The 280,131-nt window shown below is 61.6% G+C and overlaps 2 protein-coding genes across 2 annotated transcripts; both read right to left on the bottom strand.

Moving 5' to 3' along the window:
• Window positions 1-2,422: 2,422 nt before the first annotated feature.
• Window positions 2,423-16,634, bottom strand: ARHGEF16 (Rho guanine nucleotide exchange factor 16). Its single transcript, XM_069477261.1, has 14 exons — window positions 16,062-16,634; window positions 13,887-13,932; window positions 12,860-13,029; window positions 11,508-11,564; window positions 10,893-11,053; window positions 8,492-8,644; window positions 8,201-8,330; window positions 7,010-7,084; window positions 6,555-6,647; window positions 4,943-5,094; window positions 4,445-4,633; window positions 3,608-3,681; window positions 3,062-3,163; window positions 2,423-2,562 (listed from the first exon to the last, which is right to left on the bottom strand). Exons 1-14 carry the CDS (start codon window positions 16,632-16,634, stop codon window positions 2,423-2,425), a joined length of 2,115 nt encoding a protein of 704 aa, XP_069333362.1.
• A 28,065-nt stretch (window positions 16,635-44,699) lies between these two features.
• Window positions 44,700-257,320, bottom strand: PRDM16 (PR/SET domain 16). The gene is made up of 18 exons (XM_069477528.1): window positions 257,257-257,320; window positions 256,370-256,519; window positions 255,459-255,784; window positions 206,390-206,440; window positions 88,078-88,212; window positions 77,439-77,541; window positions 71,397-71,610; window positions 69,701-69,848; window positions 68,943-69,096; window positions 63,954-65,370; window positions 61,271-61,355; window positions 58,386-58,555; window positions 57,702-57,779; window positions 51,541-51,710; window positions 51,080-51,254; window positions 47,010-47,246; window positions 46,121-46,295; window positions 44,700-44,834 (listed from the first exon to the last, which is right to left on the bottom strand). Exons 1-18 carry the CDS (start codon window positions 257,318-257,320, stop codon window positions 44,700-44,702), a joined length of 3,987 nt encoding a protein of 1,328 aa, XP_069333629.1.
• Window positions 257,321-280,131: the final 22,811 nt, after the last annotated feature.

Here is a 280,131-nt window from a genome sequence, read left to right as displayed (position 1 = left end):
AGTCACAACACGGCATACGCTCTACTCCCACGCGGGGAAGTCGAGTCAGAGGTGCTCAGTGAACACCGGGGGGGCCCTCAGGCACCGCTGGGGTCTGCAGGGCAGCCCCGGAGGGCCCCGCCAGTGCCTCCGCCAGCCACCAGGGGGCAGGTGAGGGGCGCCCACCCTGGACGCAGATGGCGTCCCAGCAAAAGGACACGTCAAAGGACAGTGCCCGCCCTGGAACGTTCCAGGGTGGTTAGAGACACCATGCCAGCTGTGCATAGTGCGGACAGATCCTGGAAGGGTGCTGAGTGAGAGGAGAAGTAAGAATGAGGTCACGTGGGCACGTATGTAAATGACCTGCCCCGTAAGGGGACACTAGTGCACACAGACACCCACGGGCTCGAGGACACACGTCGCGCGCACGGGGAGCAAGGCAGAGGGGTGGGGGAAGGGACGCGCTCCCTGTGGCCTCCAGGCCTGCTGGTGGTGGCCCAGCTCCGTGCCTGCTGCGCCCCGACAAAGGGACCCCGGCCTGCCCAGCTGGTGTGGCCACTTACACCCGCCTCTGTGCCCTGTCGACCCCGTCCTGCTCCTACCTCCAGGGAAGGTGGGGGTGCCCGTCGGGCACAGTGTCCACGCTGTGCTCACACAGGGCCGGGTGCTGGGGTTTGCAGAGAGGAAGGGCCACGGTCCGCAGCCCGGCGGTGCCAAGCCTGCGCTGCCCTGCCCAGGCCTGGGGGAAGGGGCTCAGGTGCAAGGCCCCCGCGCCAGCCCGTGCCCCGCTGCCCGCACACGCACAGCCCCCCCCCCCGGTGCCCATGCCGCGGCTGACAGGGCCCTGCGGGACGGGCCGGGACGCCAGTGCCTTGGGTATCGAGTGCCCCTGGGCCCCACGCTGGGCACAGGCTCCCCGGGTGGGCCGGTGTCTTTGGAAGCCTTGACAGCCCCCTGCAAGCCCACTGACCCACCAGTCGGTAGAGGGTCTTTGGGCCTCAGTTTCCTCATCTGCAACAGGGGGTCTGTGCAGTCGAAGACCTGCCCAGGCTGTGCAGCTAGACAGGAGGGGCTGGGCAGGCCCTGCCCGCTGAGACCCCTCCCCAGTGAGCCGCACGGTGGCAGCCTCCACAGGACCCGTTACCTGGAAGGGGCAGGGAAGTGCCACCTGGGCCCCAACATGGAAAAGATGGTCTGGGGTCCTCGGAAGAGAGACGCAGCAAGAAGCGGGTGGGCCCTGGGTCAGGCAGCCTCCACTGTGGGGGTGGGTGACGGTTCTGGGGTGTCCAGGCTGGCCCAGTCCTGCTGAGGGGGTCCGACACCTGGGCCAGTCAGAGCTGCACCCCAGGCTGAGCAGGGGCCCTCGGAGGGGCTCCGGCTGGCACTGGTGCTGGGGAAGGGGCTGCCCTGGCCCCTGGCCTCCCTCCCGCACTCTCCCACCCCTGCCTGGGCCAACCCCGTGCCCTGCCGCAGCCCAGGCCCTGCGCTTCCTGGCTGTGCCGGGGACGGTTTCCGGCAGGACAGCCACGCCACTGGGGCCCTGGGACTGTCCTCCCTGCTCATGGGGCAGATGCTGCTCCAGCCACTTGCAGATGGAACCGAAGCTTCAGGGTTGAGTCACCTGCCCCAGGTCACACACACAAGGCCCCACTGCGCTCTGTTAACTGAACGTGAACTCAGCAGGGGACCAAGGGTGGGCCCTTGTGTGACCCCTCAGGGGTCAGCAGTGAGAGCAGGCAGGAGAGCTACACGCAGCTGGGTTCACATGAAGATGTTGCCCCCTCCCCGCCCCCAGCCCAGTGCGCACACAAGCATGTGTCTACACACACTCCTCGCCTCAGCCGCCAGCCTGCCCCCACCGCAGCTCACAAGTGGGACAGCTCACTGGGAAACGTGTGGCTGTGGCCTTTGCCCAGGCTCAGAGTCCCAAGGAAATCCAGGTGACAAACACTTTACTGTGTTTGAAAACCTCAAAGTCGAAATTTCCCCGCCAGCACTGCAGGGTCACCGCCCTCTGGCCGTCCCTCCCCTGGAACGTGGGGCACCCCTGGGCACTCGAGGCCCTTCTTGTCTCACACGGGGGTGGGAGGGACAGGAGGGGACCCGTGCTGTCCTTGCTGGTAGCAGTGGCTGTCCTTGTCACCATCATCCTGGGTGCCACTGCCCCACAGGTGTGAGGAGGGGTGTAGGGACCAGAGCTGGGGGAGGGGCTGGGCCCCTCCCAGGGACTTGGCACAGCCCCTCGAGCTTGCCTGGAGGCTGTCCCCACCGAGGACAAGTGATCTTCCCTCTGCCAAGTGTCCGGAACCCAGAGCTGCAGCCACGGGCTTGGGAAGGTGCAGGAGGCATTCAGGGCTCTTGGGACAGGCCCACCACGGTCCCTGGAGCCAGGCACGGCCACTTGCTGGCCACAGGCTGGTGTCTGCAGGCGGCCGGCTGAGCGCTACACGTCCGTCTCCACCCGCAGACGCTCCATCCTGCGCACGTTGCCCTCCACAGCCACGCGGCTGGTGATGCAGCGCGCACAGTCCTCGGGGAACCAGCCCGTCTCTCCGTCCCGAAGCCTCTCGCCGTGGAGCCACCCTGGACCCAGAGGGGCGGGGGCGGGGGAGGTCAAAGAAGGATGCGGGGCCTCCAACCCCCCTCCGAGCTGCTGTCCTGAGGACGCCAGGGCCCCACATCTCTTAGGACTGACCACCGCCTCTCCCGCCCCAGGGAGAAAATAGGCCGAAGAGGCCCCTTGCCCCGGGGTCACACGGGCACCCAGAGGAGCCGGCTGAGCCGCCCCCCCACCCCAGCCTCACGTGCCGAGGAAGCAGCTCCGCCACCCTGCGCAGGCAGAAGCCAGGGCCTCGGGGACCCCAGGAGCACAGAGACACCCCCTCGTCCTTGCCTAGGACACAGAGTGGCCAGGAACCCACTTTCGGTCCTGCGACCTGGGCACGTGAGTGTGTCCTTGAGGTCCCTGAGGGAGGGTGCAGAGGCCGCGAGCTCACGCCGGTCAGCCTGCCTCTCTGCTGCCCCGGTCCTCACCTGGGGCCCCCGCATGCGCCGGCCTGTGCCCAGCCCCGCCCGCGCTCACCGTCCTCCTGCTGCAGGACCAGGACCACGTCCGCCTGCTGCAGCGTGAGCTCGTCCGCCTGCTTCGCCAGGAAGGCCTTGGTGATCTCCACCTGGGGCAGGTCTGCGGGGGGGCAGGGGTGGGCGTCAGCAAGGCTGTTGGGGACGGCTGCGCCGGGTGCCCTCTGCAGCCCGCAGGGCTCCCAGTGTCCCCCAGGGCCGGACAGGTCTAAGTGGGGCCTGGGAGACCCCCAGGTGTCCCAACACAAGGCCAGGTGGCAGCTTCCCTTGGGCTAAAGCAGGGGCTAAAGCAGCTGTGCCTCCTTTTGGGGCCAGTGCCCAGCACTGGCAGAGGGGACAGGGCAGGGCCAGAGCTGGGGATGGTGGACAGCTTCCCCAGCTACTGGGTACAGCAGTGTCCTCTCCCCGCTGCAGGGCAGGCAAGGCCTCCTGAGAAGAGCCAGCCGCCAGGGCAGAGTTGCACAGGGCCACACGCGCAGGGCGGGTCCAGCATGATGGGCTCCCCCACCTGGGCGAGGCGCCCTGCAAGCCCTCACCGGGCACTTACCTCCCTTGTTTGGGGGGTCCTGCCCCTGTCTCTCCCCGTACGTGAGCGCGGTGATCCACCGGGCCCGGTCACTCCTGGGGGCCAGAGGGTGTGAGTGAGGCCCTGCGGCCAACCCTGCCAGCATGGTGGCCCTTCAGACACCACCCCCAGGAGCATGGCGAGAAGGTAGGTGGGTGGCCGGGCAGACTTTGCCCAGGCAGGCTGAGCCCGAGTCACGCCTGCCCTGGGTCACTGACTCAGGGGACAGCCACAGCCCAGACCCCAGATTGCCGGACCCTAGGCCACCCCGTTCCAAGCCCCGGCCAAGCTCCTGCCCCTTAGTCAGCTGTGGCTTCCTCATCTGGAAAGGGTGCCTGGCGCTGGCCACGGTCACAGGAGAGCTTGGAAGGAATGTGGAGACTGACCCAACCCTCCTTCCACCAGAGGCCCCCTCTGTCCCTGCTGTCCACCCACCTTGCCACCCTGTCCTCAGGATTCTCCTGCCTCAGGGCCTTTGCACGGCTCTGGCCCTGCTGGGCATGCCCCACGCCCCGGTCCCACCCGCTCCTCAGCAGCCCCTGGTGGCACCCTCCCCACAGGGCCCCTCCCCAGTCCTCACAGCCTTCATGACACACTGGCGTCCCGTCATTCAGCTGTTGGGGTGTGTCCCCCCACAGCAACGTGAGCTCTGCCAGGACAGGCTGTTTCTGTTTGTCCCTGGCTCTATCCCCGGTCCCTACAGTGCCTGGCCAGAAATAGTCATCGAATAGCGCGTGAGGCTGAGCAGACGGACCTCGTCCTCACGGAGCTCGCATGCACCTGGGCCCCGAGGAGCCGCCCTCCCAGGGAGCCCCTTACGCGGAGTCCGAGGACAGCAGGATCTGCTCCTGGCGGCCCTCGCTGTTGTGCAGCAGGGTCACTTGGAAGGGGTGGGGCACGGAGGAGCTGCGGTTGCCACCCCCGGGCAGGGACAGCTCTGAGGGCTCCATCTTCTTGACCCGGATGTGGTCCATCTGGGTGTAGTCCTGGACCACGTAGCTGTCCTCGCTGTGGGGACACGGGCAGTTGGTGGGACGCTCCCTGCCTTGGCGCCTGCCCGGCTCCCCTGCAGCAGCGGTGGGGGCCGGCCACAGACACACAGCCCGGGAACAGAGGCCACGGCCCTCGGGCCCTCCTTACAGCCTGGGCCGGGGACCCCGGGCAGCAGGGGCAGCCCCAGCAGGCTGAGCGCGAGTCCCTGGCTACCGCCCGGCTCTGGGCGTGGTGCCCAGTGGAGGCCGCGGCCCCCGCTGAGGTTGGAGGGGCTCAAGACCGGCTCCCCCTGCTCCCTACCCCACAGAGCAGGCCCCGTGCTACCTCTTTTTCTTGGTCACAACCAGGACATCGTTGAACAGGAACAGGTAGCACGTTGGCCGGCTGGCGAGTTTTCGAAAAAGTCCCGTTTCTTCCACCAAGAAGAGCTCGCCGCGCTTCAGCAGCCACCGGGAGGCAGAGATCAGCGGCAGGGACTGGCGGGACAGAGCGGGGTGAGCAGGGCCCGGGGGAAGGACGGACAGTGCCATGAGGACGGGTGACCAGCAGGCTGTCCCCGGTCAGGGCTGGACAGAGGAGGGGACGCGATGTGTCCAGCCCTTAAATAAAGGTGCTGTGCCAGGCCCTGGGCCAGACTCCGCCCAGGACAGCCTGGCCGGGACTCCAGCCATGCCCACGGCTGAAGGTTCCGACCACGGCGGGAAGAAAGGCCAGTCCTGGGGAAGCCGCCACGCGCTCGCCCCTACGTGCGGCAGGGGCATGGGAAGGGCCGGCCTGGTCAAGACGGCCACGTTCTGGCATCCGGGGGCCTTTCCCGACCCCAGTTCACAGACACAGCACCCCAGCCCGGCGCCACGCTGCTGGAGCGTGTGGGGGCAGGTCGGGAGGGGGCGGCCTGCTCCTTGGCCGCAGTGGAGGCCACCTCCGCAGATGGGCCACTCTCCCCACCCCTGCCTGTCCACAGCTTCCAGACCATGTGGGAGTAAGACCCACCCCCCCGGAGGGTGAGCTGGGCCTGGGATGGGGTTCTTGCTCTGGCAGGGGGTGTATTGTACCCCAAAGCTGAGAGTGACCTAGATGGGGTGTGGATCAGTGACGGCAGCAGGTGGTTACCACTGTAACACCTCCTCCATGAAGCCCACCCTGACCACCCAAGGAGGCTCCGCCCCTTGCGGGACCTCCTCACCCTTAGCTCTGTTGCTCTACGGCCTTGACCTAGGGTGGCCTGTAACGTGTCACCCAAATCAGGGCACCTTTGAAAGGGCAAAGGGCACTACAGGGACAGGGAACCAGGATAAGAGGCCCAAACATGGCCACCTGTGGGACAGGGTCCGTCTGTGGGATCTTGCAGGGTTCAGTGGGGGCAGAGGTCTGACCCTGCCTGCTTGGGAGGGGGTCTAGGGTGGCCCAGGCCTGGGCTGGAAATATTCTGCCCCTTCCCGAGAACCAGAGCCTCACGGGGACGGCTGAGCCCCGAGCAGCCCTGGAGGTGCCTTCCCGCCGCGGCCTCAGCAAGGCCCCGCCCAGCCCAGACGGCCAGCAAGGAGCCCTGGCCCAGGGCAAGGCCCTCTGCTTGGCCACTGGGGCCTGGGGCCTGGGGCCTGCCCTCTGCCTGGGCAGTTCTGGGGGTGTCATGGAGGCCAGAGAGACCCAGCTAGTGGGGGTGGGGGAAGGGGTGCACAAGGAATACTCCCAGATGGGGAAACTGAGGTCTGGAGAGACGAAAGGCATGTGCTCCAGGTGGCCCAGCCCCCAGGCCTCACCCGGGTGGGCCCCCCAAGGCCTCTGTCCAGCCCCCAGGCTTTAGAGTATGACCCCTGACCTCAGATGCAGGACGACAGAGACAGCTGGGAGGGAAGTGGTTGAGGGACCTGGCCGGCCGCTGGGGGAGTCGCCTGTTACCTGGGGACTGTGTGGCGCCGTCGGGGTCGCCTACCTTGACCTTGCCGAAGTCCAGCTGCGTGTGCAGCGTGTACATCTGCTCCGTGCGCTCCATCTTGTGGGCCCCCTGGTTGCACTGTCTCACCAGCTGCGGCGTGTGGGCACGCGTGTGAGCCCCAGGGCTGCGGGGCCCCTGGCACAGCCCCCCCGACCCCCCTGCCGAGCATGCCGGGTCCTATCTGCCCAGCATGCCGGGTCCTATCTGCCCAGCATGCCGGGTCCTATCTGCCCAGCCAGCCCTGCCCTTGTGGGTGGAGCTGGGTGGGTCCCTGTCCTAGCCATGCCACAGGCTCACTGGCTGTGGGAGCGCGCCACTGGCTCTGGGCCTCAGTTTCCCCATCAGTACCATGAAACGCTTAGGGTGGATAATCCGAGAACCTCCCTGCCCTGGGGTCTATGCTGAGCTCAGCCACCGGGACTGGGCACCCCCCTGCCCTGGGCGCCCCTCACCTTGCTGATGGCCTTTAGTGCGCGGCTGGCAGCCTGGTACCTCTCGGGGTGGCCCTGGGTCTTGAGGCAGAGTGTCTGGAGAGGACGGCAGGCGTGAGGCGCCAGGGCCCCTCCTGCATCCCCGGTGTAGTGGCCTGCACAGGGCAGGGGCTCCCACCAACACCAGGGCCCGGTGCCCCAGCGCTGGCCCCACCAGAGCGCACAGCCCTCGGATGGTCTCTGTGCCACCCTGGCTCTGCCAGGCTGGGCCAGGTTAAACGGGAATGGGAGCCGGCACTGTGACCCCACGCCGTTCCTGCCTCGGCTGTCTCTGTCCAGCTTGGGGGACGGTCAGTGGTGGTCCCTGGCAGCCCCTTTCTGCACATCCCAGGGGCCCCAGGGGGGGGTCCTAAGTTTCCATCTGGCTTGGGCAGCCGACCCACAGAGCACCTGCCACATGTAGCCCCTGGGGTGCTGAGCTCAGTCCTGCCGTGTGTGTGGCTGTGCGTGTACAGGTAGCAGGCACCTGTGTGTGCATGAGTGTGTGTGTGCACAACTGTGTTTATGAATCCGTGTGGGTATGGGCCTGTGTATGTGCATTGTGTGCACCCGTGTGTGTACACTTGTGTGTATGAGTCTGTGTGTGCACGTATGTGTATGTGCACTGTGCACAAGTATGCATGCATGTGCTGGCACGCATGCATGTGTGCATATGCACCGTATGCACATGTGTGTATATGCATGGGCCATGTGTATGCATGCATGTGTGTGCGCCTTTCACCCCCACATGCCCCCGGCCCTGTGGGCTGGCATCTCAGAGACACAGGCCACGCCTAGAGCCCCCCTGAGCCCCTTTCTCCATTCAAGAAACGGGGAGAGTGACAGGTGCCCGGCCCCTCAGGGTCACGTGCTCGGGAGGACTGGCGGGGCGGGTGGTGGTGGGGAGGCTCAGCAGGGGTCTGGGCGACTCTGGTTCCAGCTCATCTATGTGAGCGAAGCTCCTGGCCCAGCAGGTAAGTGAGCAAAGACTCACAAAGGGCTGGAACATCCCCGGCACAGTGCCGTGCAGGTCGTGATTACTAGGCTGTCTTATAGCCGTACCTGCTAAACGGCAAACACAGGCAAAGCGTGCGAGAGGCCTTCACGGGGAGCAGCGCTCCACCCGAAGGCAGGGGCTCCCCGAGGCGGGCCCCCTGTCCGGGCCACACTCACGTCCGTCAGGAGGGGCAGCCGGGTCACCCGCTGCATGGGCAGGATCAGGAAGGAGATCATGGGCAAGCCCCCGCACGCCGGCCGCTTCTCAATCTCCCTCAGGACCTCGCGGAAGGCGGCGTTGCTGCTTCTGCAACAGAGGACAGGGCTGTCCTGCAGGCCCCGCGTGGCCCGGCTGTGCGGAGACCGGGTGGAGCCCACGGAAGCCAGACTGCGCACGAACTGCTTCGGGAGAGCGAGTGCCGGGTCTTCTGGAGTCCAGACGCCCTGGGGCCCCGGGAGGCCACTCACGTCAGCCGCTGCAGCGTGCGCTGCTGGTAGACCTCGTTGGAGCAGTAGGCGACGTAGGGGTGGAAGTGCCGCTCGGCGTGCTCCACCAGGATGTCACTGATGTCGTCCACCAGCACCTGCGCTTTGTGCCGCTGCTCCAGGTCCTCAAAGAACCTGCAGGTGTGCAGGGGTGAGGGCGGGCCTGGGCCTGGTGGTCGGCCCCCATGTGTGCACACATGCACACACACACACACACACACACACACAAGCATGCGCACACACTGTAGGAACCCAGCCGAGCTCCGGGAGGCAGCATGTGGCAGGTACTCGGGGGCCAGTGTCCCCCGTGGTGTGACTGTAGGCCATGGTCCTGCCTAGGACGCCCCAGGACAGACAAGTTCCTCACATCTGAAATGACTGGGCGCTCACCCTGGCCTCGGCAGCACCTGGCCCTGTGCCCGTCCCCAGGGAAAGCTCAGGGACAGATGTCCAGCAGAGGGGAGGAGGCACACGTTTGCAGCCTCCTGGTCACGCAGAGGGGCTACTCTGGGGCTGGGTGACGAGGGTGGACCACCCCTCCAAAGACAGGTCCCAAATCGCAGGCACCTCTGTCGGCCAAGCTCCCTGCCCAGCTTCACGAACTGTCCGCTTTTGTGGAGTCCCACCCGTTCTGGGCGGGCAGTCGAGGCCCGTGTTCGGGAGAGGCCCGGGCTCTCGGCAGACTCCCCGGAGGTGACCGCCAGCCCCCGGCCTTCTCCACAACCCAGGCCTTGGCCCAGGGTGGAGAGGACGGAGTGAGGTGAGGCTCGGTCAGTGCTGGGCCAGGGCTGGCCAAGGTTCTGCCTCTACAGGCAGCCGGAGCCGCGGCAGCTGGGTCGGCTGGGCCACGACGGCTACTGGTGTGCGAGGCGGCGGGTGGAGCCCTGCCCGTTCTGCAGACCTGAGGGTACCCGACCTGCCTTGGCACAGCAGCCGGGAGGTCCTCCTCTCCCAAGAGCTCTGACTGGCTGAGGGGCCCTGGCCTGGCTTGGAGGTGGGGGGGGTCCCTCAGGCCCCTCTGCTCACTGGGCCCCGCCTGGCCCCTCCCCCCATGTAGGGGCTGTGCTTCCTGTAGGGGGACACCCAGAGAGCAGCTTGTCCTTGGGAGCCCTAGCAGATGGGACAGCATGTCAGGAACAGAGGTCTCCATGAGCAAGGACCCGGGGAGCGTGAGAGGAGCCGGCTGCCCAGACACGGCCACCCCACACACGCGCGCACAGGCACCTCAAATGGGTGACTGCGGGTTTCTGAGAGAAACCGGGGACAGCTGGCCACCAGCCTCGACCCAAATGCACCGATTCCCTGGGGAGGTCACTGGGGATGCCAGGACCGGCCAGGGCCAGCTGGAGGAAGAGCCGAGCGTCCCACCCTGGGGACAGCAGTGCTCAGTCTGAAGCCCTGCAGAGGTCAGAACCCACAGCCACTCGATGCAGAGGGGACCGTGCTGGGGGAGGGGCAGATCCCAGACCCCCCCAGCCAGTCACGGAAGCCTCGACAGGAAGCTGCCATCTCCGAGGACAAGACAACCCCCTCCCCCCATGGCCCTGAAACTTCCACGGGGGCCCCCGCAGCCAGCACCGGGCGAGGCGCAGCCATGGCGGGCCTGATGCTGACGTGAACGCGCCACCGCCGTCCCAGGCCAGCCCGCGAGCGGCACCGCAGGACCAGACCCCTCGCCAGCCCCGCCCAGGTCCACCCGGTTAGCAGGGCGGCTGAGGCTCAGCGGGCCGGTGACGCCTGGGGTCCTCCAGGGAACAGGGCCAGCACAGGTCTGAGCCCACACAGACGTGCACATGCACACACATGCCCACATACATGCACATGTGCACAGTCACACACATATACACGCACACAAGTGCATATGAGCACATGTACACACACGTGCACATGCGTACATACAACGTGCACAACCACACACACATGCACACACACACACACACACCCATGCAGGCCTGCAGGTGCACGCCTGTCCCCTCCTCCACCTCCAGGCTCTGCAACCAGAGCCCAGTCCAGCCACCAGACACCTCTGGGTGCAACATGACCTGGGGCTGCCTCCCAGCCCGTGAGCACCCTGTTGGTCACGTGGCCCTCTGTGCCCAGGTGTCCTGGCGGGATTGTGCCCGTCAGCAGGCAGGACCCCTTGTGACTGTCCAGGATGCCCACACCCCGGTGCTCAGGCCATCCCTGGGGCCAGCCCTCAGTGGCCTCAGGGGCCCTCGGCTGTCACCAGGTCTGAACCAGCGGCTACTCCAAACTCTCCCACCCACAGATGCAGACCACGGCCCTCCCAGAGCCCGTCCACACCACCACGGTGCTGAGTGGGACGAGGTGGCCTTCCCAGGTGCAGGGACCCGGGGTGGGAGGGCTGAGGTGCAGGCCTCACCTCTGACTGGCACCCAGGACGTCCCGGATGTTGGAGAAGAGGTGGTGGTGCTCCGTCTGGGTCATCGTGGCCCGCAGCTCTTTGGACTCCAGGAACTCGGCCACCAGGACACTCAGGCTGTGCTGGTAGGAGAACTCGGACGTGAGGATCTCGAAGATGGCCTGCGCAGAGGGGTCCATATGAGCTGTCGCCGTGGAAGAGGCTGGGCACAGCCATGATCTGGGTGGTGGGATGGGCGGGGCCACCAGCCCTGGACAGAAACCCTGGACAGGGCATCAGGACAGCCAGCCTGGGGACGTGAGCCCCATGGCCCTGGGTTTGCGCTTTGGCTCATCACTTATGGGCTTGTGCAACAGGGTGAGGATTCTCGTCCTTGTCTGAGAAGTGGGTAACGGTAGCCCCCCAACCCCGAGGCTGCCCTGAGGATTCACACGGTGACACCAAGCAGCTCAGACAATGCCCGGCACGAAGTAAAGACAGAGTTTCCAGACACCATGATGTATGTGGGCCCAGGCGTGGGCAGTGGGTGGGCAGTGTCACCATGGCTGTGGCCCCTCCCCCAGGCTGTTGTGTGGCCCCGCCGTGGGCGGGACAGCACCTGCCCGGTGCCCTCACCTCCTGCCGCTTGCGCTCCTCAGCGGGCAGCGTGTCCAGCATGCCTGACTCCACCACCTGAGGGGGACACAGGCCAGGCTTGCGGCTGCACGTCCTGGAAGCCTGGGCCAGGTGCCCCTCCGGTCCTCCGCCCTCGGGCCCAGAGCCCACGTGGAGGACAGACGGGCCCAGAGGGGGTGGGCACAGGCAGAGCCACCCCGTCCCAGAACACGTGAGGCTCAGTGAAGTCAGGCCACGGAGCTGGCTCGTCCTGCTGGGAGGCGTCACCTTCATCTTCCTCTCCCTGGAAACCTCCCAGGGGCAGCCCAGGAAGGAGCGTCCAGAGGGAAAGGCCAGAGGGTGGGGAGGGGCTGGAGAGGCACAGAGCCCACCTCCACCTGCCAGGGCTGGAGGGCCAGCGTGGAGGGCGGCCCCTGCCACAGTCCCACCTGGGCCAGGTGAGTCGTGTCCTGCCTGAGAAGGTGCCAGCAACACTGTGCCAGCCTGGTGGCACTGCCCGAGCTCCCCCTTGGGGCCCATGGCCAACAGCTGCTGAGGCTGCAGTTGGGCTCACTGGGCACAGCACAGCCACACCATGTCCCCGTGGAGCAAGCCAGGATGGGCGGGGCTGCCACACTGCCCGGAGCACCCTCTCTGCAGGGCCCAGGGTCCCCTCCTCACTAGGCTGGGAAGAGGCCACAGTGGCACTGGGCCAGGGGGCCGACCCCACTGCCTCCTCCCAGGCATGGGCAGGGGGGTCAGACTGGGGCAGTGGCACCCGGTGCAGTGTCCTGGACTCCACCCCACCTGCCCGGGAGTAAACTTCCAGATCTTTCCAGCTGCAGGGAGGCAGCCCCCCTGCCCTACCCCACGGGGGCCAGCCCTGCTGGACTCTTGTGGCACGTAGCCGCGTGGGCGTGGTGGGCGGTCACAGGGCCACACCCTATTACCCGGGGATGGCAAACAAGGGGCCCCATCGTCCCGCAGATGAAGAAAAGCCAGGCCCCCCCACACCCGCGGCTCACTGGGGTCACGAGTCTGTTCACCCACAGCCAGCTGGGCCCTCCCCCGCGCATGGGCCGCTGCCGGGGCCACACCCTCCACGGATAGCCCTGCAGCCCTGCAGGGCACGACAGACCCGCCTCAAATGTGGGAAGTGAGGGGGTGGCTTGGCCCTGGCCCCTCCCGGCTGCCTCCTCCCTCGGACCCTCCAGCCTTCCAGGGGGCAGGGCCTTGTGCCCACAGCTGCCTGCAGGTCAGTCTGAGCAGAGACGTCCCTCACAGGGTGATGGCTCTGGCCGGGGGAGGAATGACCAGGACTCCTGGGGCCCCACCTGCCGTTCGTGGGCCAACCTCATGCCGCCCGGCCCTACCTCTGGGAGCTGGCTCCAGGTGACCTGGGCGGGCCGGTAGCTCTTGACCACGATGGTGGTGTCCACCTTCCGGGTCGCCTCCGGGCTGGAAGGGTCCTCGAGCACATCGTCATCGGACTCGTGGCTGGTGTTCAGGCCCCGCTCCCGGATCTCCTGGTAGAACCGGGGGTCTGGGGAGAGGACAGTCACCGTCAGACCAGGGTCAAACCAGCCCCCACAGGGGCCAGCTGTGCCCGGCCGGGGGAGGGAGGCTTTGGGCAGGGCCGTGCCCAGGCTGGGCTGGAGGGCACTGGTGCCGGCCACAAGCCCTCCTACGCGGCACGCCCCACCTGGGACGGGCTGGTCCCCAGCTTAGGGCAACCTCACCCTGGACTGCGGCATTGCTGGCCCCTCCCGGGGTGGCTTTTCCCCGAGAGTTTTGCAGAGGAGGCCGGATCCCCACTCCCAGGCCCACGGCCATGTACACTGCTCCCGGGGACTGGCTTCCCCTTCCTGGCTCGGTCCCCCGAGTCTCAGAGCCTCTCAGCAAAGGCCAGGCCGGAGCTGGGCATTCGAGGCCCCGACTCCTTCACACCTGCTGGGCGCCGCAGCCTGGCCAGCAGGCCCCTCAGCTCCCTGTGGGGTGCCCTGTGTCCCCCGTCAGCAGGCCGGATGTGCCACCATTCCCCATCCCCGCCTGACCCCCGTGTGGGTCCCCTCCAACAGCGAGGACTCTGGGGGAGCAGGGGTGTGGGCGCCTGATCTGGCCTTGGTCCCACTGGCACTCGACCGGGTGCTCAGGGTGGGTGTCGGGGCTCTGTCTGTCCCCTGCTTTGGGGTCACACAAAAGGGAGTCCCAGGGAACTTTCTAGGCCTCTCTAGATCTATCAGAGCTGCACAGTCAGACCAGCCGTGGGGAGCTCAGGACCTGTACACAGGTCCTCGGAGCCACCAAACCGAGGCCCACCCACCTGACCCCCAAGGACGCCCGGTGAGCCCAGCTCCGGCCAGCCAGGCCCAGCCCTCGCCCTCTGCTGAAGCCACTCACCGTCCTTGAAGGAGCCCTTCTGTGCGCGTTTCCGCCCCAGCGACTTCTGTGCAAACGAGACAAAACAGCTGTAGTCGGCGGGTGGGGGTGGGGGGCAGGTGTGGGCCTACTGCGTGCAAGTCTGCCGTCTGGGACCCAGCTCCGTGTGCAAAGCCACGCCTGACAGAGGGGTTATGCTGGGCATACAGAAGGTGTTCAATAAACGCCAGCTCCACAAGGGCTGCCAAATGGAGGCCAGCGAGGTGGGGTGGGGGCCCAGAGCAGGCAGGCAGGGCAGGTCCAGGAGGGCTGCCTGGAGGAGGAGGAAGGGTGGAGCTTGTCGTCAGGAGAGTGGGCTGTGGTCCTGGAGGCCTCGGTGGGCCCAAGGGAAGCCCAAGGCTGGGCAGGTGCGGCTGGGTGAGGGTCAAGCAGGGACACGGGACTATACGCAGGCCCCTCGGGGGCCACAACCTGGAGTAGCAGAAGAGCAGGGCCCTGGACCCAGCAGCTGAGGACAACGGCGGAGGCGACCAGCCCCTGACCGCAGGTGCCCGGCTCAACGCACCCCCCCCCCGCCCCTGCCTTGGCCAGGACACACCATGTTCCCCAACCTCACACGTGCCGGGTTCCCGGAAAGCAGGGGTTGGTTTCCCAGAACCGGTTGGGACCTGACAACTCCCCTTGCTGGTCGAGAGTGTGGGGCGCTCCCAGCTGCACCTGGCGGGCGCCCTGACCCCGCACCTCGCCCCGCACCCCACACCCCGCCCCGCTGCCTCCCAGTCTGGCCGCCTCCAGGTCTGGCCGGAGCTTTTGCCTTGGCCCCTCCTAAGTCCCCCGCCCTCCCCCAGCCCCGCCCCTCATGTCTCCGCTCTCACCCCCCTTGCTCCAGGCCCCTCCCAAGCCCCAAGGCCACGGGGAGCCCCCTCCTCTGTGCTCCCACCACCCCTGAGCTGGCCCAGCCCAGCCCTCAGCAGCCCACTGCCCTGGGAGCACCCCGAGGACAGGGACCGAGCCCACTGGGCTCACCCCGGCACCAGGCGCCAGGCGAGCAGCAGAAGTGTCTGCTGGATGCCGGATAAACAGTGAGAGAGGAGGGAGTGAATGAACGAAGGGAGCCCTGCAGGCCTGGCCCTGGGTGGGCGCAGAGTGGTGGGGCCGTTGGCCCAGCCTCTAGGGTGTGGGGACCCGTAGCAGACGTCCCGAGGTGATTCTGGGGTCTGGGCATCTCAGGGGGCCGTGGCAGGGGACAGCTGTGACCAAGGAGACATGGGGCCACCTCAGCCACCACCGGCCTCCAGTGTAAGCTCGTGGTCCCACCCCACAGCATGCGGGGTGGCCATCGTCCTGACGGGCGGTCTCAGCTTCTCCTGAGGCCGGGCTGCAGCTCAGTGTGGGCGGGAGCCCAGGCAGAGGCGGCAGCCGGGAGGGCACCGGGGGAAGAGGCCCCCAGTGACACGCCCTTCCACGGACACTGCCTGGCACTTGGGTAGTGGCGTTCTGTTCCCTCCAGACCACTAGAGGAGGACTGTCACCTCCACTCGCACATGGGAAAGCCCAGGGTCCCAGGGTTCGGGACCTTGCCTGGGGTCACCAGCGGTGAGTGCCCCCAGCCCTTTACCGAGGCAGCGGCGAGCCTGGGCTGCTTCCCAGACGGCTGCACGAGAGATACCCCGGGCCAGAGCTGCTTCTGGTCTGCATTCCTGAGAAGGCCCCACGGGAAGGCCTGGCCAGCTGGCATCCCGAGCCCCGGCCCCTGCCAAGCCCAGGTAGAGACCAAGCAGGGGGCACCCAGGTGCCGGGCGGCTCTCCCTAAACAGGGCCTCCCCGCTGCGGCTGCCAGCAACAGCGGCCTGGCCCCCACCAGGAGGGCACCAGGGGGAAGAGGCCCCCAGTGACACGCCCTTCCGTGGACACTGCCCGGCACTGAGGTAGCCGAGTTGTCCCAGCACTTTGGGAGGCTGAGGCGGGAGGATGGCTTGTGGCCGGGAGTTGGAGGCTGCAGTGAGCTGACGAAGCCACTGCACTCCAGCCTGGGTGAGAGTGAGACCTCATGTCAAAAACAAAACAAACCAAAAACAGCTGCACACAGAAGGTACTAAGTGGCCCCTGCCGGGGTGCAGAAGGTGACAGTGACGGAGATGGTCGTGACACCCTGGCCTACCAGCCCCTCCCCGCCATCCAGACGGTGGCCCCTACCTTATTTTTGGCTGGGCGCCGGGCAGGAGGCTGGCTGGGCTCCTCGGCCAGAGCCTGGAGCTTGGGGCTCAGCGGGGCGGAGTCCCCCTGGCCGCCGGGCCTGCCCAGGCCCCTCATGGCCGCCCGGTAGGATTGGTTCCGCAGGTTCCGCCTCAGCATCCCCCCGGGGCCCGTGTCCACGTCCATGTCGTCCAGGGAGAAGCTGGGGGCCGTGAGGAGCTGGGGGCCCCGCCGGGCGGCCTCCTTGCTGAGCACGGCTGCACCGAAGCTCTGGTGACGGGCTGGGGTGTTCGCCCTGCTGGCCACGGCCAGGCTCCTGGGGATCAGCTGCTGGGTGCCCATCTTGAGGGCCGCGGGGCTCTGGGTGCTCAGGACGATGGCCCGTGGCTCCTCCTCCCCTGGGGCTGCCAGGGCCTCGGGCTGGAAGGCAGCGCGGTCCCTGGCCCGCAGGGAAGCCCGCAGCACGGGGAGCCCGGAGGCCGGGTTCCCGTTGGCGTCGAGCCGGAGCTCCGCGTGGAAGCGGTACTCCAGCAGCTTTTCCTCCAGGGAGCTGTCCGAGTGCCGCTGGGCCATGCTGGGGCCGCAGGGTCCTGGGGGAGGACAGAGCAGGGGTCTCGAGAGGGCCTCTCTCCCCATCCCTCCCGGCTGTCCGCCCCGCCTGCTCCTCAGCACCCGCCGGGCCAGAGCCCCGGTGTGCAGAGGACGGTGACGCAGCCGGGCGCAGAGCGGGTCAGCAGCACAGGCCCGGTCACCAGGAGCCTGCCCAGGGAGGGCGGGGGACGGCCCCCCACCTGCCCCGAGGAAGGGCTCGTCTGAGGCCCGAGGCACCCATCGGGATCGGGCAGGTGCTGGTTCTGGAGCTCTTGGGGACGGGGGGAGCACGCCCCAGAAAGTCCCTGAGCTGGGGCTGAGCGTGGCGGTTCGGGTACGCGGCCCTGGAGCCCCACAGACCTGGGCTGGGGTCCGGGCTCACACCAGGCACTTCCCCGTGGTCAGAGGACAGTAACGCCGCCCGCGGGGGCTTCCCGAGACCGGCGCCAGACAAGCCGGCAGTGACCACAGCCTCCCCTCACTCGGGCCTCCCAGAGCCCTGGGCCGGGCCCCGCTGGGGTCAGGGCGCATCAGCCCACGCGCTCCCTGGAGGCGCAGGCTGTCCAGTCTCGTGTCAGGTGAAGAAGTTGGAGCCTGGGGACCTGTCTGGGGACACCATGGAGGATGAGGCAGGACCAGGACCAGGACCAGAGCCCAGGCCTGTCCGAGTCCCCTCCCAGCCACATCACGCAGTGACACGACCCTGGACGGTTGCTATGAACCCTTTCCTATGTCAGGCAACTCGCGGGCATCCTGCCACATTCGGGCACTGGGAACAGGGCTGACAATCCCAGCCACAGAAACCTCGTCTGAGAGGGGTGGCACTTGTCACTGTGCAGGTGTGATGGCGGCAGAGCACCGACCCCGAACCCATGGCCCCAGGACACACCGCCCAGCGCCAGGCAGTAGCTGCTCCACAGGCATCACCGTGGCCCAGTCTCCGCCCCCACCCCAGGATGCCCTGGCCCATCCCTGCTGGCCGCGCGTGTCCCCCAGGACCCTCTGTACCCCGCTGTCCCCCAGCCCCAGGCCTGACACTGCCGTAAGTGACGGTCCCTCACTTTGCTCCTTCTAGGCAGGAGGCCGGGCTGCCCTTCCTGCACCCTGGGTGCGGCGCGGTCCCGTGACAGCCTTGGGGAGCCGGCTCGAAATTCCCCACTGTGCCTGCCCTGCTGCCACGGCCGAGGGAGTGTGTGTCCAGACGGCGCCCGCGGCCAGGGTCCCCGGGTGACCGAGATACGTGGGGCTGGGATGCAGCAGGAGTCCACTGAAGGTTTGCTCCTGAGCAGCCTGCAGGGCTCCGTGTGGCTTCAGCATCACGCCCTGAGTGACAGCACATTGTGCAGCCGGGGGACAGTCCACGGCCATCCTGCCTGCCCACGGCAGGCGGGGCCTCTCCCGAGCCTCGCTGACCGGCCCATCCCGAGGGGCCGCCCTCCTCTGTGCTCAGGGGCTCCCACAGGTGTCAGGGAGCGAGGGATGCCCCCTCTCTGTGCAGACCCCGGGAGAACAAAGCCCCCCCGAGGGTGCAGGGACGCGGCGTCCGGGAGCCAGACGCACAAAGGTGTGAGGTGGCCCAGCTGGACACGGGGCCCATGTCGGTGCTGCGGTGACCAAGGCCATGTCAAATCGCAGACGACCCGACCTTCCCAACGCTGCGTGACACGCAGGGACGGCGCCGGAGCTCAGGAGAACTTCATCGTAGGAGCAAAATGGAACATGGAGAAAACGCGCTCCTTTAATTCTCGAGAAAACAAGGACAGCCGCATCCAGATGCCTCTGGTTCCCCAAACTCCGCAGGCGTGAGAAGCACGGCTGTCTCCGGAGGGGGAGACTATTTTTCAGGTGGGAAAACTAGGCTCGGGGTCACGTGCCCGAGTTAGTCCCGGCCAGGAGCCTGGTGGGGCCACACAGCTAACCCTCAATCAGCACCCGGAAGCCGGGCTCTCCGTCCCGCTCAGCCCCGACGGCCACCGAGCCCCCCGGGACACGAGTTCTCTTGCAAAAGCCATCCCAGGAAGGCCGGGAGGGGCTGCCCTCGGAGCCTGGGCTGCCCCCACGCCCGCCCGCCGGGAGGGCACATTCCTCAGGACATTCCGAATCGCCAGGCGGTGACAAGGGCGGCCACAGCAGGCCTCCCCCGGGGGCCGGCCGGCCGGCAGGTCCGCACCACCCTGGATCATCCAACCACGGCAGCCTGTCTGCGTCTCAGGCTGGCCGAGAACTCGGTTTACCTTAGACTCGTCTCTGTCCAGCCGAGCGCGACGCCCCCGCGGACAGCCGGAAGTGGACGGCCCGCACCCCGCGCGGTCCCTTCATTCCAGACGCGACTCTGACCACGGACTGGGCCCTTCTTCCCAAACAAGTGCCTTCGGTGACACAGCTCCCCACAGCCTCCTGCCCTGTCCTGTTCCTCCTCCCTACCGGGGACCCAGGCCACCTCTGCCCAGGTCTGACTCCTCCGGCCCCTGCCTCCGAGACAGCCGCTCCAGACCGGGCAGGTGGCACTTCCCGGGCTGGCGCAGCCTCTCCCAGGGGAGGTCAAAGTCTGCTCCAGGCAGAAGGAGCCCAAGTAGGAACCTGTCTGGCGAGCGCTGCCAGCCAGGCGGCCGCACCCACAGGCCTGAGGGAGGTGGGCGCTGGCCGGGGGTGTGGGCAGCAGCTCCGGGCCCCACCGGAGCCAGCTCTTGGAGCTGTGGCCCTGGCAGGCCCCCGGGCCTCCTTTGTGTTCTGGTTTTTAGTTTTATTAAACAACTACCCGGACAAAGTTTCAAAAGACACCCAAGGCGCACCATGAAATCAGGCGGCCCTCCACACTGCCCTGTCCCCCGGGCCATCTCTCTGGGCTCCACAGCTTGTCCTTAGTTTCTAAACAAGGCTCAGTCGCCCTCTGGGGATCTCCTACCTCCAGGCAGTCCCTGCCCTGTCCCTGCCCAGGGAGGATTCAGGCCTGGCAGGGCCACGTCACGCCCTGCGAGCCCTGGGGGACGGGCGCCTCACCTGCCTCCTGTTAACGATTTCTCCTGCTTCCGCCCGCCGGGCTCCCATCAGCTCTCCCACAAGCGCCGGCGTCTGCGCCACGTGCTTCCTGGGAACACGCCCCACACAGTTCCGAGTTCCCCCAGAGACCCTCTGGCCTCCCTCTGGCCTCCCCTGAGGCAGACCCTGGGACCCCCTTCCACTGCTTTCCCAGGCTGGAGGCCCCTCGCCACGCGGAAGCACCCCTGGGACCACAGGGCTTGCCGCGGACGGGCCGGGAAGTGCCTTCCGCTGCCGCTGGCCTGACTGGTAATTAGGACGAGCCGAGAGCTCCCACGGGAGACTGTTCCGTGCCGGAACCGTAAGGCCTTCTTCCCTCGTCGTCAGACTCGCTGGCGAGGCGCCCTGGTGACAGTCCCGTCTCCCCTGCTTGGGTTATGCCCTGCCGCGGGGCTGTGACGTCCAAGGGGCTGTGCTTCCGTAGGGATCCACGTCCCTGCACCAAGCCAGGTCACGGTCCCTTCCCAGCTGGGTACCCCTGTCCTTCAAGACCACAGGCGGGTAGTCTTACTTCTTCATTAGTTTCTTCTACTGTGTTTTTTCTTTTTTGGAATATCCATCAGTGAGTATCGAAACCTCTGAAATTCTCTCCTAATTTCCTAACTTTCCTTTCCTACTTTTTCATCTCTTTGTTCTCCTTTGTGGGACGGTCCCTCTACCTAATCTTCCAGTGCTTCCCTCAGTCTTGTCAATTTCATTATCCTACAAAGAGCTCTGTCTTTGCTCTTTATTCATAGCATCCTGTTCTTGTTTTATGGATGCCACATCTACTAACTCAGAGGATAAGGATTATCCTTTCTTTTGAACAAGTTTCTTCCTTGGCTGGCACCGCAGCCTCAACCTGGCCACACACTCTCTCCTTCTTTGTCTCAGCCCCTGCTGGTCTGTCTCTCGGGCACAGGGCTTTCCTTAAACATTCACTGGTGGCAGCTGGTTGCTGGCTTCCGTTTCTATTCAGGAGAGGCATCATGCTGGTGGGAGGCCCAGGTGCACACGCCGTGGGCACAGGCATCTGTCCTGGAGGGCTCTAGGACTCCATGCTGGCTGGTTTCTGCAGTCGTAGCTTTCAGTGTCGTCACTGGACGCTGGCCTAGCCTGGTGTCCTGGAGCCAGTGAAGGGGGGAGTGGCGAGAGCTCAGACTCCTTCCATTTGCCCTCGAGGCAAATGCAGGCCACTCTGTCCAGGCAACAGCGTCAGAGAGAGGCCAGATGCCCTGCAGTGGCCACAGGCCACAGAGGCGGGTCTGCTCCCCAGCAGAGGCAGCCTCCAGGGAAGCTGCTCCAAAGACACACGGTGGCAAGAGCTGCAGGCTGTCTGTCCGTCCCTGTCTCCCCATGTCTGTGAGCCTTTTGGGGCAGGGACAATGTCCTGTTCACGTCCCCACAAGTAATTGGGCTCAATTCGCGTGCTGCCAAGAGCAAGCCTGACCGCGGACTGCTCTGCCCTGGTCTCCTCCTCCCCGCCCTTCACCTTCCTGAAGAGGCCCTGGCATTTCGTGCCGAGAGTGAACAGAGCTTCCACGCCCCTCTGTGCCACTTTCCGGGTAACTTCCTGCTGCTTCTGCTGGGGGGAGGGGGGGCTGGAAAGGAGCCTCCGCAGTTGAGCCCTTGGAACCCAGAGCACTCGCCATTCTCTTTGCCACTAAAGACCCACCCCTGGTGTGCCGGGGGAGGGGAAGGGGCTCGTGGGACTTGCCAGCAGGAGCCACGGGGCAGGGACGACCAGGAGGGGTCGGGGAGGCTCTGGCCTGTCTCAGGTGCCCACCCAGCCTGTCCAGTGCTGAGCTGCGCTGGCCCGGCCTGGCCGCTGCACTCTGGACCCGCCTGGGCCAGGAGGGCTGCTCTGTGGCCCAGTCCTGCCACCCCTTCCCGACACATTGGCTGCCCGGGACTCTGGCGGCACCAGCCTGTCCCTCCTGCCCCCCAACAGAAGCACGGTCTCCGCTGGGCCTGGGGCTCTGGTCACAGCTGCTCTCGCAGCTAGCAGGACCCAATCGCCCCGAGTTTGGAACTTGCCACCCTTCTGGTTCGGATACAGTGTGGCCTCCAGCTCCACCCCGAGGTGGCTGTGCCCTTGGGCATCTCCGTCCCTCCTCCCCTGGCCTGTAGGTCCCGCTGACCCCACCCTGCCTGGTGGGGCTCAGCCTCTCCAACACCTTCCCCCCAAACTCTGTCCCTGTGCAGACAACTCAACCCACAATGACACCCTTGTACTTGGGTAATTCTGCCCGGCCAAGCTTGGGACTTGGAGTCACATGCAATCCGGGGGCAAGACCTGGCTTTGTAAGTCCCGCAGCACACGGCAACCAGCTCCATCTGCGAGCTGGCCCTCAACCGGGGGCCGTCCGGCTCCCCAGGAGACACTTAGCAAGTCTGGAGACATTGGTGGTGGTCTCTGGAACTAGCATCGCGCGTGTGGGGCCAGAGAGGCATGACAGTGCACAGGACACGCCACACAGTTACCTGGACCAAGGGCCCCCAGGGCCGAGGGGGAAACCCCGGCCGGTGCAGCTAACTGGAGGTTCACCCTCTGCATGGGGTGGGGGGACCCGCCTGGCCTGCCCACCTGGGACACAGCCTGGCTCAGCCGTCAGTATCCCCCGGCCGCTCCCCGGCTCCGGCTCTGAATCCAGACGCCCGAGCCCGGCCCCAGCACCGGCCCCGGCCCGGCGAGGCACTCTCGGGCTCCCAGGAGCACGGGTGGGAAATCAGAGCCGGACTCCGACAGGGCCCGGCCCCCCGCTGGACGACTGGCACGCGGACGGCGCCCTCCAAAGGCCTCCCCATCCATGCCTCCAGGCCCTCCCCAAACTTCTGCGAGGCGGGCGTTTCCCCTCTCTGACGGGTGAGGAAACCAGGTGCGGAGGCAGCGTGACCTGCCCGGTCTGACTGCCGGTCGGCCAGTGCCAGGCCGGCTGTCTCCCAACGGGGGGCCGGGTGAGCGGGGGTCTGCACTCAGCCGCAGTCAGCAGACACAAAGATGCCGCTGCAGACGGACAGTCACGTGCACAGCGAGTGTCCCTGCAACGGGGACACACGGCCACGTGAATCCAGAACCGAAACTGGGACTCTGACACCCAAACTCATGGTGATGCTTGAGCCTCGGGCGAAACATGGCCACAGACTGCCAGTCTCAGTGGCAGCAGAGCGCAGGGCTCCACGCGTGAGCCTGGGGACCCCGACAGGCTGCTCCACGCCACTGCCCTCTGTGCCTGTTTCCTCCTGCGCAGGTGGAGAGCGCTTCCGCGGAGGGTGGTCACATGGGGCAGACACGGCTCCGGCTCGCCAGGGACGCCTCCCAGCAAAGGGCTCCCCCTGCAGGAGTCCAGGCAAGAGGCCCAGGGCGTCCACCTGGCGCATGGCTGCACCTCACGCTCCAGGTGCCTGTTATTTCTTCCAGGAAGCCCCCTCGGCCTCTCGCCTCCACTGCGCCCTCCCACCAGGCCCGGGGCGGGGGCCCGCCCGCCTTGTTCCAACCCTCTGTAGACTGTGAATGTCATTGCAACAAGGACCCTGTTTGTCTGATGCATTTGTCCCCATAACAGGAGCTCAGCAGTGGCTCACTGGGTCAACACCCTGTAACGGGACACTTTTATCACTCCCATTTCACAGGTGAGGACACTGAGACCCAGAAGGCTTAAGTAACTTGCCTTAGTTCACACAGAGCGAGGGTTTGCACCTGGAGCCCACACACCTAAGCACAACGGCATGGACAGCATCTGGGACCCTCTCCCTGGTCCCAGGGTGCCCGGCCCGCAATCCCCGTGTTTGGGGGTACACAGCCTGTGCACCTGGAGGACACAGAGCTGAGGTGGGGACTCAGGTCAGATGCAAAGGCTGCCAAGGACTCCTCCTGCCACTCACTCAGCCCCCACCCACGACAAGCACTGGGCCGAGGTCCACACGCTCAATGAAATCACAAAAGATCCTCACTCCCATTTCACAGATGCAGAAACTGAGGCCAGGCACCTGAGATGGGTGTCCACAGCTCCCACTGGTGAAAGGGACTCACCCTGCACCCCTGCCCACCTCCCTTCGGTCGGTGAGTCAGAGGCAGAGCAGGGCCCTCCCTGCACCTGCCCACCAATTCCCTCTCCCCACTGCGTGCAGGGGGTGGGGGCTGCTGGGAACTCCGGGACCACAGCGGTTGGCGCAGATCCTGCAAGAAGCTCCTGGAAAGGCCGTCCTGTGTCCCTCCTGGCGCCTTTCAAACTGTCGGGGGCCCCAAAGTCCCTCCGCTCCCTCTAAACCCGACTCCAGCTGCGAACTTTCCCTCCAGGGAGAGGAAGCCGGGCAGGGGCAACTCGGCCGGGTCGCGGGCTTGTGTCCCCAGCGCCGGGCCTGGCCCCCGCCCTTCCGCAGCCGGGTGCAGGGAGCCCAGGGTCGCCAAGTTCTCCCGGCCCCGGGACGGGGCTTGCGGGAAAAGCGGAAAAGCGGAGGGGTGGCACTTCCCCCACGCCCAGCTCCCCCTCCCTTGGCTCACCTGCCGCCCCCCTCGCGTCCCGGGCTCACCTGCGCGCGGGACAGAGCAGCAGAGCAGCGCGGGCGGCCAGGCGCGGCGGGTGTCGCCTCAGCGGCCTCTGGCCGGGCCTCGGGTCCCTCCCGGTCCCGCCCCCCCACTTCCTGCGCAGCGGGTGGCGCACGGGTCCCGGGCCGCGGTGGGCGGGGGCGGGGCGTGGCGCACGGGCACCTGGCCGAGCCGGCTGCGTTACACGGCTCACCTGGGCTGGCCCGTACCCACGTGACCGGCCGGACCGGCCCTCGCCTCCCGAGCCCGCAGGAGTCGCTCCGCCCGGTTCCCCCGCCTCCCCGCCCCCGCGCCTGCGGTGGCCCCTGCGGGCGTCGTCTGCCTGGCATGGGGGCCCGAGTTCCTCCCCTGCTTCCAGCCCCGGGTCCACTGCCGCCGCCTCCAGGAAGCCTTCCCGGAAGGAGACCAGCCCTCCCTGACATTCGCTGCCGAAAGGCCCCACCTTCTGGTCTCTTGGAGCCCAGAGGCTACAGGGCAGCCCAGGAGCTCGTGAAGCACCCTGGGCACCTTCCGGGTGCACCGGAGTTACCATGTCCCCTCCTGCAGAGGCAGGCGCGTGCTGGCTCACACAAGCCCGCGCCTGTGTGTGTGTGGGGGCGGGGAATGGGGTGTGGGGGGTAGGGGGTTGCCCCAGGGTAGAGGCTGCAGCCGCGCCGCAGCTGGAGGGTTCAGGACCCGGCTCTCAGGTGCTGTGAGGGACTGGGCGGGGTTTGCTTCTACCCCAAGTTGGGCCAACCTTGGCGTCCTGCCTGCCCTGTGTCACCCACCACCCCCAGTTCCCAGCCCCACAGAGCCCACACCAGCCCAGGTGGCAACAGCAGACGCATCCTCACAGCATGCATGCCCCTGCTCAAGAACTGCCCATAGCTCCCAGTGGCTTCCATCAAGGGGAGCAGCCTCAACTTCTCATGAAGCCCACCCTCCTTGCCCACACCCGGCCTCCGCCTCTCCTAGCATGATCTGGGGGAGTTCTGCATGACTGTTCCGTGCTGTCCCTCCGCTCTTCTCTGCAGGGGAGGACACGAGCCGCCCAGGTGCGTGTACAGCCTCCCTGTGGAGGAGCATCCTCCTGCCCACTGACTCAGTGGTCCTCTTGGCCAGTGGGCCACAGCTGCGTGCGGAACCCTGGGCAAAGCTTTGGGAGCCTTTGCAGGTTCCCGCCAGCTCTCCTGGTCTTTGCTGTGAAGTTACAGCTGGGAGCAGCGCCACAGACAGGGTGCACTGCCACAGACGGGGGTGTAGCCCATAGATAGGGTTGCAATGCCACAGACGGGGCGCAGTGTGACGTGAGGAAGTCAGTGCTGCTGCCCCGAGAAAGGGCCACGAACCTGAGACCTGGAGGGCGAGCAGGAGTTAGCTTTGCAAAAGTGGACGGAAGACGTTCCGGGCACGGTCACAGCACGTGCAAAGGCCCCAGGGTGGGAGGGAACACGGCCAGAACTTGAAAGGGCCAGAGAGAGCCCAGAAGCAGGACCGGGGCAGACTGGGCAGGCCCTTGGGGCCAGGGAAGTGTAGTCTTTATCCTGAGAGCAGCGAGGGGCCACTCAGGGCTCAAACAAAAGTGTGACCGGCTTCGGTGGTCCTGGCAGCTGGGGAGAAAGCAGAGTAGAGGGGGCTGGGACAGCCACCCCGATCCCCAACCCAGCCTGTCATCCTGCCTCTGCTTGGGCACTTGGGGGGCTCACCACCTCCCAAGTAAGACCACGACATTGTCCCCTGTTACCACAATCTTTATCGCTGTCCCTGTGACATTGAATCCAGATTGTTCATCATTCCCGGGATGCTTCAGTCCACCAAAATCTCCCTCATTGTGGTCATCAGGAAGGACTCGGAATCCCCCTAGGACAAGACAAGGGGCACGAACACTCACCTCCTCTATTCTGGGTACTCTGCCTCTGTTAATGCAGCCTCTTCTGCTGTGGCTTCTATGTGTGTCCATCCTGCAGCACAAAGTGGCAGGTGATCTGCAAGTGCCTGGTGACTCCCTGGGGTGACCCGGGGTCCCAGGACTCAGCCCTGGAGGTGCTGCCTGTGCCCACCTGTTCTGACCTGTCTCCATCGTCCCCTTTTTGGGAGAGTCCTGTTGCCAAGGTTTCCATTTGTTGAGCTTCCACCAGAGTCCGCTCACCGACCCAGGCCTCAGTGCAGTGGGCAGGGCACCGGGTGCCAGCCTGTGGGCACCGTCACCACCCGGGCCTGCTGCCCTTCACTGGGCTGGTGGTGCCACAGGCTTTGGGGGCTCAGGTTGGCATTTTTTGGGCATCACGGTTAGAGGGGCAGCCCCACCTGGCGCTGCTGCACCCCACCCCTGCACCAGCTCCCTACTCACTAGTACCCTAACTTCGGCCCTGCAGCCCTGGGGTTGCCTGGGAGTCAGGAAGTGCCCCCTCTGTGTGCAGGTGCCGTCAGTCCCCCTGGAGGGATGGGGGAGGAGCCAAGAGCTGACTCCTGTGGGCTGTGGCCTGGGCTGGGGCCATCTGGGTGGTGGGTCCCATCCAGGCAGCAACTGGGAAAGGTGGGTGGCTGCTGCCCCCATGAGGCCACTGTTGGTACTGCACCCACAAGGCCCAGCCTGCAGGAGGGCCTGGAGCGCTTGACCAATGGGGAAACTGAGGCCTCGCCCCAAGCCTCTCAGCAGGATCCAGATTCCCAACCCTCACCCAGTGCTTTCCTGTAAAACCCTCTTTCAGACTCTGCCTTGGTCTCTGCAGGGTTAACCCCCACCCACCCCTTCTGTCCGGCCCCTGTGCTGGCCCCTCCAGACACCCCAAGCCTGGCTGTGCCTCCAAACTGGGAGGCTTTGGGGTGCCCGTCTCCCCACCTCCCACTGGCTCACCGTGGACCCAGAGGCCACTCAGTGTGTGGCTGGGACACGTCCATTCTCGAGTTATGTGACTGAGCGAGTGGCGGACCTCTCTGTGTCTGCACTCGGCCGCAGGTCGGGGTCTGATGGTGACACAGAAGATAGCCCAGGACAGGGTGCAGCGCAGGCTGGGAGGAACCGGCGGCAAGCTCAGAAGGCACCAGAAAGAGAGAAAGAGCCCGGGAGGCCCTGCCACAGGGGCGTGTCCTGGGGCTCTCTGCACCTGCGTGCTGGGACCAGGAGCCCACAGCCCTTCAGGAAGCGCCTTCCGTGCTGGCTGTGCCCCTGCCTGAGGCTCGGCTCATGGGACTCCACGAGCAACCCCGGCAGGTGCCCAACATCCCTGCTTCATAAATGAGGGCCCGAGGCACGAAGGGTTTGACCCCAGCCTCTGCACTTGCTGTCTCTGTCTGCGACACTCCTCCCCAGAGGTCTGCCTGGATCACTCACCTGGTGCTTCTCACCCTGGCATCCTACGAGAACAGGGAAGTCCTCCTCACCCCACCTAGTATTCGTGGCCCCTGTGGTAGGTGGAATGGTGTCCCCCCAAATATGTCCTAGCCCTCAGCCCCAGTGCCCGGGTCTCTGCAGGTATGAGCAGGCTGGGTTCACGCGGAATTCGGTGGGCCCCAGTCTGGTGACTGGTGTCCTCATAAGGCGAGGGAAGTTTGTGCGCAGAGACAGAGGGACGCGGGGGGAGGACTGCCCTGTGGAAAGAGGCAGAGATTGGAGTGATGCGGCCACAAGCCAAGGAACACCCACAGAGCCCAGAGGAGCAATGTGGCCACCTGGGGTCCTCCCTCTCCCTGCCCCATGAGGCCTTGGAGGTGACACCACTGTCATGTCACGCAGCCCCAAGGCCTCTGGCAGGGTGGGGAGGGCCCTGGGATGCTCACCTGCGGAAGGGGGACATGGCTCGGCGGTGGGTGCCTGCCCTGGGGCTCCCCCTCGGTGGGCCCTCAGCCTCAGCAGCGGCGGCAACTGCCCGTGGAGTGGCCCGTGCAGGATCTGCAGGAGCAGCTCCCTTCCGAGTGGTGTCCTGTGCACCTGTAGATCTCACTGTGAGTCTTCCCAGCTTTTGCTCAACACCTGGGGCCGCAGCACCGAGAGGCGGCACCTGTGGCCAGTGGCTCCTCAGGGGGCCTCTGGCCTGACCCTCCCAGGCTGCAGGGCTGCCCCCTCCCCCTGCTGGGCAGTGGGCAGTGCCCGTCTGCCAGCCCCCACCCCCACCCCCACCCCGGGGTCACAGGAAGGTGCCGGCGGGAGGGGAGGGAACAGCATCCCTCTGTCCTTCTCACGCCCTCGCTCGAGCTGACCTATTACTCACTGCGGGCTGCACGGGTGCCCCCTCAGCCCGCGGGCTGTGGGCAAAGGCTCCCGCTGACGTGGACGATGCCGTGGCTGCGAGTCGGACGCAGGACAGGGACCCCTCTGTGCTGGGTGAGGGGAGGCCCAGGGCCGGGCGGGGCCTGCAGGTGGGCAGGGGAGGGGCCTGCTGCCTCTGGCCACTGGGGGCCTTGCTGAGCAGGGGGTTGGGTTCAGGGAGCAGAGGCCACTCCCCCTTGTGCCCCAGACAGCAAGTGGCCGCCACCTCCTGGCAGCACCTACCGTGTGCCAGGCACAGGCTGCGCTTTGCACCGTCTCACCAAATTCTTACCGAAGCTCCCGCAGGTGTCCTTGTCCCCATTTCACTGAGAGGAGAAACGTTTTCCTGTTGTCACCTGCTTAGTACGTGGCCTAGCCACTTGGATTAGAACCCAGGTTGGTCTGACACCAAAGCCCAGGATCCCCAGTAGTAACCGGGGACTATCTGAGGTGTACAGTGAAGTACACAGAATGAAAAATAAATAAAAAAACAATGTATCTCCCCCCAGTGAAGAATTTAAAACATTATAGGCATTTTGGCCATGATGAAGGGGCTGGTACGCGACTTTTCTTCTCACCATGAACAACTAGAAAACGGAACAAAAATTACAAGAAACAACTGTTTCTAGACGTTGGACAACACGTAGCAGGGACAGAAGCAAATGAGCCTTTTGGCCAAGAGAGCCCGGTGGTCTCAGCTGCGGGGACGGTCTCAGCAGGAGGGCCGAGGTGCTCCAGCGTCCTCATAGGGGCCCACAGGCGTCTTTGGGCAGCGTCTAGGCTGGGCAGAAGCAGAGTGAGATTCCACGAACCAGGGACCAGCCCCCACCAGGGAGCAGGCGCTGTGAGCAGGACAAGTCCCAGAGTTCACTGGGGGACAGAAGAGAGAGACCACCAAGAAGAGAGAGACCTGGCTGACCACCCAGAGCACTCAGCAGAGACCACAGAAGGCCGTGTTCCAGGTGAAGGGCTAAACTAGTCCCAGAGTGATGGTTCCTCTGGACGTGACCTATCGAACGTTCAAAACAAGCCCCCAAAGGACCAGGCCGATCTGCAAGTAAATTACATGCTTGTCAGCACAAAACCCAGTATTTTTGAAAAGAAGGCCAACAGAATCCAGAAACTCACACAATTTGCCATTTACAACCTCCAGCACCCAATACCGACTTACCAGATGTATGAAGAAGCAGGGACGTGTGGCCTGTAACTAGGAGAAAAATCGATCAATAGAAACAACCCAGAAATGACACCGATGAGGGAATTGGCAGGTGAGGCATTGAAAACAATTATTACAAATATGTCCAAGGACTTGAAGGAAACCATGATCATAATCAAAGGACAGGTGGAAAGTACAATAATGAATGAAATGGAAATTCTAAAGATGAAAATATACACTATATGAAACACAAGCTCTACCGAATGGGATTGACAACAGAAGAAAATGTCTGTGAACTTGAGGCTGGGACGGTACAGGTCGTCCAGTGGAAGCACACAGAGACAGAGCCCGGAGGAAGACACCCAAAGCCCTGGTGACCTGTGAGACAGTATTGAGCACTTTAATAATATGTGCAACTGGAGCTCCAGAAAGGGGTGAGGGGAAGAATATATATTTAAAGAGATAATGGCTGGCCGGGCGTGGTGGCTCACACCTGTAATCCTAGCACTCTGGGAGGCCGAGGCGGGAGGATCGCTTGAGCTCAGGAGTTCGAGACCAGCCTGAGCAAGAGTGAGACTCCGTCTCTACTAAAAATAGAAAGAAATTAGCCAAACAACTAAAAATAGAAAAAAAAAATTAGCCGGGCACGGTGGCACATGCCTGTAGTCCCAGCTACTCGGGAGGCTGAGGCAGGAGGATCGCTTGAGCCCAGGAGTTTGAGGTTGCTGTGAGCTAGGCTGACGCCACTGCACTCTAGCCCGGGCAACACAGTGAGACTCTGTCTAAAAAAAAAAAAAAAAAAGAAAGAAAGAAAGAAATAATGGCTGAAAATTTTCCAGATGTGGTAAAAACCCACAGATCCACAGATCCAGGAACTGGAAGCCGCATCCGTGCAAAGCGAACACACCAAGGCAGCTCGTTACCAGACGGCTGCAAACCAGCGCCAGGGAGGGAAAGTCTTCAGGGGACAAAGGCGGGAATAGCTGCCGGCTTGTCGTCGGAGACACGGAGAGCCGGGGGCACTAGAGCAACGTCTTTGAAGTGCTGAAAGAAAACAAAACTGTCAACCTAGATGTCCATTTCTAGTGAAAATATCCTCCAAAAATGAAAGTAAAATAAAGACATTTTAAGACAAAAGCCGAGTGAACTCATCACAGATAGACTACGCTACAGGAAACGTCAAAGGGATTTTTTCAGGTTAAAAGCCCCAGATGTAAACGCAGGTCTGCCCAGGGAGTAGCAGCCCACTGGAAATCGCACATGTGTGGATGAATATGGCAGACTTTTCTTCTGGGCTTTGAAAATTCTTTAAAAGATAATAGATTATTTAAAGCAAAAATAATGACAGTGCATTATGAAATTTATAACATATGTAAAAATAAAAATTACAATAAAAGCACAAAAGACAGGAGGAGAGACTAGAAATGTACTGTTGAAAAGTTTGTATATTTTACCTACAATGGTATAATATCACTTAAAGATAGATAATGAAAAATTAAAGGTAAATACCAAAAATCCTAGAACAGACACTAAAAACAAAGATGAGGAGCTGTAATTAACAAGTCAAGAGAGAAAAGAAAATATAATAAGGGAAAATATTAACCCAAAAGAAGGCAGGAAAAGAGAAGACAAAGAACAGATGCAACAAATAGAAAACAAATAGCACGATGGTAGCCCAGATCCAACAGTATCAATAACTATATTAACTGTTAATGGATTAAACACACCAATTAAAAGCTAGAGATTATCTGACTGGGGAAAAAGCAAGACCCAACTGTATGATGCTTATTAGATATGATGATTTGAATGTAAAACACAGCTAGGGTAAGAGCAAAAGGAAGGTAAGAGGTACTCACGCAAACACCAGTCACAGGAAGCAGGAATGACTATACTGATAACAGGCAAACTGGATTTCAGAGCAAGACTATTGCCATCAGGAAAAGGGACATATCACAGTGATAAAAGATTCAGTTGATCAAGAAGACAACCCTAAGTGCGTATGCACATAACGGAGGTTTGGATATGCACAGGGACAAATGACCACTGGCCAGGCTGAAAGACAAGGGGACAGATCCACAATTACAGTCGGAGGTCTCAGTACTTCTCTGAACGATTGATGGGACAGGAGAGAGAAAGATCAGTAAGGGCGTAAAAGACATGAACAACACTCTTAACCAACTTGCCCTAATTGACATTTAGAGAGCACCACACCCAGTAGTTGCAGAATTCACCTTTTTTTTCAAGTGAACATGAAATATTCACCGAGGTTGGCCCTATGCTGGGCCACAAACCAAGCCTCCACGCATTTCACGTGATTGAAATCACGCAGAGCATGTTTTCTGGCCACAACATAGTTCAATTATAAACCAATAAGAAAAACAGTGGTGATCTAGCACCTCTTGTATTATCCTGGGTAGAGCTGGAGCCCGTTCTACTAAGTGAAGTATCCTAAGAATGGAAAAACAAGCACCACATGTGCTCACCATCAAATTGGCATTAATTGACCAACACTTAAGTGCACGTATAGTAATAACATTCATCTGGTGTCGGGCAGGTGGGAGCAGGGAGAAGGTGATTCACACCTAATGGGTGCGGTGTGCACCGTCTGGGGTATGGACATGCTTGAAGCTCTGATTCGGGTGGCGCAAAGGCAATATACGTAACCTAAACATTTGTACCCCATGGTATGCTGAAATAAAAAAAAATTTAAAAAGTGTTATCTAGAAAATTCCCAAATATTTGAAAATTGAACCATGTACTTTTAAGTAACCTAAAGATCAAAGTAGAAATCTCAGACGTTAGAAAATACTTTGAACTGAATTATTAACATAATGGAAATATAAAATATCAAAATGTGTGAGATGCACCTAAAGCAGTGCCTAGAGGGAAATTTATAGCTTAAATGTTTCTATTAGAAAAGAAGACGTGTTTAAAATCAGTGATCTTAGCTTTTACCTTTAAATGCTAAAAAAATTAGTACAAATTAAAGCTAAAGTAAGTGAAAGAAAGTAATAAACCAGTGGAAATTGGTGCAACAGGAAGTACACAATACAGAAAACTCATAAAACAGAAGGCTGTTGTTAGAAAAGGTCAGTAAAACTGATAACCGTAGATTGCTCAGGAAAGAAAGAGACGACTCAAATTACCAGTGTCAGGAACTAAAAGGGGCAACTTAGAATGGCCAAGTTCCTTGAAAGATACAAAGTATCAGAACTGGCACAAGAATAGAAAAATTTATACAGCATTATACCTATTGAAGAAATAGAATTCTTAATTTAAAAACAAAAACCTTTTCACAAAGAAAACTCTAGGCTCTGACGTTGAATTCAGTCAAATATTCGGTCAAAAGGAAGAAACAGTTTTACCCTTACCCAGATAGGCTCTGTCAGAAACTTGAGAAAGAGGGAACATTTTTCAAACCAGTTTATGAGGCTAGCGTCATTCTAATATTAATACTAAAGATATCACAACAAAATAAAACCACAGACCAATATCCCTCATGGAAACAGGCACAGAAATGTTTTATTACAGAAACTATTAAGAAAGCCAATCCAGCCATACGTGTCATGGATACTGTATCGTGATCAAGTGGGGTTTATTTTAGAAACAGAAAGTTGTTTAGTGTTTGAAAATCAGTCAGCGTAATTCACCGCACTAACAGAATAAAGGAGAAAAATCACATAATCTTCTCAGTAGGTGAAGGAAGAGCATTCGACCCAATCCAACACCTGTTAGAATAAAATCTCAGTGACTCGGAACTGGAAGGGACCTTGTTCGCCCGGACAGAGGGGCTGGCGTCTGCCGCTAACCCGGATCTCGCGGTGTAGACCCGCGGCTTCCTGCTTTTGCTCTGACGCGGGGACGCACACTCACCTTCCACTCCCCGTTGGCGCCACGGGTGCCCGGGCAGGAAGCAGCAGTGAAGTGCAAACAGGTGGGAAGGAACAAGTAAAACGCACTGTCCGTCTCTCCTTTTCTGGGCAGATGAGCCGCATGTGTGTCTGAAGGGTCCTCAAGCCTCTCCGCACAGGGCAGGTAAAATGGAAGCTCCTCCCCCAGCCCCTCCGCCCCTTTCTTCCTGGAGGAGCCCACGGCTCTGAACTTGGCATTCCCATCCACGCCTGTCTTGTTCCTCTGCTGCGTGTTTCGTAGCCATCCCAGGCCACAGTGTTGCTCTGGCGTTTTCAAACTCTGCAGATGGTATCAAGCAGAAAGGCTATGCTCTTGGGCTCGATGCCGGCAGACGGGCTGAAGAGGGCCCCCCGCCGTGGCCTGGGACGAGGCGCAAAGCTGTAGACCCCCTGCTCCCTGTAGCCCACCCTCTCTCCACCCTGTCCCCACCCTCCTCTGTCTCAGGGGCTTCCTGGGCTCGCTGCTGATGCCAGTTTGGACTTTGTGGTGGGGGCAGTGGGGGGGGGAAGGACCCTGGGCAGGCCCCTCCAAGGGCAGGCTGGGTGGCCTGGGGTTGGCAGCGTGCTGGGGAGCGCAGGCCCTGGCCAGCCGGGGCCTTCAGGCATTGCAGCTTTGTGATGGACCTTGCCTTAAAGTGTGGGTGGGTGGGACGCGGTTTTTGAAAAGTCAGGTTAATTTCGGCACAGTTTACACGTAATAAAGTCACCTTAGTCACATGTAATAAAGGCACAGTTAGGTGAGTTTTTAACGACCGTGTAGCTGCACAACCACCGTCATGGTATAGGATGTTTCCGTCTCTCCTGAAAGCCTCCTGGGGCACCTTGCAGTCACTGCCCTGCCCCCTTCCCCACCCCCAGCTTTGGCGACGCAGACCTGCCCTCCCCGCTGCAGGTCTGTCTGTTCGGGAGTGTCCATGGGACGGACCCTCAGTGGGCGGCTCCTGTCACTCAGCAGGACGGTGTGGGGCTGCCGCACGCACAGCCGCTGCTCCGCTACCTCGGGGGCGGGGGTCCTTCCTAGGAGGTGCCGCTGCCTGTTTTCAGACCACGGCCAGGCCACGTGTAAGGCTAGAACTCCCTCAGCAGTACGAGGACGCAACCCGTGGACGGCACCTCGCCAAAGACAGACCCACGGCAGGTAAGCGTGTGCGGAGATGCTGCGCATCGTCCGTCCTCAGGGAAGCACAAGTTAAAGTGACCGTGAGAGTCACTGCACACCTGTTCAAACGGCCAAGCCCGGAACACCGCTGACACCACGTGCATGAGGCTGGGGGCAGCAGGAACTCTCGCCGTGACCTGGCGGGTGCGACCTGTGCAGGCTGTGGCAGAGCTTGGCGGTTCCCTGCAGATCCAAGCACACCCTTGTCGTGCGAGCCGGCATCACAGTCCTTGGTGTTTACCCAAAGGGGTTGAAAACCGATGTTCACACAAACACCCGAGCGTAGGTTTTGTCGCGGCTTCACTCGTAGCTTTGGAACGTTGGGAGCAGCGGAGACGTCCGTCGGTGGGTGAGTGGACGACGCCTGTGGCCCCTCCCCACAGTGGAACGTCCCTCAGTGCTAACAAAGACACGCCGTCAACCCCCGAAAGGCGCGAAGGCCCCTAACCCTGTGTTTCTGAGAGGAGGAAGCCAATCTGAAAAGGCGACACACTGCATGATTCCCACCCTGGCGTTCTGGAAAACCCAAACCACAGGGACAGTGGAAAGACAGGGGTGGCCAGGGGTTGGGGGGAGGGCGGGCGAGCAGGTGGTGCACACGGGACTTTGGGCCAGTGAAACTCCTCTGTGTGACACGTAACGGTGGCTACGTGCCACCCCACACGTGTCCAAATCCACAGTCTGGACACCAAGAGTGAGTCCCAAGGCAGACTCCGGGTGAGGAGGTGTCAGGGCAGGTCGCCGCTGTAACAGATGCTCCCGCTGGTGGGGACACGGATAGTGGGGAGACTGCGTGTGGGGGGCAGGGGGCACCTGGGAGAGCTCTGTACCTTCTGATCAATTTTGTTGTGAACCTAAAACGACTCTGAAAAATAAAGTATACTAAAAGACAAAACGATAAAACTGCAACCCTCCACCTGCAGCAATGAGCCCAACCACAGCCCCATAACGATCGGCCCCAAATGGCCGGGACTCAGTTCAAACCGGCAGCCTCCCTAATTTCCCCACTTCCAGCTCATGCTCCTGCTCCACCTGCGCCCCCACCCAGTCCCACAGGACCTGCTCTGGTCGGCGCCTCCAGCCCCCGCAGGCCGGTGGCCTCATCGGGACACGCCAGAGACTCCCTCTGCCCCCCGGAGCCCCACACCCCCGCCTGCCTGCAGGGTCTCTGCCGAGCACAGGGGCGGTGGCGACTCCCTCGTCACAGCTCGCTCTGAGACGTAGCCTCTGCCCGTGCTCATTTGGGGGGTTGTTTAGCAGTTTACGCAGTGGGTGGACATTGGGGTTCTCTCCAGTTTGGGGCTGTCACCATGAGGCTGCCGTGAACACCGGTGCGCAGACGTTTCTGTGGACGCATGTTCGCAGCTCGCTGTGTTCTCAAGCCAGGCCCTGCTCTGTCCTGCCACTCTGGCTTCCTGGAACCTCCTGGTGGGCTCGGGAGTCCCACGGCCACAAACCCCACCCAGGGTAGAGGAAGCACCAACTCCCTCCCTCTGGGTCTTGGGGGGCTCCTGCCCTGCTGCGGGGCTGCTTGACAGGCTTTGGTTTCCCCTTGTGACCGGGAGATCCTTTCTCACAGCCTGGAGCCGTGTGAGTAAATTCCACCCGCTTTCCCGTGAACTGGGACCGAGGCACGTGGAAGGCTGGTTGGGCCACGGTGAGCGCAGGCCTCCGTTTTCAGTGGGGACTCGGTCAGGCTCGGCTGGCAGCCCCCTATACCCCCGAATCCCCCTCAAGCAGCCTACGCTGCAGGGCGCCTTTCTCCGGGCCCTTCCGTCTGCACCGTAGCCACCCCGATTCTGGCTATTTTACCCCAAATCAGGACACATCTCGATTTTTGGAAAACTTTTGCTGCCATGAGAAATAAGGTTAATGGTTCTCAAAATAGCTCCTCTGCAAATAACTGACAAAGCTCACTTGGCCCAAAATGAGTCTGAGGGGGAATTAAAAAGCATCTCTTTTCCCAGAAAACAGATTCCTCATTGACACATTTTTCCTCCTGTTGATTTTTCCCTGTTTCCAAAATGGAGCCTTTTTCCTCAGTCTTTTATGCGAGCAGGGAGACAAAGTCCACTTGTCAGAAATGTTCTGTCGGTCTCTGTTCTCTTTCCCTCGGGGTCCCCCTGACAATGGGGCCATTATCGGCGCTCTTGTTCCGTGATTTTCCTCCCCGCTCCGGGCTCATGCGGAGCCTTTGCCAGGCCTCGCAGAGAGGGGAGGGCCTTCCCTCTGCCGGAGCCCCGTGCGGCCACCGCCGGGCGCTGTCATCTGATCCCTGAGAGTGACTTTCGGGAGCAGAGCCGTCCATCAGTTTTGCAATTCACATCATTTGTCCTCCGAGAACGGAAACGGCTTTCCGGAGAGAGGCCTTCCAGGCCGGCTCCCGGGCAAACCCCGCGTCCGACCAAAGGGGCTTAAGATCTCACCGACGCTTCGTCAATCACGTCAGGAAGGAAAATAACCTCGAGATGTTGAAACGCTCTCCCCGACCGGTCCCGCGCTGGGGAAACACACTTCACTTGATGGTGTTGAGAAAATAGAAATCGCTCGGCCCCGGGAATCTCGTTCCAAGATCAATCTCCAGGTCTCCCCTTTTGGCAGCTGCCGGGAAGCGGGAACTGCCGTTAGGGGACCCAGAACCCCACCTCCCCCTCCCTTTATCAGAGCAGGTCCTGCCCCCTCCGCAGATGTTGGAGACCCTGGCTTTCTCGGGATCCGCGCGGAGTGACCGCCCCTTCGGTAAACCATTCGTTCATCCCTTCATCCCCACATTCATTCGTGCGACCAACCTCCTACTGGGTGTGCCAACCTGGGCTTTGGGGACCGAGAGATACAGCAAGGCACTCTCTGTCCTCCCAGCCCCCAAATCCAGCGCATGGCATGTGACATTTCTGAACTCAGGGAGCAGAGCCTACGGGGTCCCCTGTGAGTCCTGAAGATGTCTGTCTGTGGGGGAGGCCTCGGACCCCTGAGCAAGTCTACTGCCTCCAGGAGAAGGTGCAAGGTTTCCCTGCGGGTGAGAACACACCAGGAGAAGGTGCAAGGTTTTCCTGCGGGTGAGAACCCACCAGGAGAAGGTGCAAGGTTTCCCTGCGGGTGAGAACCCCCCAGGAGAAAGTGCAAGGTTTCCCTGCGGGTGAGAACCCACCAGGAGAAGGTGCAGTATTTCCCTGCGGGTGAGAACCCACCAGGAGAAGGTGAAAGGTTTCCCTGCGGTGAGAACCCACCAGGAGAAGGTGTAAGGTTTCCCTGCGGGTGAGAACCCACCGGGAGAAGGTGTAAGGTTTCCCTGCGGGTGAGAACCCACCAGGAGAAGGTGAAGGGTTTCCCTGCGGGTGAGAACCCACCAGGAGAAGGTGCAAGGTTTCCCTGCGGGTGAGAACCCCCCGGGAGAAGGTGCAAGGTTTCCCTGCGGGTGAGAACTCCCCGGGAGAAGGTGAAAGGTTTCCCTGCGGGTGAGAACCCCCCGGGAGAAGGTGAAAGGTTTCCCTGCGGGTGAGAACCCCCCAGGAGAAGGTGCAAGGTTTCCCTGCGGGTGAGAACCCCCCGGGAGAAGGTGCAAGGTTTCCCTGCGGGTGAGAACCCCCCGGGAGAAGGTGCAAGGTTTCCCTGCGGGTGAGAACCCCCCGGGAGAAGGTGAAAGGTTTCCCTGCGGGTGAGAACCCCCCGGGAGAAGGTGAAAGGTTTCCCTGCGGGTGAGAACCCCCCGGGAGAAGGTGAAAGGTTTCCCTGCGGGTGAGAACCCCCCGGGAGAAGGTGAAAGGTTTCCCTGCGGGTGAGAACCCCCCGGGAGAAGGTGAAAGGTTTCCCTGCGGGTGAGAACCCCCCAGGAGAAGGTGAAAGGTTTCCCTGCGGGTGAGAACCCACCGGGAGAAGGTGCAGTATTTCCCTGAGGGTGAGAACCCACCAGGAGAAGGTGCAAGGTTTCCCTGCCAGTGAGAACACCACCTGCAGCTGCTCCTCCTGAAACATCTGGGAGGGACGTACACCATCTTGGTGTGGGCCGGGGGTTATTCTGCCTTGCAGACACCTGGTGGGGCGGACACCATCTTGGTGTGGGCCGGGGGTTATTCTGCCTTGCAGACACCTGGTGGGGTCTTTCCGGGTGCGGAATCGGTGCCGCCCACCCCACCTCTGTGGTCTGGTGGAGGAGGGGCCCCCTTGCCGGTGTGAGTCCAGGGAGTTTGGGAGCTGCCTCGGGGCAGCGTGTGGGGTGGAGGGTGGGTGGCTCGTATGCAGGGGTCTGGGGGAGAGCTTCGGGGGGCACCAAGGGCAGATAAGACGCTCCCTGTGGGAGTGGCTGAGTCCGGCAGCGATGGCGAGGGCTGATGGCGAGCCCGTGTCAGATGTCGACTCTGTTATTAGCCTCGGCCACTCAGAAACTGGGGCTCTCTCGGGAAGACGCCACATGGAGAAGCTCCAAGGCTGGCCGAGACGCTGACTCTGCAGCGAAGTCGTTACTGCCGTGTGGTGAGGACCGTCCCCCCCAGAACCCCGGGGGCCTGCATCTGAAGTGGTGGGGGTGGGAGGGAGGAGAAGTGGGGGGCTCCAGGGGCCGGGAGGAGCCCAGGTGCTCCGAGGCCACGAGGCGGGGGAGCTGCCTTGTGAGGTCAGTTGACGTCTGTGTCAGCAGAAGGCAGGGGAGACGTCCCCTGGGCCACTCACAAGGAGGCCTCACAGGGACAGCGGGACATTCCCTCTTGAGGCTTCTGGGTGGGGGCGGGTCACAGTGGAGGTGGAGCCCCAGAGGAGGCAGGTGGGCACAGGACTCTCTGGGTACTCCAGACGGGCGGCACCTGGGGTGAGGCTGGACAGTCCCCGAGGGACCCTGGGTCTGCTCCTGCACCTGGGCCTCTGCTCCCCACTCTGTCCACGTGGACTGCATCTGTCCGGGCAGCTCCAGGCCCCGGCTGGGGGCAACGTGAGGTGGGGGGGCACACGGCCTCCTTGGAAGGCTGGTGAGGGTGGCCCACTCTTAGGAGGGGTGGGTTTAGGACAGGCCACAGGAGATGGGCCCTCTACCACGAGGGGCTGCCACGTGGAGGCAGGCACGCCTGGAGGCCATGCCTGCAGGCTGCCATGCCTGCGGCTGGTCACATCTGGAGGTCACCACTCACTGTGGGGCCGTCCAGGGTAGCTGGTGCCCTCCTGAGCTTGTTCTTTTCTGCAAAATGGGAACATCCAGGGCACCTGCCCCGGCAGTGGGGTACGGAGGGGGCTTCACCTGCACCCGGGACCCCCAAGTCAAGCCCCACTCACTCCTCCCCGCCTCCCCACGATGGAGCCTGCCGAGGCTTAGAAAAACACACAGATTTATTGCATATCAATCTCATGTATAAATGCACCGTGGCGTTGGGCAGAGTACATTTGGTGTACAGTCCTATTCTACAGCGTTAGCCTCAGCGCCAGCTGCTCCTGGGCTCACCTTAGCGAAATGTCTCTACACAAGCACATTTGTCTTTGTCACAAGCATCAGAATGAAATTTGCAAAATTGCTCTTTTAATCATTGCCTACGCTTCCTGTCCTCCAAGTCCATCGTTCTCCCACAGTGACTTCCGTGTGAATCAGGAACTGTGTCCCTGTCGCGCCGGCGGCCGGGACTCCCAGTCTCGAGCGCCGACCCTTGTCACACAGTCAGTAAGGGCATCTACGGAATCGTCCTCTTGATAAAAATTTCACGAACAGACACAATGACCGCTAAACACGCGTCATGCACAGTTTACTTATGAACATAACAGAAGCCATTTACAATCCGGGGGGCGTGGGACAGGCACCAGCCTCCTTCTCAATGGTTTTTTTTTTTAAAACATCATGTGAAAACTGGACATTTACAGTTGATTTCGCTTTCAACACTATACAGTTCTAAAAGAAAAAAACAAAACAACACAAAAACAAAACTGAACCAAATCTGTAATGTAACAACAGCAAAAGATGGCGTGGGATGCACAGTTCGTGACTCTGGCAAGCATTATACATATATATATATACTTTAAGTTACAAAGTGTATATATATACACACACGCACACCCCCACACACTCACACACGCACACACACTTTAAATTACATATTCGCACACCAGGGCTCAACCTCCCTCGTGTCGACGAGAACAGTGACAACGCCGGCTGCAGCTGAAGGAGACCGTTAGAATGACTTTTGTTCACGAGTGAATTGCACGTTTGGAAACTCAAGCTGCCTTTATTTATTTTATTTTTTCCAAAAGTGGTAACGTGAGTCAGTGACAGAAAAGAGTAAAATGAAACCATGGAATGGAAGGAGCAAAGGAACTCTTCGCAGAAGAACGCAAGAACGTCCTTGTCACAGTATCATTCATGCTACAGAGACATAGTTTCATGGCTTTTGACACCCGGCAGACCTCCACGGACCAGGAGCCGCTGTGTCCTGGAGTCCCTGGCCGGGGGGAGCGCCGTCCCCAGCCCCCGTCCCCCCGGGCCACAGTGCAGGGGCAAGCCCTCCCCTCCCCCCCCATAGGACAGCACAGTGAGTACAGCTCAGTAGGTTTCAGTCACTTGGGCAGGGGACAGGGAACCGGGACAGGACACAATCCAGTGCTTCGAGGCTTTGAGTCTAAAACACATGACATGTATCTAGGCAAGTGCTTTGCACACGCTCACTCGGGAAGCAGACAGGGCAGCGGGAGCCAAGGGCCCTCCGACGTCCCAGGGTCGGACTCTGGGGACGCGGAGATGTCGGGCCAGTCAGGGTCTGGACGGACCAGCTGCACTCGTGGCCCCCTCGGGCTGGGCAGCGTCTCCGGCCGTGCCTGAGCTCACCCCCTGACCACTGCTCCACACCTGGGGTCCCAGGCAGGGTGCCGGGACCTGCCCCCCTGGGTTTGAAGCAGGGACATTCTGGGTCCCACTCACAAAGGGTCTGCCCGGCCCACAGGATAGACGGCCCTGTGTGTCCTATCCTATCCAGTCGTCCTGGGAACGAGCGCGGGCACCAGGTGAGGGTCCTCGCTCCCAGGGGCCGGGGGTCTGAGGGGCAGCGGAGGGAGGGCGAGAGGAGCCTCCTTCGGAATTTCCATCTGGGGAATGAGTGGCAGCAGCTGAGGGCCCTGGCCCAGGCCACCTGCCCACAGACAAGGTGACCAGCCAGCCAGCTGCCACCCTGTCCTGTCCACTCAGGGCACATGGCAACATGGCCTCCTGTCCCAGCCTGGTGATCTGGAGGCCGGGACCTCAGGACCCCTGCAGGGGGCCCAGGCTCCCTTGCCCACAGGGCTCTCCCGGCCTGGGAGGGCTGGGCGCGGCTGGCTGGCCCGGGGCAGAGACAGGCCCGGCCACGGGGCCGGCGTGATGCCGGGTGTTTTCAGGGGTACACCAGCACCCGGACTAAGTGCTTTCTTGTCAGGGGCCCAAGGACAGAGTCCCCTGGAAACGCCGGGTGCCGGGGCACGGGGGGCTGAGTGTTGGGGAGCAGCTGGGCTCCCCACCATCATGTTCAGGGGACAAAGATAGGACTTAAAATGTGTGACCGGGATTCTGGGGAAGGCGGAAGAACAGAACAGGAAGAGAACAGAGAATGCGCGTGAAGATCGGCCCAAAGTGAGAGTCTGACCGGCAAATCCGAGGGCCGAGGGGGAGGGGCCCTTCTCTGTCCTGCTGCCAAAGGGACGCACTCAGGTTCCAGCCGGCCACACTCCCCCCTGCAGAGAGAGAGAGTCACATCGCAAAAAAAAGCACACGCCTTACTCTTTCGAAGAAGAAATCATATAATTTGGGTTTACAGAAATGGGGTGTTTATATCTGAGGCTGAATTTTTACAAGAATCCCGTCTAGGTCAAGGGAAGTTGGAAATTCCTACGCGATCCTGGTGGGTCTGACCGAGGGAACGTCACGGATGCTCTTGCGGAGGATCGAGCAGTTGTGTTTGCAGACCCTAAATCCTACCGACGTGGCCACGGCCCTTTCCCAGCACACAGCTCCCCAGGCCGCCCGAGGGGGTCCCTCCAGTCCTCGAGTGGTCTCAGTGCACGCGCAGGCGGTCCCGTCCTTCCGCCCTTTGCAGACGTGGCCAGCATGGGTCCTTCCGCTGGAGCCGGGGGCTTGCAGGACCTGCAGGAACCTCCGTCGGGGGTCTCCGGTGTGAGCTGGGACGCCCCGCACCTACAGAGACGATTGTCTTTGGCCTGGAGCGGCCGGGACGGGCACGGAACCCGCCCGTTTGGACACTTCCGGTGGCCCCAGGGACAGACACTGAGGAGACGTCCACGGCGAGACACAGATCCACACCAACGTGGCTCGCGCCACACCGGTTTGGATTTCTGCTTTTTTTTTTTTTTTTCTTTTCTTAAAGGGCAACTTAGGCAATTTTTTTCTCTTCGTGTTGGGACACTATTATCATCTTTTCTTCCAAACAATAAAAGAAATAAATAGAACACTTGTCTTAAATGCAACTGAAACGCAAATTTAACAAAAACACATGATTGTCTGGAAAATGGCAGCAGAGACGGCAGGATCCCGGGGCGGGCGGGGTATTTGGCACATCAGAAACCGCCCCGCTCCCTGGACAGCGGCCACACGACACACGGCCTTATCACGCGGTTTTGGTCCTTCACTAGATACTTATATTAACATTATTTCTTCACAATAAGAATGTCTAATGCCAAAAATACTGTTAAAGAAGAAATAAAATAAGAAAAGAAACGAATTAGAAAAAATTACAAGTTATATACAGATTAAGGTAAATTCCATCAGGGAAAAAAATTATCATTTGGAATTGGCCCCTATGGGAATAACTTAAAGCCTGTCCGGATGGAGAGGCAGATACGTCCCGGGAAGGAGGTGCCAGTTGCCAGGGCCGCGCTGTCTGTCTCTGCTCTTCCCGGCGGGTTCCCTGGATGCCCGTCTGCGCGTGAGCTCCCGAGAACCTGCGCGGAGGGCGGACGTGGTGACGGCGTCGCGGTCTGGAGTCTCAGGCACAGGGGGAGCTCGGCGGCCTGGAGTGGTGGACCTGGGGAGGGTCCCTGGGGCAGCCAGGGTGGGAGGCTGCAGCCCCAGGACGTGGCCCGGGCCCTGCCTTCAGAGCGGCGGCTGGGCCAGCTTGGGGGTGGCCGAGGCCCCGGTCCAGGACAGTGGGAAGAGGAGGGCCCAGCCACACCCCTGTGTGGAGGGCGGGCACCAGAGCCCCGACTTCCCCATACAAGTGGGGGGTCTCGGGTGGGGGCCTGTGGACTCCTCTGGAGACCACGTGGGGACCCTGGCACGAACGCCACATCACACGACGGCGGGCATGCCTCCAGCCCTGGCCGGGCGAGCGGGCAGCCCAGGGCGCCGGGCCTCCGAATTCCTGGTAGAGTCCGCACACTGCTCACAGCAGCGGCCCCAGGCCCCTTGCTCTGCCTCTGGGATCACCTTGGCTTATACAAACAGGTCAGAGATAGAAAATTTCTCCGTTATCTACAGTATAAAGAACACACCCAAGCACAGTGCTGGCTCCTAGGCAGACTTGGGTTTGCAAATAAGCTGAAATTTCAAAGCAATGCAAAATTACTTTTAAAAAACAATTTGCAAGTCATTTTTTTGATTTTTAAAAAATACTGTCTATTTTTAAAACCACATGCTTAAATAGACTCTGTAGTCAATAAGGTTACCAAAAAGGTTATTCTTGCCATCTTCGTTATAAAAATCACTGGCGAGATCCTTCTCTCTAGAGCACTCCGCATCTATCCGCTCCCTTCCCCTTCCGATTTGGGTTAAGGTCCCGCTCGCCCGCCGGGCAGGTTCTGCGCAGCAGCTCCCGAGGGTGGTCCCGGACGGCGTGAGCTGGACCGACCGAGCAGTGTTCTCAGGACCGTCCCTGGTGACGGTGAAGCTCCACAGCTGCTTCTGGAACTTTCGGGTCTGAGTTTTCGCTGGAAGAGTCAGAACTGAGCTGCGGGGGTGGGGCGTGGAGGCTGAGGAGTGGGCCCGGGCAGGTGCGCGGGGCTCTGGCTGGCCTCGCTGCTGCCGTCCAAGCTGGCGCCCTCGCTCTGGACTCTGACCCCAGGGCCTCCCGGCCGTCAGAGGTGGTTGATGGGGTTAAAGGCTCTGGGCTCCGACGTGGCCCCCGTGATGCTCAGCCAGGCGTCCAGAGAGCCCTGGGCTGGGGTGTGGACAGGAGCGTCCTCAGCAAGAGACAGCATCATTGCGTACGCCTGGGGAAGAGGACACCGGGGACCGTGAGCCTGGGGTACCTCACCCCTCCCCCGCCTCCCGTGTGCCTGGTCCGCCGGGGGAGGGCAAGGGCACGACGGAGGCCGATTCTGCCCCCGCCTGAAGGAGGGAGACGCAAGGGGGTGTAAGAACAAGGAGGGGGGAGGCTGCCTCCCGCCCAGAGTGACGCCAAGACCTGCGGCCCTGCCCACGGGTTCCCTCGGCCCCTTTGGGGTGCACCCCTGCAGCCACCCTCCCTCCCGCCGCTTTCTCTGCCTAGTGACCGGCAAAACCGTGTGCACACGTGTGTGGTCCGGGAGGGCCCTGGGACTGGCAGGCAGTTTCCGCCGAGACCCCCATGCCTGCAAGAGTCGGTCTCTGCCTGGTAGGGCAAGGGACGCCTGTTTTGCCAACTGTGGTGACACCACGGGGTTACTTCCGGGAAAGGGATGTGTGGCCGTTCAGAGCTGATGGGATTACTGGGGAATCCAGGTTGTTTCCTGGCATCAGACAGTCCGTGGGGCACCCTCTGCCCAAGCCGCAGGGCATGAGGTGCTGGGACCCAGGGGCTGCTTGGAGCGTCGTGTGCAGGTTAGCGGGGTGGAGGGGGGCGGGGGGGGGGAAAGCCAGGGCTCACCCCACCTGTGTTAACACTCTGGACAGAATTAGTAAAAGACGCAGACAGACATGCAGACAGCTTTTGCTGAGACCTGGGGGAGCCTGGCCCCTCTGGGGGACAGCAGAGAGCTGGGTGAGACCCCAGCAGGGTCCTGCGGCCACCTATCCTAGGGAGCAGAGACAAGCAGTGCCCGGGGCCAAGCCCCGGGCCCTCGCTGACCTCGGTCACAGCTCCAGCTTGGAAGCAGGGACCACATGACTGGGTAGCTTCCCCTGGGAAAAGCTTGGGCTGTCGGTCACTTGGGCTTGGGTCAGAGAGGGAGGGAGGCTGAGGCAGCTGGGCGGGTTGGGGACCTGCTCGTGGATGCCTCCCCCTGGGGCCCAGGGGAAGGGGACCCACACCTATGTGTGCACCAGCACCTCTGGAGGGAGCTGTGCGTGGGGGTCCCGCCCCCCGCCATCTGCTTCCAGCCCCTCCCTGCTACACGCAGCTTTCGGGAGGGCGTGGTGGCCGGGGCCCCTCTCTGGCCGAGGCGATGGGTGGTGGGTGTGGGGGCAGAGGTCCTAGCTTCCCCCAGGCGCAGGACGGACCCAGCGGGAGGCATGTACTGGGGTGTCCCCCGGCTGCGGAGCCAGGTGGAGGTGGGGCGGGGCTCTGACAGGCACCTACCTGGTTCTTAGCCTGCCTGCACAGTGACTGTTTTAAAGTCTCAGAGTCTAAGGTGGAATTAAGCACATCTTTAACTTCAAATGCTTCCTCAGCTGCTCTGCGGAGGTCCAGCCCCTTCCCAAAGGTCGGCATCGGCTCCAAAGCTAACAGACCGCCTTCTTGCTCCTCAATAAACCTGCACCAATGACCAGGGAGAGGGAGGGGCCCGGTGTCAGCTGGTCTGGCCTCTGGCCACCTCTCCGACGCCGCACGCCCGGCTCCGTGCCTGCATGCTTGCCACGGCGCCTCTACAAGCCACATGCACAAGGAGACAGACACACAGACACACGGACACCTGGACAGGAAGCCACATGGATGCGGGGGGGCGGGTGGACAAGGGCCCCAGAGGTGGTGGGTGCGTGCACACGTGTCCGCAGCAGGCGGTTCTTGGGCCCTGGGTGAGAGGGCGGGGAAGGGGCCTCCTGGCAGCTCTGGGGGGCCACGGCCCCTCCTCCCGGGACACAGCGGTGCAGGAAGCACCATCTCCGAAGGGTCTCCCCCAGGAGGACCTTGGGGGGCATCACTAGGGCCAGCAGTAGGCGGCAGGCAGGCAGGACAGGGTGGGGGAAGGCTCCGGCCAGCACAAGTTCCACGCAGGGTGCTCAGCACCCGGGGCCTCTGCATCCGCTCAGCGGGGAAATGCTCTTCCCTGCACCTGCTTCCAGGCTGCAGGGCTGTGGGGGGCCGAGGGCCCCGACACGCTGCCTGGCTGACCTCGCCCTGCAGAGGCCCCAGGTGCAGACGCCTGCTGGGCGGGAGCCGAGCCCGCTCCAGCTGGGGTGTCTGATGGGGAGGTCGCCCAGGCGGTGCTCAGACCCCCACGCGTCCCCGAGCTCATGGCCGCCCCCACCTCCGGGTGTGGTCGAAGCCCATGGCCAGGGAGGCGGGCGGCTCCTCGTCCTCCTCATCCTCATAGGTGGCCTGGGGCTCGGGCGCGGGGGACACGGTGTCGTCCTGCGACTTCCCGGCCAGGCTGTCCTCGTCATCCTCCTCCAAGTCATCCTCCTCCTCTTCCTCCACGTCCTGGGGCTTCCCACTGGCCAAGCTCGGACATGGGGCATTGCCATCCAGGTCCTGGACGTCCGGCCTAAAATGACACGGGAGGAGGCTGGCGTAGGTGGTCAGGAATGCATGGAGCGCGGGTCCTGGGCCAACTCGTCCCTCCCTGGGCCCAGCCACCGTCCCTGCGGAGTGACAGCAGTGGAGGCTGTGCCAGGAGGGGAAGACCAGCGCTGAGGGTGGCAGACGCAGGGCCACACAGCAGTGGCTCTGTCACGCCAGAGTGGATGCCAGGGCCATCTGCGGCTCATGCAAGTGTGGGTGTCAGGGAAGAAACAGTGGCGGGGCCCTCAGGGAAGGTGGCCCTGCACTGGCGCTGGGGTTGGGCACTGCACGAGGAGTGCCCTCGGGTGCTAGTCAATGCATGCTCCTTGCAGTCAGCCCAGAGGACTCCAGGACACGGGCATTGGCCCGGGAGGCTGGGGGCTCCTGGGTTCTGGAGCGTGAGGCTGGGCTCAAGACTGCCTGTTGTCAACAGTCTGCAGCCGACAGGACGAGTGTACTTCAGAGCCGCGTGGACTCCCCTGTAGCCCAGGTCGGACGGACCCCAGCCCTTCCCCCCAGGTCACTGCAGCCACAGGACTTCCGCTCCGGTTGCTCATTATTGAAGAAAAAAGGAAAAACGCACACCAGTGGGAGTGGGGCTCTCCCTTCTTCCAGAGAGCACCCCTGGAGTTTGGCTCACCCTCACGTCCATGACCACGAGCTGAGCCCGGTGGGAGCCCTGGGCCACTGGGCAGTGTCTGACACTGGCAGATGGGTGAGACCAGGGCGCGTGACGCTTCAGAGTCCCATATTCAGGGCCTGGAGCCCACTCCTCCTCGTCTTTGCTTAGCCCAGGGGACTGTCCACGGCCACCCTGGGAGGCACCACGCTCTCGGGGGGCAGGGGGTCCTGTTCTTGGCGTCAGAGCAGATGGTGACGGCCTCTCTGGGCGATTGGCCACCAGCGTAGCCATGTCTGGACTCCCCCACCTGCACAGGACGGGGCTACGGGGGACCCCGAGCTCCTGGGTCTGCAGATGCATGTCTCCACTTCCTGTCTTTCCAGGTGACAGTATGAGACGCTGACACCTGATCCGCCTTCCGGGACAGGCAGAACCTCAACAGGCTTCGGGCTCAGCCAGTTTCCCCTGTCGCTGATCCCTGCATTGGGACCCGGGGCCTGCCTCTCGCCCGGGCTCTTGGTGGGGTGACCTTGGGCAGGGGCTTGGCCTCTCGGGTGGCATGAGAGTCCCTTGCAGTCCACCCCAAGGATGGGACTGCGTGGGTGGGGGAGCCCTGATGCGGCGGTCAGGTCAGGTCCCCACGTGCCGTGTGTTGCTAAACCACACCTGGTGGCCTGGGCGGGTGTGTCGGTGATGCCGCTATTTGGGAGCAGGGACTGAGGCCCAAGAGACCTTTATCGCTGCTGCCCCTCCCCCACACAGAATATCTGCTCACTGACGGGTGGTGTCTGGGGGGGACAGTGGCCCTGGCTGGGGCTGCACCACAGGCTGGTGGCCTAAAGCAACAGGGGTCCTTCTCTCCCAGCTCCGGAGGCCAGAAGTCAAGGCGCAGGCAGGGCCGGCCCCTCCGAGGCTTCTGGTGCCACGGGCCGTCTCGGCCACCCCGGCTGTGGACACGTCACCCCAGTCTCTGCCTGCGTCTCTGTGGGGTGCTCTCCCGTGCACCTCCATCTCCAGTGTCCCCTTTCACAGGGACCCCGGTCCTCTTGGGCGAGGCCCGCTCTGCTCCAGGACGGCCTCGTTGTAATTTAGCCGCCTCTGTAAAGCCCCATCTCCAAAGCGTCACCTTCCGAGGTTCTGGGGTTAGGACTTCGCTTGTGAAGTTTGAGGGGACGCAGTTCAACACGGGGCTGAGGGGCTGCAGGACCAGGAAGCCTGATGGGCCCCGAATTCCCACCGACGGGCCCCAGGAGGAAGCTGGCCCTGGACGGGGACCAGGTCACAGCAGCATTGGCCCGAGAGGAGCTGTCCGCGTCCACGAGGCCTGGCTGGTTAACGTCCACCTTGCCCGTGGCCTCGCTTTGGATGACAATGAGCCTCCCGCGTCCCCCTGGCTCTCAGGACGAGACTGGCTGGGCCACGGCATGGCCAGCAGCACCCAGGCTGCCTGAGGGCCTGGGCTGGGCCCAGCTCTGCCGCCGGAGTCCCAAGGGACCTGCAGCAGCCTCCCCCTGCCCTGTGGGGACAGCCCTGGCTGAATCGTCCCTCTGCAGAGACGAGGGTGATGATGGTGCCTGTTCTCTCTTTGTCCCACGCGCCGGGAGGCCCGGCTGGCCTCGTCCTTCTGGAAACGGCTTCTCTGCCGGAGGGGCTCGAGGAGCATGGCCCACCTGCCACCCCGGCTCTGGGCGTGGAGGCCTTGCTGTCCCCAGGCGGCTCAGGAGTGTGGTGCCACACTGGTCCTGGGTCCACCCCAGCGAGGACGCCATTGACAATCCTGTGTGTCCTTGTCCGGCTCTTCTCGGGCTCACGGGCACCTCCGTTTAGGGGCTTGATTCCAGGGAGAGGATGCGCCCCGGGCACGGCTGTGGGTCTCAGGGGGGCACGAGCCTGCTCTGCGGGTGGGGGCCACGCTGCTCAGAGCAGGCGGCTGTCACTGGGGCTGCCGCTTCTCAGGTCCCTTCAGGTCACTGTGCCTGGGGCCCAGAGCAGGACGCCAGGGCACTCTGTGGGCTACAGGGCTAGTGGGGTCCCACCCAGGTGGGGGTCAGGTTTGGGGACAGCAGCCCACAGCTAGTAGTGTCTCCCCGTCCCCTCCTCTGAGCCCACCCGGACCCTAATGGATGAAGGTGCCGAGGGCCCTACAGGTGAGGTCACCTTCCCAGGGGCGTGGAATTCGGATGTGGCGCAGCCCCCCCGCCTTACTGCGTGGACAGGTGCCCAGTCCCTCCCCGACGAGAACCGTGACACGGAAGGTGCGGCTCTGCCCTGGAGGTGGGTGGGGAGGGAGCCGGGCCCTGTGGCCGCAGAGCTGCAGCCCACCGAGGCCATCGCGGTAAGGGCCCGGCCATGGGACTGGAACCAGGCACCCGGTCCAGTGGGCCTCAGTTTCCCCTCTACAGAACGAGGGGATTGCATCCTGAGGCCCCTTAGGGTTCGGAGCCTCTCCTGTTCTCTGCCGGGTGGTCCGTATTAGCTTTTCCCACCAACCTCTTCCCGGGGCTTTGAAGTGTTCTTGCAGGGAAAGGGCCCCAGACACACGCTGAGCCCGGGGAGCTGAGGCTGCACAGAGCACCTGCCCACACTCCTCAGTCTGCATTATGCTATTTTCCTGCCGCTCCGTGTATGTGATGTGTATACATGTACATTCACACACGCACATGTATGTGTACATGCGCACACACTTGCACATATATGGCCCCACACATACACATGCACCTGTGTATGGTGCATGTGCACCCGTGTGCAAGTACATGTGTCTATGCACATGTGCATGTGTGTATATGTGTGTACATGTGTGTACGTGCGTGTTTAAAGGTGCAGCATTCTTGGTTGGAAACCATTAGTGCCTCCAATTAAACCAAAATGTCCTTGAGTTTCAGAGGCCCAGCACTGCCTGCGGCGGGGGCACCCGCTTGGCCCGTCGCACACGCGGCTGTTCACAGGGAGGCCGGACGACGGCAGCTGCCACTCGGCCTGGTGCTGGGTGCTGTGCCGCAGCTCGGGACGCTGACTGCTGTCACCCTCTCCCCTCCCCAGCTTCCTAGAGCCCAGGGGGCTCACCCTCTGCCGTTGGTCCCTTGGTCCCCACCCGGGAGCACTGGGGGCTGACGTGGGGTGCAGGTGCACGCGCTCCGAGGGTGGCCCGCGGGATGCTGGGTGCAGACCTTCCCGGGCCGGGACGGTTTTCTTACCGTTTGTCCGTTCGCGATGACACTTGGTTCATCTCACTATTGGCAATAAAGTTCCTGATTTCAGAGAAATAGGAGTCTTCCTTCTCGTCTAAAAGTGCGTGGTTGTCCGACTCGGAGGTGGGGGAGGAGGCGCTGGTGCCCAGGTGGTTGGTGAGGACCCCGGTGTGCTGGCTCACTGCGGATGGGGCAGGGCGTCAGGGTGTACCCCTCAGCGGAACCCCTGCCCCCTCGGGGCCGGCTAGCCCGGCTGTCAGCGCGGACAGCGTGTATTTGGGGCGCTCTCGGTTCTCTTTAACAGTGTGAGGGGTGCCTGTCGGCTTTCCCTAGAGCTGGCCCTGCAGCAGCCCCTTCCCTTCCTCCCCTCCGCACACGTCCACGCCTGCTCTGCAGGGCCTGCCCGTGGGTGCTCTGGGGATCTGGGGACGGGGTCCCGCCGGCCCGCCCCTGCCGTGGGCGCCCACCTGGCACGTTCTCGTGCTCGTGCTTCTTGAGGTGCCTGTCCAGGTTGGTCTGCTGCCCGAAGCACCGGTTGCACAGGTGGCACTTGAAGGGCTTCTCCTTGTTGTGGATGTTCCGGACGTGCCGCTGCAGGTTGGAGGAGATGCTGAAGGAGCGGTCGCAGTACTTGCACCTGGAAGGCACAGCGGGGCCGCAGAGGTGGTGGGAAGGGGCCACGCCGCTGCTCCCACCCACAGCCGAGCCCCCTGCGGTGCCCCTGAGGCCGCCGGCTCACTGGCTTTAGAGCCGGCAGCATCACGGGGCAGGTGTCCCTAGAAACAGCCCGGTTTAAAGCAGCAGGTGCTCGGCCTCCCTGTCGTCCTGTGGGTGGGGATCTGCCTGAATGTGCTCTGTCCGTGCCCCGCGTGTGGTGCCCAGACCCTCCGTCTCTGGCCCTCTGCTGTGGGCATCCCCCAGCCCGAGGCCCTGCGGCCAGCGGGTCTGCCACTGGGGGATGACATGCCCCAGGCAGCCTCAAGAGGGCGTCCTTGCACCACGGAAGGATGCCCGGGCAGGGGCTGGGACGGTGCTCCCCGAATCCTTCCCTCCTGGTCCCCAGGGTGGCTGGGCCCGCGGGCAGGCCTGTCTTACTCGGGACTCAGCTCACCAACCCACTGACTGGGGGGCGGAGGCCGCCCACGGCTCTTAACTGCCGGAAGGTGGGTGGGGGTCCGCAGCCGGGCCACCTGCTCGGATGCCGGGACCACACCGACCCCTCTGGGCACCGCCAGCCCCGTCACTCAGTTGCTCTTTGCCCTGCTCTGCGGGGGTGGCCAGGGCTGCCCGGGACAATCAGAAGGGGGTGCCCCTCCCTCTGGATGCTTCCACAGCCTCCGGTCGAATATTATCAGGACATGCGAGTCTATGAGAGCAAGGCCCTTCACCGCCAAAAACTGTCACAGCAACAACAAGGATGTCTGCCACGTGAGTGGCGCGTGGTGAGTGGCCGCAGGTGTGGGGTCCGTGTGCGGGACGCGACCTTCACAACCGCACACGGTGGCCCCGAAGCAGGGGAAGGGGGGTCCCTGGGGGGCTGAGAGCCGGGACCTGAGCAGCCAGACGGGCGAGACAAAGGCAGAGCTGGGCCGGGGAGGGGGGCTAAGAAGGAGCCTTCCGGGCTCTGCGGAGGCCGCGTGCTGCAGAGGGGGCGGGGTCCCTGCCGTGGGGCCACCCGGAGCCGGGGGGCTCACTGAGGGCCCCTCCCACAGGGCGTGCACCCGGCTGGGTGACGGCACAGGGAACCCTGACACACACGCCTGCAGAGCACGTGTGTGCGACAGTGTGTGTGCTCATGCCTGTGTGAGCACCTGGCCACCAGAACTCCCCTGGGGTGTGCACCTGGGTCTCAGAGGCACACAGCACTTGGAAATTCAGTTCGTGTGATCGTGCATTTTCATATTTTGAAAACAAAACACGCTGTACTGTGCCCACAGCACAATGCACAGCAATCCAGGGCCGCAGAAGCTCGGGGGGCTGAGCCTTTTGGCAGCCGCGGCCCCTGCAGGAGGCTTAGGGGGCACACAGCGGGGGCTCGTTCACCCAGAGGGGGCGTGGCTGTCCTAAACGCGGCGGCCTTGCATTCCTGCAGCAGGGCCAGGACTCCCCAAGCCCCCCGCCCCGAGTTGGTGCTGGTGACCTGCTCCAGGGCAGCTCATGTGGACAGAGACAAGCCTGAGGACACCTGGGGAGCCCTGGCCTCCCAGACCAGGAGGGTGGCCCTGCGTTCACCATCCCAGAAGCAAACTGTCCAGTCATCGCACCCTCAGGGGCCTCCCTGGGCAGGACGCGTTAGCCCCCACGCCCTCGGGGGTGTCACCCTGGCCCAGCCGAGCATTCCCCACATGAAGGGGTGGCAGCTACGTGAAACACTGTCCTTGGAGCTTCAGAGCCTGGGAGTCCCCACACCTGCCTCCAAGCTGCCTGACAAAACCTAGGAAGTTTAATAAGGGGTCCCCTAGAGAGCGGGGTGGGGCAGCCCTGATGGAAGGACCCCCTCTTGCCAAGGGCCTTCTCCCAGGCCGGGCCGTAGCTGCCCCAAATCCCTCACTTCCACCTCCCGAGAACCACCACGGTGCTATTCTGGGGCTTCATTCGTTTGGTTCCCGAACCTCCGCCTGAGGCCAGGCCCACCCGGCCCCTCCACGGTAGCCAGTAAAGAAGAACGTGGTCCCTGGGCTCCTCTGAAATGACCCTCAGCCTCCTGTGAGCCCCGGCCCCAGGGGCCTGGCCTAGGCCTCACCGTGGGGCCCCTCCTTCTCCTGAGCTCAGCTGGGCTGCCCCGGCCACCAGGGAAGCAGCGGGTTCCTTCCACAGCCTGGGACCTGCCACCCGCACAGCTGCACCAGGCGGCCCTAGCTGTCCTGTCTCTCTGGGCCTGTGCGGTGACAGAGGGGTTCAGCCCAGGCTCCAGCCCTCCCAGCTGCTGGGTGGGGGATGCTTTGGGGTCCCCACCCAACGCCCCACGCGATAGTTCAGAGAGGAGGAATTTCACATCCCAAGTGCGTGGTCTCGCCTCCCTCATCCTAACACACCCTTCAACTCACAGCACCCCACGGCGCCAGGACCCCAGGCCGCCCTGCTCGTTAGGGTGGGCTCTCGGGAAGGACAGACGTGACTTTGCAGCTCCAGACCAGAGGCGAGGCCAAGCTGCCGGCCGGGGGTTCAGCCCGTGCCCAACAAGGGGCTCCTGGGGGGTGGAGCGGGTGCCCGCCGGCCGTCTGTCTGTCTGTCTCTGTGCTCACACGCAGGGAGTTCAGTGCCTGGTTTCCCTGGGAATGCGGGGACCCTCCGACAAACTCCACCTAATGGCTCCTGCGTGACCTCGGAGTCGGGGCGTTCGCAGCCAGACAGCGGGTTGTGGGAGAGGCCGGTCCACGCGCAGGAGGGCAGGGCCCTCGCGGGACGCTCTGGGCCCGGCATGGCGGGAGGGCGCTGTGCCTTCGGTTGGGTCGCAGAGTCCCGAGTGCGGCCTCTCCTGTTTCTACTCTAAACAAATGGCCTGGACAGAGAGTCCGTTGGAAACAGGGGAGCAGCGAGCCCTGGGCTTCCGGGAGCAGAGTTCTGCGAGCAGCTGGGACTCGCGTTGTAAATAAGCTGACAAGTGGCCGGTGGAATTTATGGCCGCGCCACATAAAACAACAGGCCACCGAGCTCCAGACGGGACGAGGACACGGAGCAGCCGGCTGTGGAGGCTCTGAGAGGACCGAGCTGGGACCGCGTCACTCTGCTCCCAGGGACGCCCGCCACGGTGCAGACTGCGGGTGGGGCGAGGAGGGTGACGCGGCCGGCCCTGGGCCCCAGAGCCCCGGGCGCCTGAGAACCGGCCCGGGCAGCAGCATCTCCCTGGGATCCAGGGGGGCCACCCCAGCCACGTGGGGGGTAACTGCAAAAGCCAAGGAAGAAAAAGAACATACCTTGAAACCCAGCCCTAAAAGTAAACTGAAAAAGAGGAGGACGTGCCTAGCCCGTGGCCCCCACGGAAACACGACTGACTCCCTTCGCACGGCAGGCAGGACGGGAACCTGGCAGGAATTCGGGGACAGCTGCAGACGGGGGCATGAGGCGTGGGACCACAGGTCCCCCCAGGAGCCCCCAGGCTGGCCCACGAAGGCTCCCCCAGGCGGCATCCCGGAGGATCCCTGGCCGCGCTGCCCGAATCCCACGGAGCCCACACGCTTCCTTTTTTATGAATCAAGAGCGACATTCACGGCACCTCGTCCTCCCAGCCTACTCGAAACCTCCAGGCCAGGAGAGGTCGAGCGCCCACGACCGCTCTCGGGTGGGCCTGGCGGGTGGGAGGTTTGCCTTCCCCCAGGAAACGTCCTTGCCACACTAAAGGGTCTTTCTTCTCCCCACCTCGGGGCTTTGCCACACATTCTGAATGATTTTAGATCATCTGAGGCAAGGACTTGAAAGGAAGAGACCTCCAGTGCTGCATCGTGTGATCAGCGCAGCAACCATGGCGGCCCCCCTTCCTCCCGCTCGCGAGGGCCGCGTAGCCCGGCTTCCCTAGGCGCACACGCCGGAGCAGCGCACGGAGTCGGGTGCTGGCACCAAGGCAGGGCTCACACCCTGCAGGCCCGGAGCCGGGGGTGGCGGCACAGTGGGCTTCTGGGGACAGACGCACGTTTTCCTCTTCCAACTTAAAATCCTTCCGACTATCAAAGCAAGCCCAGAAACCACCAGCGGTATCAAAAGGCCAGCTGCGGGCTCCACACCCCGGCACAGGCCTGCCTCGGGCCAGATAAAGTCAGGATTTGCAACACAAACTTGCAAAGCAATTATTGTTACCAAAGTCGAAACTCACAGATTGGAGAGAGCAAAAGAAATCAATGATAATTAAATTCCTCTATAAACACAGCCCGGCCCTCTGGGGGCTCTTAGCAGGCAACACTGTCCAGAAGTCGGCTCCCGTTACCGACAAAACACACGGCTCGTTTCTGGGAGGGACCAGACCAAATAAATCTCTCTGCCGCTGCCTTTGTTGCGTCCTAAGTTACCACGTTTCGGAGAGTGGACGTGGGCGGCCGTGCACTGGGGAGCGCCGGGGACACTAGCCGACAGCGGGTAGGTGGCAGGAGCTGTCATTCACCTGCAGGACGGCCCCGCCCCGGGTCAGAGACGCTTGCTCTGAGAGTGGGGCTGCGACCCCGACGCATGCAGGTGCCCGTGTGGCCTCTCTGCCCGGGATGGAGACACACACGGGGCCCTAGGGCCTGGATTAGCGTATGGTCACTTCCCATGACCCCAAGCCCTGTGTGGCCAGAGTACAGAAACCTCACGCCCTCCACTTAAAGCCACGCTACACTCTATTCCCAGTGGCTTCCGTGAGCCAGACACACCTGGCGTGTGTTGCTGGAGTCGTCTTGGCACAGAACTAGCATGGCCCTGGCCGGGCGCGGTGGCTCACGCCTGTAATCCTAGCACTCTGGGAGGCCGAGGCGGGTGGATCGCTCAAGGTCAGGAGTTCGAGACCAGCCTGAGCAAGAGCGAGACCCCGTCTCTACTAAAAATAGAAAGACATTATATGGACAACTAAAAATCTATACAGAAAAAATTAGCCAGGCATAGTGGCGCATGCCTGTAGTCCCAGCTACTCGGGAGGCTGAGGCAGTAGGATAGCTTAAGCCCAGGAGTTTGAGGTTGCTGTGAGCTAAGCTGACGCCACGGCACTCACTCTAGCCTGGGCAACAAAGTGAGACTCTGTCTCAACAAAAAAAAAAAAAAAAAAAAAAGAACTAGCATCGCCCCGTGATGCTCACGGTTACTACCGCCTGCGGCTCTTGTTTAAAATGCCAACTCCCAGGCCTCCCCCGGGCAGGGCCTGGGCACTCAGGGCACTGGCTCGGCCCTTCTGCGGCCCAGAGACAAAGAGAACAGGGCTCTCCTGTGGCCACAGGGGTCAGCGGGGTGGCCGTGGCTCAACCCCAGGTGAGTTGCAGGGCATCTCTGAGCCTTGGGGCCCTCGTTGTTGACAGGGGCTGACAAGCCCTGTTGGGAGGCTGTTGGGAGCCCAGGCTCAATGACTCCACACCCCCCGTGCTGTGTGGCTGCTTCTCTGGGGCAGCCCAGGGGGCGGAGGTGGGATCTCGGGAGCAGACGCGTGGCCTCCCTTCCAGGGCTGCCGTGGGGACAGAATCTGGGCACCCAGGCCCCGCGTTTGCCCGGGGTCCCTCCCTGCCCTTGGCCCGCTCCCTGGTCCGCCACCTGCGGGTGGGGCGAGATGCTCGGAGTTGAGCTGGGTGTGGTGAAGCTGAGCTTCCCCCCCACACAGACCACCCGGGGCCCTGGCTTTGGGTCAACCTCTACCTCTGGGCCCTGCCCCCGTGGACAGCCCAGGGCAGGTGAAGAGCTGCTCCCTGGCACCCGCCTTTGTGAGTAGGGCCAGGGCCCTCTGGAAGGTTCCTGGGCACTGGCCGCCTCGTCCTTCCCACACCCCAGGAGGGTGGGTCCAGAGACTGACCAGGCCCAAGGTCTCCACACCGGCACCCTGGCCCCCCCGCTGCCCTTGCCGTGGCCCTCAACTCCACCCGGGCCCCTGGGGAGGCCGTGTCTGCTCCAGGAGTGGAGCCCACAGAGCACCAGGGCAGGTGGCCCTGGCCCCCACCTGCACCGCGGCTCCTACCTGTACGGCTGCTCCCCGGTGTGTGTTCTCAGGTGTCTCGTGAGGTTTGCTGATCTGGGGAAGATCTTCCCACAGTACCTGGAGCAGAGGAAGGGGGAGGCGAGGGGCCGTCAGGGAGATTCGCGCTGCTGTTCCCGGAAAAGCTCTCGATTCAGCGTCTCGCGCCTGGTGCACAGGTGGCCCTGCCCCGCACCCAGGTTCCCAACCTCTTTCTCAGCCCCGGAGCCCAGCCTCAGTTTCCAGAGAAACCGGCATGGGCCAGCCCCGGCCCCCGCAGTAGCTCAGCCCTTGGCCCCACAGTGGACAGAGCCGGCCCAGACGGGCTGGACGGGCCCCCACCAGCTGGGGAGGTGGCCGGAGAGTCTTCCCAACGCTGCAGAAATTGGCAAAAGCTGCCGCGCTGGGTGTCCTGTCCCCTCCTGGGCTGAGTGACACTGCCTAGTACGCCTTGGCCTTGGTCCTTCGGAATACAGACGGGCCTGGCGAGGTGGCACTGCCTTGAGCTCACGTGAGCACAGCTTGGAGGGGCCGGGGAGGACCCCCCCTTATCTGGGGACAGTGGCCTCAAGCAGCTGTGCTTCGCGGTGGCCATGGCCCTGAACTTTCCTGGAAGCGCAAGTTCACGGCCACCACACGTCACCAGAGCCCCAGCCAGGCCGCCCTGCCAGCACCTGGGTGCCGCACCTGCAGGTGTAGCGCTCCTTGCCCTTCCTGAGGATGGGGTCCGAGAGCGTCGGGGGCGGGGACCGGAAGTTGAAGGGGTGGTGGGGGAGGGACTGCAGGGAGCTGCCCGCGTCGGCCTTCATGGCTGTGAAGCTCTCCAGCTTCTCCGTCATGGTTTCGATGGCGGACATCTGCTGGCGCAAGAGGGGGACAGGTTAGGGACCGGCCAAGCTGTCCCGTCTCCCACCCTCACGGGCACCCAGGAGCCTCAGACCGAGCATGGCTTGCACTCGGGTCACTGGAGCCAGGGGTTCCTGGGGTCTTCTTGGCCACAGGGTTGGAGTCTTTCACCTTCTGTGCGCAGCCCTGCTCTTGCATGTCCCTGTGTGCTGTTACCGGCTGGCACCTGGCCCGGGAGCTGGAACTGACCTCGACAGCCAGCCTCTGCCAACTGGCCACCCAACCCTTCTTCTGACTCGGGCCAGCAACGCCCAGCTGGCTCAACCCCTGGCCAGCACTCCTGATTGGCCAGTTTGGGTTAAATTCAGAATCACTTTTCATTTTTTTGTTCTGTTTGTTTTTTAGTCTTGAAAAATAAAGAACAATCTGAATCTCAGCTCAAAACATACAAGGTGGGCTTGCGGCGCCACTGCCACCAGGTGGCACTCGCCACAATTGCAGGCCAAGTGCTAAGGAGGGACTCGGTGGCCTCTGTGTGGCCAGATATGCATGAAACGTCCGAAACAGTAATGCCACGGCCACACGACCCAGCGCAAGGTGGCAGGCGCAGAGGCAGCTGCTTCTCTGCTTCCTGGAGGTGCCAAGGGCTTGCTCGAGGAGAGGGGAGCACAGATCGGGCACTTCCCCCCAGCCGTGGGCCGAGTTCTGATCAGAGTCCCAGACTGCGCCTCCGTCTTGGTGACAGGAGGCGGGAAGGGCTGGCCAGCCGCTCAGGTGTCAGCAGCGCCTCACCCAGCCCCCGCGCCCCTTGAAAAGCGGGGGGGCCACCTTGGGAACTCCTGCTGTGCACAGGGCGCCGTGGGGGGCTGGGCAGGGGGGAAAGGAAGAACTCTTGTTACGCCTAGAGGATAAATGAAAGTGACAAAAACTCTGAGCCTCCGTCACCAAGCCCATCAGTGGTGGACCAGTGTCCCCAGGGCCGGCTTTTTCAAATGCTGCCTACAGGCCACACGCACCATCGGTGGAGACATCTTGCTATGTGGGGAACAACCGACCAGTTACAACAAAGACACCCTGAGAGGAGCTAATGAGTAGGAAACAGCATCAGCCACGGTGGCCGAGGCCTCCGCTGGCCCCTCGCTGGCTCCACCCAGCACTGCTGCAGGCAGGCACCCATCCGTCCCTCATGGAGATGCACGGTGCTCCCAGCCTGTCCCCGCTGATGGACGGATGGAAACTGCCTTGCTCCCTGGGCCACCACCCAGCCCCTCACCGGCCCCTCCACAGCCTGGATGACGGGTCCCCAGGGTGGCGCCGAGGCTCCTGGCACATAGGCTGCTGCCCACCTGCCCACCTGCCCACCTGCCCGTGGGTCCCAGCTGCAGCCACGGATCACTCCCCACCACGCTGAGGCTCCACAGGACCCCAGAGCTGTCGAGGGGCCGCAGCCGGGCAGGACCACCTCGCCCTGCACCAGGGGCTGCACGCCCTCGCGTCGGGCCTCAGAAGCGGAGGGGCCTGGTGGGGGGGCTGCCAGGCACCTGCGTGGTGCGGGCTGACGCGGTGACCTGCCGTGCTGTGCAGACACCGCCAGCTGTTGGGTGGTTTCTCCCGACTTCAGGCCATTTAATTTGGTGACTCACTGGTAGCCTCTCCCCGGCCTCCTCCTGTCTCTGGGCCCGAGGGGCAGGCAGCGGGGCTTGCGCGGGAGGCACAGCGGCAGCTGCCCCCAACGGGCCTCCCTTCCTCGGGCTGGGTGGGCGCCGCCCCCCCCCCCCAGACGTTCCCGCCCGGCTCCCGCACAAACACAAACACAGGATGCGCCTGGTTGGCCTGTGGCTCTTCTCAGCCCGTCCCGAGCAAAATCACGGGAAGTTGTTAGCCCAGCGCCACGGCCCCAGAGTAACAATGGGAGGCTCTAAGTTTAGCTGTGAACTCAGCCTGGGCGCAGGTTTCACAGACCGGAGCGGGTTGTCCCAGGCGGGAAAAGCCAGAGGGAACAATGCCCGTCTGGGTCTGGGGGGGCCGGTCCCATGCGTAGCCCCAACCCTCCAGGTGGGGCAGGGGAGGGCCAGCAGCAGCCTGGGGCTCCTGGGGGGCTGGGCCCCAGCAGTGAGGGCGGGGGGCACGGGGGCTCGGAATGGCCTCAATGCCCACCTCCACGTGGCCCCCCATGACCCTCCCCGAGGAGCCGGCGGGAGCACCCCAGGCTCACAGGGGTCTGCATCCACCCAGACTTTGGGACTCAATGGCACATCTCCTTCCCTGAGCCCCACTCCCCTCCCTGCGGTGGCCTGGCCTCCCTCTGGACCCCTTCCCACCACTGCCTGCGCCCGCCCCGCCCGGGGCCTGCTCCCTGTCCCCGCACCCTCAGGCCCCGCCTCTCTGCTGGTCTTTTCATTTGTTAACGAACACACTCAGGTCTTGTGCCCCCAGAAACGCCAGCCTCCCTGTGGTACCCCCGGGGCTGCTGCCCTCACGCTGGGAATTCCTGAGCTCTCTCCGTCCCAGCTCTGCCCGCCACTCCACTGGACCTCCTCGCCCCCCTGGAGCCACAAGCCACAGGTTGGGGGCCACCACTCTCCAGCACACAGTGGCCCTGGGCCACAGGGAGAGAACCCTCCTCTGCCTTGGCGTGTGGCGTGGCCGGGACGGGAACTGGGGCTGCCCCAGCGCAGGCAGCGTGTGGGGCCCAGGGGTCCCCCGGCGGCTGCTGCGGGATTTACCTGGGGGTGGAACAGCAGTGGGGACGGCCGCAGGTACTTCTGCTTCAGGACGCCCACGGGGTCCGTCACCTTCCGCTTTTCTACCCTGCTGGACAGCAACACAGAGGGTTACGTACCCCGCCAAGCCGCCCACCCGCCTGGGGCCAATCTGTGCCCCGGTTGGTCATGAGGCCACACTGCCAGCTCTCACCCGAGTCCTGTCGGCCTTGGGGACATCAGGGACCTGGCCCACGGACTCCCTTGCACAGACCCCCCCGGCCACCACCTGGCCCTCGACACTCTCACACGCTCCCCACACCTTCAACCCCCGAGGGCCCCAAACCGCCCCAGCTGCTGATGCCTGTGCACGCCACGAGTGCTTGCTGCTGAAGCCTAGAACCTTCTCTGACCACCCCATGCTGTGCACACCAGCCCCTGCCAGCTGGCCGGTCAGCCCGTGCCGGTGGGCTGCCGTGGGGCACCTGGACTCTCCCGCGATAGGGTGCGGCTGGCCCTGGAGGCTCGATATTCACACCTGACCTCCCTGCCCACGGCCCCTGGCATGGGGCTCTGCCCACGCATGCGGGTAACTGAGTGACCAGCAGGCTGTTTTCCTGGGGACGTCGCCAGAGACCCCCACAGCAACCAGGCAGGGCTCCACCTAAAACCCTGATGGCTACTGAACATGATCATTCCAGAATCGTCCAGAAATGCCAGTGACAACTCTGCTGACTTAGTTATGGAACAGATCTCCCGTGGGAAACAGGTTGTGGTGGGGCGTCCACACGTCCCTGCCCTGACCGGAGGACCCCAGGGCTGCCCCGCCCTGGTAGCGGCAGATCTGTGTCTTCTCCGGCGTCGAGGGGGCTTCGGTGCACCTGTCGCCTCCCCAGACACCCCCTCCTGCAACAGCATGTCCCGGACGGCAGCTTTGCCTCGTTCACTCGGGCCTGGGGGGGCTCTGGTCTCGCCCCACTCCTGCCTACAACCCTGTGGTCTCTGCTGCTCCGCCCACAGGGCACCTGGACAGGAACTCGGCAGACGAGGTGACCGCAGGAGGGGACCCGCCACAGGAAGAAAACACAGCCCCTCAAGTGCGCGTGTTGGGGGCCAACCTGGGGCAGGAGCCCCCCTACCAGGGCCCGAGGTTGCAGGTGACCCACAGAGACCCTGACCCTGGTCCAGGACAGGGAAGGCCCCGGAGACAGCAGAAGGCAGAGGGAAGGGGCTGCGTGACCCAGGGGGAAGGTCCCTTCCCCAAGGGTCAAACAACCAACACTGGGCTCTGGGGAGGTGTGTGGGCAGGTCACCGGGAGGGTCTCTCACTCTTCGGGGCTTGACAAAGGCCCCGTTCAAAGCTGGACTGTGGGATCCGACCTTTGCAGGGGACGGTCTAGGGTCCGTGGCACCAGCCAACGGGAGGGGACGTGGCGGGGGCAGAAGGGCTTTGCTCAAGGTGACAAGGGCTCTCCCGTGTGACTCTCTGGCCCAGGGGAGTCGGACTGAGCCACGTGGGTTTGCACCCTCTTCCTGAGCCGTGTGTCCTGGCGTCCCCACCAGCCTGTGGCCTGGGTGGCCAAGCAGCAGATCCCAGCTGACCCACAAGGGACGTGCGTTTTGCCAAGATGCTTTGGTTTTGTCACTGGTGGACGTGGGGGCACCTTGAGTGAAGCCGCACTCGGCACTTTGCTGGTGTCCCTCATTGGGAAACCTCCCCTGAGCCGTCTGTGCGCCAAGGCGGGGCCGGGGCCCGGCAGCCCTGACAGCAGGACGAGAGCTGGGGACACGCCAGCCTCAGTGGGCCCCTCGAGCAGCCAGGGGGCGGGGCCTTCGCAGCCTGAGCGTAGGCTCCTGCTGCTTCCAGGGAAAGGCCCAAGGCCCTGGACCCAGCGTGGGAGGGAGGGGAGGGCGCAGCGGAGGAGAGGCCACGGGGTCCTCTGCAGTGAAGGGGAGGTTCATGCAGACCCTCGTGCATGCCTTCTGGCGTGTTCCAGGGCCTGACAAGAAGGTTCTGTCTGTGGGTCTCCGATCACCCCACTGGACCCGGCCCCCAGGGAGCAGCACTGGCCTCGCTGACACCTCTCATCTTTACCTCCTGAGACCCCGCAGACCAGGTGTGACCGCCTCACCTGCGGGCCTCTATTGGAACTGTGGCCCGTCCCCCTGTCCCCCCACTGTGGCTGGCCCTGAGGGGGAGCAGGCACGCCGGCCTCCAAGGGTGCCGCATGCTCCCTGTGCACGAGTACACGCCTAATCACAAGTGTGCACACGTGCCCTCTCGTGGGCTGACATCAGATGCAACGGCCAAGCCCGCCCACCAACCAGCCCTCTGCTTAGGGCCAGCGGCCCGGTGTCTCCCTTATGCCTGGAGGGGGGGGAGGGGCGACTGGGCTCAGAGAGGCCGAGGCAGGCAGATGGTGTCCACGCAGCTGTCTATGTAAGGGAACCACATGTGTCCAGGAGAACCTGTCCTGGCCCCACAAACATGGCCCCGGCTGGGTGTCCACCACAGGCACAGCCAAGCCAGGCATCCCTCCCAAGGGATGCGGGGGGCCTGAGAGTGGAGGCCCCTCCCCAAGGCCAGCAAAGGTGGAGGGACAGGCCTTGAGGGCTTTCGAGACAGACACCACCATGCCGAGCTCGCCCAGCTCCGAGGTGGCTGCGGCCCCTGGGGACAGCGGTTGAGTGCAGGGCATGTTAATACCTGTAGATGGGGTCCATGAAGAAGGGGGAGGGCTTGGCGTAGTGCAGCGAGGGCTGCTGGGGCACGTGCGCCGGGCACACCTTGGGCAGCCCCTCGCCGGGCCCCAGCTTCCGCTCGCCGTAGACGTGGTTCTTCCGGGGCTCCCGCCCGCCCCCGTTCTGGCTGGCGCGCACCCGGCTGCCGATGCTCAGGTCCAGCGGCTGCTCCTCGCCGGGCGCGGGGGCCGGGGCGCCCTTGGGCGTGGGCAGGACGGGCCTCGCCTCCTTTGGCTTGGTGGTGAGATCGAAGGGGCACTCGGCGCTGGGGCCGCCCACCTTGAGGGCGTCCCGGGGCGACTGTGGCTCAGCCTTGACCAGCAGGTTGTGGGCGAGGGCGCGGTCCGTGAAAGGGTAGAGGGCGTGGGGGAAGTTGGGCAGCAGCTGGAAGGGGAACACGGAGTGGTAGGGCAGCGAGCCCAGCTTCTTCTCCGGCATGCCCATGAAGCCCGGCCCGAAGTACTTCTCCGCGATGGACGCGATGGCCTTGATGGAGTCGCCGGCGGCGCCCGATGAGGTCAGCAGCTGCTCGTCGGGGGGCAGGAAGAATGAGTGCTGGGAGTAGAAGACAGGCACCTCGGCCACGCTGCTCGGGGGGCCCTGGGGTGCCGCGCCGCCCCCAAACTCGGGCCTGCCCTCGGCCGGCTTGCTCTCGCCCTTGGCCTTGTCGGGGTTGCTGTCCACGTCACTGTCCAGGTCCGAGCCTGTCCCCGTGGTCGTGTCCAGGTCGGTCCCCGTCGTGGTGTTGACGTCCTCAAAGTCGCTGCCATCCGACACGTCGCTGCCCCGTGTCTTGAGCTTCGAGACGCACGAGTCCTCCAGGCGGCCCTCGAAGTCCGTCCCCGGCCCTGCGGCGGCCGTGGCACCCTGGCTGCTGCTGCTGACGGCGGAGACCAGGGGCAGGGCGGGGGTGCCCAGGGGGCTGGGGAGCTTGGCGTCCTGGGTGTGGTTCAGGGGGCTCTTGAGCAGCGGCGTGGGAGGTAGCAGAGGTGGCCGGGGGTACAAGGACGGAGGGAAGATGCCCGGGAAGCCGGGCGTGAGTGCAGGGAACGCCGGTGGCGCCGTGGAGAAGGGCAGGCTGCCCGGGTGCGGCCGGGAGGGGAAGTAGTCGCCGAAGCCCAGGCCAGAGTGGTTGAGGCCGGGGGAGGGCTTTGCCTTGTCCAGCACGGGGCCGGGGGTCAAGGGCAGGCCCGGCGCGAAGATGCCGCCCGGCGCGTACTGGCTCTTGCCCTCGCAGAAGCGCCGGTGCTTGTTGAGCGAGGAGGTGGTGCTGAACATCTGCCCGCAGTCCTTGCACTTGATCTGCGTGCGGCAGTCGGCGTGCATCCGCTTGTGCCGGCACAGGTTGGAGAACTGCGTGTAGGACTTGTGGCAGACCTCACCTAAAACGTCAGCAGAAAGCAAAGACAAAGGCGTATGAAATTACAGGGAAGCCCGCGCCGGCCAGAAGCCATCTAGGGGTGTGTGCGTGTCCGTGTGCAGCGTATGCAATTGTGCCGTGCACATGGGTGTATGTGTGTTTGTGCATGAGTGTCCACGTGCATATGCATATGTGTGCATATGTGTATATGTATTCTGTGCATGTGTGAGAGTACACATGTGCACATATGTGCATGCATAAACACGTGTGTCTGTGCATAGCCCCACCCTGGGGGCCTCCAATGACTGGCAGGGACCGGGCCTTTCCCTGGGGTCCCTGGGCTGGCGTGGCCAGTTCCTGCCGTGCCTCAACCTCCCCTGTTGGAAAATGGGGCTGCCACTGCCACCTGCCCCCTCCTTCCCCAGGGCAGTGCTAATTTGGGAGCCAAGATGTTCAGAAGTCACCAGGGAAGGGGTGACAGGGCTGAGCGAGGGCGGAGTGAAGGCTCAGAGCGCCACTGCACGCCGGTGCCAGCCGCGCAGCAGGGCTGAGGGGAGAGATCGGCCACGCGGGAGTTTGAAGTGCTCCCTCCTCCCTCCTCCCCTCTCTGCCCCAGGCCCTGTGCAGCCCAGGAGAGGAGACGGCGGCCGTGGGGTGACAGACAGTTCTGGGGGGTCTCAGGAGGCCAGAGCTGGGGAGTTTGGGCTTTGGGAGCGCAGTTCCTGGCGGTAATTGGCCGCCACCGTCTGGGTGGCTGAAGGTAGGGATGGGAGGTGGCCCAGGCGGGGCCCTGGGGGAAGCCACTGGCTCCGTGATTGAGAAAAGTGAAAATCCTGCTGCCAGGACCTCCTCAGGCTGGGATGGAGGCGGCAGTGCCGACACCAGCATCTCCTCTCGACAGGAGAGGGCGGCGCGGCGGCCATTTTCCCACAGGTCCGTGAACGGTACCCGCGGCCGCCAGCTGGGCTTGCTCCTCCTGTTTTTCTCACAAAAAAAGGGAGGAACACACACACACACACACACACACCCCCTTGTGTGTCCCTCTCTGCGGGACAATCTGCTTCCGAACACGGCCCGGTGGGAACAATGATTTCGGCTGGTTTCTTCCCGCCACACACCCTCGTGCCCGAGCGCGCAGGATTTTAGCCAGGGCTTTCTCCGGCACTGTCGTGCTCTTTAATCACAGTATCTATTTATATTAACCGCTCTGCCTTCCTGCCCGCCCGGCTCGGTGGGGCGTTTCCGAGGCTGAAGGCAGAAGAACTTTGCCTTCTTTAATCAAGTCCACCCGCTTTGGGGGCGCTGAGGGAGGGGCCGCTCCACAGGCGAGGTCTGACACCACTCAGGTCACCCGTCCGGCCCTCAGGGAGGTGCTCAGGCCAAGGGGCCAATGAGTGACACCTGGCCCTGCCCGCGGCCCGTGCCTGCGACAGCGGTCACTGCCACCCTGCCTTGGGGACTGGCCGAGGGGCCTGCCGTCCAAGCAGCTTGGGGAGGGGCCTCGGCCATGCCTGGACTCAGGGACCCTCGGTTTCCACCCATCACTCACGTGACGGAGGGCCCTATGGTGGGTGGAGCTGCAGAGAGGCCTCGGGCAATCAAGGATGCTGGAGGGGCAGGTCCTGGGCCCTGGGGGTGGCCGGCAGCTGGCTCGGAGCCTGCAAGGGGAGGCGGCTCCCATGGGGCGGAAGGAGGCCCGGCGGGGGGTGGCCACGGTGCCTGGTGGAGGGAGCCCCCGGGCCCTGCCAGGATGGAGGGTCCTGGCCCAGGGCTGCTCAGCAGGCTCTTCCTCAAAGCTGTCTGAGTGAATGTACGTGCACTCGCACACTTGCACACCCACAGTGCACCAACCCACGCGCCCACACGCACGTGCCCACACGCACACGCACACGCACACTTATTCCAGGAAGGTCCTCTGTGGACACGAGCTTCCCACCTACATACGCTTTCTCTCTTCCCTCCCTCTCCCCGCTCCCCTGTCTCTTACACGCACACACACACACACACACACACACGCATGTGCACACCCCCCTGCCCAGTGCACACTGAGCTCCTGATGGGAGACACGTCACTGGCAACAACAGGCCCTGGGTCTGTGTTCATCTGCCGTGCGGGGGTGCGTCACCCAGCGGTGGACACACAGTCCCATGTTGGTGCCGGCACCACCGGGCGCTTCCTCCAAGCCCGCGACTGCTCCTCGAAGGGGCCAGGTGGTGTGGACTCCTCTCGCTTGTCTGCGCGGTTCCCTCTCCCGGCCTGAACACAGCCTCGCTCGCGGACCCCAGGGGACCGAGGGATGCTGTCCGAGCGCCAGTGGGTGCACGTGGCTTTTCTCCCGTCTAATCTCTTTCTAACGGAATGAATGTCCATAAACCCAGTCTGGCCACCTTCCGGATTTCCTATTTGCTTTGTCCCCTTAGCCAAAGCCGAGGCACAAAGCGGGGCCTGGAGCACAGACAAGAGGCGCGAGGCCGCGGGGCCTCCCCCCGGGCCGCCCTTCCAGGCGGAGCCCTTGTGGCGCAGCAGGAACGGGGGCTCGGCCTGAGTGCTGCGGTTCCCGGAACCCGTGTCATTAATATGACCCAACAGGACTTTAAACCCTGTTTGCAAGCCCAGAAAGGCAGTGACGTTTAGACCTAGGTTTGATTTTCTTGTTTCCAAGTTTTAAAACTCCGAGCCGTTATTTCGTGCACTGACATGTGCTCTTCCCGCAGTGGGAGGCAGGGGGTGCACGTTCCGCAGAGCTGCCGTACCCCCTGACCCTGCATTGCCCTGCTCCCCTCGAGCCGGCCCCTCCCAGGGGAGTAGACGCTGCCCAGGGGGCTCGAAGCTGGTCACCATCGCCCTGATGCTGTCTCTATGGGGCCTGTGCTGGGGAGTGGTCAACAAATGCAAAAACGAAATTCACGGAGCGGCCAGTCGGCAGCTCTTTCTCCCTCGGGCTCCTCAGCTCTGGCCACCGGTGCACCCGCTAAGGCCGGGATCTGGGTCAGCTCTCGCGGGGTGGGCTGGCAGCGGGAGCCCGGCAGCAGCCTGGCTGGCTGGCCAGAGTCTCCTCTCTGGGCAGGTGGTCAGTGCCGGAGTGGCCCCCACCCTGGGGGACACCTGACCCCAAGTCCCCAAACTCCCAGGATCAGCCCTTCCCATGCTGGGGGAGCCGGAGAGGTCGAGGGCAGGGACGGGCCCCCCCGAGCCAACACCTGGGCTCTGCGATGCAGCCGTGGGCACCTGGTCACTTAACGTCTCTCTGCCTCAGTGTCCTTCTCTGTCAGCTGGGGACAGAGGGCCCACTCACGGGATTTTTGCACAATGCTGTATCCTTCCCGTCACCCATTCCCTCCTCCGGCCAGCGGAAGGAAAAGCCAGGGGAGGGAGCTGCGGAGGGCTGGCGGGAAGGGAGGGCAGAGAGACAGGTCCGGCACTCGGGGTGCCAGGGGGCAGAGGCGGGAGGGTGGCCCTGGGAGAGCTGCCGGGGCCAGGCTGCAGGTGGCAGAGGCGGCAGAACCTGCCACGGTGTTTTCTGGACAAACAGGGCCCCCCGGGTCAGGCCCACACATCGAGGGGCCGGCGGGTGCCGGGCTGGGGGCAACTTACATATGAAGGGCTTGACCGTGCTGTGGATGTGCTTGTGCTGCTTCAGGCCGGAGGACGTGGCGAAGGTCTTCCCGCAGTCCGGGCAGGCGTGGGCCCGCGCGCCCACGTGCTGTGAGCGAATGTGCCGCTGCAGGTTGCTGGGGTCCGTGAACACCTGGGGGGGGCAGGTGCCATTGGCTCGCGCCCTGGCTGGACACCGCCCCTGGCCTGGTTCCGGCCACTGGACTGGAGCCGTGACCGCGGGGCCCTGCCTGTCTCAGCGGCTCTCTGCCCTCTGCACGGGCGGGAGGGGACAGGTGTCTGTCCTGGCAATGACCTGCTGAGGTCTCAGGTGAGCCACCGAGCCTCCCCCTGCCCCAGTCTCCCCCACGGCTCCTCAGAAAACCACCACGAGGCTGTACACAACACGGTGCAGAAAGCGTTTTTAGGCTGAGCGGCTACGACCCACGAGGGCTGGGCGGGGAGGCTCACCCCTGCCGGCCGCCTCCTTCCCCATGGGCAGCGGGACAAGCCCCTGCCCGGGAGACGACCCGGGCTCTGCTCCTGGCCCTGATCCTTCCCAGCTGTGCGACACGACCTTCCCTGAGACTCCCCTCCATTCCCAGTGGAACGGAAGGACCCGCGTGACCTCAGGGGCCTCTAACCCATCCGCGTTCTCACGGCAGGGCTGCCGCAGGACGGGCTCCTGCACCGTCCGCAGCCTCCCGCAGCATCAGGGCAGGGCGCACGGCAGCGGCGGGCGCACATGGGCACGTTACCTTCACACAGTTTTCACACTCGAAGCGCTTGCCGCTGTCGTGGGACATCTGGTGGCGGATGAGGTTGGACTTCCAGTTGAAGGCCTTGGGACACTGGTCACACTTGTACTCGCGCTCCTCTGTGTGGACGACCATGTGCTGCTCCAAGCTGTGCACAGAGGACGGGGTCACTTTCGGCCTTCTGCCCGGGGGACCCAGCCCCACGTGGCTTGTTCTGAGCGGCCCCTCGAAGCCCCCGCCACACCACTGGGGGACGAGGGCGTGTGCTGGCATCTCTCTGGATTGGCCAGGGGGGCAGAGAATCCCCCCGTGTCAGATGAGGAGCCCTTTCCTTCCCCCTCCCACGGTCTGCGTGACCTCAGGGGCACCCCCTGGACAGAGCTAGAGCCCTTAGCCGAGACCACCCCGGGGCTGCAGGCGGCGCCGACCCTGCCCCTGGCCCTGGCTGCCCTCAGGTTGTTCCTGAGCTGGGGACAAGCTTGGGCCTGAGAGATAAGGGGTCCAGAGGTCTCAACACTGTGGCAAGCCCCACGGTGGGGGTGGCCGCAGCCGAGCCAGGCAGGCGCAGGGCCGCGGGGGAGTCACGAGGGTGTCTCCCCGGGACGTGGGACGGTGTGGAGCACAGCTGCTCGGGCCGCTCCACTTGGACGAGCCAGCAGCTCCGACCCCGCCTCTCCGGGGACACCCTGCCTCTCCTCTGTCCCGGGGACGACTGTTAATCTTCATGAGCAAAGCAGTAATATATCACGGCCCGTTAATTACGGGCCCAGCCATCCATTCAGATCAGAAACGCCTGCTCTCGAGCATCGGGAGATTGTATCTTTTTCCCTGTTGTTAATTGTGATTTATGTGTTTATGTAAAGAAAACACGGACCCTCTTGAGCGGTGCTCGCTGTGTAGGCCCCCAGTCGGGATTTGCCCAAACACTTATTTTCTCAGTCATCTGTTCAGGGTGGAGGATTTGCGGTCCCCAGGGGGGCCGTGGAGGGAGGCGGTGCGTCCCCAGCAATCACACAGCCGGTTAGGGGCCTGATGGGGTTCCGCTCTGGCTCTGCCGGCTGTCCTGGAGGGAGTTCGCAGCCTCGGGAGGACGGGCCCATGTGGGAAAGGCTGCCCTGGCTGCGGGGCCCCGGGGCTGCATGTCCTGGCTTCACGCCCACACGGCCGAGGAGCCCAGCTCTCCCGGGAGGGTGCACAGGTGCCCAAGCCCCCCCAGGCCCCAGGTCCACACTCCTGCCTGGCCTTGGGGTGGGGAGGGCCCGGTGGACCGGCTCCCGTCTGTGACGCTTCTGCTCTGACAGGTGGCTGCCACCCTGTGGGGACCAGGGGAGCCCTGGGTGACCCCTTCCCACTCCTGCCCACTATCTGAGAAGGAGCTGCTCTCGTGTCCAGAGAGTGAGGTCCTATCCCGGACCTTATTCCAGAAGTAGCTGGGTGCTTGGCAGCTGCAACTCCCAGGGTCTGGCCTGTGTTTTGCTCTGTTCTAGTTGTTTCCACAAAGCAGCCCTGACTATGCAGGACCACGGGCCAGAGGCATCTTGATCGGGTGACTCAGAGATCTTCCTGGGGGCCAGAGGACACCTGCTGAGTGAGCCGGGCACATTTCTCTGGAGCCCTGCCTGTCAGGGTGGGTGGGGCCGGGGACCCAGGGCCAGCCAGGGAGGGGGGAGGGGCGCGGGCACCCGCAGGGCGGCACCTGTACTTGTTTGGGAACATCCGCTCGCAGTCCTTGCACTCGTGGGACTGGCCGCCGCCGCCCCCGCTGCCCAGGCCCTCGGGCTTGAGCTCCTCCGCCAGGCCCTCGTAGAGTGCGGCCCCCACCGAGCCGCACGCGTACTTCTTGTGGCGCCGCAGGTCCACCTTGGACTGGAAGAGCTCGTCACACTCGTCACAGCGGAACGTGGGCTCCTCTGCAAGGGAGAGGACAAGGTGGTGGGCGTTCCTGCTCTGCCTCCCTCCCGCCCTTGTCCTGACCCCCCAGGGCTGCCCCCGGGCCTGCGGACCACAGGGACGAGCCCTGGGCAGTGCCCAAGGACATGATCAGGGCCTCATGGGGACACTGAGCTACACCCAGGCCCTGCCTTTGTCTCAGGCGGCCATGGCGGGCTGAGGGGGCCCCACACTTGGGAGTGTAGAAGGAAGCCCGGCCAAGTGCTTTGTTTATGAATTAGGAGAAAAAGGACGACTGAGCTCCAATGCATATAATAAATTATTGTCATCAAGGTCAAACAAATTAAAGGGGGGCAGCTATTATTACGTTTATGAGGCAGCATCCTGACCACGGTGCCAAGCCAAACAATCGGCCTGGAGCTGTCATCCTGGGGGGGGGGCCTCTGGGCCCATGCGGCCCCCTGCCTGCGCCACTGAACAGCAGCGTCCCACCCAGAGCGGCCCCCCCACAAGACCCTGTGTCCCACCTGGTCTGGAAAGAGAGCAGCTTTGCCCAGATGAACGGAACATGCATAGTGTGCTTCTGTGCACGTGTGGGCATGTGCACCAGTGTGTAAATGCATGTGTGCATCTATGTACGAGCGTGCAGCTATCTTGCACATGCAAATGTATCTGCATGAGCGTGCATACTGCCGCATATCTGCGTCCATGTTTGTGCATGTGTGTGAATGTGTGTGTCTGCGCACTTACACCTGTATCTGTGTGAGCGCGTGTGTACTCATGTGCATGTATATGACTGTGTGTGCGTGCTTCTGGATGTGCATACATGTATCAATGTTTGTATGCATTGGCATATTTCCACACTTGCACACGTGTGGCTTGTGTGTGCCTGTGTGCAAGTATGCCTGCATGTTTGGGTATAGCACATTTGTGTGTTCACATATGTGCATACTTTGCTCAAGTGAATGCACATGTGTTTCTGTGTACATGTGTGCACTTGTATGTTATATATGCATGTGTACATGCTATGTATTTATGTTTGTGTACATGGGTGGCTGTGTTTTTACATGCACATCTGTGCATGTGAATGTTATGCGTGTGAACATGCACACTGTGTGCACACGTGTTTGTATGTGCCAATGTGTGTGCAGCTGTGCATGCATGAATATGTGCACACGTTTGTGTGTGAACGTGTGTATGTTATGGGAGAATATCTGTACATGTGGTAATGTGCATTTTCTGTGTGAATGTGTTCGTGTGCGTTTGTGTGCACGTGTGAATGTGTGTTTGGGTGTGTGCCTGCCAGGACTGGCCTGGTGCCCAGCATGGAGAAGAGCCTGATTAACTTGGCCTGAACATTGGCAGAAAAGGCCTGAACCGTGGGTATAGAGGCTGGGAGGCAGGGCATGGGGGGCAGACGGAAAAGGGTGTCACCTGCTGTCCCTCTCCCCGTGTCAGAGGGACCATGGCAACCACGGATCATTTCAGAGTCCTAAGCAGAGGGTGGGCCACTTTGCAGCCTGGGCAGCACAGGCGTTACCAGGAAGCGTCACCTCCTTGGTGCCTGAAAGGTTCCTGTGCCCAAGAGCTGTTCTCCATATCTGGCCTGGGTCACACCCAGCACCCCTGACGGTGGGTGCTCAGAGCCCCCCAGCCCCACTCAAAGAGGCCCCAGGTGGAGACTCACACAGGGTCCCGGCTCTGATACGCTGAGGCCAAGCACACAGGATGACGCCACTTGGAAACCCGAACGCTGGCCAGATGTGACTCTCGGTCACGTCTTTGGACAGCGGTAAATATATGGAAGGGCTGCCAGGCGGAGAGGAGCCCTGGACATCTGTGTGTTTGGGGTCGACTGGGCAGGCACCACTGCTGGTCACAATGTACCAAACACCGTGATCTAATTATCAGCCGAGTCCAGGCGCCCTGGCCCTGCTCGCCGACCTGAGCCTCCGGAAAGCTCTCGTATGGGAGAAAACAAGACGCTGAAGGGAGAAAAGCGGCAGGACGCCCAGGACCTGTGGACCCCACACCCCAGCCCTGGCCTCCCGCCCTGGAAGGCCCCATGCAGACGTCTCCAAGGCCGCAGCGGAGCTGCCCAGACACCTGCCCGGCAAACCAAACCCCTCCGGGGCTGGACTCACCCTTGGGTGCCAGGAGGAACCTCCACGTGACACGTGGCACGGGGAGGACACGGGCAATAAACAAACACGCTATGAGTCTATGAAACGCTGCCCTTGAAATGTAACGCAAGCTGCAAACGCTTTTTAGGACGAGCGTCTACCAGGAAAACACGGAGTGGCCACGCTAACTCCCGAGGCTACTGGGAATGCCCGTGTGGCAGGCCCTGTCCTAGGAGCTCAGCAGGATTCACGCACGCAAGCCTTGCACCAGTGCAGGGGCACCCAGGTAGGCACTGCAGTGTTTGTATGCTGCTTCAGAGCAGGTAAACTGAGGCTGGGAGAGACTGATGAATTTGCACGAGGAAGAGGCAGAACAGTCAGTCTTGAGTCCCAACCATTTGGGGCCCCCGAAGCAAGGCGGGCAGGGCCCGATTTCCCACTGGGGGTTGCGAGAAAAGCAAGGTGAGAGAGCCCGCACGCGGGGTGCTCACCCTCAGCCCCTCCACAGCCCTTCCTTGTTTTGAGAAATTTGGATTTTCAGTAGGGAGCGAGTCCCGAGTGCTAAGAACACCATCTCAGGACGGAGCCAACCGCAGGCCCCTTAAAGCCACTCGTGGGCTTATTCCAACTCCCCGGGCTGCAAGGAGGCTGAGATGGGGCCTCCCACCAGCATCGTGGTTAAGTTAGAAATGCCAATTTTTGTTTTACTCTCTCTGGACCCAACGAAGAACAATCATAGAAGTTGGAATTTGGAAACAAAGACAAGAAGAAATGCCAGCCCCACCCACACAACCACTGACTGACCAACTCATTTTCCCAGTTCTCATTTAGAATTTGGACTTAAAATGAAAATTTTTGGATTTCAAACGAGAAGTCAGTCTGATTTTCACTCCGACGGCATGCGAGGGTGCCCTGGAGGTGATGGAACCGACTCTGGTGACGAACGTGGCCCCCTCTCCTCTGCCCCTTCACTGCACGGACTCAAGCGTGCCCCCGGCAAAGGACAGAGCTGAGGACGGAGGACAGGCCAGTGGCGAGCGGTGTGGACGTGTCTCCCCAGTGTCCTCCAGGCAGGTAGGCCGCCCTGAACACAGCCCGGGGCCACGGGAGCGGGCGGGAAGGGCGGGCACAGCCCATGGCATTTGCGTTTTCCCAGCACAGGAAATTTCTGTTGTAAAGAAATACTGACAGAATCTGCTGTGTCGCAACATGGAACTGCGTCCTAGCGCACTGTCCCTGTCCCTCACGCCTGCACAGAGCGCACTCACCGCACCCTCTCCACCTCCCTTGCAGAGAGGAAAAGCAAGTCATTCCGAACCTTTCTAAAAAGCAAAGCACATTTGGATGGAAACGATTTTCTTCGTTTTCTCCCAAGAGCGAGAAGTTCTCTCGCAAGAGAACTCTTCCCCCCTCTCCATTGTAGCGTAAACACAAAATCCGTCGCCAGGAGGGATCTGAACGTGGCTTCCCTCCGGTCCGCATCTCTTGGGCGAGAGTTGGCCTTGCGTTTCTTTGCAGAGCTGCGGCCACATGCTCTGCTCTGCTCTGCCCCGTGGGCTGGCAGCAGGCTCTTGTGTCGTCCGCCATACCTGGGCACAGTCCCCGGCCAAGCACAAAAACCAGTGGCTGGAAACCAACCCTCCACACCGGAGTCTGGCCAGGGGCGCGGGCTGGGGCTCTCGCTCTGCCTCCTGCCTGCAGCCAACTCAAGCCACACGGCGCGGCCAGCCGCGGTTGTCAGACCTGTGCCTCTCCTGTCTGTCTCGAGTTGCATCAGCAACTTTCAGGGCAGAGCAGGAACGTAACAGAAAAATACATCAGTGCCTAATGGCCCGGGAGAGCTGAGGGGTTTGCAATTATGTGGCATCTGCATGCTAATCTCCCAGACTGGAGGCTCAACAGAGCCCAAGAGCCTGCTCCAAATCCCTGCCGTGATAAGGGGCTGGCTCCATTCGGCTGGGGTCTGGATAAAAGATTTTTATGATAATTATCTTAGTGAGGAACATTTTTGCATTTTCTTTCTGTGCGATTCAGAGTTTAACTGGGGGGTGGGGGAGCGGCTGCCGTGGAGGCATGATCTTGACAGAAAAGGGCAGGAAAAGTCAAATGTTTGATGATGGACTATTATGTGTAGAAAGCAATTAGCCCGCAAACGTCTGATAGATTATCAGGAAAATGTAGACTTAGGTTATTTAATATCAAGGGTTGGAGCAGGGTGGCGAGCAGGAATTGAGATTTTATTTAAAAAAAAAAAAAAAAACCTTTTGGAAGAAAGAAATTTCATTACACAAATGAAATTCCATGGTCAAGCACTCTCCGCGAGCCGGGCAGATTTGTCTTTGGCGCTCTCCCGGGTTATCCAAGACGCACGGGTCTTTTCAACAATTATTTTAAGGAAAATGAGACCTCGCCCCCCCCTGCTGCCCAGATCTCGGCAATTTATTTTTCTTTTCTCAACGGCCTAATTAAAACCAAACTTCAGAGGAGAGTACAGATAGGAGCCGGCTCATGAAACTGTCCTTCTGCGGCGATTTCCTGTCGGACGGCTCAGGGACGTGAAGTGCGGTCGCAGGAAGGAAGGACCCTGACTCTGGGCCACACCAGGCAACCAAAAAGGTCAATTAAGGCAGAGTTCCTGCGTCTGGTCTCAGCCTCCCTGCTAATGCCAGGGCCGGCTTCCTGGCCGAGGCAACGCCACTCCTTCCCCGTGAAATGAGACTGGGTCCTCGGGGGAACGTGCAGTGAGTGATCGTGAGTCTTGGCGTGCCGGCAAGACGGCAGGGGCACGAAGGAAAACTCCGCCCTCCCGCCTTCCTCCAGCACGAGCAGGAGTCACCAGCGCGGAAACCGCTGGAAGGGGAGGCCGCTGCTCTGCTCACGCGGGGCGCTCGTCCAAAGAAGAGAAGCTGGACGTGACCCCTGCAGCCACCTGCTCAGCGGGGCTCAGTCCTGCACGGCCCACGGAGCCTTCCGGTCCACAGGGTGGGGGGAGGGAAATAAGTCTTTATCTCAGAGAAGCTGTGAGGCCGCACTGTTCCCCGCACCCTCTCAGTGTGCTTGGTGTAGAGCGACCCACCGGCCACACCCTGCTCAGCAGACACCGCGACAGAAACCAGGAGGAAGGGACATGGCGAAGGCTCCGCGCAGCCCCGTGCGGAAGAACTTGGTGACTGTCCACCACCACGAGACCCGCCCCAGCTCCCACGTTTTCCCTCCTGCCGAGTAAACGTCCAACATTGCTCCTGGACTGCGATCTCCAGATGCACTTCGCTTCAAAAGATATATATGCCATCGCCTTCCTCTTAAATAAAACTGAAACTTCTCACACCACGGAGAGGTCGGGGCGGTCGGAAACGCCTCCAAGCTACAAAACTGATTTCGTGCCTTTCATTTGTTGGTTTAAGTACCGGGAAGAGCAAAGTATGCTGCAGCTGATAACAATATAGCTTTAAAATAATTCACCTCGGATTCTAACACCGCAGAGACGTAATTCAACATGGTATCGCTTCACCTCCTTGCCAGAAACCCTTCTTAAATTCAGGGTAAAACTCCTACGCCCCGAGGAGGGAGAGAGGAGGCCTGTAGGTGGAGGTGCCCAGGGCTGCTTTTCCTGCTGCGAAGCCCCGGCACAGCCACCGGCTACAAACAGGCACGAAGCGGTGGGAGCCCCTGGGTCCCCCCGGGTGGGGCGGGGGCTCCCCGGGCTGCGCGTGGGAGGGGCTTACCGTCCAGACCGGGCGGCACGGCGCCCAGCGGGTAGACGCCGTCCTTCACGTGCACCAGCAGCTCCTCGCCCGGCTCGACGTCCTTAATGACTTTATAGTAAATCTAGAGGGAGAGACCAGAGGGAGAGGTGAGCGCTGCTGTTCGCCGGTGCCCGCGGAGGGTCTCTCTGCGCACACCCAGCCCTGCGCGCCCACCCCCGACCTGTCTTCTGACTGCCGCTAAGAGGGTCCCCTCTGGCACTTCTGCAGAATGTGCTCAAAAGGAACGGAGTCCCTTTTAAATTTATTTTATCCAGTTTTGGAATTTCATAAAGGGGGTGCGACATTAAATAGGTGAGGGTCCCCATCAAAGTTCCCAACCAGGGAGTGTCCCGGGGGACACTCAGCAGGAGCCGCTCTGTCTTCAGCAGTGCAGCCGGGTCGGCGCTCGAGTTTCCTTCCCTAAGGTTTGTGTGAGTGAGACACTCCGCTGCCGGGCTGGGCGGCCGTGGGGGGAGCTTGGCGTGTAGAGTGAATTTGGTTGTTTCTGAAAGTGGCGAGAGCCGGGCCCTGGCGGTGGGTCGGGTCACAGGGCAGGGAAGTGGGGGGCAGGGGTGAGTGCCTGCTGCAGGCTTGCTGCCCGGCAGCCGAACCCCGAGGCCAGGGTCTGAGATGGGGACACCCTGAGAACGGACAGGCTCGGGGTACATTCTTCAGTCTGGAGTGAAACCTGGGGTCGAAGGGCACTGCACTGGGGGTGTCCAGCTCTGAGCAGCACTGCTCTGAGCCATGTCAGCTGTAGCGTGCCAACGTGTCTCCTGAAACAAGAAAGTCACCCTGGGGTTGTTGACGTGGGGTCCAGGGGAAGAAAACGACAGCTCAGGAAGGGGAGGCCGGGCCGTCTGGGGCAGTTCAGGAAGGGGAGCCCTAGGAAGGGTGTCTTGGGTCTGGAGCTGCTGGACGGGGGGGAGCATTTCTCTCAGGGCGATCGCTACCCACCCCGGCACATGAGTGTCTGACTGCATGCTGACGACAGTGGCCACAGAGCTGCCAGGAACGCAAGGGTCTGGCCAGAGGACTGGCTGGGAGGCCACAGGGACCCGGGAGGAGCACACCTGCCCCTGGGAGGCCTGGAGCTCGGGCTCCTGCAAGGAAAAGGGCTGGTCTAGACTCAGAAAGGGGAGGCTCCCAGGGACTGAGGGCAGGTGGCCGTCCTTGCTGTGGGCGACACTCCCGTCCCCACTGGCCAGCCCGTGTCAGGCCAGGCTCCCTCGAGGCCGGCCCTGGCTCTCCAGAGACGAGCTCAGCACGCTGCCTCCCCCTCCCCAACGCTGTGGGCTCCATCATAAACCGCCACTTCCGGCTAACTCCAGGGTGGCACCAACACACTCACAAAAGGACACGCAGAAGCCGTGACATCTGACATCACATAGCAGAAACACACACGCATGCACTATCTTGCTGGTGAGTGAAGTTCCCTCATTCCCTCGGGAATGGGTAGCAGTTATTTTATTTGGCAATTATTCTCAAGCAAGTTGCTAAAATAATGAGGAGGTTTGAAAATGGAGAGTAGCAACTGGACCTTGTTAACGTCCCCAACTAGACCCATCGTGATTAAGGCTCCAGTTTTGTGCCATCATATCTAAAAAGTCACACAGTGGCTCCCACCCTGGCTGGCCCAGCATCCTCTGGACAGGCTGCCTGGTGGCTGGGGGTGGGGGCGGCCACTTCCATGCTCCTGCGAGGGCCACCCCCTCCACTCCAGCTGCAAGGCCACCTGCTCCCTTCCCCCACCCCTTCTGGGGCAGCCGGACCTCCTGGGTTCCCACCGGCTCCTAGGGGCGCCCAGCCTCCCGGGGACCCTCCTCTGAGGACCCCACACGCCCCCAGTTCTGCCCCTAGGCTCGGCTCACCAGGGCCCCCAGGGACCCCCTGACCCCGGGGCTCTGAGGGCGCCCAGCCCCCCTCCCCTTTGAGGGCCTCGGGGAATCCAGAGACCCCTCACCCCATCTCTGCCCCTCTCCTCTCCGAGGGCGGCCCGACCTCCTGCTCCGCCCGCGGGTTCCTCGGCCCCCGGGCCAGGGGAAGGTCCCCCGTGTGCGGAGCGCGTCCCAGGAGGCGGGAGGGTCCCGCGCGCACAGCCGCGAGCACCCACCTCCCCGGCGGGACCCCAGAAGGAGGGCGCCGCCGGGCGCTCCCAGGACACAGGCGGCGGCAGCGCCGTGGCAGTTGGGACTTTGAAACGCAGGCGGAATTAATCGCTGTTAGTGCTGCTCGCGGTCGCGGTCGGGGAGGGGTCGGGGCTCCCCGACCTGCCGCCACCTGAACGGGGACGGACGGAGGGAAACAGGAGTCGCGCAAACGTCCCCAAACCCGGCCGCCCCGCCTGTGCGACGGCGGGAGGCGCACACAAAAGCTGCCGCCTTTACGACCGTCCCAAGTGGCACAAAAGGCCAGATCAGCCAGACGCGGGGCCGCGCTGTTCCCGGTCGGTTCCTGGTCCGCGGGCGGGGGACTTCCCGGGACAAAGGCCGCGGTAGGAACCTGGCGTCTGCGCGCGCTCCGGGCGCCGCAATCGCGCGTTTGCCGCACCGCGCGCCCTTCCGCAGGGCCCGTGCGTGCTGTTGGCGCAGCCCCTTAAAAACTCCCGCAGCCGGTTCCTAATCCCTCGCTGCGCGGGCCAGGTGGCTTCACGGGTAGACTGAGGCCGGCATTTTCACAAGAGGAAAAACGAACCCGGAGTCTGCCACCCTCCAGCCCCCAACAGCTGCCTTAGGGACGGGCACGTGGCCGCAGGGAAGGAGAAAGAACCGTATGTTTAAGTGACAGCATCTAAGTGTGCCTGTTCCTAAACAGTAGCGGGCCCCACTATTTATTTAAGCCCCGCCTGAGTGCTGGAGTCCTGTTGCCCGAGCCAGGCTGGAATTTTCTCCTCCGTTCGGGCGCTGAGGGTGGGGAGCCGGCTCAACAGCAGCTGAGTTTACTAGCCCAATAAACCTGCTCTAAACAGCTTTAAAAAATAATGATGCCAAACAGACTTGGTCTGAAGTTAAGTCCTTGTTTCAACACTCCAGGTTCTCTTTGTGACAACAATGACTTTATTGAACGCGGGTGAACGGCGCCAGAAACAGGTCGTCGGGATCATAGCTGTGTTCAGTGTGACCCTGCCTATTTTCTCCCGGTTTTACCGCTTTCCAGACACAAAGGGGCGGCCGGCGTAGGTAAACCCAGCACTGGAGGAGCAAGTGGCCGCGTTCCCCACAACAGGGGGAGAAATTGCTGGAAAAAGCTGGAGGCAGCTCAGGCCCCGTTCGTTCAGAACAAGCCTCTTACGAAAATGAGCGTCATTTCCCCCGACAATATTCTCTAAGACAAAGAAATGTTTCACATTTACAACGGGCGTCAGCTTTTGCATACTGTCCCCTTACAGTGTCTTAAGCATTTTTTAAAATGTCAAATCAATTCAAAGGACAGATACTACTTTTGAATGTGAAGACTTAAATTCCACAATTTCCAATCCTACTTAATCTTAAAATTTCAAAACTTAAATAGATGAACAACTCCATCCAGATTATACCGGGTAGAAATGAGTAGATCGTGGATAGAACACAAGCTGCAGATGCTGCTTTCTCCTCCCTGGAATAAATAAGTCTTTTTCAATTAAGTGAACTGTAGGCTACTTTCTCTTTTCTTTTCTTTGACGACTGTAAGAAACTTTTAAAGGAACTTTGAATAAAAGAGGTGAAATCTCTTTCAGTGTATTTCTCTTTAGAAAAAAAATTCCATCTCTCACCGTCCTGGGTTTCAGAATTGAGTCGTGCAGTCTCTGGTGCGGCGCGTGAGGCTTTTCTCACAACAGACTTGCAGGCAGCGAGTGGAATTTGAATTCCTTTAAAACTAAAAAGCAAATTCACCTAGTGACCCCGTCTGCCCTTCACCTGTCCTTCTGGGAGAGGACGTTGCACGGAGGGTACCTGGGCGTGTTTTCGTTTGTCTCTCGGGGACCTCCGAAGAAGCAGCTGCTGCCTCAGACATCCCGGACTTTGGTCTCACCGAGTAGCTCAGCTTGTGGCTGCCCCAGACTCTGAGTCATCTCCCTCTAGGAAGGGGCTGTTGACACCCAGGGCCCTGGGCTGAGGGGCTGAGCATTTGGTGTTTAAAAAACAACCGTGGACGTGCCCCGAGGGCCAGCGGGGACAGCGCGGGCAGCACGCGGGACTCTGGCAGAGCTCCCGGTTCTCCTCGCCCTGCGCCTGCCTCGGGCCTGGTTTTGGGTTCTCTTTCTCAGCTCTGAGCAGGAGCGAGGACACAGCGGTGCTGGGCTCAGCACCCTGGGCAGGCTCCGGGGACATGCAGACAGTCCTTCCTCTAGTGGAGGGAGGAAAGGACACGCTGGGGTCCCGGGCTTTGCCACGTTCCTCTCTTCCCACGCGTTGCTGAGGCAGTTTCATTTGTGCCTAAGTCTTTATCATCTTGTTACTAGCTGTGGTCACCTTTCCAGCAGCTCAAACATTAATAAAACAAAACAAAACTCTATATATTTGTCTCTTTCTCATTTGTCCAGTTTGGATCTGGATTATAGAGATATCAATTATTAGTCCGCAGTTACACTATCTTCATCATTGTTAAATAACTTTTCCTAAGAAAGTGTTGCATTGGATTCAGAAGGAAAAGAACGACTGTAGATTCCGACCAACGACTAGCACAGGTATCTGATGGCGCAACTGCGTCTAAGCTTCATTCCTCACCAAGAGGAGGATCATTTGGCTCCAAAGAGGCCCATGGGATGTGACAGTTTTCTGAATCAAAACAAACTGGATACATTTCAGACGTCTTTTTCACACCGGTTAGGAATTGCTAAAAGGGATCCCCTGCCCTCACCCTTCCCATCGTAAGACGGAAAATGGTCTCTCATTGTCGGAGGCTACCGTTTGAACCGACCAAATCACAAATTTATGATTTCTAATTTTAAAACTTGTGGGAGATAAAAGCGAAGGGAATAAGGAAATGTCGGGTGGGGCAGAGCAGGACGACGGATGCTGGGTGCCCTCTGTTCAGAATCCCCTCCCTGGCAGGTCCCACGCCTACGAGGAAACGGGGACTCGGGTCGGGGCCGGGGAAACGAAAGCAGGAGAACGGCCTCACCGCAGGCTGTGCTCTGGCCCGGGCAGCACCAGGTTTTCATCAAGAACAAGTGCTGGCTCTCCTCGCCACGGGGCTGCCTGGCTATCAGTTGGCTAATCTCCTACCAAATGCCTCCGGGGAACTCGCTCCGAGGAGGGGCTCCCCTGCTCCACTTGGCCTGGCATCCTAGCCCCTCTGCTCCGCCCGAGAAATGTGCCGGGTGCTGGGCTTTCCTGACGCCCGGCCAGCAGACAGAGTGGGCTGCTTTTCTCGACTAGAGGCGCTGCCGGTAGTCAAGGGGTCCGAAGCCCCGAGTCGTGCTCCCCAGTATGCCTGTGACCCCAGCCCCACCTCCCAGCAGCCTCAGCCCACTGGCCAGTTGACAGCCCCCCGCCAACATTCTCCAGGCGACGGGAGAAAGAGAAAGGAAGCTGCGAGTGAATCGGCCTCTCCCCGCCTCCTGCTTCCTCCTGTGGGCACTTCACTTCCAAGTTCTTGTTTTGGTTCTTAACATGAAAACAAATTCAGGAACAGACCCTGTCTCTGTCTCCTGAAACATTTCAAACCAACTCATTTGCTCATAATTGCAGGAGAAAGAGCCACCCAGGGGTGACCTGAACGTGTTGCCTTTTCCAAAAAGGGAAAGAGTCGTCACGGGGGGGGGGGGGGTCGGGGAGGGGCCGTGCGCCCGAAGTGCCCGGAGACACCTGTGGGCGCTTCCTCTGCCCTCTGCTCGGTGCTAAGAGGAAGCACCCTGTGGTGAGCTGGACACGCTCGGCTGTCAAATGAGGCTCTAGGGCTGCGATCGGACCACCCCCAACATCCCGGGGGAAAGGTGTTGGTCTTGGTCTCCCCAGCGACTGCTTGGAGGTTTGGTTCCAGTCAGCCTGGCTGCCCCAAAGCCCGGCATGCCCCTGGCTGTGGCCTGTGGCCTCTGTGCACACAGAAAAACCACAAGTCACCTTTCAGGCCACGGGGCCGGGCCCAGGAGGAAACGCAGGGCCCCGTGTGGCCTCCACTGCTGCTGGGCTGCCTGACCCAGAGCCGCAAGGAAGGGGCAGAGGAGTGCTTCCCAGGGCCAAGGGCCAGAGTGACGGGACAGGTCACTTCTCACGAAGTCTCCTGGGGCTGGGGCCCCCCAGAGCCATAGGCACCGGGAGCGGGAGTCTTGTCACCTAAATTAGGACCTGCAGGTGGCTGGTGAGCACATCTCTGCAGCCCCGTGGCCATGGTGATGCACGAGACTGAGAGAAGATGGCTCAGCCCCTGTGGACCTGAGCCGGAGAGGGGCAGGAGCCTGGGCCAGCCCTGCCTGGAAGGGAGGGGCGCCAACCTCTCCCCCAGCCACCTGCATCCCAAGGCCAAGGCACCAGGAGGTGCTGGCTGGCTTGAAGGAGTCTTGGGGGAGACGAAGGGCAGTTGCCAAGCTTTCCAAGCCCGGGGACTCACTGTTCTCATGTTGCTGTCCCCCCAGCCCAGCCCAAGTCGCTGCACAGGAGCACATCAGCCGACCTGCTGTCCCAAGGCAGTCTCAGCCACGTCAGGTGAGGCTGGGCAGGGGCATCCGAGTGGGCTCCGGAGGAGAGTGAGCCCTGGCCAGGTGGTCCACTTAGACCTGCGGGTGCTGCACTGCCCGGTTCGGTGGGCTCCCTGGAGTGCTCCAAGGATGAGCTAGTGAGCCCTTAGCTGCATGGCATCCTGCGGGACGTGGGGGTGGCCCCTGCTCCCAGAGCCTGTCGGCATGCGTGACACCCTGCGGGCAGCAAAGGCCAGGGGGGGCCTGGGAGGGGCCGAGGGAGACACGACTCCCCGATCTCCACTGTGCCATGTGTGGGTCTCTTCCAGGGACGCGGGACCATCCAGGAGGCTCCTGAGTCTGCACGAGTCCTGACGGCCCGCCCGGGTCCCCAGTCCGCACGCCGGCCCGAGTGTGCAGCTCAGAGCTGCCCCTCTCCTCCGCCTGTTAGGAGGGCTCATCTCCCTTGTGAGGCTGTGGCTTCCAGAACTTCCTCTTTAGGATGCGGAGACCCTCTTCTGCCCCCGTCTCTTCTCTCTTCTGAAAATCGGGATAAGTTCATGTGTCTTGAACCTCAAACGACGCTCATGCTTGTCCGACCTCAGCGCGCTGCCCGCAGAACTCCGTTTGGCACACTCCACGGGGTTGCGTGCACGCTCAGAGGCGGTTTCCTCGCCTTCGATGTGCGTGCTGCACTGGAGGGGGTGCGTGCGCTCGGGGGACACAAAGGGAGAGGCTGCTCACGCGTGTGTGCGCGTGAGTGCATGTGTTCATAAGTGCCGGGCAATCCTGGCAGAACGCTTGGCATTGCGGAAACCTGAGAAACCTCATTGACATCATACAGCGTTTCCTTCTCAAAGAGAGGCCTGTCTTCAAAAATCTTTGTTTTATTGTTAATATTTCAGGGACATTTTTATTTCAGCTCCATACAGGGTCAAAATAGGTTGCTTTGCCAGAACCCGCGTCTCCATGGCCAGGCCCGGGACTGAGGCTGCGTGGCCGTCCCGCCGAGAGAGCATTTAAAAAGTAGATCGAAGTCTATTATGTGCCTTTCAAAGACGTATTTCTAAAAGTCGTTGCATTTAACCAACAAGTATTTATTGAGAGTCTACGGGTTTCTGAAAGCAGTTTTTTTCATATTATTATTAGAATTTAAATCTTATTATTCAAGGGGAAATACATCTCACAAATTGTTCATTTTCCTTTGATAACTGAAATTCAAAGTTGAGATTTCAGGACAAGGCGCTCAGTGCCCGACGACTTCTCTGCCGCTGCCCTGCCTGTGCCCGAGGGGCCAGTTTCCCCCGGCCCTGGTGGGTTCCCACTTTCCTGGGCATTTCGGGGCCACTGCTGTGTGGATTACCACGTTCAGGGGCGCACCCTTGGGGGGCGTTGGCGGGAATGTTGGTTGCCCTGTGACGCCTGCTGTCACCTGCTACGGTATGACGGAGCCCCCGGGGGCAGAGGGCTCCTATCCCTCAGAGGGGAAGGGTCTCGACACAGGGCTGAGGGGGTGGGAAACACACCACCACGTGGAGAAGTTTCTCTCTGCTTTGGGCCGTTTTGGGGTTGCATTTGTTTAAATGTGTGTTCCAAATTCCCTCTGCATTGTGGCTTTGATTCAGTCCCCAGGCCCAAAGCAGGAGCGTTAATCCCGTGAGGCAGTGCTGGAGAGAAGTGTCTGGCAGGTGAGGGGTCCCGGGTTTAGGTAACAGAGCCAGCTGCGTTCTGCACTCCAGGACGGAGCTGCGGAATGAGTCGTGGTGGGGCTGAATTCGGCGGAATTGATACAGGTTACAGATCACTGTTCCGCCCGGGCAGAAAGCACTTCTGCCCCTGTCCCTGACCGTGGACAGGCAGCGGCTGCGAGGCCATCGATTCCACTTGGACCATGTGTGGCTCACAGAAAAGCCTCCCCAGGCCGGGCGTGGTGGCTCATGCCTGTAATCCTAGCACTCTGGGAGGCCGAGGTGGGCGGATCATTTGAGCTCAGGAGTTTGAGACCAGCCTGAGCAAGAGCGAGACCCCATCTCTACTAAAAATAGAAAGAAATTATATCGACAGCTAAAAATATATATAGAAAAAATTAGCCGGGCATGGTGGTGCATGCCTGTAGTCCCAGCTACTCGGGAGGCTGAGACAGGAGGATCCCTTGAGCTCAGGAGTTTGAGGTTGCTGTGAGCTAGGCTGACGCCATGGCACTCACTCTAGCCTGGGCAACAGAGAGAGACTCTGTCTCAAAAAAAAAAAAAAAAAAAAAGAAAAGCCTCCCTGAAATAGTACTAGTACAATAAAGATTTTTAAAAGACAGGCATCTCTTTGAGAAGATGACACAGCTGTTTGTTTTTAAAAAGCTAGACACATTAAAGACACCTACCTTACTGCTTAAGTTTAGTTCGAATGTTCTAATAAACATTTATTTCTTACATTAAAACAATCTGGATTCTTCATTACTCTTGTCTATACCCCACAAAAGCACAGCCCTGGCCCAGCCCCCACAGACGGGGACGCAGGCTCCCTGCAGCCCGGAGCTCAGGCCGGGTGGGACGGACGCCTTCCTACGCCTAAGTCTAACTCTCCTTCACTCAGATTTCACTTTCGTCTGCAAGAAAGGAAAGGTTTTTTTTTTCCTTTAAGTTTTGTTCTAATGTTTATGATCATTCTTTTGCTTTATTTCTTTTCCTTTTCATTTTCCTTTTGCAATCAGAAAAAGTTATTTTCAAAATGTTTTGTTTAACTGAAAGCCATCCAAGTCCTGGCAGCAGAGGCCGATGCGTGCCCCCATCTGGAACCAGCCTGCGTCCCGCAGAGCGACTGCTTGGTCCGGACTCAGCCCCGGGCCGGAGACGGGCAGACGAGCGAATGCGAGAGCCCCCGGCAGCGGCCCTGGCTCGGGCCTCCCTGGCGCTTGTTCTCTGAATTTCTTACGCAAAGTTATTTCTCTCAAGTCAAGAGCCTTGGAACCACTTTTAACAGTTTGCACAGGCTATGTCGGAACGTGCGCTTTGTCATGTGGTCTTCGCAAGCATTTTCAAAGCAATGGAACCTCTTTTTTTGCAAATGAAATCTCACGTGTACCCCCTAGATAGTATGGGCAAAAGCAACCGCTCTGATGGAGGGGATCGGGGCTGGAGGCACCCCAGAGGAACCCAGGATGACAACCGCTGCCTGGGCGTAGTTTCCAGGGGCCACTTGTAAACTTGCAATTCGGGAAATCAAAGAAGCAGCCACCTGCACCAGGGTCACGTTGCCGTCTGGAGTCAGAAGAAACTCCTCACCTCTCTCCCGATCCGCGTGTGGGCCTGGCCGTCTGTCCGGGCGTGACATGGACAAGCCACAGAGCTCTACAAGTGAGCTTAAGGGGGTCCTTGCCCCTGCGGTGGCTGGGAACAAACTGAAGGTGTCCCTCGGCCCTGGTGGGGCCGGGCCCAAGCCAGGACCACGCAGCTCAAGATGATTGTCAGTTTGGACTTTGTGCCACAAAAAGGCCAGTGCCCTTCACCACTGGTCAGGCCGTGGCGGCAATGCCTGGGGGCTCCGGGCGGCGGGGGACTCGCCTCAGCCCGGCCTGGCCACGGACGCAGCCGAGCAGCTTCTGGTCGGCCAGCGCCGACCATGCCGGGGAACTTGGCTCAGCAGGGCCATACAGACGTGATTCTCGCGTTAGCGGTTTCTGCTCCGCCGCTCCCGTGTCTGATGGGCAGCGGCACTTGCAGGGGACGTGGGCCCCTGTGGGCTGGGATTCTGCCCACGCCGTCCGCCCTGCTTCACCCAAACCACCGTTTTTCGGCTCTCACGCCGCGTCAGCCTCTGCAAGGGCTCTGACCAAGGCTGCGCCGAGCATTCGCGGGACGGGCAGCTCCCCAGCGCTGGCCCAGCACCAAACGGCAGGGCGAGGCTTGGCCGGCGTCCCTGGCAGCGGCTCAGCCACCCCTCACCACGGCACCTCCATCAATCTTGGTGCCGCGTCCGCAAGGACAATTCCGAGGGGGAACCCCCCGTGCACAGGCCCGGACCTACCTGCTCATTGATCTGACACATGGTGAGGTTTTGGTCGTCACAGGAACAGGCCACTCGGATGTACTTGAGCCAGCTGCCGGGGCCCGCCTGGGTAGCATCCACGCAGAACTTCTCACTCCCCAGGTCTTCAGAGATCTGCCCGGACAGAAAGAAACCAAGGGTCAGCGGTGCTCTGTGTGCTAGAGTCTCCACACTGCGTTCCCCAGCAGAACCCTGGCCGTGTGGGCTCCGGGAGGAAGGCAGTCGCATCTGCAGCTCAGCCCCCTCCCACCCGGACCTCCCCGGCCCAGAGCCCCCCGGGTCCCGGCAGAGGGCAGGGGACGGCCTTTCCCTTCCTCACCGAGCAGCCTGCTGCCCGGGCAGGCAACAGAAGGAGCCTCTAGCGTTGCAGCCCCCGGCAGAGCCGCGTGTGAGCACAGAGCCCTCGCTAGGCAGGGCCGCGCTGGGCTGGAGGAAACTGTGCTTGAAGGTAAAGGTGTTGCTGGGGTGTGCGGGCGAGAGGGGCATGAGTGTACGTGTGTGTGTGTGTGTGTGTGTGTGTGCACGCTCACGTCAGCCTGCACAGCATCCTGAAAGTAAGAAAAGCACTTCGTTTCCTTAAGACTGGAAAGTTTCGGTTTGACACCCGAGTGAGCGCCGCTGTTCTCACCACGCCCTCAGAGCCACGCGCCGACTTGGCTTCAGCCTGGCGCGGCTGCCGCCTCAGTGCCGCTCCCGACGGGCAGAGCGGCAGTTTCTCAGGCTTGTTTTGCTTACTTGGCATCACCCTGCACCTCTGCGAGGATCCTTTGTGAGAAGACCTGACCCTCTGTCTACTGGCGAGAGAGGGTGTCCCCCAGCACAGCGGGACCACAAGTCCAGCCCCCTAGGGGCCACCTGCTCTGTTTGGTGCCTACTTTGGGTCCTGAATCCAAGGCCATGGAAGCCAGCAGCACCTTGGCGAGCTTCCTGGGCAGCCCAGGCCCAGCCCCAGCCCCAGCCCAGGGAGGGCGGGAGGGCGGGGGCAGGGCAGTGGGCAGGAGCTGAGGACACCCCTACACTGAGATCCTGAAAGCAGAAAGGCTGTGTCCAGATGGGCAGGCGTGTACTTGGGCAGGTGTGTCCCGGGGGCAGTGTACCCAGGCGGGCAGAGGTGGCGGAAACAGGGGAGTCAGAAGGACCTGGTGAAGTCTGGGCAAGGGGGCAGTGACCTGTCCAAGTGGAAACTGGAGGCAGACTCTGGGCACCACGGGCCCCACTCCGCAGAATTCTCTGGAGGGCTCCGTTACAAACACCAGGGCCTGGCACAGAGGAAGGTGTCTGGCCACCTGAGGTCTGGGAGCTACCCACCCCTGGCCGGAGAGTCGAGGGCCTTGTGAGCAGTTCAGATGCTCCTCTGACATCCTCAGATACTTCCTAAGCCACCGAGGGCCCACCTGGCCTCAGAGCCGGTGAGGGAACGGAGGGTTCAGGGCGGCTGCTGTGTCCCAGGGTTCACAGATGCTGCCGTGGAGTCCGTCTGTGCGTCCCTACCCTGTCACACCCTGAAACCGTGGCCTCTTCTGGAGCCCATGTGGAGGGGCCCCCATGGCAGCCCCCGTGGTAGCCCCCTGGCAGTGCCGTCCTACAAAAGACGAGTCTCTGAGCAGATGCGCTGGGGCCCAGCTTGGCCGGACACCGTGGAGGCCGATCCAGAAAGGGGCTGTGAGCTGAGACCTCAGTTCTGAGACTTCTCTGCCTTCCAGGGACTTGTTACCCGTGCCCAGAGCAAAGCCAACGGGCCTGGCTCTGAAAGGGAGGGGTGCACGGAGTCGAGCGAGCCGGGCAAGGGGGAGGCAGAGGTGTGGGGGTGGGGGAAGGGCAGGAGACGGCTGGAGCCCGCCTGCTCACCTCCGGCCCTCAGCTGTGGTGTCCAGAGCTATGGGTGTCCCCACGTGCACGGGCCCCCGTGCCCCGCGCCCCGCGCCCAGCACCAAATGCTCAGCACACGCCTCCTGGAGTCTTGAGCCACCTCAGGCCTGTTGCCGGAATTCTCCTTCTGAAAGGCTCGGTCAGCACAGAGCAGCGAGGAGTCACGTGGTCCACGTGCCCTGCCCCTGCGCCCTCTTCTCCAGAGACTCCACAGAACGTGGGTCCCCGAGCACAGCAGAGCCGGGCGAGGGTCTGGTCTCTTTCCCACGGGGCTTCTCTCTCCGTGTCCCTGCTGACATCGGCCCATCCTGGAGCTCCGCCTACGGGTGAGCAGCGAGGTCCCAAGGGGGTGGGCGACAGAGATTCAGGGCACAGGGCGGGCAGTCGGCTGGAGAAAGGGGCACACTCCTGGGGTCCCCGAGCTCCCAGTCCCTCTTTGTTGTCCCTCGTGGCCCATGGCCGGCTGTGAGTCCCGTCCACGCTGGGCTGGCTGCGCGGAGCCCGTGGTCCAGAGGGGAGGCGGGTCCAGGTTCGAGGCCCCCAAGGGGAGTGGAGGCGGCGGGGGCTGCTCCCCCGCAAGTGACGGCCAGTAGGGACACGGCCACGATGGGGTGGGCAGCGTGCCCTCCTGTCCCCAGGCCGTGGGTCTCCTCCCCTGGGGCCTGCTGACCACACCACACTGCACACGGCGCCTGTGAGCGAGGCTGGAGACCGCCAGGCGGGGCAGTGTCCCCGGCCGGGTCTAGACTGTCACCCTCAACACTGCAGCGCCCAGGTTGGCACATCCTGTCACCATGGCCACGCACTCCGAGTGGAGCCCAGGGACCAGGCGGGGTCAGGCTGCTTCCTGGGAGGCAAAACCTCAGCTCCAGATGCACCCAAGACAGGGGCTCGGGGGCACCTTCCTGCTGCCCTGGGCCCTGGTGGGCTCGGGCCTTGTCCTGGGGGGGGTCTGCCACCACCTTCGTGTTCAGGGCTCAGGGTGGAGCCCAGGGAGACCTCCTCTGTGACCTGATTCTACGGAAACAGCCCTGCCTGGGCAGGACGGCAGTGCCCCCCGACATTTGAGGCCCTGGCCGCTGAAGGGGTCGTGCGAAACCTTTCCAGGGTCCTCACACTGTCAGGGGAGTCACTGCCTGCCCTGCCCAAGCCGCACAGACCACCCGCAGCCCACCCCACCTCCCACACTCGACCTCTGCCCAGACGGGGTGGAGGGGCATGGCCCGGGAGGGAGGAGGCTGCAGGGGGCTGGCTGTCCTGTCCTCTAGGGAGTGGTCCCAGGGCCACCAGCCCCACGTGGGGGAGGCCCCTCCCCAAGACCTAAGGTCGCTCACGGCCCCCCACCTTCTGCCCCACTGCTGACGCGCTACAGGAAACCGCTGAAAAGACCCACCAAGCAAAACCTGTGGTTAGTGCCACCTCCCTGAGGCCGCCCGGCCGCCTTCCTCTGTCACTGGGAGGGGCGGAGGAGGAGAGGGGACCTCCAGGCCCCCCCCGCCCCTCCCCCCGCTAGTCCCACAGCACCTGCTGGGGGGGCCTGGGGCAGATGGTAAATGATGCTGTGAGCTGTCATAGCCACCACGTGGGCTCTGCCACTCAGGCCTCTCCTGCCGTCTAGTTGTTGACACGAGGGTGTCGGCCTCACCTCGACTTCCAGGGCTTGGGGCCTGTCTCCCCCAGAAGTCTCTGGAAGAACAATCCATGTCACCAATCAGCTGACCAACACCTACTTTGAGTGCTTGAAAGCTCCTTGCCGTCCAGTTTGTGCATTATGTGGGTACTCGAGCATGTACACACGTGTGCGCATGTGGGCTTGTGCATGAGTCCCCACGTGCATGTATGTAGACGGTCATGTGTGTGCATGGGAGTACCTGTGTGCACTGTGCCTGCACGTGGGCATGTATGCTCATGTACGTGTGTGTGCATGGGGGTGTCAGGGCTCGCACCCGGGGCTTGCGGACGCAGCATGTGTCTTTGGAAGCAACATCAGCGCCCCACGCAGTGGCCCTGAGGCAGCCTGCTGGGCCCGACCTGGCCCCACGTGCCGCCCTCTGTGTCTACCACGGCCCTCCCCGCGTCCCTCCGCACGCTTCCCGGGTGGGCTGGGACGTGTGTCAGAACGTCCTGGGATGCAGGGGCCCCAGCCGAAGCCCCTGAAGCTGACGTCTGGGGCCTGGATGCTGCGTTCTGCCTGTAGATGCCTCCCCGAGGGGCCGTCCCCACGGTCGGCTCTCACGGGGCGGGGCATCTGCTGCTGCCTTCCTGCACGGCCAGAGAACGCTCGGCCCTTCGTGGGGCCTGCGTCACGGCAGGACCTCAGCCCCTTCCCTCCCACCCATGCCCAAGCCCCTCGAAGCACTCTGTCCCCTAGGGACCCACACGGCGCACCCCCAGACAGCCGGGGTCTTGTTGAATGTGTGGCAGCCCTGGGAGTCTTTCCTGGGTGGACAGACCCTCCCTCCCTGTGATGCCCCCGCCTCCAAGCAGAACAAGCCTCTTTCCCACATGACGGCTCTGCAGGTATTCGAATGAGGCCCGAGTCCTAGCCGTCCTCGTGCCAGGGTAAACATGTCCAGCTCGCTCTAGCGTGTCTGGACAGGGACATGGCTGGTTTCTCACCCACAGGGGACACTGTTCTGGAGCTTGGTCTGTCCCTGTGCCTCTCGGGGTGCAGAGGCCCGGAGCCCAGAGGCGACAAATCCTCCGGTCCGGAATCCCTGCCCACCCTCCCCTGCCCTGCAGGTGGGGCCCCGGGGCCCGGCAGCCCCTCCTTCCTAGTCACTGCTGGTCCTCGGCCCCGGCCATCTGGATGGTCACAGGGTGGGAGTTACCCTGGCAGCCTCTAAATGTTCCAGGAACTTCCCTTCTCCCTGTGGGCACCCAGGCTGGCCTTCTGGGTGACAGAGGAGGTCTTGGCTAACTCCTTCCTCCACAGACACTAGGATTCCCTGCCTTGGAGGGCGCCAGGTGCAATACTGCCCTGGTCTCGCAGTCCTGGGCCAGCGGCAGACGCACCGGGGGCCGGGCCTGCGTCCCTCATCGTGGTCAGGCAGCAGGGCCTCAACGGAGATACCAGACCTTGTCTTGCTCCCTGTCTGGGCACGGAGAGCCCAGCCCTGTGGGGGTCCTGAGAGCCCACCTGGGAAGCCCCAAATGATGGAGCAGGTGAGGGCGGGGCTTGGGCAGAGCTCTGGAAGCTGCTGCTTTCCTGCCTCAAGCCAGGCAGGCATGCTCGAGGCCCCCTTGCGCCTGTGTGTCGGCCAGGTGGGCGGGATGCTGCGGGCCTGGCTTCTCGTTTGGGACGTGGAGGGGCCGGGGCCATCTCTGGTTCCAGAAAGGGTAGCAGGTTCCGACACTACCGTCTCCTCTCTCCACCTTCCCCCATGGCCTATCCAGGGGTCCAGGGGGGTCTTTGGGAAACACCCCAAAGCTGAGGCTGAGGCCATTCTGGGTGCCGGGTGCCGGTGAGGCCCCTACTCGCCCCCATGGATCTACAGGGGGACGTTGCCCCATTTTGCAGAAGAGGAGATGGAGCCCCAGACACGCGGCTGCCCCAGGAGCAGGGCCGGCTCGCAGCCCCGGCTGCCCGAGCCCAGAGCTGTGTCAGCCACGGCCCTGCACACTCTCCGGACAAGAGGGAGGGTCTCCATGCCCTGCTTGGGAATCAGGCAGTCACGGGTCTCTGTCCCTGCCTCCTCTGCAGTGTGACTTGCCAGCACCCACAAGGACAGAGCAAGGTCACCCCCTTCCCAGGTCGGTGGCTCTCAGGCTGCCCCAGCCGCCTCTGACCGGGTCCTTCCTGTGCTCTGGGTGCTCCTGGAGCTCGTGCATCTGTGGGCGAAAACTTGGCAACAGGTGTACCCAGACGGTGCAGGTGTCAAAGGTCACAGCAGGTGCAGCTGAACACAGGCTTCTTGCTGCGCCAGGAAGGGCCAGCACCAAGAGTCTGAAGCCATAGTGGCCGTCCCTCCTGCCCGGGGGGCGGGGAGCCCAGCCTTTCCGACCTGGGCACCTGCAACATCCAGCCACGTCTGGGAGCGGGGCCCAAGCTTTTGCATGAAGGCTTTAACCCTGACACCTCTGGGGTCATCTGGGAGCCAGTGGGGACAGGACCTGGAGGCTGTCACAGCCACGGGGCGGGGTTTCCCTCCAGATCCCAGCAGCTCCCGCCCCCTGGCACTCGGAGCCTGGCCCCAGGGCTGTGTTGGGCTGAGCCTCGGGAACCGGAACCTTCGAAGGAAACCGCCCCCAGCTCACAAATCACCCCCATCAGAAACGCCGAGGTATGAAGCAAAGTGATGGGAAAATTCTCTTAACCTTGACAATTTTTTTGCACATCATTTGAGGTTTCCTACACTCCTCATTTGCGGGCTCTCTGCTGGGCCGGTTCTTTCACGTTTAATGGGCACGGCCGGCGGCTGGCCCCATCCCGGCTGTGTGCACAGGCGGGGATGCTGAGACGTCTGTCGTCGGCCGGCTAATGGATTCCCCGCGTGCAGGGAGGAGCAGGGCCCCGGCGCTGCCCTCCACTCCCCGAGGGCTGTAGCTGTAATGCGGCCCCCAGAAGCCCAGGGCCGGCGTCCGCCCCAACGGCCAGGCGCTGGCAGGAGCCAGGCAAGGGTCTCCTCACCCCCTCCCCCTTCTGGAAGGACCCATGAGCTGATTCAGAGCAATGAGCCCCAGCCGTGAAGCTGCGTGGGTCTCTCGTCTGTCTGCAGGCACACGCGCACCGAGGCACACGCGCACGCAGGCATGCACACACAGGCACACGCACACGCAGGCACACACACATATGCACACGCAGGCACACGCACACGCAGGCACACGCACACGCAGGCACACGCGCACGCAGGCATGCACACGCAGGCACACGCACACGCAGGCACACACACATATGCACACGCAGGCACACGCACACGCAGGCACACGCACACGCAGGCACATGCACGCAGGCACACGCACACGCAGGCACATGCACGCAGGCACACGCACATGCACAATCATTGCCATTTATGGCATCCATGAGTGGTGAAACAGAAAGTCCATTCTGGTGATGGAGGGAGGTGGGGGAAGGCTTCCTGCAAACACCGCTGCCCAGCGCGGATATGGGGCCTGGATAAGCTGTCACCCCCGTCCTGATGCTCATTCCAGGTGGGGTGGTGAGCTGACCAAGCGCTAAGGATGACGTGGTTGGTGGGATGGGGGCGTGCCACCACCAAGACAGAGTCCTGGCCAGAGGCTCAGGAGGCCAGGGGCCCACCTGCTTAGGCCAAGGGGGACGGGGGGAGGGGGAGAGGGATGGGTAGGGAGAGAGAGAGGGAGGGAGGGAGGAGGGAGGCTGCTTCCAGGAAAAACAGGCAACTGATGGAAGCCGTCCCTTCGGGATGGAGACAGACTCTCTCCCGAGCTCGTGCAGGGCAGACGAGGGGAGTGGGCCTCCTGGGCTTGTCCCTGGAAGAAGCTGGGGTGTGGGCTGGGTGTGGCCTCCACCGGGCAGTTGTCAGGGCAGTGCTGAGTGTGGGGGAGAGACGAGGGCCAGGGTCCTAGGTCTCAGAGGGCATGGCCCGGGATCCGGATGTGCCCGACGGGTCTCTGATGGCAGAGGAAGGTGCTGGGGACACCCTAGGTCCATGCCTGGAGGACTTGCTCCTGTGTCCATGACAGGCAATCCTCTTGGCTCACAGCCAGCCTGAGAAACCCGGCATGTCGGAAAAAGAGCCACCAAAGTCCACACGTCACAGTGTTCTGGGGCCACAGACACAGTCGGAGACCTGACGCAAGCCCCGGGCCAGAAACTGCTCAGACACCCCCTTGCCATGTGATGCCCAGGGGTCCTCGGACCCTCCCCCTCCAAAGCATTCAGAGACCAGATTCCACGGAGCCCCTCGGGTGCACAGACCGTCTCTCTGCAGACACTCAGACGCCCGGAAGCTGTGCAGACACCTCGAGGCTCACGTCACATCACCCAGGCTCCCTGGGGAGCACAGACCATCGCCCCGAGAACACCCGACGCCCAGGGCCCTCCGCGGCCAGCCCAGAGCCGGGTGCAGAGCCCCAGCTCCTCACTGCCCGGTTTCCTCTTAGTTCTCTTCTCACGCCTTCTCTGTTCCGTCCTCCCCTTCCAACCTTTCCTTATTTTCTTCTTTTCCTCTTGGGCTGGGGACCCCACATGGGGAGTGACTGTCCCAGCAGCGACTATGAATGTGGCAGAAGCCAGAAGGGGACCCGGCGCTGGCTGCAGAACTGGTCTGACTGTGCACATCACGCAGGCCCCGCAGGGCCCCAGGGGTTGGGGGACGTTCATGCCCCGTCCCAGGCCGGCAGCAGACAGGGGAGCAGAGGGGCCTCATTGCGCTGCCCACTGCAGGGTCTGTCCCCAGCCTTTCCCGTGACCTGCACAGATACACCCCAGGTGTGTCCCCAAGCCCTGCCCTGCCGCTGCTCCCTCTGTGGCCCGAGGGGCATGTCTGGGGACCGGCTCCTTCCCAGCACACGGCTGGTCCGTCATTTGTCTCGTCAGCCACAAGCTGCAGCCCTGACCCCTCAGAGGTAAATGGGCAAATTAGTGATTCAGACTCGCGCTCTTATGTCTACAGCAAAATAAAGGAATGAAATAGACTCGTAAACACAGAAACCCTTGGGGAGGTCGGCAGTGAGAAGAGGGTTTGTCAAAACTTCGGGACCGGCAGCCCGTGGGGTGGGCAGAGTGGTGAGCCCTCCGTCCCTGCAGGAGTACAAGCAGGTGTTGGTGCCCGTCCCTCCCTCCAGGGCACTCTGAATCCGAATAGCACGTGCCTGTCCAGCCGCAAACTCCCGTCATTCCCAACTTGACAGTGCGGGGACTGTCTGGGGTCCTGCCTCAGTGTCCCCCAGGGAACTAGAAGGCCTCATCTTTCTAGCGTCTCAGAGGCCCAGGCCTACACGCACACATGGTGAGCACTAAGGAACACGGGTTTGCCCTTGGCAGCCTGTGGCAGACGCTCAGATTGAGCCCCTGAGGGTGCCCGACTGCGTGTGTCCTGCAGACACTGCTGGCCGCGTCCCCGGCTGGTCACACCTGCTCGTTGGGGCCACGCCTAGCATGGGGTGGTCAGAAGCTGGCCCTTCCCTGGGTCTTGTGGACAAGCAAGAAGCACTGGCACCTCTGGCCCTCTGAAATCTTTCGACAGATGCCTCAGGACCCCCGAAAGGACAAGCCATCCCTGGTAGTGAGAAGGAGAGCGGGGTGCCCTGACAGGCCCCCTCCTGCATTCCCCACTTAGAAAATGCCTCTGCCTCCCCTGTGGGGTCTCTGTCCTTTGTCCAGAAGGTCTTGGACGTGCACGCATCCCCCAGGAGAAAGCCCACAGGCATTGCCGAGAGGCCCGGTGGGCGTCCCTGGGCCTTCCTCGGGGGACCCTCCCTCTGTGGGCTGCGAGGCTGTTGCAGCCGGGGGCCCTAAAGGGCGAGTGTGCGGGAGGCCTGGACTCAGCCGCAGCTGCGGGGAACCCGTCACGGTATGAGACGTTTTGCCCCTGAAAAGATGTCTGTAAACGGAGTTTCTGTGGCGGGACTCACGAGTGTGTGCCCAGAAGTGGGTCCCTGCAGAGGCCGCTGGGATGGGGCCCTCGCTGTCTCTCCAGCGGATCTCAGTTTCTGACCTTAGTTAATCCCGGCGCTCTAAGGGGATTCTGGGTGTAAATGCCCTGCCCGTCTGTGTGTCCCCAGGGCTGACATTGCAGCGAGAACCCAAGACCTGTCTCTCGGGTGCCACACGCAGACGCACGGTCCGGCCAACGCTCCCAACAGACACCAGCATGGCGCGGCCTCTGCCTGTGCCCAGCTCAGCCCTGCCCCGCCGGGCGTCCTGCCCCTCACAGGCAGGGAGACCTCCATCTGGCTGGCCGGGGACTTTGATGCCCAGGCCACCCACGTAACCTCTGGGGCAATTTGGACGGGTAAAGTCTACTGGTGCAAAGTCCCCCAGACAGCGGCTGTCTTGTAAGGTGTCCCCCCGCGTCCAGGCTCTGCACTAGGGCCATCCCCACCCCAGCAGGCCCTGGGCCAGGAGCTGCAGCAGCTCCCACCCCCCCCAGAGCCAGCAGCGCGCTGCAAACCCCAACAGCCGGCACGTTCTCAACCTGAATGTGATGTACGTTGAGTCAAGAGGAGGAGGCTCTGAGCCTGAAGGTCGCAGGTTACCACAGACTCAGTTGTGACATTCTGAAGTGAGATACTTTCATTTTGGTTTGGTTTTTGAGCATAGAAAAGACTGAAGAAAAAAAGCCCTACAAGCCCAAACCAAACGCCTGTGGCAGGTCCTTGCCAGGGTGAGGCGGGAGCCCATCTGCCCACAGGAAGCGGTTTCCCTGAGAGTCGATGCGAGGCCCCGGGGAAGTGTCACATTCACAACCTTTCTCTGGCCCCTTCGATGGTGACAAGCTGCAGAGCTTGTGAACGTGGCACCCCCCACGGCGGATGCGGGAGGAACTCCCCACACCGCTAGGCTGATGCAGTGGGCGGTGGGGGGGGGCCTCCAAAAATAGCTGGCATATAGGCAGCAGGGCCCCGCTCAGCCCAGACTGTTCCTGTCGGACAGAAGTCCCCAAGTGTGGAAGCCGATGCCAGGCCCAGGAGCCCACGGACGCGGGGCCTCCTCAGCCCCTCACCCCTCGGCTAGTCTGAGTGGCTCCCCTGGGAGCTGCTCTGGGCCTGCTACCCTCAGACCCCTACGTGTGCTGGTCCCTGTTGTCAACAGGCAGCGCAGGCTGCACCTGCGGAGGGACTTTCAGGTGGATGTTCAGCACGTGTGAGCTGGGAGCGGCTGACGGTGTTCTTAGAGAAGTCAGTGACCTGTGGAGCCGAGCCCCAAGGAGCCACCCCCAGGGCTTCCCACCTCGCCACTGCGCAGGAGGAGGCAAAGTCCCTCTGGCCACCACCGCCCCACAGGCTGTGGTCACTGCAGTCACCAATGCTTCAGCAGACTGAGGTTGCTGAGACACACCGTGGAGTCATGGGTGCTCACATCTCCCCTGGGGCATCCACATTTGTAGATGAGGAAAGTGAGGCACAGAAGAGTGAAGGAATTTGCCCAAGGTTGTGTAGCCAGAAGGGGGCAGGTGGGCTGGGCAGTGGGCTCTGGCTGCCCATCTGGCTCCTTGCATGCTCTGTTGAGACCAGCGCCACACAGCCTGACCTGTCCTGCCCCGCTCACCTCTCCTCTACTTGAGGATAGCAGCCAACAGTGACTGAAGCTTCCCCAGAACCTCATCCAGGACATGGGTTCAGTTGGGGCTCACTGAATGTCTCCATGAATGGGTGGGTGGATGGACGGATGGGAGGGTGGGTAGATGGATAGATGGGTGGGTCGATGGATAGATGGGTGGGTAGGTGGGTTGATAGATGGACGGATGAGTGGATGGGTGGATAGATGGGTGGGTGCATGGGTGGATAGATGGGTGGGTGTATAGATGGGTGGATGTGTTGGTGGATAGATGTATGGGTGGATGTATGGGTGGGTGGGTGGATAGGTTGGTGGATGAGTGGGTGGGTGGATGGATGAGTGGGTGGGTGGATGGGTAGGTAGGTGGACAAATGGATGGATGGACTGATAGGATATGTGGGTGGATAGATGTATGGGTGGATGGATGGGTGGGTGGGTGGATGGGTGGGTGGATGGATGGGTGGATGAATGGGTGGATGGGTAGGTGGGTGGACAAATGGATGGGTGGGTGGATGGATGGGTGGGTACGTGGGTGGAAAGATGTATGGGTGGATATATGGATAGGTGGGTGGATGGATGGGTGGGTGGGTGGATGGATGGGTGGGTGGTTGGATGGGTAGGTGGGTGGATAGATGGATAGATGGGTGGGTGGATGGATGAGTGGGTGGGTGGATAGATGGATGAGTGGGTGGATAGATGGTGAATGTGTGGGTAGATAGATATATGGGTGGATGTATGGGTAGGTGGGTGGATAGGTGGATGGGTAAGTGGATGGATAGATGGGTGGGTGCATGGGTGGATAGATGGAGGGGTGAATGGATGAGTGGGTGGGTGGATAGATGGATGAGTGGGTTGATAGATCGATAGGTGGATGGGTGAGTGGATGGTTAGGTGGGTGGATAGATGGATGGGTGGGTGGATGGATGAGTGGGTGGGTGGATGGGTGGGTGGGTGGATGGGTAGGTGGGTGGACAAATGGATGGATGGATTGATAGGATGGGTGGGTGGATAGATGGGTGGGTGGATAGATGGGTGGGTGGATAGATGGATGGATGGGTATGGGGGTGGATGGGTACGTGGGTGAATAGATGGATGGGTGGGTGGATGGATGGGTGGATGGGTAGGTGGATGGACAAATGGATGGACGGATGGATGGATGAGTGGATGGGCGGGTGGATGGGTAGGTGGGTGGATAGATGGATGGATGGGTAGGTAGGTGGGTGGATGGGTGGGTGGATAGATGGGTGGGTGTATGGGTGGAAAGATGTATAAGTGGATGGATGGGTGGGTGGGTAGATGGGTAGGTGGGTGTGTGGGTGAGGAACAGAGCCCCCTCCCACCTGCCCAGACACTTCTGCCTTCCCCAGCTTCCCATGCTGAGATATAAGGGAACACCCTGCCAGGAGTTGTCAAGGTGGCAAAGGACAGGGCATCTCTCCTGGAAGCCTGCCCTGGTCCCTCTCTCAGGCCGAAGCCCCTCGGGAGGACTCTCACAGTGCCCGCCTATCACAGCACAGACTACGCTGGTCCGTGACCTCCATGCCCCAGGTCACTGCCTCCGCGCAAGGACGGTGAGGGTTTGACCTGGCTGATTCCCAGCGCCGGGCAGACAGTGGTGCTCAGTGCATGCTGGGAACAGATGAGTGCATGACGGCACCTCAAGACGACTGAGAATGTCCCCTGATATTCCCTGTGCCTTTCTTTGCTCCGTGTCTTTCTTTCCTCATCTCCCCACTGCACGTGTGGACCCGTCTCATCCCTCCACGGGCTCCGCTGAGGGACGTGAAACCCCCTCTGGCTACTCTGCCTCTCTGGAATCACAGCTGCAATTTTTTCCCAGTCCAACGTTGCAGAGTCATTGTCCTGTGTGCAGCGTTGCGGTTGTAACTTTTCCCTGCACCAGGGACAGCAGCCAGTTTCCCCTGAGCAGAGGCCACGGTGGGCTCGTCCATCCCAGCCCCGGTGGGACCTGGCGCAGCAGGTTCTTAGCAAAAGTCTGGGGCATGGCCGGGACGGATCCAGCCAGGCTGTGCTCAGAGCCTTCCCTGCCGCTGACTCAGTCCGTCCGAGCCCAGCCTCTTCCTCTCCCTGGGACACGTCGCTTTAGAGGAGCTCGGTGACTCACCACCTTTGGTATCAGGCCTGATATTTTGAGATCAGCTCTTGCAAATAGCTCAAATCTCAGCAGGCCAAGTCTAAGCAAACACCTCACCAATCCCCATAAAGAATAATTCTTGCTGCTCTTGACAGACAAAAATGGTCATTGGCAAAGGATTCTTGGTGCAGGCGATGTTGTTTTTGGATGCCTTGCAAGTGGCCAACTGCAGTTTCCTCCAGGAGAAGGCCCAGGTACGCGCACAGAGATGCTGGCCTGGGCCCGGCCTCTGTTTGGCCTCATTGCGAGAGGATCGTGCTTTTCCTCCAAATGGCCTGTTGCAACGACTCTGCTACCTGGGATGTCTGTTTCTCTCAGCAGGGCCTGGAGCTCAGCTGTAGTCTGGTTGTTTGCAAGGAGAAGGGCCCCGGGGTCTGTAAACTGTGACTCAACGGGACCGTCCTTTCTCCTTGCACGCGACTCTCCCGGCATCAGACGTGGCGCCAGACCGGGAATGGCCGTGCTGGGTTTCTACACGCGTCCCTCCCTGGGTTACCAACTTCTCAGGCTGTATCGGCCCAGCCAGAGGCCACGCAGGTTCCTGGTGATGGACTTCGAGCCATATGCTAAGCCCACCCTTGGGTGTGGGCTCAGTCCTGGAATCCAAAGCCGGCTTCCTTCCCAAGCCGTGGGCACGGTGGGGCAGGCCGGCAAGTTCGGAGTGAGTCACAGACAGAGGTGCGGCACAGTCAGTCTTGAATGACAAATGGAGCCAATTAAATTCAATAGCTCTCTCTCTTTGCCCGGGTTCAGCCGGCACCTACCGCTAGTCACCTTTGACGAAACACATCAAAGAATTAAAAGTGTGTCCCCCACTACGACGTTACCTGGATCCCTTTCAGGGCCTCCCAGCCGCATTCACACAGCTATTCAAGCCCCGGGAGTAGAATCAAAATGGTTTATTACAAATCTAATCACACGCATTTATATGACACAAATGATTCCAAACTGCATCCGCCAACCCCGTCCTCTCTGAGGGGCGGCACAGTGCAGTCGGTTACCGGGAATTGAAACGGGGGTGTTAGGAGCCACGGAACATTTTAATCTTGGTCTTTCTTTGTGGGTTCTGCTATTGTGTTTTTTTCTGTTGAAAAAGACAAAGAGGGGAGGACACGTCTTTCTCCCCTCGAGTGGGCTGCGGCGATGACTTATTCTGGCAGATCTGTTTCTATTGATGCTTTCGGGACGTGAATAAAAACCCACGGGAAGGGAAGAAAAGCCTGTAGAATCCCGGCAGCACCCTGGGGTTTGCGGGCGGTCCCTGTCTGCTGCCCTGAGCTGGGACACTTCCCCAGGGACGGACTGGAGGGTCCTGTGTAAAGGCGGTTCCTTCCCCCCCCAGAGTGGGAGTGGCCGGGGTCGGGAGACACTCTCTTAGGGAGAAGGCACGGTTAGCAGTCTCCGCTCGACTTTGGACTTTCTGGATCTCTGGACCCTTCACACAGGGTCAGAACAGCCAGGGACACAGAGGAGTCTCCTTCGACGACCTCCTACCTGGGGCCCAGCCAAAGACAGTGGTGGCCACCCAGGGCTCAAACACGTGCCTTCTCTGATGGCTGAGACCCCAGACTGCCCTCCAGACAGAGGTGCTAGAGACCTGGCCCCTGGCGTGGCTCCGGGCTGGGAAGCCTATCGGAGACCACATGCCAAGCCACCCCCTGGTCTGAGCTGTCCAGCCCTGCGTCCACACCAGCTGGGGTGGCTCTTGCAGCACACGCTGTCCCCAGCAATCCCTGGAAGGTTGGGGACATTCATCAAACAGGGGCTTTCAGTAAGTTGCCCACACCTCCTCACTTCCGTGTGGCTGGATGCACAGTTTTCTAGAAGGTTCTCTGACTCTTTGGCGAGATTCAGCCCTCTGGCCTGTCGGATGCAGAATGTCCCTCAAACCCACATCTCCTGCTCTTGTTCACGCGCTCCACGTTTAGTACTTTACTTTTATTTTAAATGACCTCTGTTTGGTCTTCCTCTCTAAACGATGACTTTTCCTTTTTTTTGACATGGTCTCATTTTGTCCTCCAGGTAGAGTGCAGTGGTGTCATCACAGCTCACTGCAGCCTCACACTCCTGGGCTCAAGCGATCCTCCTGCCTCGGCCTCCCAAGTAGCTGGGACTACAGGCATGAACCAGCTGCACCTGGCCAAAAATGACTATTCTTAAATGTTTTTTTTAAGTAAAAAGAATCACTTTGATTCTTTCCCAAGTACCTGGTTTTGAAGACAAGCATGTTTTGCTTTTTTTTTTTTCCAATTTAATAGCCAATTTAATTTTTAAAAAACTTATTGAAAAATATAACAGAATCATAACATTTAAAATCAGTACCCTCACTACTCCCTCCAGTAATTCATGTAAGTCTTATTGATATTAAAAATAAATTCAGAAGCGTCATTACTTTAAAATAGATGACTTCCACTTTTGTCAGTGTGTTATGTTTATGTGTATATTCTATAGCGGGGGCAGGAATTCTCATGAGAATGGGGAGCAAGTACTGCATGTGTGCATGTGTGATTTGGACGACAGACTCTGGAGCCCAGCTCTTTCAGGAGGTGCTGGGCTGGCAGCCCCCACACTCCGAGTTCTCCCCAAAGACTTGGCTGTTGGTGCATTGGGCTTAGGTCAGCCGAAAAGTGTCCCCACCCCGCTCAGCCACAGCAAAGAGCCCGCACTCAACCTTCCTCTCTGCCGGTGAGACCCCTCCCAAGTCATGCCTGCCATGCGACGTGTGTGCACAGCTTCCTGTCGTTCAAAACGAAGGGGTGACCCCCACCCCCAACAGCTAGATCTAAGCTGCAGAGGCCCCCCCTGCTTGCAGGGGTGCAAATGCTAGAGATGCCTGCTCCTTGGTCAACGTCTTGAAAACAAAGCTGAGCAAAACAGAACGCACACGTGCAGCCCCCGGTCCCCCCAAAACGCTACAAAGTTCTCTTTGTGCTCCGGAGACGGCCGGTGTTCGCAGACACGGTTACAGCCTGATATTATGCAATAGGATGTTAACCACACATTCTAATAAAAAAAATAAAATAAATAATAATAAACATTTGACCTAGAGTAAAGATCTTTCACGAGACGCCCTAATCATTTTTCTGCTGCGACCTCAGTTTTTTCTGGAACCGCTCCAGCGAGCCCAGGGTGGCACCACGGCCTTTTTCTCGTTGGGAACAAAAGGTCTTTTTTAGTCCTCAGGGCTGTCAAGTTTATCCAAATATTCTCAGCTTACTGCTAGCCCCTTTCTGAATTGACATTTCCAATAAAAGGACACTTTGTATCTTTGAGCCACACTGGGCCCCCCGAGCGAGGCTTGCGGAGGGCTGGGAAGCTTGCGCACTGCCCCGGCTGCCACCGCCTGGGAGACGGCGGGCGGACAGCATCCGCGGCCCTGTGTGACGGGGTGGGCAGGGGGGACCAGGGCCGCCATCACGGCCGTGCGCCTGAGGGGGAGGAGGAAACGGAACCCGCAGAGAACGCCCACCCTCCCGTCAGGACGTCAGCCAGGGCCCCGCGTCCTCTGGTCTCGGGTCCAGTTTGGGCCAAGCCTGTCTAGTCCGCGAGCAGCCGCCAAGCGCACAAGTCATGACCGTGCTCCACGGCAGGAAAGAATTCATTCCAGCCGGGCCGAGCTGTGCGAAGCCTGTGTTCTCGGGCTGTCGGCACACCGGGGCTGCCAGCGGCCTCCGAGAGGCCACCTTTAACCCCCGGACCAGGGTACTTCTCAGCGTCACCCCCACCTCCCCAGGCCTCCCCGGTGAGCTGGCCCACGGGCCGGTCCCGTGTGCGTGGGGCGTGGGCGTGCACGTGTGCACATGCGTGTGTGCGCGTGTGCACCCTGGCGCTCATGCACACAGGCAACCGACACCCTTCAAAGAGGTCTCCGCAGCCCCGCAAAGGCCATTTCCTTCCCTCCAGCCTCCTCCAAACGGCTCTGATTAGCGCTAATGATAACTCCCATTAATCAGCTTCGGCCGCTGCAGATGGAAACAAGGCTTCGGCGGAGTGACAGGAGCCACTTAGGCGGTATTTATGACCTGTGTGTGCAGTGGCAGCCCTGGCCCGACACCTCGGCCTGCAGCTGACATTCGGGGCTAACGGCTGCCCAGCACAGGGCCGCCGGCATTCCTGCTCCTCATCCGACTCCGGGGACGCCCCCAGCCCCACGGGTCCCTCTTTATCCTCAGCCTAGAAAAGCAGCGGCTTTTGGGTCCCGGTGGCAGAGTGGGGTGGCTTTGGGGGTGGGCAGCCTGCCCCAGACTCGAGAGGAAGCAGGAGGGAGCCCTGGTACCGACCAGGAAGTGCCCCCTCACTGGCTCTCCTTCCTCCCCCAACCCGGCCACACATCCTTTCCTCTCCCTGAACCCTGAGGGTGGGGGCTGCCTCAGACCCGTCTGTGACCCCCACGCCATGCACAGTGGGCGCTTGGTGGATGTTGTCGGCTCCACGACAGGCTGGGTGTGCAGGGGCAGCGGGGCGGCTGCGCAGGGCTGTTCCAGGGAGCCCCCAGCTGGCGCCCTCCTGAGCCACCCCCGAGGTCCTCTGGTCACTGCCGGGCCCTGAGGGACCTTACACCTCCACTCTGTCCCAAACTGACCCCAACTGGACCCGCAGCTCTCTGACTCTGCGAGTGGCCCCCTGGCTCAGTCAAACCTGTGCTTTCCTGGGGATCCCTGGCACTTTCCCCCTTTGTATCTTCCACGGGGAAATTAGGTGACCCAGGACTGGCCGGGTGACCCAGGTTGGGGGAAGAGAAAGAGGGGTGCGAGCTCGCGATGCCCTGGCCACCTGGAGGCAGCACTGGCAGGCACGGGGAGAATAGCGCCGTGACCGACTGGGCTGCCCCAAACACCTCAGCAAGCGGTGACGCGTCCTGCTTGGGCTCGGGACGGTGGGCCACGTGTCAGCCTCTGGTCCTCCCGGCCCGAGCACGGCAATTAAAACTGTGCCGTGGCTCCGGCTTCTGTACGGCCCACCTGTCCGCTTGGGCAGCCGAGTGGGGGAGGAAGTCATTCCCGGCAGCGAGTAACTAGGCTGCCGGCAGCCTGGTTTAATTTTGTGCTTGCACCAGGGGGCCACATGCAGGAGCTCAGGGTCATTACCAGGCTGTTGCCGGGGTGAGCGCGGAGGGCAGGGGAAGTTCTGGATGTGGACGGCCCCACCAAGGCCTGGGCTGAGGTGGAAAAGGAGCCGTCGCCCAGCTCGTCCAGGAAGCGCCCTGGACCGGGCAGCGTCCCCGGGTTTAGCCTCCAGCCACTCAGGGTCCGCACGTCACGAGGCTGAGGTGAGGCTGCCGCGCAGGGCCACTTGGGGTCCACTTCATGGCAAGACCAGGGATGCCCAAGGAACCGTTAAACCCCCACAACAAATGCACCCCGGGCCTCACGTTGGGAGGAAAGGCTGCCCGGCTCACTGTCTTTAGCGTGTTAACCGTGGCGCCACAGCAGCACCGGGTGGGTTTGGGGTTGTCGGACCCTTCCGGAAACCCATCTGAAGCTCTTAGAGGACCAGGCCATAGGGTAGCACTTTGCATCTTGCCTGGAAGTTTCTGTGCCCAGGACCACGTGCAGCAAGAGGGTAGGCGTGTAAACCACGCCCCGTGGAAAGGACAAAGGAACATCCTTGGGCTCGTGGGGGCCGCTGGCTGGGCTGCTCTGGTGGCTGCCCCCGCAGGCACCCGCCTCGGGGAACCGTTTCGCTGGGGGTGGCTCCGCCGCAGACTGCACTGTTTAGAGTTTTCTGCTTTCTCCTTCCTCCTCCTCCTCCTCCTGTGAATGGATTTGGTCTCAGCATCTCAGCTTCCTGAGTGTGAATGAACGTTTCCTTGCCAGTGGCTGCAGTCACTGTGGAAAACGACCATCAGGTGGTGGCCACGTGGCCGAGCCTCCACCGCCCAGTCTGAGCCGTGCACCTGCCCGGAGCTGCCGGGGGCGTGCTTGGAGGGGCCTTGCTGGGAGCACGGGGAATCCAGGCTGGACAGAGTCTCTGAGAGGAGATGTCTGAGACACGGGGCCTGCGGTGGGCTCGGCACGGGCCTCCACCCCGGCTACCCCGCGCTGGCTGGTCCCACGGGCCTGAGCGTCCCGGGACCCTCAGCCCAGTGACTTCCTCCCAGAAACGAAGGCCTTCCGTGGGTGCTGAATTAAGGGGGAGGTAAGCGTGTCTGGTCCACGTGGGCGCTGCTGTGTGCAGCAAGTGATACCACAGGACAGTCACGGCAATCAGCGGGACACCAGGCCTGAGGCGGGGGCAGCCCTTGTGACACTGCGGGGGGCTGAGACAGAGTCAGGAGAGGACGGCAGCCTCTCGCCCCCACGTGGAGGTCGTCCCAGGCAGAAAGGCCCCCACTCCAACAGGGTGGGGTCGCTGCTCCGAGATTTCGGGGCTCCTTTCTCTGCTCTTGGGGAGTAGTCACAAGGGACGATTCACTAGCCCCTAAATAATGATGCTGCAAGTTGTGGTGTCTTCAAACCCCGAGTCAACATGGTGCTCCAGGGACAGCGTGAAGAAGCCAACCCCGGTCACTCTGGGAGCCGCCCAGAGCCGTGCACGGGGGCAGCTGTGTTGGCCATGGGCTCCCTGCCTGCCTGCGGCGGTCAGGACATGTCAGAAGGGGGTCCCGTGGGCAAGCGTTAGGAGCTGTGTGTGTGGGGTTTGGGGTGACCTCGTCCTAGTCTCCCGACCGCAGAACCCGTGGTACCTGCTTCCAGAGAGTTCCGATGGGACGCACTCCGGCTCTCTAGACAGGAGTAGAAACAGCTCTCGGTGCCCTCAGCCACCCGTGTCAAGGCTGTTCCGCCACGTGCACCTGGGCAGGTCCTCGCGCTGGCCCTCGGAGTGCCCGCCCTGCTGTGCTGTCCCCGCCTCCCCGCCTGTCTCCACCTGCCCCCCCTGGCAGCCTCCCATGAGCGGAGACGTCTCTGTCTAATCCCTGAGTTGTCCTGGCAGGAACCATGACTGTCCCGCACAGCCCGAGTCTCTGCTTCAGCGGCCTGGTCCTCAGGAGGAAGGACTCCTGGGCTGGGCGGGCACACGTCACCAGGCGCCCACTGCGGGACGTGTCATCGCCTGGTAAGGGAGCAGCGTGTCTTAGGGCAGCCAGGCTGGTTGTGGCCAGTTTGGTGTTCGCACTCGGTGCCAGGGGGTCACCAGGGCTAGAATGAAGACAAAGGTGGCATTAGGGGTCCAAGGTCGTGCTGCCCTCCCTGGAGACACATCTGCCCAGGGGTGGACTGAGTCACGATGAGGCACACGCTTTCCCCTTCCAGATGACACCCCTGGGCCGCCAGCACTGCCCACCAAGACTGAGGCCAGTCGGGCTGCCCTGGCCCGATCATCGTCTTTTCTGTCTTCTCCCAAAGTCCCCAGGATGTGTCCTTCCCGGTCCCCATCTGCTCCCCGCTCTGAGAGGGCGGGGGTTTGGCCGGTGTGACGCCCAGCAGAGCTTCAGGGCTATGGCGGGATGAGATTGGAGGCCGGCTACTCGCCACAAACACCCTTTCTGGCCTTTTTCTTTCCCGACAAGATGCTCCCCGTGGACTGCACAAGCTCGAGGGGGGCTGTCCCACATGGCTGCCGTGAAGGAGGGACCCCTAACTTCCTAGACGTGGGGGGAGGTTCCAGGCCACTGACGCACAGCATTGGCTCTGGGTCCCCAGAGACCCCATCCCCACCCTCCCCCCCGGGTGCCGGTGAGGCCCCCGGGCCGAGGTAGTCGAGGGGAGGCCCTGCCGGCTAAGACGGCGAAGGCAGAGGCGTCGCTCAGAGGCAGACGGGGCCTCTCCAGGGGTGTCCGTGGCACCGTCTGTCGGCCCCAGAGCCGAGACGTGGGCGAGGACGCTGCCCCTTGAGGCCGTCCCCACTGCAGAACAGCTTTCCAGCCACTCAGTGGGACGCTGTGTCACAGACACTGCCCCGACTGTTCCATCGGTGTCTTCGCTCCATCACGCACAAGTGGCTCCCGGCCCACAGCTGCCTCCGCCCTCCTGCCGCGGAACAGCACCATTTTCGTGACTTTCCAGGGATGCTCCACTCTGGAAAAACGGAGTGGCCTGGTCCACAGGGATCTGGGAGGGGTCCTGCCGGGAGGTGGGCAGGACAGCTCACCAGTTCCTGCTCTCACCTGGGCGCTGTGGCCTCACACGTGGTCAGTTAGATGCCTGTCCCCATGGCTCTGCCAGGCGCCGCGCTTGTCCTGCCCGGACGCGCATGGGCCCTGTCCTCCCGCAGCGCCCAGGGAGGACGCCAGAGCAGCCCCGGCCCAGACAGCTCCCTCCTCCTCCTCCTCGGGCCTCGCAGGGTGTGAGGGCCTCGCCCTGCAGCCTCCACCCCAGAGCCTGCTCTCGTGCGTGGCCCAGCCTCTGCTGGTGGCTCATGGGCAGTCCTGGTGCCAGGGACAGCTTGGGATGGTGCATGCCCCTGACGGGGATAAGCCCAGGCCATCAGTGCAGGTCTTGGCCTCCACACCTGGTCGGGGACCTGCGGCCCCACAGAGGGGTGCACACCTGTCACAGAACAGGATGTCCACCCCGGCAGAGCCGGCACAGGATCTGGAAGAATTCGCTGCCCCCAGAGGTGGCCGCCGCCCTCTCTTGCCCACAAGTGCTCTAACCACATCTGGCCGCAGCAGAAAACCTCTCCCCGGCCGCCACCCTGATCAGTAACACACAAGCCCTGCACACGTGTTCCTCGTTAAGGCGCCATGTCCTGATGACAAGATGAAAGGAGTGTTTGCTTCGTGTGCCAGAGCTTTCGGACCTGTGACAATTGGGGACAAGGGCCCACGGCCTGCTAAGCCCAGGCACCAGCACTCGCACGCAGCGTCAGTCTCCCGACAGACCTCACACGTCAAACACATTTGAAACCCTCGTCCGCTGTGGCTCCTACACAAACACGGCCCTGAGCGCCGCGTGTTTCTGACCTGGGCTCGTTTCCCAAGCCTCCGCGTCCCGGCTGCTCCCTAGCACGCAGGGGACACTCTCTCCTAGAGGGAAGAAGTTGAGATTGCCAACACGTCCTAGAGACCCCCTAAGAGAAGCCGGAGGGGATGGATCTGTGTGCTGCGAGGAGAAGCCACCGTGACAGGTGTGGGGCAGGGGCTGGAATTCGAGCCCCAGGGTAGCTGCAGGTGGAGCAGTAAGTGCAGCTGCGAACAGAGCACAGACCCTGCCAGCCGGGACTAGGTCTGCCCGCCAGGCGAGTGGCCGCGTGGGCAGCCCAGGCCCGGCCCGGGCGGTGGAGACGCGCCAGGCCTTGCCGCACCTCTTGGGCTGGGGCTGTCCAGGCAGCAGAAGCCGCTCGCCTGCGCCAGGCTGAGGAAGGTGGCAGCTCTCGCGGTCCCCACCTGAGGCTGCTGTGGGCAAGTGGCCACCAGGACGCGGACTCTGCGTCTGGACGGAGTGCGGGCTGGTGCGTCTGCTCCACGGTCTGTGGAGTAGAAACAAAATCGCTCCACCGTCAGGGACTTGGCCTTCCGGCTGCCAGGACGAGGTGGCCGGCAGTGGCCGTGGGTCCTGAGCATCCCTGCAGCTTGGGAACTTCTCTGCTGGAGACAGGGAGCTGCTGTACCGGCCGGGTCTCCAGGGCCCTCACCTCGGAGCTGGGCCCGTCCTGCAGCCGGGGCGGCGCAGCATCCGGGGTGGGGGGGGGTGTCCCCACCATCCCGAGCTGCCTGCCCCGCCCAGTGACTTCACTCTCTTGCCTCAGCTTGTTGGTCTGTAAAATGGGTTTAACAACCGTTCACCCAGGTGTGTTCAGGCAGAACCAAGATCACACGTGGAAGTGCTCACGTAACACAATGCCGGGCACAGCAAGGCCGAGGCCGGCCAGGCAGCTGCGGCTTTTATTTTCAAAAGCTCTGCAGCCAGGCGAGGAAAGCCAGAGGTGGGGGGTACGAACGCTTCTTCTGTGTCTCCCCCGACAGTGTTTCTCCGCTAGAGGGGGGGGGCCTTCGAACACCGCCTCCCCCCGTCGTGTCCCCTGGGAGGACGAGTCAGGTGTGCACGTGGGTGGCTGCTCTCTGCCAGCGCTGTCCTGGCCGCCGGGCACCCTCACCTGGCTGGGCCGCGGAGGGGCGGGGCCTGCGGGACAGTCCGCCAACGCCGGGCACGTCCCTGCTCGCACTGCAGCCGGGGTGTATCTGCGCCCACATACTGACGTGGGCAAGGGCGTTATTTGCTTAAGATTAGGAAGGTTTTGCTAAGGCCGTTGTGGGGGTCGTGAGAAAAGCAAACAGCAGTTTCCAGAGAGCACGGAGGGTCTCGGGCCTCTGACGCTGCCTTAGACTCAAGGTGCGGGAGGTGAGCGTGTCACCGACAGGCCACCGTCCCTGTCAGCGCTGCCCCGAGGAGCTGGTGCTACGTGTCGTTGCCCACGTCCATCTCGGATCTCACGGCCGGGGTGTCGGGGGAGGAAGGGTCTGGGGTCCGCAGGTGCCCTGATTTCCAGAGACACCGTGTGGCGCAAGGGGCAGGCGGCCTGGGGGTCAGGACGTGGCGGCTTTGCGCCCAACACAGGCGGCGGCTGAGCTCCTGGCTCTGGTTTTTCATCTGTGTGGTCTGAGAGGTGCTGAGGGTCCCAGCTGGGTGGGGAGACCCTGGGGGTCCCAGCTGGGTGGGGAGACCCTGAGGGTCCCAGGAGAGGTTGTGCGTAGCCAGCTAAGGGGGCGCCCAGCAGAAGGGCAAGGACGGCCACATGGAGTGAGCATGCCTTTATTTTTGTCCTCCACGCACGCCCGCTGCGGGCCCCACCCTCCCAGGGCAGGAGGCCGCCTCCTGCAACAGGACCTGTTGGCGGGAAGGCTGAGACCAAGTCCCCAGCACGGCACCAGCCAGGACAGGACGCACATGTGTCGCCCCTCTAGGGCTGCTTCGTTCGACCCCTTATTGACACACAGGAAAACAGAGCCCGAGCCACTCCCTGCCCCACTGAAGGAAGGGACGGGATGACGTGTTGGGGGACCGGGCCCTGATAACCTGTGGGGTCCCTCGGAGGAGTGTGGTCACCTCCCTGCCTCTGGGCCTTCTTGGCCCTGGCGGCCCCTCCCCTGCCTGAGCCCCTGGTCCCAGCTGCAGCTGCGAAGCCTGGCGCCCTGAGCGCCCCCACACACCTGCAGGTCTGGGTGTCCTGTGTCCCACGGTCAGTGTCCTGTGTCCCCTTGTCCAGCCTCTGAGGCCAGGTCTCGGTGCCCCGTCCAGCTTTGTCCCGGTGACGGTGACCTCCTGGTGCTTGGCCTTGAAGCCCACGTGTGGCCTCCTGCCTCTGGTCAGACTTCTGCCTCCCCTAAGCTCTGGAATGACCACCCCTCTCGGGCCCTTCTCCCCGCAGGACAGGCCAGCTGCCCCTCCTGGGCACCCGGGCTCTCTCCTCTGGGGACAGGCGGCCATGGAGCTGTCCCCTCGCTTCTGCATGGGACTTGGTCCCAGACATGTGGCCTTTTGCCTTCCTCACCCTAAATGTGACCTGCTAGAAGGTGGCTCAGGACTTGGCTGTCCTGGTCCCTGGCGCTGTGCTCAGCGTGTGGAAATGGGAAAGGAAATTGCGCCCCTGCCCAGGGTGGACGGTCCCTGTGCACACACCCCAGCCACACGCAGGCGCGGGCCGTCCCCAGACGCGAGATGCCCTGTGGTCACACCTGTGGTCAGTGGGCCAAGGGCCCGGACAACCCCAGGAGTGAGGTGGGGAATCGGGGGCCAACCCGGGCAGTGGTTCTCTGTTTGTCCCTCCAATGTCTCGCAACCCAGAATACCTTGTAACTTAATGTTTAAGAGAAACTTTTAGTCGTTTAAGGTGTTCTCTGCAGTGTTTGCCGGAGACGGGCGCCTGGTCTGGGATCCAGTTCCGTGGACGTGGCCATCACAGAGACGCTGCCACAGTTCGGAATGGGCCCCACTTCCCCTGTCTCTGTGGCCAAGGGGGCCGAGCGTGGGGTGGGCGCCCCGATTCTGCACGTGTGCCAGGGCCCCCTCGGGCTGTGCCGTCATCGCTGCTGGCTTGGCCGGGAGCTGGGCAGCGTGACGAGACGCAGAGGCTGGCGTCGGGGTCCAGCTTCAAGGGCGGCCACCGCGGCTGCTCCCCGGACCTCCGGCTACACCCAGACCCACCCAGCCAAGCGGCGGCTGCCTGGCTCTCTCTGCCAAGCTACAGGAAAAGGAAGGATGACATGAGTCAAGGCTCTGCCAATGGCAGGGTCCCACGAGGGGCCCGGATCACCCCTGTGGACTGTGGCCTCAGCCTGTGGCCACTCAACTCTCAGAGGGCTCGTAAGTGGTGGCGTAGGAGGAGCCCAGGCCCTCAGGCACAGGGGCTGCCGGAAGCCAGGACAGAGCTGGCTCCTGGACAGCACATCTTGGATGACCCCAGGGACAAACACAGAGGCTGTGGACGGCCACCCCTCAAACACCCTGGGCCAGGTCCCCTCCAAGATGTGACACGAACTACCCCAGGGCCTTCCCTCTCCCCGAGCAGGAGGCCTGCAGGGACCCAGTACCTGCCCTGCCCTCACAGACGTCACCCCTCAGGCAGGAGGGCGTCTGCAGGGGGCGGAGGACACAACCCCTGGTACGCGGAGCAGGGCTGGGCCGGCTCTCCAGCTCTCCGGGCGCCTTCCCTTTCTCCACCTTCCTCTCGGGGACCTGTGTCCCGGTCCCCCTCGGGGCGCTTCTGGAAATGGCCCTCAGACCCTTCTGCCCCGGCTGTGCATGGACCCCAAGGGACCCCCAGCTCTCTTCCGAGACAAGCTGCAGGGTGGCCCCCAGGCCTGGCTGCAGAGGACAGGACGGCCCCCTCCCCACCTCTCTGTCACTTGTGCACATGACGCGGAACTTTCATGAGTACCAAACGCGGCCCGACCTGCCCCTCAGCTGTCTATTGTTCGCTGAGCTGGGCAGAGGCCTTGGAGGGGGCCCTGAAATTTAGGGGGGGACAGGTCGGGGGTGGGGGCTGTCTAATGTCTGTTTTCAATATGCGGCCAATCACAGCCTCTTCTGTCCTGCGCAGTATAATTTTATACTGGGTGGTGTATTTAGGCCGAGCGGCCTGACAGTGATGATTAATACCGTGCGTTAGGAGATTCCAGCGCAGGCATTCTGAGCAAGCTGTGCGAGCTCTCGTCAGATGGCCAGACCCGCGGGCCTATTAAAAGCAGCGGGAGGCCTGGAGGCTTAATCACAGAGGCTGGGCCCGCGGAGGGAGAAGAAAGGGGAAAGGGAAGGAGGACAAATAAAATGGCAGAGCGAGAGGCGGAAATGCTACTGGAATCCTGTCCCCTCCCCCAGCCGCTGCCAGGAGCAGGGGGAGCAGGGGGGGTAGGGGGGGCAGGGGAGCAGGGGGAGCGGGCAGCGGAGGGAAGGAGCCGGCAGAGCGCGTTTGGGGGCAGAAAAACAATTAAATCCCGCAGCCGCCTCGGGAGACCACGGCTGCCCTGCCGTGGGAAGTGTCTCAGGGTGGGCACGGCCGGGGCAGAGGCAGGAATGAATCAGCCCGTGGGCAGGGGCAGCCTGGCGGGGCAGAGGGGAGGGGAGGGGAGGGGAGGGGGCAGTCTGTGGGGAGAGAAGGGCCTGGCAGGGGTCCGAGGAGCCGAGCCCCCACCCCGAAATGCTGGCAGCCCCCGGAAGAGCCACCTGCCTGCTTGCTGGGGGCTGCAGTGCTCGTCCTGCTGGTGGTGGCATTGTTCATGGCACATTCCGTGCTCCTGCCAAGGGCACCCCCTCTGGATGTAAAGTGTGTGGTCATCCTGCCCTCTGGGGAGGTCCTGGGACCCGGGGTCGGGGGACCCGGCCGAGGCTGACGACGGCATGACCACCCTCGGGCATCAGCCCTCCTGACTCAAGCCCTGCCCTCGATGCCAGGTCTCAGAGATGGCGAGCGAGTTCCCACGGGGGGCCAGAACCCCCGGATGGGCTGGAGAGCGGGGAAGAGAGGTTTGGTGAGAAGTAAGAGACGGGGGGCTGAGCCGCAGGGCTGAGAGGGTGCGAGAGATGGGGGAGAAGAGGGAGGAGGAGAAAGAGGTTCGAACATGGAGCCATCGGGCAAAGTCACTTGCGAGGTGCGCTGCAGGGCAGGTGAGGTGGCACAGGGGTGGCGCAGGGTTGGGGTGGCTCCCCTCTGCAGGGGCATCCGCAGCACCCAGCCCTGCCCGGGCCAGGCAGCTGCTACTATGCAGTTGTGAAAAAAATAATCAGAGACAAAAACATTCCTCTGAATTTTCCCACAAACATCACCCAGCCTGTTGGGAACAGATGTCAACGTGCTGCTTGGTCTGTGACATCATGAGCCGATGGCCCTGGGCACCTGCAGGGCCAGGGAGGGGTCGCTGCCCTGGTGGGGAGAGGACCATCCCTTTGGGGAGCCCATCGCCCCAGGCCTGGCATCGCCCCTCCACAGTCCTACAGAGATGGCTTCAGAGACCCCTAAACACAGCCCAGGCAAACTGTGCTCCCCGGTCAGAAGTCTGCCCGGGTCTTCAGAACCGCACCACGCAGGGGCTTTCTGCCTGGAAGGGTCAGCAGGACTCACTGTGGCCAAGCCGCAGCGAGGGTCCCTCTGCCCGCCTGACGGCCCGGCAGGGACGAAACTGACGCCCGTCAGGGCCCTGTGGGAAGCAGGTGCTTCTGCTTAGGGAGCCACACACCGATGGACGCGCCCCCCATGCCTGGCCCAGCCCCCCGGACGCGAGGCTTGTCTGGGCTGCCGACCAGCCGCCGCACGGCCCGCGCCGCTCCCTGCCGGCTGTCTGTGGAAACGGCTCCAAGGAGGGAGCTGAGGCGAAGCCCCAAACCCTTCCAGGGCGGCTGGGTGTGTGCACCCCAGAGCGCCTGGCCCTGGCTGACCCCCACCCACCTGGGCACAAAAAGAGTCTGAGGCCTAGAAAGAGAAAATACTGGACATTGTGCTTGGAAGAAGCCGGGCAGACACGAAGCTCTGGCCGGGGAGGGAGGACGGAGCCTGGCCCGGCTGCGTCACGACAAGGCCCTACCTTCTGGCATCTGGGCAAAGCCAAGCTGTGCCCAAGACCTGCCCACCCTGCCTGCCACCCCGGCCACCCCCAGCCTCTTCCCGGAAGGCCGTGCCAGCCCCCAGCCCTTTATCTTAATGCACAGTGCCTGGACCCCAGCGTCACCAAGCCAGATCCTGACTGCAGCCCCTGGCCACATGGACGGGGCAACGGAGACCAGGGTGGCTGCTCCAAGGACACCCAGTTTGGGGGTGGCAGAGCTGGGCTCGTTTCCTGCCTTTCAGGTCTTTTCTGCGACCTCCTTCCTGCTCCCCGACCCCCAGGGCTCAGGGCCTGGCGGGCAGAGGAGACGCTTTCAATGGTGGAGGGAGCAAAGCCGAGAGCCCACGGCAGAGGGCGCCCGAGCAAGCCAGCCCCAGGCCGCTGAGGGCCCTGGCTGTGGTGCTGGCAGAGCTGGGGCCTCTGTGAATCAGAGCAAGAGAGACCCCACAGGCAGCTCAGCCGGGGAGCTCTACAGACCCCCAAAGCGTAGGAGGTGGGAGCTGACACTCGGGTGGGGGGAGGAGAAGGTGCCCCCTTTGGACGGGTGGCCTGAGCTCTGCCCTGGCCAAGAGCTGTTCTGGGCTCCCCTGCGCACCCGCCAGGGGAGGGGAAGGATCTTGGCTGTCCTGGGACAAGGACACCCCCAGGGTTTAGGATGACAGCCTCGAAATGAGCTCGGACCCGGGCCAGCGGGCACCGGGGGTGCTGGGTGCTGAGAGGCAGCGGCAGACGGCCCCACCTCCTGCCCGCTTCCCGCGCTGCCACTTGCTGGGAGCCTGACCTCCGGGTTATCAGGGCAGTAGCTTCGGCGATGACCTCATTAAGCAAGGTGCCACGTCAGCACCTTTCTGAAGCTCCTTTTATCACTCCCAGCGTGCCGGTGCGGCCCCGTCCACACCTCCTCCCCGACACGGCTCTATCTTATCTCCTGCAGGGCGGGGACCCTCGCTGGGAGCCGGAGAGCAGTCCAGGAATGCTGCGTCCGGACAGCCTGGCCACCGTCCGCTAACATGGGCGGTGGAGGGGCAGGGCCAGCCTGTGGCTTCTTGCTGACAAAATTGTGCAGAAATGCATGGACTCCCGGCTTTTAAAATTCAATAATCGTTACGGTGATTATGTGCGCAGAGCCCCCAGCTTCTGCACCGCACTGTGCCCCCCCCACCAGCCACCAGAGGCTCTTCCCAGGCCGGCCCTTCTCCAAACTGGCTCTTCTAACGTCTCTGAGAGTGGGGTGCCCCATCCCAGGCCTCCCCCCAGCACGGGCTCCAGGACGCAGGCCACTCCCTCACTGGGCGCCCGAGCTCCCACTCTGGGCTCACTGTGGCCCTGGTCCCCGAGGGCAGAGGGGAAGACAGACCGAAGACCTGGCATCAGGAGCTGGGGACAGGGCTCAGTGGCACCTGACATTCAAGGTCACTCGCCGAGAGGGGCTTCTTGAGTTCAAAGCCTCTGGGAGGCCCGTGGAGGAGGAGGGTCCTGCTAGGAGCCCGCTGGTGCCCCTCCCCACCGGCCCTGCACATTCAAGCCGCCTTTGTGAGCCGCAGAAGCCGTGCCCACTTCTCTGAATGAAGACGGCTCTTTGTCCGAATGTCCTTGGCCCACAGATTTTGGGGATGGTGTTGAATAGCTGCCCCTACGCTGGCCTCTCTCCACTCTGCTTCTCCCAGGGCCTCGCACACGAATACTAAAAAGCAGCCCAGCCAGGCAGCCCAGCGGTTGCTCCAGAAAGCTCGGGGCCCGAAGCCCAGCCCTGGAGGGCAGTAAGGGCCGGTTCCGGGCCGGGCCCGTGAGCCTCACCCTCACAGCCAAGTCAGCCTGGAAGTGCTCAGGGGCCCCTAGGACTGCGGCCGGGCCAGCGCTGCTGAGCTGGGGCCTGGGCTTGGGGAGACGGGCATCCCCTCTGTGCCCCCGGCAGAGCTCTGCTCCCTGCCGCAGACGGGTTCTTGCTGCCCAGTGTCCTGCCAGCGGCCTGGGCAGCCTGACACTAGCTCAGTTCTGGCCCCGGCAGGAGCAGCCCAGTGTCCAGAGGCCCAAGGGAACCCAGAGCCCAGCACCAGCCCTGGGGATGCCCAGAGGTAGCACCAGGACCTAGAGGCTGGGGGCTGGGCCTGGGGCGGCCGCCGAGCAGCACAAGCCCCTTTCTTCTGACCACACCCGCAGTGCCTGCCCTTCCTCTCCCCACCCCAGCCCAGAGCCCTCGGAGGATTTGGAGCAGGGACCAGGGCCGGGTCCGGGAGGCGCCCGTGGTGCCCTCTTGCTGTGGCCCAGCGTTTTTGCTCCCTAGTCCAGGACCTGCCTGTTCCCCTTGGACACAGCCCAGAAGTCCAGGTGCCAAGTCACCTCAAATCTGCACGGGGACAGGGCCGTCAAGGACATCTGAGAAGTGACCCTGCCCTGCAGCAAGACAGAGCTCTGCCCCAACCCCCCGCAGCCCTGGCTGCCTCCTGCATCCATCGCGCGGTTCCACAGGCCACGTGAGCACCGCCGTATGCAGAGCTCTGGCTGGGACCAGAAGGGCGGCGTGGGCCCTCCCAAAGCAGACAGACAGCGCTTCCCAGTGGGACCTCCGTCACCCCTCGGCCAGGTCCAGGGTGCCCTGGACTCCTTCCTGGGCCAGTGCCAGGGGACCAGTGACGGTGGCCAGAGTGCCCGGAGGCTCTGAGGGTCTTGCCCCCCGGGCCTGGTTTCCCGCCTGCAGTGGGGCTAAGGTTTCTGTCAGCACCCGGGCTTGCTCTTGGCTGCGCCATGCCTCTCTGCCTGTCTGCCTGGTACAGAACCTCACGGAAACATCGCCATCCAAGGCGAGCAGCCTGGGAGGCAGGGTCCGCGGTCTCTTCCCACACTGCCATCCTGAGGCTGCACCCTCATGGGAGCCCCTCTGTCCTGCCCAGAAGATTCCGCTGCTGGGTCTCCGAGCACCTTCTGGGAACTCCAGGAGCTCACAGTGAGACCTTCCCTGCGTCCCCAAGTCAGGAGCAACATGTCACCAGCGCTGAGTACTCCCAGAGAGGATCAGGTTGCAAAGCTGGCCCTGAGACTCAGGTGTCCCTGGCCCCTGCATGTGTCCCTCATTTTACAGATGAAAACATAGGTGAGGGAGCGGCAAAGCCACAGGTAATGGGTGACAGGACTTGACCGAGAGCCAGCTCATTGGCTGTGTCAACAGACACATCTGGCAGAGCACCAGGGAGGGGCCATGCGTGTGATACCTCTCCCAGTCCCACAGAGCCACCAACCTACACCTCAAGGTGTCACCAAAGTGGCCTCAGCACACCTGGGGTGGGAAGACACATCTGCACGCATATCCGAAGGGCGTCAGACCCTGATACGAGCCTGCTGGGAGGACAGGAATGGTGGCCCTGGCTGCCACCAAGGAGTTTATGTGGCCTTGATGAGACCGGGTGGGCAGAGAATGGAGCAGGCGAGAACAGAGGTGGAAGGGGTCGTGTGGATGCCCTCATGTGCCAGCTGGAGCGTGGGGCTCCTGGGAGTAACTGTGGGACAGGGTCATCCCCGGAATGTCCACCTTGTGCATTTGCAGGGTGCCACCCCAGCCCCGGTGCTCCACCCAAGACCCCTGAAGTTTTGAGGCCTCCTTGGCCACGGCAGCCATGTCAGCAGCCTCCAGTTCCGCCCTGGGACCCCAGACCCCTCTGCCCGCGGGGTGCAGAACTCAAAGCACAAACACCTCCACTGACGTTCCAGGGAGGACACGCCACTCGCTACCGCGGGGCGAGGCCAGCAGGAGAAAGAAAAAAGGAAACCTGATAAACATTTTCCATATCCAACATTTTCCACATTCAATTATTTTTAAATTAAATAATCTCTCCCTAGGAGAAAAAGGAAAGTTCCCACTCAGCTCAGCCCTGCCAGGTCTCACAAAGCCCACATTGTGGGGTGCTGACGGAGACGGAGTCTCCACGGAGCCCGCCCCTCAATGCCCCCTTTATAACCACGCTCTCAGGCAGCCCCTCAGACCGCCCCTGTGGTGGAGACCCTGGCCCAGGGCCACATGGCCTCTTTGGGGCTCTTGTTGGCTCCCAGGAGCCTGGGTGGGGGACCGAGCAGCCCTGGGTGGAGCGAGAAGGCTGCCAGGAAAAACTCCAGGCTTCGGAAGGCAGCATGGAGGATCCGAAGGGTGGCCTGGACGGCGGAAGGGTCCTGCTGTGTCCGTGGGACACTTGGAACCAATAGCACGGAGAGTTTGAGATTTGCAATCAGCACCTCAGGACTCAAGACCCCGGTCCTCTTTCCCCTGGTTGAGTGTCCTCAGGTGAGGCACCTGACAAGTTTGAACCTGGTTGTTATCACCTGTAAGACGGGACGGTGCCCACGCTAACCACCTCCTAGGGCTGCGGTGAGGACCACGGGATGAGGACACAGATCTCGCGGTAGAGGTATGCACGACTGTCTGCTTAACATGGATGTACACGTAGAATAACAAGGCGTGGGGGTTCCAGAGACGGCAGAGTAGCTTCTGTTGGACACACCCTCCCACAGATAACAATTAAACACTTTGAACAAAACGATTTTAAAAACAAAAGAGTTGAGGGCACCACAGAATAATAGAAGCAGTTAGAAACTGGACGGTCTCAACCTTTGAAAGAAGGAATTGCACCGTGAGGTCCAGAGTTATCCAGGTTTTCCCCCTGAGACCACTGCCCAGGCCACCTGGGTCCAGCAGGGCAGCTAGAACTCCGACAGAAAGCTGCGGTCTTGTGAGATGGATGTGTCAGAGGACAGAATTTGAGGTTGCCAGAGCATCTGTAAATTGAGGGAAAAATACCAGAGAGGAAGGAACCACAGAGAGATGATTCCCCAATGTGCATGTAACCTCCCTGAGATCTTGGGCTTACTGCCAAGTTACCCATGCCTGAGAGAGACGGTAAGCAGCCCAGTAGAAAAGGCAGAAAGAGCTAAGCAAAGGTTTCAGCTGCTGCTCCCACAGCAGGGGTTTGTAATTTGAGTCCTGTCAATTTGGATGAGCTGGATAGTCATCTTTGGCTTTCCATTAGAACCTCAGAAGGGTTTTGTCTTAAGAACAAAGACTATACCCTAAGTCTAGGACAAAACTGAAACAGACCCACTCTAACAAAGTGCATAGCTAAGCTTCTGCAAGTTCAGGGTGAGCACCAGTGATTGAAATGCCTGCTAAAACAAAAACCAAAACTCTTCAGAGGAATACAACAGAATCCAGACTTTCTATAATGTGTCATCTACAATGTTCCATATGGTAAGAAAAAATCACTAAATGTGCAAATAAACAGGAAAATGTGACCCATAGTCTAGAAAAAATTTAGTCCATGCAAACTAAATTTGATATGGCCCAGATGTTGGAATCAGCAGATTTAAAAATAGCTATTATAAATATGTCCAAAGACTTAAAGGAAAAGGTGATCACAATGAACAAACAGATGGGAAGTGACAGCAGAGAAATTAAGAACCAAAGGGAAATTCCAGAACTGAAAAGTACAGTGCATGAAATAAGCAAGGTCCTGGATAGGGTTTTAACAGCAAGTTGGAGATGGCAGAAGAAAAGGTAAGTGAACTTGAAGACAGATTCATAGAAATCGTCCAACTTAAAGAACAGAAAAAATACTGAAACAAAATGAGCAGAGCCTCAGTGACCTGCAGGGCAAAATCTGATCTATGTACAACTGGCATCCCAGAAGGAGAGAAGAGATGGGGAGCAGAGCAGGAGAATAAAAGAAAAAAGAAATAATGACTGGAAAAGCACCAAACAGAAAGATATTGAAAACACTCACTAACTAAAAAGACTCAGTTCAAGAAATAAAAAGCCAAACCACATACTGGGAGAAAATATTTGCAATACATATAAATGACTAAGGAGTTGTATCGAGAATATATAGTGATCTACTAAAAATCAATCAATAAAAAGACAATTCAGTTAAAAGGTGAACAAAAGCCTTGAGTAAACACAAAAATCAGTTACATCCAAGGGTAATAAGCACACGAAAATATCATTAGTCATCAGGGAGAAGCATGCTCAACCCACAGCAAGATACTGTTTCACACACACTACAGTGAACGACAATTGAGGACACTGAACGTTGGTGAGGACAGGAGCAACGGGGCCTCTCCACTCATCTCGACTGTCAACCAACAACTAGAGTCCCCATTGCCGGTGGGAATGCAGAATAGCACACCACTGCAGAAAACAACTTGGTGGTGTCTTATAAATGTAGACATGCACTTACCCTACCAGCTCACAATTTTATTCCTCGATAATCTACATTGAAATGAAATGAAATGAAAACTTAGGTCCACAAACTCTTGTACATGAACGTTAATAGCAACTTCATCCGTAATAGCTCAAATCCAGAAACAATCCAAAGTGCGCGTCCACAGGATCATGGCTAAACCCGTGATGTGTTCACAACATCGGATGCTACCACTGTATGATAAAAAGGAACGAACTACTGCTAAATGCAACAACAGGACTGAATCTCAAGCATCATTATGCTGAGCCAAAGAAGTCAGATACAGAAGGGAACATACTGTATGAATCTCATTGGATGAAGTTCAAAGACAGGTAAAACTAATCTAAGGTGATACACATCAGAACAGTGGCTGTTCCTGTGCCCTTGTGGGATTTTGGCTGGAGGAGGCCAGAAGCAATGGAAACAGCTTCTATCTTGATCTAGTGGGGGCTGCCTTTGTCAAAGTCATCCGAGTATATACTCGTGACCGTGCATTTTATCACAGGTATCACATGCTGCACACGCGAGGGGGCTCTGAGGCCGGGCTGCCTGGGTCTGAGACAGCTCTGTCCCTTGCTGCTCTGGTCACAAGCTGCAGACCTCCTTCAGCAAGCTGTCCTCCCTGCAGGCAGGCAGGCAAGGTGGCCTCTGAATTAGCCGCTCCCTCCTGCCCTGCGGGCTTCCCAGGTACGGGTAGTTAATTTCTCTCTCCTGGAACTTCCCACAAAGAACTTGACATTTCTGGGGAGTGAGGAGGGGATTCTCTTTGGAATGGAACTGTGGATTTCCAGGTTGTTTCTGGGGTCTGGAGAGCAGGGTGCCGGTGGCATGGGGAAGCCACGCTGGCACGGGGCTGCCACTGTGTCCCAGGTTCTCCCAGCTGCTGCATGGGGGCAGAGCAAGGCGGGGCTGAAAAAATGCTGTAAACCCGCACCCTCGATCATGATATTTCTGATCTTTAAATTTAGAAAGTACAGATGCCCCTCAACTTCAGATGGAGCTACCTCCCAAGAAATGTATCGTAAGCGGGAAATATTGTAAGTTGAAGATGCATTCGCTCCCCCTGACCTAGCCGCCATCGCAGCTTAGCCTCGCCGACCCCAAACATGCTCAGAACACTCTGCCAGCCCCCACGTGCCAAACCCCCGCGACACAGTGCCCTGTAGCATGTGGGTTGTTTACCCTCTTGACTGCCGGGCCGACTGGGTGCCGTGGCTGGTGGCCACCACCCAGCATTGGAAGTGTGGTACGCATAGCGCTAGCCTGGGAAAAGACCAAATTTCAAAATTTGAAGTACAGTTTCTATTGAATCTGCATCACTTTGGCACCATTTCAAAGTCAAAGAATAAGTTGAACTATGGTGGGTCGGGGACCCCCTGCATGTGTGGTTTCTGATCCTGCCTTCTTCCCTCGTGTCTGTGGGTGTGGTGGGCCATGGCTTCCCTTGTGCTGTGGGCATGGTGGGCCACAGAGGCCAGGCTGGCGTGACAGGCGGCCGTGGTCTGGTTATTCAGTCCTGGAGCCGTTTCCCAAGCACACAGCTGCCTGCCAGTTCGCATCTCTGTCTTCCTATCTGGACTGGGAGCTCCCTGAGGCCACAGCCTGGCCCTGCTGGGTGTGACGGTGGATGAGTGAGCCCTGGTCTCTACCCCTGAGACACCCCCCCCACCCCCCGCCACCGATCAACAATGGGGGCGGGGGCCGGCCTGGGGTAAGCCCAGCGCCATCTGCCAAACTCCACCAGGCAGCCGTCACCGCATGGGCTTCACACTCACGGGCTTGTTCAGTTCTTGCCGTGCCCTTCCATGGCCTTCATGCTTATCCCGTCACAGCCAAGGGGAAGCCCAGGCCCCATGGAGTGGATGGTCCCACGCCCCAGCCCGGAGCCATGGCCGCCACGCTGCCCCGAGCTAAGGCGCCCTGGGGTGAGGCTTGCGGGGCACACGCTCCGCGCCCTGCGGGGACCCCAGCAGCTCTGCCTGCCGCAGCACAGACCCCACCGCGAGGCTCTGCCCCCAGCCTGGGCGTGCAGAGCTGCCTTCATCGGCCACTCCGCGACTTCTGCCCCCGTCCCGCCTGCCCCTTAGGCTGTGAATTTCATAAAGAGGCTGTTGTTCGTCTAGATAGTCTTCACAAAGCATGTCCCCAGCGAGTGGAAACATTTGGTTAATAATTTAACACTGTGCTGTCTGCTGAATTTTCTGGCCCCCAAATAAGATCGATGGAGCTAACAATTGGCTTATTGAGTTCCCGGCTCTATTTCCTGAAGTCTCGGACGAGCGGAGAAGGGACAGCTCAGAATGGGGGGGCGGGGGGCAGTGCAGAGGGAAAAAGTGTAGATGATATTGATGCAAGTTGTCAAAAATAATTGTTTTGTTTTCCCTGGGAATGTTCCAGACACCCCTGGATGCACTGATCCGTAACGCCGGCTCCCCGGGAGCGGGAGTTTGGCATTTGTCGGCATTTTGCTGCCTCCTCCCGAGACGTTTACCAGGTAAACGCTCCTGCCTCATTATGCTGCGGCTGTCCCCAAACTGCTCCGAAGGGCAGCCAGGGAGGGGGAGGCAGCCCCGGCACCTCCCTCCCGCTGGCCTTCATGGGCAGGTGCTCGGGACTCGCCGCCCAGGGTGGGGTCTGGGCGGTGGCTTAGGGGATGCAGCGTGGGCAGGACCCAGGGGAGAGCTCAGCTGGTGCCAGTGACCCCAAGGAAGACCCAGACCTGGAAGCCCCAAAAGGTGTTTTACCGGAAGCGAACAGGGTCACACTCTACCTATGGAGTCATTTGATGACAAATTCCGGATGATAGACCTGTTGGATTCAGGCACCAAACCCGTCCGTATGCAGCCCCAAGCATCTGCCATCGCGGAAGCTTCGGAAAGAAACTCCGCACAGGCCCCAGAGGAGGAATGCCGGGGGGACAGCACACCCCCAGCACCCCCGCCTGTCCAATGGCTACTGCCCAGAACCTCATGCTCCGCAGGACGGACACTGGCCGCTCTCAGCATCCAGCCCCGAGCCAGGTGGACTCCTTCCTCCCTCTGGGCCTGAAGGGCTCTCTGCGGATTCCGGCTGCTGCAGGGACCCGGTGGGGCAGCTGGGAGGGGAGTTCAGCCCCACCACGCATGGTTCTTAGGAGGGCTGGGGCGGATCAGCCCACTGAGCCCTGGCCTCCCCCTCTGCACACAGGGGTCTACAGGACGGCTGTCACCTTCATTGTTGACACGGGAGGCATGAGGTCACGTGAGACCAAGGTGATGGTCTCTCTGAAGCCCCCACCCTCACTCCGCCTGGCCTCATTGCCTAAGTCTCTCGGCTGGGAGCAAACCCTCGTTGCTAAGCCCCAGTCTAAGCAGTGCTGCCTCCAGGAAGCCCTCTCAGATGCACTTGGTGGAGGACACGCCCTTCCACTCTGCTCTTAGCACTTCCAGGGCCCTGCTGAGCACCCAGGGTTGTCACCACCCACCCATGCGTCCTTCCGTTCATGCTTCCAGGCACGGATGCACCGCGGCCTGTCCTGTGCCTCGCCCTGGGCAGGGCCAGGGTGCCAAGCCCGGCACGACCCCAGTCCTTGAGGTGCCGTGGTGGGTGGGGCTGTTTCCACTGGGGGCAGCGTCCACAGAATTTCTGGGAGAGTGTCCCAGGACGCTGCGCTTCAGGAGGCGAGCGATCAGGGACAACTTTGCGTGCCTAGAAAGGCGGGACCCAGAAAGGACAGAGTAGGGTGAGTGGCTCAGAAGCTCCTGGAAACAGCCTTTTTTTTTTTTTTTGAGACAGAGTCTCGCTTTGTTGCCCGGGCTAGAGTGAGTGCCGTGGCATCAGCCTAGCTCACAGCAACCTCAAACTCCTGGGTTTTTTAAGCGATCCTTCTGCCTCAGCCTCCTGAGTAGCTGGGACTACAGGCACGCGCCACCATGCCCGGCTAATTTTTTCTATATATATTTTAGTTGGCCAGATAATTTCTTTCTATTTTTAGTAGAGACGGGGTCTCGCTCTTGCTCAGGCTGGTCTTGAACTCCTGACCTTGAGCGATCCACCCGCCTCGGCCTCCCAGAGTGCTAGGATTACAGGCGTGAGCCACCGCGCCCGGCCCTGGAAACAGCCTTGATGCTACACATCTGCCCAGAGAGAGACAGGCCCCACGCCCCTTCTCCTCAGCCTGAACGTCAGCTGTCGGGCTGTTTGTCACCCTCAGAATGGGGTCTTTCCTGCTCACTGGGCCTTGGGGACCTCGCACAGCCGCACGAGCAGGACACGTGAGGTCCAGTTCCTGGCATCAGACAGAGGTCCCTCTGCGCTGCCCTCCTGGGCTCTGGCTGCTGCTGTCGGCCCGCGGGAAGCAGGACGGGGCCTGTGTGTCGTGGTGTGTCCTGCCCAGGGCCCTGGCCTGCGCCATGCTCGGAGACCTCTGGGCCCTCAGGAGGGCACGGTAGCCATGACTCCGCGGGTTCCGGGCGCTCGCCCTGGTGGGCTGTCAGGCTGGAGACCAAACCCTGGGGAGATGCACATCAACCCGGCAGCCCTCCCAGCACCCCTCCCGCCGTGAGAGGAGTCTCCGAATCAGGAAGTTGGGCCTGGAGCCAAGGCCTCTCAGGTCCCGGCTTTGTGGTTCAACATGCGGAAAACTGGGGACGGGGTAGACAGAGCACCGGCGCCCTGGACAGTGTGTGTGACAAGCCCAAAGGCCAAATGTCCAGGGAGCCTTGACGTGGGCCTCTCCTCTGCTGCCCAGGGGGCCGAGGGCATCCATCCCTGATGGCGTGTCTCGTCCGAGGGGACCTGGAGGTCCTGGCGTCTACTGGGTGTGGGGCTTGTCCCCCTCCCCATGGACGCTCCTTGGAAAGGCCCCAGGCAGGGCTCCTTGCAGCCCCCAAAAGGGAATCGGTGCTTTTTCCTCTGAAAGGACGAGAATTGAATAAAGGACAACTGAGGCTGGAACCTCATGAACTGGATGTTTGTGTGTGTGCACAGGGGTCTGTGCCTATCTGTGGGGGTGTGACTGCATGTGTGTTCACACGTGTATCTGTGTATGCATGCGCACATGTCTGCACATGTGTGTGCCTGTCTGCATGTGTATCGGTGTGTGCACATGCATGTGTCTTGTGCATGCATGTGCCTGTCCGTGTGTGCATGTGGCTGTGTGCATACCTGTACATATCTGTGTGTACCTGTGCATGTCTGTGTATGCATGTCTGTGCATTTGTGTGTACATGTGGGTATGTCTATTCGTGTGTGTGCACATGTGTGCACATGAGCCTGTGCATGTGAATTTTGTTTCTTTTCCCTCCATCCTTCCTTCCAGCACCGAAGCTCAGGCAGCCAGGCTCCAGGTCGCCAGGGTGAGGGGCGGACTGCGAGCTGGGGAGGGACTCTGCCGCCCGAGCTTCCAGGGCGTCCCCAGGCAGAGAGCACCGATGGACAGTGGCCTGCAGCCCTGCAAGGGGAAAGTGAGCCGTGCCGCGCAGCAGACAGCTGTGGGATGTGCACCCACAACCCCTGCGGGGCTGGCCCAGCAACGCTCAGGCCCAGGAGAGAGGCCCGGCCAAGCCGCCTGCCATTCCACACTGGCGCGTGTCCCTCAGCTGGCGGCCCCACCACTCCGGCCTCTGGCACAGAGGTCCCTGCATGCCTCGGTAACCTAGCACTGCCCCTACCCCAGCCCACGAGACTCCGGCTTCAGAAATCAGGCTCCCCCCAGGAACCCAAGTGAGGCCTGTTCTGCTAGAAAAGAGGGCGGACGCAGCCTCGGAGAGCAGCGATCGGTGCTTTCAAGGTGGGAGGCATTTGGGATGCTCAGGGCAGTGGGGAGAACAACGCTCCCCGCTCACACAGCCGTCCCCTCCTCTCTCCCGACGTGGACTCACACAGGGGGTGAACGTGCACAAGACACAGCAGCACACGTGTGCACGCATACGCAAGTACTCATACACACGCCTCCACATGCACACATGCGTGGACACAACCACACACATACATGCACATGCCCACACCTACACACAGACACCAACATACACGTATACGTGTGTGCACAAGACACACACACACGCGTGCGTCCCCCACTACTGTGGCGTGTCTGCTGGCCTGGGTGCAAGGGCTGGGCGCAGCAACCAGCCCCCGTGAGCCGCACGGCCCCCAGGCACAGCTGCGGGCCTGGCTCCTGCACGGCAGGTTTGGCAGCACCGGGTGTGCCGCAGAGACACCGGGCCTGCTCTGCCGGCTGCCCGAGGGACCTGCAGCTGGCTCCAGTGACGGGATTCATGGCGATGCCAGGTTCTGAGGACCAGAGGGAGAACAGGACTGGGACCGGGTCACGGAACACCCAGAGCCTCCCCAGGCCGCCCTGCAGGAGCCACCCGAGCCCACTGCAGCCGCCAAGGCCCCCGAGAGCCCCACGCAGGGAGGGGGCTGCAGGGCTCTGCCAGTGAGGGGCGGGCAGGTGGCACCTTCTACCAGGATGCTGGACAGAACATGGAAGAGGGCAGATTTTGAAAGAAGTAGATGTTTTTCTTTGGAAAGTTTATTTGCAGATTTATGCCCAAGGGTGTGTTTTTTTTTTTTTTTTTTTAAAAAACCTCAGCCAAAGGTTAGATTTCAGATATCCCCCGACTGGCTCTGTTTGAAGTCCTGTTTATTTGTTTGGATTGGCCAGGCAAAAGTTAAAGGAAATAAACTCTGCTCCGTGTAGGATCTTGTTCGGCGCACTTTCAGACACGCGGCGTGCTAACTGCAGCCGGGCCAAGGACGTGCTCTCTGCAGATGCCCCGGGGGGAGGAACTGTTCCGTGTCCTCCAAGGGCCTCACTGTCCTGCTGTTTCCACACGGCCCTGCCTCAGTCAATACCGTTCTTTCATTCCCTGAGTGGAAGGTCTCTGAGAAAGCTCCTTCGAGGTGCCTGCCCGGCCAAGGGACCCGGCCTCCGTCCACATCAAGACGTAGGCTCCGGAAAGGCGCCCCAGCTCGGGCTCAGAGCAGAAGGCTGGGGACCTGCGGCGCGGCTGGGACACACTGTGCTGGCTCTCTCAGGGCAGCTGCCTCTGCCACCTTCTCCCTTTTGGCTGTGTCCCTGTCACCCGGGGGTCTGCCACAGAGAGTGAGCCCTCGGCCCCCCAGCTCCCGGGGAGCCCACAGCGATCGTGATGAACGGGTGGGGCTGGGAGCGAGTCGGGGCTTGCGTGGGTCTGGAGGTAGCAGAGGTCACTGCGGAGGTGCCAGGGGAACTGAGCCCAGGAGTCTCTGCGTGGGCACCTGGCCCGGGCTGTGGGCATCTCTGTGCCACAGTCGTCTTGGCTGTGGTGGCCACAGTGGGCAGGTTCCTTGTCCTGCTTTCTTGCTCTGCGGGCGGGAGGGGTGGGGACTGACGAGCGGCTGTTTGTGGCTGGGAACCTCAGAGACCCTGTGGGGCCCAGAATGTGAGGACCTGGCCCCCAGCCACGCTCCACAGGGAGATGATGCCATGACTTTCGGGGCTGTCTTTAGAGAACGGGAGCTCCAGGCTCAGGGCACCTTGCTGCCTCTCTCGGGCCTTTGTGCCCTTCCCTATGGGCTCCCCCGGCCCCAGGCACGGTCGCCATGGGACCTGCGGTGACCCTTCATCCAACCTCAGCTGGGCTGGGGTCCAGGCCTGTGGTTTCTCACCCGGAAGCTCCCGTGTTTGCTCTGTCTTTGCTGTTTCCGGAAGGCTTGCTCCCGTCAGCCGGGGGGCCTTGTAAACTCTTGTCCTTGGGGTTAGGGTTATTTTGTGAGCCCGACTCTATCCGAGGCTAAGGAGGTGGCCGCTCAGGCATGGCAGGCTCTGCCCTGGCCACACAGCCTATGAATAAACTGTGCGCCAGGCCCGTTGGGCTCACATCTGCGACCTTAACCACCATGACTTTTGGCAGAGAGAAGCTTCCAGAAGCCTTTGTTCATTGAAGGGGTGGGCCCTTCCTCCCCAATCCCGTCACTGCAGTCCCCATTCCCACAATCGTGGCACGGGCTCGGGAAGGTGGGGCTTTCCCACAGCCTGGGCTGTGGCATCCACGGGCTCAGACAAGGCCCCCCCCTCCTCCCGCACACAGGTCCTGGCCTCCCCAGCCAGACCCCAGCCAGTCAGGGGTCCCTGCTGTGCTGCCTCCCCTGCTCCAGCCTCCCCACCCCCAGGGTCCCCACGTGTCTGACTCAGGGGACAGGCACCCGTCCTGCCCCCGCCAAGCCTGCGGCCAAACTGCTCACACACTGACACTGCAAGGCTACGCCGTGGCCGCGTGGCCTGCAGTTCCACGCCCAGACACAGACTCCCAAGACCTCAGTGGGTGTCCAAGCAAAACCCCACGTGCCCACGTTCACTGCAGCACCGCTCACGACGGCCATGAAGCAGAGACCACCCATGTCCACCGGCGGACGGAGGGGTCCAGTGTGGTCTGCAGGGAGGGAAGAGGCTCCGACACACACGGCGGCGTGGACGAGCCGTGGACGAGCCGTGGACGAGCCGTGGACGAGCCGTGGACGAGACGTGATGTTCAGTGAGAGAAGCCGGCACCGAAGGACACGTGAGGTCCGGCTCTACCGGTACGAAACGTCCAGAGTCCGCAAACCCAGACAGACAGGACGTGATTAGCGGCTGCCGGGGGCCGGGGGCGGGGGCGGGGTGGCCACGGGGAGTTGACTCCCGATGGGACCAAGGTTCTTCCGGGGCGATGAGAGCGCGTTGGAACCAGGCAGAGGTGGTGGTGGCACAACACCGTGGCTGTGCTGAATGTCACTAAATTGTACACTTTAAACTGGATAAAATGGTGAATTTATGTTATAGGTATTTTACCACAATTAAAAAAAAAAAAATCAACGCTTGAAACTTAAGACCGATTCAGAATGAAAAAAACAAAAAACCCAAAAGTAAAAACAAGACAAAACCCAAAAACCCACCGGGGGCTGGTCTTGGCCGTGCCCCTGTCCCCGCCCCATCCCCGCCTATGATGAGAGGCCTGGGGACCCTCCTCCAACCCAGCGCCTGCGTGACAACAGGGCCACCTCTCTGAGATGTATGAGAAACAATTAGGAGTAATTGGCATCAATTAGTAGATGATTTTCTTGGAGCTGCGCGATCTGCGGCAGAATCTCATTACACCGCCGAGGGCGGCACCTCCCCAGGGCCGGCCGGCTTTGGGGCAGCGGTGGCGCCTCCTGTCGGGACAGCATGAGCCGCCTAAGCCCACAGCGGGGCTGGAGCCACTGGGGGGCGGCCACGGCCGGTGGGGTGGGGGTAATGGTGTTCTTGAGCAGGTGCGTCTGCGGAGGACGGAGCCGGGCAGGGCCAGGCCCCCCCAGCCTGTCTGCTGTCCAGGAATGTCCCCCCCCCCGACCCTCGCCCAGGCCCCGGCTCTATGTTTTAGGATGTGGTGGAGACATGGCCTGGGGGTGGTGCCCCCCCATCCCAAGACGTGGGGACATCTGTGTCCAGGGAGCCTGGCATCCCCGAGCCTCCAGGGCCACAGCTCACAGCTAGTCCCCCCGAGGCGGGTCTGCCAACAAGGCTGATCAGCTGGAGCCACAGGAGCCCGGGTGGGGTCCCGGGGTGACAGCCCGGGGTGCCGGGCAATGGGGAGAAAGGGGGTTCTCTGCCGTTCCCACTGGGCGGGCTGTCAGCAGCCCGGCGCCGGATTCCTCTCGGCAGCTAATTAGGGGATTTGGACAAGTGTGTTCTTTCTCCAGCATTTGCCTCCCTAAAGAACAGGGCTCAGAGAAACCCCTGTCAGTAGCCCCCTGTCCAATTTGTGTCACTTTTTAGTAGTTACTTAGCCTGGAGCTAGAGCCTGGAATACCCGTTCCTTTGCTCACTCCTCACTCACCCATTCATTTGGCAAACATGTTTTGAGGCCCCCCTGCCTGGGGCCGCCACGGGGGGCTTTCTCCCATAGGCCATGTCCTCTGAGGCAGTGGCCACGCATACTAATCGCTGGACCCTGGGATAGAGGGGGGTGTTGGGACAGCCCCCGAGGCCCCTTCTGTGCCCAGGGAGAAGCAGCCTTGTTCCCCCGACTCCCGGCAGCTCCCTGCAATGGCCCCATCGGGCTGGCATGGGGAGGGGCGACCAGGGAGGTGCCTAGCTGCCCTCTGCGACCCACAGGGGGCCACAGGCCACCCAGGGATGGGGACGTGGAGGCCAGGGCAGGGGAAGGGTCCCCATGCCGGCCGTTCCAGGAAGGAGGGCAGGAAGGGGCGCCTGGAGGAGCGGGTGGGGTTGGTTGTCCCCCTCCGCAGCCTGGAGCCCCTAGTGGGGGGCCTGTCAGTGTGGGATTGGGGCCTTATCAGAGGGAATCGTCTGCACTCTGCATTCAGGCCACTTCCTGTGAGCTGGGAGCCAAGCTGGGACACAATGGCCGTCCTTATCTCCTCACCCCTGACCCCCGGGCACACCCTAGGCAGCTCTAATTTCTGCCCCAAGCAGCAGGTGAGAGTCTCTGGCTGCAGCTTTAGAGCAGAGGAAAGCCCGGGGTCTGCGGGTCCCTCTAGCCCGTGTGAGCGAGGGGTGGCCCGCTCTGGCCAAAGATCCGAGGGTCTCCCTGGGCCTGACCCTCTCACTTCTCAGGCTCAGTCTTGAGGTTCTCAAAAAACCCGCCCTCCCTCGCCCGGATGTTTGTTTTCTCCAATCGGACTATTGGGCAAGCGGGTCCTGGACGTGCGGGAAGGTGGAGACAGGAGGGGCGGGTGGGCGGGCGGGCAGCCGCCTCCGCTGTTGGAGCGGATGGGGGGCCGGTGCTTGGGGAGTGGGAGGCGGATGAGATCGAGGGGCAGAGAAGGCCCCCCTACCCCGTGAGGGTGGGCCCAGGGCCTCTGCTGTCTGCTCAAGGTCACTGCCGTTGGCACCGGGTATGTGCGTCTGCAGGCCGCCAGCCTTGCTGGCCACCCTGGGCAGGCGGGAGTTAAGGCCGCTGCTTGGCTTGACAAGTCCAAGGTGAAGTGGGTGACCAGCATCTTAAAGGCATCCTTAACCCCTCTTGGCCAGCAGTTCTAGCTGTTGTTCTCTGGACAGACTCTGCCATCATCACTTGTGATAGGGACAGGGCTGGCAGGACAGCCTTGCATTCTTAAAGGGACAGCGATCCCAGAACCTTCCTCCCCTGGGAACGTCTGTCTTTTCTCCTCACTCACCTCCTGGTTGTGTTTCTTCCCAGCTGAGGACACACGGGGTGGGGCCCGGGGCCCGGGTGGGGCGGGGGATCCACGGGGCCTGGACTGAGCCAGAGCAGCAGCCACGGCTCCCCTGACAGGGCAGGTGGCAGCTCGAGCCCACCCGGGTCGTGCGTCCCTCCAGGAACCTGCCCAGGCTGGAGGTGCCCCCCGCCCACCTCCCACAGCGAGGCGGCTGGATGCGAGGGGGGGCAAGGGCCGGTGGGCTCTGTTCTCCCGGGGGGCTGACCCAGGGACGCCTGCTCTGCCTTCTGCGCTCACCTCAAAGACGCAGGTGCTGGGCTGGCGGGGGGGTGGTGCCCCCGGGAGCCTCCTCAGACTAGCAGAGTCTGGCAAGCTGGGCACCGAGAGGGCCGCCTCGCCCTGAGCCCACGGCCCCTTCCTCCACCTGGTTTTCCTTCCAGGAAGGAGTAAGGACAGTGCCAGAGCGTGTGTCCACCACCGCCACCCCAGTGCCACCCGTGTGGACGGGAACCCCCTCTGCCCCTGCACAGGACAGCCCAGGCCTCGGCCCCCAGCCACTGCCCAGGGACCCCACTGACCCCAGTCCTGAAAATCCGGACACCAAATCCAGACAGACAGACACAATCGTGGGGAGGCGCGGGGGGCGGGGAGGTCTGCTCAGATTCTTCACCCCTCATGTGAGGAAGTGAGAGGAAGCCCCTCCCCCAGCTCTCAGCATGTCTGCCTCCCCCCCGGAAGGCCACTCCTGTCCGCCCAGGGGTCCCACAGGCCCCGCCCTGCCTGAGGCTGCTGGCCAGCGCTGCCGGCACCCACGCTGGCTGGGACAGGACACATGTGGCTGCCTGTGCGGGAGGCCCCCCCTCTGGGGGCAGAGCTGGCGATTGGAGGAGGCGTGGGGGCTGCACACGCGTCCCAAATGGGCCCAGGGAGAAGGCGCCCTGCAGCACCATGGAGAAACGGGTTTGCCTGGGAGGGCTCTAGGAGGGGCTGGGGAGTCCAACACCTGCCGGCATTGGCGCTAACCCCGGGCAGGGCCTGCAGGTGCTGGGCCTCACCTCTCACTGAACCAAGCAGGGAGCCGGGGCTGGGGTAGCTCCATGCTTCTTGTCTTTTTACAGTGAGGAAACTGAGGCATGGAGGGGTCAGAGGGTGGGCCCAAGACCCTGTCTGGCTGCAGAGCCAGAGTACGAGCTGGTTCTTGTGCCCCAGCATCCTTGCTGGGCACCGTCAGCCCAGCCTGAGCCTGGCTCTCTGGGGGAAGAAGGGGGGACTCACTCCAGGGTCTGATAAAACAGACTCCCCGTACCCTGTGTCCTAGAGGACAGGGCTGGCCTATCTGACAGGGGAGCTGGGTCCACCATGTCCACCCCAGACGGGACACCTCAGCCTGCAGGGACAGGGGCCCTTTGAGCCAAGAGGGTCTCTGCATTTTTCCTACCTGCCTTCTTAGGAGCCCCCGCTGCCGGGGTGCAGGGGATGAAAGTCCCGGGCATGCCGCTGGCCCTCCTCGAGGAAGGCAGGGCTGACGCAGGCAGGGCCCTGTCACTTAAGCCAGTGGCCCTCAACTTGGGGACATAGCTCTGCTTGTCACTGCCTTCTACTGGGTCGAGTCGGGGGATTTCATACACATCCCACACTGCACAGGACAACCCCGCACGCCAGGACTATCTGACCTTAGACGTCAGCAGTTCTGAGGTTGAGAAACAGAGTCCTAGGGCCAGTAGCAGTGGGGGCTGTGCACAGGGCGGCCTGGGGACAGGGGCATCGTGGAACCTCCCCAGGGGACACTGGCACCTGCTTCCCAGGGCACTGCTGGCACTGTCAGTGTCTGGGGCAGGTGAGGGGCCTCCCGGAAGGTCTGCTGAGAGCTGGGGGCTTCCTTGTGCAGCTGAGACTCTACATGGGGTTCCCCTGAATCTCTTGCTATCTCCCACCCCCACCGGCAGGCAGGTCATGATGCCAAGGCAGCACATCCAGGGGGCCTTGGTGCCACCCGGGCGCCCGCGTGTCCATCCTGCTGTGCCCCCGCCCCCCGCGGCCTCGGCCCCCAGGAAGAGGCCCAGTGCCTCGCACAGGTGTCTGCGGGCGGCCGCCGTGTGCAGAGGCCGATACGCGCAGTGCACGGGTAACCGGATCAGCGCCGGGGTCAACTGACACTGTCGGATAACAGAATCCCCGCCGGGACCCACTGCCGGGTTGGTCCTGCCCAGGGGAAGGAGCCTGGAAAGACGACGCCTGTGTGTGGGGGGAGGGGGCAGAGCTGGGGGTCGGCGGGAACCGCGGTCCACAGGGAGAGGGAGGGGAGGGGGCGGAAGGATCCCCAGGTCTGCTGCCCACAACGCCAGGGCTGTGCCCGGAAACGGCCTCTCCAGCCAGCCTGCACACTGCCTCCGCCTTCAGCAAAGATCCCAAAGGCAGAGTCCTGTGTGGGCGAAGTCACCCTGGATTTGAACTGTGTTGTCCCTAAGTCTCCCCAAGGCTGCCAGCAAAGGCCTTGAGGAAACTTCCTGCCATGTGACAACTTAGAAAACAAAGGACGAAGAGGTAGACCCAAAAAAATGCGTAAAATTTCAAATTTTAGGTTTGAAGAGAGTGAGCAGGGGGCTGGGGCCTTCCTGCGGGACTCCCAGCGGGGTCCGAGGCTGAGACCACCCAGCCCACGCCCAGCCCGGCCTCGGCTCCGCCCGGAGCGGTTGTCTGGGGCCCCCACAGCCTGGCGGGGCCTGAAAGCTGATTCCCGGCAGGAGCGACTTTCTCTCTGAGACAGAGGGGACATTGTGCCCAGCGAGGCCAAGTGTGACCCGGCGGGGGCAGGAGACCACCTTCTCTGTCCCCAGCCCGGAGACAAAGCGGCTCCCTGCTTTCAGGCCCACGTGGTGGCCCAGGAGAGACAACTGCCCCCCGGGGCCGCTGCCTGGGGGTCTCTGTCCTCCTCCTCTGCTTGGCCACCTGCCTCCCCAGCCCCTTGTCCCCCGAGCAGCCCTCACTGGGGCTGCGCCCGGGCAGGGAGACGGGGTGCAGGGTGAGGGCGACGGTGCTGGTTGTGGGGGCTCCCAAGGGGGGAAGGGGTGTCTCTGGCCATTGCCCTTGGTTGACCTCTGGGCCAGGTCAGAGTCCAGGGCCAACTCCGGCAGCATCTGCCGTCCTCAAACACAAGGCCTTCCCGGAGTGACCATGGCCCTGCGGGAGGCTAGCCGGCCTCCCCACTAAAATTCCTGCACCTGGAACCTCAGAGTGGGACCTTATTTGGAAACCAGGTCTTTGCAGACGTGGCGGAGACGGGGTCACACGGAGCAGGGTAGGCTCTAAACAGTGATCGCGTCCTTATGGGAAGAGGCCGCATGAGGACACACAGGGAGAGCCCTGTGGTGACAGAGGCAGAGACTGGGCGTTGTGTCTACTGGCCACGGACGGCTGGGGTTGCCGACCACCACCTGGTGCTGGACAGATCCTGGGACAGGTCCTCCCTCAGAGCTCAAGGAACCAGCCTTGACTTTGGACTTGTAGAATCGTGAGAAAAGACAGCATCTTGTTCTCCACCACCCAGGTCATGGTACCTTGTTACGGCAGCCACAGTACACTAACACGCCGCCCACACCTGCCCTCCAGGCAGCCCTGCTGGGAAGCCCACTCTGGCCGGCGGGGTCAGGGCTCAGCCAGGACTGCCCCCCGGGACCTGTGTGTGTCCCCTCACTCTGGGGCATGGCTGGGCCTTCTTCCTCCACCACAGGGACACTGCCCACCCCTGGGAAGGGCACCCCCTGCTTTTGTCTCTCGGTGGGCCGATGCTGCAGGGTGAGCCTGCTCCCTGCTCTGCCAGCCCACCCTGCGAGCCCAGGGCCACCTCTGCCAGCGAGTGTGTTCTCACCACGTGGCCCTCCACCAGACGAGGCGCTCTGCAGCGCACAGGCCCGTGACAGTTCCTCGGGGACGCTTCCTGTGTGGGGGTGGTCCAACATCTTCCCTAGGTCAGTAAATGGAGGGAAGAGGCCGTGGGGCCCGGCGTGGGCCTGGGGTGCAGAGGTAGCTGGGGGAGGCCAGAGGCCATGGGGAGGGGCAGAGGCTGTGCACTCTGGCGCCTCCTCCCCGGGGACAGCAGTGTTTTCTCCAGCACAGTCCGGGGGCATCAGCCCGGACCCTCAGGGACTCAGGGCTGGGCAAAGGCTACGTCACACCCACACGAAGGTCAGATGTGCTGCCCGTGGGCCCACGATGTGCCTCGTCCCTGAGCCAACCTCATCACCCACCCAGTTTGGGGACCAAGGGCATTGGGGGTGCACCTTCAGGTCCCACGTGCTGTGAGTCAGAGCATGTTGCCCTCTGGACTCGTGTCTCAGGGCTCGGGCCCCAGTGCTTGGCGGGGGCACGTGCCCAGTTAAGGGGCCAGTGGCCTGGGATGTGCCAGACAGGTGCAGGCGTCATGGTCGTGGGAGAGGCTGTCTGGCTTTTGTCCCGGTCGCTAAGGCCCCAGGAGCACCTTCCGCCCAGAGTGAAACGAGGGATGAAGGAGTGACCTGCTGGGTCTGCGTCGTAGGACGGTCTCCAAGCCGGCAGCACGGAGGCACGTGGAGCACGGCGGGGAGACTGTTCGTGAGACTTGGAAGGTGCTGTGAAGGCCCAGGATGGCCAGGACCAGGGGGCAGGGCAGGGCGTGGGGAACAGTGGCAAGGTGCCCTCAGGGAGGCAGAGAGTGAGCCCCATGTGGTGGAGGCAGCCCTGCACGGCCTTCATGGGGGGCTCTGTCTCGTCCGCACCACGCGCAGGAGGTGAGAGCCCGGGAGGGGCCGCTGCACTGCCCGCTCTGGGTGGGGACTCTGCCCGGAGCGTCCTTCAGCCAGTAGATCTTCCTCCCATGCCAGACAGAGGGGTGGCGGCCCTCGCCCCCAGTCAGCCCTTTTCTCCCTTCCTTTCCCAGCGAGGAAGCCGCTCCCGCTGCATCCGGAACATCCCACGACCGCCCCGCCCGCACCCACCACTGCGCACGGAGCCGTGGAATGGGCAGACCCAGGGGGCACCAGAGCCTCTCTGAGCTGAAAAGGCCTCCCTGACATCATTACATGAGTTATCACGTCGTCACACGCCGCAGCCCGGAGCTGTAAATACTCAGGGAAAAAGTCCTCTTTGTTGATGGGGTTCTAGGATATGGGCCTCGCCGCTTTTACTGCTCAGGATTAAAGGACATGAGGCCTGCTGGAAAGTGCGGCTGCTCCCGGGCCACCCCCCGGCCCCTGATGGGATTTTTTATGGCTGTGCACGTGAGGTCTCCAGTCCCCACGGTGGGACCTGGGGATTCTCAGGCCTGGGACTCACAAGCATCCACGGGGGTCCCCAGATCCACACAAACCCCTCCTCCTGCAGTCGATGGTCTCCCTGGCCTCCCTGGGGGTTCCAAGGCAGCAGCCCGCTCCTGGGTGCGGGAGAAGATGCTTCCCCAGGGAGGCCGGGGCCGTGGGCTCAGAGACCGGCTTGTCGCTGCTCTGGCCGAGGCACGGTGAAAAGCAGAAGCTCCTCACACGCTGCTCCCCTCGCCTGGTGCAGCTCAGCAACCTCAGTTTTTGTTTCTAAGTTGTTGCAAGCCCAAGTGCTCAGCCTTTCCAAGTTGTCTTGGAGATGGCACGGGGGGTGCGTGGCCATTCCCCACTCGGGACTGTGCCTCCACCAACGCCAGCAAGAGCCTCGGCGCCGGGGGAGCGGATCCTGACGTGCCCAAGCGCTGAGTCCCAAGACCTTCGTGAGATCCCAGATTTGGAAAGACGACGGCAGCACATCGTCCCCCCACAAATGCACGGCGCACTAGCAAAAGGCACACGGACAACCGCGAGCCCACGTGGCACGAGGACGCCCCGAGTCCAGTGTGCCAGCTACGCACAGGCCAGAGCGCGGGCAGCTACCCGAGGACCCAGGGACCCACCCGTCAGTGCTCGGCTCCCACGGTCCCTGTGCCTCTGCCAAAGCCCAGAACACTTTGTCAGAAGGGACCGAAACACAGGGCATCCTAGTTAACCAAACCACTGACAGAAAGTACGACGTCCAGAAGGCCACAAACCCGGCTTTTAAAGAATAAGAGGCAACGTTTTCATCTGTCCCCAGCCTCGGGGAGTTCGCAGGGGCGGCGGGTCCTCGGCAGTGTGGAGGTTCTCCCTGCAAGAAGGACGGCAGAGGGACAGGGAGGTGATGACACCAGCTTCTGGGTGACAAGATGCTCTGCCCTGTTACAGCCTGGCATCTGGGCAGAAGCAGTCTCTGGGGACCCCAGCACCGCCCGTGGGGCTGGGGGCCGCAGGGCACCTGCAGGTGTGGGGGAAGGCTGCCAGCACGGGCAGGGCACCCACAAAACACCGGCGGCTCCCCTGCTGCGGCCCGGGGTGTGAGGAGGGGATGGGCGGTGAGGGGCCTGGCTCCCAGCCTCACTAGCTCCTTCCCGCAGGGGCTGGGGCTGAGGGCAGCCCAGGAGGCTCAATTGTTTTTAAACTCTGTTTTTACAAGGAGCGTGAGATTTATAGGCTCTTGAGGGGAAGAAAATGATGTAACTTGAGTCAATCAACAGACCGTTTATTCCGGGCCTGTTTCCCGTCCTCTCCGAGCTCTGGAGGCAGCCGCGGAGCCTTGGTCTTTGCAGAAAACCACCCGCCACCCACACTCACACCGCTCACATGCTGTGCACACCACACCCAGCACACGCACACACATACGTGCACCCCACCTGCATGCACACACGCACATACGTGCACCACACACAATACGCACACACACAAATATACCCCAGTCAGCCCACCCAGGCCTGCCTTGCCTGCGGCATCTCCAAGGGACAATTCCGTGTACACCCCACACTTCCCTCTCTCCCAGCCCCCTGCTCTCTCTTTCCTTTGCAAAGGTCCCCTGGTGCTGCACAAACCACCCCCAAGCCGCTCCCCATGGTCAGTGACGAGGGCTTTGCTACGAGTCAGGCCCTGGGAGGAAGAGCAGGTTGGTCGGTCCCCTCAGGGGCTTGGCTTGGCTGCAGGGCCTGGCTGGGCCGGGGGGCACACAGGGCAGGTGTGCTGGTCACGTCCCTTGGAACACCATCTCCCCAGGACCTGGCCTTGCTGGGCTCCTCTCAGAGGGCCCCGCCGGAGTCATGGCCGAGCAGGTGTAGCTCGGAAGCTCTTCCTGTCTCTGCAGCTGGGGCGTGTGAGCAGGGCCTCTGACTCACTCTGCGTGGAGATCGATGGAGATCAAAGAACTTTGTCTTATCTCGGGAGGACCTTTGCGCGGTGCCCAGGGGGACGGATCCAGCAGGAAGGCACGGGGATTTCTAACAATGCGAGGTTTTTCTTTAAATAGGCAGGTCCACCTTATCGATTCCTTCTCTTTCCCCTGCTCCGTGTCAGAGGGGACAGATGAAGACTTTGTGCTCTGAGATGATAATAGAATGACCTGAGGCCCCTGGAAAATGAGCCTGTTCTCCAAGAACTTGGGTGGCAGCCAGCCCACGGGCCCTGCTCCCCGCCTGCTTCCTGTGCTGCCCCTCGGAGGCAGCCCCCAGCACGCAGCCTCCGCAGGGACTGACGTCCACATACATGCACACTCACATGCGAACACGCACACAGGTGCACACATGCAGAACGCCATCTACCTTTGAGTTGGACCATGCAAATCGCAAATCCTAATGCTGCACATTTAAATCCCCAGGGACCTGTACGGCTTGGTCCTTAACAGACAGCAGTTTCTTTTCCTGGCCCAGTTTATGTGGCTTGTAATTTGGCACATGCGTGTTATTTTACTTTGGTGCTGCTATGCAGCTCACTAACAGCGGAGGGCGCCGGTGTGCACGCTGCCTGGCCCTGCACGCGGAACAAGGAAGTAGGTCTCCCAACAGGCCATACCTGGTAGGCGTGGCTGCCAGCCCTCCGCTGTCTGTTCTAGGGAATGGCTTTGCCAATCTCTCCCTTCACAGTCACCCACCACGTGTGGCCAACGTGGGCCGAGAGGATAATAGCTGCCCCTGTGCACTCAGCTGTGCTCCCAGCGGCTGGAAGACTCACTGGTCTGGCATGGTGGCTTCTGGCTTGTCTTCCTGCAAGTGTGGGCGGAAGACACCAAAGCCCTGGGGAAGCCGGCTAAAGCCGTGGGGGACACGCATGCCTGCTTCCAGGGTCGTGGGGTGGGTTGTGGTGGCACACAGGGAAGACCCCCAGACTGGGATCCAGCAGACCTGGCTGAGCCTCGGCTCTGCCCCGGATGTGGGGGAGCCAGAGGCACCCCCGGGCTTCAGTCTCCCCAACCAGGCAGCAAAGCAGTAGGTGCCATCGGTGCTCAGACACCTCCTCGCTCTCCTTCCGTCCCTGGAGCCAGGGCCCTCCAGCAAGACGCTGATTCACGGGCCTGTCCTGGGAGGGCCTCTCTCCCCCTCTTTCTCCCACGGTCTCCCCGGCCTGGCATGGTGGCCTCAGACTTCTCCCTCTGCTCTGCTGGAAGCAGGAGGTGGGATGTGGTCCCCAGCACCCTGCATCACCCACCCCCTGCTCCAAAGGCCGACCTGAGAAGGCCAAACGTTTTGGAATAAATACCCAAGGACATCAGAAGAAAGCAGTGACCCTTTTGCCCTTCAAATACTGAGCCTTTTTGCCGCCCCTAATCTCCCCCTGGACCTTCGGAGGGAAGAGGAGGAGCCCAGACTCAGACCTGACACACATCAAAGCCCCCGCCCAGCTCCCCCTCCTGCTGCAGCCTTTGGAGCTGGCTGGACCTCCAACCCCAGAAGTGCCCTCCGTGGCAGATGCCCTCGGAAAGAACCTTCTCCTCCGACTTTGCGGCAACTTCCCCAATGGAGTCTGAGCAGGACTCACCAGGCTGGAATTCCTGGGTGTCAGTCCAAATGTCACACCATGTTTGCAGCCATTTGCAGCATTAAAAATGTAAATGAATTAATTACAGAGCTCAGGGCCCTTTATTTTTCATTCCCAGTTGTGTTTTTCCGAGGAAAGGGGGCAGAGTGCTGGCAGCAAGCTCAGCAACCTCGGCGTTTTTATTACTTTTTATTGTTACAAATCTTTCAATAGGCAGGGGAAAAACCCTCCTTTCTGGCATGCCTTAAACATCCAGATGATGCTCGGGATTTATAAATTTATTTTTGTTACTTACAATTTGGAAATGTGGTTATTGAGATTCGCCGCTCAGTGGGGACATTCGAAGGCCACGCGGGTTTGTCTGGCAAGGACACAGTATAGAATCCCAAGTTGGAAAATAAATTTATACACACACACACATACATATGATGTGTTCATGCTTCCTTTCCCACCTTTTCTGGTTTATATTGTAGAAGAATAAGAAGAAAAGCAAAAAGCACATGGAAAAAAGTGCATTTGAACCGGATAATAATTTTCCCAAAAAACAACCAGCCAACACCACCCAAACTCCTGAAGAACAGGACCGAGTCTGAGAAGCCTGTAGGCTAACAACCTGCTAAGACAGCAGAAGGGAGCTCGAAAGACACTCTTAATACAGTTATTAAAAGTCCTATACGTGTCTTCCCTTGTAATTGAATTTCACCACACAATTTAAGAAAAGCCACACACAAAAAAACTTGTAGTAAAAATCTGGGGTATAATTTTCTTCAATCAACTCTGGCTCATGCCTGCAATTACCCGAACCTTTGCGAGCCTCTCTGCGATGCTCCGGGGACGGGCCTTGGGGCCGCCGTGGGTGGCGTCCTTTCATGTGCCTCTCAAACCGTTCTTTATTGTACGGTTTCAAATTAGCGCTAGCAGCAATGAGCAAATTTGATAATTCGATCTCAAATTAGTTAATGTAATGTGCCAGTAACCACTAACTAGTGCATTACAAAGAGGAAAATGTATCTTTTTGGAGTTGGGATATGAAGTTAACCAGCCTGTCATTTTGCCTTTGGAAACTTTCATGGGTCTTTATTAAAATGAAATAATCCCATAAGAAATGTGCATCCCTCATGGCGCTGGCGGTGTCCGGAGCGGGCGGCGCGTGTGGGCAGGTCCGGGCCCAGGTGATGCCTGCCCGGCCGCCTGGCTGCCCTCAGAGCGCTTCCCGGGAGCGGCTCTAGGAGCCCAGAGGCAGGGGGATCGGCCCCCATGGAAGCCAGGTCCTAAAAGGGACTTGGATCTGGACGGAAGGAGGCTGCTCCCGGGCAGCCCAGTGACGCCCAGACCTGGAGGCCTCCCATGGCCTCGCACCTGTACACAGGACTCTGTGGGCCACACCGCACTCCCGCTAGCGACAAAACCAGCAACGGAAACCGGCTCCCAGAGAGAACACGCACCAGTCTGCCCGTCCTTGTCAGCCGAGTTTCCTGAAGGGTCAGTGAGGGTCGGGCTAGGAATGTCCTTCTCCTCCTCTCCTCCCTGTCACCTCTCCTAGGTAAGGGCCTGTAATGTCCCTAACGTCACCTTTTCATGTCATAGGAATGGGCAGCAATGGGGCAAACTTCCCTTGTAGTGAGTGGCAAGAAAGAAATTGTCTTCAATTGGTCACCCTATCCAACCATAACAGATGACAGGTGACACCTGTCCAATGTGCACCAGGCTGTGGGGACCTAGAGCCCTGGCATGGCACTATCATTATGTATGTCACTGCTTCCTGGATACATGGTGCCACAGATTCTTAGCTATACTGTGTCACTGCTCCCTGGCCACACTGTGTCACTTCTCCCTGGCCACACTGTGTCACTGCCCCCTGGCCACACTGTGTCACTGCCCCCTGGCCACACTGTGTCACTGCTCCCTGGCCACACTGTGTCACTTATCCCTGGCCACACTGTGTCACTGCCCCCTGGCCACACTGTGTCACTGCTCCCTGGCCACACTGTGTCACTGCCCCCTGGCTACACTATGTCACTGCCCCTGGCTACACTATGTCACTGCCCCTGGCTATATTGTATCACTGTTTCCTGGCTACACTGTGTCACTGCCCCCTGGCTACATTGTGTCACTGTTTCCTGGCTACATTGTATCATTGCCCCCTGGCTACACTATGTCACTGTTTCCTGGCTACAATGTGTCACTGCTCCTGGCTACACTGTATAACTGCCCCGTGGCTACACTATGTCACTGCCCCGTGGCTACACTGTGTCACTGCCCCTGGCTACATTGTATCACTGTTTCCTGGCTACACTGTGCCACTGCTCCTGGCTACATTGTATCACTGCTCCCTGGCTACACTGTGCCACTGCTCCTGGCTACATTGTATCACTGCTCCCTGGCTACACTGTATCACTGTTTCCTGGCTACACTATGTCACTGCCCCTGGCTACATTGTATCACTGCTCCCTGGCTACACTGTATCACTGTTTCCTGGCTACACTGTGTCACTGCCCCTGGCTACATTGTATCACTGCTCCCTGGCTACACTGTATCACTGCTCCCTGGCTACACTGTGTCACTGCCCCTGGCTACGTTGTATCACTGTTTCCTGGCTACACTGTGTCACTGCTCCTGGCTACATTGTATCACTGCTCCCTGGCTACACTGTGTCACTTGCCCCTGGCTACACTGTATCACTGTTTCCTGGCTACACTATGTCACTGCCCCTGGCTACATTGTATCACTGTTTCCTGGCTACACTGTGCCACTGCTCCTGGCTACACTGTGTCACTGTTTCCTGGCTACACTGTGTCACTTGCCCCTGGCTACACTGTATCACTGTTTCCTGGCTACACTGTATCACTGTTTCCTGGCTACACTGTGTCACTGCCCCTGGCTACACTGTATCACTGTTTCCTGGCTACACTGTGTCACTGCTCCTGGCTACATTGTATCACTGCTCCCTGGCTATACTGTGTCACTGCCCCTGGCTACGCTGTATCACTGCTCCCTGGCTACACTGTCCACTCAGGTCCCCTTCCCAGTTCACTGCCTTCCTGGCTCCCTCCCGGTAATTAGTGTATATCTTTGGCATTTAATAAGTGCCCATTCTTCCCTAGAAGCTGGACAGATGTGCAGTTGAGACCTGAGGGTTCTGAAGCTTTCTCAGGCTAGACTTGACCGGGCCTTGGGAGAGGAAGGTTCCCTCTGGAGTGCAAGGCAGCCGCTGCCCCCACCCCGGACCATGGCGTGCGGTGACCGTGGTTAAGCGAGGCTGGAGAGAGGCTGGAAGGACTTGCCAGAGCTCCACTGTGGCCCTGGATTTGCACTTTAATCAGAGCTGAAAGGTTCCTCCCGCCCCCATCCACCCCCAGCCAGTGACAGATGATTCCTGCCTGAAACGTTTAAAGAGGAACAGGAGAAGCTCTTTATCTGTGTGGCCTGAGCCTATTTATCCAGGAGAAAAGGCCCAGCCCCTGTCCCACTGAAAGCCACGGCTTGTTCTCTCATCTGATGGATGAAAGGAATTTGGAAGCCTGATACTGTCCCCTGAGATGTCATTCAAATCCTGAGATACCTTCTGCAGGCAGGGCCACCGCCACTCTGTGGACGCATCTCCCTGCCACCGCCCCCCCCCCTTCATCTGGGGCCCCTCACCTTGGAGCCGGGATCTAATCAATACAGCCCGGAGTGGCCTGGGAGCCTCCGATTGGTACACGGGGAAAGTGAAAACATGATTAGAAACGAAGTCGCAGGGGATGCCCTAAATTGGAGCCCTTTGAAACCAGCCCGGGCAGATCGGCTTTCCTTCCCCGGGGGGAGGGGACTTCTTGTCAGTTTTCATGTAAGGTAAAAAGATGAAAAATGCAAAAGACAAAAGCTTTCAAGCCCCTCCTCTCCAGTCTGTGCTATGTTCTCTTGGCTCATTAAAAAAGTACAACAAAGAACAACAACTTGTTAAGTGTTTCCTCTTAAAAAGAACAAAGAGAAAGCCTGGGTCTTAATGGTTCTTATTGATGGCTCATAAATGCGCCCATGTCCTTCAGCAAGAAGCTCTTCCTTCCCAGCCCTCCTTGGTTTTATTCCAAGCTCTCCCACTGCCAGCCCCCACCCCTCCCAATAATTCAAGCGAACTTTAAAATCTATAGATGCAGCATTCCAGGGTGATGGATTTGCCCCTCTTCCTGAAATCCGAATATAAATCCCCCAGCCTTCTGCGAAGTAACCATGGCAGCTTGATTTATTTGGGCTGCTGTGCAGTTGCCCTGTAGACTTTCAAAAACTTGGAAAGGCAAAGAATGCAGGGAGAGGGAGGGAGGGAAGGCGGGTAGAGGGGGAGACACAGAGTGGGAGGGAGGTTGTGGCAAGTGTCTCCCTGCTCTCCCAGTTGGGGTCCCCATCCTTGGGCCTTCAGGGAGGGGTTTCCCCAAGTCCTGGGCGGGAGACAGGGAGGGACTCTGCTCAGAGGATGCCATACGCCCGCCAATCCATCTTTCCCCGGATACGGCTAATCTCCACGTTCCTCCTCGTGTGTGATGTTACCATCGCTTTATCATAAACGGGCTATGAAGACATTTGGAGCTGCTACTGTTGTAATCTATCCAAGATGAATAGGGGCGAAGGCTGAAATAAACTCCCCATTTCCTGTCCCATCTGTCTGCCAGACTGCGGCTGCAGGTCAGGGGCATCCTCCCTCCAGGCTGGTAATTGCAAGAAAGGCAGCAACTGAACCCGAACAGAAGATCAAAGAACTCAGGAGAGGAGGAGGAGGGGGAGGACTTTTCTGAGAACAAACTGGCTACGGGGGTGGGCGATTAGGGGAAAAAACAACACAAAAAAACCCCAGTCTTCCTCCATGGGGAGGGGGGAGAGTAGAGCAGTTGGCAGACGAAGTTTGGGGGAACTTGGCAAGGCCAGGGCATTTCAGGAGCTCTCCTGGTCCTCGTCCTGGCCTTGGCCGTCCTCTGACCCGCAGACTCTGGCTGTTATCTCGTTAGCCACACAGGAAGCAAATCCTTCAGCCTCCGCGCAGAAACACAGAGTCTCTCTCTCTCTCTCTCTCTCTCTCTCTCCCCCCCCACCCCCTTTTCAGGACCAATTTAATAAACAGTCTTGGGCACAACAGGGTTGAGAAGAGCCACCAAGAGTGATGCTGAGTGGCCCAGCTCACCCCAAATGCGGCCCAGACACAGGGCTCCTGGCCCCAAGTGGGCATCCTTGTCACCGTCCTGCAACCCCTGTGCCCAGAACTCCCAGGCCGCCCCAGGACCCAGGTCTTTCTTTCCTTAGATTTAAGCGGTGGTGGCTTGGGTCTGTTTCATGTTCCCGGCTGGTCCCTGCGGGAAGGGAGGGCGTTACTGAGTGAGGGTCACATGCCTCTGAAAATGGCCACTGGGGGACCTTATTTCCCGAGTCCAACACTGGGTGACTCATTAATTACATCTTTTATTCAAATGGATGAAACTCCGCAACCAACCCATGTTTCCCCCACAATCAGCCATAAATCCTGGTCGGGTGCTAACAGCGCTCACATTTACTCCTCCTAATGCTTCCTGTCTCTGGACGCTGGGCCGGGGCCAGGCGCGCCGCGTTACAAGCTCTCCCGCTGGAGCGGAGGCCTCCAGGCTGCGTTCCAGGTATAACTGGCAGCTAATACCTTCACACATTCGCAAATCCCGTCGGAGCAGGAGGCGGCAGAGGTTCGCTGGGGTCAGCGGGACGCAGCCCTGGGAAGTGGTTCTGTCCCCCGAGGGGGCGTGTGGAGTGGAGTCCGCTCAGCCTCCCTGGGGGGGTTGGGGGCGCAGACGGCAGGACCCTTGAGGACGTCAGCGCAGCGAGCCCAAAGGGACTATTTCCAGTTGGGGAAGAAAGTTTCCATTCGGGTCTTAATTTTTCTTTCCACGTTGTTTCTCCCACCTGGACCCGTGCAGCAGCTGGACGCTGCGTTGCGAGCCACTCGGAGGCTCCGGCCCCAACCTCCCCGAGCTATTTAAGATTTCATGAGCAGCCAAACTCGCCTCACAGAGGTTTCTGGTAAAGTCGGCTCACGGGTTTGCGTGCTGCTCTCTCACTTTCTGACTCACGGCTTTGGCCATGGCGAATCACGGCCTGCGAGTGCGGTTCCAGCTCCAGAGGTTCCCGGGCGCGAGCGCTTCGCAGACGGCTCGCGGTCACATTCCTCCAGCAGTCGCTCTCGCCTTCGTGTCTGACCCGCCGTGGGCACAGGGCCCGTGGATGAGGCAGCGGAAACCACATCCTCTTCATCATCGGCTCAAGAGGAAGGGCATTCCTCACAGCGGGCAAGGCCATCCATGTCTGCTGGCTCCCTCGGGACACACTGCGTGGACCTCTGCCCAGGTGCCACATGCGAACGTGCCCCTGGCAGGAAAACTCAGACCCTCCTGGAAGCCCCTCAGGGGGCGATGCACCCATCGCTTTGTAGGATGCACACCCGAGGCACGCACACGCATGCATGCCCACGCGTGTGTGCCTGTGTACCTATGTTCGTGCGTGTGTGTTTTGAAAAGCCTTTTTCCCCGAATGTTTGGATCACACGTGTTCAAAATCCAGGCACACTTTTCAGAAGTTATTTCTGGAAAAATGTTGAATCTCATAACAGCAATAAAAGGAAAATACTGCCTCAGCCAACATAAATGTCTATTTGGAACATGCTCGAAAAGCGTCGGAATATTTGTGTAAGTTTGAAATTCCAGGCTTCGGAGCCGAGCAGCTTGGCTGTTCTGGGTTGTGCAGAGAAGGATGGAGGGTCCCTTTCTGAAAGCCCCTCACTGAATTTGCCCATTTAGTGATCCTGATCTGCCAACGGGCTCCAGACGCTTCCCGCCAAGGGAGATGCTGGTGTCAGACGCGGCAAGGCTGGGGATGGGCTGGGAGGGCACAGCCGGGCAGGGATGGTGGCTTCCAGGACAGGCGGGGGGTGGGAGCTGCAGCCTCTTGCCCCGTGGGGTCCCGTGGTCCTGCACCCCAGCGCCTGTCCTATTGCACCTGACATTGTCTAACCGGTGACCCCCGGGCTGCGGGCTCCTGGGTTCTGGGCCTGATTCCTGGCTGGTCCCTGGGCTGGCCACAGGCCCTGGCAGAGGGTGAGCGTGGGAACAACCGGGTGCAGTGAGACGCTGGTGGCACCACTGCCACCTACTGAGTGCCCTGCCCTATTTCACAGAATCCTAGCAACACACCCCGTGGCACACGTGGGGAGACAGGGAGTCGGGATCAGAGCTCAGGGCACGTGGTCAGGGAGCGGCTGAGCTGGATAGAGACCTCATCATCTGCCCTCCAGCCACCGTCCGGGCCTGACCCTCCGGAACCCTCTCACATCGCTGAGTATGTGGCCCGCACGCCGCTGGCCTGGACCACAGACGGAGGCCTCAGGAGCTGCCCTGCAAAGTGGGGGAGGGGCTGTGCAGACACTGGTACTTTGCAGCCCCCGCACCCGGGCAAAGGGGCTGTGCAGACGTCTGCCTGCTGGTTCCAGCTGGGAGGCTGGGCTCTCTCAGACCTGGAGTCCTGTTAGAAGGATGTCACACCAAGCTCCTGGGGGTGGAGGTGGGAGGAATTTGGATCCTTCTCCTGGGATGAGGCCAGCTCCGGGCCTCCGGGGTTGGACAGGCCTGGGCACATCCAGCTCCTGCCTTTTCTGGCTGTCCCACCCAGGAAAGCTCCTGAACCTCTCTGTGCCTCTGTTGCCCATGGATCAGAAGGTCAGGGTGAGGGTTAAATGGAGACAACCTGTGTCATGCTTGGCTCCGTGCTCAGTCCACAGGGACCCCGGGTCATTTCTTCTCTTTTTCCCACCGGGGCTCTGCCCTTCCCTGGGACTTGGCCCCGGGCCTGGCTCCACGGCCAGGCAGGCGTCAGGGGCCAGGACTGTGCTTCGAGCAGTGGGCGCAGGACAGCGCCCAAGGCGGCACTGGCCAGGCCAGTTCCCAAGCGACATGAGAAGAAGTGAAATTCCACCCGGGAATCTCTGTCTGTCCCTCCCTCACCTTGGATCCTCCTGTCTGTTTCCAAAAGTGAAAGGAACCAAAGGAGCCGACCTCGACGCATTGCGCCCACCGAGACCACCGCGCCTTGGAGCAGAGTGACGCTGCAGCCCCTGTCACGGGACGGTCAGGTCTGCATCCTCGGACGTGACCTCAGTCTCAGGACAGAGCTGGGCCCTCAGCCTGTTTGGTCAACCCCTTCCCCACTGTGTGGCCCTCACCACACGTGACGGGCACCCTGAGGACTGTCTGCACCCTGCCACCCTCCCCAGCCACGCTGGGCTCACACACGTGCACACACATGCGCACACACTCAGGGACACTCCACCCTGGGGCCACCTCATCTGAGCCTCCACAAAGAGTCACAAAATAATTAAAGGGGAGAGAGAGTGGGCAGAGGAAGGAAGCGAGGGTGGGGTGAGGGGCCGGGGAGGCTGGGCTGGGCCTCATAGCCAGGCCCGCTCGAGCTAGTGGAGGGACTTGGGGACCGAGCAACCCACCCGGCTCTCGGTAAGACAGTCTCCCTGGAGGGGCCGACGCTCCACCCCGGGGAGCCTGGCCTTTCTGACCTCACCCCAGAGTGGGCTTGGCCGGGACCCCTCGGCAGCTCGAGGCCCCCTGTGGGCTGTGATGCCAGAAACCAGGCCCGGGCTCAGAGGAGGCGGTGTAGGGGCCACTACTCCGTGAGGCCAGTGTCCCCCGAAGAGACTGCCCAGGGCAACCGTGCCCGGCGGGGGTGGGGTACCAGAGGCGGCACTGGGTCTTTTTAGGGAGGTGGCGGCGGGTGCTTGTCCACAAAGGCTTGGGGGCGAGAAGAGGCACGGGCTCATGGTGGCCTTCCTGCCTCCGCGTGCCAGTGCCACCGTGGGGGCCACTTCCACGGTGATGCCCATTTCACAGATGAGAAGCTGAGGCACAGGGTGTCTCCCTGCACTCTGTGGAAAAGTCTCAAACTGATGGTGACATAGGCATTTGACTGTACCCTGACCTTTTATTTTAAAATTTGGATTCCACGTGAAAAGAGAGATGAAAGCAAGGCCTGTGTGCTGAACGCGCAGGCTCGCACACTCGCTGAATGCTCGCTCCATCTCTGCAGTGTTGTACAGATGAGACATGAAGCTCAGAGAGGTTAAGAAAGTTGACCGAGGCCACAGAGCTGGCAGGTGCCAACACATCGGCAGTAGCGAGGCCAGGCCCTCCCCCCCCCCCCCCCACCACGACCCAGCGGTACCGTGGGGGAGGGGTAGCAGGTGTGGGTCCTGCACCCCGGCAGAATCTCTCGGCGCACCAGGGAACAGTGTCTGGTGATCGGAATCAGGTTTCTGTCCCCACGACCCTCCCGTCGTTGTTCCAACAAGGTGGGGGCAGCTGCCCCTGTGCACAGAGCCGGTGCACCGGGGCGGGGGTGGGGGGCTCCTGTCTGTAGGGCAGGAGGCAGAAGCCCCTTCCCCAACAGAGTCAGGAGAGGGGAGGAGGGAGACACGAGCCATGGCCTGGGGCCCTCAGCTGCTCCCCACCCTCGGGGTGTAAGCCTGGGTGGGAGGAGGGAGGTGCTGGGGCCCCCGCAGACAGGATTTGGGGAGCGCTGCCCCTGATCTCCCACGGAGGGGCCACGGAAACACTGAACCCGTAGAGAATGTTGGGTTCACAGGACTACAGAGTCGGGCCACGCCCCGGTTGCCTCCCCCACCGCTCACCAGGGCCACGCAAAGCCGGTCATCAGTACAGGACACTACGCCACGACCCTGGATGACCCAGCCGCTGCTCCCTTTACCATTCAGAGAGAGGAAACCAAGGCACAGAGATGTTGATCCATCTGCCACGTCACACAGCCAGGGAAGCTGGAGTCACACCAGCTGTCCAGCTTGAGCCCAGACCTGCAGTGTCCCCTCCCCGGAGGAACCTGGAATCTGCTGTTTGCGCCTTTCTTGGAGCAGCAAGAAGACACAGCAAAGCTGCACCCCACGCCGCAGGCCGGGAAGTTGGAGGTGCACCAGTTTTTAAGAAAACCAGGCAGGAGAAACTCATTTGCCAACTCGAGAAGGTGAGCGGTGACTATTTGTGTCACAGAATTTGAGTCCCCAGCAAGATGGGAAGAAGCCTGTCTCCCCTCCCCCACACACGTCATGCTCTGAGTCACCAACCTCCCGACCTCCCCGAGGATCAGCAGGAGGAACCAGGAGGCCACCGGCAGGGCCTGGACTGCGGGTGTCACCGAGGGCAACCACCTGTCCTGGCCTGCAAGGGACCGAGGGGCTTCCCGGAATGTGGGGCTTTCAGTGCTGAGGCTGGGAAGCCCTGGGCACACTGAGACAGTCAGTCACTCTGCCAAAGCCACACCCGGCAGTGTGCAGCCCCAATGGGGTGGCGCCGGGTGGAAGGGGAAGGCCAGGATCGTAGGGGAAGCCACACCTCGGCCACTGGTGTCTGGTTTCCCCTCTGTGGGAGGTTTCACAGATGTGCGGTCCTTGGGGAGGGTCACCCAGTCAGACTACAGGGCAGGACCTCACACAGCTGAGCGATGCCAACCGTGGCAGTGTCCCCAGTGCTTCAAAGAGCCTTTGTAAGACATTTGCCTTTGGAACAAATAGACACACCCGTCCCACGTGAAATCATGTTACCTTCGGGACACAAGCTCCGGTGAGCAGACAGGCAAAGGGAGTCTGGGGGGGCAGGTGGCAGCGTGTGTCGAGGGGCTCTGTCCTTGCAGCCCTTTGCTGTCTAAACTCTCACAGGCCAGTCTCTCTTGCTACAAACATACTTGGCCTTGGGCGTGTTCTCCTGCAGGCTGATGGGTGGAGGACGCTGGTGGGAAACGGGATTCAGATCCCAAAAGGCGCCTTTTGGGGGTAAAAGCCGTTGGTAGTAGTGGCCGGCAGGAGAATCACCTATGTTTGTGATGTCCTCAGGGTGGCTGGGGCTTCCTGAACACCCACACGGCTGCAGGGGGAAGGGACACTTCCTATGACAACAAGGAGGCTCAAGTCCAGGATTTGGTAGAAATGACGGGAGTGGGAGGCGCAAACAGCATCTGAGACAGACAGCAGATTGTGGTGCGAGCCCTGAGCTCTAAGAGGGAGACTCATGGAGCCCTTTAAAAATATGATTCCCAAAACCCTCCCCAATAGCAACAAAGAAAGTATAATATCTACGAATAGATTTAACTAAGGAGGTGAAAGACCTCCACAGGGAGAACTACGAAACACTGAGGAAGGAAATAGCAGAGGATGCAAACAGATGGAAAACCATACCATGCTCGTGGGTCGGCAGAATCCACATTGTTAAAATGTCCAGACTATCCAAAGTGATCTACAGATTCAACAATCCCTATGAAAATACCAACATCACTTTTCACAGATCTAGGAAAAATAATTCTACACTTTGTGTGGAACCAGAGAAGACCCAGTATAGCAAAAGCAACCTTAAGCAAAAAGAGCAAATTGGGAGGCACCAATTTATCATACTTCAAACTATACTACAAGGCTATAGTAACTAAAACAGCATGGTACTAGCACAAGAACAGGGACATAGACCAATGGAACAGAACTGAGAACCCAGATACAAAACCATCCTCATATGGCCATCTAATCTTTGACAAAGCAGACAAAAATATACACTGGGGGAAAGAGTCCTTATTCAATAAATGGTACTGGGAAAACAGGATAGCCACATGTAGAAGACTGAAACAGGATCTGCACCTCTCACCTCTCATAAAAATCAACTCACGGTGGATAACAGACTGAAACCTAAAGCATGAAACTATTAGAATTCTAGAAGAAAATGTTGGAAAAACTCTTATAGACATTGGCCTAGGGAAAGAATTTATGAAGTCCCCAAAGGCAATCACAGCAACAACAACAACAAAAATAAATGGGACCTGATCAAATTAAAAAGCTTCTGCACAACCAAGGAAAATATCACAAGAGCAAACAGACAACCTACAGAATGGGAGAAAATATTCACATGCTACACATCTGATAAAGGGCTGATAACTAGAATCTATACAGAACTCAGGGAAATCAGCAAGAAAAAAATCAAACAACCCCATTAGAAAGTGGGCAAAGGACATGAATAGAAACTTTTCAAAAGAAGACAGAACAATGGCCAACAAACATATGAAAAAATGCTCAACATCTCTAATCATCAGGGAAATGCAAATCTAAACCACAATGAGATATCACTTAACTCCAGTGAGAATGGCCTTTATCAAGAGTCCTAAAACAATATGTGTTGGCGTGGATGTGGAGAGACAGGAACACTTATATACTACTGGTGGGACTGCAAACTAGTGCAACCTCTAGCAATATGGAGATACCTCAAAGAGCTAAAAGTAGAACTACCATTTGATCCAGCAATCCCACTGCTGGGCATCTGCCCAAAGGAAAAAAGACATTCTATAAAAAAGACATCTGTACTCAAATGTTTACAGCAGCACAATTCACAATTGCAAAGATGTGGAAACAATCCAAGTGCCCATAAATACATGAGTGGATTAATGAAATGTGGTATATGTTTACCATGGAGTTCTACTCAGCCACAAAAAAACAATGGTGATCTAGCACCTCTTGTATCATCCTGGATAGAGCTGGAGCCCATCCTACTAAGTGAAGTATCACAAGAATGGAAAAACAAGCACCACATGTACTCACCATCAAATTGGTATTAAGTGATCAACACTTAAGTGCACATACAGTAGTAATATTCATCGGCTGTCGGGCAGGTGGGAAAGGGAGGAGGGGATGAGTATATTCACAGCTAATGTGTGTGGTGCACAATGTCTGGGGGATGGACACGCTTGAAGCTCTGACTCGGGTGGGGCAAAGGCAATATATGTAACCTAAACATTTGTACTCTCGTAACATGCTGAAATACAAATATATATACGATTCCCTGGTAAGTCTAGACTTGTAGACACAAGCATTGTGGAAGGAAGGGCACATCTAGATTTCCAAAGTGTGGGTCCTTCCAGAACTGGGAAACCTTGATCCTGCGTGTCCGGGTCAGCCCCTCCCCTGTAAAGCCTGCGGGAGGGTCCGGGGCAGGACCGGCGTTCGCGGTGCCCTGTGGTTGTTTAGTTGTGAAGTTTCTCCTTCATCGTTGCTGACGCCGAGACTCCTAAGAGGACACTCAGATTTATCTGTCTCCAGAATATGACAAGTGGTGAAGATCAACCGTAGCAAACACAGGCAGGCCAAGGACCCAACCGTGCACCCAGGACGACACCAGGTGTCAGTGGTGCCGTGGCGACAAGGCCCTCGCGCATGCAGGCAGGGAGGGTGGCGTGGCCACTGAGGAAGACAGTCGGGCAGGTCCTCAAAACGTTACACAAAGAGTGACCCTCTGACCCGCAGTCCCGCTTCCAGGTGTGTTCCCAAGGGAGACAGACACAGCCACACGGAAGCTCGCATGTGAATGTCTGCGGCGGCATTATTCCTAAGAGGCCAAGGTGGAAAAAGCCCAGCTGCCCGTCCACAGGTGAAGGACACACACCACGTGGTCTGTCCCCATGAGGGAATAGTATTTGGCCATGAAAAGGGACGAAGCGCTGACACACAGCACCACACGGATGAGCCCTGAACACTCCACGCGCAGTGGAAGATGCCAGGCGCTGAAGGCCACGCACGGTGGCACTCCGCTTACGTGAAATCCAGAACAGGACACCCACAGAGACAGAGGGTGGTGAGTGGTCGGGGCCGGGGCTGGGGACAGTGAGGAGTGACGACTAATAGGCACAGGGGATTTTCTGGGGGAAGAAAATGGTCTGCAATTGATTGTGGAGACAGTTGCTCAACTCTGTGACTATCTAGAATCCACTGCCGTGGGCCAATTGTTCCGCGTGTGAATTAAATCACAGTAAAGCTGTTTTAAAAACGCAATTATTGCACAATGCGAACATTTTTCACCATTCCTGTTTTTCTGGAATACTTAACATTTCTCCACAATGTCCCAAATCTAGCCTCAGCCGAGCTGTGCAGTGGATTTTCAGAGACCACCTCCCTCTATAAGACAAGCGTCTATGTCCCCCTGGCTGTGTCCGGGTGTGAATAACGTCCGTCCTTCCAGACTCGGGCAGCACCCGAGTCCCTGCCGGCGATCCAGGTTTCCAGGCAGGAGAGGTGCACCCCTTTCAGCCACTCGGCTCTTTCATACGGGAAATTTCTAAAACTGGGCCCTGCTCCCTGGCCGTCTTAAATAAGACACGCGTGTGATGCGGCTGTCATCGTATTCATAACTGATGCTCTGAGCGGGGACACCGTGATGTCCCGGCACTGGGCTGCCCGGCTGCAGACGGCCCCGGTGTTCTCTAGAGTGGCTGGCACCGCAGGTCGGCTCCTGCTGCCAGGGCGTGGCCCTCGCCTGGCGGGCGCTTCCCTCCTGCTCAGGGTTTGCTGCAGGTGCTGACGTCGGGACAGGAGCGGAGCTGGGCAGAACCGTTCACAAGCCGCAGGGAATCGGGCTCTGCATGAGGCCGGCCCTTCCCAGTGGCGCTCCGTGCCGAGACGCCTCCACCGCGGGGCTGCATCCGGCACGTGACCCCGAGCAGGGTGCCGAGCAAAGGTCTCCAGCGCTCGAGCTGGTGCCCGGCGCAGGCGGGCGGGTGGCAAAGTGCTACGTCAGTGGGTGAGTACATGCATGGGGGAAAGGCCGGTGCGTGTCCCTCACCCCAAAGGGCTTCCCCGTCCTGTCTTGGAGCCCTTGTGAAGGATTAACTCAGCTTGTTCCAGCAGAGGCGCGGCCAGCGTCTGGGCCCTGCAGAGACTGGGCAGGTGCGCGATACGGATCCCAAACTCGCGGTGTCGCGGCGCCGGCCACACACCTGCCTTATCGTTTTCCGAGGCACTTTCTGCCCCACTTGGCCACACCAGGAGACTTTACATATGATCAGCTTCCATCCAAACTGCAAACCTCAGCCCAAACCATTAGCTGCACGTGAGCGGCTGCTAAGTCAGGACATAGGGAATCCGGGGAAAGGAAAGTCCTCTCGCACCTAACGTGCAGCTGGGAGGCGGCTCCCGATCAGGCCCCGATGTTCCAACACAGAAACCAGCCAGAGGCAGCACCGCGAGGACAGGCTGGAGGGGCCCAGGCCCTGTCCCTTGGAGGGAGGTGGCCGTGGTGGCAGGAGCAGGTGCCTGTCCTCCCCCGGGCCTGCTTGCACCCTGGCAGCCGTTCTCCCGGCATTTTGTTATTTCAGAGAGTCTGTGGGAACCTCTTCCGGGAGCACAACCTCTGTGAACCTTAACAGAAACATTTTCACACGACAGGACCAAAACGCGCAGCTGCTACCTGGAAGGCGACGTCCCTCCCCTCCCTCGCAGCTTCCTGGCTGTAGCGCCTCTCACTGCGTGTTCACCGCCCGATGGTCCTGGCCGGGGAAACAGTTTCTCGACACCCTTCAGCCCGTCGGGCAGAGGTGCTCAGTGGGCAGGGACGCCGCCCTGCCCTGGCCGGGCGCACAGACGCTTGGTGCCCACAGGCCCCCAGACAGGGAAGGACGAGCGACGGAAGAGCTCGGGTCTCCCGGGGCAGCTGCACCCCAGGTTCCCTGACAGCCGTGGTGCTGGGGCTGAGAAGGAAGCCCCAGGGGTGTTCTCGGTCACCCGCTGCTCTATCTAGAGAAAGGGGACGGCAAGTGTTCACTGGGTGCCATCAGACAGGCTCGCTGAGGTCCCGACAGGACCTGGCCTTATCCGCATGGTCACAGGGCACACAAAGGACCGACACTGGTATCACAAGTAACAGCTCCGTGTTGCACCCTGGCTTGGAGGGGTAGTTGAGGCCAGTGGTCCCGCACTGCCACGGACACGGTACAGGCTTTGTTCTGCACAAGACGGGACGGGCGTTTGTCCTGGACACCAATTTGGTTTCAGCGGACAGAGATGACCTGTCCAGGGAGAGTCCCACGGGCAATCTCCTTCTTTTCCCCCAGGGTTATAGGAGCAGCGTTGCTCACACGGGTGTGGCCACCGGACACGAGCCCTCGGCTGGGCTCCTGCCTCGCTGTCCCCAGAGACCCGAAGGCCAGTTGTCTCCAGCTCTCCCCAGCACCCAGACACGGCACACCAGCCGCAGCGAGATCCACGTCACCCTGTGGGACAGCTACAGACGGCACCAAGTGTCAGCGAGGAAGTGGAGAAGTCAGCCCTGGAGCATCCCTGGTGGGAACGTATGTGGTGCAGCTGCGGTGGGGGACGGTCTGGCGGTTCCTCACAAAGGTAAACAGAGCCACGGTGTCACCCGGCAACTCCACTCCTGGGCGTATCCCCGGGAGAAACGTAGACATCTGTCTACACAAACACGCACACGGGAATGGCGAGAGCAGCGCATTCTCAATGGCCAAAAAGTCTAAACAACCCAAATGTCCGCAGTGGAAGAACCGACAGACCACGTGTGGTGCCCACGCAGCGGGATAGCACGTGGCCAGAAGGAGGGAGGCGCCGACACAGCCTGCGGTGCGGAGGAACCTCAGAGACCTACGCTGGGCGGAAGGAGCCGGGCACTAAAGACCACGTGTTTGATGCCTCTATTCATACAAAGTGCCCAGAACAGGCAACCCCAGAGACAGAGGGGATCAGCGGTCGCCAGGGGCCGTGGGGGAGGGGAACGGGGAGTGGCAGCTGATGGGTCCGAGGCTTCTTTTTGGGGGGAACGAAGATGCTCTAAGATTAGATGGAGATAATGGCTACACCGCCCTAGGAACATAGGAAAAACCACCACTTCAAAGGGTAGATTTTACGGTCTGTGCGTTGTGTCTCAATAACGCCGATACACATATGTTTGTATTTTTCAAGTCGATCCTCATTATTCACAGATCGTGTATTCGTGAATTCACCTATGGCTAAAATGTGTCTGAAACCCCCAAATCCACACTCGAAGTGCATCCGTGTCCTTCCGGGACCTGCGCAGAGGGTGGAAGGTTTAAGTCACCCCGTGCACCCTCCCCGCGGGGGCTTCTCCACCCTCCCGCTCCAGCTCTTGCCCTGCAGACAGGTGCTCTCGCCACAGTCCGAGCGCCCGTTGCTCACATTTGGGTTTGTGTGTGTGATTCTGCTTTCCAGAATGGCCCCGAGCCCCGTGCTGAGGCGCTGTCTCGGTTCCCAGGCACGAGGAGGCTGTGACGTGCCTCGCAGGGCATCACGCATGTGAGACAAGCTTCCGTCAGGCACGAGTGACAGAGCCAGCGCCGTGTGTGCGACATCGCCAGAGCACAGGGACGTGGCACACCTCGTCGAACCACACTTCTCTCCACTGCGCTTCGCTGATACTGCGGTTTTATTTTTGAAAATTGAAGGTTTGTGGCGACCTGCGCTGAACACGTCTCCTGGTGCCATTTTTCTAACAGTGTGTGCTCACTTTGTGTCTCTGTCAGCATTTTTAGCAATAAAGTGTTTTTTAATTAAGGTATGTACATGTTTTTTAGACATGATGCTGTTGCGCACCTAACAGACTACAGCGTAGTGTAAACATAACTTTTACGTGCACCGGGAAACCACGAAACTTGTGGGACGGGCTTTATTTCAACATTCGCTTTATGGCGGTGGTCTGGCACTGAACCCGCAAAATCCAGCGTGTGCCTGTGTTAGAAATGGTGTCTTTACGCAGAAACACACGAGGAACAGGTTATTCATTGGCCAGTTGACGGAAATACCGTGACCAGAGGCCTGCAGGAACCTAAGCCCGTGTGTCCCCCAGGGGCAGAGGTTCGGTATCTGCCGCTTCAGTGTTTCTGGCAACCTTATAGAGCAAAACTGCAGCTGAGAATAACAAGGACGGACTCCAGATCCATAAACGGGAGAACCCGTGTTCTCATTTAGCCAAAGGGCTCTCCAGACCCGGCCAGGGCTAAATCTGCAGCCCCGAGCGCCGGCATGTGCCGGACGCACTCCCACAGGAAGGACCTCAAATGTGAGGAGTCCGGAGGATTTCCGCAGAATCCCGCAGTTTGCAGCTCCTCCGGACACCTTGAACACAGCAGGAAACACAGGTGTGGCCTGGTGCCCCGTGCACCTGGGAACGCTGTGGACACCAGAGCCAGTTTGGGACCGTGGCTTTGCTTGGGGTAAGTAATAGCAGAACCTGGCTTTCCGGTTGGTCTCCTGTCTGTCTCTTTGGCTGGCAAACATGCCCTGGCCCGACAGCCTTGCCGTTTGCAAGCCCTGGACGTGGTCCACAGTGGAGTCTCGTGCAGCCCTGCTACAGGGAGCTAGACTCTGCCAGAGGTGTCAGTCTCAGCACCAGGGCACCAGGGCGCCAGGACAACAGACGGCGGGATGACCAAGGGCCACTCGAAATGACCAAACCCAAACTCCCCGTTGTCTCTAAAGCCCGTCTCCCCAGCCACGGATACATTTACCACATTTCATCTAATCATTCGTCCAGCAAATATGTGTCGGACCCCAGTCTGTGTGGGGCTTGGGGGCCACGCGTGCAGCCTTGCGCTCGGCGAGCTTGCCTGGCAGAGGGAGCTGAGACAAGGAAAGGAGGTGGCAACTCTGGGTGGTGAGCGCTGAAGGCAAACGGGTAACACCAGTAACTGGGTTTCTTAGCTCAGGGTACAGAGGCCTCGCCGCAGTGTTGGAGAAACGCAAACGTCTAGGCCTGAGGTTGAAGCTCTAGGGAAGATGTTGTCCATCTCTTGCCCAGTGGACACAGCAATTTATTTCCTGGCGGGTGCAAGATGGAAAAAACAAAAAGCAAACAGAGAAACCGGAGGACACGCTAACTACCATGCGTGGATCTTGGTAGAAGATAACAATAAAACAACAATGAAACCTCACACAACGCACCTTCCCGAGTGCACAATGTGCCCCGATCGCACAACAATGCCACATACGGTGACAGGTGAGTCACTGCTACAGAGGAAACGTATTCATAAAGACTAGAAAGTGATCACTGGGTCTGAGACATCCATAGCCACAATGTAGTGTTTTCAGCGAGGGCAGAGTGGATGCCTCAAGAGAGGAGAAGGGTGCGTGCGTTTGGTGCTGGTGGTTTGAGCACAGAACTCTGGGCAGCCAGGGCACAGACGCTGCAGGTTTGACCTTCACACCCAGACAGCCCCGGGGGACGGCACAGACCGGGCTGTCGCACCCAAGCTCGTCCGCGGGCGGAGCGCTCTGCAGGGCCAGGCACTTCGAAGCTGCAGGAAAGACGGACAGCAAAGTAATCGTCGAAAGAAAAGTACTTTTTGCCCAAGTGTGATCCGAGAAGCATGAAAGTATCTCTCACCGACGGTTCCACGACTGGCATTTCCGAGAGGTTCCTTTGCCCATTTCTACCAGGGGCCCAGGCAGGGTCCCCAGACCTCAGTGACCAGAGGTGAGTGTCGCAGATGTTGAAACGGGAGGAGCAGACTTTTCATGAACTGGAGCCACGACCACAGCCACTTGTTGGGGGCCCAGTCCATGTGTCAGGGACACAAGACCTGTCTTCCAGGACTGGTCTGTCCAAAAGGGTCGCCATGTAAATGTGACTTAATTAACACTAACTTGGATGCAACGGTCAGTGCCTCAGCTGCGCTCGCCACATTTGTGGGCTCTGTAGGCGCAGTGGCTCACGGCTGCCGGGGGTCAGCGCAATTCTGGGCCATTTCCATCTTCCCGGGCGGTTCTGCTGCTCCGAGCCTCTGCTCTAGAGGCAGCGCCTTCAGGGAGGCAGGACACGGGTGCCGGCCGTGCGCTCAGACCACACGAGGCAGGGTGGGGGGGGCGCAGGATTCCGACGTGAGGACTTTGCAGAGGGAAGCGTCTCGTGCACGCTCAGGGCTGTCGAGAGCGGATTCGCATCCAGGGATTCAAGGAGCAGAAGAGGCTCGAGCACGTCACGCTTACTCCTGGGCTCCAGATGTTTGGCGCTTGGAAGCTTCTCTGATGTGTAGCCTGAACCTGTGACTCCCGTCTCCCCTCCACGCCCGAAGCCCCTGCAGCGTCCTCACTGCGGGTTTGGCGCGTGGCCCTGGCTCCCTCTGGGCCAATGCCCTTTGCCTCCGGCAGGGTCAGGCTCCAGTTTCTTTCCTCCTCTTGCTTCTGGAGCCCTGCCCCGCCCCTTCCCACCCCTGGGCAGCCCTCCCTGACTGTCTCCCACTCCCCACTGCGCTGCTCCAGGCTGTGGGTTACGGGCAGGGGTCCGCCTGGGACTGGCTTCAGTTTGATGCTGGGAACCTTGTCCCCTCCTCTGACCCCCTCGGCCACCACCAGCCCCCACCTGCCTGGCATCACACCACCCTCAGTCCTCCAAAGTCCTCTCATCAGAGGTCAACGGGCTCACGGTGCCGGCGCTGGGAAAGAGACACACCACGGAGTTGGACACCCGCAAACCTCAGCACCCATCGGAAACGGACACGAGCACTGTGAGGTGAGGATGGAAACGGGCCGGGACCCCAGGGAGGCTTGTTATGAAATAGGCTTCTCCCCAGCCGTGGGCCAGGTAAGAGTTCTGCGCACATTTCAGGCAGGTAAGGCTGAGTGTGATACTCAGGAAGTCATGTGTGTCTGAAGCATCCCGACCTACGGCATTTCCAACCCGTGGTGGGTTTATCAGGATGCAGCCCCCTGGCAGATGTAGGAGCACCTGGGTGAAAATGGCACACAGGTGGGGAACGGACCAGCCTCCCTCCCAGCCCGTGTCTCCTGTATTCCGGCCCCTCTGCATCCAGGCGGCCCCTCTGGTCCACTCTCCCGGCCCTGCCGCTGCCACCAGCACCCACCGCCTCTTTCCCGCCGCAGGCCGCCAAGCCTCCCTCCAGCTCTGCAGCCCCAGGGCAGGTGACCCTTGCCGGAAGCCACTTGGCCCACATCCTGCCTCTCCCCTCCCGCCTCTCCCCTCCCGGCACAAATCAGGGACCAGGCGCCAACCTGGGCTTATGCCCTGACTCACCTGGGCTCTGCCGCAGGCTCTGCGAGGCTGGGCTGACCCTCAGCTGGCTTCTAGGCTTTTCCCCAAGAGCTCAGGGCTCTGCACAAGGGGGAGGTTGAATCGGGACTTGCAGGGAGAACAGGTGCGTTATCTGCCTTCTCCGTGTCACCTGGGGCTGTACCAGGTGACAGGGGCGGCCACAGCTGCCCTCCAGGCCCTGCTCTGGCTCCTGGCTGCTCCTTGGACCATGGGGTCTTTGAGCTCATCTCTTCTACAAGGGAAATGGGGCTTCCAGGTCCCTGCAGAAGGGAAGGGGCTGGGTGGCAACTCAGGGGGGCGTTGGGCCTGCGCCTTGGAGAACTGCCACCCCGCGGACGCCCCACACGGCCCAGGCAGACACAGAGTGCAGGAGGGAGAACCACGGGCTGGACTGGAGCAGACCGGCTGCGGCTATTCAGGCAGTGGCTGGAAAGGAGCCCCCCGTCCTCCCAGGGAAGCCGGGCCTGCGGCTGGAGCAGAGCTGGGGAGCCCTTCCTCCTGCCCAGGCCTTGGGAACCCCTGCTGTCCTGGTCAGGGAGGGCGGACCTGCCTCAGTGTCCTTCCTGCCCGCGCTGGGGGCTGCGCCCTCACCACGTGGAGCTGAGCCCACTGTTGCCCTCGGGAGAGACAGGAGCTTCTCCACTTGGGCGGGCTGTTTACTCTCCCCTCGGGCCGCATGCGTGGTGTCTTCAGCCTACACAATTCTGGAAGAATTTGGAGAAAAAGGGAGCCCATTGCCCAGAAACGCTGTCAATGGGAGCTTCCCCCAGACTAAACACAGCCTGCGGTGGGAGCTGCCGGTGGATCAGCTGCAGCCCGGGGAGGGAGAGGACACTCGGCTCCTAAGCTCCTGGTCCCTGGGGAGGGGACAGTGAAGGGTCCCTTTGTTCACCCCGCACACGTGCAGTGCCACCTCAATGAGAGCAGAGGACGCCCTCTTTCCACCCCCCGCGGCACCGACACTCCCGGGGGTCCGGCCAGGGGCCGGGATGGGTCTCACCCCCACGAGCTCATCGGGGACGTCCAGCGGAGCCCAAGGGGGACCTTTCAGTCCCTCCTTGCACTGAGACACCTTCCTACCTACTCTCACAGGAGCCCCACCCTCATTTAAAGAGGGGAAACTGAGGCCGGGAGCCGTTCAGCCTGCAGGCCAGCTCTCCTGCTGGCGCCTTTCCCGGGTGCCATCCGGTAACCGCCGTGACCTGCTGCCGCCTGGCTGCCATTCCGGTGCTGGATGCCCAGGCCTCCCGCACCAGCGGCTCTGTGCACATGCAGACCCACCTGCCTGGAGCTGGGGTCCCCTGGGATGCAGAGGTGGCTTTTTAAAGGCCAGCCTGGGCCCCCCCCAAGCAGGACAGCACCTCAGTTAAAGCCAACAAGGAGCTGGGGTGAATGTCTCCAGAGCCTGCCCAGCCCGCAGGTCGTGACCAGGGGCGGGTGACGTGCTGGCCCCGGGGCCCGACACAGACAGCTGGTTCTGGGTGTTCTGCCCAGTCCGCTCCTGCGTCTGCGATTCTTAAAGCACAAGGGTTGGTTCTGGGCTGTGGGTGTGATCAGAGGGAAACATAAGAACAAAAGCACTGGTGGTGCCCACGACGGGGACCCGGCTCGGTTTGTTTGGTTCAGTTCAAGCTGTTGGTTCTAATTCTCTTACGGGCATTTCTTGGAGGAGAACTATGAGGTCACTCTCTGTTAATTCTTAACTAAATACGGCCCAGTGAGGTGGGGCCCGGGGACAAGGAACAGCCACTCTGGCTGGGGGGGGGGGGATGTGTCTTTCCCTGCAGCCTCCCCAGCCCCACTGGCTGTGCGGGGGCTGCTCTGAGCACTCCCCAGGGCAGGGCCGTGAGGAGGCGAGAGGGCTGCAGGGAGCTCCCAGGCGGGAGGGGGCTGTGCCACTGGTGTCAGAGCAGAGGGGCTGGCACTGACCCCAGGGGCTTAGCAGGCTCCTGAGGGGTCACTCAGAGGCCTTCTGGGGCCCCCTCCGCCCCGAGCCTGCAGCCACGGTGGGAGGGAAAACCCACAGTTGGGGTCAGTCGGGACATCTGGAGGGTGTTCCTAAAACCACAGCTGATCCGAAGCCGGAGAGAAGGGTCCAATCTGTCACCCGCTCAGAAGAAGCCCTGTGGGGTCCCTGGAGAAGTCTGGGGACACACAGCCTCTCCGCCTTGGGTACACCCCACACCACAGCGCTGCGTGGCCAGCGGACTCTGCCCCTGAAAGGAAGCTCTTTCCACCTGATGACGTTTCACCTGTTTGCCGCCCGGTCAGCGGGTCTCGGGTCAGGTGCCGTCAGCTCCGGCTGCTGTGGCCCAGGTGGGCACACAGGGCGATGGCTGGTCCCGAGGGAAGCAGGGGACCCCACAGTGCGGCAGGAAGTAGCCCGGCTGAGGCTTGCAGAGAAGCCAGAGACCCAAATCCTGCCGCATGCACACTCTGGGCACCCGCGGGTGGGGCTGGGGCTGGGGGGCTTCAGATCCCCGACACCTGCTGGGAGTGGCCCGTGCCGTCGGGTTCCCAAGGGGTGACATTAACCAGGAGATGGAGTGACATTGCCAACGACTCCCCGACCTCCTGGCGACCGCCGAACACCCCGCACAAACAGCCGCACAGGAGTCTTCCATAAATTCCGTTCAACAAGCTCTTAACAATGAAATACCCTGCTATTAGCCGAGACAGCCACTTACTCAAAACAAACACTGTGCTCGAGTTTAGCTACACCGCATTCTCTGTGCTCATCAGCTCCTGGCCTGGGTACTTCAATCTCCCTATTTATGAAACGATAATGGAATTCTGTTTACCGGCGCGGCTCTGATAAGTCTGCATTCCAGCTTCGCCCCCGGCGCTCTGCCCCTGCCCATGGCCGCGGCCCAGTTCGCTGGCGGATGAATCACCGCCCATATGTCAGCATCGGAGCCAGCGTCCCTGCGATTCTCAAAGGTTCCGTCCCACACAGCGAGGGGCTTGGGATGCAGATGCAAATGCTGGTCCTGATTACGATAATTCCGGTTCCAGAAGCCGACAGTGTCGGCTCAGGTGCAGAGGGGACCCCTGGGCCTCCTGGCTTTGCTGAGGCCCCTTCGCTCCCCGACGAGGGACCCGCTACAAAGGCAGGTTTCCCCGGTGACCCTGCCCAAGGGCGCAGTTTTTCACTCAACAAATGCCTCTGGGCGCCGGCCACGTGCCAGGCCCTCGGTGGAGTACAGGGTCAACGGGACCCTGTCCCCGTCCTGGGGGGCGAACATCCTTATGAAAGACAGCCTAGACGTGTTCCCTCGTCCTTGTAATTAACTGCAGAAAGACGGCGGACTTGAGGCCCTGCCAGCATCCAAGTTCATGCCCAGACGAAGTTCGTGCCTCCGTTCAGGACAATTCAAGCACCTTCTCCTGCAGAGCCGAGTCCCCACTCGGCTGCCAGAAACCCGCCGAGGCCACTCGGCAGACACAATCTTCTCCCCGCCTGGCCGTGGGGTTGGTGTCCCGACTGCCCCGACCAGCGTGTTGGTGGAAGGTGCTCAGCCCGGACCTCCCATCTTCTCTTCCCGCCAACCCCACGCACCTGACTCCCAGGGCCAACCCACCCTGCCCCCGTCCTGCAGGAAGTGCCCTGGCCATGAGACTGTCCTCACCCCTCCCCTCTGGACACCCCCAACTTTTATCTGCCCCCAGACAGTGCAGTCAAGGGTGAAGGTCATGGGAGCTGCTTGCTGAGAGGACACTTTTCAGCACTCGGGGGACACCACCGGCCCCAGACAGAGGTGCAGCCAGGCACGGGGCGCCCGGCTCAAGTGTGGTTTATCTCTGCCTACGGCTTTGCTCCTCTCCAGCCAGGGACACTGGGGCCGAGGATCAAAGGCTGCGGGACAGGGCCGGACACTGCTTTGATTCCCAGGGGCTAAAAATGAACAGGTTTGGAAAGGCCGCGCGCCTGCCCGCTGCGTTAACGCCCCCCTCGCTCCTCTGGCTCTCGGGGTAATAAGGCGGGTGTTGAGTAACGGGACGCGAGGCCGGGCCCCAGCAGATTCCCCCTGCAATCCCAGAGGGCAAAACAACAGGCCCCCCCTCAATAAATCCATCAGGGCTGAAGGTCGTTAGCACGACCTTGAATGGGAGCATCCTGCCAAGGCCTCTTCGGCCCAGCGACTTCGGCCTCCAAGCCAACCTTGCTGAAGTGATGGCGCCCTGCACGCGACCTTCCGCTCCGAGTCCAGCCCAGACAGGACCCAGAAGCACCGTGGAGGTGCCGAGCGCTGGCCAGGCCCGAGGGAGCCCCTGGGGGAAGGCGCCTGCCAGTGTGGGGGAGACAGGCCGAGCAGGGGCGCTGGCAGCTTCGGGTGGGTCCCAGGCACGGAGACACTGTTACCTTTCTGCAGAGAACTTTGGAGAACAGGAGGTGGAACCAGGCTCATCTCCACGCCCAGCGCAGCGGCCGTGGTTCTCAACCTGGGCCCAGGCTCTCCGGGGGTGTCGACGCAGAGCACCCCAACCCCACTGCCGGGACTCAGGGTCTGCAAGGCCATGCTAGGAACCACCCTGGCCTAACAAGGGCACTGTCAGCGCTTTGGCCTCATTTAGATGGGGTCTCACGCAATTGTGAACAGGCCTAGCGAGGCCCCATTGTGAGGAGGTGGGGCAGGGGCTGGGGAGCACTGGGGGCTCCGAGGTCTGGAAGCCGGTGGTCCCAGGGCTGGCCCCAGGGCTGGCCCTCTGGTGCTCCAGCTGCAGGGACGATGAGAAAAGTGGGTGGCGTCCACTAGGCCCTTTCCAAAGGTCAGGCGCCTGCCCCGCACCCCTTCCACCTGCAAAGGAGCCCCTGGTGCGGAGGAAGGAACCGAGTCTCCTGCAGGGGGGGCCCCTGAGGGCCAGATGGGGGACGCCCCAGCCTCTGCAGGGCTCCTCGAGCCAGATTCCAGGCCTGGCTCCCACCCGGTGGGTCTCCACTCGCCGATGCTGTGCTGCTGCCCCCCGAAAGGCTGAGCGGGCCGCTCCCTGCCGCACAGCGCCTGGCACCGCCCAGCTTCTGGACCTAACCGTGGATAAAATCGCTGCTAGTATTTCGAGGGGCCCCGGGAGCCGCCGAGGCCGTGCTGCTGAGGGGTTCCTCCTGCACCTCTCCGCGCAGCCCAGGCTGAGACGGCCTCTCCCAGGCCCTGAAGTCAGGAGGCCACGCCGGCCCTGTCGCACCGCAAGACGGTTAATAAGGCCCCGATGAGTGACGAGTGTGGATTTCTGCACCACTAATTTCCGTAACTATCACTCTTTGAAAGATAGCCGGGGTCCTCGCCGCGCCCGGCCCTGCCGAACAGAGCTGCATTATGTGGCCAAGTTCAGGGTGGCGTATCCCGTTTCAGGGATCTAATAGGATCCTGCCTCGGGACGTCTCGCAGCATTTTTCGATCCACGGCCCCCGTCTTGGGTTTCCTCCTCTCCTGCGTGTCCCCCGGGAGCCCGACTCTATCCCTGGGTGGCGACTCTTCCCCTGGGTGGCGGATGCCATGTTCCCTTCAGCCCTGCGCAGACCCAGCCCCGCCGCGGGGGGTTGGGGGGGTGGGGGTGGGGAGGTGCAGGAGCCACAGGCCTCCTTGAGTGACGGTCACCCCAGGGCCGTCAAGTGTTTGCCTCTGTCCCCAGCGGGGAGGAACCGGCCAGATTCAGGCTGCTTTGGGCTCAGAAATGGCACCAAGCATAGGGTGGGGACTCAGGAGTGAATCACCCTTGGGAGCCCTAGGTTCCGGCCACCTGCGTCCGTCCCCGCTCTGTGGGAACCGGCGCTTTCCCACCTCTCTGTGCCTGGGTTTCCGTGTCTGTAAAACGGGGGTACGGAGAGCCGCATCCTCACCGGGCCGCGTGAGGAAGACAGGCGCTCACACATGCAGGGGCCTCGGAGCCCTGCGGGCACGGCCTGTCCGTGCATCATTCTCTCCCATATTCTGCTGCCAAACGCCTGGAAACCTGCCCCGAGGGGGCCCCTGCACCGGGTCTGCCCTGGGGATGTGAGGGTGCTGCCTCGGGTGCACCGCCGTGGGACGACGCGCTCCGTGTGTTGGGAAAGGGCTCCGCCAGCGAGCAAACTGCCAGAATCGGAAGCTATTCCGGGAGAGCAGAGCAGCGGGTGCAGCCCAGGCAGCCCGCCCCGCCCCTCCCGCCGCTGGGAATAGGGTCCCCAGCCTTCCTCCCACCCCCTGCCCCAGAACTATGTAGACACAATGGACACGGCGGCCGTGCGGGCCCACGGCTGGTCCCGTGTTCCCTGGACACCTCCGTGCCGTCCCGCACTGGGGCCATTGCTCACTCGGTGCCGTCCCCTGGAAGACAGGTCCTCCCTCCTGCCGATGTGCCCGCCTGCTCCGGCCAGGCTGTGGGCACCGAGACCAGGCTTCCCTCACACGCGCCCCTGCCCCAGCATGGCGCTGACATCGGTGCGAGGAAGGAGGGGTGAGTCCAGGCAGCACCGAGCAAAGGCGGTGGGAGGATGGGACAGGTCGGGGCCCTGAGTCCGGGCCGTGGGCGGAAACCCGCCACAGCAGGCACCTGCGAATTTATCCACAGGCATCGATCGGCACTTGCAGGGGCTACACTGGGACTCCGGGTGGGCGCTGGGACATCAGGGAGCTCACAAACCCATAGACCCCTGGCTGACCACCCCTCGACACAGCACCCCCCCAGGGAGCAGTGTGTTTGACGCCACCTCTGGGGGCCTCACTCCCAGCCCTGCCCCTCCCACCTTGTGACCTGTCCAGGGGGATGTCCCTTCACCTGGGCTTTTCCCACCTGAGCCCTGCAGTGAGGGCCACGCGACCGGTGCAGGAGGAAAAGGCAGGGCTTACCCCGGGCCCTCCGCAGGGGCTGACGGGCGGCCGGGCAGCAGCCAGCCGGCCTCCCCTGCCCCAGGGCCCTACAGGGAGGTGGTGAGCCCCAGGGACGGCATGCCCGCTCCCCAGCTCCTTCCCCTGGAGCCTCTGAATCCAAATGCACCGGGCGTTGGCCAAATGCAAGAAGAGAGGGCCCGAGAGGTCAGCACGTCCCCCCATGGAGAAGGGGCATCCTGGACCCTGCAGACCGCCCTCGGCCCCTGCCCCTCCCCTGCAGAGAGGTGGAGGGGCCTGGACACCCTCTGACCTTTGCCTGGCCCCTGAAGGGAGAGGTTGCCCCCCTGGCTCTAGGCCTCGGGATCTCTCTCGTCTACACCTTGAACGTTCCAGTCATTAAAACCCCTGCACCCTCAGCCACGGCCCTGCTACGGCCACTGATGAGCACAAGGTGTTGGCACCCACCTGGGGCCAGAGCTGAGCTGGGGGTCGCAGGTACCACGATGCCCAGCCCCGGCCTTGGGGCCTGTCACCCACCACGGACCCTGGGCTTCAGATAAAGCAGACTGGTGACCCCCGACGTGTGAGCTTTCCCTGCCAGCTGGGGTCACAGGGCCCAGAGGACACCGTCGTTTGGAAGCCAGCGCAGAGCAGGAGTGGTTCCGGCTGCCGGGCCTGTCCCGAGCTCTTGTCCACACAGGATGTCCGGGGTCCTGCTCAGAAGCTGACCCCCAGGTGCTGGGCCTCGGGGTATGAGGTCAGAGGTCAGAGGCCAGCCCTCGTGGCCACAAACCCACACGCTGGAGCCTTGTCGTGTTTCCTGGAGGTGAAGCCTGGCCGCTTCCTTGGGAGACTCTGCTTGTCGTGGGCTATGTGGACAGGGTCTGACGCCGGGCGGCCAGCTGAGCCCTGGCTCCGAAGGCACCACCTCTGTGCCTGGGGCTGGGTCGGGGACCCCAGTGCAGGGGCTCTGCTGCGGGACAGTGTCAGCCTCGGTTTCCTCCTCCGTGGCATCCGAGCCAAGCAGCCCGCCCCTCTGTGCCTCTGTTTCCCTCTCTGCAGAGCCAGGAGCACAGGCCTCCTGGGAGTTAAGTACCTGTGCACTAGGGCCATCAGTATGGGGACAGTCCCTAGTGTCGTTGGCTCGGAGGAATTGCTTCGGGAGGGGCGAGTAAGCTCTGGAGACCCCCAGGTCCTGGCTGTGGATGCTGCTAGCAAGCCTAGGGTCCTAGAGTGCTAGTCCCCTAGGGTGGGCCCATGGCCTCTGCCCTCTGCCCTCCTGGCTGCTTCTGGGCTGGTCCCGTTTAGGAGCCTAAGGGCTCGGCTGGGCCCCAGTTGGGGAGCAGGTGCCACCAAGAAGAGAGAAAAGTGGACATTTTGCTATCTCCAAAGGGGAGCCCGAGTGGAACATTCAGGAAGGCTCTTGTGTCACCCGCCAGGGCTCTTCTGGGGCTGGCCCAGCACAGGCCTACAGGGTGGGTGGGCCGTGCTCTCTGCAGGGTTAACTGCAGCTGCCGGCCCCTCGATGCGTAAACACTGACCCCTCCGTCCACATGTGCTTCCCACAACCCACGCGGCTCACGGTGTCCGCCGTGTCGGCATCAACTTGATTCAATTACGGGGAGCGCTGCGCGGGGCTAGTCCCTCCAGGGGACACGAACGCTCCAGTGCCCGTGAGGAGCAGGAGCGGGAGGAGCGGCTTGCCGGAGAATGCTGACTCCATTCCTTGCAAACTCCTGTAATTGACTTTTTAAAAAATGGCATTAGCATTTAAATGGTCCCATAGTTATGGGGGTGAAGGTTCAGCACAATATGATCAATTTATTGAGCTCTTCAAATGTTCTTTTGATATTTATTTTTCTTTGTGTCATGCCGCAGGGGCTTTCTGGGTTTGCTTGTCGGCAGAGCAGGGATCTTTGATTAGGCTCCTTGGTCGGCACAGAGAAAACCGCAGCATCCACCTGCCACGGGGTCCAAGAACCTCGTCTCGGGGGAACTTTGCCAGCTGGTGGCCACGGCGGCCAGCACCCCTTCCCTAGTGATGAGCCGCGTGTTGGGGGGACGCTCTGCCTTTGCCATCCACCGGCCGCAGAGAGCAGACCTTCCTCTGACGGTCGCTGCCCAGAGGTGCCCACGGGGCAGGTGCGCCCGGGCTCAGGCTGGCTGTGACCTGCAGGCATGGGTGAGGGAGGGGACAGGAGCCAGTGGTCCTGCCACAGTGGCCTGAGAGCTGCCTGCCCCCGGGGCCGGCGCGCGAGGGCAGGGGGATTTCTGTCCCGAGTGTCACGAGTGGGGGGAGACAGCAGCTGCAGCAGGGTTGCTTTGTGGCCTGGGAACGTTCTGCAGAATTACAGGGATCAGGTGAAAATGTAAAATGACCTAAAAGAGAGCCTGGAACAATGGGGTGAGGCAGGGAGCAGAACGGCTTTCCCAGCACACCTGGGAGGCAGCAGGAATGGCAGGTGCTGGCGGGAGGGCAGAGACGCTGCCCCACGTGGGGCTGGGGCCACGAGACAGGCTGCCAAGCCGCTCCCTGCACCCAGCCCCCCAGTTTGCCCAGTGGGCTCTGACACCTCCCCAAGGACCTTGAGAATCTGGCAGGAACGTTCTGGCTGGCCCAGAACTCGGGGGCTGCATGTGCCTCCCCCCGCACCCCACCTGAGGCACCTCACACACCCGAAGTCGTGAGTGCCAAGCTCAAGGACGGCCCCCCCAGCTGGGGGAACCCACCAACACCCGCCTCCTACAGCCCAGCCCAGCCGGGACCCGGTGAGTCCGGGACTTCCGCCCTGTGGATGCGCCGAGCCTAGCAGCCGTCTGTGCGGAGACCGCGTTCCCTCTGCCGGGGTGACGGCTCCCTGCGGGAGCTCCACGGGGAAGAGGACACGGTGCTTTTCCCAGTCACGCGATCGCACACGGACAAACCGCAGACCGGAGTGCACACCGGTACTCGGCCCTAAACCAACCCCGACGGCCCTCCGAGGCGGGAGGAGCCTTCTCCACGCAGCAGGAGGCTGGGTCAAGTGTCCACGTCACCGAGGTGGCTCCCGTCCTCCATAAATTAATTCCCGAGTGTGGGACTCATGAAATCGTAGCCGACAGCACTGATCACGCGGGCCTTGGACACGTGTGCCGCGCTGTTACGAATCCAAACCGCTCTGGTCATGCGGTGCCGCTGTTTCGCCAGCTTGGGCCTCGCTCTGATGGGCCCAGAGGTTACAGGGATCCACGGTTTTAACACGGTTCTGGCGGCCGGGAGGTGACCACGCGTGTGGAACGCAGCTCACAGAAAGGTCTGCTGCTACCAGAAGTGCCAGGTCGGTTCACGGTGCAGCCTCCCCCCTCCAGGCCCCGCCTGCGCCCGTCCTGCCCGGGCACAGCCTCCCAGGTGGACCCCATCCCGGCAGCCGCCCTCCCAGCCCTCAGCCTCCTGCCGCCCACGCGCTGCCTTCCCCGCAAGACCCACGTCCGGGCGGTGCCTGCCCTCGCCCAGCCAGGGAAACCAGAGCAACGCTCCAGGGCATGGTTGTCCCCACGGTGAGTCGCTAACATGATAAGCAAATTGCTGAGAAGGAAAATAAAAATCCTGCATTTGGCCCTAGGGGGAAAGTTGACATTTCAGAAACCAAAAAAACAAAACCCAAACTCCATAAGGTATTTAAAGACGTCTATTAAATATGCTGTTTGACACAGAAAAGACAGTTTTGAATCTGGACCCCAGGTGGGAACATGCAGAGGCAAACCTTGAGGGGGGACGGCGGGGCAATGCCTGGGGCCCCCTGGGTCCCACCTGTCCCACCTGTCCCACCCTGGCCCAGAGCTCTTGTCTGCAGGCTCCAAACTTGAGATCCGGTACGTGTGGTCACGGGACTTGTGCCTGTGGTGGAGGAGCGAGCGGAGTCCAAGACTCAGAGGGCTCAGGCCTAGCTCCGGGCGGGAGGCGCTGCGGTACCCGCCCAGGGCTCCGGGCAGCCGTTGCCTGGCCCAGCCTAGGCCCGAGGGCACCGGTCCCTCCCTGCCAAGGGTACAGAGAAGCCTCACGCCCTGGGCTGGTGCCTTGCGGAGGCTCCGTGTCCCAGAGCTGTTTGCTGCATCTCCCAGCACCCCTGGGTGGCCCAGGGCTGCCCCTTCCCTGCATGGCTGGAGTCGGGCAGCTGGCAGGGCCTGGGCACGTGTCTCGCTCTTGACAGAACTCCAGGCCACCAGGAAACAAGGCCATCATTTCGGCCGAACCTTCGGTTGCTTTTCTAGGAAAACTGGCCTAACGGGAGAATGTCGCCAGCCCTCCTCCCGCCCTCCCCAGGTAGATGCTGCCACTTAAACGCTTCAGAAAACACTCACACTTCAAGAACCACATGGTTTGCATGAGCTGAAAACGTTTGACTCCTTATTTTAAAGTTCCCCAAAGGCAGATAACGTCTGGGGAAATGGGGGCGTTTAATGTTGCTTGCAAAGGCTCCAGGCCGCCGGGGCGAGCTTCAGAGGAGACGTCCCCCAAGCAGGCGATAGAGGGCGCCTTCGGCCCAGCTTCCCGGGCGGGCAGCAGCCCCTGCCCCAGGCCCAGGCTGCAGAGAGTGGACCGGCCGCCCCCTCCTCTCCTGGCCGCCGGCCGCCTACCATGTGAAGACCGGCCCAGCCGGGGACCCAGGCCAGGCTGGGGAGCACTCAGTGCCGTGAGGTGCTCCCGCGCCAGCCGCGGAGCCTGCCCTGCGCACCGCCCCACGGCTTTGCCAGCTCGGATGCTGCCTGGAGGCTGGTGCAGCTGCGTCACTACTGCCCGGCTGTGCTGAAAGATTCTGGGGGAATCGGATGGGAAATGAGTCCTCCCGCGAGCCTTGAGGCATCCGGGTCCCCAGCCCCCTCTGCTCTGTGTGTCCACCTCCGCTTATGGGCTCCGGGCACCGTGACACCTCGGAAGCCAAGGCCATTCCCTACTGTGGGGACCGGGCAAGGGTCTGCCCGTGGGGTCAGGTTTGCATGGGGCTGTCTCTGCCACGCGGGGCTCTGTGAGCGTTTCCAGGGGCCGGTGAAGGAGGAAGGGACAGGGGAGGGGAGAGAGGACATTAGAAAGCATGGCCCCCATCGGCCCAAGGCCATTCACACCCCCCGCAGGCCCTGGGCAAGGCCCTGAGACAGACATTCCCCCTCTAGCAGGTGCGGTGCCCGTGGTGGGCCCTGGAGCCCCAGGCAGGGGAAAAGTGACGTGGGCTGGGGGCCGGGTCCCACACAGGTGCCGATGCCGGGCCACTGGGCCAGATGCCTCCAAAACAGTATCGGCAGGGACAGGGGGAACCCAGCCCACACCTGCTAAGGAACCTGCTTCTCAACTGCCCCCACAGCACCGCCTGTTTCCCAGGGAACCTTCTAAGCACTTGCCTGCGTCTGCTGACAGATGACACAATGTCAAAGAGAACGCAGAAGAAAAGAAAGGGACGTGGCCCCTAATCGAGCCACCTGATACGACGTGATTCGCACTTGCACCTTCAGGGGAGACGCCGGCTCCAGGAGCTGACCTCCCGGCCCTGCCCCGGCCCGGACCCTTGCTGCACCACCCCCTGCGGCCTGTCCTTGGTGTAAACCCGGGCTTAGCGGAAGTGACAACCACCCTGTGACCAAGCCACTTTCCGTCTGAGTCCCTGGAGATGTGCACGGCCGGCAGACTCTTTCTGCAAGTTTTTTTCCAGACACAAGACCAGGGTCCAGGGAGACCTCGACGACCTTGGCAATAAGAGCTTTTCCGGGTCTCACTGAGGGGACCTTCCTCGTCTGCACTGCATCTTGGTGAGAAGGGCGTGTGGGCGGCACCACCGACCCCCGCAGCCTTAGAGCCTGCCGGGGTGCGGCTGGGAAGGGTCTTCCCAAAGCAGAGACCCCTGCAGAGCCAGCCCAGGGCACGACTCATCCCCGGGTCCACCCTGCTGGGGGTGACCCTGCCAAGTCCTGAGCCCCAGAGCTGGGGGACAAGGTCTCTGGGTCGAGGACCTGGGCGGGGAGGTGGGGGGCCGGGCGAGGAGCCCCGAGCCCCTGCCCCACGTGCAGACAGCGCCCAGCCGCCCAGCCGTGTTTCCGGGGCAGTGCCGGTGCCTGGCCACGTACGGACCTCTCCACGGAAATGTCTGCATGCCGGAGCTCAGCCACACCAGCCCCAAGCACATTCCTCTTCTAGAACATTCTGAGAACGCACAGCTCAGGCCTGTTTCTAGGTAGGAGAGCGGAGCCAAGCTGGATGCCAGTTTCAGATGCTTTTCATTTGCGAGGCCAAAGGGGCTTCCTCGGTAGAGGGAGGGCTGACAGGGACGGGGGCAAAATGCAGGGCGGCGGAAAAGCCCCGTGACATCTGCGAGTGAACGGGTCCCTGTGCCAAACAACCCCGTCACCTCTGAGGGACACTGGATGCGCCGGACGCAGGATCTACAAACCCTGGGGGCCTTGGGACCTCGGGGCAAAGTTCCGAACAGAACCAGCGCCGGGATCTCACCCTGCACCCACCCCTGCCCACCCGCACGCCTTGGAACATGCCTACTGAGCACCTGCCGCCGCCAGGCCGGGCCTGGGGGCCGGGACATCCGTCATGAGTGGAAGTTTTAGCCTTCGTGGGGTCCAGGCCAGAGGCCCCAGGGTCTCAGGGATCTCGGGGTCACCTGTTCCACTGAACAGTTCACGGCTGACCTGGCCTCAGCCCAAGCCCCTCCCCCGGTCAGGGCTCCCTCTGGGGTGCCCCACCCACCCCAGCCGGGCACAGTCCCTGCTAGGGAAGGTGGGGTCTTCCTGCCCCTGTGCCTGGCCTCTCTTCCTGGAAACACAGCTCATCAATCTGAACATGGCTAATCAATCAATCCGATCATAGCTCATCAAGCCAATCACGGCCGATCAATCAAACTGACCATAGCTCACCCAACTGATCATGCCAACTTATAAATGACTGATACGTTTCAAGGCTGCTTCTCTCTAGATTAGGGCTTTACTAGGGGACACGGGGAGCGAACCCTGGCTTCCCCCCAGGAGGCCGACCCCTGCCGTGTGCGGGTTTGGACGCTGACAGAAGCCCACCTCCCCGCCTGCAGCGCAGAGGACCTGCCCCTCCCAGACCCGCCTGCTCCAGGGAGACGGCAGCCTCAGCACCCGGTGACACGTCCACCAGGGCAACCAGCCATCGGGCACACAGCCCCCTGCACGCACAGGCACACACGAACACACACATACATGCACACACGCACATGCACACGCACCCAACACGCGCACACATGGAGTCGGCTACGAGAGGCCACAGACTTCGCCTGCAGACACTGGGCACAGTGACCAGCACAGGGCGGCCACTCCCTGTCCTCACGTCTGTGGGGAACGTGTCTCTACATCTCTACCCGTCACTGACCTCTACGTGTTAGCAGAGGAATCATGTGTAATTTTGATTTTCTTATTTAAATGTTCTCAGTTTTTTTTCCCCTGCTTGTCTCACAAAGAATGTGTATCATTATCATGATTGGAAAATAAACCAATATTTCTTTTGAAAGACTTGGGATCTTAGTGGTCTCATGCTTCCCTACTGATGTCAGGGGGACAGCACTGGCCCACCACAGTAGGGGACCCGCAGGGCAGGGTAGGGACCACCGTCCATGCTGTGTTGGCTGGCCTTCCGGTGGCACCGCTCGGGGTACATGCCAGGCACAGGCTGGGTTCCTGCTCTCTCCCCTGTGGCCACTGTGCCTACCTGAGTGTGCCCTTGGCCCCTGGGTGGGCTCCCCTCTGTGGGGACTGGCCCTCAGGCACCTGGGGCAGGGGTGGGAGGTGACGGAGCCCCTTTGTCCTGCCTCCCTCCTTCCACCACCCCCCTCACTTCTGTCCCCTGTGTCTTCTCACCCAGACCTGCCCGGCCCTCCCACAGGGCTAACCCTCCCTGATGGCTGCCCTGTCCCTGGCACATGGCACAGGGGTTTGGAGAGGGGCCAGTGCCTTGCTCAGAGCCCTGGGGCTTCCCCAGCTGTCCAGAGGGGGCCTGGACGTAGGGGCTCCAGCCAGGGAGGCTCAGGAGGGGCCTGCGGGCCTGCCCCGGTGGGTGTGCAGGGGTGTACCTGGCCTGAGGCTGCTGGGCAGGGCTGGCTCTGCAGGCTGTGAGCTGCTGGTCATGCCCAACCCGTGGTGCCCGGCTGTCCTGGCTCCCCCGTATTCAAGCTCTGGGCCGAACATTCCGGCCCCCAGTCCAGCTGTCTCGGGCCTGGCCTGGGGCTGCTCAGGCTCCATGGCTGCATGTCCCTCTCGAGTTCTCTTGGGCTTCTGTTTGGCCCAGGGGGCCGCAGTCCTGCCAGGTGGGCTGGGCAAAGCGTCGGGGCTCCTGGTGACACCTGTTCTTTGGTCGGGGGGAGATTCTCAGGGGCCAGAGCTGCTCTGATAGCCACTGGTGGCAGCTTCCACGTCCACTTTCTTTGCAAAGGTGACGCAGAGCGAAACTGGAGCCAGCCCAGTCCCCCACCCCTGCCCCAAGGTAGCCAGGAGCTGATGACAGACAGAAAGCACATTGTGCGCTCAGCAGCTCTCCAAGGCTGCGGCAGCCCCGGCGGCTGTGGGGGCAGGAAGTGGGTGGGATGGGGGGGTGACGGGAGGGGCTTTGAACCGTCAGCGCCCGAGTGCTTTGGAGGAGCCGCCGCGCCGGGCAGAGACGCCGGGTGGTTTGTGCTCTGCGGGCTGCACTGTCCACTCCGACTTCCCTGTGGGCCGAGGTGGGGGTTGTCCCAGTTTAGGCCAGGAAGGCGCCGTCAGTCCACCTGTCGACGCAACTGCGAACGTTCTCCGTGGCAGTTTCCTGAGCGTCGCTGACGACGTGGGCCACGCTGCGGCCTCGCATCACTACGTGTAAACCCCGACCGCGAGCGCCCGAGGGGACAGTCTGGTGGCCGCTGGGCGTCCTGGCTGGCCGAGGGCCCGTGTTTCACGCTGAGCGCAGGACACCCCGTGTGCTGATGCGTGTGCTGTATGTGGGTGCCTGGCGAGGGGGTTGGTTGCCGATATCAACAGACGTGCCACTGCCGGGAATATCCTGTGAGACGTGCCCTCCACGTGGGCCGCTCCTGCCGCTGCCGCTGCTGGGGGTCCTGCCTGTGGCGGTTTGTGTAGTTCCCGTCCGTCACCCAGACGGCGTCAGGCTCATGGTCCAAGGGGGCAGAGCCCAGCACCCCAGGAACACGCCCTTTTAACCACACGCGTGGGAGGTGGTCCATGGGGAGACTGGCGTGGCCTCGGAGGGTCTCCTCTGCCACAGGCGGGGGGGGGTGCTAGAGAACGTGGGGCTATAGTGGGGCTTCGGGGGCCTCGTGGGGGTGGTCAGGGAGACGGCTGAGAGGACGAGGAGGAACCTCTGAACTCGGGCTTGGACTTGACGCGGGAAAGTGCCCAGACCTGCCGCTCCTGCTGTCGTCCCAGTCTGTCCCCAGACCCTCGCTCTGCCCGCCCTTCTTTTTGGACAGGAGGACCCGGTGGCCTGTCGGCAACGACTGCCCACCTCCAGCTCCCAGAAACGCGGAATCCGTGACCTGGGAAAGGTGCGTGTGCACATGCGTGTGTGCACATGTGTGTGTGCCTCCCGCTCCGCCCCGGCCCCTCCCGGAGCCTCCCGGCCTGGCTCTTGTCTGTCTGCTGGTCATTGTGCACAGTGACCACAGGCAGCAGGTGACGAATGGCCCATGTCAAGTCCTGTCATGCCAGCGGGGTCCCAGGGGAAATGCGAGAGGCTCTCAGAACAGCTTTATTACCAACCTGTGGCCACGGAGATGATCAATCAAACTGATCGTCGCTGGCAAACACGGCGAGAGACGAGAGGCAGACGCCGCGGGCCGAGCGCGATGACGGGGGAGGGGAGCGACGGCAGAGGAAACGCGGCTGAACTTGACCCCAGTGCGGCCCCGTTCATTCCATTACCAGCTGGCCTCGGGGCACTGGCTGGGGTGGCCTCAGCGGGAAATGCCAGACCGGCTGGGAGGGATTGTCGGGGGACAGGCTCTGCGCTCCAGGGAGGAAGGCGGAACCACCGGGAAACGGGCCTTTCTCCGCGAGGCTTTGTTCACGGAGCAGCCGGCCACGGAGCTGCCCCGCTGCCCAGGCTCCGCGGCTTCCCCGGGACACGAGCCCCGAGTTTCCGGTGGGGCCTGGGCCTGCGATGGCACAGCGGACACACAGCGACGGAGTGGGGTTGGGGCCTCCCTGCCAGGCCCGGCAGGGTGGCCGGTGAGCTCGGAGGTGGCGCGGAGCCGGCTGAGCAGCGCCCGCCCTTGTCTCCTGATCCTCGGGGGTTCCCTGCCTTCCTGGATCGGGCCCCGGAGCCCCACACCGAGGCCGGGTCCCTGACGCGGGTGCTGCTCTGGGCAGGGTCCCCGCAGTGGAGCCCTGGCAGACTGCGGGACCCGGGGGCGGCAGGGGCTGTCCGGGGCAGGATGGATCAGGCCTTTCTCGGGGAAGTCACTCCCGCACAAGGACATTTTAGTCAGACATAATTGCAAGGAAAATAAACCTGCCGTAACGGAAAACAGCTTCCCAGTTGTTTTTCTCCCCTTGAAGCCTTTTCAACTCCAAGTTTTGGCAAGTCCTGGCTGTGGGTAATTGTCAACATGACGCAGTGTCCAGAGACCAAAGCCAGTGGAGCGGAAGCGGCACCCGCGGCGTGAGAGGGCCGCGGGCAGGCACGCGTGTGCGCGCACACCCAGCACGGGCGCCGCCTGATCACAGGGAGAGCGACACTTGTCACGACTGCAGTGCAGATGGCTCCGGAGGACATCCAGGCTCCCATCTCTGCGAGGAAGACCTCGGCCTTGAGGGGCACGGCGGCTGCCACTGCAGGTGTGCACGGCTCACACCCGCGTGGCCCACGGCTCTGCCACGCGGTTCTCACGTCAGCCCCAGCCAAGCAGGGACCGGATGGAGTTCTGCAGGGAACCATGTGCCGGGCAGGGCAGCTCTGGCGTGGGTCTGCCCACTGTGCCCACAACGCGCCTGGAAAGAGGGGCCTGCAGCCCGAGGGGTGACAGCCCTGGTCCTCAGAGCACGCCTGTGTGCTGGGTGACAGTCTGCCTAGACCACCCCCACAGACGGGCCCAGCCGGGCCCTCCTCCCCCTCACTCTTTCCTGGGGGTCCACACGAGGGGCACGGAGCGGGCAGAGGGGCTGGGGAGAGGCGGCTGTGAGAAGCAGCGAGGGCCAGGCCCGCCCGTGCTGGGGACGGGCGCCCACACGCTCCCATTTCCAGGAACTTGTTACAAGGTCTGTCAGGCCATGGCTGACGGGCCGATGCTACTCACTTGGCCGGATTCCGGAAAACGTGGGCTCATTTGCCAGGCAAAATTAATGAGAAAAGAAAGACTTAAACGAGACAGTAATTTATGACTTCCACCGGGCGGGTGTCATGGCTCCCGTGCACGAGACGTGTCCCATGTGAAATGACTCTCTGCCGAGAGGATGAGACTGCTCTGCCCAGCGCGCCCGTGGGGGCCTCGCCCCGCCTGGCGGGGGGACGTGCAGGGTCCTGTCTTGGTGTCCCGGGCACTCAGATCACCCGTTTCCGAATCGCACAGGCTCTCTGTGAGCCCCGCATGGCAGGGCCCCGCGGCGCCTGCCCCGGGGACCGGGACCCACACCCAGACGCGCCTCCTCTCCCCGCCAGGCCCGCGCTGCCCCCGACCCCCAAAAACACAAAGGAGAAGAATGTGATGGAAAAGCCAGCTATGCGGCAGCAAAATAAACCTTCCCTAATGGCCACCAAACTTGCTGAGTGTCAGTTATAGTGACTTTGTGCCGAGAGCGTCGGTAATAATCAGGCAGCTCGCAGACAAGGCCCCGCTCCGGCAGGAGCCGCCGTGACAGGGCCTGCAAGGCAGGTGCTACTGTAATTAGCTATTGTTTGACTATCAAAAGTCAGGGCTGATTAAAGCCACTAAGCACAAGTGCACTATTTTATTTCAAAGAATATTATGAACTGCACGCTGGGGCCCTTTCAGAACGGACCTTCCTTCCGCAGCCGGCTAAGAGCCCATGCCAGCAGTAATCAAACGCGAAATCTGCATAAACCTTCAGGGTTTAATTCAAGCAGAGACCTTTCATTAGAAATATGTTACTTTATGAAATCTGGTCGCCAGCAAGGGGAGAGAAATGTGACTTCTTAAGAAAAGTGAATGGCACCTCTTTAGTGATTAACCCGAGATTAATGGGGGCCCCCACTGCTTGGCCTAAGTCCGTTTTATTGCTAATTCATTTAGGTGCCATTTCAGAGACGCCTGGTGAAAGTTACCTGCCAGGGCGTCGGGTTTTGGCAAGCGAGGGTAGCCATTATGGTCCAATCCCAAATACGCTTCTTATTAAAGAAGCTTTGAAAAGTGTCTTGTATTAGTCTTTTTGCCCCTTCCTTTTTAGGGACTTTCCATTTAATGTACTCAATTAGTTAAAAATTTGGATCCCAATTCATTAAACAAAGATCGGTGTGACTGTTTCACTTTCAGGGGCTGTATCACTTTGCACGCTGAGTCGGTGGTGAGGGAGGCACCCGGACACACATGCACACACGTACACACATGCCCACACACGTACATACACACACACACATGCCCACACACGTACACACATGCCCACACACGTACATACATGCACACACATGCCCACACACGTACATACACGCACACACATGCCCACACACGTACATACACGCACACACATGCCCACACAGGTACATACATGTACACACATGCCCACACACGTACATACACACACATGCCCATACACGTACATACATGCACACACATGCCCACACATGTACATACACGCACACACATGCCCACACATGTAAATACACGCACACACATGCCCACACACGTACATATACACACACACATGCCCATACACGTACATACACACACACATGCCCATACACGTACATACATGCACACACATGCCCACACATGTAAATACACGCACACACATGCCCACACACGTACATACATGCCCACGTGCACATAATGCCCACACATGCACACACATGCCCACACGTGCACAGATGCCTGCCCACACGCACATGCACACACGTGCATTCGCTCCCACACAGCACCCCCAGATCAGAGGATGCTGGGGTGTCATGGGTGGGACCATCATAGGAGCGGCAGCGAGTCCCCACCATGAAGCCACCTCGGATGGCAGAGCATCCTTTGCCATCCTGGGCGTTGGGGTGGAAACCCCATGTGGGGGCCCTGGAGGAACACTCCCACAAAGAAGCCAGGGCTGGAGGGGGGCAGGAGCTGGGGAAGACCAGGGAAGCCACCCCCCTTTGCCACCCCCGCTCCCCCTGACCCGGCCTCTTCTCTGCTCTTGGGGAGGGGGTTTTGCACCATCTTCCGATCCCCCCCTGGAGATCCAGGTAGGCAGCAGCCCCAGGGCAACTGCCCAGGTCAGGGGACAGCCCAGCCCTTCCCTTGACAAAGGCACAGTCAGGACAGCGGACTCCCTTCCCAGGGATGGGGGGCAGCCACAGCCAAAGGAAGGGGAGGGGTCAGAGTCCACAGGCTCTTTTCCTGCCTCCAACCTCTCCCCAAAATTTGATTGGAGTCTCCTTGGTTTGTTTTGAGGGGTTTTAAAAATACAGAAAGGAACATAAAATCATGTAAGAAATTGTCATTGACAATTTATCAATATTTTATCCTATTTGCTTCCAGTCTTTACTTTGCACAGAAGAAAGAGCTCCCCTCAGAGGGAAGTCCCACCCCTGCTGGGACTCGGGCCCTGAGGGTCTGTGAGGTTTGTGGCTGGTCTCATCCCGTGAACTGAGCCCGATTCCCGGAGGCAGGCACACCCCAAGCCCCTGCCCACTGGGAGCTGGCACTCATTGCAAAGCCGTCACCAACACCTGACTGCCTAAGTGACCCTGGTGGCTCCTGGCCAGTCTCCCTGTGCAAGTCCCACTGCCCCGCACCCCAGCCTCACCCCTGCACTTGCTGACGGCCCCTCCCCGCGAGGGTCCCTGCTTCTGGCCCCTTGCACATTCTGCTGCCTCTGTGGGTGCCCTTCCTGGCGGTGTAACTGCCGGCTTTGGGGTCCCGTCTCGGGCTTCCCCACTGGGAAGTTCTCGGCGGCCCCCGCCCTATGCCTCCCTTCAGATGGCCTCGTGGCTGCTCTCTGCCCCCGTACCTGCGAGCTCCTGAGAGCGGCAGGTGGGAAGTACGTTCAGCCCTGGCTTCAGAGACTGCGGGGGCCCTCAGAGCCCCACCTCCCATGTGGGCTCCGAAGCGCTGAACACGGCAAACTCCCCACCGTGTGCCCGCCTGGGCAGAGTGCTGCAGACACAGGTGAACACAGGGTGCAGGTCAGAGAGAAGCCTCAGTCCTCACAAACTTCCCCCGAATGGAACCGTGAGCCAGGCTCCCCCTGGGGTTTGAGTACTTCCCGGCCACTGGCCATCTCCAGAATCTTCTGGAAACTGCCAGAAGCTGCTGTCCTCCTGCCACCCACGAGGATGCTATGTCCCACCCTGGTCAGAGAGTTGGTGGGTGTCTCTGGCGCTGTCTCATTACATGGGGTCCCCACCCCAGGGCAACCTACAGTCCTGTGACCAGGGACCGAGGGGGTGGCTGGTCATGCTCATTTCACCTGCAGGACAGGTGGCGAGGGTGGGGGTGTGGTGGGGGGTCCAGAGAAGCCACAGGGGCTGGGGCAGTGAGGACAGTGGGGCAGAGAGGAGGTGACCCTGCCACCAGCGCCTTCTGCAGCACAGCTCGGGGGGGCGGTGGCCTTGTCCCCAGCCACAGCTGGGAGATCAAGCCCTCAGTTCTCTGCCAGACCCCTGGACTCTCAGGTCCCCCAGCTGGCCCGGGCTCCAGCTCCTTCCACGGGTTCTAGATCAGTTCACCCCAAGGGCAGTACTGAGGTCAGGCTTTCCACACCCGCTGAGGGACTGGGGCAGGTGGCGCCTCGCTGGGCTCAGCTCCTAAGGGTGACCGTTTTCTGTGCATTCCTGGACTGGGTTGGGAGCGGCTTCAGAGTGAATTCTTTACCCCAAACTTCACGTGGCTCCTGTGACAGATCCTGGGGGGCCTTGCTGGGAACAGAAGGGTCTTCCATGAATGACCAAACGGCCACCCAGGCAGTGTCCGCACTCTGAGCCACCCGCAGGGCCAGTCCCAGGGCTGGGCTCTCCTTAGCTGCCAGAGGCAGCTTGTCACTGTGGGGAAACGCTTAGTTCCTTCCCCCAGGGACAGCTGGCGGAGAGGGTCGGGGCTTTTAATGCTGACCCTGACACTTCTAAGACCGCAAATGGGCCTGAATGTCCTGTTTCTGCCCTTAAAAATCGAAGGCGCTTCCACCGGCCTTGCCTCCCTGCACCCCTGCTGCGGGGTGGGCGAGGTGTGGAGGGCCGGGGAGGAGGGTGGCAGACACCGAGGCCCCTCGTGGAGAGGACACACCGTCCCGCATGTGGGCTCTGCCTGCTCCGCGGCCTGAGTCAGCCTCGGGCCTTGAGACTCCCGGAGTCGTCACCAGCTGCTCCCCCAACGGGGTCCCGAGACCCGCACCTGCCCTGTCTCCCGCTGCCCCTTTGAGAGCAGGAAACAGGCGCCGTCTCCGCAGTGTCTGTGGAGGTTCCGGGTGCCCGGAGAGGCTCCCTGGTTGGTGGGGACCTTTGGAATGGTGCCGCTCACGGGGCTTGGAGAGTCAGCTCACGACGCAGGTCCCAGCCCGCGGGCGCCCGGGGAACCTGGGAAAACGAGCAGCTCGGCTTGGCGTGTCCTGGCATGTGGAGGTCACCGTGTCCCCTCCCCCGAGGCCTTCATGGGGAGGGCCGGGGCCAGGGACCAGGTAACGGCCCACAGCTCCGCCTCTAATGTTCTGGGAACAGCGGAATATTCTAGCGGACTCCCAGGCTGCGGGGTGGAGGGGGAGGCCCACCTGGGGGTGCCCTCTGATGCTCCCACGCGTGGGCTCTGCGTGGGCAGGCGGGGGCCACGGGGGCAGCTGTGCCACCTACCGAGGGTAACGGGATTTTTAAAAAGCTGCCTCCGGAAGGGAAGGGCAGACTTTCTCCCACCTCCCCCAGGTGGCCAGGGCCAGCCGCCCACGGGCGCACCTCCCCCGGCAGCCAGTGCTCACAGCCGCCCTGCGCCGGCCCGGCCGTCCTGTCCCTAATACCCTGGCCTGATGTTCTCTGCGAAGTGCATGTGTTAATTATCTTGCCACTGCTGTAATTTCTCCCTGCAGTCCATTAATTAAGGGGTCACAGTCCCGGAGCATGTTTGCCCAATAAGCCTTCTTTTTTAATTAACCTAATTGCTTGGAGACCGACAAAGGCTCTGCCCTTCTCCTTCCCCGGGTGGATTAGCCGATGACAAACACACTTCCACGCACACCTCGTCCCACACACTTCCAGCGCCGGGGCCCGTGTCCAAGGCGGGGCCCGCGGGCCGACGCCCAGCATCGAGCCCGGGCCGCTCACTGTGTGCTCACACGCGGGTGCAAACACGCTTGATTTGGGCGTCACGGTCCGTGGGCTCCTGCGGTCGGCCCCTGAGTGGGTCGTCTGCACCCAGGTCTCTGCGAACCGCAGGCGAACCCAGCCCCGATGGCAGCAGAAGCTAAAACAGAGTGTGGACTTTTGCTGGGACTCGCACTCCCAAGCTGGCCGGGAAGTCACTCCTCGGGCCTCGTCCTAGGACGGAGGAGACGCCCTACGGCCCCCACGGGCACTCACCGCTGACCCCTCGGGGGCCGGGGGGTGGGGATTGGCTCGCTGGCGGGGGCAGGTGAGCTGCGCAGTTTACAGGAGGGGGAGCAGGTGCTCAGGGTCGCCCCAAGGGCCGGCAGGGCCGTGAGCCCCTTCTGGGCTTTGAGCTGCTGGGAGTCAGAGGAACGTGGGTACCTGGGGGCAGAGAGCGGCGCGTCCGTGGTGGAAACAGTCTACAGGTTCCCCCAGGACCTAAACCTGGAGTTACCTTGGACTTGGCAGTCCCACCCCTGGGCGTTGGCCCGAGAGGACTGGAAACAGGGACGCAGACAGACGCTGGCACACACGGTCACACGGCGCGCTTGCCGCGGCCCAGAGCTGTGGCGGCCACCCCTGGGTGAGCGGCCCGGCAGGTGTGGTCTGTCCACGCGACGGAATATTATTCAGCCATAAAAAGGAGAGAGGCCCTGATCCTTGCCACAGCACGGATACACCTTGAAAACATGCTAAGTGGAAAATTTAGACATGACAGGTCACGTGTCACACGATTCCACTCCTGTGAAATGGCGGATGGGCAGGTCCACAGGGACAGGCCGATCTGTGGGGGCCGGGGGCCGGGCAGGGGCCGGGCAGGGGCCGGGGCGACTGCTCAGGGCGGATGGGAACGCGACGGACCCGCACGGCGGGGGCTGCGCATGGCTGAGGGACCTGCCGCCCGTCTGCGAGGACGCGGCTGAGACCCGGGAGGCGGCTGCTGCTCCTGGGTCCTGCTCATTTATTAACGTCTTCCCACACGTGAGCTTTCCGCTCACACGGCCTCTCGGGGATAATTCATTCGCGTCTGCTGAGGTCAGCGCGGTTCCAGGGCACATTGTTCTTGGGGGGATTAGGGGTGCTCAGCCGTCCCCGCGCCACCTCTGCCCGGCTCTCCTGGCGTCCGGCTGTGCTGGGCAGGCCCGCCAGTTCCGTGGAAGTTTACGTCTCTTTAATAAAGATTAAGATGTCAGAGGGCCAGCGTTCCACAAAATCCCACTTTTATTAACTTCTCATTACCAGCTGAAGGGCGAAGCCGTTTCTGAACCTCTGAGGCAGCGCGCTGGTTATTAAATATGCGTTTATGATGACAGCGCAGAGTGGCTCCGCTGATTCAGCAAACGGCCGCTCGCCGCCCTGGCTGGGCAAGACAGTGGGGCTTACTGCAAGGTGGCCACGGCCACACAGCCCTGCCCGGGCCGGAGGGCGCCCCTCAAAGAGTGGGGGTTGGGCCCGGCCACATCCTCCTGGGCTTGGCAAAACTAGGGGAGCACCGGGCGATGGTCAGGGCATCACGGAGGACGAGGGTCCCGGCCGTGCCCAGAAGCAGGGCTTGGGGTCTCCTCGGGCACTGATGGCCCATGTGCTGTGTGGCTGGACTGTTCTGTCCAGCTGGGGCTCATCGCGATCGCCCCAAACCACTGTCAGCCCCTCCTCACATTCCCGGGACGAACCCCGGGTGGCCCCTGGCACCGCCGGGCCCTCCCCTGGAGCCGGGTTCTGCAGCCCTGCTGGCGGCTGCCGTCCTCTGCCCCTTCTGGCCCTGCTGGCTCCCTCCCCCGGACCCCAGGGAGATGCTCCTGCCAAGGCCGTCATGGCGAGGTCCCCAGCCAACATGAGGCTTCTGTCTCATCCTCGCTCACCCTCCACCCCAGCCCGAATGGACCACTTCCCTGTCGGCTCGGCGACCCCAGGTGCGCTGGGGTTTCTCCTGCTCCCTGCTGCAGCGGCTCCTCCCGGGCCCGGCAGGCTTTTCTGTTCCCTGGGGTGGGGGTGTCACTTGCCCAGCCCTGGGCTTCCCTGTGCTCATAAATCTGCATTCAACTGCCCACCTGACTCCTGGGCCCCGGGGGCACCTCGATTTAAGGCCTTTGTTTCCACCCACCCCTAGCCCAGGCCCTGCACCAGGCTTCCCACCCTCCCAATGTCCCCAGCCTGTGGTCCTGCTGTCCAGCCCCTCGGGCTCCCTGTCTTCCCTGGACGGACGCTGTTCTCCCAAGATGTCCCAAATATGCCTGCCTCTGTCACCTCCCTGCAGCCCACTCCCCCGTCAGCAACCACAACCCGACAGAGCCCCGGACCTGGGACGTGCCCGTCCCTCTGCCTGGACGCCCAGCTCTGCCGCCCAGGTCTTGCTCCCTCTCCGCCTCAGGGGCTCCTTCAAGCCCCCCAGAGGACCCTCGGCACCCCCCGGGCCCTGGTCACATAGTCCCCCGTTTTTGGCCTCCGGAGCACACTTGTTACTTGTAGTTGCTCACAGATTTATCATTTTGTATTCGAGTTTTATTTGCCTCTTCCACGTGGAGCCGCTGGGCTCCTGGGTGGGCTCACTGCTCACAGCTGTGGGCTCAGCAAACCGCGGAGGAAGCGCCGAGGGGTAAGTGGAGTCAGGTGGGTGGTGCTCGGCCACTTGGCAGCTTTGGGCCGAGCTCATCCCTCCCTGAGCCGCAGGGCCCCTGGGGAGAAGAGGGTCGTGGTGGGACAGGCCGGGACGGAGCCCACTGAACGCAGGGTGCACAAACCCGTGGACAAACGGACGAATGAATGAGGCTGCTCTCCGCGCCTCGGCCGTCTCACCAGCAGCCGCTTCCTAAGGACGCTGGAGGCGTGTCCATGTTTCTTATTTAAACTGCTGGACGAGATCCTTCACTCTCCATCTTGTCCTCCAGGCAGCGGGAGGTTGGTTCCTCCTGGGGTCTTGTGGTGGGAGCCGGATGCGTGGCCCAGGCCCAGGGGCCGCCCACCCCCAGCCGTGCAGTGACAGCCGCATTCCCACCACCAACAGGTGGTCCCGTCTGGAGCAGGCCAGTGACAGCCCCAGCAGGAGAATGGCGTTCCCCACATACTTGGGATGGCCCCAGAATTCCGGTCTAGACCCGATCTTTCTGCTGGGGGCAAGGTCGGCAAGGAAGCTGGGTGGGGGCGGGGAGACCAAGCGTCAGGCAACAGGGCGTCCGAGCTGCAGGGCGTGATCTCGGGCTGTGCTCTCAGAATGGCCCGGAGTCCCTGGGCCTTCGGGGCAACTGGAAACCAAGTGGAAGGAGCTTCTGGTGTCTGAGACACACTCAGGGCCAGAGGGACGGGACGCAGGCGCAGGGTCCAAGGAGACCCGGGGAGTGCACTGACCTGTTGCCCAGGCGGAGGGCACCCAGAGAGCTGCTGCCCCTGCCGACACCCACCAGGCAGGTGGGCATCTCCATCTAACAACAGGCCCTCTCTCCGTGGCCCCCCGTGCTGAACCCAGCGGGGCAGGAGCCCACGCCCCAGAGCTGGACCACCCGCCCCTCCCAGCAGGTCAGGGCTCAGCTTGGCTGCTGCCATCCTGGGTCACGTCCCCAGCACACACTGCTGTCATGTGATCGCATTGCTGTGGTCCTCGTCCCCGAATCGCTTTCCCACTGTAGCCACCACGTGCACCAGGACTTTCTTTGTAGGTTCCCTTCAAGCGGGGTCCCTTCCCATGACCCTCGGCAGGGAGCCCGTACCCCAACTTTGTATCTGGTTTTGGGGACGGGGTGGCCAAGAGCAGCCCACGCCTGAGAGTAGAGGGAGACGGGCCCAGGGGAGGCTCCGGCCACCTGAACCTCACACTGGGGACACCCTGAGGATCCTTGTTGCCTCTGGTCACGCAGACCCCTTGGGGGCCTCTCGGCCAGGCTGTGGCTCCTGCTGGTGGGGTCTGTTGTTCTGGGCTGGCTGTGCCTTCAGACGGCCTCCCGCCAACTCACAGATGGGGTGCTGTCCCCCAGACTTCCTTGGGAGAAGGCAGCCCTAGTTTTTCAGAGTCTGGGGACCCCACTGGGCAGCAAACGCATGTTCACTGAGCAAACAGGAGCCTGGTGTCATGTGCTTAAGAGCATGGAACCAGAGGACCCAGGTTCGAAGCCTCTCACTGCTGTGCGACCCTGGGCCTGTTACTTAACCTCTCTGTGCCTAATTTCCTCACCTGTCGAATGGACGCTGATCTAGGTGTTGGCCCCTTGGCCAGCCTTTTGTAGCAGCGCAAGTGCCCAAGGAAGCATCAGCCAATACACAAGCAGACCCTGTTTTCAGTCTTTTCCTCCGAAAACATCCTGCACTAGAGGCTTGGATTCAGCTCTAGGGGCAGCAGGGCATGGGGACTGGAAAAGGAAAGAGGATCGGTGGGAGGCACAGGGCCGTCCCTTCCCCTCTTGCGGCCTCATGGCCCCTGAGCCAGGAGCCAGGCCAGCTGTGGCTGAGCCCGCGGTCACCGAGCACCCTGCCCGCAGGGCACATTTCTGAGTGGCGACGTGGCAGAGGGTGCATCAAGCTGGTGCCGACTCTCCCAGCCTCGGTCACCCCAAGGGGCAGAGGGGGCACCGGGGGTCCTGCTCTAGGATGTCCAGGCAGGTCCTCCCAAGGGCCTGGCCGGGTAGGGTCCCCCCCGGTGGACGGGCGCAGCCATGTGCACAGGTTGCCCACCCGCCCGGGCCTGTTTGCCAGAGAGGGTGGGAGGGCCTCTGGCCGCTGTGCAAACAGACCTTCCAAAGGCCTCTGCTTTCCCTCCCGTCTCCGGCTCTCCAACGCGCATTATGGATTGGCGGGCTTATTGGAAGGGCCGTCTGGCAGTTAAAAGATGTTTCCATGCATTGTGAGGCTGCATGGAAACCGAGTCGTGTCAGCACTAAGGACAAAGGAACTCAAGTGTTTGAAATGCAAAAATATTTTGACCTGACTACATCATTTTTCAAAGGAAAAAAGTAATTCACGGCTCACAATCTACTTGCTATCTTGCAGGAAGTCCTGTATTTCTTATTAACTCCCCAAGGCCTGCTTCTCCGTGTGAGAGGGCACCCCAGAGGGCCAGGCTGTGAGGGACCTTTATGAGCTTTCTTTCCGCCTCTTCCTGTTGTTTTTTCTTTTTAATACCTCATGTTTGCGAAGTGCTCTCTCCAGCGCTGCTCCGTGCCTTGTCCTCCCCTGCCCAGGACTCGAGCGGGTACAGAGTGTCTGACTGCATCGCCAAGTCGGAAACCAAGGCTGTGGGCGGTGCAGGCTGCCCCAGGGCTCACGGCTGATGGCAGAGCCAGCACTGGAGCCCTGTGGTTTTCCCGTCCTCTATGGACGTCCTCTCCCCTGCTCTTTGGCTCTCCCGTGTAATGAGTGTGTCTGGATGATGGGACCTCAAGGATTCATCACCATCTTCATCATCATCACTATCATCATCACCATCACCATCATCATCATGGTCATCATCACCATCAGCACAATCATCATCACCATCTTCACCACCATCATCACCATCAGCACCACCATCATCATCACCATCAGCACCATCATCATCATCACCATCAGCATAATCATCATCACCATCACCACCATCATCACCTCCATCATCATCGTGACTATCATCATCATCACCACCACCATCGTCACCATCACCATCACCACCACCACAATCACCACCACCATCATCATCACCACTATCATCATCGTCACCATCAACACCATCATCATCATCACCACCATCATCATTATCACCATCACAACCATCATTGCCACCATCATCATTATCACCATCACAACCATCATTGCCACCATCATCACCACCATCATGGCCATTATCATTTTGCCTTGATCATCAACATCTTCGTGACTATCACCATCATCTTCATCTTCACCATCACCCTCATCCTCATGGAAACCTGGTCTCACTCTGAGCCCCAGGCACGTGCCAGGAGCTTCATGACTAGCAGCTTGCATAATGGCAACCACAGCTTTGTGGGAGGAGTTGTTATCATTTCCGTTTTACAGATGAGGAAATCAAGGTACCAAGCGCACAGAGTCATTCTCCGACAGAGCTTCTGCCTTCCACTCAGGTCTCCTCCCCGCCGATGCTTGCGAGCCCACAGAAAGTGCCGTGAACAGGCCGTGACGGGGTCCTGCAGCAGCTCGGAGGAGGCTTAGCAGAGGCGCCTGTGCGGTCAGAGCTGAGCAAACACCCAGACGCCTTTGCAGCTGCGCTGGGGTCTGCTCCCCAGAGCCCCACGGTCAAGGCCACTCGGGAAGGCCCCCCAGGGGGCAGGGCAGGGGCCCCTGCTCAGGCTCATGCAGCAAAGCTGCTTTGTCCGGCTTCCCCTTGAGAGTGAGGATTCAGCAGGGTCTGGGGAGGGGACAGCGCGGGGGGACTCGGGGCTTCCCTGGAACTGTGCGGGGATCCCGGGGAGGCCTGAAGGATGAGTGATGTTGGGAAATCAGGGAGACCAGCGTGGGAGGCCTTTGAGGGGTGTCATGAGACACTGTGGGGCCAAAAGTTATTATTAGAGAAAACCCCTGGGAGTTTACCAAGGAACCCTGGTGAGGGGCATGTGAGCCGCCTCTGCTGGGTGAACAGGGAGGCAGGACCAGCCTCGGCACAGCAGCCAGGACGGCGGGTGCAGGGCGGGCAGGTGCAGGGTGGCAGGCACAGGACAGGCCAGGGCGGGCAGCTTCCCATCCCGACACCTCGGAAGCCTGAACAGCCCAGCGGGTGCGCGGCTGCGGCTGTTCTGCCAGACACTCGCTCGACCCCTCTTGGCACAGCCTGTTTAAGACTCAGTCTGGGTTTGGGAGCTTTTGAGGGGGAAGAGGGGCCATGTTTGCCACTCACGGCCTGCGTGGCCTCAGGTGAGTGACTTCGCCTGTCTGAACTGCAGTTTTCTCGTGGATGGATGAGGGGAAGGATGGCCTAGCCACCATCCCACAGGGGTGCTGTGAGGCCCCCGGCACTCACCAGATGTGACCTAAGGCCACCACCTCAGTGAGCCTGCAGGTGTGGCCTCTGCCGCCCAGGTCCAGCCTGAACACGGCCTGACGTGGCAAAGGGAGAGGCATGGCCACACCCAGGCACGGTCCCTGTCGTGACCCAGTGGCGTCTCCTCCCTGCATCCCCAGCTTCTGCACCTGCCTTGACCCTCCTCGCCGTGAGCCGGGAGGGACCCAGGCCCCCTCGGGCTGTTCCACCTGCTGAAGAGTGGCACGTGGGCAGACACAGGCAAAGACGCCCCCCAGCCTCCCCCACCCGGGGGGCGGCCAACCCAGACTTCCCTGAGGTCTAATTTGATGTTTTTCTCCACCTTGCTGTTCCCTTGACTCCTGCCTCTGCACTTCTCGTCCAAAACAGAAATACAAAGGGAGGAAATCTATTCAAAATTCCTCCTCCTCATTTTATTTTTACAGCTCTCTGGGGTGCCTATGCTTCAGATTCTCTTCCGATAATTATCTGCCCTTTCAGGTCCTCGGTAACCCAGAGCCCGGGGTCTGGAGGCGAGAGGAAAGCTGGCCCGGCCGCGGCCCGGAGGGCGTCCTGGTACACACAGAACTCGCGCCCCTTCCCCTTCTCGCCCTGCGTGAGTCTGCAAAAGTGGATTTTTTTGTCTCTGAATCTCTCTCCGTACTCTCAGCTGATCCGTGATGAACAACACACCAGACCCTTTATGTGATAATTTGCCATCCCGGGCAACAAAGCATTCTGGGGCTAATACTCCGAGTCTTGGCCATTGCTCAGAAATAACAGAGGCAAGGTTCCAACATAAAATAATAAGTCTTGCTTTTTATTACTTAATTTATCAACACTCTACTGGAGAAACATCTTGTTAACTGGGTGAGAAGGAACCATTCCCCAGTACGGCCCTGGCTGATGGAAGGGGTGTCAGGCGGAGAAATGAGTCCTGTTAGCATACAAAGAGCCCACCGCCGGAAGAGTGTTATTCAAAGAAGGAAATACTATTAAATAAGAAAATGGTGCACTCACACCGAATCTGCTGAATTAAGGATCCCACTCTTTCTGGCCAAAATCAATCTGGTACCCTCCAATGTCCCCCTGTATATACAGAGGAAGAGGAGGAATTGCCCAGAAAAAGTGACTCCCTAGTATTCCCAAAGTGCAGAGACATAGCCGAGCCCACCTCGGCAGGACGGGGGCATTTCTGCCTACAACGAAGGGCGCAAACGTCTCCCAGAAGCCCCCCGAGGAGGCGTGTCTGATTGGGAACGTTGCAGCCGGAGGCGCCAAGGGACCTGGGGACACACGGAACAGAGGCCGCCCAGGCCCCTCGAGTGGGGACTGAGGTCTCCAAAGAATCCAAACTCCAGAAGGGCAGAGACTGGGCTCCAGCCTCCAGCACCCAGGACAGCTCCTCCCCCACAGTAGGTGCTTAGCAAATACAGCCGCGTTCACGGAGGGGACTGGTGCCAGGACGCACCCCTCCAGGACAGCGAAATCCTGGGACGCTCAAGTCCCTTCTACAGAGTGGCGCGGGTCAGCCCTCCACACCCGTGGGTCACTCTGCAGCGGGTCGCGTCTGAGCACCATTAAGCGGAGAAGACGGTTTTCAGACGCCCGCCCCAGGTCCCCAGAGCTGGTGTGTTGGGCGCATGGACGAGAAGAGGAAGGAAAGATGCTTCGAGAATGCAGAGCTGGACCCGACGCAAGGAACCCCCGGCAAGTCAGCCAGGTGAGCGAGGTTGCTCCAAATAGCAAACACCCTCCACGCTCAGTGGCTCAGCAAAATTACGAGACTTTACTTCCCCTGCAAGCCCGGTGTGACTGGGCGGGGTGGCCCTGCTGTGGTGAGAGCTTTCTGGTGGCAGTGCTGGAGGGCAGAGGACCCTGGAGGGACCGCACTGGCAAGGGCTGCTCAGCCCGAGCGGGCCAGCGAGCATCCTCGTCCCCACTGGCCAGAGGGCATCGGCCAGCCCCTGTGGGCAGACAGCCCCGTCCTCTCACTCCTGGGCAGCGCCGGGTGTCGGGTCAGCTGAGCCAGTGGCGCCTGCCCACGTGACGGCAAGGCCAGCGAGCCCGGGCCACAGGGATGTCAGGACCCAGCGGACCCAGGTGCCGTCAGCGTCGGCCGCCTTCACTGTCCGTGGGGCGTTTCCGCGGCGGGTGTGGCCCCGAGCACTTCACACGAGCTGAGGTATTCATAAGTGAAACACCCCCATAGATACGAACTTAAAAAAAAAAAATCCACTATGTCACCAAGAGGTGACACAATTTTTTATATGTCCTTCCAGTCTTTTCATGTATGTATGTTCTTGTATGTGTGTGTCTTTCATAAGACGGGTGTGCACGACACGCCACTTTTTGAAAACGCTCTCATTTTTTAAATGAACATACTTAATTTTTTTGACCAATTTTAGGTTTATAGGAAAGTGGGTGGAAAGTACAGTCCCATGGGCCTGTCCTCTCCCTCCCGCCCCGCCTCCCCTGTGGCTGACGCCCTACGCTGGTGTGACGCATCGGTGACACATTGTTGCAGCGGATGAACCAGCGTTGACACGTCACTACTAACTGGAGCCCACAGCTTACGTGAGGGTCCATGCTGAGTCGTACGTTCCACGGGTTTGGACACGCGTGTGTGACATGTGTCTGTCGCTGGAGCAGCACACACAGGAGTTTCACTGCCCCAAGAATCCTCCATGCTCCACCCACGGTTCCCTCCCTCCCCCACCCCGCCCGTCCCCACTGTACTGTTCTGTGGCTTTTCCTTTCCCAGAGTGTGACGCAGCTGGTCGCAGAGCGTGCGGCCTTCCGGGTCGGCTTCTCTCACTTGACGCGCGGCGCGTCACGCTCCCCGCGGCTCGACGGCGATGCTCTCTTGGGATCTGGATTATCTGAACGCCTCCTGGTAGGCGCCTGGGACGCCTACCACAGACCTGACACCCCTGGGGACAGGCTGGCTTTTCCCTGGGAGCTCTGGGCCCAAGACCAGGTCTCTCCCAGGACGAGGAGGCCACTCTCAGGGGTGGACACACGCACGGGGTCCACTGGAGCTGGCGGGGCGGGCCGGGGGGCTGCGTGCTTACTGTATCCTGGGAGGGACCACCCGGACTCTGGCCTGTGTCTGGGAGCTGGCCACGGCTCAGCTCAGTGCCACCTCCTCAGGAAGCCTGTCACAGCAGACTATGCCATCATCCCTAACTGTTACTGTCCCCACATCCACACCTGCTGCCACGTGGCTGTGTCCCTCCCACAAGAGGCAGAACTCCTTTCCACCCCCGTACCGGTGGAATGGCCGTGGGACGGGTTTTGGGCAGAAGGGATAACGTGCTCCATCTGCACCGAGGCCTCATGGGGATTACGCGTGTCTGCTGTCCCCTGCTGCTGCCACCGCTGGCAGCCCGCGGGTCTGAGGGTGGCCGGCTTCCAGGGCAACAGGACCCACCCGTCAGCGTGGAGCCGAGCCCAGCCGGTGGCCCCTGTCATCACTTGGACGTGAGCAAGTGAGAAGCAGTGAGTGTCCTTTCAGGCCACTGAGCCGTGGGATGCTTTGTTACCCAGCATGGTCATGGCAAGCGCTGGCTGATACACACGCTTCCCAGGACTCCGGCTCAACCCAGTCTTGCTTTTCTCTGAACTCAGCTGCACCCGTAGTTTACAGCCGCCGCGCTGCACTTGGTCCCCGAAGTGCCTGGGTGGCCTGGCTTCACGTCCGGAGAGCCCTCCTGGGGCAGTGTGTGTGACACCGTGCTCAAGAGCGCTTGCCTGGGGGTCTCGCAGGCCGGCATTTGAAGACTCTTCTGCATTTGATAGTGTGCCTGGGGCAAGGGACTCGAGCTCTCTGTGCCTTACTTTCCCATGTGGGAAAATACGGATAATAACACCTAGGGGGGGAGGGTGTGGCGGCCGGCAAGCATCCTGTGTGTGACAACAACAGTAAGTGGGCAGCAGCGCCTGGCACACGGGGGTCGTGCTCGGTAGGGCACAGCCGCCTGGGGTCAGGGAGGCGGATTCCGCACACCTACACTTCCCTCCTTCCCCCTCACACGCCTCCTCCCGGCCCCTGCGTCTCAGCACAAGGCTGTGACGGTCAGTCTGACAACATGCGCCTGGAGGCTGCCGTGGTGGCCAGGGAGAGGTGGGAGGCTTGGTGCTCGCTGGCCCCCACCTGCGACCCCCCACCTGGGACCCCCACATACACACACCTGTGGTGCCTGCATCTGACACACAGAAGCCTGGATGCTGGTGGCTCTGCGACCTCGTCCAGGGTCTGGCTGCCCCCCCCACCCCTCCCCGCCCAAGCCCGGTGCAGGTGGTCTCGCTAACAGCAGGTGGCTTCTTAGGTAGGGTGGGGAACACAGCCTTCCAGGAGGGGCCCTGCCTCTCAGAAGCCCCCCAGATTTCCACCAGACAGGCCTCAGAGACCCCCAGTGCAGCCCCTGCTGGTAGGGGAGGCCCTCAGTCCACACGGAGGTTTCCCCAGGCCCTAGAACAGGCCTGAGCCCCGAGGGGCCACAGAAGGTCCTCTGTCCATTCTAGGGACCCGAGGCCCACCCAGCACCTCGCCTGGAAACTGCTCTGCCACAGCAGGCACCGGCCCTCGGGCTCCACAGAGGAGCAGCTGCACAGCTCCGGCCTCCACCTGCCCTCATGGGGAGACACCATCTGGGGACACAGGCCCTTAGAGCCTGTCCCCGGAGGCCCGGAAGGCTTAGCACGAGAGAGAGTGCTAAACTCTCTCTATCAGGGCTTAAGAGGAGGGGCACAGCACGAAGTCACCGAGAGCAAGGGACCAGGCCATGGGGAGGGCCCCAGGGGACCCCAGCGCCCACGCATCTTTTACCCCGGAGAGGGATCCGGCCACGCTGACAGCTTGTTTGCATAAACCCAGAATTCGACCTTACATCCAAAATGATTATAATCTTAATACCGAGAGTCCGGCAGGTGTCTTAGGCGGGCGGGAGCCACCATTTCCCTGTGGAAGCTGCAGTCGTGTGCAAGGAGAGAAAACCGCCCAGACCTATCACCGCCAGACTCGGCCGCGGGCCGCGGTGTGTGTTTGTGCGTTTGGAGCAGAAGAGGCTGAACGGGCCTCGGAGCTGATCTATTTTTCTCTCCTAATAGCGCGGCACAATTTAATTAACTCAATATTGCACCCACCTGAAGATTACGGACGGAGTTTATTGACACCACCATCTGGCTCCCATAAAGCTGGTAATGCGGCCAATAAATCCTGCTTCAGAACTGGGTGCCCGTGAGAGGATCTGGCGCGCAGCGGCCTTGACTAGCGCCCGCCTGCAGGGGCTGCCTTGGATGCCAGCCTGGTTGTGAGGAAAGGGCGGTGGGTCCGGGGGCGGGCACCGGTGAACTCTGACCTGCCACAGGTGCCGTGACGTCACTTAGGAGGCAGGTGTTCGCTAGGGGGCCTGACACCCTGAGTCTTGGGCCTACCGCTGGGTTCTAACAGTCACGGCCACCCGAGACCTAACCGGTCCCCTGGTCCCCATGCCTGGCACACAGCAGCCCCCAGCGTGGGCTCCGCAGGCCCTGGGAGCCCAGAGCTGGGCCCACGGCCACCTGCCCACCCTGCTGTCTCATCTCGGGTTTGCAGACGAGGAGACCAGAGGCAGAGCTGGCAGTGCGAGGTGAAGGGTCGCGCCGCCCCGGCACAGCCAGTGCAAAGGGCAGGGCGGCTGCGAACACGGTGGGCCCGGCCTGGCCTCCCAGGGTCTCCAGGGGAAGGAGCGGCCCCCTTTGCCTTCCAGGTTACAGCATATTTGCAAGTTCCGAGTCTGTCCTGCAATTTGTGATGTTTTGTCTGCTGCTGAGATTTAAGTTTCAGCAGGAAGTGTCAGCAGGGCGGGGCTGGTTCCAGATGCCAGAGGAGGGTCCCTAGAGCCCCCTGCTCTCGTGCCCGGCCAGGGACCCTCAGGGAGCTGGGCAAGCCCCCTGCTCTGCCTGCCGGCTCCTTCCCTGTCCCTCTCCACCTCCCTGCTCCAGGGCCTCCCCCTCAGCTGCGCTCCGGAAAGTCTCTCAGTTGTTTCCCAGGTTGCTTCAAGGTGAGAACGAAACCTGGGCTTGTCTATTTCTTACTTGCAAAAAATAAAGGAAAAAATTAAACTCTCATTCCCCACCCCCGCTCAGCTCTGGGGCTTGGGCTGCATCCGTCTGAACAATGCCCCCTGCCTGGCCTGCCCCGAGCCCCTGCACCCCAGGCCCGGGGGTGGAGAGCACAGAGGAGGCCGTCCGCAGACGCGCAGCCTGGGAATGACACCACCGAGGCAGGTAATAAATTACTGCGCAGGAAATTAATTAGCTGCACCTCTCCCAGCCTAATCTGCTGGTTTAAGCTGCTTTAAGCATCCTGAGGTGGGGGTGGGGCAGGAGGAATCAACCCATTTAGAAGGGACAGGCAAGAGGGTCACATTTATAAAGTCGTCACCCAGCCTGGGCCGCCATACCTCACCTTAGACCATGCTAACGGGCCATTAATCACGCTTATCAGCCCTGGAGGGCCGCTGTGGGACTGCCCCACCCCAGGGGGCAAGTTCAGGTGCTGGGACGTGGCAGAGGTCAGAGTCCACCCAGGCTTGAGCTGCTGGCTGGGCCCCTCCCTTGGCCTGGTTTCTGCCCTGGGAACGGGAGCCTCGGAGCCGCCTTCCAGACAAGCCTCCCCCGTGTGACGACGGGGTCCTCCCAGAAGGGGGAGGGGAGGGGAAGGAGCCGACACCCGGGGGTCCCCGAGGGCAGCTGGGGTCCCCAGGGCCACCAGCCTGCGCCGTCTCAGGAAGGGGACGGCGGAGGGGTACTTCCCGACTTTCCGCTGCGCGGTACACCTCTCCGCTTTGCAGCCTTTGATGCAGCAAAATCAAGGATGCAAACTTCTTAGGAGTACTTAGTTTCCATGGCAACCGGAGCTGACCTCAACATTCTTGTTCTCAAGAGGGGACTGACTTTACTCTATGTTCATTCACTGAATTAATGGACTCCCGGTTCTTTTATCAGCAGCCCCGGGACAATGGGAAGGGAGCCGTGTCGTCAGAAGGCTTTCAGCCGCTGTCCAGCCTTTTGTGCGCGGCTTACTGCGACGGGGCGAGCCTATTCAGGCCGAGATTATCAAAATCAACTCGGGGCTGTCTCCGGGGCAGCTAAACACACTTTGATTTCATAAAGACATAACTGATCCCACATGCAAATTAATAATTTTGATTGCCGGGTTCTTAGGGTTAGGGGCTTTCGCGTTTTTTCCCCCCTTGGTGCTAAAGTGCATTTGTCGGTAAACAGCAGTTTCGTCAGAGCACTGTGCGGGGCTGTCGGTGCGGCCGCTGGCGGCAACGGGAAAGGCGTCTCTGAAACTCGCCTCGCCGCACAGACCTCGCGGAACCAAGGATAGGCGAGTCCAGGGCGGCCACAGGAGCCTTCCAGTCCCAGCGAGGCCGCGCTGAGCGAAGCCTGCGTGTCGCACGCCGGCCCCAGCCCCAGTACATGCGGGTCTCCCCCCCGACCCTGCAGCCACTTGGAAAATGCCTCTGCTTCCTCCGGGAGGAACACGGCACACGCTAAACCGTACTCGACCCTGAACACAAACCCCCGCTGCCTGGTGCTGTGCTGCGCTCCTAGTCCGTGTGGCCAAGAATTCCGTGAATCTGTCCCCCTCAAATGGTCCCAAGTCACAGCCTGGTCGCGGCGAGTGTGTTTGGACCTCGGGCGTGTGGCCTCCTCAAGCAATGGCTGCACACAAGGCGCTGAGCAGCTGCCGAGCTCTCTGCTCCCACCTTCCCTGAGCACGCTGGGCGCCGGGCTCTGATCGGGCCCCACAGTCATCCCTCCTTAGCCCCCAGGTCCCCTCGGAGGGACCCAGGAGACCTTGGGGGCGGCCCATCGCCAGAGGCCTGTCACCCAGGCCGGGCTATAGGAAACGTCCCCACAACAGCCCAGCGGGACGGGCCGTGGTCCTAACATCCAAATAATCATTTCACAAATTATCATAATTATCCATCAATCACCCTGTTTGGACAGTGAGAGGCTGGGCTATCAGATGACTTTTATGACCTGTAGCTTTTTGTACGTAATAATAACGGGGAGAGATTTATGGACCTATCAGCGACCCCTCTTCCAGCGGCATGAGTTTATTAGCTCTATTTATTTTTGACTCTCCGCTAAGCTCTGCCCTCCCGCCCTCGCCCTGGGGGCTGGCCGGGTGGCCCGTTTCTCCAAGCTCCGGCAGAGGCTGCGGTGGCAGGTGCCTGTCCTTGTCCTACGGATGCGAGTTCCTGACTTACGTATTTAGGGGGAGGGGAGGGAAACGGAGAAGAGAAAAGGAAAGAGAGAAGAAAGGCCACTTCCTTTTGTTTGTATTTTCTCCCAGTTGCTCTGCACTAACAGGTCTGTCCTTCTGTACGGCGGGGAAACAAGATAAGGCGGACAAAGGGGAGGCCGTCGGCCTGTGTTCCCCTTTTCATAGCACCGAAGAGATTGAATCAAAATTCTTTCAGCCGATACCATCTCCCGGGTGGACTACACTCTTGTTAACGGATAAATTCGAGCCCTCCAGAAAGTCAAAGAATAAATTTAAGCCTTTTGCCAAATGTCTATCCTATTGGATTTTGATAAGACAGCCATTGAGCCTTAATAATGTCCCCATCCATTTCCAGCGAGCCCTTAACACGGCTCTTTATCTGTCCCCAAAGCCTCTTCACCCGGCCTTTTTATTACCGGCTCCGGCGGGCTCTCCAGGGAGCCGCGTGCCTGGTGATGGATGGACGGCCCCTAGATTATCTCCCGCAGCCCCGGGCTCTCCCTCTAAGTAAACAGAGACCAAACAGAGTCGGGGGAGCCGTCCCAGAGGTCCCCGCACCACCGCCATGCAGCCGACCTGCAGCCAAAGCGACTTTTAGGGAAGCGCCGTGCGGGGCGCAGGGTGCACACGGGGCTGGGCGTGGGGACGGCGAGGGCCCAGGACAGGGCGAGCACAGTCCTAGTGTGGGCACCTGGGGCTGGGGCCGAACAGGCTTCCAGGGGCACAGGGTGGGGGCGGGATGTGGGGCTGGGACAAAGGGGCTGGGGAGGGAGGTGGGGCGGGTCCTCTGAGCCCGACGGGGCTCTGTCCCCAAGCTGGTCTCCGCTCACAGGCCGGGCCCCACCCCGTGCTGCCTGCTCCTCTGCGGTCCTGGGTTCGAATCCAGAAGCACCAGACGGCCCCGGCCTGGGCTCCCTGGCCTGTGAATTCTGAATAGAGCTCTGCAGCCTTACAGAAACCTGCCCCTCGGGTACTCAGAGCTCATTACCGGGATGCCCCCACAGAATAGCACCTTCTGTGCATCTCACTCGTCCAGCCGTTGAGTGGATTAACTTGGTTACATTTCAAAGAAGCCAATAAAGAACAGGAAGTAGAGTCCTCCTAAAGATGGACACATTGAAGCTCAGAGACGTCATCGACCCACCCTAGGTCACACAGCACCCCCCAATGCTCCCATGTGGGCCTTCGGGTGACCCAAACTGCAAAAGCGACAAACCAGAGCTCTCGTCCTATTACCAAGGATCAAACTGAATTAATCCCCAAAATAGCACACTGGTGTCCACAAGGTTGCATTAATCGTAAACAAATCACACGCATACACACAGCTCCAGCTGACACGCCTGCTCGTGAGGCGGCACCTTGTATCTGGACGAAGCTTGGCCCAGGGCTCTCTGTCCCGGTCTCCTGCCCCCGCGCAGACCCTTTGCCTTTGAGCCCCAGCATGTGTCTCTCAGCGCCGGCCCCTGCTCCTCCCCCGGAGCGGCTGGGACTGTGACCGGCGGGTCCAGACGGAAGCACCAGGCCTAGGTTTTTATCACCCTCCAGCGTGACCTTGGACCATACCTGAATCCCCCAGTGCTGGAAGTTTTGCCTTCAGTGGAGGCTGGAAAATAGTGGGGTTCAAACCAGTGGCCTCGGAGTGCTGCGTGGCAGCTTCTCCGTCTGGCGAGAGGTGTGCCCGGGGACAGCGAGGATGCCCCAGGCAGCCCCCACCCTCCCAGGCTGGGAGTCAGGACGCCCGTTCAGAGGGGGGCCCGGCCCTGGACCTGATACTCCAGCCGCTGTGGGGTGGGGTCTGCAGGGTCTGCTTCGACTCGGTGCCGCATCCGGCCCCAGACCCCTCTGCCTGGCCCGGCTCCTCCGACAGGCCTTACGGGGGCCTGGGAGGGAAGGGACGCCCCAGCCACACGGGGCAGAGTGGGTCCCTGGGCACAGGGCGCCTCACATCCACTCCTGAGCGGCCTCAGGAAGCACCTTGGGCCAGGCCAGACGAGAGCGGGTGGGCTCGTTTATGAAACAAAGCGGCAAAGCGCAGAGCACCACTCGCTCCCTGTCCTACTCACCTCCTCCTGGTGCAAAAGCATCCAGCACTTGCCTCCTCACGGCCCTCTGAATTTAGACTTGACCTTTTGACCCTCTGCCTTGACCCTTGTATCCAGCCTGGACAAGCCATCCCAGCATAAATTTGTCACCTTCTAGCCTCCCGCCAGGCCACCTCCACGCTGCCTTCAGGAGGGACACTGCCAAGGAGGAATCTCGCCGAATGCCACACGGTCCAGCCATGCAACTGTGGTGGGAGAAGCAAGGATTTCCTGCTCACTCCGGACGTTAGGAGAGTGGAGCTCAGGGCAGGCCACTTTCTGGGAGCCGAAAATACTGCACTTCTCTGAAACACAGCAAAGCTGCTCAATGTCTCCTAGTCCCCTGTATCCTTTAAGAAAACAAGAAATCATCTAAGGAGGCAGAAAGGAGGAAGAGGGAGTGGGAAGGAACCTCGTGGAAGGTGCATCGTGTGCCGTCAGGGTGCTCTAAGAAAGGACTCAGGCGCCCCGGGCAGTGGGGACTGAGGACTGACACCTGCTCCCAGACGTCCTTCCGGAGGTCACTGCAGGGGCAGAAGATGTCTCCTAGGGCAGCGTTTTCTCCCAAATCAGTGTCTCGGGGTCGAACCCCGAGAGAAGGGGCAGGTCCCCATCCCTTCTGGGCAGTGCTGCCCGGACGCCCCGGCTCAGGCCTTGGAGGTGTCGCAGAACTAGCAAGACGCTTCCTTTCCACCCTGGGCCTGCCTGACGCGGATGCGGCCCCTATAGCGCATGCGGGCTTTCCTGACCGTGAGGCTCGGGCGCCCCTGAGCACACGCTCTGTGGCACAGAATCCAGGTGTGGCTTTGACGCAGTGAGACCAGCGGCACCTGGTCGGAGCCACACAGCTCCGTGCAGCGTGACCTTCTCCACGTTGTCTCGCCCGGAAGCAAAGATGCCAAGAAAGAGGACGTTACTTAACTCCCACTGGAAACCCACAGTACTCGAGTGGCCACCACATGTGCGTGTGCTTGCACGCCTGTGTGTGTGCTCACGTGTGTTTGTGTGTGCTTGCGTGTGTGTGCATGTGCTCGCATGTGTTTGCGTGTGCGTGCACAGGTAACACACACTCAGTGGGAGCTGAGCTCTACCTGGTGAATGGGTTCAAGGGTTTGGAGACAATTCTGGATCCACCCCTCTCCTGGCTGTCTAGACGGCAGCCCGCACACCCGGAATGTGCGTGGCTCTGATCCACCCCTCTCCTGGCTGTCTAGGCCGCAGCCCGCACACCTGGAATGTGCGTGGCTCTGATCCACCCGTCCTCCTGGCTGTCCAGACCGCAGCCCGCACACCTGGAATGTGCGTGGCTCTGATCCACCCCTCCTCCTGGCTGTCTAGACCGCAGCCCGCACACCCGGAATGTGCGTGGCTCTGATCCACCCCTCCTCCTGGCTGTCTAGACCACAGCCCGCACACCCGGAATGTGCGTGGCTCTGATCCACCCCTCCTCCTGGCTGTCTAGACCACAGCCCGCACACCCGGAATGTGCGTGGCTCTGATCCACCCCTCTCCTGGCTGTCTAGACCGCAGCCCGCACACCCGGAATGTGCGTGGCTCTGATCCACCCCTCTCCTGGCTGTCTAGACCGCAGCCCGCACACCCGGAATGTGCGTGGCTCTGATCCACCCCTCTCCTGGCTGTCTAGACCGCAGCCCGCACACCCGGAATGTGCGTGGCTCTGATCCACCCCTCTCCTGGCTGTCTAGACCGCAGCCCGCACACCTGGAATGTGCGTGGCTCTGATCCACCCCTCCTCCTGGCTGTCTAGACCGCAGCCCGCACACCCGGAATGTGCGTGGCTCTGAGCCTGTGCTTCCCGCGGGGGACGTGTGTGCTTCTCTGCGCACCGCTCTCTCCCCGGATCTCTCCAAGCTGACGTTTGTCCACCAGCCGTTGCCCACCAGGCGGCACAGTGGGGGACGAGGCCCATGCTGACGCTTTGTCTGTCCCCAGGGCTTTGCTTATTTCAAGCGAGGCCCGAGCCCTCCTTGCAGGCTACCAGGACAGCAAAGGCTTTGGGATCTGCATAATTTCCCCCCATCTTCTTTTCATGTGAGTATCTTGCGAAGATGGTTAAATAAACACAACCGGCGTTTATTTAATCTCCACATGTCTGCGGCCCCGACGCATTCCCACAGGTACAGGGTTCTCCTCCAACCTCAGGAATTAGGGTGCTCGGAGTAGCGACCCCCGACCTGCTCACACAATGAAAACAAGCGTCCGTCCTAAATTCATCGAATCACCATTCCGTGCTGGCTCGGCCCACAGATAACACACGGCTCGTGGACTCCCAGCGACACGCACCCGTTACGCTTAATAACCGGGCAATAACCGAAGTCACAGGGTCGTCCAGCCGGGGACGCCGAAGGGGGCTGGGGAGAGAGGACGGCACGGCAGGGGCTCTCCTACCTTTTTGATGCAGCCCTCCTGGGACGACACGTCCGCATCGGTCAGTATTTGCTGCAAAACAATTTGGAGAAGGGTTGTTAGTCTCTGACAGTTGCTGATCTCCAGCTACAGGGGGTTGTCAGTCGTGAGGGCCGACCAACGACGTCCTCTGAAGTCACAGGCAGGACCCAGGGACTTCCCTGCACTGTGGGTGCAGGGCCTGCGGGTAACGGGGCCCTTTATTCCAACAGAGCTTCCCGTGTGCTGGGGACTCCAGGCGTCCCCTCGGGAACGTCACTCCCCTGGAGAGGCCACAACTGGCTCCTGTGGCCCATGTCGGGGACGGAGCTTGCTCTGGCCGCTTAGTAACTGGGTGGGGACCCGCACAGGAGCAACTTGGGGCCACACGCGCTGCTGACACCTTTCCGTGGGGACACAAAGACACTTCGAATGTATAGGGACGACTCTGGTCCCCCCAGCAAATCGAGCCGCGTGCGTTTAGAGAGAACACGGCCTGCCTTGTGCGCCCTGGGGGGTGCGGGAGGGGAGCCGGTGCTGCCCCCCTGGGGCTTACACTCCAGCACGGGGATTCATGCCAGACCCCAGGGCAGGGGTCAAGGACGCCGGGCAGGACGGACTGGGGTGGCTGCACGGAGAGGGCGCCGACACCATTTCTCTGCTAATTGGAGGCAGCAGCATCTTAACTTGCCTTTACTGACACCCCAAATCCCCAGGGGAGATCTTTCTCTCCACAGTTTTAGGAGGAATCTTCTGAAAGGAAACCAGGCTAAGGCAGAAAACTGGGGTGCCCTGGGTGGCCACTGAGGGTCCCCATCCGTGGGCAGCACCAGGAGTCCCCCCTCCCTGCTCAGGGACAGGGGGTCGCCACGGTGAGAGGAGAAGTTTCCAGCAATCTGGATCTTTCTTCTACCCGGACGGCTTCAACGTGGTGCCTCCTTGGCTCTGTTCTGGGGAGCGGCAGCGTTCACCAGGCGTCCCCTCTTACACACCCCAAGCTCCGCTCCAGCGGGTGGCACTTCGGTGACCGGCCCAGAGCGCTGTCCGAGCTGAGCAAACTGACAAATTAGCTGTAGAAACTGGGTTTTTCCCTTCTGGACCGACAATGGCCAAGCACGGACAGTATGTGAATTGCAACGTCGTTTCTGTAGGAACAGAAACCAGGGCTGAACCTAATGCCTGAGAATAAAGTGAGGGATGACGTGAGCGCCAAAGGTCTCTCCCACAGCCCCTGAAACTGCACCACAGATTCCGAAAACCCACGTGGACAGCGCCGGTACCCCTGGTGCCCGCCGGTGCCCCCGGCAGGTGAGGACCAGGGTGCTGTGACCCCACAGCCCGGCCCGTTTGCCTGAGCTCAGCTGTAATAACAATAAGTCATATTTTTAATGTTGAGAATTCTAACCAATTGGGGATTTTATGTTTCTTTTAATAGATTCTGAAATTGTGGTTTGGAAAATGGTTATAATGAAAAAAAGAGAGAATGAGACCAAAAAAAAGGTGAACACCACAAACGAGCCTCCAAGCAAGTCTCCGCAGAGTCGGCAAGAGACTGAGGTCATGGGCGCTTGGCCCTGGCCGGGTCTGAGAGGCCGAGCTGAGTCTGGCCCGTGCCCGGGGCTTCTGCGCTGGTTCATCTGCTTTCCCTCCCAAATCTGGAGCCGGGAAATTTGGCTGGATGCTCGGCAGTGCCGAGAGCAGAGGAGAGAGTGAGTCTGACCACCCGGACCTCAGAAACGCCGTGGCTCCCAGGAAAGGGCCGTGTGCACCAATGCCCAAGGTCAGAAGCCACCTCCGCACAGCCCCTAGAGGAGGGATGGGCCCTGTCCAGCCACGGTCTGGCCCGGCCTGCACCCCGGGCACCAGCAGGGACAGAGGCCTCGGCCAGCCTCACACAGGGCAGAGGCTCCATGCGGCGGGTCACGGGGTCTCCTGAACTGGGCAAAGTTTTGTGGCTCATCAACCCTGTTGGCTTTCCACAGGGGGGGCTTGAACCAGACGGAGAAACCCTGCATTTTAGTTTTGCCAAGGAGAGCAGCATTCTGCACACCCCTGGGGCATGAGACACAGCTACAGAAGGGCATCCAAGCCCCTGGCCCTGCCGCATCATGGCCGAGGCAGGGACATAGTACTGAACAAGGAAGCCGGGACCTCAAGCCTTGGTGGCACTTGAGCCCCGAGCCTCTCTCCCCTTGCGCTGAGTTCAGTCAAGGGAGCCCCCCCAGCCAGCATGACCCTGCACAGCCCAGACGCTCTCACCAGGGGCCCCCGCCCCGCTGAAGCCAAGATGGGCAGGGACCCCCAGCACAGAGACACGCGGTTGCTTCACAGAGGCCCTGAGCGTGAGCTAAACGTGTCGAGAGACACGAGATCTCCCTGGAGCGCAGTTTACAAGCTGGCATGGCCCAGCTGCCGTGGGCCCGGCTCACTTCCGTTCCAGGTTGTCTCACACTGGCACAGGGGCCAGTGCCAGCCCGGCTTCAGCACCCGGAGAAACTGGCGTTGGAAGAGGAGAGCCAGTGAGGACGGGCATGGCACGCCGCGGCGCCAGGCCCTTGCTGGAGGCCACGCGGGGAGGCGGTTCTTGGTGGAAACTGCCCTGGTTCTGGTGCCAGAGAGAGTCTGGCTGTCCTGGGTCTGGGGACCGGGACGCCCAACCCAGTGGGGCCCCGGGGCTCCCCGAGAGTAAGGGGCACAGTTCACGTTGCAGCCCAGCCTCCCTGAGCACAGAAACTGTCTGTGGATCCCGGTGCCAGTTAAAGGCTGGGCTGGAACCACAGCCTGCGCCTTCCTGCCCTGGGCGTGTTGCAGAACGAGATGCCGCGTCACGAGCACCAACAGCCAGCGGGAGTCGCACTCCCCGCCCGCCAGCCAGGGCCTGCTCACACACGGCCATCCCGGAGCCGTGCCCCTGGGCTGGCTGGGGAGGTGGCACGTGGTGGCCTCTGGCTGGACATTTCCGAGGGGCTCCCCCTCCCAGGGGGAGTGTGTGCCTGGGGCCCGTTCCAGCCGGGCTCGGTTTCTCTCCACTCCCATGTGCTTGGGGGAAAGCAAGGAAGCCCCCTCTGGAGTCAGCCCGGGAAGCCCCTAAGAGCACCACACGCCCGTCTGGAGGGTTCTGGGGTTTGAGGCCTCTGGTTGTCCACAGACGCCACCCTGGGCCCACGGTGGCCTCAGACGCTTGGCCTCTGGGAAGGGGACGCCCTCGCTGTCCTCGTCCTGCTCTGTCGGGCGTGTGCACCTGCGGCCACAGGGCGGCAGCTCTGTTTCCACCTTGATTCTTGGGGGCCTGACTTTCCTCCCTCCCCCATTCCAAGGCCCCAGGTTAGGAGGTGGCCGTGCAAAACCACCTTCTGCGCCTTGTGGGGCTCATATGTTACCTCCTAAGCATACAGGAGGTTCACGAGGCAACTATTCCTTGTGGTCACCTGGTGGGCAGGGCCAGAGGTTCCCATGGGTTCCTGGCCAGCCAGAAGGGGTGGGGGTGGGACCTACTCCTTCCTGAAGATCCTGGGGTCACGTCCTGGAAGTACGTCTCCCCCGTGCACGGTAGTGGCTGCTGGACGGCAGCGGGGCCAGGCTGTTAGGACCGGGGGAATGTCAGTCCCCCCCCCCAGGAGAAAAGCAGCTGGGGGCTGCCTGCTCTGAGCTCCGCAAGCGCTAGCGGGTGTCTCTGAGGAGGCGACGCCGCGCTCTGGGGGCTGGAGTGGGCTCTGCAGGCCGCAGACATGGTCCTTCCCACAGCCGGGCTCCTCCCGGCTCCGGCCTGCATCTGAGACCCCCACACCGACGTCTGAGACCCCCCACACTGACGTCTGCTACCTGTGCAGGAAACCCCGTCAGAAACCAGCACGGGGAGCATTCCCAGGAGGGCGGGCCAGCTTCCCCGCGGTGCGGGGCGGCCACTCTCTCAACAGATGACGCGGCACGTCGTGGACAGTCACACGGCCTCCCCCCACCTCTCTGCTGTCCCTCAGATCAGCTGGACACCATCTAGGCCCAACTTCATCCCGCAGCCCTTGGGCTGACGGTGGCCAGAGCCACTGTCCTTTGTCCGAGGCTCAGACATGGCCACATGGGGTGCCACATCCCGGTGTGCCCAGTGGCACGCTGCCCGAGGGCCCTTTCCTCCATTTCTGGAGGTGTCGGCAGGGTCTCTGCATGGGTTCGGCTCCTGCCTGCGCCCCAGGGCTTGTGGCCAGGTGGGGGCACAGAGCTGGACGTTCCAGTGACACTGTCCCCAATGCCCAAGATGCTCCATACAACGCACAGAGCAAGAGGGACTCAGAACCTCGGGCGGGGCCAGGCCAGCACCTGTGGGCAGGCGCCTCACCTCCCGGGTCCCTCGGTTCTCTCCGTGGCTCCTCTGAACACAGCGCGTGGTTCCCGCAGGCTGCAGGGTGTGCCTGGTTGCCTGGTCGCACCGGGGCAGAGCATGCAGCCACTGACGATGGGGAGAACCAGGTACGCACGTCCAGCCCGACCAACCACCCCAGGCCCCCCTCGGGGGAAGCAGGCACCGATGACTTTGAAGAAAGACGCGTCCCCTTGCCCACGGGGCGCCCGAGCCCTGCTCCTGCCTGGACGTGACGGCGGCCTTGGCAGGTATGGGCGTCGTTCACTCTGCCGCTCACCCAGTGCTGACCTCGGGAACAGGCGGCCGGACGCACTCCTGGAGTCTCTCAGCCTTGGCTTCCTCCCCTGCCGAGGCTGCCGCTCCGCTGAAAACCCTCTTTATGTGCTGGCGTGGCCCCGAGCACATGCACCGCGGCCGAGCGCTGGCACAGGCGCGGGGCTCTCAGCTTCCCCGCACCCCGGCAGAGGTATTAGGTGTGTTTTGATTAAGCGTTTTAGCCAAAAGAGAGAGGTTTGACCTCTGGCATTTAGCTTCTCTTGTGGGTATCGGTGCCAGGATTTAGCTAAGTGGGGTTGGTAAAAACATCTTTTTGACTCTTAAAATAAATACCCTCTGTTCTCCAGGAAGCCAGCAAGGACGAGACACACACAGAGACATCTCACACGCTCACAGCGCTGGGGCTCGGCCCGGCCCCCACGGGGGGCTACACTTTCTGTTCGGTGTCACAAATGGATCCCAGAAGGTTTTCCTCCCTTCAAAGTTATCTGCTGCTAAAGTATCTGAAAACACACCCCCAGGAGGGACCCCGGACCCAGCCCTGGCCTCGAGGGGCCCCGAACCAGAGAGGGGCAGGTCGCCGCGGCCCTTGGGGCCTGACGCTCTGGTCCGTGCACCTGCCGCTGTGGGCCGCGAGACCAAACCACCTCTCGCCGATCTACGCTTCTCTCTCGTCTGTTTCCGAAGTAGCTTCCTCGTATCCAAAGATGTAGGTCTGGGTCTAGAACCTGCTAAAGGCTGATCCAAGGCCCCTCTCCTGGGCGGGGGCGGGGAGGGGCTCAGGGTTTCCTGTGCCGGCACCCAGGGTGTCACAAGAGGGGCTGGCAGAGCCCCTGACGCTGGACCCTGTCCTGGCTCCCAGCCTGGCTCTGCTCATCTCTGGGGGCTGTGGGGACGTAGTCTGAGCAGGCGGTGTAGACAGCGGTGTCTACGCAGCCTGTCCTTTCAGTGGGGCTTACACCCAACTAAATGGAGCCCTTGAAACGGGGCTAATGAGCTGATGACGGGACCTGGTGGAAGCTCCGTGTTTCACACGCCGCCCGTGCGCGCCCTCTGGGACGATGGCACCTTTAGGGAACGACTCTCATTCTTAATTTTCTTTCCAAATCAAAATCCTACAATTACTGCCGATTTCCCTGGTGTAAACGCTGCATTAAAGTGACAGCAGTGGTGATCTGGTGACGGTGGCGGGTCATCCTCTGCGGGGGCCTGTCCCAGGCGTGGCGGGTGCAGGTCGCCCCTGCTCACCGCAGCCCACGTGAGGCAGGACCCAGCGAGGCCCACGTCTCGGACAGGAACAGAAGCACCAGGCTCGGAGCTGCCGAGTGGTGCCGCCCGCATCCGAATCGGCCCTGCGGCCTCACCCTGTGCTCTGCGAGGACCGGGGGCCTGGGTGGACACATCCGGCGGGAAGAAGCCGCATGCCAGAACCTTCCGACCGGGACTCACACCTGAACCCTGGCCAGGACTCTCCCCAGGCCAAACTCCCTCTGGCCGTGTTCGCCGGGGCCGAGCTGGGTGGTGTTCTGTTGGCAGCTCCGGCAGGAGCCGTGAAAGGCGGTTAGTCACCGGCCGACCTGGCGCTGGCTCCCCGAGCAGAGACTCCAGCGGTGTTGACACAAACTCTTGAGCTCTCAACTGGGAGTGGGATAATATTTATTTATTTTTTGCATTTAAAAAAACCAGCTTGGCTGTGTTTGAGCTACAGAAATGATTTTTTTTAAAGCTCCTTGGACACTGTTTTTAGCTTTTATGCCTAAACAGATACTTCTCAGTTCTTTCAAGTGAGATCTACCCAATGAATGGAGGCTCTCTCTTTACTCCTAAGAAAAATATTTACACAGTCAAGTACGGCACAGAAAAGGACCCCGGGCTCCAGCGAGCCCAGCCCCAAATGTACACAGGTCTGCACACCGCCGCCCCTCCCCCGCCCTGCCCGCCGCATCCTCCTCCCAAAGGCATCCCCAAGCCTCCCGCTTCAGACCCCGTAATTGGGAGTTTGCCTCGGACCCCTGGGGGAGACCCCCACACGGGCATTGACAAGAGGGGACGGCAAAGTCCCACCTCCCAAACCCCTTGTGTTTGGCCCTGGAGCATCCAGGCTGCTCTGCCCCCAGGGCCCCCGTGCAAGGAGCAGTCGTCAAGACTCCCGGCCTGGCCCCCAGCTGGCTCCTCCCCAATGCCTCCCCAGCCCCCAGCTGGCTCCTCCCTGATGCCTCCCCGGGGGACCGTGCCCGGCAGGTGGCCTCTCCCCTGACCCGTCTGGGGGTGACGGGGCCTTCTGCCTTGCTACGGCCACGAGAGCCACGAAGGGGCCCACAGACCTCAACCGCGTGCCTGACAGTTTCTCTGGACTGCAGGGCTGCCCTGCCCTGGCCCGTGCTGTCCTGCCTGGCGGGCACGGCCACCAGACCCAGAATCCGGGCACGGTCTGCCGCTTCCTGACGTTCCAAGAACACTCTGTTCACTGGCAGCTCAACGGGTTCCAGCGCCTGCCCTGGGCCCGCGCCCCCGGGAGGCTGGTCCCGCCCACACCTTCCTCCCTGCAGGCGAGTCCCTGAATGAGAGAGTCACCTCCGCTCCAGGTTATGTGGCCACGGCCTCCCTTGGTGCCCTGAGGGCAAGGCGCCGACACCCTTCTATCCGCATCTCCTGAGCAGTTGGTGAGCAACTATTCTAGGTTGCCCTGTGGAAAGTGCCTCGGGGACATTCTTTAACATCTCTGGGCAGCGTCTATTCCGTCTATTCCGGCGTGAGCGACTGTGGGGCAGAGACAACGGAGAAGCCTGCCCCTCCCCCTCCCACGAGAAAGTGCAAGGCCACCAAGGCTGCGGTCCAGACGCACAGACGTGGGCAGGAGCCCTGGGAGTGGGGGTCCCGCAGCGGCGGTGGCAGGTGGAGGGGCGGAGGACAGGGGCAGCGGCGGCCAGTGTGCGCACAGGGAGAAGGGGGCAAGTGTCCCCAGACGGAGCTCGGAGGCCTTGAGGCCAGGCCAGACTTGGGTGACGGCGAACACCGGCTGCGTGTGGGCGAGACAGACAGACGGTGGGGTGGGGGCACGGAACGGAGGGCGAGGGTCTGCGGAGAGCGGCAGGAATGCACACGCTGGTCCCAAGTGGTTCCTGTGCGCGTGTCCGCTCCGAGGAGCGTGTGAGAGTCCTTCCCTGCTGACCCAAATGTTTGGCAGGCCACGGGGGCTCCAGCCTGTGTCCCCCTGTTCCCCCCACCAGCTGGGACCTGTCCAGCTCTCCCCACGGCAGAGCTAGAGGCTGCCCTGCCCGGGGACAAGAGGCCACCAAACACACAGTGGGACGGAGGAGAACGGGGGCAGGCGCCTCGCTGTGGTCTTTGCTCACGCGGCGCATCCGGAGTTAGAGCAGCGGGAGGAGCCGGGGCTGCCAGCCGGGCGGTGGGCACCGAGGGTACAGTGCATGTGGACAGCGGGGCTGGGCAGGCCCTCGCCCAGGGGAGGACTGAAGCTGCACAGGTGTGGACCAGCCCCTGACCCAGGTCACCTGAGCACCCCCCAGGGAGGGGCCCTGGCAACGGCGCATCTCTCTGGAAAAGGACCCAGAGAAATAAAGGTGATGTCACCAGCCCAGAAGGCTCCCTGGGTCCCCCAACCCAAAAGGCGACCTCAGCGCCAACACAGTGGTCAGACAAGCACCCCGTGAACAGCTGGCAGGCTCGTGGTCCCCGACCCAAAGCCACAGAGGCCCGCTGAAGGCAGTCGCTGCTGGGAGCCTCGGTGTGGGGGTCCTGCCTCCCACTCCCACCTCCTGGCTGGAGGGTAGCAGGACCCCCAAGCCCCCTGGCCCCCACCCCAGCTCTGGGGAAGTGGGGGCCCCCAGCCAGCCCTTCCCGGGGACGAGGGGCAATGCGGCTGGAGACACCAGGTCGCCGTCTCCCGTGGGCCCTTCCCTGACCAAATTCACCCACGCGATTCCCACCCGCTCACTCCCTGGGCAGACACCTGCGGGCTGTGGCCTTGGGCCCCACGGCTTGCGTGACACAGGCCAGAGCACGGTGCCTCCGCTCCCGACTGCGATGAAACGATGGGGACAGTGTAATGGCTACTGTGTCAGCTCTGCCACAGGCGCCACCGCGGTATCTTGCTTCGTGCCCGACATAATCCTGTAATGACCCCCACCAGCCCCCGGGAATGCCGAAGCTCAGAGAGGCTGAGCGAGCTGCCCGACGCCACACAGCCAGGAAGTGGCAGAGTTGGGATTCCAGCCCAGGCCGAGAGACTCCACCGGGCACTTTCCGAGCCACGGGCTTGCGTGGTCTCCACGGAGCCGGTTCTGTTGGAGGAATGGGGAGGTGGGTCCAGAAGGGAGAGGGGGGATGGAAGGAGCTTTGCCTTCTCCCCCGTGGAGAATGTGTCCAAGCTGGGGGGGGGGGGCGGCGCGGCAGAGTCTCGAGTGCCCGGGTTTTGGCCACAGCTGCTGTGCTAACTCCAGACCACCGTGCGTGGGGACGGTGGGAGGCAGAGAGCCGCCAAACAAGACCGCACACTGTCCTAATGGGACCCAATTACAGGGACAGCTGCGTCCATGAATTCCAAGCTGATCCGCTGTGAAAAACGGGCAGCATTTGGAATCTCGCGGCATCCGTGCAAATGCAGCTGCCGGCGGCGCTCCCCAGCCCGGGTTGCTCTTTGGGGGCGGCGGGTGGGGGAGGCTGAACCAGCGGGGCTTGGCCAGGTGAGAGCCCCACTCTGCCCCGATCCCCAGGCCAACCCCACGGGGCACACTTCTGTGTTTCCAGGTGACGAGTTCGGGGTCCGGCCCACGGAGGACGTGGCAGAGAGATCTCTGCAGGGCTGCTCTGCCTCACGGAGACTGGTGCAGACTCAGGGCCGACGCTGCCTGCCCGTGAGGAGGCTTCCGGGGCCTTCCCGGCCCACGCCGAGTGCCAGGCAGACCTTCCCTCCCCTCCGAGTCCTTGCACAGCTGCAGGGCTGGCTGGGCAACCAGCGAGCTGTCCGGGCTCTGCGCTGGCTCCCCCCACCCTGTGCTCCCGTAGGCCCAAGCCGTCTGGAGGCCCTTATCCGTGCAACGGGCGGCATATGCGCCAGGGATGACCTTGACGCTGTTGGTGAGATGAAAGGGTGCAAATGGCAGCGGCCCAGCCGATCACTCCTCTATTGGCAGCAAGAACACACAAGCCACGATGCCACTCGAGGGGAACCATCCACTTGTGAGACCACCAAGGGTCACGGCTGGAAACCCCGTAGAGAGGACCAGGCACAGAGGGATGGTGCCTTCCTGGGCGGCCGGTGTACCCGGCGGGGCCGCAACACAAATGACGTCCTAGCAGGTGCGGCCTCTGAGCTAAGTGCGGCCTGTGCGTGTTTTAAAGGGTTGTTCACAAACAAAAGGGTTGTTAAACAAACAAACAAACAAAATGGGACGGAGAACGCACGGAACACCAAAAGCGCCAATCACGTGAGAGCTGGCCTTTTGCATCAGAAGCACGTGGACCCCCGGCCACGGCGGATGCAGCGTGGTCCGCAGGAGGGTGGGGACGGGAAGGCCTCCGTGTCCTCGGGTGGCGCATCCAGCACGAGGCTTCCCTGAGGGCCCTGCAGGGGACGGGAGGCTCCGGTGGGCAGCGGTGACGCATCCGCCCTGGGGACCTTGGCACACGCTGGCTGCCGCCACCAAACGGCAAGGGCAAAATGCCACTCGGGGGAAACACAGCGAGGATGTGGCGGGAACCACCTCCCGGGGTCCGAGGACGCAGTGTGGTCTTTCCGGGCAGGACGGGCAGACAGAGCCCCCGACACCTGACCCCGCGGGCAGCTGTCGGCCCCGCCCACCCGGGGACCCCGCGGAGCCACATTCTCAGCTGCAGCCGCCAGGAGGAAGAGACGGCATGAAATTGGCCGCGGCCTGAGACCTCTCTGTCCGCACTTTCCTTTTTCCCTCCTGTCTGTTTTCCAACAAGGAGAAGCACACAGAATGGTCACAAAGGAAGTCCCACAATGTTTGTTGGAATTTCCACCTTGAGCCGCGAAACTTCCTGGGATATTTCTCCTTGTCTGAGATGGGGAGGGGGCCCCAGGGCAGGTGGCTTTGGGATTCGGTGTGATCTTCTCCGCGCCAGCCCTCGGGCGTATCCTGAGAGGCCAGAGTCTTGCCCTCTTGCACAAAGGCCTCAGCGAGACCGGTGACACCGGGGAGTCTAGAAAACCCTTTTACCCAGCCCTGCCCCACCGCCCTGGGGAGAGCCGTGGGCACGTCAGGGACGTCGTGGCCAGCTGCCCACGGAGGCCAGCGTGACGAGTACAGGAAGTCTCCTCCAGTGACCTTGGTTCGCAGCCCTGCGGGGCCAGGGACCCGGACAGCGGCAGGGCGACGCGCATCCACCCGGGGCCACGTCCACGGCACCAGAAAGCGCACGGAATCTGAACACAAGCAAGACCCCGACGCCCAAGGTGTTGGCTCTCGTCCTGACTCTGCAGAGTGAGATTTTGTTCTGGTGGCCGTCCCTCGCCACCTAGCGCGTCACGGAAACGAGGGCTGCGCCCTGCTCTGGGGAGACGGCAAACTGCTCGCCCTCTCGCCTGTGTCTGAGGACCAGGCCTGGTGGGATGGCCGTCCTTGGACCTGCTCCACGCCACAGCCCGGAGCCTCGGAACAGCGCACACCTGCTTACGTCCTGCCCCCTCACCCTGAGGAGCAGGAAGAGCCTCTCCCAGCCTCCCCGGCGCTGCTCTGACGGCCGGAAGTCAGAACGGACCGTTGGCACCAGCAGCTCAGTTCCAGACAGCGAGCGGCTACATGGGAACACCCCCCACCCAGTCCCATCCGCAGGGGCCAGTGGCTGGCGGGGAAGCCCCGATAGGGAAGGTGGTGGCACTTTGATGCGCGGCCGCACGGGGCAGCTGTCAGCAAACTTGACAAGGTCACCGTCTGTCTGCGGGGATGGACTGGGAAAAACGACCCCATTAGTGCAGGAAGAGGACGGGGGCACAGGGAAGGAACCTTCCGGGCCAGGGCGGGAGGCCGGGGAAGGCCCCGGGCACCTGCAGGCAGCGCCTCTCCTGCCCGGCCTCCTGGTCCTCCTGGCTGCATCTGTGCTGACCTGTGGCCAGGAACCTCGGCCACACAGCCCACGTGAGGGCAGGAGTGGCCTCGGGACAGTGTCCCGGGAGGGCCTTCTTCTCTCTGTGGCCCTGGCACTTGCCACCTGCTGCCCTCTGTGGGCTGGGGGGGTACTGTGTCCGTGGGCCGGGGAGCACTCTGTCCGTGGGCCAGGGAGCACTCTGTCCGTGGGCCGGGGAGCACTGTGTCCATGGGCTGGGGAGCACTCTGTCTGTGGGCCGGGGAGCACTGTGTCCGTGGGCTGGGGAGCGCTGTGTCCGTGGGCCGGGGAGCTGCTGTGTCCGTGGGCCGGGAGGCACTCTGTCCATGGGCTAGGGAGCACTCTGTCCATGGGCCGGGGAGCACTGTGTCCGTGGGCTGGGGAGCACTCTGTCTGTGGGCCGGGGAGCGCTGTGTCCATGGGCTGGGGAGCTGCTGTGTCCGTGGGCTGGGGAGCTGCTGTGTCCGTGGGCCGGGGAGCACTGTGTCCGTGGGCCGGGAGGCACTCTGTCCATGGGCAGGGAGCACTCTGTCCATGGGCTGGGGAGCACTCTGTCCATGGGCTGGGGAGCACTGTGTCCACGGCGCCCTCGGAAGCTTTGCCCAGCTAGCCTCAGACACGGGCACTTCCGTGCACGCAAAGGCGCTCAAACCAGGAAGGCTTATCTTGAAGAGCTGCAGACATCTTCTTGGACATGGCTGGATTTTCTAGACTATTCTCGGAGCTGGGAGAGGTGGTTCGACACCACAGTTTAGTTGCTCTTCCCAAAGACTGAACAGGGAGCTGAGGTCTGCCCAGCTGTGACCCAGGTGACCGTAGGGGACAGTGCTGCCGGAGGGGTGACAGCCCAGCGTGTCCTGGGCAGGGAGGAGACCCCGACCTGGCAGGAGCCCCACGGAGCTGGGTGTGACGTGAGGTGGGTGGCAGAGGACGGAGGGGTCACAGGTCGAAACAGGCGGGACTGTGTTGCCAGGGGCGGCCACAGGCTCTCGGGACAGGATGCCCCCTCCTGGGCGTGTGGTCCCACAAAAGCCCTGGGATGCAGGAGGAGATGACACAGCCCTGGCCGGTGCGACCCTGTGCCTGACTTGGACTCCTCTCTGAGCCTGGCACGGAGCCCCTCGCGGGCGGCCGCGGGCTCCCTTCAGGCCACGGGGCCCCGACGGCATCGCTCAGGGAGGTGCAGGAATCCTGCTCGCTCTTTGTGGCCTCCAGCTTCTCCACTGTGGGGCGACGGCACTAATCCTGGCAGAGTCCTACGGTGAACAAACAAGTCCTCTCCAGGGGCTGCCTGGGGCTTGCGGGGTTCCCGCACGTCAGAGCAGAGCAGCCTGGCCTCTCTCACTCAGCTTCACACGGGGCGGCCCGTGGACAGTGAACAAACACCGCGTGTCCATCACTGGTTTGCTTCTCTCCTAGGCAGCACTTTGTGCTTCTCCGGGCTCCAGTCCCTGGCAGAGGTGGGGACCTGGACACACCCCCCGGGCTGTCCTTGGGAGAGGGAGAGCCTGGCGCTCAGGCAGTGTGGCCCACGACTGGCACTTCCCGTGACTGGACACGACGGGGACACGTGGGATGCAGCTAAGAGCCCACATCTCGAAACAGAGACTCGGACGAGGAGGAAACTGACCCCGGGGGGCGGGCGGGGGGCGAGTCTCGGGATGGTGCTCGTCCTGACGGAGCACCAGCCGCAAAGCCCCCCGACCCCGCGCCCGTCCCCACGGAGCTCGGTGCAGGGAGCAGGCCCAGCTCCAGAGATGCAGCTGCCCCCGGGAAGCTTCCCACGGCCGCAGTGGCCTTTCCAGTCCTTCCAGAATCTTCAGCGACCTGAGGTGCAAGGGCCGGCAGAACGCGGGGGCAGGAGCAGGAGCCGGAGGCAGGAATCTGGCCTTTGCGTTTCCCAGCCCAGCTCGGGAGCTGGCCCGGCCTCAGGTCCCGACCGTGAGCCGTCTCGTCCTGGTCTCCTTCTGGCTTTGGCTCTTCGAGTGAAGGGCAGACCTCTGGCCACCGCCGCGTCCCCGCGCCCCGGCCTGCGCTGTTCCGCCACCTTTGAGCACCTCCCTGGGCAGCTCCATGCCTGAGAGACACCACAATCTTTTTACCCAATTTTCCAGCTGAGTTGACTGAGGCCTGTGAAGGTCACGGAGCTCGCCCGGGGTCACTGAGTACAACAACTAAGCCTCTGGCCTCAGGACAAGGATGCAGGACGCCGGTTCCTGTCCCTAATCGCTTGGCCTGAGGTGCTTTCATAAATAATAGAAATAACAGGACTTCATTTTTCTTTGCAGGATAAGCGCCCCAAACAGCCCCGGGGCTGTGGTCTGCGTGTGCTCCAAACCCCGCCACTGGGAGGCAAGAAGGGACTCGGGCGGCGGGGACGGGGAGCCCGGCGCGCAAGCTGGCTCCCGCGAAGGCATTAATTTGTAACAGCCGTCCGCAGAGCTGGGAAGCGCGCGCCGGGCTCGGTGCACGCGGCAGCGGCTGGTTATTCATCGCTGACAGTTATTAGCCTATTATTAAACGTATGAATTGCCTCTTTCATACCACACCGCCTATCCTTAAAGTGCTTTATTAACTAACATTAACAAATCCAATTAGCAAAAGACACTGTATTTGTGTAATTAGTAATTTGAGGCCTTGTTCTGTCTTGGTCTTAAAGAGAAAAGGCATTGGGTGTTGATTAGCACGTAACACCGTACAATTAGGAGAAGTGGTCGGAGATTAGCCCGGAACGTTCTCATTCCCTGGGGTCCCCGCCACGGGACCCGGTCTTGCTGGGACGCACAGGGGCCTGTTCTGCGGCGTCTCCGTGGATCCAGCCGCTTCCCCTCGCACCAGGCCCTTTTCTGCAGTTGGCACGGCCTTCCGCGCCAGGAAGGGGAAATATTTATTTTTATTATAAATTTAGGGGCCGAGCAGTAAAGAACCTTGTTGTTAAATGCTCCAAGCCTAATTCTGCAGAAAATCTCAAAATCCAACTTTCAGTGCTGATTGCAGGTTTTTTTTCTAATTGGATGCCAAAAGGCACAGCGCGGGGTGAGAAGCTTCAGGGCAGGCCGTGCCAAACGCGGTCCTGTTTACGTCTCCGAGCACAGACACTGCGGGGCTGGGGCCGCGGCTCCAGGTAAGGGGGAGGCTGCAGAGAGACGCAGGCAAGAGGAGCATCTTCACGGCACACCCAAATAAGAACCAAAGTGGCGCTGGGGTCCCGTCTGCACGGAGGGTATCCAGGGTGGTTCCCCGAGAAAGCGCCACTCTGGAGATGGCAACAGCTCTGGGTTCCCCCGTGACCTTCTGGGTTCCTCTCGGATGCCCCAAACTTCATTGGTTTGTAAAACCGCAGAGCGAGCCTCACGTATCTGAGCAACTCCCCCGGCACTGCCCGGCAGGTTTTAGTACAGAACAGGAAGGAAGTCAGTGGTTTCTCGGGGGAGCTGCTCCTAGGCTACCTGCCGGCACCTGAAGGCAGGAGCTGGTGTTTCATCGCGGCATCCTCCAGCAGCAGCCGAGGTTCTGGCGTCCTCTGCGCCCCCCCCACCCCACCCGGGGGAGGAGGCCCTGTGTGCAAAGCAGCCGCCTCAGTGACGGGTTCAGTGAGGCTGCCACGGCAGAGGGGCACACTAGGAACCGCCCCCCTCGGAGGTGAAGTTCACCCTGCAGCGCCCGCTGCCGGCGGCGCGGTCCGAGCGGCGCCCACACATCTGGCTGCCCCGGCAGCTGCGTGTCCAGGAGCCGCGTCGGTGATCCAGCACTTCTGGAGGTGGAGCCGGACTCCCCACTTGGAGCCCAGATGTTTGGGTGGAGAGCAGACACCCCTGACTTCATTCCAGCGCTCGTCTTAGACAGAGCCCGAGTTCAGCCCCTGCAAGTAGGATTCTCGTGTGGTTTTTTTCCCCCATTCCACGCCAAAATAAAGCTAGGATTCTTGAAGTTGCAAAGCCTCACCCCTTATCTGATCTTCCCTCTGCACACACGCGCATGCCCACACACGCATGCACACACACGCGCACGCACACGCACACACACATGCACATGGACGCAACGATCGTCGGGCTCGTCTGTGGAAGCCCTGAGCCGCGGAGGCAGAGGGCGGGCGCCCGTGCCCTGCCCGCGGAAACCGGTCGGCACCGGCGCTCGAGGAAGGCAGAGCAGAGAGAAGACCTGGGTGCAAACACTTCAGAAACCTCTTCAAAATATTTGGGTTTGTCAAAATCCCAAACCGCCGCTTGCCAGGCACTTTTCCCGCTAGTGTTTGAGCCCACGGGTATTTTAAAGGAAATGAAATCCGTGTGTTTCTGATTTATTTATACTTAACTCATCAAAATGCTGTTTTAAAGAGCTATTTTGTGTCCAGAATGCTCTGTGCTTTTTTTTCCTTCCAAACTAAAAGCCAAATTTCGCCAAGCGTAGATGACCTTAAACTCCAGCATTTTCAAGGTTCTTTTGAAAATCAAGTTCACAAGGTCCAAACAGGCCTGAACCGGACCCAAAGGTGCCCCACCCCCGCCGCAGGAGAAATGCAGTCAGGGCCCAGCAAGGCGACGCCCTCGGCCCCACCAGCTCCTCACTCTTCGCCCCTGACCCGAGCAGGGCAGGGTGCCTGTGCCCTGCCGCCCACGGAGTCCCCCAGACTGTCCACAGGAAGGCGCAACTTCCCTGGAGACAAGAGGCCCCAGAGCTGGGATGTCACAGTCTCTCCCCGAGCTCTTGCAGTGGGACCAGAGCAGACCCCCAGTTTCACAGCAGGAGGGGGGTCTCTCTCTGTCCCTGGGGGCCCAGGGCATCTTTCCGTCCAGGCCCGGGACCGGTTCCTCTACTGCACCACCCACCCTGGATGAGCACACACACGTCCAGGGCAAACTGAAGCCAATCCACAGCCCAGCAAACTCTTCTCCAAGCAAAGGAAAAGGGAGCAGCCGCCGCAGCCCCGAGTCCGGGCGGCGAGGGGCAGGCAGGGCCGCCTTGCAAGCCAGTGCCCGCGAGAGGGGCAGGCGGAGACCCCCAGGGGAGAAACAGACGGGGCATCGCAACACTATCGTGACCCGCAACACGGACTCGCATCATGTGCTTTGGGGTATGATGTTTATTTCTGGGCGATTCCATGCGATGGAGTTCAATTATGGACTTGATTGCTTTTTTGTGCACGATATGAAATTCCTTATCCTCCTGGCAATTAATTGTGTTCCCTGGCAGATCTGGTATCCATCACCACCCTGCTGTCCCCGGCCCCGAAGATAAACCATCCAGGGGCAATAAATGTCCACTCTGATCGCTGATGCTTTCAGGGAAATTGATTATCTATTTGAGGCAGAGCAGCTGACGGCCGGCCGCCGCTCTTCCTGACACAATGGCGTCCCTGAAAGAGAAGCCCCGATCGGCAGGATGGATTTTCCATTAGACGTAACGTTCTCCAAAGTGATACCCGTTGATCTTAATATTTGAGCAAGGGAGTGAAGCCTCAGACACAGTGGGAAGCCCGGCTTTCGCTCCTGTCTGCTCACGGGATTTGCCGTCGGAAATGCCGCGAGCCGGGGAGCCGCGCTGGTCCCCGTTCCGACGGCACATTCTGCCGCCCGTTCCGGAGGCTGCTCCCCGGCGCTGGTGTCTCTGTGACATCTCGCACCTGGTCTGTGATTTACTGAGAAATTTGCTCCTGAGGTTGTGATATTAGGATGTGGTCCAGATACTCAAATTTATGGTGTGTCCCCTGCAATCTCTGCGAGGGAAAGAAGGCTTTGGATGAGTTTCATTTGAGCTAAAGCAAAAAAAAAAAAAAAAAAAATCCAGACAATGTTATTCTACTTGGTGGCTCCAAAGTCTTTCTCCCGGCATGCAGGGGGCGAGCCCGGGGTGGCACAGCGGGGTGGGGGTGTACACCGCTCTCCTGCGCCGGGAACAGCCTCGGCGAGAGAGGCACTTCGGCTCAGCAGCATAGCAGCGTGGCTCTATCCGTAAAGATAACCGGCGCTATCGACTCCAGAAACGTTTGCTCCCGTGAAAACCGAGAGCGGCTCAGTAATCAACACTGTTACTAACTGTGCCCCGGCTGAAACTGGCCCTGGTCGAGTTCACTTGACGATTCCCTCATAGCAGAAAGAGGCCTTTATTTTGGCAGAGGCAGGGCCATCCCGACCTCATCCGGACATTCCGCAGACGCGTCTGTGGGCAGGTGGCTCCTCCAGCAAACCCTGCCCGGTGCTTGCTCTGTCCGGGAGCCTCTGGAGCTGGGGATCCCGGGGCCTGTCAAGTGTCCCTCAAGGTGGGCTTGGTCCCTCCTGAGAGCAGCCGGCCGGGCTGCCAGGGCAGGTGCACACTTTCTCCGGGCTCCCTTGGAGACGAAGCGCCCAGATCGGGGTTTGGAAACCATGCCCCGGGGAATCCCGGGCGGATGCAGGAAAAGCACAGACCAGAGCTCGGCGCGTCAGGGGGAGCCCCGGTGCCTGGCACACCCCAGGGTCCCATGTCAGGGTGGGGGTGGGGCCCGGGCACAAGAGATTCTGGACCACAGCCAGGGTGAGCGTGGCCTGCCTGGCGAGGCTCTAGAACATGCCAGCACTGTCCACAGGCGGGAGCCTGGCAGGCTCCCCCTCCTGAAGCCCACAGGCCACAGTGGAGGTTCCCTCGAGGGCACAAAGGCAGGACAACAGGTGGTGGACGCAAGGCCCCACCCCTCATGGTGGAGGAAAGAGAGAGGACGTCCCCCACTGGAAATGGGGAGCCCCAGCACTCAGCCTGCTCCGGCCCCGGCACATTCTGCCAGCTCAGGACGCTGGAAGATGCAGCCCAAGGCCTGGGCCTCCCGCGCAGAAGCCCAGCTGGGGAGCAGAGGCCTGTGTGGGGAGTGACTTCTGCAGTCCTTCGCTCGTCACCGGGGAGGTCAGGCTGGGGTGGGGGTGACCCACGGAGCACTACGGCACCTGCGTCCTGACCCCCCCTTCCCAGCCTCACCCCGTGCACAGCCCACAGACCTGCTGGGGAACAGTGGGTGCCCCCAGGGTCTGCGCACAGATAAGTCACAACTTTGTGAGGTTTCCTGCACCACCGTCTAAACGTCGCAGACTTTTCTGTGCAGATGTCTCCTCGCCGGGCGGACCCTGAGAGTGGCTCCAAGATCATGGGGGTGAGTCAGGTCTCCACGGGGAATTGCACACGTCTGTGTGCGTTTTGCTCCTGTGGACACATGTGCATGTATGTGCATGTGTGTCCCTGTTTGGGTGCACACGGGTGAGTCTGTGCGTATGCATGTGTGTGCATGTGAGTATGTGTGAGCATGCATGTGTGGGCCATGCCCTCGGGCTCTGGACAGCTCAGGGCCGGGCAGGAAGGAGCCAGGAGAAGCGGCCAAATGCACAGTGCGCCCGGCCTCTCCGCTCCTTGGGAACAGTGCCGTGTGCATTGTACGTCTGGGGCCAGACTTTTCCATGATTGATGGCCCGGCCGGCAAAGCTTTATTCCTAGTAAGAAAATACAGTGCCTGCAGACCGGGTCCACGCAGGACAAAGGGCTCCCCCAACAATGCGGGCCCCAGTCCCTCTGTCCTTATTTGCACAAAGACAACACATCCAAGCAGCGCTTCGCATCTCGTGGGAAAAAGTCCCACATACATTATCGGATCTGATTGTCTCTGTTACGCTAGGAACCAGAAGCTCAGAGAGGCTGGTGACTTGTCCAAGGCCACACAGCAGTCACTGTTCCCTGGTGCCTGGAGGGCCTGAGGCTGTTTCCCTAAAGATCAGATTGCCGTGGGGGGTGTGCCCTGCTGGAGTCTCTGCCCAGGACTAAACGTGCCCCAGGCCTCGTTCTGTGCCCGAGCTGCACATGGTGGGTCTGAGCCGGTGACAGCAGTGGCCAACTGGCATCCCAGGGTCCGGCCCCCCAACCCTCCCCACTCTCCACCTCTGCGACCCTCCTGGGTTGTAAACGTGACTCCCGCTCCCCAGACGGGTCGGCCCGACTTGAGGCGGAGCACTGCGCAGCTGCCACGGATGGCGGCTTAACTCTGTGTGGCGGGTGACGGCAGAGGCCGAGCTGCCGCTGTGGGTGGCTCCTTTCTCCCTGGGCTGGGCTGGGCCTGTCCTCCCTGGGCAGCTGGTCCCAAGGCCAGGACCCTCCCCATGCAGGCTGGCACCGCTCTCCAAGGGGGCCAGCAGCTCCTGACACCTGCCCCTCTCTGCATCCTGTTCACCAGACAACTGCACGACTCCACCAGTCACCACACCAGGGACACCGGAGCTGCCAGGGATGGGCAGAGGACTGAGTGGTCAAGGCAGGGCTCCCCTAGGCCACTCCAAAGGGGAACCACCAGCAGCCCAGGGGGGCACAGGGCCCCAGGACAGGTGGGCCAGGTGGGCCAGCTGCACCTGCAAGCAGGTCTTGGCTTGCCCAGCCTCAGCGGGCCCGCACTGCTCCCTGCGCTGTCCTGGAACCACGTGACCTGGGCCAAGGCCCACTGAGCCGTCGGAGGGGGCAGGCACAGGCGAGGGCTGCAGGTGTCTGCCGCATCTGCCCTGGGTGAGTCTGAGCGGGGGCAGGTTGCATCCTGGGGCTGCCCTGGCCGACTGCGACGGTGTCAGCAATGTGGCCGCACAGTGGTGGGGACGCTTCCTGGGACAGGTCTCGTGGGAACCGGCCGGGAGGCTGGGCAGGCTCCAGAACCGTGGAGACGCGGGAGGAAGGTGCTGCAGATGGAAACCGGCGTGGGCAGGGCCAGGAGAACGAGACGCTTTCATCCCGGCCCGTGTGGGCACGGACTGAATGTCTGTGCAAAGTGAGGCTTGTGTCTGCAGCTGCCGGCAAATCCGTTTAGAGCCTCCGAGAGCCCACCCGAGGCTTTCACTGTCCGAGGTTACGTGGTCAATGGCTTTCAGGAGAGGTTCATAATTACTTCAGCGCCAAACATCTGTGGCCAGCACAGCTGCCTCACCGCCTCCTGGGGAGGCCCTGCCGGCTCTGGGTCCTTACTCCACGCCAGCTCCGTGGGTCCCCGGGACTTCAGGCCTGGGGACAGCCGGCTTTGCCGAGAGCCCGGTCTGGGGCTCCCCGAGGTCGGGGGGTGGTCCCCAGAGGCCTGGAGGGGTTTCTCCCGAGGTCAGTCAAGTGGGGCAGTCACGGTGCCTTGAAGCACGGTGAGAGGCGCCCCTCCTGCCCGTCCCGCCGCCGACTCCTGCGGGGCGTTATCGGCGCGGTATCTCGGGTGCAGAGCCGCGGCCGGGCCCTGGAGAATTTTATCGTCCTGTTCCTGAACACTGCAGACAGAGCTGGGTAATCATTAACCCGGCCCCTGCCTCGCTCTGTTCCCGAAGATGATACTGCCCTGCGGAGGCTGCCAGCACCCTGCCCTCCCCTCCGCGCCGGACCCCTCCCCCGCCCCGCGCCGAGGGCCAGGCCCGAGAAGGCAGGTCCTCTGGAGCTGGCACGGCAGACAATGTGTGTCTTGTGTGAGTAATTGAGCGCCGTGGCCAGTCAATCTGGTTTCTGGGCCCGCCGCCCTGACCCTCTTTAGAGCTGCGTGCTCTTCCCGGCACAGTGTGAAACGCTTCCTTTCACTGCACTGACACTCCGCAGATTGAGACGTCAGCCCGGTCCAACTGCAGCAAATTAGCAATTTTTCTTTTGCTAATTGGAAATAAAAATGTTTGCCGAGGGAGTCGTTTGTCGGCATGTGGTTTTCGGTTTCTGTGCACCGGAGAGCTGCGTTGAAAATGCATCCGAAGTGCTGCCCACCCCGGGGCGCCCCCGTCACAGCTCCTCGGGTGTCCCCCGCGGCCGTGGGGGAGCACACCCCTCCCCTGCGGCCCCCGGCTCCACGCGGCCCTGGGCACAGGGGAGCTTCCTCGGGGAGAGCTGGGCCCCGGCTGTGCATGTTCGGAAAACTGTCAGGATCAGGCAGGTGGCAGAGCGGTCTGGGGCGAGCTGGTGGCAGCTCTGCGCTGGGGACAGGGGAGCAGACCCTCTCTCTGCGTGACAGCCCAGGGCAGCCCACACCTGCCCTGAGCGCACAGCCTGTCTCTGAAGAACCTGCTGGTTTTCGGGATTTCTGAAAGGGTGCGCTGGGATCGTGCACCCTGTCCTACCCAGCGTGAACCTGGCCTCCAGGGACAACTGGTTTCAGCCGCCCTGGTTCCAAGAGCAGAAAGCCGCAGTGCCTGGGCTGAGGGGGCAGAGACGGCTGCCAGGGTGGAGAAGGGACGAGGCCGTCTTGCTCATGGGAACAAAGAGGACAGGGAGGAGGGCGGGGAGCTTCCCTCTTCGAGGAGGGGGCGGCGCCTTCACGGCAAGTGCCGCAGTTTGAGATCCGTGTGTGAACAGGTGCCATCCGCGCCCACCTGCGTGTGCATGCTCCTGGGCACGTGTGTGCGTGTCCCACTGGGCGGGTGTGCAGAGTGTGCCGTGGCCTGTCCCTGCACCCCAGGGTGGCCCCGCTTCCCCTCCGGATGCCTGGGGTCTCTCGGGAGGCTAGGGCTGCCGGGCCAGCCCCTAAAGGGTTACTGTGCCCCCCCATAACGCATTTGACAGCCATGCCTAATAATTCTTTCTGCGGGGTTTTTTCTTGATGTCTTTATGTGAATATGAAGCCCAGTGAAAGGCTCCGGGGGACCCCCATGAGAGAGGGAAAGCAGGAACCGGAGGGAAGAAAGAGCCCCGTGGCTCCCCGCGGGGAGTCGGGCGCCTCCTCCGCAGTCCACGCCACGGCGCGGGGCCCTTTGTCAGTGGAAGCGAGTCGTCTTCACTCCGCCACGACAATAGCGTTTTGTCAGGGAGGGCTGTGGGGGGCGGCAGCGGCCAGGGGTGAGCCCCCGGGGCCTGCAGATGTTGCACCAGGGGTGACTTATTGCACCCGTGTCCTTCCTGCGCTTGGCACCTTCCCAGACCCCCCCACGGGAGACGGGGGGGGGAGGGCTAGCTGGGGGGGCACCCTGTCACCCCATGTGTGGGCCCTCAGTGGGAGCACAGTAGCGCCAGGCAGCACCCCGAATACGGGTAGGCAGAAGAGACAGAAGAGACCCGCATCCCGGCGGGTCCAGAACGACACTCGGGGGGAGCTTAAGGCCACCAGCTGAGCCTCTAGAATTCTCCCATGTTAAAAATAAGAACCAAAACTCTACCAGGACGAGCCACACAGGACCTGTGAAAACCGCTTGCTCTGGGAAGGCACCTGCTTGGCCGCAGTGGCGTGGAGCACCCCCACCCCCACCCCCACCCTCGCCAGAGCTTGTGCCGGCTCCGCCCGCACGGCCTGGTCCCTGCTCCCAGGCGCTGCCCAGACGCCTTCTCATCTGAACGCGGAGCTGAGAGGTTGTGACCTGGCCCAAACCAGAGAGGCCGTAAATCCAGCAAGGAGGGCTGTTCCCACGGGATCCCTGCTCCCATTCCAGACCAAATAAGTCTGGAGCAGCCGGGGAGGCCGCCCCGTGGTCTCCGCACGGTTTTCTGAACCGAGAGAGGCTCTGAGCGCCAAAGAGGCCCCATCGCTGCGCCCACCGAGTCCCGCACACGCGCCCCGCCCGCCCCTGGGCTGGCCCACCCGCTCCCCAGCGAGGAGCAGCCGCCAACGGCTCACACGCCGGGAACCGGGGCCTCCTTGTGGAAAGCGGGAGAAGCCCACTTGGGCTCCTGGGTCTGCTTTGGACCAAAACTTTGATCGAGGAGCACAGGAGGGAGGACGCTGCACAGAAATGGCAGGTCCCGCAGAGGTGGGGGTGCTCCTTCCCCCCGGCCCTCGGGACCCGAGTTCAGTCACCGGGAGGCAGCTTCCCTCAGGGCCAACGATGGCCTGGGAAGGGACCCGGGGGTGGGAGGGGTGGAGGTGCGGAAAGTGGGTGCCAGATCTCCACGGCAGTCGAGGACCGACCGCCAGGAATCTGTTCACTCCGGTTCTGTCCCGGCGGCCACCGTCCACAGCGTCACCCTGTGCAATATCGGGAAGGGGTCCATCGCCTCTGACCTCAGGACAGTGGGGTACAGCGCCCCGGCCCCAGGGTTGGGGAGCCTCCGAGATGGCAGCTTTGGCCTGCTGTCACCTGCACGCTGCAGGGCAGGACACAGGGGTGCCACTGGGCTGGGCTCAGCGGGCGCTGGCTGCCAGACCCCTCCAGCGCGAGCGTCCCTCCCGGGCGGGGCGTCATGAGAGGACTGTCCAGCTCTCCCTCCCCAGGGCCGGGGGCTGTGGGACACGCATGCTCTGTGGGCCCCTGCCCGAGGCAGTCCCGCCGGCTCCCGCGCCACGGCACAGATGTCACTGGAGCGCAGCAATGTGAGAGCCACTCTGTGCTGCCTGTGGGTTGGAAAGTTTGGACGTGGCCCGTCCAGCGTCTCGAGGGCCTGGCAGCTGCCGCGTCAGCAGAAACTTCTCCCCAACTTTTCACTGGGGTCTGTCGACACATTTTTCCCATGGAAAGAGAGCGTGGCCTTTGTGAGGGCCACGGCCGGCACGAATTACAGTAAAGATTAATCCCGAACAAGAGACAGAGACAGAGACAAAGAGCATCATACACTTCAGTTTTCAATGGATGTTTTCATAAATGTATGAATAATTTAAATTATCATTGCCGAGCATTTATTCGAGTGTTTCGGGGGGAAAATGCCTCCTCTTTTTTCTCCCTCGATTCTTTTCATTTCTGTCTCATCTCTTTTATGTGCTGCATGGGCTGTTTTCCTGCCGTCTGAATCGGCCGGGGAACAATGGGATGTGTGAGGCTGGGGCTGGGGAAGAATGCGGCCCTTGTTGCCGACGCCGTGCGCTGACATTGATTAATGAGGGTGCGGACACGGGCAGAATTTGTGAGAGCCGAGGGGAAATCAGAGGACGTGGGGCACCGGGGAGGAGGGCAGGCTGGCAGGGGAAGGCCACGGCCATCCCTCATGCCCGAGGGAAAGGGCGGGGTGGGGGGCGAAGCCACCAGTGCAGAGGAACCGCTGACTAGACAGGTCCCCGGAGGACAGGGCCTCGGCGCGGGTCCGGGTCTGCCCGCGTGGTGGAAGGAGGTGGGGCAGGGCCAGGGGCAGGGGCAGGGTGGCCCACTCGCCCGGCTGGCCGCTCCCACCCTGCCCAGGCCCGCAGGGCGCTGCACCCAGGATGGCCCTGTGGGATCCACTCTCCTGGACCCATGGACCCTGCCTGTCCCCGAGGCCCGGCTGGACTTCCCTGGCATGGACATGACCCCGTGATGTGGTTCAGGGGTTACCTGCCAGTCCACAGAAGGGTTTGGCTGGGCTCTGTTCCAGCATATTCCATCCCACCCCATCCTCTCCTGCTCACTGACTCACTTTTCAGTAGCAGAAGGGAACCCCTTGGGGATGTTTTTGGCTCTGATTGAATCCTCGATCCAGGCGACCCTGGAGCTCAGGACTGGCCATCAGGGCCCTGGCAGTGGCGGGTCGGTGGCCGGCATGGGGTCTTTGAGGACACTGAGATGACCGCCCAGCTGGCTGAAAGGAACACCTTGGTCAGCTGGCCACGGGGTCCACACACACGGGCCCCCAGTGTCCGGCCTGCGACGTGGACCTCCAAGATCAGAGGCAGACAGGGAGTTTTGGGGATCGGCGCCCAGCCTCACACCAGGGTCTCAGGACCCACCTGGCCAGAGCACCTGTGTCCTCCAGAAAAGCATCCTCGGGCCCCACTCCCCCTCGGCCAAGGTCAAGGTCATCGTAACAACCTCCCTGTCGGAGCATCTCTTGTCTGATGTGGAAACCGTGAGCTCGGGGCCAGGCGCCCAGCAGGGGCCGGCATGCTCGGAGGTCCACTTGCCTCTGAGGGGGACGCCAGCCTGGGGGGCTACACCTGCCCCGCAAGATGTTGCCATGGTACCCTCTGCGGGTGTGGCGCTCTCACATTGGCGGGTCTGACCTGTGGAATCGCTTTGGAAACCAGCTGCTGGAAGCCAGGACCGCTCTAGGTCGCTTGGCAGCGTTTGGGCTGAGACGGGCATTATTTCCGCTTAGACGGAGGCAGGTGGGGTTGGAAGTTGCCCAGCGTGTCGGGCTCACCACAGATCTAGAGGTTTCTGGTTTATGTCCAACAGGAGAATAAAATGAAAAGTCGCCTGTTTGAACAGGGAAACTATTTTCCCTATTAAATTACTTTTCCGCTTTCTGCAGTAAACTTTTTACAGGGAAACGCACTTTTGCTGTGCCTCCCGGGCCAGTCACGCGCCCTCCGGACAAGGGTGAGGCCGGGATGGAGTAAGAACCTTGGATCCCAGGTACGTCTGAGCATGTGGCCACACGAGACGGGGACATGTGTCCAGGCGCAGCTTGCCGGCCGTCCTGCTGGGCTCGCCGGGCACACCCTCGCGGGCTGCGTGCTTCCGAGCTAATGTTCCAGGCAGACCGGCCTTGATAAGGATCAGGAGCTGCAGGATTAATGGGGGGTGGCCAGGCCTCCGGGCGCGCACCGGGCCGGCGCAGACGCAGAGTCCCCGTCTAAGCCCTGGCTGTGACCTTGCTTGGGGTGACGGGGGTGGACACGGCGTCCCGGAAGCCCTGCTTCCTCACCTGGAGAGCGAGATCCTCCCCGGCCACCCTGGGGAAGTATCTAGTTAGAGCATCTCCCAGCAACAGCCACCGTCCCCACTCCAACGCTCAAGACCCTCAGGTGCCTGCGCCCCAACGGAAGTGACAACAGGCGCTCCAGGGAAACTGAGTCAGCACAGCAAAACCCCAAAGCTGAAACCATGCGGCGTGCGGCGTACATGGCTCCCCAGCCGGTGACAGGGCTGAGTGGCAAATTACAGGCATCACAATTTTATAATTACAGCAGCTGAGCAGAGACAACCGCCCTCTGCATCCCTCTCCCCAACAAAGTAGTTAGGGTTATTTGTGTCGGCAAATTAGGCAAGAATGGTTGTATCTATGACTTGATGGGTTTGCCATGTTTAATTCATAGAGATTTGGGAAGGTGGTTTGTTTTTGACTCTGCTCCTATCGCTGAGCGGGTAGCGTTTACCGCTGATTCGGGGTCTGCAGATCTGGCTGCTGTTGGCAGTGGAGGGGCCGCGAGCTGAGAGGGTGGGATTCTCGGCCATTCCAGGGCGTGCGTGGCCACCGAGCGAGGGGCCGGGGCTTCCCTTTCCGAGGTGATGACGCCTGTCCTGTTGCTGGGTGGCCCCGCCAAGGTCCCCGTGCCTGGCTTTGCTGGAGCTTGCAGCATAGCTGGGTGGGGGCCCGGCAGTGCCATAGAAGAGGCTGGGGACTCCGGCCCGGCAGGGAACAGGCTCCCTTACTGGGGGGCCTCGCAGACTGTGCTCCTTGAGGCCGGGGCGGTGGGCAGGGAGGTAGGGGACAGAGCCAGGGGGAGGGAGCAGCGGAAAAGCTCATCTCGCAGGTTCTGATGTTCCAGAAGCCCGTGCACTGTGGCAAGAGAGACAGCGGGAGAGGCTGGGGGCACCGGTCTCCAGCCAGGGCCTCCGAGCGGTCCCCCGAGAGCTGAGGACAGGGAATGTGCGCGAGGCTATGAGGGGAGAGGAGCTTGGGCACCTGGGGGTCCCCGTCGCAGTCCCCGCACCGCCTGAGTCCAGGCCCGGCCTCCCAGAATTCCTGCGGTGTCTTGCCCTGCCCCCACCTCCTGCTCAGGCCGGGGCCAGAGGGGTGTCAAGATCACCTGAAAAGGCAGCCCCCGAGGGTGACCCAAGCCCCGAGCCCCCGGCGGGGACAAATGAGGAGCTTAACTAGCACAGGCCGCGTGAAAGGCAGGGGAGAAAGGAGGAACAAAGCTCTGCCAATTTGCTCTTTTGGGCATTGTGCGCGCTGGCCGCGTTCCCAGTGTATCGCTCCCCATTGAATGGGGTCAAGCGCGGCGCGGTCCTTCCGCAGCCCTGATGGGTTTTCACGAGGCGCTGAATGGAGTGCAAATTAGCGGAGTCCTCGGGAGCCTTGTCACTGTCACTCCCAAACCGAGCTGCAAAGGCGACGCGAGGATTAATCGCCCCGAGGACTCGCCCATTATCAGGGCAAGGTAGGAAACTATTTGTCCTCCGCGCTTTCATGTCCCGTCCATTCTGCCCACTGTGGAGGCGCTTCCCGCGGAGCCCTCTCCCGCCCGCACTCACGCCAGCCTGGCCGCCAGGCACCGGGGCACACGCATGCACACGCACATCACGCACGCTGCGAGGCCACGTCACTGTCCGGTGCAGACGTCTTGCCCTCCGAGGACCGAGGCCGGCTGTCTGTGAGGGGCGGAAGCCAAGGCTGCAGGGTGGGCGGAGGCAGGGCCGCCCGGGGGCTGCTCCAGCGGCCTGGACCACCACGGAGCGGCCTGGGGAGCAAAGGCCGAGCAGGAGGCACCAAACCTGTTTTCAGGACAAGGATCTGCCGAAGCCCCAACTGCACGGGTGACTCCGCCTCGAGTCCTTGCTCAGCAGCCCACCTGCGGCCCCACCTCGGACCAGGCCAAGCCCACGGCTTTTCACACAGCAGCACGGGACCCCGGGAGGGATGCACGGCCCACACTTGGGTCACCTCGCATTTGGGGTGGACGTTGTTTCCAGGAAGTGACTCACGCTCATTTTTGATTGTTCTGCTTAGAACAAGAAAATCGGCAGTGGCGACGGTTTGACCCAGATGACGCATGGGTCGCTGGGGGTGGGGAATCGCTGGCCGACGGCAGGGTCTCCGCAGGCCGTGTGCCACGTCACGAGTGGACGCGTGAGTCTCTGCTGAGCAAACAGACAGAGTCGAACAAAGGGAGAAACAACCCTCTGACCAATGAGTGAATAAATAGCTGTCTAATGGACACACAAGTGCACACCTCGTGAGCTGACGAACACACACGTCCAACGAGCGGGTAAATAAGCGATGTCTGTCTCACGAGTGACCAGTGAGCACACGCGCACCCAGGCCGAGGACCCCGGCACTGTCAGCCACGAGCTCGGATCCCCTCAACCTGGAACGTGGCACCTGCTCTTCGGAGCCTGCCTTGGAATATTTTATCAGCCTTTATCTGTGGCTTAAGTAGCTGAAATCAGAACTGGGAGTGACACACACACCCTCTGTCACGCCACACGCCACACGCCACACTGCAGCCGTGGTTCCCGCTGGGGAGCTGGAGTCCTGAGCCCCCACCCCAGCCTCCAGGCCGCACCACCGTCCCGGGCCTCGGCCCCCTCACCTGTCGCAGGGAAAACGCTCCCCCCACCCCCAGCTCAGACCTGGAGGGATCAGGTGGGCAACGCTGGCGGAAGGAGCGTCCCGCAAAGCCTCGAGAGCCCCACGAGAGCCCCACGAGAGCCCCACGAGAGCCCCACGAGAGCCGCGGGGACACGGGCTGCAGCGCCGCACTCAACTGCGGGGAAACACGCGGCACGTGGAGAACCGTCTTCCGGCCGTGGCGCTGTCCGGTGTTTATTGCGCATGTTCCTGTTGGCCACACCCACACCTGGGCTACTGTTTACAGTGAGATTTCATGAGGAGTCACAGAGTTCCCGTAGCGGAAGGAGAATTGGCCGCTGAGTGCCAAACGTCTCCAGCAAACGCCGTGGTATTCCCCACGTTCACTGAGAACTCCGCGAAGGGGCTGACGTGAGCGCAGGTGAGAGGGCAGCTTTGGCAACGCCCCGTTCAACCCTGGGGTTGGAGGGCAAGTGACTGTGGCTACTTTTCTAGAACACAAATCTCCTGAGTCCGCCAGTTCTGAAAACCCTGGGGACAGCCCGGCTGCAGTGCTCAGGCAGCCACAGGTGTGTCTTTGGCCCAAAACTCGGGAGGGGGTGGCCTGTGGCTCCCGGTGGCAGTTGCTGGCTCCAACCTCCCTGAAGTAGGAAGTGGCGTTTGTGGCAGATCCGTGTGGACAAAGGCTCCCTAACTGAGGTTCCGGGACCTTCCACCGAGGTGCTCAGTTGCCACCTGCACCTGCAGACACCTGGCCCTGGACTGGCAGGAGGAGAACCGGCCCCCGGGGGAGCCCGGCCCACCGGGCCTGCTTCCCGCTTCCCGCCTGGCCGTCCCTGGGGAACACAAGGACGGACGTGACCTTCACAAAGGGGAGCGCAGTGCGCTCCGGCCTGTCTGGGCTGACGGAGGGACAGGTGTGGCTGTCACGACTGGCCACATTGGAGCTGTGTTCCCTGAGGTCACACGTGAGACGTGCTCCGGACCCCGCTGTTTCTAGGTGTGACCGTAAGTCCCAGTCTAAGGTTTGTTTCACGTCCTTGGCTGCCTGTTCCATGGCTGCTCAGGCAGGAGCCTTCGCCAGAGAAATGATTAATTTTTTCTTGTCCCTGGCACCAAAACTTTCCCATAGTTTTCCCTGGGACGTTCAAAGCCGCCTGATGTTGCCCTTCCCAGGCCAGAGAGCACAGTGTTCCCTTCAGGGCTCGTCCAGAATCCCCGCTGCCCTCTCCCCAAGGCGCCCGCGCCGGCCAGACGCCTCCAGAGAGTTAAGTCCCACCCGCCCCGCCAAGAGGCAGACGGTGGCCACAGGACAGATGGGCACGTCACCGCCCTGACCGTGGGAATGGCGCCCCTCGTGTTTAACCGGGAAGCTGAGGCCAGGGCTTCCACCTACCTGTGGGGGCGCCCGGGCCCCTGGTCATGGCAGAGAACAAGACCCCGAGGGCCCGAGAGGAGACGGACCAGGAAGAAAAAATGGTTCTGAAGGATGAAGCCCAGCAGGGCTGCTCGGCTCCCCCCGGGACAAGCAGTTCCCAGTCAGGTGCCTCTGCTGGCCAGGGGACGCCTGTTGGTGCCTGGGGACACTTGTAGTCGTCACACCTCGGGGCGGCGTCTGCCGTACTGAGCACCCTGCAGTGCAGGTCGGGAGTCGCCCCCTGTCAGTGGGGCGAACGGGAGAAACCTGCTTTAGGCGAAGGTGGGAAGAGAAGGTTCCGAGACGCAGAGCGATGGTTGCGGTTGCGACGGTGGCTCCACTTGGCCTCCTGGCCACGCCCCACGTGCGAGGCTTTGGGGCAGACCCTGACCCACCGAGGGGCCTGGGGACAGACCAGCCGGCTCCCTGACGCAGGAGGCGCCACGGCTGATGCCCGGTTCGGCCCCCGAGATCGGTTCCCGTGATTCTCACGGCAGCCCCGGGAGGCCGGGACCTCCCTGCGGAGCTGTGAGCCAAGGCACAGGGCGGCACGGCAACGTCCCCAGGACACCCGGCTAGCGGCGGCAGAGCCAGGACTCAGATCCTCGTTCCCAACACGGCTCTCCCGATCCCCCTGCAGTCGGCTTCCTGATACAGACCTGGGGTGTCGGGGTCTGATCCAGAGGTGGGGGCTTCCTGCCTTCTCCTCCGGTGGCCAGAAATTCCAGAGGTCTCAGCGAGAGACGATTCCACTCTCAAACCCTGCGCAGCCTCAGCAGCAGATGAGCGGAATTATCTGGGCAATTCTGACCCTGGGAAGGGCAGGAAAGAGGCCGGCTCTGCCCAGTGCTAGGGGCCGGGGCTGCTTTAGGAAGACCACGGGTGAGCGTAGCGCCCAGGCCGGGCATCCCCAACACAGAGGCCACTATGTCCCAGAGTGCCCACTCGCGTACGGATAGGTGACTGACAGTGACAGTCTCTCCAGTGACAGGTGCCAAATGGGCGAGAAGGAAGGGACACGAGGCCAGAGAACTGGGCAAAGGGACTCTGGGCGTTGCTGCTCACAGACAAAGTGCGCAGGAGCACGCCAGCGACCCCATCACAAACACGCTTTGCTTCCCCTTTAAAACTGACGATGGAAATGCACCGCGTCCAGGGAAACACAGCTTCGCTGTCGTTACTGAGGTCGTCAAACTCGCCCTCGGGAAGGAGCCTGGTGGCCCGAGGGGACGTGCAGTGCCGGGAAACTCGGAATTCACCAAACGACCTCCGTTTCGTGGCTGCCGGTTCTTTCCAAGGCACACGAGGGGTGACCGGCGCTGGCTGCACCTCTGTCGTGGCGGCTCTTTCGGAGGCTGCAGGAACGCGGGTCCTGAGGGCCTCGTCCCCCAGGGCACGTCCTTCCCGGCTGGCTTGAGCTGCCACATGTCCTCTCCCGCGTGGCCCCGTGGCCTTTCCCCGTGTCCCAGAGGCTGGTCCGCGGCAGGACATGCAGGTCAGGTTGGTGTCCTCTGTGTACTCCGGTGCCGGCTGCGCTTATGCCTGTCACGCGGTCCTATGGCCCTCGTCTGAGGTCTCGCTTCCTGGCAGATCACCTTCCCTCCGAGTCCCAAACGCAGCTTTCCTGGCCCAGCCCGTCCTCTGCCCCCAGTGCTGCAGGTGGCAGCTCCCTGGTGTCCAGGGCCCACCAGTATCCGAGGACAACTGGAGCCTTGGCCAGCCCCAGTCACGGGTGTGGTGGGGACAGCTAGACCCTCTCTGGGGGCTGCGTCACCTGCCAGCCCGCCTGGCTCCTGCTCGGCCGCGTCTCAGGAGATGCTGGTCCAGACCTCGCTCCCTGCTCAGCTCAGGCCATGGCCCTGCAGGTCCCGGCCGAGAAGCCTGGGCGTGGGGCGTGTGCAGGGGTGGGCGCGAGGCGTGCGCGTGAGCACCGGGGGAGCAAGCAGAGTCGGGAAGGGCTGAGTGCGTCTCAAACCCACTCAGCGAAGCCGGCGCTCTGCAGGTCCTCGCAAAGGCAGCGGCATCTCATCAGGTGCCGGGACCCCTCCCTGCGCCCCAATCACGTCCCCTCCCCAGGGGTGATTTCCTCACTGCTGCTCAGAGAAACAGACTGACGGTCCGCAGGAAAGGTGAACCGTGCGCCTGTCTTTGAACAACACACCAGGCCTCTCCAGGGCTCATGAAGGGCTTTCCGGCACCTTGGTTGCTCTGAGAGGGGCTCACCCTGCCCGGAGCTCACACTTCTTCGCCAGAGACGCCCCTGGGACCCCCCTGCCCTCGAGGGACTTCGAGCTGCCCTTTCGCCTTTGGTGCACAGCAAATAAACGTGCTTGTCCATGCCCACGGCGGGTCCCAGCCCACCCAGTGGTCTCTCCAGGGAAGGGTTCCCCAACCCTGGTCAGCGGGGGCCGGTGGGCCCAGGCTGGGTGCCGGTTCTACCGCAGTGGGTTCCACCAGCCCTGTGGCCTGGCACAAGGGCCCTTGCTGAGAAAACTGGGACGAAAGTGCTTATTGGGGCACCTCCGTGAGACCACAGGGAACGGGGAATGTGGGGGGGTTGTTAGCCCCACCCAACGCAGGGTCATGGCCCGGTAGAGCTAACGACCACTGACAGCTGCGAGGGCAGAGCTGGCCTGGTTGCGTCCTCTGCCAGGCCCTGGAGTCAGGCCAGGGCCGGGGACCCCTGTGGCCTGCAGACCCCTGGGACAGGGCTAGCTGCACAGGGTCTGGAGATCTGGCGGTTGGATCCAGCACACGCTGCGTGCACTTCGCAGGGCGGGAGGTGGCGGGGGCAGCCGGCACCCTGCCCGCGCTGCGACTCCACCAGCCGCTGCAGCAGTTTGTGCTGCCAGCCGGGGGCCGGGTCCAGCCGCGCCCAGGAGCGCCCAGCCCACACCTCACACGCCACATCCTTTCATCTCCACCGCGCGGGCCCCACAATCGGATTCCGCTCCCTTCTTAATCCTCATTTTCTTTAAAAAGTGGATTAGGAAAATCTCATCTGGAAAATTAATTAATGTATGAATTCAGCAAATATTTACTGAGCATAGCACTTCGCTCGGTATTTATGTTTTTATGCAGCCGCCTGTGTTTCCCCAGCCCCAGGGGTTGCTTTCTGTTTTTTGTTTGTTTTTTGACTTTCAGGTTTCTGGTTGGTCCATTTCTATATTTTATGGGATTTTATCGCTACTTCCAATAACATTCTTTTCTAATTCAACCACTGAGATATGTTTCTTTCCTATGCAGTTGGCCACAGAGGCACAGATTCATCTCAAAGTTTTCTGGGCATGATTCGAACGGCCGCCGCAGTGCCGAGGGCAGCCTGCCCGGCGGGCTCCGGCCACGTGGGCCCCGGGAGCTCAGGACAGGCCGCGGGAGCCTCGGGGCCTACATCTGCCGCATGTCCCCTTCCTCGAAGCCCTGACGGCCAAGCAGCAGCGACCTGTCCCCAGGAGGGGCCGGGCTCTCCACGGCGCGGTGTACCTGGCCCTCATCCCACTCTCCCTCCCGCCGCGTTGGGGCTCTGACGCCGGCTCAAGCCTGGGAGCTCTGACAATCCACCTGCCTGGGAGCACATTGTCCCCGCGCGGCCCCCACGCTGGGGACCCAGGCTTCCGCCCGGCTTGCTCCTCCCCACCTCCTTTCCTGCCCACCCCCCCACGTTTTAACCATTTCCCTGTTGAAGTACACGGCCAAGGGCCTTCGAGGGCGCTCTGCTCCCAGCCGTGGCCGTGGACTGGCAGACACTCTGGGTGGTGACCGCAGTGACAGGAGGGCACTTCCGCCCTGAAGTGCGTCCACACCACGTCATTTTCTCCCCAAACCAGCTGTTCCCGCCCAGAGAAGTTTGAAAAGCCAGGGCCGTGGCGTCCCGCCCCCACCCCGCACACGGTTCCTCTGTTGAGGGCTCCCTGCCCACACGCCACGGGGCGTGGATAAACCCGTGTCTGCCAGGGACCCTGTCCATCTCGTGTTTATTTCAGCAATGTCCTCAAATGGAAAATATGGGAACTGGCTGAAAATGCCAACCCTGCAAACGCACCTGACTGCTGAGACCCAGGCTGGCGCCTGCCCTGAATCTACACCACCCCCGTCTTCACTCCTCACTCCCTGATCCAGGTACAGCACTGGACACAGGGACACTGGGACCAGGTGTGGACCGGCACCCTCTCTGTCACCTACAGCACCTGGGGTGGTCTCTAAGGGACACCTGGGACCAGGTGTGGACCGGCACCCTCTCTGTCACCTACAGACCCTGGGGTGGTCTCTAAGGGACACCTGGGACCAGGTGTGGACCGGCACCCTCTCTGTCACCTACAGCACCTGGGGTGGTCTCTAAGGGACACCTGGGACCAGGTGTGGACCGGCACCCTCTCTGTCACCTACAGCACCTGGGGTGGTCTCTAAGGGACACCTGGGACCAGGTGTGGACCGGCACCCTCTCTGTCACCTACAGCACCTGGGGTGGTCTCTAAGGGACACCTGGGACCAGGTGTGGACTGGCACCCTCTCTGTCACCTACAGCACCTGGGGTGGTCTCTAAGGCGTCTGTTACGGGCTGACTTGTGTCCCCTCAGATGCAGCTGTCCAAGCCCCACTGCCATCGCCTGCAGCGTGGCCTCGTTTGGAAACAGGGGCTCTGTGGGTGAGGTTGGTTGAGTCAGGACAGGTGGGGCCACTCCAGTACGACCGGTGTCCTCACAGAGAGGGGGTGTGGACACAGACACACACACGGGGAGAGGCCCACGCAGAGACGAAGGCGGAGATCTCAGGGCGCTACGTCTGCCCAGCCACGCGGAGATTTCTACAGACCACCAGAGTCAGAGGGTCAGGGACGAGTCCTCCTCCCAGGGCTGTGGCGGGAGCCAGCGCTGCTGACGCCTGGGCCTCGGGCTTCTGTCCCCGGAGCTGTGAGAGGGCAAGTTCCTGTGCCCGTCGCCCGCGTGGGCGCTAAGCCCACCTCCCCAGCACCTGACGCAGGAGGGGACCTCCTCCCGGCCCGGACATTTGCGTTGTATTCAGAGAGTTTTCGTTACTCCTTCAACGCATTTTCCCCTAGCCCTGTCTCCTCCAAAGCCGCCGTACAGTGTGAACTCGCAAAGGTCACTGTGGCGGCCACCTGGCTCCCAGAGCACCTTGGCGGTTCCTGCACCTCCCCAGGCGTCCAGCGAGAGCGTTGCAGGAGCCGGACTCTGCCGAAGGCTCCACGTGGAGGCAACGCAGAGGGTGGAGAACCCTCTGTGCTCCGTGTGTCCTCGGATGGGATTCCGCATGTGCAAGAGGGTGGGTTGCCCAGCTGGGAGCAGGGACAGAAGTGAGCAGGGAGGAGGAGGACGCGACCCCAGCCAGCTCCAGCTGGAGATGCGTCCCACGTCCAAGCGGGAGGTCCACCTCGCGGTGCTGGAAGGGGCCTCGGTGTCATCAGGGGATGTGCAGAGACTCCCAGCCCCAAGGCCACCCTCAGGTGGACAGGTCCCTTCCAGGCCAGCTCCGAGCCACCCTCACGGGGACTCAGCACCTCCTGGTGACGACTGAGGGGCCAGACCTCACCAGGGCACGTCCCTCTGGGCCCAGGGCAGAGCGGGGTCCGCCGGCCCCAACACCTCACCAGGACAAAGGCTGGGCCCCTCTGGGTCGAATTCCTGGACGGTTAGGCCGACCCTTCGCGCCCTGGAGGTCCCACCTCAGCTGCGGGCGTCGCACTCTGACCGTCCCCGTGCGAGCGTTCAGGTCAGCACATTGCAGCCTCCCGCCACGCTGCGGATTTCACGGACGAGGGAAGTGTGTCTTCCTTCTGCCCGGCAGCTGCCACGGTAACACAACAGCTCGGAGGCTTTTCTCAAAGTGCAAAACAAACCCTTCCATCCCTGTCCTCCGTCTTCCTCCTCCTCCTCCTCCTCTTCCTCTTCTTCCTCTTCCTCCTCCTGCTTTTCCTCCTCCTCTTCCTCTTCCTCCTCTTCCTCCTCCTCCTCCTCCCTCCCCTCCCCCCTGCTCAGCTCTTACTCTCCACCCCCGGCAGGCCTGGAGCTCTGGGCCAAGCCGACAGGCAGCATCTCCCAGGACAACGCTGAGGTCAAGGGAACGGACATGACATGTGACGGTCACGAGTTTGCTCCCTTGGGGATGTCCCTTCCCTGAGCCCCGGCCAGGCGGGCTGAGGCCAGGACATGCACCCCAACTGCTGCATTCCGGGGAGAGCCAGGCACACTCAGCGTTTCCCACGCTGTCCTTCAGATCACAGAGGACTTTAAGATCTTTTTTAAATTCACCTTAGGCCTAAAGGGAAGCCCCAGCCAAGGGCCTTGGTGGAGCCCACGGCTTTCTGCGGGTGCAGCTCCAGCTGGAGTCCACGGTGGCATCCGTGGGTGCTGCAGGCCAGGCCCCCAGCGCCTTCCCCAGGCCCCTGACTCAGTTGCTGTGATGACATCTCCGCCTCCTGTGCCCCTGGGCAGTCGTCGCTGGGACACTCGGGTATGGGGGTTTGGGGGAGGTGTCCACTGGAAAGAGAGGGGAGCCCTCAGCCTCTGCCTCGAGATTGAGTCCAGACGGATCCATCTGTAGTCGGGGAGCCAGTCTGAGGCCCCAGAGCCTGCTGTCTGCCCGAGGGACGCGCACTCCCCTTCGCCTGCTGGGCCCTGGGACGCCGGCTCTGCTGAGCTTCCTGGGCGGGGGAAGAGAGAAGACACCGCTTCCCTGCCCTGGGGTCCCGGCTGAGCTGGCTTCCAAGGCGAGGGCTGCAGCGCTCCAGCCTTGCACCCAGAGTCACCCCTGAGAGCTCAGGCCCGAGGAGGGGTCCACCGTGGTCCCTGAGAAGACATCGTGGGGCAGGTGGCACAGGGGCCGTAGGGGACGGGGAGAGCCCTGGGGTTCCTGTCCCGCCGAGCACCTGGCTGAGGAGCCTCACTCCAGGCCCCGCGATTCTTCCTGCGCACGAGGTGATCAAAGTCCACGCCGCCACGCTCAGCAGTTCCCTGTGAATCAAGCTCCAGTAGCCAGGGCACCTGGAACCTTCTAGAAACGAGCCCCTGGCTGGCCCAAGCGACCCTGGTCCCTGCAGTGGGCAGGGAGGGAGGACAGAGCCGGCCAGGGGCTCTGCACACGCACGGGGCTGGTATCTGCAGCTCGGCAGACAGGACAGCAGGGCGTGGGGCCTGTTAGGGTCATTGTCACTTGCTCCAGTCTGGACCACTCTTCACACGGGGGTGACTTTCACACTGACGGGGCTGGGAGGGGCTGGGCCACCCGTCCCAGGCTCTGAGGCCCGAGGGCTCCACCCGCTGCGGTGAAGCCCTGGCTGGGTCTCCCTGTGCCCAAGCCGGCCGGGCTCCTGGTGTCCCCTGGCCCCTTGCGGCTCCCGGCCAGAAGATCCAGAGGTGCCTGTGGGGAAGGAGGAGCCGCCGGCAGCCTAATCCCCCTCCGCCCCACCCCGCACGGCGCTCCCCGGAGCCTCCGCTGCGCGCTGGGGCTGGAACGAAGGCTGATAAATTAGTCTGGAGGGAAACAAGGCCGCTCTACTTGTAAAAGGTCACTTCGACTTTGTTCTGGGTGAGGGTTTATCTCAGCTGCCGCCGCGACAGACAATGCCTGGGGCCTAAATGGCAGAAATCTTAGCTCTGCTCGTGAAATTACGGCGCTGATAAGCCAGATGGACTTCAGAAAGATCTAAATGGGACGGGAGTGGATGTAGGTATTTTTGAACATGATTGAACAGAGACAACACAATGGGATGTACAATTAAGCTGGCATTAGCCCAGAGAGGGACGGCTGAAAGCCCGCGAGGCGGCTCCCGCGGCCCTGCTGGGGCTGGTAATCCCGCCCTGCCCGCGCGGCCGCCGGAGGTAGCCTTGGGCGGGGGCCCAGGCTGGACGCACGGCGCTGCAGGTGGCTGCGCTGGAGCCTGGCACCCCCCCCACCACGGCAGGGACAGAGGGACACACTCCAAGCCACACCCCGGGATGCACCGGGGTGCTGACCACACGGGCCAGGCCGGAGCTGGCTTGAGCTCTCCCGGAGAGCTTGGAACCAGCGTGGCCCCCGCAGGGGACCAGGGCCAACCTCCCCCCAAAACTCACACGTGTTGGGGATCCCAGTGGCCGACAGAAAATCAACACTTTTAGGCCATTTCGCTCATGCATGTTTTAGACGACGAGAAAGGCCTGGCCAGGGCCACCTGCAACAACCCCCCCGTGACACCAAGGACGCTGGCTTGCAGCCCTTCCCTGCAGGGCCTCTTCCAGGCGCTCAGACTGACCTCTCACCCCAGGCTGACCTGCTCCCCTCAACGTGGCTGCCTTAAACCAGAGCAAACCCTCGTCACAGAGCTCGAGGGCCCAGAGAACACAGGGGCCTGCGCCAGCCCTGAGCCGCGTCTGCCCGCGGGTGGGGGCTGTCCTGGGTTGCTGCCCCCGGGCGGCCTGTGAGCGGCTGCGTCACCCTCGTCTTTGGCTGAGGCCAAGGTGCCCGTGACACCCTGAGAGCAGTTCCCAGCCTGGGGACAGCCCGCCCACAGGAATGCCCACCGCGGGAGGAGCGCTGATAAGCTGACCTGCTGCCCGTCACCGGCCTGCGGAGCAGCGCGGTTCACGCCTTGTCCCATGACCCAGGGGGACCTTTTATGGCCTGGAACGCCTGGGACTCTCGTCCGACCCCATGGGGAGGGAGGGCCACGTAGGAGCGGGTGGGCAGGCCATGCTGGGGCTCCCCAGGGAGCCGCCAGGCCCACACTGCCCCACCCTCGCGGGGGCCACCCCTGGCCAACCTGCTCCCTGCTGGGAAGTTGCTCGAACTGAAATTTCGAGTGTGGATGACCTACACTGCGGACTCTCCAGCCTAGTGCCCGGCTGCTTCCTGCCCCCGGGGGAAGGCCAGAGCGGGTGGCCCACCCTTCGGGCAGCAGGAGGCTAAGCCCGCTCACCGACCCCGCAGGGACCTCGCTGTGGTGCAGAGTCAGAGTCTCGTCTGTGCCGCACCTGCTGGGCTCCGTGAGGACACCAGGCCGCACGTCACCAGGGGGTCGTGCCGATCGAGTGCCCAGGGGGGGCCGGGGGCTGCTCTGACGGCCGGGGGGCACATAGGAGAAGTGGGACCTGCCCTGCTCTCAGCCCACGCACATGTTTACACAGGGCAGGACCCTGCCAGCTGCCCCGGCCAGCCCTGTGTCACACTTCCCTCATGGGGGCTCGCACAACAGGGGAGAAGACGGTGACACCCCAGGTGGTCCCGGGAACGACGAGGAGCCCTCTCCCCACCCCAGACAAGGGAGGGGCCCCCAGGCTGCCCCTGGCACCCTCAGCACCCCTTGCCCGCGGTTCCTCCGCCCCCACCTCCCGCTCTCCCGCCGGCTCTGGCAAGGTCGGCTGTTAAGAAAGTTTCGGCTGCACCTGCAGGAAAAGCCTCTCGGGCTCCCGAGAGGGAAATTTGGGGCAAGGCCCTTTCTCGAGGCTTCTCCCCTAAAGGGGGGTCCTCCACCTGCCACTCAGCAAGTGCTTGCCGGAATGCAGATTCCCGGGCCCCACCCCAGGAATTCTAATCCAATAGGTAGAGGGGGGGCCAAGAATCTGCATTTCGAAAGGGCCCTGGGGGTTTTCAGCACAGCCCTGTGACAACCACGGCTCCCTGGGACTCCACCACCGCGGTGAGCAGGTGGGAAAGATTCCCTTGTGAATTGGGGGGGTCTCAACTCTGCGGCCCACAGGCTGGCCGCCTGCGCCAGGGCCCCTGCGGTTCCTGCCTGAATACACCTCGGTCCTCTGCAGGCCCCGGCCCAGCTGGGCCCTGGGCACCCCGGGACTTTGGTATGGCTGGCGACTCTCTCTGGGCTCCGGAGAGTTCTGGTACCATCAGCAGCCCCTGGTGGTGCACACAACTCCCTGCCAGGCCCTCGGACGCTCTCGGACCCCGCTGCGGCCCACGGCGCCGGGCCTGGGACCTGCTTGGCAAATAGGAAGCCACAGCTCCGGGGAGCGAGGGAGGTGGAGTCACGCTGACGACAGTGCACTGAGCAGGCCCCGGCCGCGGTGTCCCCGCACTGACCACCTCGGTTCCTTCTGCCTCCTCAGCCTCGGTTTCCTCCAGGCAAAACGAGGGTGGCCGGGTCCTGGTCACCACCGGGAGGGCCACTGAGAGGACAGAGGCTGTCGAGGGCCGTGGCCCAGAGCAGGGCCGTGGCCCAGAGCAGGGCCGTGGCCCAGAGCAGAGCCCTGGGAGGCGGTTTTCCTCGCGCCCAGCTCGGCTGCAGGGCCTCCAGGCCCTTATTGGGTTCCCTTAATGCACAGCCGCCATTTTCCTTGAGGAAGAGAGGAGGGGCAGGGACGGGGACGGGGACAGGAAGGGAGCACCGGGCACCCTGTTCTCACAGGCAGCTTTTGGGAGCTGGGGGGGCCAAGCTGGCAACCTGAGAAGTCGTCCCCTCCTCTCCCGAGGACCCGACGCTGCGTCACCTCTGGGTCACACGCAGACGGCTCCCCAGGCAGGGTGGGCTTTGCTGTCACTGGGTGTGTGAGACGCGGAGGGCAAAATACCATTTAAGAAGCTGGTATTCGTGGATGTCTCCCGAATACGAAAAGAAAATATTTATTTCCTTTTTTGCTTGTGAATCAGAAGCTCTATTTAAAGAAAGCGCCCTCTGCAAGTTATTACCCCTTAAGGAAGCGAAGGAGGCCATCGGAGGTATTCTTAGTCATTCTCCCTTTTTTCTGAAATTCCTTATATACCCGCGTCTCGGAGCTGGGCCGAAGATAGTGCAGGGCTCCATGGCATTCTTGGGCTAAAAATGTCTGGACCTGATGTCACGGTGCCTGGGAGAGACAGGAGGGTGTACGACGCCACCCTGAGCTGCGCTGTCCGCTGCGCCTGGGGACAGGGGCTGGCAGAGTCCCGGGCACCTCCGGCCACAGGGGTGCGTCTCGGCCCCCGCTGTACCCCAGCAGGGCACCGTCTCCCTTCAAACCCTCGAGCGGGGTCCCTAAGCACCCCGCTGTGCTGTCTGCGGCACATGCGCCCTGTCTAACGGTGGGGACGCTTTCTGTGTGTGAACTGCACCCCCACAGAGACACTCAGAGAATTACTGGGAGGAGAGTCCCTGCGATGCCTCCTGGCCTCACATAAACCCCCCGGGCACCGGGACGGAGTGCGACTGCCCAGGCGGAGGCGCCCCAGCCTCCCGGCTGGGCTCCCCTGGACTGCGGGGTCTCTCGGCCACGGAGTGGTGGTCAGGGAGCGAGTTCTGCCTTTTAGACTGAGACTCAGACGCTGGGAACGGAGTCTTCCCGTTCTCAGACCTGCCCTGCGCTCCCTCCCCAGGCTCCGGCCCCCGGCCCCCGCCCGCGGCACTGACCCTTCCCCACTGTGGGAATTAAAAGGATAAAACATCGTAAAGTGGCCTAAGAGCTGAGCCACCAGGAGCCGGGCGCCCTCCAGGGCAGGTGGCAAGGGCACATGCAGCGCTCAGCTCCGGGGCGAGAGGCACAGCGGGGCCAGAGGGGATCCCTGCCCCGGGGGGAGCAGCAACGGCCCCCGCCGCACTGAGACAGGCAGCTGAGTGACTAACGCCCTCGGCGATGCTTGCTAAATAACAGTCACCCACCCAGCGCCCGGTGGGCCGAACGTGCTGGAAGGTGCCCCAGGGGAGACCTTTGACCCTCGCCTGCCTGCATCCTGCTCCCGCCTCCTGGTGCAGGTGCAGGTGAGGGGGCTGAAAGGACACTGCCTCTTGTCTCCAGGTCGCTGCTCTGGACCCGGGCTGTCGATTAGAATCTTCCGGAAGCTCTCATAAGCCTATGCTCAGGGCGCTTTGCCAGAATTTCCAGTCTTAAACCAGGACGCTCTTGGGCAAATGGGGCAGTTGGTTCCCTACCTGGCCACAGCCCCACATCCCTGGGGTGGGCCCGGGCACCTGTATTTCCAATGCTCCCAGGTGACATCCCCGTGCAGTCACGGTGAGACCACGGCCTCGATCCTGCCCTGGGTGACACCCCCCTGTAGTCAAGGTGAGACCACCGCCTCCACCCTGCCCCGGGTGACACCCCCGTGCAGTCAAGGTGAGACCATGGCCTCCACCCTGCCCCGGGTGACACCCCCCTGTAGTCAAGGTGAGACCACGGCCTCCACCCTGCCCCGGGTGACACCCCCCTGCAGTCACAGCGAGACCACGGCCTCCACCCTGCCCACGGTCTCAGATGCTCAGGAAAGACTGAGGGATGTTCCTGACCCTCCAGGACAAACAGACGCGGGGTGGGGGTGCGGGGAGGGACCGACGTGCACCTTTCCCTCGCAGACCCGCAGACGTGGCTGGGGCGGTTGGCACCTCCTCCCCAGGCTGGGCGGCCGCACTTCTCAGGAGCTCTCCCGCCGGCCTTCCTCGCTCACCGCCCGGGGCTCGGGTCGCCCAGAGCTCGGTGGGGCCAAAAGTGCCCCGTGGCTGTCAACGCTCCAGGGGCGCAGAGGAAGCACCCCGAGCTCTGCTTCCACAGAGGCTGGTGGCCAAATCAGACAATTTGGGGTCCACACCAGCCTCCGGCTGCCGGAGGGTTTCTCCTCCCTCAGTCCCAGAGCCCGCGGCAGCCTGGCCGTCTCCCGGGAATGGCAAAGCCGGCACTGGTGGGCGAGGCTGCCCCACCACTGGGCCCCGGCAGGAGCTGGAGAAGGCAGCTCGTTCCTCTCAGCGCCAGGGAACATGTAGCGGCCCGCAAGCTTTCAACAAGGCCCGCGGATGCCCCTTCCTGAGCTGACCGAGTGGCTGGGCCTTCACTGTCCGGCCGTCCCTCCTAAACTTCACCGTGCACACGAATCACCCGGGATCTGGCTCAAATGCACATGGGGACCCCGTCCTCCGGGAGGGGCCAGGACTCTGCATTGCTAACAGGCCCGCGGGGTCCGCAGCTGTTGGCTCATGACCACACTGGGCTTCGAAGTCTTTATGGCAACGTGTCAGCCACTGCGTCTGCCTCTGGGTTGATCTTGTTGGCCACTTTGCTACAGCGACTAAGGAGAATTGAGACGCGTTCCCAGGAGCCTAGAGAATTCCATCCTGGGAGGGAGGCAGGTGCTATTTCCACCCGGCTCTGACCTACCCACGGCAGCAACCTGGTCCCCGCCCGGGACACGCGGGGCCTCGTGCAGCTCCTGCCCCAGCACCAGGACCCGCCGTGGTGGAAACTGTGGAGAGGGGGGGTCTTGAATGTGATCTCCCGCCCCCTGGCCACCCTCAAGTCCCTCCTGAGAAGGGACACCCAATCTGGACCTGAGCAGGTCAGGATGTGCCGCCCGAGTGGGGGAATACTCAGGTCTGCGGGGAGGGTGGCCCCTACGGTCTCCTCTAACGCCCTGAGCCCGGTAATTAACCAGAGCCTGGAAGCTTCTCTCAGGCTCCTGCAGCTCAGAAATCCAGCCGGAACTCCCAGAAGAAACATCCCCACCAGGCAACACGCGAGTGCCCCGAGCCACCCCCCAGGCTGCCGAGCCCAGGTGGGGCAGCGACACGGATGCCCCCACCCCAGGACCCCACGTGTGCACCCTCACGCACGGCCATGCTGGGGCAAGCGTGGTAGTACCTGCTGGTGGTGAGGGGTGTGTGTGACTCCCCCGCCCACCCCCGGGCCTGGCCGCACCTCAGGGACTCTCCAGAGAACCTGCCACCCCTCCCTGCTGCCGTCGGACTGAACTGGGTCTTGGCTGGGGGGCCCTCGAGTGTCTCCCCGGGACTTGGAGAAGCTGGTTCTCGGTGCGGCTTTTCCACGGCCGCCTCCCGGTGCCTTGAAGGGCCACGGAGGACTCGGCTGAGAGGTCAGGGGCTGACATCCCTGCGCTGCCCCCTGCTACCCGGAGCAGAGCCCGGCGGGGCTGGCCGCATCCTGGTCCTACCCCTCGGGGCCCCGCTCCTCACGCGCCCTGGCAGGGAGCAGACAGCACCGGTTCCCTAAAAGACGCTCGGGGGACACGCGTGTGCGGGCAGGAGACATGTTCCTTCCTCTCAAGCCCCCGCCTTTCTTCACGGCGGATGTTTCGGGTCATACTAAAATTCCTCAGATCCTGCATGCAGGGCTGGGCTGGCTTTGGTCCCCGACACCCCCCGGGCCCGGCATCCCAGCTAGCAGGGAAGTGCGTGGTCCATGGGGGTGAGAGGCAGGCCCTGGCGCCCGCCGAGACCCCCAGTATCCAGAGCTGCAGAGCCAGGGCAGCCGAAGCCCCCGGCGGTTTCCCTGGCAGCCCCCGAGCTTCCCACGGGCCTGCGCCAGACGCAGCCGTTTGTTGATTGAACAAATGAAGACGTATATTAATATTCAGTCGCTAGCGCCGGGGGAGGAGACGGCCCACTTGAGTAAATTCCTCACATAATTGAAACCCCATCAGGTCACTTAACATTCCCCACCCGCTCCTCAGGCAGAGGAGACGACTGTGGTTCGGCAGAGGACAGCCGCGCGCCGATTGCGGGCTGAGCACCGGCAAAGCCACGAGGGCCTGTCTGGGGAGACACGGGGACCGCGGGCAGGAGACAGACGGGCAGATTCAGCCACAAGCTGCTCCCGGGCCCTGCGCTGGCGTCCGGGCCGACCCCTCCCGGCCACAGGGCCCCGGCACACAGCTGCAGCCGGCCCGCGGCAGGCGGCCGCCCAGCGCCTCTTCCAGAGCCTCTCCCTCGGGCTGTCACCAGCAGCCACCTCTTAATTAGCAAAATAAGCAGCGTGATGATAAATGTCATGATTTACTCAGCAGATGATCAAAATCATTGTTTTTGCAGCCCCCGGGGCAAGAAAACACCATCGCAGGGTGATTTATTCCGGAAGGTGGGCTCTGGTGTCCGCAGGCGGGTGTGATGTCTGGGGAGAAACGCAGCCTCGTCCAGATGGGGGGCTGGCCCGGTGCCCCCTCTCCCCCCTGCCGACTGCACCCCCACCCCACCCCAGCGGGGACCACGTCTGTGCACAGACACCGCCAGGTCCCGGCCGGAGCACCTGACATGGGGCGTGTTTCCTTCCGACAGCGGGCGTCCCGCCCTGGTGTGCCCGGCACCCAGGAAAGGGGTTAGACGGGGATTTCTCCCACAGGCAGGTGGGGCGGAGGGAGGGGACGGCCCCCCGGCCCGTGCGGAGGGAGGAGAGGGCTTACGGCAAGGAACCGGGAGGGGACCTCAGTCCCAAACACCCCGAGTTCCTGCTTCGCTAACAGAGCACCTGTTCCCATGAGAAGGATGCCCAGGACTGGACGCCGAAGCCACCGCCACCTCACGTGCTGAATGCCCGACCCCTCCACCCCGCGGTCCCCCAGGTCACGGGTCATCCGTGTCAGCGCCCACCCCCTCGGGGAGGGAAGTACTTTCACTCCGGTCGCGAGTCCCCCTGAAGCCACATTCGGTGCTCCCGCAGTGATCTCAGCCCAGAGCAGGCCGGGACGTGGCGCCACAGGGCACCCGGGTCAGCCCAGGCCTGCCAAGGTGCCGGACACCGTGTCTCTTGTCACAGAGAGGAAGGGAAACGGGACCTTCTCACCCTAGGTCAGTCGTGTGCCCCAGGCAAGAACACTGTCCTCAGAGTGGGAGGAGGATGATTTCCACATTCCTAAATGACAGTAAGATAACCAGTGTGACTGTCATGTCAAACGTGTCCTCTGAGGGTGGCCTGTCCTCAGCCTGCAGGGCCCCTCTGGTCTAAGCCCTGCAGATTCGATTCCCAGCCCCCCAGGAGCAACTGCCCCCGGGAGCTCAGAGGGGTCCCCACACCCAGCTCCCGGCCACCCTGGGGCGACCAAAACCTTGCTGGATCCAGATCAGATTTTATCATCATCTTTGCTGGTTCTTTCAGGTAAATGAGTATCGCATAAATTGTAGCAAAGTCGAATCACTCTGATTCGTGAAACTCCAGGACCAGTGTCAGAGTGAACAATTATACACACAGAAGTCGGGACCGTCGTGAGGGGACACCTGTGCAAGTGTCGTCCCTGGGACCTGCCTGGGCCCACCCGGGTGCCCTGTGGCGTGGCCCTGCGCACTGGCGTTCCTGTGGCACCGCATCCCGGCCTGCTCTGGGCTGAGCTCACTGCAGGAGCAGCACGTGTGTCAGGGAGGGGGGCCTGGGGGTCCCTGGGGGGGTCGGCGGGTGGCCCCTCCTGTCTGGAGCCAGGCAGAGGCTCCGGCCTGGCGTCTGGGCCCCATCACGGCCCCGTCCGTAGCAGTCGGAAGACAAGACCCACGTTAGGACAAGGGCCAGGACAAGGCCCCAAAGATGGCACCTGCAGGTCACTTCTGCCTGATCCGCCATTCACACCTCAAGGACCCACAGCACAAAGCGAAACAGCAACCAACTGCTCCAGGACACGTGTGGAACATTCCAGCAAGGCTGCCCCCAAAGCCCCAGCGGAGACCTCTGGGGCTAGGAGAAGCCACTTTGAGCGGCATCATTTATTTCAGGCAGAAGCGGCCGTGCCCGAGGGTTCGGGCTTCCCTGCTCCTCTTCTTCCTCCTGCGCGGGGCGCGGTGGCTGCCGCCCAGCTCCGCGCTGGCTCTCGGTGGCACCGACACACACGCTCCGGCCCGACGGGAGGCTGCAAAACCCAGGGACACATCGCAGAACCAGGCGACTGGTGCCCCAACTCGCAAGGAAAACAAGGTCCAGCGAGATAGCGCCGGGCGGGTCGAGCGCAGTATTTCTAGGCCGCGGCATGAAAGGACCCTTCGGTCACCCCGCGGACACAGCGCTCTGCAGAAATGGGCGGCCCCGCGGAGGGAGCGCGTTCCCTCACGTCCGCGGAGAATAAATAATGTCGCAAAGTCAACAGCGCGGGCGGGCCGCGTGGCCCCACCGGCCTGGCACCAGGCGGGCCACCGTGATACGGGCGATTTCTTGAAACAATAAATAAAAAAATGAAAGCAAACAGAAACTTGTATCGGAGCAGACAAGAACAAAGTCACCTCAAGGTCACGCGGAGTGCTACCTGCAGGGCCCGTTTACCCTCCGCCGTCCAAGCGCCACCTACTAGTTAAACAGTCCGGGCCCTTCTGAGAGCGCCAGGCAAACACGCTCACATTCCTCTCCCGCGCAGCCCGGGGGGAGGGCGACGGCCACCCCGCCACAGCCAGCTCCACTCAGCCACGGCGCTCACGGGCACGTTTCCTGACGAGGGCCCTCTGGGCCACGGAGCAGCACGTGACATGCCCGTGGAGGGCTGTGACCCGGCTCTCTCCCCCTCCAGCCTCCGGTGTTCCCTGGGCCCCGGCCAGCCGGTCCTGAAGGTGACCCGGCCGAGCCCCACCCGCTCCCCCACCGCCTCTGGACGGCAGGGGACAGCCAGCTCACGCGCAGCAGCTCGCCGGGCTGCGGCTCCCACCGTGTGGGACGATGGTGGCTCCCATGCGCCTGCCCTTTGTCCCTTCACAGTTCTCTGCGGTGTGAGGCTTTACGCTGATGCTCAGGCAAAAGCTCCTGTGTCCCCTGTGTCTGTGACAAGGAGCCACACACAACCCCGGGAGCTACCGGGAACCTCACTCCATCCGGCTGTGGGACCCCGCTGGGACCCCAGCCTCTCCTTGAGGAGGGACCGTCACCCTCCACTCTGTGAGATGTGGCGGCCTCTGACCCCTGCCGTGTGCGTGGCCCATCCAGGCAGCCTCGGCGTCCTTGGCCAGGGCTGCAAGTGTGGTGGCCCCAGAGAAGGCGCTCAGGGCTGCTGGGGCCACGAGAGCCACCAAGGGTGCTCGGGGGCGCCTGTGTACCCCGTGTCTCCAGGGAGCGATTTCTACAGCAAGTGCAATGTGGAGAGACAACAATGCATCTCGCAGGCGAGAAAACGCAGGCCCGAGTTCTTCCCTCGCTCTGCCCAGGAAACTGAGGCACAGAACAGTTTGGGAACTTTCCAAAGCCAAAGAGAGGTTAGGAGAGGTCGTGGAACAAGATGCAAGACCCCTGCCCCACCGTATCCCTTGCCACTGGGGACCCAGCTGCCTGGCCATGCGGGGTTCCCCTCTGCCATCCTAGAACTGACGTCTCACTCAGCACTCTGGGGCGGGGGGGGGGTGAATCCCCAGCAGGGGTCTGGGTTTGCTTTCCTGTCTTCCGTCCAGGCAGGGCTTCTGCCAAAAATACCGCCAACGATTGGCCTATGGGGCTGGCCAGGGCCTGCGGGGATGTGTGTTCTATGGGGCTCTTGGTCCCCGCGAGACCAGGCATGAGACCACCTCGACAGCCTCCAAAATCTGGGCCCAGTGAGTCTCGTGGCCTGCGCACGGACTACCCAGCTCGGAGCCGGCCCAGGAGCACCTTTGGAGGTGTCGGCGCCCTCTCACCTGCCTCACCCCGCTCCTGACCCCGTGGCAGGTCCAGCACGTGCGCTCCAGAACCCTCGGGGCCGGCCAGGCCACAGCCAGGACATTTAAACAGCAAGACGTCCCTTCCTGGCAGGACGGGGCTCGTGTCCCTAACCTCGAAGCAGGGGCTCCTCTGAGCGGCTCGCTGACCGGGACGCTGGGCAGAGGCCTGGGCATCCGTGCGCACGGGGCGTCTGCGGCAGCGTGGCCGCCGGGCACGTTTTGTGGGCCGTCCCCGGCAGTGAAGCCGGAGGGAAACCGCCTGCTCTCGGACGTCCCATTAAGACACGAGCTCATAGAGACACGTTTCTGGGCAGAGAACAGGCTCAGCCTGGGGGGCCCACAGGCACCCCCGCAGACCCCTGATGCTTTCTGAGCCCCGGCACGCGAGCTGCGGGACAGAATAAGCTGGGACGTGGGACATGTGAACGCTCCCCCCACCGAGCCCCCCGCCCGGGGCAGTGGCTTCATGCACAGACTGAACACGGACACATGGCAGTGACCAGCCACGCCCAGACGCAGCGCTCACCTCCCATCCGAAGTCTGTCTCCTTCAGCGCGGCCCGCGGCGCCACCAGGAAGGGGCCAAACCGCTCCCCGACCTCCAGCTTCCGCCTGGCCCAGATGCCCAGGCCGGCCCCGGGGACGGAGGACTCTCGGAGCTCGAAGTCTGGTGGGACTGGAATGTCTTCAGGAATGTAGACCGGGGCCTCGTAGGGTGAGCCCTCCTTGGGGGTGAAGTCCTCGCTGGTGGGGACGGGAGACATGACACTGTCCTCAGTCTCGTCCTCAGCACTGTGGCCGGCCAGCAGATCCGGGTCGGGCTCATACATGTTATTTACAACGTCACCGTCACCTGAAGGAGACAATGCAGTGTCAGCCTCTGTAGCAACCCCCGCTCGTGTGCAGCTCAGGGACCACCTGGGACAGGGCCCTGCGGGGACCGAGAGTGCACAGAGGCCCAGAAGGCCCCCGGCTGCCAACCCCGCCTGGGAGATGCCGCCTCTGCTCCACCCCGCGCCAAGCACCCTCCCCGGATGCCAGAGGCCCCCGAGGATGAGATCCCGGCAGGCTCCTCGAGGGACCCATGTTTGTAACGGGGTGGCACAGCCTGGGCCTCCCCACGGGCCCTGCAGCTACCCAGGGACACGCGGACGGGTCCTGCTTCAGAACAGGGAAGGAGCTGCCTGGACCTCACAGGCGGCCCGGGCCGGTGGTGACACACTTGCTCCCGAGCTGTCCCATTCTCACCTGTGGCCTCAGAGATCAGGGAACAGAGCAACGTCCTATGTTCTTAGGAGCACTTGGAATTTGGGCCACTAAATTGTGAAATTGGCCCAGAGCTACTGCCCTGCGCCCGGGCCTCTCTGGGCACCACTGAGGGGGCTCTGGGGCCGCCCTGGGCTTGGGGAGGGTTCTTGGAAGTTCCCTGTAACCTCACGGAGGGCTCGGAACAGGCCTATTGAGGTGTGAATATGGGACTCTCGGGGCTGCAGGTCACCGGACTGAGCGAAGGGTCCCCAGCTCGCTGCTTTGGGACGGGTCTTCCTTGGGGTCTGTCCTGAGAAGTCTGGTGCCACAGTAGCGTGGCCTGGAACCACACCAGAGGGCAGCGTGCGGCACAGGGCGGGGACGGGAGGGCGAGGACAGGGTCAGACCGCAGGGAAAGCAACTGCGCCCTTAGGCCTCCACCCCAAAGCCCCGCACGGGGACAACGACAGGTGAATATTCGCAGTCAGCAAAAGGTGGAAGCAGCCACGTGTCCATCAGCGACGCAAAGATAAACAAGTGGTGTCAAGTCCAAACAAGAGAATCGCGTCATCCTGCCTGGGACGGAACCAAGCTCTGACACCTGCTACGACCAGGGTGAGCCAGACACGTGACGTCTGGGGACGAAGCCGCACACACAAGGCCACACACCGTGTGATTCTGTTTCTGCAAAATGCCCGGAGTCGGCAAATCCCGGCAGACGGGTCGCAGAGTGGAGGTGGCAGGGCCGGGTGGGGGAGCAGGCAGGGGCTGCTGTGGTGCGGGGTCTCTGTGCGGGTGGTGGAGTGTCCCGGCGCCAGACAGAGGTGGCGGTTGCAGGACACGGGGAGTGGGCTACACGCCACCAAAGTGCTCACTTTAAAATGGTCACTTTTGGTGTGATGTGAGTGAATGTCACCTGGATAACGTTAAAAAGGGCAGAAAAGAGGGAGGAACAGGCGGGGCGGGGGTGGCCGAGTCACCCAGCGCCTCCTGCTCCCATCTAGAGCTTTCCGCCCAACCCCCCTTCTGCTGCTGGGTCGAACACCCATGAAAGTGACCGGCCGGGTCCTTCTGGGCCTTGTGTCCCGGCCCCCTCGGGCCCCCCGCGCTCCTGCTGCCGCTGGGGGAGAGACGCCTCCATGGAGACGAGAACTTCCAGGCACAAGAAAAACGGCTTCCGATTCCTCAGGCTGCCGCCCGCGGATCAGCGCGAGAAGTAACAAGATGTTTTCTTTCAAAAGAAACCAAAGTCTGGGGGGAAGAAGTCCCGGGGACAACACTTATTTAACTTAGCAGCCTTCGCAGGAGTAATTATTGCGTTTTAAGTGGCGACGGTTCCTTTCTGACTGACTCATAGGATCCTCTCAGAGAGGCAGCGACAGAGCTGCCCCTGCTGCTCCCTCCACCCCAGAGACCTGCGCTTGTCTAGGTTTGAAAGGAACCTGCTCCCCGCCCCAAACCTCCCCACGACTGTGCGGGAATGAAGGTGAACTGGGAGGGGCGTTAACTCGCCGCCTTGTTATGGGAACGGGGAGCTGCGGAGCTGGGGGTGCAAAGTCAGGGCGGAAGAAGCCGAGGGCCCACGATGCCGCCCTTAGCGCCAGGGTCGGCGCCTCTGCCCTCGGGGCGGCCGGGGAGCAGCGCCCGGCCACTTCTGAGTCCTGCTAGAGCCCAAGCGCGTCTTCAGCCAGGGGCTCCTTTTAAAAACATTTTCTTTCTCTGTTTGAATTCTGCTTCCCCAAACCCTTCACCCACTGGAGGAAAATCAGCGCTCGAAGGGCTGTGTAATTTGCTGGCCGCGCAGCAGCGCAGGCGAGAGGTGGTGCTTCCTGCTGATTAAAGGCAGGTCCGCGCCGCGGGCCCCGGCCTCCCGGCCCCCGGCGGTCACAGGGGTTAAGCGATTGCCTGCAGCCTCCAGGAAAGACCCGGATCTCCATCCTGCTGCCCCCCTGCTTTGGAGGATTGGGGGGGTGGGGAGATCTCTTTGTTCAACAGTGGGTGAGAGGTGGGCTAGGTGGTATGCAGAAGACATTTTGAGAAAATGGGATGCACGGAGTAGCCCCAAATGCTCTGGAGAAAGCAGAGCCTGCTGGGAGGCTCCAGGGGGGCCCCACACAAATCTCGAGGCTCCCCAGGGTCCATGGGGAGCCCAGAGATGTGGGGTTTAAAGCTCAGCCCCCAAAGGCACGTGCTCCAGCCGGGACGCCCTTGGGGACGGCGGGCCCCTCTGCCTGCGGACGGGCTCGCTCTGGAAGTGGCGTCCTCTCGCCCGGCGCCCGGGCCCTGCCACCCAGGCCTCATGGCAGCAGGTGCGTTTTGGCTGGCGCCCTCTCGAAGGTCAGAATACAGCGCCAGGACCGTGAGCTTTTCATGACTTTGGACACAGGCTGGGCAACAGTGTGCACTGGCTTGTTGGAGACCTGGCGCCCTTTGAGTTTTGCAGGGGTGTCATTCTAGGGGTCAGGACAGAGGCCATTATTCCTAAAATTTCTTTGGGGACACCTACCAAAACGATAAAAGCAAGGAGAGGAGGGTGCCAGGAGCAGCAGGAGGAGAAAGCACCCGGACTCGGCCAGCAGCTGAGCTGAGCCACCCTGTGCCTTGGCCAAGGCCACCACGCGGGCCCAGGAAGCACCTGCTGCTGGTGCCGGGTCCCAGCCAAGTCCGTTCTTGGTGAACTTTGTGCCGAGACCCCTTCTGGAGTCTTGTCACACACAGGTCCACCTACGTGCGCTTGTCGTTTGGTCTCATGATACAGGTCAGAGACGTGAAGAGACCTGCTGCTCCCGGGCCGGGACGGACGGACCCGCTGGGAGCTATGGTGTCCTCAGCCCCTTGCCCAGCCTCAGCTCCCCCAACCCTGGTTTAGGGCTGAGTCTCTTGTGGCCTCACAAGGGGACACTTCTGCTCCCTCTCACCCAGGAAGTAGGACAGAATCCCTGAACAGGAGCTACCCCCACCGTCTCCTCGGAGAGCCACATTTCAAAAGCAAACCTATGGCCAGGATTTTGGGGTCAAGAGAGAGAGAGAAGAGGCCACAATCAGGAGCACTGTGTTCAGCCACACAGCCAGCAGGGGGTCCCTCCCTGCCTGTCCACCCTCAAGGGCAGTTATTAGTGGCATGAAGCCCACCGGCCGCTTCCCCGAAGCCCGAGCTCGTGGCTGCTGTTAGCGGGACGGGCAGGTTTAAGCCTCGATCTCGGCCAGCGGGAGGGAGGGGACGTTTCTGCCTCGACACCTGCTTTGCTGCAGTTCCCCCGCATTGCGTAGTGAGGTTTTGAGGAGAAGCCATTAGACCCGCAGGTCCCACCGCGGCAAGAAAACACAGGGGCGGTGGTGGGTGTCTGGGTGTGGCTGGGCGTGCACGCGGAGGGGACGGGCAAGGCAACCCCTGCAGACCCGGCCGCCACGCGGCCCCTGAGTGAGGAGACGCCGCTGCCTTCTGCCCATCTGCGAGGTGAAGGGCCGAAGCGAGGGACCCACTTGCCTTCCTTCTTTGAGCACGAGGCAGCGGGCATTGCTAGGCTGCCCCTTAGCCCACTCAGCCAGCGCCTGGTCCAGGCCCCGCCAGGGTTCCCCGGAGCATCCTGACACTGGCCTGGGCCGTCACCCTGGGTGGCCCTGTGGGACCCGGCCCAGCCAGGTACACACACCTGTCCACAGGGCCACCACGGGCCAGAGCCTGCGCCTCCCTCCAGGAGCTCAGACCCACCTCTCAGGCCCACTGCCCTCCCAGGACGCCAGCACCTGCTACAGGACGATGCCGCCTGGCCCCCTCCAGCCCACGGGGCGCAGCCATCCCAGCCTGCGGGGCAGCAGCCCCCAAGCTCCCGCCTCCCCATCTTTCGCACCGTGGCCCGAGAGGCGCTGTCTGGCACCTGCAGGGCCACCCTTGGGAGCAAGAAGCCAACCCAAGGGGACAGGGACCAGCCAAGTGGCCACCGTCAGGGACAGAAAAGACAGCGCTTTGCGCAGTGTGGGGGACTGTCACCAGGGCTGGAACGGCTCTGTGCCCTGAGCGTGGGGAGGTGAGGACCCCCAGGGACACAGAATGAAAGGGACACACGTGAGCACCAGCCAGCCGGCCTCTCCCACACCCGCGAGACAAGAGCCACTGGGCGGACGAAGGGGCCTCCCCGCTGTTTCTGACACCTGCGTGTGCATCGGCGGTGACCCGGTGACAATCTCAGTGACAGAGCGCCCACTTCAAACAACAACGGCTGCCTGCTCTACCTGTGCGCACCGAGGCGTGACGGTGCTGCCAGTCTGCGGGAAAACACACTTCGTGGTCCCGTCTGGCTGGAAGAGCTCGCCCTGGCCCGGGGGAGGGAGGAGCCGCTTTAAAAAGGTGAAACAAGCAAGGCCGGAGTGTGGGGACCAGAGAGGCCCCAGCAGCCCCGAGGCACAGCCGACCCGCTGCCCATGCACTGCCTTAAGTCTCGGATTCTAGAAACCCTCAGGCCAAGAGTCTTGGGTGGAGAGAGAAATTCCCGGGGCTGATAACTCCAGGCTGTAAACCCCCAGCACTTTGTCATCGGTTAATTTCTTTATCGTGCTGGGGAAAACCAGTGCGGCAGTGGCCGGGGAGGGGCTGGGGCTGAGGAGGAGGCACCCAGAGAAGAGGGTGCAGCCGGCGTTCCCCATCCTCCATTCCTGGGGTCCAGCTCGTCCTTAACTCTCTGGGCTTTGGGAACCTCCCTGTCACCAGCAGAGGTTGTGCCAGATCACCACGGGCCTGGATCACCTCGTAACCTTCCACACCCTCCGAGGAGGTGGCACCAGGCAGAGCCGCAATGGGGCAGCCAGTGAGGGGCCCGGGACACGGCTCCCAGGCCTGAGCGCGGGCAGCCCCTACCTTTGCACCGCGGGTGCCAGGCCAGCCTGCCCCTAGCGGGCCTGGCGCCGGGGGAGCTCTAGAGTCCTGGCCGCCCCTCACAGCAGCTCACAGAGCCGTCAGGAGGCTGTGACCCGACATGAGATGTTTCAGCCGGTTTCCGGGGGTCCGGATGGCTGGAACGTCACTGGTCTCTCGGAAGACAGGCAGCTGTTGGCATGAGAGGCCGTGGTGGATTTAGAAATGCTAATTACCAAAAACCCACAAGGTGCTGTCCTGTGGCCAACCACCCACTGCGCGCAGGGCCCACGGGAGCCCTGACCCTGGGGCAGCCCCAGGCTGGGGAGGGCAGCGGCATCCCTCACCCACACCCAGATCAGCACTTTCCCGGGAGGCCGACGGCCCCAGCTGGGCCCGCGGAGCTGGCGTCCTCCCCACTGTGAGGTCGAGATAGTGCCCGCCCTGGGCAGGGCAAAGCTCACCCCAGCCGGGCCAGTGATGGCCGGACTTGTGCTCGCCGTGTCCCCAGAGCTCCTGGCCACCCCAGTCTCTGCAAGGACACATCTGGGCTGACGACCATTGCCGAGGTCCTGTCCTCCCTGCTCTCTGCCCGCTGTGCTGAGGTCAGGAGCTCAGTCAACGCGTCACGAGCCACCCCTTCCCGTGCCCCAGAGCCGCGGGCAGCCCTCGCCTGGAGCCGCTCTGCACCTGCCCACCCTCCGGCCCCAGAACATCCACGATTCTGCAAGGCCCGTGGTCCCTCATGGGAGACCCGCTGTGCCTGCCTGGCAGAGCTGTAGCCCAGGCCAGACGGCGCCGGGCACAGGATGCTGGGCTGGTACCGAGTGGCCACGCATGGAGTCAGACAGGATCAGGTCACATCCCGCAGAGCTGGGCCGGACAGCGGCGTGAGGCTGGCACTCTCATCTGGAGAACACCAGGGAGTGCTTAGGAGACAACGCGGACGTGAAATGCCACTGGAGCACAGCACCACGCTGCGTGGCTTCCAGCTGTGGTCAGGCCACGGTGCCCGGGGAGGCCCACTGCAGCTGGCCCGGACCAAGGCCCACAGAGCCTGGCGCTGAGTGACAAGTCGGCCTGAAGTGTGAGTGGCCGGGTTCTCTGAGTGTCCACATTACCGGCTAACGATGACGGGGGAATCTCTGCACACAAACCCTGCAGGCTCCCAGGAAGACAGGGAAGGACACGGGGAAGGGACACCGTGGCCCGGCACAGGCCTGAGAAAGTGTCATCATCTCCTTCTTTCCTGGGGAGTGTGGCCACTAGGCAGGACTGCTGGGGACGCATCGTAGGGGTGCCAGGGTGGGGCCTGGCAGACATGTGGGCAGCGGGCAGCAGCAGGGGGTGGAGGGAAGATCTGCCGCATGTTTCTGGAGGGCCACGTCAGAGGCTCCCTTGGCTGTCTGTGTAGACGTGGCCTCCACGGGCTTCAGGTCTGGACCCCCACAAGCTGGCTTTGTCATTAAAGGAGAGTTTTACTGGGTGCAAGTGGACCAGCCACTGCCACAGCATTGTAGGTGTCCGCATCCTCTTTCCCCACGTCTCTGGCAGGGAGAGGGTCTGCTCCCGACGCCGGCTTGTATTTCCTGTCCACCGAGGCTCGGCCAAGCCTCTCAGAGCTGCTAACTGCGGCCTCCTGCACCCGGGCGGCCGCCTGTCTTCTGCAAGACTTCCCGCCCGGCAGGGCCGAAACCTCCGTCCGGCTGACCCGCAGCAGCTGCAGACACGGGTCTCTGCCAAGGAGAGGCAGGGCCGCGCTCGAGACTGCGCGAGGTGCCTCCCCAAAGCCCGGCTCAAGGCCTGAAAGCCTCAGGCAGCGTGAAATTTCTCCAGGCCGACCCAGAGCAGCATTAAAACTTACTGATTCAGCCCAAGTTATAAATAAATGTGTCTGCAAAGGCAAGGCCAAGCTGGACAGAGAACGCCTCGGTCACAACCCTAGGACTTTGAGGAAACTTGGGCCCTGGTTGATCACACGGGCCTTCGCTTCTAGAACTGTCCCAGGTGTGGCTTGGGAAGCACCCAGAGCCAGTCAAGGTTGGTCTGGTCAGAGCTCTGTCTTCTCCTTGGTCCTGCTGCCTGCGTGAGGCTAGTCAGACCCTGTCAGCACTGGCCGGGCCTGCAGAACAGGCACCAGCACTGGAGTGGATCTAAGTCTTGCAGCAGGCCCGTGAGGAAGGCAGAGCTGTAACTGCACCCGTTTTATATGTCAAGGACGTGAAGCTCAGAGAGTGAACAACTTGCTAAGGCCACACAGCTAATCAGAGCTGAGCTGGGAGCCGTTCAGTCTTGACTCCAAAGCCCCCAAACACCAGCCTAAGGCACCCACAGTGTTCTCTCTGCAATGACAAAACACCTGAAAATGTGTCCTGGCCTTTAGTGATGCACATCTTGGACACCCTCAGAAGAGGTACAGGGCACGGGTGGGTGGTGGGAGAATAAATGGATGGGTGGGTGGATGGGTGGGTGAGTGAGTGTGTGGGTGTATGGATAGATGGGTGGGTGAGAGGATGGATGGATTGAAAGATTAATGGATGGATGGGTAGATGGATAGATGGAAGGATGGATGGGTGGAAAGATGAATGTGTTGTGGATGGATGGATGGATGGATGGGTGGATGGATGTACGGAAGGATGGATAGATATATGGATGGATGGACTGAAAGATTAATGGATGGATGGATGTGTGTATGGATGGATGGATGCGTGGATGGGTGGGTGGATGGATGGATGGAAGGATGGATGGATGCGTGTATGGATGGATGGATGTGTGTATGGGTGGATGGATGCATGGGTGGATGGGTGGGTGGATGGATGGATGGAAGGATGGATGGATGGATGGAAAGATGGATGGGTGGATGGATGGATGGATGGATATACAGATGGATGGAAAGATGAGTGTGTTGTGGATAGATGGATGAAAGGATGGATGGATGAGAGGATGGATGGATGGGTGGATTGAAAGTTTAATGGATGGATGGATGTGTGAGTGGGTGGGTGTATGGATGGAAGGATGGACAGATGGGTAGATGGATGGAGGGATTGAAAGATTAATGGATGGATGGATGGGTGGATGGATGAGTGGATGGGTGGATGGACAGGGGTGAAGGCAACCCTGAGGACAGTTCCCACAGGAAAGGTAGAATGCAGGCCCCTCACTGCCCCTCCTGCTCTTCCTTCCCCAACAGTGGAGCACCATCAGCAGGACCCTTGAAGTCTGCTCTGCCTCGACTCCCCTGGTCAATCTGGGAGGAACACCTGAGCTTGCTTGGCTCACCCCCCACTGGGAGGGGGCTGGGTTTCTCTGCTGCTCCTACAGGGAGGTTGTTTGCTGCCCTCCCTGCACCCGCGTGAGGGGCCCGCCTGTCCCAGCGTTCCAGGGTGGGGTGGTCTCCTATCTCCAGCACTTCGTTTCCTTCTTAGAAGCAGGAGCAGTGCCATGTGTGGGGTCGGGGACCCCATGAAGTACCCCAGCCCCAGCTCCTTGCGGCCACCCAAGCTGTAACTAACAGACCCGCTCACCACTGCCCGGGGACAGGGAGGCAGAGAAAGTACCAGAGGCCCCTCCGCCAGGCCGGTCTATGAAGCCCACTGACCAGGGAGCAGATGAGTCAGGAGGTGATTTCTAGAGAAAAATAAGATGTTCTCATTTCTTTTTGTTTGCTTGCTTTGTTCCTTTTTTTTTTTTTTTTTTTTTTTTGACAGAGTCTCACTCTGTCACCTGGGCTAGAGTGCAGTGGCATCATCATAGCTCACTAAAACCTCAAACTCTGGGCTCAAGTGATCCTCCTGCCTCAGCCTCCTGCATAGTGGAGACTACAGGTGCTGCCACCATGCCCGGCTAATTTTTCTAATTTTACTAGAGATGAGGTCTCGCTCTTGCTCAGGCTGGTCTTGAACTCCTGGCCTCAACTGTTCCTCCCGCCTTGGCCTCCCAGAGTGCTGGGATCACAGGCTTGAGCCACGGTGCTCAGCCAGATAATCTCATTTCTAACAGAAGATTTCTGTGCAGCTGCATTTCCGTGGAGTGTAACCTGGCGGGGAGAAGCCCCCTCTTCAACGCAAGGGTTCCTGGGGGCACAGAGGAATGAGACTCGCGTCCTGAAAACGGGGTGTCAGAAAGAGAAACACAGGAACTGACAGGTTCCGCCTTCTTCTCCTTCTGCCCTGAACAGGCCACGGTAAACGCAGAAAGTCCTGCCCAGCCTGGATCTCGGCTTTGATACGAGAACAAAGCAGTTGTGACTCCAGGAAATGTCCCTGTGAGGAGCCACTGCCGCTGGTCCACCTCCTGCCCAGGCCGCCAGGGCCACCACCCCACCCCGAGACCCCCGGCACAGCGGCTCATAGGCATTCCCCGCCTGAGGTCTGAGCGGCCGCCATTAACATAGCAGATTAATAGCACCAAGAAAAGACGTTTCTGCAAACATGCTAAATATTAATAATAATCAGTCACCGTTTATATTCCCAAACCTGCGCCGGGACCTTGCCTGCAGGGACAAGGGTGGGGGACAAGCCCCAGCTGGGGGGCTGAGGACACTGAATTGTCATTAGGGCCTCTGGGAGCCTGGGAAGGGGGGTGCTGGCCCCGGGCACTGGCTCCACGTCCCTGGCAGACAGGCAGGGCCTCCTCCCCATCCGCCAGCCCTGACCTGGCTGTTGTCACACGCTCGTCCTTGTCACACGCACTGAGCTGGGGGAACAGCCCAGCGTCTAGTCCAGGGTAACACAGCCGGCAGTGGCAGGTCCAGCCTGTGAGTCTCAGCAGAGTCTCCACTGGCCCCACTGTCACCCAGGATGGTGGCGGGGGCAGCTCCCAGGACCGTGGCCGGGCGAATGGTGCCACCCGACAAGACATGTTCAAGTCCTACCCCACGTCCCTCAGAACGTGGCCTTATCTGGAAATAACATCTTCACAGAGGTGCGGAAGTTAAGAGAGGTCGTGAGGGCAGGCCCTGACCCCACAGGACTGGGGTCCTTAAGGAAGAGCAGACCAGGACGCACGAGAAGGCGGCCGCGTGACGGGAGGCAGAGGCTGGAGCCCCCAGAACTGAGGCCGTGGGAGGGGTCCTCCCCCAGGCCCTGAGGCAGAGCTCAGCCCTGCCCATGCCTTGAACTGCGACAGGATAAATTTCTGTTGTTTTAAGCCACCGGTGTGCGGTAACGTGTCACAGCAGCCCCGGGACACTCACAGACAGACCGCGGCGGGAGGGTTCCAACCAAGCGCAGCCGGCCGGGACTGCGAGATCACTGGACCCCCCACCTGCCACTTGGGTCTAAACCTGCTCAGCGCCCCAAGCAGGTTACGGGTCGACCCCCGTCACTGCTGACGAAACAAGGGTGCAAGGACGACAGACAGCCCAGATGCGCCCCTCTGTGAGCACCGAGCTCTAGCAGCAGTCAAATCAGAGCCTGGGGTGCCGGGTGCCGGCCATTCGTCCCCCCAGGGGCTGGCCCCTCGGCTCGGAGGGAGCCCCAGCGACCCAGAGGGCTGGGGTGACCATCCCTGCAACCCGCCCGGGCCACTCCTGCAGGCGGCGGGGGTGTGGGTGTGCGGGGTCCGGGAGCCACTGCCAGCAAATACCCCCGCCGGCCTCTGAGCCGGGTCTGGCCCTGACGCAGGGCCACGGCCCTCTGATGGGCAGCCCAGGCCACCTGGCCCTCCTCAAAGCCCATGCATTATTCTAAGACGATTACTTATCCGTGCAATGCTCCGGGGACGCCGCGTTCCTATTTCAGGCCCTCACGCCTCCATCGCCCCGGGCAGGCGCTGAATGACTTGCGATGCCACTGTAATTTTTATCAAGGCTTGTTCCTGGTAAAAAGCCTCTTTGTTTCAGAGAGATGTGATTTGGCCTTTTTTCTTCCTCTCCTTAATGGTTAATATACCGCTTCCCCGAGCCCCGGGGCGGCGAGGTAGCCCACGGATTGCTCAAATCTCAGCTTTCCTTCGGAGTCCCAGCCGGGCGCCCTGGGCCCCGTGCTAAGCATGTCTGGGTGGGGGCCTGAGCAGGGAGCCCCCCTGCGACTCCCCACTGCTCCGGCATCAGACCTCAAACATCAAGGGCGCACGGCCGCAGGCACCAGCCCCGCGACCCAAGATCCAGCGACACCACGGTGCGCTGTAAACACTGATGCAGCAAAGTACAATTAACGTAGAATTTACCATCTCAGTCATTTTTAAGTGCACAGTTCAGTGGCATTAAGGACATTTACGTTGTTGGGCAGCCACCACCACCATCATCTCTAGGACTTCCTCATCTTCCCAAACTGAAGCTCTGTCCCCCTGAAGCACTAACTCCCCAGCCCTGCCCAGCCCCCGGCACCACCGTCCCACCTTCCGCCTCTAGGAGGGTTTACGCGGCAGGACCCGCACGGAGGTGCCATCATGAGCATCTGTCTCTGTGCCTGGCTCGTTTCCCTTAGTAACCTGTCCTTTCGGCTCATCACATTGTAGCAAGCGTCAAAAGTTCTTTCCTTTTTAAGGCTGAGCAGTATTCCACTGTATGCATGGACCACATTTTGTTTGCCCGTTTGTTGACGTGCATCTGGGCTGGGTGCACACGTCAGCTATCGTGAACCGCGCTGCAACCAACATGGCGTACGGACATCTGAGCCCACGGTGCGCTTTTGGCATCAACAGAACCCACGGGAAGAGGGGTTCCAACAGGCTGCTCCGCCAAAGTGAGACCAGATTCCCACCAACAGCCCCTGTCCAGACTCTGGGGTCTCTGCAAGGGAGGTGAAAGCCACCGGCCCCCCACACTGGTTGGTTCTCGTTCCTGCCAATAAGGGCAGGATCTCCTTCCCGTGTGTCCCCTTGGGCACTGTGGGGCCCAGATGACCACGCACATGTCTGGACCTCAGCCTCGTCTCTGAGAAACAGGAATAAATCCAACCTCGGAGACTCCTGGGAGTTCAAAGCCGTGATGCCCCACCCCCGGCGTGTGGGTGAGGCTGTTCTCGGCGCTGTCCTTATGGTGACAGGCCCCGGCAGCCACAGGGCACTGCCGACTCGTCACCCTCACAGCCTCCCGCGGCACCCAGGTGTGTTCCTTGGACAACCGGGTCCCCGCTGCTGGTCGGCAGCCCCCACGTTAGCCAGGGTGGGCTTCCCGGGGCTGGGTCTGCTGCAGGACCTTGTGCCCAGGAGGCCCCTGAGCCTAGCTGGGCGTCGGGGTTCTGGTTGGTGTCGGGCCCCGCTGCCCATAGAGGCTGGGGTCATCTCTGCCCTCAGCCTCCTCCTGCACCCTCGGCCAGGTGTGCTGGGCGTCTCCGGGTCCAGGGACCCTTCCGGAGGGAGGAAGAGAAGGCTCTAGAGCCCCCAGGGGGCAGAAGGGAGCAGAGCTGCTCAGGCTGGGGAGAGGGCGGCAGTGGGCTCGGCGTGTGGCCAGGCAGCTTTGGGGCAGGGCCTTCCCTCCGCAACACACCCCTGTGCTTCTGCAAACTCGGAAGCTCTAAGTGGGATTCGAGGACGTGGGCCGCGGCAGGGAAGGCCACCTGCCCTGGGAAGGCCATGTCTGCCGCTGCTGGTCACTGGGGGTGCAGAGGGTTTGGGGAGACGCACCCAGCGGGGGAGGGCCCTGCGGGAAGCCGTGAGGCCACCTGAGGGTGAGACGCTCAGTGGCAGGTTCAGGAAGGAAAGTGCACTTGGTGGTTTCTGCTCTCTGCTCCCCGTCGCCTCCCTCTGCCCGGCGCAGGGAGCAGGAGCAGGTTAAATGCTGAGCAAACGCAGTGACAACCGCCACGCGCTATTTATAGACTATTTATCTCGCCGGTGCGGTGCCTACCAACCACCCGGGCCCGAGGCTGCCATTCACAGGCCGGAGCAGGTCACGCCGCACCAAACACACGTTGCCCCTGATGAAAATCGGGAGGCAGAGCGGGAGGCCCGTGGACTCCTGCTGGGGCCGGGCTGCCCTCACCCCGGCTTCTCCGGGGACCTGCAGTGGCCCTGCTGGGAGGGACCCCCTCAGCCCGAGCTTCGGGAGGCAAAGCTGGGCTCTGGAACAGCGGAGAGAACCGGGGCTTTGTGTGACGGTGGGGGGCCCGTGGCAGGCTCGGCCCTGCCCCTCCAGGCGCCACCTCCTGCCCTGCCCGGCGCCCACCAATGCGGGGCTGGGGAGCCGCAGAGGCCGAGCCCTCTGCAGCCGGTCTGGGGGCCACCCGGGTGCTCCAGGGGACATGGTGCCACTTGTGCCCCAGCTCTTGGGGGCCAGGAAGACCCACCTGGGCTGGGGGTTCACCCAGCACCAGCTCCCCCGACACTCATCCGGAGGATGACAGGGCACAGGGGGGATTTCGGGGATGTGAGATCAGCCTGGGGCTGTACCACCCTCCTCTGGGCCGGAGAGCAGGGCAGCTGCAGCCCCCTGGGGGGGCCTCACCCCATCAGGACTGGGGGGCGCCCTCGGCACCCGCCCAGGAGAGCCTCCCGCTCGGCCCTGTCCCCGCTGCCCTGGCCTCGGCCGCATCCGCCCTGATAAAGATGCTGAAGTTTCGGCCATCGGATCAAGCCGTCACTCCGCCAGGCCTGCCCCCGCCAGCCCTCTGCAGCCTCATTTAGCAGGCCAGCGGAGAGAAAAAAAAGGAAGAAAGAAAAAAAATTCATTAATTTTTATTAACAGAGAGAGCCATTTGTTCCCTGTGACAATATTTGACTTGTCGAAATGATTTTCACCTCTGCCACGAGGTGCGCGCTCCCCACATACATCACCCGATTACTCGGAGCGCGCCGGCCGCAGTCATTAGGCAGTGAATTAACGGCAGTCCCTGGCACTATTAATCACCCTGACAAAGGCGTTAGCTCGCCACTGACCCGGGCGCGGCCCGTGGACACGGCGGCCGGGGGAGATGGCCCAGGGCGCGGGAGGACCCAGGGCTGGGGCCGACCCTTCCCTGCCGCCTGGAGACCCCCGGCTGCAGGCCCGGCACCTGCTTCCTGCGGGGGCTGCCTGTCTGACGTCCGTCTGCCGCCGACCCCCGCCCCCGGCCCCCGGCCCCGGCAGCAGGGCCTCTTACTATCTCCATTTTACAGATCAGGAAACTGAGGCCCAAGATCCCGTCCAAGGAGCCCCTGCCAGCGTCTCCCCACCCTGGCGCCCTGAAAAAGCAGAGGGGAGACGGCTTCCGCAGGGCGAGGGGGTGTCTCCTCTGGCCCCGATAAGCTGTATGAGGAATTGTCCTGGTCGGGCGTGTTCGGAACAGCGGGGCTGAGCCGGCGGGTCCAAGAGGGACACAGAATCCTGACACGTTTGGTTCCTGCTGCCGTCCCAGACCCGGGGTTCGGGTGGGCGGGAGCAGTGGGACCCTCACTCACTCAGCGTCAGGGCGGTGGGGCGCGGCAAGGACAGTGTGGGCTGTCGCCGGCCCTCTTGGGGTGGGGGGGCAGCACATCAGACTGTGGGATTTCCGTCCTACAGGGAGGGACTCACTGACCGAGGGCCACAGCACTGTGTCCCCTGCACGGGTCCTGAACCTGCATCCCAGTGGGGCTGGGGTCAGCACTGCCGGGACAGGGCATGGGCAGCAACTGCCGGTTCTCGGAGGAGCCGGGACTTCTCCTCTGTGGAAGGGGCGTGGCCTGGCCACCTGCACGTCCTTCTGGGGACTCAGGGAGGCCACGTCTGCAGACCACTTCCCCGGCTGGGCAGGGGGCAGGTGGCCCAGGAAACACGGCCCGTGCCCCCTTCATCCCGACATACTTTAACCATATTCTGCACATTCAACCAATTAATCATCTCCCCACTTTCAACCAATTTCTCTGCATGAACCCGCGCGTCAGGCCCGCATCTCAGGCCGCTCTGACCGGTTTGGAAGAACGGGGGTGGGGACAATTTGTCTTCTTTCTCATTCTTTATGCCTCAGCAAATTTCCTAATTTTCCTCATTAGCAACTAATTTACAAGTCCCCACAATCTTCCCACCTGTTCCTTTCATGGTGGCTGTTGCAAGACTGGAAATAGCCACTTGCTCACTTGTGTGACGCTGGGACTGCGTTTCCCAGAGAGCGGAGGGGGCACTGGGCTCGGGGCCGCGGGCAACTGCACGGCAGCGCGGGGAGGGGGCCTGCTCTGCCGGGGCGGCTTCACCACAGGGACCCGGCTCACCCCGGTGCACCTGAGCACGAACGTGACCCCTGGGGACCAGCACACTGACCTCCCCAAACTGCAGGGCCTTCCTGTCCCCAAACGCACTCGCCCACGCTGCGGGCCGTGGCCTGAATTCCCCGAGAACCGGGAGTGGCTTCGGGTTTTGCCAGTGACGAATTTCAGAACTGGCTTTGGAGGAGGCCGTTTTCAGAAATTCCTCTCACGTAAAGGGCAGCTTCTGGGCTTTGTACACAGCCCGAGGCCCAGCGGGGATTGAGGCTTCCCTGGACTCCTCCTCCTTTATTTTTCTCTGGGTAATATAGTTGGAAAAATCACTCTCTCTAGCTCGCTGGTGGTAGTAGTGGTGGTGTAGACCAGCACCCGCTGAGCCCTCACTAGGCATAATCTGGGTCTCTCCATCATTCACTCCCTGACTCTCCCTAGGAGCCGTGTGTACTCGGGCAAGTGCCTGGAGGTCTCTGGGCCTCATAGCAGCATCTAGGCAGCAGGGTAACAACAGTGCCTACTTCGTAGGGCCCCAGTGAGCATCGAATGACTGAACGGGAGCAAATGGGCTTCTAACCGGCCTGGGCACGTGGTCAGTACCCAGCTCGGGTCGGCCTTGTGATACCTCCACTCTACAGGGAGGGCCTGGCCCAGGCCCACCTCAGATTCCACCCCTCCCACCTGGTGCCCTCTCTCTCCCACCGCTGGCAGGCACGGGCTGGGGAGTGGTGGGCTGGGGTCAGCCCCAGGGCAGCTGGGCAGAGGGGCTCATGGTGAGGCTCGGACACACCCCACTCAGGAGCACCTGCACCTCCAAGGCCACCAGTGAGGGGTCCCCCCGGGCCGTGTCCCTGGGAAGGCCCCGTTCACAGGGAGCTCAAACCAAGCTGGTTCAGCAGGCGCAGTTGGTCACCCAGCAGTGCTGTGACCCGGCGGGTGCCCCTGGTCCCCCCTTTCTAGAACCGGCCGTGGCCAGGTGCCTGCCTGCGCCCGTGTGGCATCGAAACGTGGCCTCCACAGCGCCCGCCGCCAGAGCCCTGCCTCTCAGCCGGGCTCGGGGGGCTGTTTCTCATTACTCACTCGCATCAATTTGATTTTCTCGGCTAAGCAGAGGGCTGTGGAAAAAGCTGGGCTTGGAAATCCATGATTTCCTGGCAGTTAATGAATTTCAGCCAAACGGAAAGCAAGGTGAGGTTCCTGTGCGCCACTCAGACCCGGGCACAGGAAGGACCAGGGGCCAGGAGGGGCTCGTCCGGCCACCCTGCCCCCAACAGGCTCAGGGAGCCCCTTTCCGAGGCACTTGCTCAACCTGCATTTTGCTGAGCGTTGGATGACAGGAGAGGTGTGGCCACTGGGGAAGGAGGCTGGGCCTCATCCCCGAGCCCAGGTGAGGCCCATCCCCGAGCCCAGGTGAGACCCCATCCCCGAGCCCAGGTGAGACCCCATCCCCAAGCCCAGGTGAGGCCCATCCCCGAGCCCAGGTGAGACCCCATCCCCAAGCCCAGGTGAGGCCCATCCCTGAGCCCAGGTGAGTGGTCACGCCGGCAGATTGCCTGCAGACGAGTCCCCCGCAGGAAGGGCCGGGGTGGGCCCTGGTGCTTCTGTTAGGCACCCAAATAGGCCACGTCTGAGGTTTCCTGAAGTGCCAGGTCACCTGGCACAGAGAGCTGCCAACCTGCCAATCAAAGACGACCGACGCCGCGTGGCCAGAGGCCTGGGCAGGGCAGGCTGGAGAGTGAGCCTTGCAGCTCGGGAGCGGGGCCGGCCTGCCTGGCCCCCGTGGCCTGAGAGTGAGGGCTCGGGGAGAGAGGGGGGAGCACGCCACAGCCCCGCCCCCCCCACCCCCGGCAGTGGCTGCCGAGACGCCTCATCCCGTGACCGTGCGAGGCCACGGCCTCATTTCTCTCGTGGTGGCCTCCCCGACCCGCACCCCCTGCAGCCCCGCGCCTGCCGCCCGCGTTTAGCCAGCAATCCCTCAGGCTCCGTCGCCGCCGCGCGATCCAGAAACACTTAGCGCTGCCGCCGGGACGCTTTCTGTCGGCCCAGCAGCGCGTTGCGATTGCCCGCGGAGCGGAGGGCGAGGGAAGGGAGACCCTGAGCCCGTTTCCAATTTCTCGCTGGGCACAGTGGCCGAGGCCCCGAAGCCCTGACCGCCAGGGCCCCGCCTGGGCCCCGCGCGCCAGAAAACCGTTCCCGGAAGCTGCCGGCCCCAACCTGGCCAGCTGACATTGATCATGTTTCTAAAAATTAGAAACAAGAAGGGAAAATCCTTTGGTTTACAAACCTTTGTTTTCTCAAATGGCCGACTGCACCGTTCGACAACCCTGAGACAACCCGGAATTATTTTAAACCGCTTTTCAAACCTTAGAAACCACAAAAACAGAATGGTCTCCTCCGTTTATCATACATTATACTTCAGCTATTGGCTGAACGTCTGAGTGCCGTGTCGTTCTCGAGCCGGTGGCCCCTGGAAGTCCGAGGAAGACACAGGTTTCAGGGTGCTACAGCCACCGCACAGCCTGCCCTGCGGGGACGGGGGCTGGCTGCACGGGGCGGGGGCACATGTCCACGCACGGCCTCCACGCCCCCCAGCATCTCCCGGACCCCAGGGGCCAAGGCCCTCAGAACGACGGTGCCGTGCAGGATGAACCTGGCGATTACCCCTTATCGTGGGCTGAACCGTCCCCCCCAAATTCACACGTCAATGTCCTAACCCCAGTGCCGCAGAACGGACCTCGTTTGGAGACGGGGTCATTGCAGATGTGATTAGTTAAGACAAGGTCATGTCATCGTACGGTGGGTGCCTAATCCAGTGTGACCGTGTCCTCTTAAGGAGGGAAATTCGGACACACACAGAGGGGGACCACCGTGTGGACACAAGCGGGGATCGGGGTGATGCTTCCACACACAGCAAACCACCACAGGCCGGGGGCCCTGGGCAGACCCCCACCCCCACCCCGCAGCCTCGGGAGGCACCAGCCCTGCCCACACCCTCACCTGGGACCTCTGGCCCCCAGGGGTGCAAGAGGACTCGTTTCTGCTGTTTCAGCCGCTCCTCTGGGGCTTTCTGGCACCAAAGCCCAGGGTCTGCACCCCCGTGAGTCTGATGGACTGATTTTGCTTAACAGCTTCATACGGAACACCTGCCCGGGCCGGACGGTGTGGGAGGCTTGTGGGGGCTGGGGTTGTGCCGGCCTTGCGGGCTTCTCCCTCCAGCTGAGCACCCGGTTTGGGGTCTAGTCGTGGTGCCCAGGGACTCTGGTAAGAGGGCCCCCGGCCAGGGACGTCTGCACACCCCCTCTCCGGAGACACTCTAGCTGCCCGGGGCTGCTCTGACCCTCGACCCCTGGCCTCTGGCCACCTGCATTTCTTGGGCTGCACAAGAGGGACACCTAAGTCCCCACTGCATGGGCGACCCCAGGGATAAATGAGAAGTGGGCGCAGCGGCGCACCGCGGCCTGACCCCACGTTTCCTGTGTCACTTGTTGTTCCCGATTCACAGGAAAATCTCGCTGCTTCAGTCAGGCGCGGCCCCGTTTGCCCTCCCCACGCTGCTCCCTTCCAGGGAGCCGGGGCACGTTCTGAGCCAGGACCAGGCCTCTCACGAGGCCGGGGAAGGGGCCCTAACAGTCCACAGGGAGGGCGCCCACGGCGGGAGAGGGGGCGAGAGGGGGCAGGGTCCCGGCCTGGGGATCTTGCAGGGGCTCAGGTCAGTTCTGCTTCCCTGGGATGGCTCTTCCCTCTCAGTGACACAAGCCAGCCAGGGAGCCAGCATAGCGGGGGCCGGGGGCCGGGGGCCGGGGGCCGGGGTGGGTGTCTTTTGTTGGGGCTGATGAGCGAGTCTCGGGGGAGAGTGGCGATGGTCTTGCAACAGCCCCGGGTGTTCAACGCCACCAACGACACCCTGCCCCTGGCGGAGGGTTAAAGTGACAAATACTGCGTCGTGCGTGTCCCACCACAATGAAAACAAATCGAGCCAGCCCTGGGGGAGGCTCCCGCGGTCACTCGCGCGTGGGCGCGGGTCTCGGGGTCCGGGGGCCGGAAGGACCTGCCCGGGCCCGGCCAGAGTGCCGGGAGCAGGGCCGCGTGTGGGAGGAGCACAGAGGGCACCGCCAAGGAAGCGATTCCAAACCTAATTGTCCCCGTGGCTTTTGTTAGGCGTGTTCAGAGCGCCGGGGAGATCCGCGCCTGCGGGGGCAGGAAAGACCCGCACCGAGGCGACCGCCAGACCCTGTAAACGGAGCGAGACGCCGCCGGCACCTGCTCAAAAGCGGGACGGTGCCCGCCCGTGACTCCCAGCGCCATCTCCACCGGCCTCCGATATTTCCAGAGAAAGGATCTGGCCGCTGCCCGCGGCCGGGCCTGCTGACCGGCTCCTCCCGCCCGGGCGGGCAGGGGACACTTAATTGTGGAGCCGCTGGCTGGCAGGAAGCCCTGCCTCGGCCGCGGGCAGCCCGCATGATAATGAGACAGTTTCTATGGAAATGAGCTTATAACTATTCATTTTCTCTCCATTCCCGACCCATCCACAAAGAGGTTTTCCAAAATGACCCCCATTTTCCTACCCCCAACATCTCCTCACGCCACGGCCCGGCCGCTAATCAGCTCGAGGAGAAAGGAGAGAGGAAATGCCGTCCTTTGACAAGATGTGGGAAACCACCTCGTCTGTGCTTGGTGCGGCTGTGACCGGCACACAAAGAGCCCTCGCCGGCTCCGGGGCCAAGTTTCAAATAAACTTTTCCCTGAGCACTTTCGAGCGTGTTTTTGTGTGTTTTCTGGTGCGCTCTGAAGCGCTCCTTTGCGGTCCTTTGAGAAACTTTGAAAACGGTTCTGTTCTGCCGGAACATTCCGCGCTGGCCGCCTTCCCGCTCGCCTCCCCTCACCTGTCAGCTGCCCGCGGCGAGCCTCTGTCCTCCTTGGAACGGGGGGTTCGGGCAACAAAGGGTCCACTCCGGCCACCTCCTCCCGGCTCGGTGATGGCAAAAGGGGACCCTGCGCTTCAGGAGGGGTCCCCACTCCCTCCACGGCTCTCTCCCTTTTTGGGTCTCAACGGAGCAGAGCAGCGTAGCCAAGGGAACGGGGAGATAAAGGAATGAAAGCCACAGACTGACAGATCTTGCCTGAAAAACAGCCCAGGGCCCAAACCCGGGCTCAGGCTCTTACTGGCTGTGCAGCCTCGGGCAGCGAGCTTAACCTCTCTGAGCCTCGGCTACCCCATCTGCAAGTACAAATGAGAACAGACGCTCCCTGAAGCTGGGGCAAGTACCCGGGGCAACTCCTGCGCGTTCTTGCACGGTGTCCAGAGCGGAGCTGTGCTGGGTCCGGGTAGCTGTCACGGTCGGGGCTCGTGGTCAGCCAGGGGTGCGGTCCTAGGACGGGACCCAGGGGGCCTCCTAATCTGCAGGCCTGCCCTGCACCGTGTGCACAGGAACAGGGGAGCCTGTGTGTTCTTGGGGCTCTGTCCACCCCCTTGGGTGGCCCTCACCCTGGACAGCGGGGAGGACACTCCCCAAGGGTCACTGTCGATGCTGCTGTGCACACAGTAGGCACCCACAAATGCTTAGCGAGTTCACAGAGGGGGAGGAGAGGCGGGTGACGTGGCATCTCGGGCGGGGGTTCTGAGCCAGGCAGGGATTCTGAGCTGTGCTGTGCACCTGCAACCGGGAACACCTGGGCGTGGGGTCCGAGGTGGCCACACTGGCCGGGCAAAGGCTCTGGTGCCACCAGCAGCAGGTCCTGCCTTCCCGGCCTGTCCCCGGCACTGGGGCCTGCAGGGCCCACTGAGCTCTGAGTGCCAAGAACGAGACCTCCGGCTGCAGGAGCCGGGCAGTGCCAGCGGCCCAAGCCCAGCGCCTCAGAGACCCGGTGCCTGACAAGGGCTGCGTGGGTCTCCAGCCAGGTGCGGCTGGAAGGAAAGGAAAACACAGAACACCAAGTTAGTTTAAATTTCAGATAAACAATGGGTGATTTTTAGTGTAAGTATACTCCGCGCAATATTTGGGATATACTTATACTAAAAAGTACTCACGGAGCATCCGAAACTTAGGTTTCACTGGTGTCCTGCATGTCATCCGAGTTCAGATGCCGGCCTCGCTCCAGCCCACCGCCTGGTACAGGAGCCCCGGCAGCCCCTAGCCAAGCCTCAACCTTGACGAGCCCCCAGCGCAGCATAAAGGCCACCGGGGCTGCGAGTCAGGGTCCTCGTCCCCATGCCCCTGTGCCCCCCCACCGCCTGCCGAGATGGGCCACTGCACCCCTTCCAAATTCTTATCTGGACGTCCCCACCAAGACAGCAACACAGGACTGTCTGGAGAGGGGTCTTTCCAGAGGCGATTAAGTTAAAATGAGGTCAGACAGGTGGGCCCCAATCCAACAGGGCTGCTGTCCTCGTCGGAAGAGACCGGGACACACGGGGAGAGGACGGCGTCTGCAAGCCCAGGCGGGGCCTCGGGAGGAGCCCGGACACCTTGGCCTGGGACTTCTCCCCCAGAAAGCAGGACACAGGTGCCTATTGTTTAAGACACACACTTTGCAGCTCTTTGTCACGTGGCCACACTCCCACAAGCACAGCCACCGGACGGGGGGACAGGGACTCGCCTCGAGGCTCGGTGCTCAGCATCTCGAGGTACCTCTGCCTCGCGCTCCGCTCCCGGGGCCCCCCGTGCGAGGTCTCTGGGCCGTCTGGGGGCTGCCCCGGGTGGGGGCTGCAGACCAAGGGAGGCAGCATTCTGTACCTTTTAAAGAAAAGTATCTAACAAACCCTAAAGCTTAGCGTCCTCCTGCCCCATAAAAGCTGGCCGAGCCCATTACAACGACACTAAAGTCCTGGCGCCTTCTCAGCATTTGAAGAAAAGCAGATTTTAAAATTCCAGCAAAAATAGTGACTTAGGCACAGGTGAAAAAGACATGTTTTAAAAAATAATTTAAATTAAAATTTTATTTTGTCTTAAATTTACTTTACATTCAGTTACATTTAGATTTTTGATATTTTGATGACCTCCAATTTAAATAATCGTAGTACATTTTCCACAAAAGACACGTAGGTCTGGTTCCCTCTTTGGGAAAATGACCCCCCTGGAGGGCGGGGCCCGAGTTTGACTTTGCCAGGCCGGTTTCATCTCTGCACAATCGTGGTACGTGCGTGAGCCCGAGAGAGGGTGGGAGGTCACAGTCCCAGCGTGGAGCTGTGGCAGGTGGCTGTGTCTCCTGGTGGCCAGTTTGGATGTGACTCATGACCTCAGCTCATGGGTGTCACAGCAGAAGTGATGTGTGTGTGTACACATATAAGATGCAGACGCAAGATTGAAATATACCAAATATCATCTCCAGATGATGGGACGTGAGATTTTAGTTTTCAAAGTGCCTTTCTGTATTTTCTACAATGAGCACTCATTATTTTTATAATTTATGATTTAACAGTTTTTATAATATAGATGTTATAACGTCCGTCAAAAGCAAAGTTCAAGTGAAAAAAAAGGGGGTTCTGGATGCTGGGGCTGATGTCCCCCCAGGGAGGGGCCCCGGGCATGTCCCGTGACTTCAGCCCCCCCAGGGCTCCCGCCCAGGTCAGAGTCGTCTCGGGCCGTCCCGAATCGGGGCCGGCCACACAGCCTCTCTGGAGCACTTGCTGCTAAGTCTCCCCCTCCAGCAGGGCGGGACCTGGGGGCCCCCCATTCCGCCCACCCATGGGGCCCAGCACCCCCACAGTCTCCTGTAATCCGTGACCCCAGCTTCCTCTGTCACCTGCACCCTGCTCTCTGCCCGTGGGGGTCTCATCTTGGGCTGGGTTTGTGTTCCGGGACAATCGAGGGTGCCCCTCCTCAGAACCTTTGTGTGGTTTGGGTTTTGGTTTTTGGTTTTTGCCTCCTATGGGTCCCAGAAGGGCGGTACCTGGGGCGGGGGGGTCCAGATCCAATGCCATGGATTTAATCAATAAAGTGAAATAAATGCAAGAAAACGCAGGCTGCGGTTGGGACACGTGTGTACTAAAAGACCATGTGCTGTTCATCGGAAATTCAAATTCACCTGGATGTGCTAGATTTTCATCTGCTAATCTGGCCCCTCCCCGAGGACCTGCTCCAGCTGGGCCACTGCTGGGTGACCCTCCTGCTCTGTGGTCACCTCCCTCGTGGCCCCCGGCACTGCCCCGGCCCAGTCTCTGTCCAGGCTCTCACTGGCACCACGGCCACAGCAAACTCCACAGGTCCCCAGCGAGGCAGCGGGGGGCTGCCCCAGGGCTGACACCCCCGGCTGGGCCTGAAGCCACAGGGTCTGCGCTGAGGCCCCAGCGGAGCTGACCCCTCTGCTTCCACCCACGCTAGGACCACGCCTGGTGCCCAGCAGGCTCCGGCTCTCGCCTGGAGGGGTGGCCGCGGGAGCCAGGCAGAGCCTGGGGGCTTCTCGGGACCAACCAGTCCAGCCCTGTGTGATCTAGGGGAAAATTCTCAAGGCAGATCTGTCCCCCCTTCCCAGGGCCTGTCCGTTAAAAATCATCGGGGGGCAGGGGGAGCGGGGGTGAGCGCCTCCTCCAAACACGGCCTCTGCCTCCGCCAGGCACGAACAACACAATCCCTCCAAACTGGAAAGACATTTTGTCCTTCTTTTGGGGGGTATTAATTTGGGTTTGGATCAATTCTTTTTAATGACGGCCATTGACTTAAATCCAACCACAAGCACAGATGCAATGGCCACTTTTTCTTCTGCAGGGGGAGGATTTGCCGTAGAAATCGCCTTCGATCATTCCCCCCAACAGTCATTCCCCCAAAGTCACCTGAAGTCAACCCATCCCAATAAAAATTCAAACGGCCACCGTCAAGCACGTGGCCACTGTCCTGCCACCGGGCCCCCCCACGTGTTGCTCCGGGCAGCCCGGGACCCCCGTTCTATCACGGCTCCAAGTAGGTTATCTGAATAAGCGGAGGGGAAATCAAGGAGATATATTAGCGCCCAGGGGTGTTTGTCATCTCCTCTGTCTCCTTCCCCAGGAATAGCGGTGATGAATT

The sequence above is a fragment of the Eulemur rufifrons genome, chromosome 8 (genome assembly GCF_041146395.1).
Source record: "Eulemur rufifrons isolate Redbay chromosome 8, OSU_ERuf_1, whole genome shotgun sequence".
In the NCBI taxonomy this organism is placed as follows: domain Eukaryota; kingdom Metazoa; phylum Chordata; class Mammalia; order Primates; family Lemuridae; genus Eulemur; species Eulemur rufifrons.
Note: the sequence above shows the minus strand (reverse complement) of the source record. Positions and strands in the feature narration are given on the sequence as shown.

Coding starts and splice junctions, on each gene's coding strand:
- ARHGEF16 (XM_069477261.1), bottom strand. CDS start 16,634: ATGGCCCAGCGGCACTCGGACAGCTCCCTGGAGGAAAAGCTGCTGGAG. Junction 7,085..8,200: donor GGCTGCCCCTCCTGACGGAC/GTGAGTGTGGCC, acceptor CGTCCTCTCCAG/ACACTCTGCCTCAAGACCCA. Junction 4,634..4,942: donor GTTGTGACCAAGAAAAAGAG/GTAGCACGGGGC, acceptor GTGTCCCCACAG/CGAGGACAGCTACGTGGTCC.
- PRDM16 (XM_069477528.1), bottom strand. CDS start 257,320: ATGGAGGCGTCTCTCCCCCAGCGGCAGCAGGAGCGCGGGGGGCCCGAG. Junction 88,213..206,389: donor AGGAGGGCTGCATCAAAAAG/GTAGGAGAGCCC, acceptor CTGTCCGGGCAG/ATCTCTGAAGACCTGGGGAG. Junction 44,835..46,120: donor GCAGGCAGGCTAAGAACCAG/GTAGGTGCCTGT, acceptor CCTCTTCCCCAG/GCGTACGCAATGATGCTGTC.